Source organism: Oncorhynchus mykiss, chromosome 19 (assembly GCF_057628025.1).
Source record: "Oncorhynchus mykiss isolate SJ-2025 chromosome 19, ASM5762802v1, whole genome shotgun sequence".
Classification (NCBI taxonomy): Eukaryota; Metazoa; Chordata; class Actinopteri; order Salmoniformes; family Salmonidae; genus Oncorhynchus; species Oncorhynchus mykiss.
In genome coordinates, this window is record NC_143040.1 from 15,862,501 (window position 1) to 16,080,000 (window position 217,500).

At 43.1% G+C, this 217,500-nt stretch overlaps 12 protein-coding genes and 1 pseudogene across 23 annotated transcripts; 8 read left to right on the forward strand and 5 right to left on the reverse strand.

Annotated features, from left to right (window-relative positions):
* The first annotated feature begins 22,899 nt into the window (after nt 1-22,899).
* Nucleotides 22,900-63,297, forward strand: LOC110515428 (max dimerization protein 4). Its single transcript, XM_090209559.1, has 6 exons — nt 22,900-23,313; nt 23,969-24,068; nt 29,519-29,548; nt 53,681-53,795; nt 56,402-56,564; nt 61,037-63,297. Exons 1-6 carry the CDS (start codon nt 23,250-23,252, stop codon nt 61,234-61,236), a joined length of 672 nt encoding a protein of 223 aa, XP_090065685.1. The 5' UTR covers nt 22,900-23,249; the 3' UTR covers nt 61,237-63,297.
* Nucleotides 63,298-67,594: 4,297 nt separating this feature from the next.
* Nucleotides 67,595-82,521, reverse strand: LOC118936339 (PRELI domain-containing protein 1, mitochondrial-like). 3 transcript variants are annotated; one of them, XM_090209561.1, is made up of 6 exons: nt 82,359-82,521; nt 80,838-81,060; nt 79,768-79,993; nt 76,929-77,042; nt 75,698-75,776; nt 67,595-69,190 (listed from the first exon to the last, which is right to left on the reverse strand). In XM_090209561.1, the coding sequence occupies exons 2-6, from the start codon at nt 80,927-80,929 to the stop codon at nt 69,075-69,077; spliced, it is 627 nt and encodes a 208-aa protein (XP_090065687.1). In that variant the 5' UTR covers nt 80,930-81,060; nt 82,359-82,521; the 3' UTR covers nt 67,595-69,074. The 3 variants fall into 3 exon arrangements, with proteins under 3 accessions (XP_090065687.1, XP_090065686.1, XP_090065688.1); XM_090209560.1 differs by having other exon boundaries at nt 80,786-81,060; nt 82,359-82,496; XM_090209562.1 differs by lacking the exons at nt 80,838-81,060; nt 82,359-82,521 and adding an exon at nt 80,207-80,343.
* Nucleotides 82,522-83,268: 747 nt separating this feature from the next.
* LOC110498592 (transmembrane protein 215-like) lies at nt 83,269-83,955 on the reverse strand. The gene has a single exon (XM_021575243.3). The coding sequence runs from the start codon at nt 83,953-83,955 to the stop codon at nt 83,269-83,271; it is 687 nt and encodes a 228-aa protein (XP_021430918.3).
* A 2,246-nt stretch (nt 83,956-86,201) lies between these two features.
* LOC110497183 (NADH dehydrogenase [ubiquinone] 1 beta subcomplex subunit 6) lies at nt 86,202-89,931 on the forward strand. Its single transcript, XM_036974498.2, has 4 exons — nt 86,202-87,534; nt 87,916-88,008; nt 88,529-88,573; nt 89,766-89,931. Exons 1-4 carry the CDS (start codon nt 87,355-87,357, stop codon nt 89,829-89,831), a joined length of 384 nt encoding a protein of 127 aa, XP_036830393.2. The 5' UTR covers nt 86,202-87,354; the 3' UTR covers nt 89,832-89,931.
* Nucleotides 89,932-90,792: 861 nt separating this feature from the next.
* On the forward strand, nt 90,793-95,825 carry LOC118936355 (E3 ubiquitin-protein ligase Topors-like). 2 transcript variants are annotated; one of them, XM_090210239.1, is made up of 2 exons: nt 90,793-91,043; nt 91,740-95,825. In XM_090210239.1, exon 2 carries the CDS (start codon nt 91,749-91,751, stop codon nt 94,461-94,463), a length of 2,715 nt encoding a protein of 904 aa, XP_090066365.1. In that variant the 5' UTR covers nt 90,793-91,043; nt 91,740-91,748; the 3' UTR covers nt 94,464-95,825. The 2 variants fall into 2 exon arrangements, with proteins under 2 accessions (XP_090066365.1, XP_090066366.1); XM_090210240.1 differs by having other exon boundaries at nt 90,798-90,906.
* Nucleotides 95,826-96,143: 318 nt separating this feature from the next.
* On the forward strand, nt 96,144-100,123 carry LOC118960356 (uncharacterized). 2 transcript variants are annotated; one of them, XM_090210267.1, is made up of 4 exons: nt 96,144-96,244; nt 96,467-96,959; nt 98,510-98,950; nt 99,146-100,123. In XM_090210267.1, exons 2-4 carry the CDS (start codon nt 96,508-96,510, stop codon nt 99,180-99,182), a joined length of 930 nt encoding a protein of 309 aa, XP_090066393.1. In that variant the 5' UTR covers nt 96,144-96,244; nt 96,467-96,507; the 3' UTR covers nt 99,183-100,123. The 2 variants fall into 2 exon arrangements, with proteins under 2 accessions (XP_090066393.1, XP_090066394.1); XM_090210268.1 differs by lacking the exon at nt 99,146-100,123 and having other exon boundaries at nt 96,224-96,244; nt 98,510-98,954.
* Nucleotides 100,124-108,630: 8,507 nt separating this feature from the next.
* LOC110498596 (uncharacterized) lies at nt 108,631-120,799 on the forward strand. Of its 2 annotated transcripts, XM_090210238.1 has the most exons (11): nt 108,631-110,021; nt 111,047-111,162; nt 111,321-111,387; nt 111,493-111,648; nt 113,838-113,933; nt 114,046-114,190; nt 114,331-114,353; nt 118,082-118,240; nt 118,329-118,473; nt 118,616-118,644; nt 119,214-120,799. In XM_090210238.1, the coding sequence occupies exons 1-11, from the start codon at nt 109,938-109,940 to the stop codon at nt 119,376-119,378; spliced, it is 1,185 nt and encodes a 394-aa protein (XP_090066364.1). In that variant the 5' UTR covers nt 108,631-109,937; the 3' UTR covers nt 119,379-120,799. The 2 variants fall into 2 exon arrangements, 1 of the variants encoding a protein (XP_090066364.1); XR_016488796.1 differs by lacking the exons at nt 108,631-110,021; nt 111,047-111,162; nt 111,321-111,387; ... (2 more) ...; nt 114,046-114,190; nt 114,331-114,353 and having other exon boundaries at nt 114,665-118,240; nt 119,214-119,554.
* A 1,985-nt stretch (nt 120,800-122,784) lies between these two features.
* LOC110498597 (uncharacterized) lies at nt 122,785-139,507 on the forward strand. 3 transcript variants are annotated; one of them, XM_090210234.1, is made up of 23 exons: nt 122,785-123,053; nt 123,515-125,765; nt 126,004-126,270; nt 126,525-126,953; nt 127,232-127,654; nt 127,933-128,361; nt 128,659-129,099; nt 129,409-129,849; nt 130,284-130,706; nt 130,999-131,439; nt 131,749-132,189; nt 132,600-133,028; nt 133,326-133,766; nt 134,045-134,473; nt 134,783-135,223; nt 135,482-135,748; nt 135,865-136,122; nt 136,240-136,485; nt 136,727-136,984; nt 137,249-137,632; nt 137,717-137,986; nt 138,078-138,161; nt 138,309-139,507. In XM_090210234.1, the coding sequence occupies exons 2-23, from the start codon at nt 124,411-124,413 to the stop codon at nt 138,373-138,375; spliced, it is 8,664 nt and encodes a 2,887-aa protein (XP_090066360.1). In that variant the 5' UTR covers nt 122,785-123,053; nt 123,515-124,410; the 3' UTR covers nt 138,376-139,507. The 3 variants fall into 3 exon arrangements, with proteins under 3 accessions (XP_090066360.1, XP_090066361.1, XP_090066363.1); XM_090210237.1 differs by lacking the exon at nt 122,785-123,053 and having other exon boundaries at nt 124,070-124,182; nt 125,239-125,765; XM_090210235.1 differs by lacking the exon at nt 129,409-129,849.
* Nucleotides 139,508-143,176: 3,669 nt separating this feature from the next.
* Nucleotides 143,177-144,683, reverse strand: LOC149975103 (uncharacterized; annotated as a pseudogene).
* A 666-nt stretch (nt 144,684-145,349) lies between these two features.
* On the reverse strand, nt 145,350-147,907 carry LOC110497177 (uncharacterized). 2 transcript variants are annotated; one of them, XM_090210266.1, is made up of 4 exons: nt 147,777-147,907; nt 146,480-146,976; nt 145,784-146,209; nt 145,350-145,617 (listed from the first exon to the last, which is right to left on the reverse strand). In XM_090210266.1, exons 2-4 carry the CDS (start codon nt 146,953-146,955, stop codon nt 145,548-145,550), a joined length of 972 nt encoding a protein of 323 aa, XP_090066392.1. In that variant the 5' UTR covers nt 146,956-146,976; nt 147,777-147,907; the 3' UTR covers nt 145,350-145,547. The 2 variants fall into 2 exon arrangements, with proteins under 2 accessions (XP_090066392.1, XP_021428828.3); XM_021573153.3 differs by having other exon boundaries at nt 145,350-145,636.
* Nucleotides 147,908-150,198: 2,291 nt separating this feature from the next.
* Nucleotides 150,199-152,183, forward strand: LOC110497174 (uncharacterized). Its single transcript, XM_021573148.3, has 4 exons — nt 150,199-150,315; nt 150,508-151,073; nt 151,314-151,736; nt 151,867-152,183. The coding sequence occupies exons 2-4, from the start codon at nt 150,601-150,603 to the stop codon at nt 151,895-151,897; spliced, it is 927 nt and encodes a 308-aa protein (XP_021428823.3). The 5' UTR covers nt 150,199-150,315; nt 150,508-150,600; the 3' UTR covers nt 151,898-152,183.
* A 2,809-nt stretch (nt 152,184-154,992) lies between these two features.
* On the forward strand, nt 154,993-188,934 carry LOC100301741 (methylthioadenosine phosphorylase). 4 transcript variants are annotated; one of them, XM_036933851.2, is made up of 8 exons: nt 154,993-155,268; nt 169,979-170,065; nt 174,618-174,676; nt 175,235-175,402; nt 182,107-182,209; nt 182,705-182,944; nt 186,701-186,826; nt 187,580-188,934. In XM_036933851.2, exons 1-8 carry the CDS (start codon nt 155,203-155,205, stop codon nt 187,619-187,621), a joined length of 891 nt encoding a protein of 296 aa, XP_036789746.2. In that variant the 5' UTR covers nt 154,993-155,202; the 3' UTR covers nt 187,622-188,934.
* A 1,957-nt stretch (nt 188,935-190,891) lies between these two features.
* On the reverse strand, nt 190,892-193,075 carry LOC149975104 (cyclin-dependent kinase 4 inhibitor B-like). Its single transcript, XM_090210272.1, has 2 exons — nt 192,688-193,075; nt 190,892-191,527 (listed from the first exon to the last, which is right to left on the reverse strand). Exons 1-2 carry the CDS (start codon nt 192,814-192,816, stop codon nt 191,276-191,278), a joined length of 381 nt encoding a protein of 126 aa, XP_090066398.1. The 5' UTR covers nt 192,817-193,075; the 3' UTR covers nt 190,892-191,275.
* Between the last annotated feature and the right edge of the window lie 24,425 nt (nt 193,076-217,500).

The window sequence follows — 217,500 nt, forward strand, 5'->3', positions numbered from 1 at the left end:
AACTCACTAGAAAGGCCAGAATTTAGGAAGAAACCTAGAGAGGGACCATCAAGCTGTGTGTGTGTGTGTGTGTGTGTGTGTGTGTGTGTGTGTGTGTGTGTGTGTGTGTGTGTGTGTGTGTGTGTGTGTGTGTGTGTGTGTGTGTGTGTGTGTGTGTGTGTGTGTGTGTGTGTGTGTGTGTGTGTGTGTGTGTGTGTGTGTGTGCTGAAGTTATATAATGGCTGAACTTGCAGGTCTGTTGCCATACCAGGCCTCTCCGGCTCTCCACTCAGCCGCCCTGTCCCTCGTCCGGGCTGAGCCCAGGAAAGCAGCCTCCTTTGGAGGGAAAGGGGGAGGTTGGTGGGTCAATACAATAAGATCCCTGCTTCCCTGTCTGCTGTTCCTGTCCTCTGCTTTTGAGGAATGCTGCCGCGGCACGCTAACTTTAATGAAAGGATCTCCTCATTGAAATGCAGACAGCCAAACTTTATGAAAGTTTGAGTGACCGCAGGGTGTTTGAGTAGGGCAACACATTTGGAAAAAATAGGATTTTCCGAGCCACTGGTGCAACACAAAGTCCATCCAGGAAGAATAGATGTTGGTCCGGAATTGTTTTTTCTTCTCCATTCGTTCTTTTTCACTGGAGATGTGCACAGCTGCACTTGTGGGCTGTGGAAACACATTCGCGAGGCATGCCAAGGGCTGTGGCTGCCTCGCATTCTCTCTCAATCACACTCTCACTCTTTCCCCAATATTTAACGCTCTCCCTCCCTCTCCCTCTCTCTGTCTCACACACACCCTCCCGTCCTCTCTCTTTCTGCCTACCCCTTTCCTTTCCCTCTCTCAGTCACTCACATGTATTTCCTCCCTCCCTTTCCTTCCTTCCCTTGGTAACTCTTTATCTCTCTCCTGTACTCTTTCATAACAATATCATGCTCTTGTTTATCCCACTCTCTCACCCATCCTCCCTTTCTCTCTCTCCTTCTTTCTGCCTCTCCCCATCACTGAGGGATTAGAGAGTCTGACTCTGGCGGTCAGAAGGTCTGTGGTGGGTTCTCTCTCTTTCTCCCTCTCTGTCTCTCCCTCTCTCTCTATCTCTCTGTCTTTCTCTCTCCCCTCTCTCTATTCCTCTCTCTCGTTCCTTCTTTTCCTCCTCCCTCCCTCTTTCTGAGAGAGTCTAACTGTGGCAGTCAGAAGGGCCCTGGTGGTTTTAAAGACGTCCAGTAGAATGTAGGTCATCAGCCGGTACTGAGTTACCAATGAGAAACAGCTGTGCTGCCTTTCCGCCATTCACTCATTGGTTCCTTAGCTGGCTGGCTGTCTAGTGGGGCCAGCCATCCCAGTTCTGAGATAACTCTTTATTGTTAGCAATAGCACTCACACACACACATGCAAGCAAGAACTTACACATGTGCACACACACACACATCACACAAACTGCTCCCCTTGTTCCTGAAACCTCTCCACTCCACAGATGTAGGATCTTAATTTGAACCAGTTTGCTACAACAGGAAAATAATCCTGCAGCAGAAAATGTGAATTATTACGTGGATTTTAATTAATAGAAATGTTTTATGTAGGGGTTGATGCAGTTTTCGTTAATGGAAATCAATCAATTATATGTATTTATAAAGCCCTTCTTACATCAGCTGATGTCACAAAGTGCTGTACAGAAACCCAGCCTAAAAACCCAAATAGCAAGCAATGCAGGTGAAGAAGCACGGTGGCTAGGAAAAACTCCCTAGAAAGGCCAAAACCTAGGAAGAAACCTAGAGAGGAACCAGGCTATGAGAGGTGGCCAGTCCTCTTCTGGCTGTGCTGGGTGGAGATTATAACAGAACATGGCCAAGATGTTCAAATGTTCATAGATGACCAGCATGGTCAAATAATAATGATCACAGTAGTTGTCGAGGGTGCAACATGTCAGCACCTCAGGAGTAAATGTCAGTTGACTTTTCATAGCCGATCATTCAGAGTATCTCTATCACTCCTGCTGTCTCTATAGAGTTGAAAACAGCAGGTCTGGGACAGGTAGCACGTCCGGTGAACAGGTCAGGATTCCATAGCCGCAGGCAGAACAGTTGAAACTGGAGCAGCAGCACGGCCAGGTGGACTGGGGACAGCAAGGAGTCATCAGGCCAGGTAGTCCTGAGGCATGGTCCTAGGGCCCAGGTCCTCCGAGAGAGAGAGAGAAAGAAAGAAAGAGAGAAAGAGAGAAACAAAGAAAGAGAGAAAGAGAGAGAGAATTAGAGAGAGAATACTTAAATTCACACAGGACACCGGATAAGACAGGAGAAATACTCCAGATATAACAGACTGACCCTAGCCCCCTGACACATAAATTACTGCAGCATAAATACTGGAGGCTGAGACAAGAGGGGTCGGGAGACACTGTGGCCCCATCCGACGATACCCCCGGATAGGGCCAAACAGGCAGGATATAACCCCACCCACTTTGCCAAAGCACAGCCCCCACACCACTAAATCAAGTTTGAAATGTTATGGTGGATATTACAAACTTTAGAAGACTTTTTAAACGTCAAAAACACCACAATCTTGCATGTCCTGCTTTGCAGGAAAATCCCTGCAACAACAGGATGATCAAATTAAGATATGACATCTGTACTCCACTCCACTCTACAAAAAGTGCTGAATAAGGGAATAGCATGAGTTCTGTGGTCAGCTGTTTACCCAGCGTTGTGCGTTGTTTAGGGTCTCGATTATTAATAAAGATATGCTACGATTCGTAAACTCGCTCGACCTGAGACAATCCCACTGGGTCTGGTGCAAGAGGTGAAGAAGAGCACAGCTCTGTGTTTTCCTTTTCTTTCTTCCCTCCTTCCCCCTTGCTGTTTCTCTCCCTCGGTTCCCTCTTTAATAACACCCCAGGAGGTTCATTGCTTTTACACAGAATGTGCCATTTTTATCTGCGGTTGTGTTATTGTTTTAGAATGAAAACATTGCTCTACCTCAGCACTCAACACACTCACACACACACTCACACACACACTCACACACACACACACACACACGCTCCCACCTGGGCTCAATTACCTGAGTGTTTAGACTGGACCTCAGGGCCCCGGGGACAGCACCTGTCAGGGAGATAGGGGGAGAGGGGGAGAGGAGAAAAGGAGGAGAGGGGAAGAGGGGAAGAGGGGGAGAGAGGAGAGAGGGAGAGAGGGGAAGAGGGAGAGAGGAGAAGAGGGAGAGTGGGGAGAGAGGAAAAGAGAGGGGAAGAGGGGGGAGAGGAGAAAAGGAGGAGAGGGGAAGAGGGGGAGGGGGAGAGGGAGAGGGGAGAAAAGGAGGAGAGGGGAAGAGGGGGAGGGGGAGAGGGAGAGGGGAGAAAAGGAGGAGAGGGGAAGAGGGGGAGGGGGAGAGGGAGAGGGGAGAAAAGGAGGAGAGGGGAAGAGGGGGAGGGGGAGAGGGGAGAAAATGAGGAGAGGGGAAGAGGGGGAGGGGGAGAGGGAGAGGGGAGAAAAGGGAGGAGAGCGGAAGAGGGGGAGGGGGAGAGGGAGAGGGGAGAAAAGAAGGAGAGGGGAAGAGGGGGGAGGGGAGAGGGAGAGGGGAGAAAAGGAGGAGAGGGGAAGAGGGGAAGAGAGGGAAAGAGGGGGGAGTGAGGAGAAAAGGAGGAGAGGGGAAGAGGGGAAGAGAGGGGAAGAGGGGAAGAGAGGGAAAGAGGGGGGAGTGAGGAGAAAAGGAGGAGAGGGGAAGAGGGGAAGAGAGGGGAAGAGGGGGGAGTGAGGAGAAAAGGAGGAGAGGGGAAGAGGGGGAGGGGGAGAGGGAGAGGGGAGAAAAGGAGTAAAGGGGAAGAGGGGGAGGGGGAGAGAGAGAGGGGAGAAAAGGAGGAGAGGGGAAGAGGGGGAGGGGGAGAGGGAGAGGGGAGAAAAGGAGGAGAGGGGAAGAGGGGGAGGGGGAGAGGGAGAGGGGAGAAAAGGAGGAGAGGGGAAGAGGGGAAGAGAGGGAAAGAGGGGGGAGTGAGGAGAAAAGGAGGAGAGGGGAAGAGGGGAAGAGGGGAAGAGAGGGGAAGAGGGGAAGAGAGGGAAAGAGGGGGGAGTGAGGAGAAAAGGAGGAGAGGGGAAGAGGGGAAGAGAGGGGAAGAGGGGAAAGGGGGGGGAGTGAGGAGAAAAGGAGGAGAGGGAAGAGGGGAAGAGAGGGGAAGAGGGGAAGAGAGGGAAAGAGGGGGGAGTGAGGAGAAAAGGAGAAAAGGAGAAGCGGGAAGAAGGGGAGAGTGGAGAAAAGGAGGAGGGGAAGGAGAGGCGAAGAGAGGGGAAGAGAGAGAGGGGGAAAAGGGGAAGGGGGAGAGAGGGGAAGAGGAGGCTAGCTTCCAGGTCAGGGGGCTATGGCCATCGCGCGTGGTGCCTCTGGCTCGTTCCCCGGGAAGGGGGGAGTGGAAGAGAGAGAGGGGAAGAGGGAGAGGGGAAAAGGGGAAGGGGGAGAGTGGAAGAGAGGGGAAGAGGACGAGGGAGAGAGGGGAAAAGGGGAAGGGGGAGAGGGGGAAGAGGGGAAGAGGGAGAGAGGAAAAGGGAGAGGGGGAAAAGGGGAAGGGGGAGAGTGGAAGAGAGGGGAAGAGGGAGAGAGGGAAGAGGGAGAGAGGGGAAAAGGGGAAGGGGGAGAGTGGAAGAGAGGGGAAGAGGGAGAGAGGAAGAGGGAGAGGGGAAAAGGGGAAGGCGGAGAGTGGAAGAGAGGTGAAGAGGGGTAGTGCGAGTGAGTGGAAGAGAGGGGAAGAAGGAGATAGGGTAAGAGAGGGGGAGGGGGTAGACGGGGAGAGGGGGCCCATTTCTAGAACTGTGAGGATTCAGCAAGCATGCACAGAAAAACGTTGTCTGTAGCATACACACAAGCTCAGCAACTTCATCGTATCTTTAACACTCATAATCCTATTCAGAGCACCGTATGTACTGCTTTGATCCTGTGTGAAGGCATCACATTAACACAAAGAGACCATTACAGACATGTTGTCACGATGTCTTTGTCTCAGTGTTTCTGCTGGTGCATCAGGTGAGAAGAGTTAGACAGTGGAACAGTGGAAAACAAACGGGGGAGGGGTGGACGGACAGATCATCAGAGTCCAGACTTCCAACACAACATTAAAGCCCTCCTGTGCTTTGCAGCTGTGTGTTGAAAATACCACACTATAAATGTTCCAGCTTAAACACACAGACACACACACACACACACACAGTCACCTATGCCCCCCCCCCCCCCACACACACACACACAGTCACGTATGCCCCCCCCCACACACACACACGCACACTCTCTCACACACACACACACACACACACAGTCACGTATGTCCACACAGTCACATATGCACACACACACACACGCACACACAGTCACGTATGCACACACACACACACACACACACACACACACACACACACATACACATAGTCACGTATACACACACACATACACAGTACACACACACACACATATGCATGCACAGACAGACACACACACAACACACACGCGTCATGTGCATCCGGGCGCCCCCCTAGGGACTCCAGTAATGATGTTGTGTGGTATTTGGGACGGCCCCTTGATGACTTAGCAGCTAGTTGATGAAAATGTCCAGCCAGACATTTGAGTAACGCAGGGCGAATGGCGTAAACATTCTACACACACACACACCATGCACACACACCAAACACACCAGACACACACCACACACACCTGACACCCAAAACACAGGCAGATGGTGGTAAACACACACACACACCATGCACACACACCAAACACACCAGACACACACCACACACACCTGACACCCAAAACACAGGCAGATGGTGGTAAACACACACACAGCACATTCTGTCCGTGGCCTACACACATAATCACACACACACACACACACACACACATTTTTTACCTATAACATTCATAAACCGTAAAACTGAAAGTCATATGTGTATCTGTTGCATAATTCACTGAACAGTCCATTAGTATGGAAGGGGGCAGTCAGGTTAATATACAAGGGGTGTGTGTATGCAAATCACAGCATCTCCACATTGGGTCAGAAAACATCTCAGATTGCTGATCTAGGATCAGTTTTGCCTTTCAGATCATGATGAATTTGATTATATGGACAAGGGGGACCTGATCTTAGATCAACACTCCTACTCTATGAATACGGGCCAACATATGTAAAAACATTGTTTTTTAAAGGCCTGAGTGTTTGTATTGATTCCGGGTGACTGAGAGCCACGGGGCTCTAACAGTTCATTCATCCGTGATCAGAGGAGAGCCATGATGGTGGGTGGTCCCCCCAGGCTGCCCTCTCTGCTCCCCACTGCACACCCACCCACACTAGTCATCGGGATAAGCCTGGTTTACATATTTATAGGGAGGATGTTTGTTGTCAGAGACCTCACTGTTTGGGTCTATAAATTGGCTTAGGTTAGGCAGTTGCCATGGCCACGGGTTTGGTCATTTTATTTGAGTCCGGGGGCACCGGTCGTCCGCCCCCACACCCATACCCCCGCCCCCTGTGGATGGTCCTTGTGTCTCTACCCCTGCATGGGTTTGCTGTAAAATGTGTGTGTGTGTGAATGTGTCTTTACATGGGTCTTTGTAACTGTGTGTGTGTGTGAGAGTGTGAGTGTGAGTGTGAGTGTGAGTGTGAGTGTGAGTGTGTGTGTGTGTGTGTGTGTGTGTGTGTGTGTGTGTGTGTGTGTGTGTGTGTCCTTTATGTGTGTATCTTTCTGTCCTGTCTAGCCAGCGCCTCTATACAACTAAATGAGACATAACACTTTACAGACCTAAACACAAAGCACAGGGGACGTCACAGTCACTATGACAGGACAGGACACACACACACACACACACACACACACACACACACACACACACACACACACACACAGGACAGGACAGGGAAGGCAGGAAAGATACACCAACCTTACAGGGGGGATACAGAACATAGAACAACATCCGTCAGACCTTAAATATACATCCCAGTCCTCTGTTAAATAATGTCATGTCTCTGCAGGACAACATCTCAGATTCCCCAGTCCTCTGTTGAATAATGTAATGTCTCTACAGGACAGGACAACATCTCAGATTCTCCAGTCCTCTGTTGAATAATGTCATGTCTCTACAGGACAACATCTCAGATTCTCCAGTCCTCTGTTGAATAATGTCATGTCTCTACAGGACAACATCTCAGATTCTCCAGTCCTCTGTTGAATAATGTCATGTCTCTGCAGGACAACATCTCAGATTCCCCAGTCCTCTGTTGAATAATGTCATGTCTCTGCAGGACAACATCTCAGATTCTCCAGTCCTCTGTTGAATAATGTCATGTCTCTACAGGACAACATCTCAGATTCTCCAGTCCTCTGTTGAATAATGTCATGTCTCTACAGGACAACATCTCAGATTCTCCAGTCCTCTGTTGAATAATGTCATGTCTCTACAGGACAACATCTCAGATTCTCCAGTCCTCTGTTGAATAATGTCATGTCTCTGCAGGACAACATCTCAGATTCTCCCGTCCTCTGTTGAATAATGTCATGTCTCTGCAGGACAACATCTCAGATTCTCCAGTCCTCTGTTGAATAATGTCATGTCTCTGCAGGACAACATCTCAGATTCTCCAGTCCTCTGTTGAATAATGTCATGTCTCTGCAGGACAACATCTCAGATTCTCCAGTCCTCTGTTGAATAATGTCATGTCTCTGCAGGACAACATCTCAGATTCCCCAGTCCTCTTGGTTGACTGTTTTTTGGGGTGGATTTAGAGGAGCTACAACAACAGCCATAAGGTTTCTACAAGGTTTCTACATGGTTTCTACAAGGTTTCTACAAGGTTTCTACATGGTTTCTACAAGGTTTCTACAAGGTTTCTACATGGTTTCTACAAGGTTTCTACAAGGTTTCTACATGGTTTCTACAAGGTTTCTACAAGGTTTCTACAAAGGCCTTCAGTTAAATGAACTAGTTAAACATCTGGTGTCTGTCCCCTCTGCAGGACTGGACAACATGTGTCAGCCCTCTCGGTCCGCTCATGCATCCCTAAATACCGCTGGAGGTCCTGGACGTCAGCGGAGGACATATGCTTCAGAAACATGGTGTCGTCATGTGTGCCCGGTCATGGTGGAGGGGTGGGCTGGGGCTACTTGAATCACTCACGGTTACACGCACACATATACAGTGCCTTGCGAAAGTATTCGGCCCCCTTGAACTTTGCGACCTTTTGCCACATTTCAGGCTTCAAACATAAAGATATAAAACTGTATTTTTTTGTGAAGAATCAACAACAAGTGGGACACAATCATGAAGTGGAACGACATTTATTGGATATTTCAAACTTTTTTAACAAATCAAAAACTGAAAAATTGGGCGTGCAAAATTATTCAGCCCCTTTACTTTCAGTGCAGCAAACTCTCTCCAGAAGTTCAGTGAGGATCTCTGAATGATCCAATGTTGACCTAAATGACTAATGATGATAAATACAATCCACCTGTGTGTAATCAAGTCTCCGTATAAATGCACCTGCACTGTGATAGTCTCAGAGGTCTGTTAAAAGCGCAGAGAGCATCATGAAGAACAAGGAACACACCAGGCAGGTCCGAGATACTGTTGTGAAGAAGTTTAAAGCCGGATTTTGATACAAAAAGATTTCCCAAGCTTTAAACATCCCAAGGAGCACTGTGCAAGCGATAATATTGAAATGGAAGGAGTATCAGACCACTGCAAATCTACCAAGACCTGGCCGTCCCTCTAAACTTTCAGCTCATACAAGGAGAAGACTGATCAGAGATGCAGCCAAGAGGCCAATGATCACTCTGGATGAACTGCAGAGATCTACAGCTGAGGTGGGAGACTCTGTCCATAGGACAACAATCAGTCGTATATTGCACAAATCTGGCCTTTATGGAAGAGTGGCAAGAAGAAAGCCATTTCTTAAAGATATCCATAAAAAGTGTTGTTTAAAGTTTGCCACAAGCCACCTGGGAGACACACCAAACATGTGGAAGAAGGTGCTCTGGTCAGATGAAACCAAAATTGAACTTTTTGGCAACAATGCAAAACGTTATGTTTGGCGTAAAAGCAACACAGCTGAACACACCATCCCCACTGTCAAACATGGTGGTGGCAGCATCATGGTTTGGGCCTGCTTTTCTTCAGCAGGGACAGGGAAGATGGTTAAAATTGATGGGAAGATGGATGGAGCCAAATACAGGACCATTCTGGAAGAAAACCTGATGGAGTCTGCAAAAGACCTGAGACTGGGATGGAGATTTGTCTTCCAACAAGACAATGATCCAAAACATAAAGCAAAATCTACAATGGAATGGTTCAAAAATAAACATATCCAGGTGTTAGAATGGCCAAGTCAAAGTCCAGACCTGAATCCAATCGAGAATCTGTGGAAAGAACTGAAAACTGCTGTTCACAAATGCTCTCCATCCAACCTCACTGAGCTCGAGCTGTTTTGCAAGGAGGAATGGGAAAAAATGTCAGTCTCTCGATGTGCAAAACTGATAGAGACATACCCCAAGCGGCTTACAGCTGTAATCGCAGCAAAAGGTGGCGCTACAAAGTATTATCTTAAGGGGGCTGAATAATTTTGCACGCCCATTTTTTCAGTTTTTGATTTGTTAAAAAAGTTTGAAATATCCAATAAATGTCGTTCCACTTCATGATTGTGTCCCACTTGTTGTTGATTCTTCACAAAAAAAATACAGTTTTATATCTTTATGTTTGAAGCCTGAAATGTGGCAAAAGGTCGCAAAGTTCAAGGGGGCCGAATACTTTCGCAAGGCACTGTACATTCACACGGGTACACACGGGTACACAAACACACACACACACACAACCACACAGTGGCCAAACCAGGAAACGGGCACCCAGGGGTCTGGAGGAGGGCCAGGTGGAACAGCACCTGACACAGCTAGCCTCCATCTCAACAGAAGCCTCCCTGGTCTCTGTAAGGTGTCCATGTACGTCACTGGAGAGGCTGCCACTGGTACCGCTACTGGTGCAGCAGGGGCTCAGGAACTGAACACAGACTGAAATATCACTGTCACTCTATGGCAGCCAGGGTTTACCCATGTAGGTCTAATTCTCCTTCTACCTCTGTGGTGTGAACAGCCGCAGGCTCCGTGGGTTTGGCTGCAGTGTGCTGGGTGTGGGGAGGGGGAGAGGGGGACACAGATGGGAGAGGTGGGGGGGGAGGCGACCAGGAGGAGAGGTAGAGGGCAGAGCCAGATGCCCCTGGATCTGGAAAGGTTCCACACACTGCAGCAGGCAGGATGTCAGCCGGGCCCCCAGGGGCCACAGGAACTAACAGGACACTCGAGGTGGAGGAGACACACTTGAGTTTTTATTCATTTTGATTTAACCTTGATTTCAAAGTCCCATCTAGGTCAAGTTGCAGAAACAAACCAAGCAGTCTTCCAATATTCTCAATCTCTCACGTAAGGGTACAAGGTACAGAATATCTAGAGTCCCAGAGATATACATGAACTACATTAACTATATATGTGAACATCTGTTGTGGTGGTGTGTATGGCTAACATGGAAAACCTCTGGACAGATGAAGATGTCTGCACATCTGCCACCCCAATCCTGACTGAGCTAATAGGCCTTTATAATCCTATATTCACTCTCACACACACTAACTCACACACACACTCTCACACACTCACACACTCACACACTAACTCACACACACACTCTCACACACTCACACACTCACACACACTCACACACACTCACACACACACTCTCACTCACTCACACACACACTCTCACACACACACACACACACTCACACACAGACGCATACACACACAACAGCAATGGTAATGTCCCAGCCTCTGTCATGTCAGTGGTTTTATCAGTGTGTTGCAGCCTCCCTCCTCGCAGACACAGAGACAGAAGATATGTCAGGGCTGTTATTAGCTTGACATCACAGCCCAGCCTCATCAAGCTGTGTGTGTGTGTGTGTGTGTGTGTGTGTGTGTGTGTGTGTGTGTGTGTGTGTGTGTGTGTGTGTGTGTGTGTGTGTGTGTGTGTGTGTGTGTGTGTGTGTGGGCCGACCTGTTTGACATCTTCGTGATACCAGTCTCGGGCTGAAAGAGAGAGAACTATAAGCCCACAGACTTCTGAGGTTTGAAAGCAGAGCGGCATCAAAGGTGGTCTGCCTCATCACAGATATTCTCACAGCATTCTCAGGCTCAGAGAGAACTTTCAGTACGAGTCACACACGCTCCCGACTCCACAGCAAGAGCCGTCCTGAAATCATACATTTTATCCAAACAAAACACGTCTAGCAAATTAGCCTCAGGGGCTTAGACAGACACAGATAAACAAGCATTCCATATTTTTGTCTGTTAATCACAAATAAAACAAACACAGTAAAACACACTAGACTTCAAACTGTTTCTGTGGTGTTTGTTCATGTGGGTGGAAATAACACAGCTATTGCATGCGATCTCCTGTTCAGTTCAGTTCCCATTAGCTGATGCCTGGGATCTTTCTTTCCTCTTCAACTACCTGTTAGTGCATCAGACACACACTCCACCGCACCCTCCCAGGGTTCCTTTCCAGTTAGTTACACCAACAAGTCCGTTTTTGGGAAGATCACCAGTCACAGGATGTGTAGGAAGCGCTTGTAACCACAGTGGGGGGAGGGTGGGGTGACGACATCGGGCATGTTCTGTCATTTGGTGCTAAGACGTTTGTGTTATTGTATAGCTATGCAATCAAGGGGGTGTATTGCATGGCGACAGAGAGACAGACAGACAGAGACAGACAGTGGATGGGGAAACTGCAGGTGTGTAGTTTGTCTTGTGAGAGAACAGAAGGCTGGCAGGGACCTCTGGAAGCACATGGGGAAATCTGGAAGTCACTCACACACACACACACACACACACACAAACGCACCCAACACAAACACACACACACACAAACGCACCCAACACAAACACACACACTCAACACACCTACACACACCCAACACAAACATACACACCCAACACACACTCACACACCCAACACACACTCACACACCCAACACACACTCACACACATACACACACTCACTCACAGTCACGGGATGCAATTAGCCCAGTGAGCATGAGATCAGGGCAAGAGAGCAATCTAACTGTTATTCCAAGTCAGGATGAGGAGGCCGCTGTTGTAATAGCAACTAGAACACTCTCATACCAGTACATGGTGACCTCTGAACAGTGGGACATAGGACAAATACAGGCCCAATACAGATGTAGGATCTTAAATTGAGCCAGAAAAGAATCCTGCAGCAACAGGAATTGTGAATTATTATGCGGATTATAATTAATGGGCATTGTTGTATGTATTGATACATTTTTCATAAGAGTAAATCATGTCTGAAATGTCAAAGTGGAAATGACAAACTTCAGAAGCCTTTTGAACCTCAAATACAGTATACGTTTTAACATTTCCTGCAACATGGTGATCAAATAAAGATCCTACATCTGTACGTGATCGGCCAGTAGGCCACAGAGATATTTGTGACTTGTGTACTAACTTTCTAGTGTTTTCCATAATGCGTGTATGATAGTGTGTTGTGTTTGTGTATTTATATGCTGACTTCACAAAGTGAATAAAGTATATTGTATGGTGCACTGGGTTGAACAAACAGAACCCTGATAGTTCATCTGGCTGTATAACGGGATTTACTGCTGGGCTATATGATCCTGGTCTTAGAGGCTTGAATCTCAATCGACTTAAAAATCCACAAAGCTTGTGTGCCTCTGGCTTGATATGTGCTGTAAAAAAAAATAATTTACAACCGCCCCCAACAATAATCTGATACATAGTCTGTTTATGGAAAATGCAGAACGTGTCTGTGGACTCTTGCCCTTTTTACAGATACACTGGAGTGTAGCAGCTGGATTAGCAGACATAATCCTGATTATTACATGGAGAACCTAACTGCTGTGGCGGGCCGGACCAAGGCACAGACCCAGTTGCGTGTGTGTGTGTACTATCTAGCAAACAGGAAGTAGGAGAGGCGACAACATCAATCAACTGTTAACAACACACAAACCATTCCGAGGCTGCTACCCTTCCTCATCTCTCATCGCTGCTTTCAATTCTTCACTGACCGTGTCCAGAGCAATGTGAGGCTCTCTGTAATGTGCTGTACAACCACAACAGAGCTAATAGCCTGTCGTTGTCAGACGGGTAAACATACACTCCTACAAAGCTACATTGTCTACACTCTCAGAAAAAGAAGAGAACCCTTTAGGTTTCAGGTAGAACCCTTTTTTGTTCCAGGTCGAACCCTTTTGGGTTCCATGTACAACCCCCTCTGTGGAAAGGGAACCCAAAAGAGTTCTACCTATAACCAAAAAGGGTTCTTCAATGGGTTATCCTATGGACAGCTGAATAACCCTTTTACGGTAACCCTTTTAGATAGCACCGCGGAGTCGTCTTGTCTAAAAGGAGCCCTATTGAATTAGCCTTATCCCAGATCTGTTTGCCATGTCTTGCCAACTTCTTGGCACTCATGAGGCAGAAGTTCGAGAGGGGTCACTCAGACTACACAGTAAGGCTGCAAAATGACTTGAATTTTATGTGTGCAATATCCATATTGCGAGAAGTTGCATGTAACATTCAATCTCTTACCAACACTTTGGTTCCTACCCTGTCCCAACAACTTGTACTGTACCTGGCTTTTTCATTAGTTATGCCAAACATCACCAACCATAGGATCAGAATACTCATTTTATTTTTACGTGTTTTGATCTAAATCGCAAGTAAAATCGCAATTATATTATTTACCTATATGGTGCAGCCCTTACAACCCAGTGTTACTGTAAACACACCGGAGGGGCATCAAGTTCAACAGTCCACTGGGGAAACGCTACAATTTGCATATTAGATTGAATAAACAGACAGCGAATCCCTAAAGTGGAGCCACCGTGGTTCTCTGTCCCAGACTTTGGCATCCTGGCACCTCTCCAGCCCAGTGATTGTGCTTGGCTCCAGCGCTGCAGCCCATTTAATGCAGAAAACACTTTTACGAGCAACTAACACGACTGTAAATGCAGTGAGACTGAGGTCTCCCTTGTGTCAAGAACCTCAAATAGCTCCCAGCACACACACACACACACACACACACACACACACACACACACACACACACACACACACACACACACACACACACACACACACACACACACACACACACACACACACAATGAAAGAATGTAGTTAGTTATGTGCTGAGCGTAGCCTTGATTAGAGGATTATCCCTTTACGAAGAAGAAGTGTTCTCTCCATTGCAGGAGTTGCAAGACCAACATAATCTCATTAGAACACGTCAAACAATAGTGTCATGAAACACTGTCTGTGGTATGTCTGACAAGATACATGTTGCTGATATACTTAAAGGAGACATCTGCAATCTGCAGTACAAACAATAAAAAAAAGGTGGTCACCCGCCACTGATTTACAAACAATGGTGTATCAAATCAAATCTTATTGGTCCCATACACATATGTAGCAGATGTTATTGGTCCCATACACACATGTAGCAGATGTTATTGGTCCCATACACATATGTAGCAGATGTTATTGGTCCCATACACACATGTAGCAGATGTTATTGGTCCCATACACACATGTAGCAGATGTTATTGGTCCCATACACACATGTAGCAGATGTTATTGGTCCCATACACACATGTAGCAGATGTTATTGGTCCCATACACACATGTAGCAGATGTTATTGGTCCCATACACATATGTAGCAGATGTTATTGGTCCCATACACACATGTAGCAGATGTTATTGGTCCCATACACATATGTAGCAGATGTTATTGGTCCCATACACACATATGTAGCAGATGTTATTGGTCCCATACACACATGTAGCAGATGTTATTGGTCCCATACACACATATGTAGCAGATGTTATTGGTCCCATACACACATGTAGCAGATGTTATTGGTCCCATACACACATGTAGCAGATATTATTGGTCCCATACACATATGTAGCAGATGTTATTGGTCCCATACACACATGTAGCAGATGTTATTGGTCCCATACACATATGTAGCAGATGTTATTGGTCCCATACACACATGTAGCAGATGTTATTGGTCCCATACACACATGTAGCAGATGTTATTGGTCCCATACACACATGTAGCAGATGTTATTGGTCCCATACACACATGATGCAGATGTTATTGGTCCCATACACATATGATGCAGATGTTATTGGTCCCATACACACATGATGCAGATGTTATTGGTCCCATATACACATGATGCAGATGTTATTGGTCCCATACACACATGATGCAGATGTTATTGGTCCCATAGACATATGTAGCAGATGTTATTGGTCCCATACACACATGTAGCAGATGTTATTGGTCCCATACACATATGTAGCAGATGTTATTGGTCCCATACACACATATGTAGCGGATGTTATTGGTCCCATACACATATGTAGCGGATGTTATTGGTCCCATACACATATGTAGCGGATGTTATTGGTCCCATACACATATGTAGCAGATGTTATTGCGGGCGTAGCGAAATGCTTGTATGACAGTTGAACTAAGCTCATTGAGGCATTTATAATTTAGATTCTTCTTGAATCAATGTGCATGTATTAATCATTTAGAAGTCTTAAAATGGATGCAGCAAATCACACATGGCCCCTTTAACAATCATTTAGTTTTTGTTTTTACGTAAACCCTCTCAAACAACGACTAGGAGATTCATGCTAGGCTCTCAAACAACGACTGGGAGATTCATGCTAGGCTCTCAAACAACGACTGGGAGATTCATGCTAGGCTCTCAAACAACGACTGGGAGATTCATGCTAGGCTCTCAAACAACGACTGGGAGATTCATGCTAGGCTCTCAAACAACGACTGGGAGATTCATGCTAGGCTCTCAAACAACGACTGGGAGATTCATGCTAGGCTCTCAAACAACGACTGTGAGATTCATGCTAGGCTAAGCATTTCTCTGGTTTAATTCAATGCAACTTCACATGGTGTTTTTTATGCTTTTATGACAACGGATAAAACCATAAAAATGGTGATGAATGACAGCTAATTCTAAAAGCAAATGGGTGCACTTTTCACCTTCCTCCCGTAAGCATAAAAACAAAACAAATTAAGCCTTGGTTTCGCTGATACTAAACTCTGCACTGTGCTCACATACACACACACACACACACACACACACACGATTTCTCTTGGAGGAGCTTGCTGGTTTAGTTGCCCAGGCATTGATGTGCCATCCATAAAAATCTGATCCCCAAAACAAATGCTCCTTCCACAGCAACACTAGTAATCAAGAGGAGAGGGAAACATCAGAGGAGATTAGAAATGCTAATGCTGTAGCAGCCTCTCCTCAGAGAGAGCCAACAGTTACGTTATAGCCAGGCTGCACGGCGAAAGCAGAAGCTGTGCTATTTGGAAACAAAAAGCTAAGTGTCAACCAAGGATCCACATTTACACAAAGATATTACACATCTACTGATACACATAGGAAAATGCAGGCCTAGATGGTATTATAGTATAGGTGGACACAAGTGGAAAGTCACGAAAAACACAGGCCCACTTTCATAACCTGTGCCATGCAGTGTAAAATAAACACAAACATAGTGGAATTTATCTCAGTCCAAACAACCATTTCCCTGTGTTGTGTTGTTGATATTCTCTCTCTCAGGAGAGACAGTGTGTTCTGGTTCACTGCTCTAGTTCCAGTCACTGATGGTGATGGCCCATGGCGCTTTGCATGAGGTCTGACTGAGGCTGGGGCTGAGGCTGAGGCTGAGGCTGAGGCATGGATGGCTGGTTATATAAAGTGGAGATAATATTGGTGATAAAGTGGAGATACTATTTCTGTACTATTAACTGATACGTCAGAGCATGGTTCATCCAGACAAATCTCATAACGAAGAATTAAAACACTTTTTTTCGGCTAAATGTTACACCACAATGGTAGCATTACACACAATGTTATACACAAGGTTGCCTCAAAACACGTATTATTTGAAGCACATTCTATTTAGCTGTATGTACTGTAGGCCTTAGTCAGATTGGCCACATTACAGAAAAACTAACTTTAGTCTCAGCAGGCTGTAACGATCTGGGTGTCGTGGGTGCAGAGTCAGGCGCAGGAAACAGAGAGTTCAAGGTAGTGCTCTTTAATGCACACACGGCGAACATAGGCCACCCCACGAAACACTGGGCGCTAAAAAAACTAATGCTCCAAACACGGGGACTAAAATAGTCCAGCAAAAACCCATGAACAGGAACAAACACGTTCGACTCAAACATAGACACATGTTACACAAACAATCCCGCACAAAGAAACAGGCGGGCCGGCTGACTAATAAAGCCCAACTAATCACCACAATGCATAACAGGTGTAACCAATAAACAGACAAGGAGGGGGAGGAAAGAATCAGTGGCAGCTAGTAGGCCGGTGACGACGACCGCCGAGCCCCACCTGAACGTGAAGGGGAGCCACCTTCGGTAGGAGTCGTGACACAGGCTATGTCAATAACGGCTGTATTTGGTGTTGATCGCGGTAATTCTTTGAACTAACTCTAGAAATCATGTTCCTGACACGTGCTCATTGTGTGGGGTCACCATTGCAAACCAAAATGTAACAGACAATTAACACTGATATCCACAGTACAGAATACAGCTGGAGAGGCACTTTACAGAACCAGATGTTACTGTAGCTTACTCAGCAAGTTAATATTGCAGTCTGATTCCTTAGGGATGCGTTCCAAATGGCAGCATATTACCTCTGTAGTGCGCTACTTTTGACCAGATCCCATAGGGCTCTGGCTAAAAGTAGTGCACTAAATAGGGAATCGGGTGCCATTTCGGATGCACGGGACTATGTATGTAGCATCACACCTCATTTGGCACCACTGCCCATGACAAAAAGGTATAACCTATTTAGCTTTTCTCAAATCATGACTGTTGAAGTGAAAGTTCGGATTTTAGCATTGAAGCCCTTCATCTCCTTCCCCAGAGTCTGGTGAACTTGTGGATATTGTATTTCAGCATAAGCTCGCAACCACTGTCTCTCTGCGTCCAGTATGAAGGTAGAGGTAGTTTCTAGAGCCAGTGCTAACTAGTGTTAGCAAAGATTGGAAGTATTTGGGTGCAGCTAGCAGTCTTTGTGCTAACCTAGGTAGCATTGGTTCTTCGAAGCTACCTCTAACTTCCTTGGAAATTAAATAAAGGGCTTCATTGCCAAAGTCCCAAGCTATCACTTAAACCTCTTATGTATCTATGATTGAGGCCATGTATAATACGCTTATCACATTTATCTTTAGCCAGCATGGAAAATACTGGGTTCAATCAATAGGGCTTGAAGAGGCCAATAATTTCACCTGGAACTCCAAGCAAGGTCAAGCCCTTCGTAATCTCTGTGACTGATAAAGGACGCACACACCACATACACACTGATAACAGACGCAGACCTACAGAGCTCAGCTCAGTTCAGTGGAGCAGCAGCTCAGTGAGTGAAGTCAGTACTGCATCGTGGGACCTCCTACAATGATTTAAAAATGTGCACCCATTGCATAAATCTATCATTTCCACATAAATCGGCCTAACGAGGATGTGATGATCGTCAGGACAGAGGAAGTGTGGACGTAATAGAAGGTTTTTAGGCCGGCCTGCCTGGAAATGCAGTTGTAACAGTTGCCGTTGTGAAACAGACTCCAGCCTGGTCCCAGATCAGCTTGTGCTGCACAAATTGTTTGGCATGGCAATGACCATAGGAGTTGGCTACACAGCACAAACAGATCTGTGACCAGGCTACTATACGTGTGTTCCGGCTATTACTACTACCATCTGCAATGATGGAACCAACTGCAGTATGTGGTATTGAAACTATGAGTGGGTGGAGACAGTTGGGAGTGACATTATCAACTCAAATATCACACTGCATCATAAATGAGACTCGTCTTAGTTTCAAGTTTCAAGTTGCATTACTTTCAGGTTCCTTGTCGACAATGCAACAACAATAAGAAATAACAACAGATAAGAATATGAACATAAAGTAAATGGCTCAGTAGAATAGAAGAAACATTTTAGCATAAGTATAAAACAGGAAGGCACAATTAATTGTCCAATATTTACAAGTGTATTGGGGATGGGGGCCAGGGTATAAATTGAGCAGTATAATAAGAGTCTGGTAGCAGCAGTTGTGATGTGTGTCTAACATGAATGTATACTGTCTGTGTGTGTGTGTGTGTGTGTGTGTGTGTGTGTGTGTGTGTGTGTGTGTGTGTTTGTGTGTGTGTGTGTGTGTGTGTGTGTGTGTGTGTGTGTGTGTGTGTGTGTGTGTGTGTGTGTGTGTGTGTGTGTGTGTGAGTGTGTGTGTGTGAGTGTGTGTGTGTGAGTGTGTGTGTGTGTGTGTGTGTGTGTGTGTGTGTGTGCGTGCGTGCGTGTGTGTGTGTGTGCGTGTGTGTGTGTCTGTGTGGGTGTGCTAAAGTGAGGAGAATCAGAGCAGGTGTTCAGCAGACTGATAACTTGTAGATAGAAACTGTCTCTGAGCCTGTTGGTATCAGACCTTATACTCCAATACCATGTACCCGAAGGTAGGGGAGAGAACAGCTCGTGGCTGGGGTGTGTGGGGTCCTTGATGATGCTGGCCTTCCTCAGGCACCGTTTTGAGTAGATGTCCTGGATGGGTGAGAGCATGGTCCCTGGGATGTACTGGGGCGTCTTCACCACCCGCTGGAGGGCCTTGCAGTCGTGGATGGAGCAATTTCCCGTACCAGGCCGTGTTGCAACCGGCCAGGATGCTCTCGATGGTGCAGCGGTAGTATGTGGAGAGGACCCGGAGAGACATGCAGAATTTCTTCAGCCACCTTAGGAAGTAGAGATGCTGTTAGCGCCTTCTTGACAAGAGTGGTGTTGGTGGTCCAGGACAAGTTCTCGGTGATGTGGACGCCGAGGAACTTAAAACTCGTGACTCTCTCTACTGCAGTCCCGTTGATGTGGATCGGGGCATGTTCACTACTCTGCTTCCTGAAGTCAACAATCAACGTGTTTGTCTTGCTGACGTTGAGGGAGAGGTTGTTGTCATGACACCACAATGCCAGTTCACTTATCTCCTTCCTAAAGGCTGACTCGTCGCAGTTGGTTATCAGGCCTACAACCGTGGTGTCATCAGCAAACTTGATGAGGGAGTTGGTATGGTGCAAAGCCACACAGTCGTGGCTGAACAGGAAATAGCACACAGAAACACCACCTGCCTTTGGGTTAACACACACCAACCTACCAGTGTTTATATAGGCCTATAATATATCAATTGAAATATGAACATATATAATAAATGGTTTCATTAACACACACACACACACACACACACACACACACACACACACACACACACACACACACACACACACACACATACACACACACACACACACACACACACAAACACACACACACACACTCACACACACACAAACACACACACACTCACACACACACACACACACACACAGGAACAATGGAGAATTGGCTTGCTAATAATAGCGGTAGAAACATTCACAGAGGCAGAAGTGTACGTCAACAAACAAGTATCAGGAAACAATAAAAAAAAGGCATGCATATGAATTGAGCTAAACAAAGGGTAGGCCCCTAGGGACCACTGTTCTTGGTATTAAGTCCCCTGGATTCTGTGGCAACTCAAGGTGATTCATTTATATGGTTTCTATATTGTCTTTGATCTGTTTGGTAAAAGAGTGGTATTCAGTGATATTCTCAATATTCACTTAAACCATCAGTGTCATTAGATACTGAAACACACAAACACACACACACACCCAACTATAGCACATCTGGGGAATGATTCAAAATCCTGACAAACAGTCCTGTAGCTCAAAAATGATCACTAAACTAGTTTATGTTGATCCCTACATGTTGCATCAGTCCAGTCTCACCCGTCTGTTGACATGAACTGTACACAGAGAGAGTCAGCCTACGTATGGAGTGATTGTGCATGCAGACATTTCTCCGATGTTTCAAACACAGCCAATGCTTTCTAGGTCACTACAAGCATCTGGCAATAACTGTCATCATCTTTGTTTTTATCACTATCTTCCTGAGACCCTATATTACTTCTTCTCAGTACATCGCCCGGCTACACCTAAAGACTGAGCATTTTGGTAAGCTTTTAGATCAGATTTATAACGCTGATTGCTTATCTTTACATTTATCCTCGTCGATAATGTTGTCACGTCATAATGTCTCTGCCACTTCGTTATCTCGGGTGTGTGTTCCTTTTGTGTGGTCTTATAGTAAGTGTGTGGGTGAGGTTGGTTGACTTTGGTTGCCAGCTGTAGCCTGGTAAAACCACCCTGTCACCAGTGAGTGGAGCATTCAGTCTGGTCTAACCAGGCCAAGCCAACTGGGCCATGTTTTACAGTCATCTGAAGACAAACTGACATATTGCCTATCATAAGGCTAGTGAGCTGAAAAATAATTAAGTGCAATTACAATAAAACAGAATAAAAGTTTACAAGATTACTATTAGAACACACAGGGCAATGTTTTACTGACATAACTAGATTGGTATGTGATATAGCCTGGTAATAATCATAAACATCACTTTATAACCAATTACTGTAAAAGGTTTATAGTAACAGTGAGGTAAGTTATGTTTCACAGTATGGCCTGGTTCTATGATGGTAACAGCACAGCAGTGTGTTGTTGCCTTGAGGGACGGCAGCACAGCTAGGTCCACACCCTGTGACCCTGCGGAGAGTGTGACCTCATCACCATAACAGACTACGGCAATGTGGAGAGGAAGCTATGGGCTTGTTGTGTGTGTTTTTATTTTAACGTCTTGTTTTGCACCATTTTGGAGAAAAATGTACGCTACCTTAAAAAATATTAAATATTGTGTGTCCACAACAGAATTATATAACGACATTTAGCCAAATTATATTTACCCAAATACTTGTTCAATATCTTTCTTCTACAATATCCACACAACCACCACCAACGTACATTTTCTGTTGATCTACCCTTCATGACACTTAAAGGCAAACACTGAGAAATGTCACCTGGAGAGTCATTTTGACACTCACTGACTGACATTGAGGGCTATTTCCATAAAATGTTGCAGTTGAGGGAATACTGGGGAAATTAGCCATGGAAATGTGCAGACAGCTTGGTGAATACCCCCGGCACTGTGGCATGCAGGCTCTCTCCTGAAGAAGGCTTTTCAATACATTGTTCTTAATAATGGTAATCTATCTCATTCTAAAATGGTTCATTTTATCAACATGTATCTTTCAAACAGATAATGACATACACAAGTCTTTGCATTTCATAATAATCCTGCCCCTTATCCCCCCTCTCGCTCTCTCTCTCTCTCTCCAACAGCATCCTGTGGTTGCCAAATGCTATTTTAAAAAATCCTTCAAGATGTTTTCTTTTACTTGAATCATATGTAACTGCTGGATATTTAGCATGATAATACACTTTAAAGTGTAAGTATACCATTTTAAAAGTGAAAGTATCATATTTTCTAAAGTGAAAGTATCGTATTTTTTTAGACAATGTCATGACAACATAATAGCAGTTTTCCTCTATTCTACACCAGAGCTGAAACTTTTCTGAAACAAGTTGTCTAATTGAAGCAGTTGGCTCAACAAACACCAACGTGACTTCCTACACGATTCAAGATAGACTTTTTGACGAAGAGCAAACCACACTGGCAACCCAGACAACAGCCAAGTTCAATGTTCAAGAGGAAGGAAAAAGACACGCCCAAAAGAACCCCTCTGCCAATCAAAAGCCAGTTATCTAGATATCAGACCAATGAACGATTACGGGGCTGGGTCACACGCGTTGTTGCTAGGGTATAGCTTCTACCTTGTTACTATCACTGTCAAGCCAATCACAAGGCAATTCGCAATGTATCAACATGCTCCTGGTAAACCCGTCACTGAGCTTCCCTATTGGCCAAGGCACGTATTCAGGGACCGCCTATGTGGATGTTATTATTTTCTAATTGGCCAGAACAGCCGTCCTTTACTTCGCATGTTTTTAGTTAGGTGCAGTTGATATGAATCTGGCTGGGAGTCCCAAAGACTCAGAACTGAACATAGACGTTCATATCGACCTAACACAGTTTTAGTTTTTATTTCATTTTTGTCTCATATTATTTTTTTTATACATTAGCTGTATATTTGTGTATATAGATATTATTTTATATTTTTATACAAGTCAACAAGATGGAACTTAATTCTCTTTTAATTCTCCTGGAGGCTGCAGAATACTTGGAAAGAAGAGACAGAGGTATTTCCCTGACAGAATGTCAGATGGCTTTGACTGGGTTAATGACCGTATTTAATGTTAGGAAAATTAAAACCGTCTCTATTCTATCTTATGTGAAGTTGTGGACGTGCACTGCCATAGCGCAGCTATGATGTCACTTTATGAGCAATGAACATACTGTGCTGGTGCGGTGATGTTATTGCAGACCGACCGACCTAGATATAACTTGCATATTAACAAACTAGTCAACACGTTAGGAAAAGTCTTGAGATATAATCCTATTTGCATGTGTAGTTTTGCATTAGTATGATCAGGCAATGCTTATAACCTGTTTTATCTGATGGCTATAGCCTTGTTTAAAATTGGTTAGGGACAAGTTCAAGATACAGTTTCTTATCAAGATACATTATGTATATCATGTTTATTATAAATGGGTATGTAGATAAACTCAATATTAGATTGTCCTGAATCTTGTGTTTTGCTCCAGCATTGTCAACGAGTTTATCTATGTAACCATAACCACTTTTATCAAATAACATGTTTGGCTTAGGCTACGTCATATATGGCATTGACAGTTCTATTATGTGATCGTCAGTTTATATCCCTTGTTACGTTTAATTTATTAGCCTACATGTGTAGAAATTAACCCTGTTGTTTTTGTTTACTTTGTCAATAGAAGCAGAACATGGTTACGCGTCTGTTTTACCGTACAATAGCGACTTTTCCCGAAAGAAAACGAAAGCTTCACCAATTTCAAGAAAAACTCAGAACAATAGGTAAATATACACCTTTCTCTATCGATATAGCAATAGTTCAATCGATCTGTTTGTGTTTATTCGTCATTCATACAAACGCCATTTTTATTTTCACTGTTTAGATGTCGTATAAACACTGCCACGCGTACAGCATCACTTTTGGTGCTCACTTTCTTTTTCAACACCCATGCTTCATTCTGACATTCACCCCCTTTCCCCCAATGCATTCACGCATTGATTTTAACATGCACACTTCTGCTGCATTTGCAACGTTTTGGAACTTGTGTCATGTCACTCCCTCCCATGACCCATATGACACCGAGCGCGCGTCGTCATCTCGGTAACAGTACACGGCGTTCTGACATAGATAACAGAAAAATAATGTTAAATGTATCGATTCTCCTGTCGTGCTGAGGCTGCTTTGTACGGCTGTGCTTCAGGAGCATTTAACAATGTGGCAATTGCAAAAAAAGATTACACCACTTTTAAGAAATGTTTGTTGTTGTTACTGCGCTAAATTTACCGGCCATTCTAGTTTTTTATTGGTTGGTTAGCATATCATATGATAGGTCCTGCGCAGTGCCCTCAAAACTTTTTTTAGAAGCAGTCTCACGATTTGATAATTATTTTTTTCTTCGTAAGTTCAGCAAGTTATTTTAATTTCCTCCATCAACATATGAGACGTCATATGACCCGCCCTCACCAAAGAGGCTCATTTTATAAACCGTATGTTGTGGGAGATATATAGGATCTGTCAGTGGCCTATATTGTCAAGTCTTGTGGTGCAGTCACAGTGTGTTTTCTTGGAGCAAAACAGTGGGGATGTGGCACACTCAGGTGGGTGTGGTGGCCAACTCAACTTAGCTCACACAGATGTCCACATAACACAGTGCCCCACAGACACAGCCTTAGCAGACCCTGCCCCTGCCTGGGCGGAGGGCTCAGTTTACAGCTGGTCTGGCTGCAGCCTGAGTTTCTCTCCCCTTTCTGGTACCAGTTCATTGCTCTGCACACTACAGCTATTATTTCTGGTAGCAGTTCATTGCTCTGCACACTACAGTTATTCTTTCTGGTACCAGTTCATTGCTCTGCAGACTACAGCTATTCTTTCTGGTAGCAGTTCATTGCTCTGCAGACTACAGCTATTCTTTCTGGTAGCAGTTCATGGCTCTGCAGACTACAGCTATTCTTTCTGGTACCAGTTCATTGCTCTGCAGACTACAGCTATTCTTTCTGGTACCAGTTCATTGCTATGCAGACTACAGCTATTCTTTCTGGTACCAGTTCATTGCTATGCAGACTACAGATATTCTTTCTGGTACCAGTTCATTGCTATGCAGACTACAGCTATTCTTTCTGGTACCAGTTCATTGCTATGCAGACTACAGCTATTCTTTCTGGTAGCAGTTCATTGCTCTGCAGACTACAGCAAGTCGTCAGTACAACCCCATTTCTGCATTCAAATCAGTGGAAGTTAGTTGACACATGATAACATGGTTTTCCATCATTTTATTTAGCAGCCCTCCGTACATTTTTACATTGAATGTATTAATATTGCAGTGTAATGTTATGCCTTTTGCACGACACGAGACAGAGGCAAATCGGTGTCATAGAAAGGAGAACGTTCGGGTGAGTTTCCCTGTTTACTTTGAAGACCGAGGTTACATCGGGACACAAACACTAAATGCAACGGCAACACGGGCGTACATGCACACAATTATAAGATTCCATCCTTGAACATGTGCGTCCTCAAAAACAACCAACGGATGCATACAGCTCCTCATTTTGTTTTCACTGCATTGCTACCAAACGAGCACATCCCAGGCCTTCATATAATATGCACTTATAACCAAGCGACTGTTTTCATCCATCCCCAAAATGGCGGCTGATGTCGGCCTTATTTACACACCGGTCCTGTCCCGGCTCTAGTGATGATTTGCCAATCTTATACTGACAGTTTATATGACATTCAAAGTCATGTGTCTGTTGTTGTTGTATGAGGCAAGTCTGGTGTTGGACTGTGCCTTCCTGCCGGGCCTCTTTGGGCCTCTTTCACCCGTGCCTCGCTTAAGGAAACCATGGAGTGTCGCCTCGTGCTTTGCCTGTCCCCAATTTGCACATGTTTCAAATTTGAATAGGACTACTTCCTTATACAGGAGATAAAGCATTTCCTCTCCCGTGGCGTCGGATGGGGAAAAGGGCTTGTCAGCAGCGTCTGTAGGCTGAGCCCCTCCCCCTTCCACTGAGCATGGCCAGTGAGAGGCCTAGGGGCAGCACACATAACACAGTGTTATGTGCAGATGGGTATCATCATTAGGCACCAAACGGAAGAAAACTGACTAAAACCAGGAGAGACTACCTGGACTTGTCCAGTCAAAAAGGCAAGTTCATTGCAAAATGTTTTTCAAGCGTTTTCGATTGTGTGTCCTAGTGAACACCACCCTGGATACTATGACGATGGGTGACGGCGCACACAGGACAGGCTAGCATCAGCTCAAGCGTCTCATGCAGTGAGCTGTGGGGCAGTGGGGCCTACGCAGATTCAGGTCATCTTCCCGCTCCCATCCCTGCACATCTGTGGGAACCACGGCTGAAGTCGACAGTACAAGGGCACTTAAGAGGGATTGGCTGAAAAGAGTGGCGGACTCGACGGCAGGGGTCTTTGTGTTCGTGTCTTTGCTTGTTATTCCCTTGGCATCCTAGATGGTAGTTTCAGGGTATTATTGGGACAAGAACCAAGGGGTTTGTTTATAAAGATGAACTCCAGTGCTCTCATTCATTTCCATTGGCGGGTCGTCCTAATAGCCTTCCAAGCTCCCGGGCCTGAAATAGTATGCTGCAGTGTCGACACTGTAATGGAAAAGGAAAACTGTCAATTATACGGTAATTTGGGGTATCATCAACAGGAAAATACTTTAAAACATTTTACTGCAGCATACTGTACGTTATGGTGCATTGTGGGAAAATATTGTGGGCGGGGAAGTAATTGCTGTATTTGGAATGGCACTGTAAAACCTTTTGACCACTCGTGGGTGGCAGGTAGCCTGGTGGTTAGAGCATTGGGCCAGTGGCAGAAAGGTCGTTTTAATATCCGAGCTGAAAAGGGGGAAAATATGTCGATGTGCCCTTGAGCAAGGCACTTAACCCTCATTTTCTCCACGTACTATGGCTGACTCTGTAAAACAACACATTTCACTGCACCTATCCGGTGCATCTGCCAAAAAATATATGGTATGATGTTGTTGTTTCTGGCCCATTAACATATTTTAAGGCGTGTGTCATTACACAGTACTTGCTTTGATACCACATTTAAATTACTGTAGGTGCACTGTAATATGAAAGACAGAATTTGACTTAAGTTGCCACCGAGCTGCCCGTAAGCTACTGTCAAATTTACAGTAACCACTTTACAGTGTAGGACTGTTGACATACACATACTGCTGTCCAGTCTAGTGTGTGTGTGTGTGTGTGTGTGTGTGTGTGTGTGTGTCCTCCGTTGAGAGCTCTCTGACAGATTTCATACACACACACATCGAGGGAAGAGGATTTAGTTTTCCACACGATGACGAATGCAGAGCTTTGTACAAAAAAATAAAATAATATATATATCTATGAGATAAACAGAAATGGAGGTGTGGGGGAAAGGGGAGCGAGTGAAGGCCTTCTTCTTCTTAGTATTTAGCCTTCTTTCTGAATTTCCATTGCATTGTCCCAGAATGCACTGCGACAAGAGGTTGTTAACCTTCCAGCTTATGTAAAATAAATGCATGGCTGTATGCCTTATCTAATACCGGGAAATTTGTTTCACCATTTGTTACACAAGAGTACTACAGCTCTCCCATCTATTTTTGCATCCTTGCAGTGTTTGTTTGAGCGGCTGTTTTTACCTGACTGGCCCTCCCGGCCCTGCCTGGCTGTTTAGTCTAAGAGCACTTTGACGAGCTGAGTTGCAGTCAGACCACAAAGAGGGAATCTCTCTCTCGCTCTCTCGCTCGCTCTCTCTCTCTCTCCCCTCTCCCCTCTCCTCTCTCTCTCTCTCTCTCTTTCTCTCTCTCTCTCTCTCTCACACACACACATTTTCCAAGCATCAGCCTCTTGAATCTCTCCAAGCCTGATTAGGCCTGCAGAGACGCTGTGTGTTATTTCCAACAAATACTAGATGAACATGCAGAAATAAACATGAAATTCCCACGGGTCTGTAGCTAGGTTAGCTTATAAGACCTTTTACACAATCAAGGACTCTATGGCCCTGTTACAATATCCACACTAGCATGCTACTTAGAATGAAGCAATGCATGTGGCCTGCAATTTCAGTAGAGTATGTAAGTAACATCGGAACGTATCCTACGTGTTCAAAGCTGCAGAGCCACCCATATAACAGCAGAGGAAGGACAACTGGGAAAGGGCTCGGGCCGAACAACATCCTCTTTATACCGCATGTTATGTAGGTCACACACTTCTTCTACCCTTTACGTCTCCATTTCATCTGTCCATCCGCTTACCAAACCGTTTACTAATATCAAGACGTTCTCTCTCTGTCTGTCTCCTGACCTTCACCATGGGTCATGTTCATTTATGTACCAAAACGGAAGAAAACATACTGAAACCGGAAAACTCTCCCTCAGAAGCGCTCGTTTTCATATCCCATCGAAAAATGTTTTCAAGCATTTTCCCAAATGAACACAACCCAAGTGCGCATTCCCATCCTGCACCCTGGTCATGAGACGGTGTGTATTAATGACAGTGTCCAGAGTGTTACTACAGAGTGTAATTACCTAGTGTTACTACAGAGTGTTACTACAGAGTGTACCTACAGAGTGTAACTACAGAGTAACTACAGAGTGTAACTACAGAGTGTAACTACAGACTGTTACTACAGAGTGTAACTACAGAGTGTTACTACAGAGTGTTACTACAGAGTGTAACTACAGAGTGTTGCTACAGAGTAACTACAGAGTGTAACTACAGAGTAACTACAGAGTGTTACTACAGAGTGTAACTACATAGTAACTACAGAGTGTAACTACATAGTAACTACAGAGTAACTACAGAGTGTAACTACAGAGTGTTACTACAGAGTAACTACAGAGTGTTACTACAGAGTAACTACAGAGTAACTACAGAGTGTAACTACAGAGTAACTACAGAGTGTAACTACAGAGTAACTACAGAGTAACTACAGAGTGTAACTACAGAGTAACTACAGAGTAACTACAGAGTGTAACTACAGAGTGTTACTACAGAGTAACTACAGAGTGTAACTACAGTGTAACTACAGAGGGTTACTACAGAATGTTACTACAGAGTGTAACTACAGAGTAACTATAGAGTGTTACTACAGAGTGTAACTACAGAGTAACTACAAAGTGTAACTACAGAGTAACTACAGAGTGTTACTACAGAGTAACTACAGAGTGTAACTATCAGTTCCTAAGGTACTCATCCATGTCTCTGTTTATTTGCCCTTTCAGATCGTCACACAACGAGCTGGAGAAACACAGGTAAGATGACAGACAACACTGTGCTATATAGCCTGGTCCCAGATCAGTTCATAGCCTATTCCTATAGGTCTATTAGACTCAGCGCTAGCCTGATCCCAGATCAATCAATCACATTTATTTATAAAGCCCTTTTTACATCCGCAGATGTCACAAAGTGCTTATACAGAAACCCAGCCAAAATCCTGAAAACAGCAAGCAATGGAGATGTAGAAGCATGGTGGCTAGGAAAAACTCCCTAGAAAGTAAGGAACCTAGGAAGAAACCTAGAGAGGAACCAGGCTCTGAGGGGTGGCCAGTTCTCTTCAGTTTATAGCTAAGTCCTATAGGTCATTTAGACTCTGCTATACAACACAAACAGATCTGAGAGCAGGCTTCAACCTTCCCCACCCTCCTTCCTCCCCCTCTGTCTCTCTTGTTCATTTCCCTGGATGAACTGGATGTCTCTCGTGCAGACAGTCCCATGGTTTGCTTGGAAGGACTCCCTGTTCCCTAATAAACAAGAGGTGATGGGGTGAGGACTGTTGGTAAATGTCAGATGTATTCTTGTGGAGCTGAAGTTTAAAAAGCACATAGTGGACTGAAAATATCAAAATGTCCGGCCACTTGTTCGCGCAGTCCCCTCCCTTCACCTCTCTCGCTCCACCACCTCGGATAAAAGATAAAAGCGCATCAACGATGAGGAGCCTTGGGCAGACGGATAATAATCAGATTTCCAAGGCAACCTCAACCTAGACTTTGTGTTAGATTTGTCTGTCCCTCCGTGTCTGTTCATAGGGAGAAACTTGTTACCATGTATGGCAGGGGAATCCTGCCATTAATGTGATAATCCAGTGGCGGGTGGTGAAAGGAGGGGAAGGAGGCCTCGCCTGTCATGTCTCTCAGCTAGGCCTGTTGAGTCGCCCACTCACGTCCCAGAATGCATTGCACCTTTCTATCTATCTCTCTCTCTCTCTCGCTCTCCCTCCCTCTCTGTCTAATACGTATCTCTTCCCCCATTCCCTATGGTTCACTCTTTCTCTCTCTTTCACACACACACACACACACACACACACACACACACACGCACACACACACACACACTGGAGCCTGCATGGTACAACAAAGTGTCATATTGCAAAGTGAGGGATGTAGAGGGATGTTTGAGGAGAGTAGATGAAAGAAAGTATAGTGTGTTTTTGGACCTTGTTTTTTGTCTTCTCCGACCCAGCTGATTTAGTAGTGTGGTGTTTCTTCTGTTCGATATAGAAAACAGACTGACTGACTGCTGCCTGGGCTTAGGATAGGACCAATAGAAAACAGACTGACTGACTGCTGCCTGGGCTTAGGATAGGACCAATAGAAAACAGACTGACTGACTGCTGCCTGGGCTTAGGATAGGACCAATAGAAAACAGACTGACTGACTGCTGCCTGGGCTTAGGATAGGACCAATAGAAAACAGACTGACTGACTGCTGCCTGGGCTTAGGATAGGACCAATAGAAAACAGACTGACTGACTGCTGCCTGGGCTTAGGATAGGACCAATAGAAAACATGACTAATGTGAGCGAGTAATAATTGACCTCTGCCGACAGCTCAGTGAAAAACATGTAAAGACATATTCCTCTCTCTAACACAGAGAGAGAGAGAGAGAGAGAGAGAGAGAGAGAGAGAGAGAGAGAGAGAGCTGAACCTGAGTATAGGTCTCTTGTTGTTGAGATATTACTGGAGAAAAAGAGGGAGCTGAACCTGAGTATAGGTCTCTTGTTGTTGAGATATTACTGCATGGTTGTATCCAGTGGGGTTGGGTTACTAAAATAGTTGCAGTCAGTTTCACATGCTGAAATGATAGTTGCAGTCAGTTTCACATGCTGAAATGATAGTTGCAGTCAGTTTCACATGCTGAAATGATAGTTGCAGTCAGTTTCACATGCTGAAATGATAGTTGCAGTCAGTTTCACATGCTGAAATGATAGTTGCAGTCAGTTTCACGTGCTGAAATGATAGTTGCAGTCAGTTTCACATGCTGAAATGATAGTTGCAGTCAGTTTCACATGCTGAAATGATAGTTGCAGTCAGTTTCACATGCTGAAATGATAGTTGCAGTCAGTTTCACATGCTGAAATGATAGTTGCAGTCAGTTTCACATGCTGAAATGATAGTTGCAGTCAGTTTCACGTGCTGAAATGATAGTTGCAGTCAGTTTCACATGCTGAAATGATAGTTGCAGTCAGTTTCACGTGCTGAAATGATAGTTGCAGTCAGTTTCACATGCTGAAATGATAGTTGCAGTCAGTTTCACATGCTGAAATGATGATAGTTGCAGTCAGTTTCACGTGCTGAAATGATAGTTGCAGTCAGTTTCACATGCTGAAATGATAGTTGCAGTCAGTTTCACATGCTGAAATGATAGTTGCAGTCAGTTTCACATGCTGAAATGATAGTTGCAGTCAGTTTCACATGCTGAAATGATAGTTGCAGTCAGTTTCACATGCTGAAATGATAGTTGCAGTCAGTTTCACGTGCTGAAATGATAGTTGCAGTCAGTTTCACATGCTGAAATGATAGTTGCAGTCAGTTTCACATGCTGAAATGATAGTTGCAGTCAGTTTCACATGCTGAAATGATAGTTGCAGTCAGTTTCACATGCTGAAATGATAGTTGCAGTCAGTTTCACATGCTGAAATGATAGTTGCAGTCAGTTTCACATGCTGAAATGATAGTTGCAGTCAGTTTCACATGCTGAAATGATAGTTGCAGTCAGTTTCACGTGCTGAAATGATAGTTGCAGTCAGTTTCATGTGCTGAAATGATAGTTGCAGTCAGTTTCACGCGCTGAAATGATAGTTGCAGTCAGTTTCACATGCTGAAATGATAGTTGCAGTCAGTTTCACATGCTGAAATGATAGTTGCAGTCAGTTTCACGTGCTGAAATGATAGTTGCAGTCAGTTTCACGTGCTGAAATGATAGTTGCAGTCAGTTTCACGTGCTGAAATGATAGTTGCAGTCAGTTTCACGTGCTGAAATGATAGTTGCAGTCAGTTTCACATGCTGAAATTATAGTTGCAGTCAGTTTCACATGCTGAAATGATAGTTGCAGTCAGTTTCACGTGCTGAAATGATAGTTGCAGTCAGTTTCACATGCTGAAATGTGTGAGTGCTGGTAAGCTCTTCCATAATCACTGTACTCATTTCCCTTACGATCAAATGTGGCCACGAGTTTCTGAAAAGTTGTCTTTTTTTTGTTTTGCTGAAGTGACGAACTTCCAGGTTTATGAATGCAACCTTCAATGTCACTGATGCAATAGATTAGAACAGGAGGTTGAGTGGTTAAAGAATGGTCATTTAGGTACTTCCACTTGAAATGCACACTGCAGCTGTCTTTTCTCTAAGTGAGGGTTTTAAAACCTGTGTAGCAGACTGCCAACATGGTTTAGTTGTAGAAACGGTAAGGAAGGGAGGCAGTGCAGGGTTCACAATGACAGGTGTCTGTAGATAGAAGGTCCTCTTGGGTGAAGGGGTTAACAATGACAGGTGTCTGTAGATAGAAGGTCCTCTTGGGTGAAGGGGTTAACAATGACAGGTGTCTGTAGATAGAAGGTCCTCTTGGGTGAAGGGGTTCACAATGACAGGTGTCTGTAGATAGAAGGTCCTCTTGGGTGAAGGGGTTCACAATGACAGGTGTCTGTAGATAGAAGGTCCTCTTGGGTGAAGGGGTTCACAATGACAGGTGTCTGTAGATAGAAGGTCCTCTTGGGTGAAGGGGTTCACAATGACAGGTGTCTGTAGATAGAAGGTCCTCTTGGGTGAAGGGGTTCACAATGACAGGTGTCTGTAGATAGAAGGTCCTCTTGGGTGAAGGGGTTCACAATGACAGGTGTCTGTAGATAGAAGGTCCTCTTGGGTGAAGGGGTTCACAATGACAGGTGTCTGTAGATAGAAGGTCCTCTTGGGTGAAGGGGTTCACAATGACAGGTGTCTGTAGATAGAAGGTCCTCTTGGGTGAAGGGGTTCATTGGGCTTAAAAACAAAAAGGAGAACTACAGCACTCTTTAAATAATTCAAATGCCAACTAAAAGTTGTGGTGCCTTTCGACCTCACTTGTCACAACGAGACAGTTGCCATAGAGAAGAAGAAGTGAACTCAGGGTCATAAAGGGGCGCCGCTGTTTTCTTTTGTAGCGGGTCGCTGACCGCTGTTGACTAACTACCGTCCTGCAACGCTGTGGCAGCGCTGTGGCACCGTGTCCCACAGGGGGAAGGCATCGGGGACAGCGTCGAGACAACGTTGAAATGTCGTCTGTCGCCGTCCCAAAGCCTCAACTCTGGCTCACTCAACCTCATTTCCTTTCAAAAACAATCTCCTTTTTCCCCCCTTCATTTTTTGATTCCCTTGTTTTCCTGTTCCCATGTCAGGGAGAAAAGAGGCCTGTGTGTGTCTGTAATGACAGGCTTTCAGGGAGAGGGGAGATGTTGTGTGTGTGAGGGTTTGCGATGCGTCGAGAACATAATGCTCCGTGGATCCCCAAACCCTGTCCAGACTTGTGTCCTCAAATTACATTATGGGAACGCATAGGTGTTAAAATATGGAGGTGGTTCAGTTTCCTACTCCCTGCTGCAATAGCCCATTATTGTAGTGAAACTGTGGGCCGGTTGGCTCAAGGCATTGTCGTGTCTCTATTTCCTGTGTCTTTGTTGATGTTACGGTGATACCCTATTTGAGGGTTTTGCAAAAAACTACAATACAATTCTTTTTCATTCCAGTCCATAGCCAAAGGAATTTAGCAAATGCTTGATTAATCCTGAACCTTTTCAATGATTCTGTGTGTTGGTGGATCTCTCTGGGAGGCTGATCCCTGTCGACCCACGGTGGAAGGAGCCCTATAGTGCTCAGCCTCTCAGCTGTCATCCTGGTCCAACCCGTTTAATGACAGTATGACTGGGACTTCATCTGAGACAATCCCTGTATCGGTATCCCACATAGCTCCGTGCGCACTCCCTCACGCCCTTAGGGCGAGGCTGTAATGGCACCCTATTGCCTATGGGCCAAAATGAGTGCACTATATAGGGAATAGGGAGTCTCGGGTGTGGCCAAAAGTAGTGGACTATGATAAAGGGAATACGTTACCATTTTGGACAGAGGCTTAGACACTACTTTATGTTTTGGTCTGTCCTGTACTCCTAGCTGGTACAAGCTGTTCTTCATTGCCCTACTCCTTCTGTGTGTGAGTGTGTGTGTGCCCTGGCTCTGTGACAGGGAGGCCCATGCAGTCTGTGCTGTTACCAGGACACTGTTGGCTGGGTGACAGCAGAACAGTCTCACTCAGACACACAACAACCCATCCCTGCCCTGAAACCTGCCATATCGGGCTCTGGTCAAAACAAGTACTCTATATAGGGGATAATGTGCCATTTCAGACACTATCTATCTGTGAGGATAGATAGATAGATAGATAGATAGATAGATAGATAGATAGATAGATAGATAGATAGATAGATAGATAGATAGATATGGGGAGATGGGTAGGTAGGTAAAAGTCTCCAGGCTGACACTGCTGTTTCCGTAATCTTCTCACAGGCCACTGCTCTGCTGGTAACCAGCATGACACTAGTGTGCTACTCTCCTAACCGCAGCGCTGCCGCGTGGTTGGTTGCTCGGTCGGCCTCTGTTGCCATCGGCTTCCTTCCCATTTCTGACATCGCTCCCTGGCGACGTTCTCTCGCTCTCTTTCTCTCTCTCGCTCTCTCTCTCTCTCTCTCTCTCTCTCTCTCTGTGTCTCTTTACCACCCCCCCCCTCTCTCTCTCTCTCTCTCTCTCTCTCTGTGTCTCTTTACCACCCCCCCCCCTCTCTCTCTCTCTCTCTCTCTCTCTCTCTTTACCACCCCCCCCCCTCTCTCTCTCTCTCTCTCTCTCTCTCTCTTTGCCCTGTTCAGACTGACTACCAGTAGTTTCCTTTTCTAGGCAAGGTCCAGGAAACCAGTTTTTCCTTCATCACCACATCATAGGCTTGCACACACACACACACACACACACACACACACACACACCTGCTAACTGGAAAAGCCCATCTGACATGGCTGCTCTCTGCTCGTGATCAGATTCATATCCCGTCATGTTGGGAGGAGTCCTGTGGAATGTTTGCCCTTCCTCATCTGAGAAAGGATCATCAGGTCTATTTCTGGTCCTAGAGAATGTAGACAGAGACAGTCTACCTACCGGTGCCAGTCAGCTGGTGTTTTGTGTCCCTCCCTCTCTGTTTCACGTAAAGTGAGTCATTGACAGAAAATTATGACTAGGCATTGGTTAGAAGTTAAATACAAACCAATCTGGCCTGTTACTCAGTTCAGAGAAACATCTGGCTGATGGTTTGGTGATGAAGCACTTTAAAAGTGTCCTTGTCATGAAAAGTGTCATAGAAATAGATAAGTGAATGAATGATTATTAATATTGATAACATGTGGTCTGATTCTGATTGTGGCCCTCTTTGAAGTGTTCTCGTTGGCCAGGGGGAAATACCAGACGGCCGACGGTAATGTACAGATGGAGAAAAACAATGTTGCTTTTGAGTTAAGTCAATGTTTTCTGCTGTGTTGGGATTCAGCTGGTCAGTTCACCAGTAACAAGGTTTTTGGAAAATCACAACTAACTATACTGAGTAATGTTCTGACAGGAGGGAAATAAATAGACCAGTCATTACCATAGGGAGGTGTGTGTGTGTGTGTGTGTGTGTGTGTGTGTGTGTGTGTGTGTGTGTGTGTGTGTGTGTGTGTGTGTGTGTGTGTGTGTGTGTGTGTGTGTGTGTGTGTGTGTGTGTGTGTGTGTGTGTGTGTGCGTGCGTGCGTGCGTGCTAATAGGCCTTACTACTCTCTGTCTGATCTCCTCTCAGATTCCATTCATCATCACAGTGTCCTCCTTACTTATCTTATTCAGAACTTCCCCTCTATAGCCTGGCCCCAAATCTGTTTGTGCTGTATTGCCAACTCCTGCAATATAATATGTTGGGCTTGATAACGACCATAGGAGTTGGCTATACAAACAGACCTGGGACCTGTTCTCCCATTGTAGCTAGAGGCCAGACCTGGCTGGGGCTGGAGCCAGTGTAGAAAGAAACACCACTCTGTAGTGTGTGATATGTCAGACTGGATGTTAGGGGGAGGGGAGGAGGGGAGGGGGAGGGGGGGCAGGCCTGTTACTTCACCTCTTCTGCTCCCCTCTCTCCTTCTCTTTCTCTCTCTCCTTCTTTCTCTCCTTCTCTCTCTCCTTCTCTCTCTCCTTCTTTCTCTCCTTCTCTCTCTCCTTCTCTCTCTCCTTCTCTCTCTCCTTCTTTCTCTCCTTCTCTCTCTCCTTCTCTCTCTCCTTCTCTCTGTCCTTCTTTCTCTCCTTCTCTCTCTCCTTCTCTCTCTCCTCTCTCTCCTTCTCTCTCCTTCCCTCTCTCCTTCTCTCTCCTTCCCTCTATCCTTCTCTCTCATTCTCTCTCTCCTTCTCTCTCTCCTTCTCTCTCTCCTTCTTTCTCTCCTTCTCTCTCTCCTTCTCTCTCTCCTTCTCTCTGTCCTTCTTTCTCTCCTTCTCTCTCTCCTTCTCTCTCTCCTCTCTCTCCTTCTCTCTCCTTCTCTCTCCTTCCCTCTATCCTTCTCTCTCATTCTCTCTCTCTTTCCCTCTCTCCTTCTCTCTCTCCTCTCTCTCCTTCTCTCTCCTTCTCTCTCCAAAGAGACCACATCTGTTTCTTCTGTTTTCTTTCTTTTTTTATTTTTACTTTGTTTCTCTCTCTCTCTCTCTCTCTCTCTCTCTCTCTCTTACTGAGTCAGCAGAAGGCTGAGGGAAAGAGGAGGATGAAAGCAGATGGGGAGGAGGGGTACCTACAGAGCCCCTGCTCACAGTGGACCCTCCTCACTCTCTCTGCCAAAATGCCTCTCTCCTCCCTTCTTCCCTCCTACCTTTTATTTGGGTTAGGGGGGCTGACTCTTTTGTGACAGGAAACTGTATGAGAGAGAGTCCCTGGCTGGCTTGCCCTGTCTGAAATGGATCTCGCATCTGAGTGAGAGGAAGTCATCTGATACAAAGACAACAGGGTTGTGGTCATTAGGCAGCGAACAGACAAAAACATACTGAAACAGGGAAGGACTACCAGGACTTGTCCAATAAGAAACTTTGCAAACGTTTTTGGTTACCATGCCCAAATGAACAAGACCCAGGCTATGGAAGGCCTGTGATATTGGACATGATGAGGTTTTAAAGGCCCAGTGCAGTCAAAATTCAGTTTTTCCTGTGGTGTTTTATATCATATTGTACAACAGCTGATGAAACTAACACTGTAAATGTATGAAGACATTTTATTTCTTGATAGTTTCTGGGTGAAAATACAATCTACACAGGCTTTTCTAATCAGCAGGTTTGCATGGGGAAACCTCTCCACCAATAACAGCTCGTTGTCAGTTTTCCCCTCCCCACTCGGACTAAATTCTTGCTTGAGAATTATTTTTGTTGCTAAAAAGCCCATTTTGCCCATTTTATTTGAAATGTATTGCAGAAAGGTCCTTGATATTGATATAAAAACGTCTGTGTTGGGTCTTTAACTATAACTATGATATACTGTAAGGTCATGTACTCATATACCTAAGGTCATAGACACAGAAACACCACATTGAATTGATGACGGGACATAATTGTTATCTTCAGTGCTTCTGTTATTGCCAGCCATTTCTCTCTTTCTCTTTCTCTCTCTCTCTCATAACTTATTAATCCTGAGTAGGTAGATAGGCATGTTCTGTGTTGAGGACATGTGACCTTTATGATTCTGACCTTTATGGTTCTTGGTCACGCCGTGCTGCCAAGTCGCTCTGTAACATTCCACATAATTAAATAGTGATCAGTGACTCATTGGGGATAATGGGGGCGGAAGACGCCACGTGTCAGTCTCTCAGTCTACTGGACTGTACTGTCATAATGTGTGTGTGCGTGTGTGCGCCTGCGTGTGTGTGTGTGTGTTGACTTAATCATAGGTGTGCATGGAAATGTACAGTAGGTGTGAAGGTAGGTTCACATGCATGCCAGTAACCTGGACACCTTCAATCATCTACAATACAGTACGATTCAATGCAATACATTACAATACAATTCAATATAATACAACACATTACAATACAATACAATACCACACATTACAATACAATACAATTCAATACATTACAATATAATACAATACAATATAATACATTACAATACAATTCAATATAATACATTACAATACAATTCAATATAATACAACACATTACAATACAATACAAGTCAATACAATACAATACAATACAATTCAATATAATACAATACATTACAATACAATTCAATATAATACAACACATTACAATACAATTCAATATAATACAACACATTACAATACAATACAATACCACACATTATAATACAATACAATTCAATACATTACAATATAATACATTACAATACAATACAATACAATATAATACATTACAATACAAGACAATTCAATACATTACAATACAATTCAATATAATACAACACATTGCAATACAATACATTACAATACAATACAATACAATACAATACAATACATTGCAATACAATACAATACATTACAATACAATACATTGCAATACAATACAATACATTACAATACAATACAATACATTACAATACAATACATTACAATACAATACAATACAATACATTACAATACAATACAATACAATACAATACATTGCAATACAATACAATACATTACAATACAATACAATACAATATAATACATTACAATACAATACAATACATTGCAATACAATACAATACATTACAATACAATACAATACATTACAATACAATACAATACAATACATTACAATACAATACAATACATTACAATACAATACATTGCAATACAATACAATACATTACAATACAATACAATACAATACATTGCAATACAATACAATACATTACAATACAATACATTGCAATACAATACAATACATTACAATACAATACAATACAATACATTGCAATACAATACAATACATTACAATACAATACATTGCAATACAATACAATACATTACAATACAATACAATACAATACATTGCAATACAATACAATACATTACAATACAATACATTGCAATACAATACAATACATTACAATACAATACAATACATTACAATACAATACATTGCAATACAATACAATACATTACAATACAATACAATACAATACATTGCAATACAATACATTACAATACAATACAATACATTACAATACAATACAATACATTACAATACAACCAATAAAATACATTGCAATACAATACAATACCGTACATGTGTATGTGTGTGTTCACATGTGTGTCCATGTCCGGGTGTGTCAGCATGCTTGTTGTGTATGTGTGTCCATGTCCGGGTGTGTCAGCATGCTTGTTGTGTATGTGGTACATGTCTGCTTTAGTGTGTGTTTGCTCATGTCCATGTGTGGTGTGTGTCTGTCTCACAGTATGTGTGTAGGCTCACGTAGTCTATGTTATGCACACTTCACACCTATGTAGGTGTACCCCTCCTATACCCACATCTCAATGAGAAGGTAGTCACACCATATCAGGTGTTGAAGCCTTCAGGTCGTCGGTCCGGGCTCAGTTCCCTCTGTCACTAAATCATTTTCAACTGACGCAAAGTAGCTGATGCCCCTCGTAAAAAAAAAGATTTTAACAAGTCATGAACACACACTGTGCCTGGAGTGGACTATGGAGCTGTGTGGCCATGAGATAGAGAGAGGGAGAGAGAGATGGGGAGAGAGAAAGATGGGGAGAGGGAGAGAGAGAGGGAGAGAGAGGGAGAGGGAGAGAGAGAGAGAGATGGGGAGAGAGAGGGAGAGATGGGGAGAGAGAGAGGGAGAGAGAGAGGGAGAGATGGGGAGAGAGAGAGATGGGGAGAGAGAGAGATGGGGAGAGAGAGCGAGAGAGAGAGAGAGGGAGAGAGAGAGAGAAAGAGATGGAGAGAGAGAGAGAGATGGGGAGAGAGAGAGATGGGGAGAGAAAGAGATGGGGAGAGAAAGAGATGGGGAGAGAGAGAGAGGGATAGAGAGATGGAGAGAGAGAGAGAGAGAGGGAGAGAGAGAGAGAGAGAGAGAGAGAGGGAGAGAGAGAGATGGATTCTGGTTGTATTGTATTGCAATGTATTGTATTGTATTGTATTGTAATGTATTGTATTGTATTGCAATGTATTGTATTGTAATGTATTGTATTGTAAAGTATTGTATTGCAATGTATTGTATTGTAATGTATTGTATTATAATGTATTGTATTGTATTGCAATGTATTGTATTGAGAGAGAGAAGAATAGCATGTTGTTTCTATAAAGGCTGTTCTTTGAGTTGTGAAATACGACAGGACAACCAGGGGCGCAACTTTCACTCACCATTTTTTGAAATTGCATTTTTGTTCCCCCCCCTGATTTTATCATTGAAATGTGATACAAAACGAGGCAACGGTGTGCTTTAGGACCATGTGGACGCCTCCGAGCAGTCGGGTAAGGCTGTTTGGAGTGTTTATCCGTCTAGATTAAAAAAAAGTTATGTCCCCCCACTTCTAAAACCAAAGCTGCGCCCCTGAGTACAGAAGCACAAAACAAGTGAGGAACAGAAAGCGAGCGAGGCTGGGCCGACTTGACTCTGCCATTCCTAGAAAGTCAGGCAGGCATGGGTGTTGTTTGTGTTGTGGAGGGGATGGGGGGCTGTGGGGATTCCTCTGTGGCGCTGGAGGGTATGGTGGGAGGGCCCCCTGACTTCTACTGGAGGACGCTGGAGGTTAGGGTGGAAGGGCCTCCCGACTGCTACTGGAGGACGTGGCTGGTGTGTCGGGCACAGCAGAGTAGAGCAGATTGAAAATGAGGTCAGCTCTGCACGTAACACACACTCACACACACACATACGGTGGAATGTTGAGTTGTGTAACAGAGGCGGGTAGGGGGAAAGGGGAGGGTGACACACTCAGCTTGCAGGCAGTAGAAATAGTCCTAGTAGTACTAGGAGAATGTACTGCAGGCTAGCAAAGCCACGTCACCACTTCATGTAAGAATGGAGTTGTTTTGGTTTGGGAAAGTAGATGGCTAGCTACAGCTAGGGAGAGAAGAGACTGGAGTTGTTTTGGTCTGGGAAAGTAGATGGCTAGCTACAGCTAGAGAGAGAAGAGACTGGAGTTGTTTTGGTCTGGGAAAGTAGATGGCTAGCTACAGCTAGAGAGAGAAGAGACTGGAGTTGTTTTGGTCTGGGAAAGTGGATGGCTAGCTACAGCTAGAGAGAGAAGAGACTGGAGTTGATTTGGTTTGGGAAAGTGGATGGCTAGCTACAGCTAGAGAGAGAAGAGACTGGAGTTGTTTTGGTCTGGGAAAGTGGATGGCTAGCTACAGCTAGAGAGAGAAGAGACTGGAGTTGATTTGGTTTGGGAAAGTAGATGGCTAGCTACAGCTAGAGAGAGAAGAGACTGGAGTTGATTTGGTTTGGGAAAGTGGATGGCTAGCTACAGCTAGAGAGAGAAGAGACTGGAGTTGATTTGGTTTGGGAAAGTGGATGGCTAGCTACAGCTAGAGAGAGAAAAGACTGGAGTTGATTTGGTTTGGGAAAGTAGATGGCTAGCTACAGCTAGAGAGAGAAGAGACTGGAGTTGATTTGGTTTGGGAAAGTGGATGGCTAGCTACACCTAGAGAGAGGTTTGTTTGAAGAGTTCATTTGATGCATGGTGTTGTGCACACACAACACACACAACACACACAACTGAATTTGAATTCCCTTTCAGATAGTCTCTCTGTTTCCATGTACACAAGGTTTGATTCTGGGTGTTGAGATTCAGAGATTCAGAGGAAAGAAAGTAAAACAGTCTGCATTCTCTCTCTACCCCTCTCTTTCTCTCTCTCTACCCCGTCTATTTCTACCCCCTCTCTCTCTCTCTCTCTCTCTCTCTACCCCTCTCTTTCACTCTCTCTACCCCCTCTATTTCTACCCCCTCTCTCTCTCTCTCTCTCTACCCCTCTCTCTACCCCTCTCTTTCTCTCTCTCTACCCCCTCTATTTCTACCCCCTCTCTCTCTCTCTCTCTCTACCCCTCTCTTTCTCTCTCTCTACCTCTACCCCTCTCTTTCTCTCTCTCTACCCCCTCTATTTCTACCCCCTCTCTCTCTCTCTCTCTCTACCCCTCTTTTTCTCTCTCACTCTCTCTACCCCCTCTTTCTCTCTCTCTCTCTACCCCCTCTTTCTCTCTATCTAGCTTTCTCTCTCTCTATCCCCTCTCTTTCTACCCTCTCTATCTCTCTCTCTCTCTCTCTGCCTCTGCTTGACATCGTAGGAGATTGTGTACCCATTGTGCAACCCACACAATACTAGTCCGATGATATAATATACATGGAACCCCCACCACCTCTTTCTCAGAAACCCATTCTTATACTCACGCTGAGGAGAGGAGAGAATTGGTGGTTTGTGCCAGTGGGTTATGTGTTATTGTGTGTTAATCATTGACATCGGTACAGTGTGTATGCAGACCTGTAGGCCCATTTCACCGTGTCCCTAGGTGGGACTAGTGTCCCCACTAGTGTCCCCACTAGTCTGTCTGTCTGTCCGACTCCAACCTTAGCTGTCATGCAACTCAGGACAGAAGGGACATTTCGAGCGTTTCCTTGCACTTCTTGTATAATGACATTACAGACTGTTGTTACAGCTTTGAAAAACGTGCATATTTAGTTTGGGCGCTCCTGACTTGCACACCAAATGCACACCAAACCATTCTTTAACTTTTAGATGTGTGTTTTGTTAGATACTACTGCAGCGTTGGAGCTAGGAACACAAGCATTTCACTACAGACAAGCATTTCGCTAAGCTTACAACAACAACCGCTAACTATGTGAACATGCGACCAATAGCATTTGATTTGATTTGAACCACATCACTTCATCGAACACAACTGGTGGTCGATCTCCAAACTGACATTTGACTTCTCACACTCCTTTATTCTCACTTGTTTCCTATTCTCTATTCTCACTCGTTTCCTATTCTCTATTCTCACTCGTTTCCTATTCTCTATTCTCACTCGTTTCCTATTCTCTATTCTCACTCGTTTCCTATTCTCTATTCTCACTCGTTTCCTATTCTCTATTCTCACTCGTTTCCTATTCTCTATTCTCACTCGTTTCCCATTCTCTATTCTCACTCGTTTCCTATACTCTATTCTCACTCGTTTCCTATTCTCTATTCTCACTCGTTTCCTATTCTCTATTCTCACTCGTTTCCCATTCTCTATTCTCACTCGTTTCCTATACTCTATTCTCACTCGTTTCCTATTCTCTATTCTCACTCGTTTCCTATTCTCTATTCTCACTAGTTTCCTATTCTCTATTCTCACTCGTTTCCTATTCTCTATTCTCACTCGTTTCCTATTCTCTATTCTCACTCGTTTCCTATTCTCTATTCTCACTCGTTTCCTATTCTCTATTCTCACTCGTTCTTCTTTTTTGGCGCTTTGTACACTACGTCTGCTTTGTACGCGACAGAGGTACACTACATGACCAACAAGTATGTGGACACTTGCTCGTCGAACATCTCATCCACTTATTTGAAGGGGTGTCCACGTACCTTTGTATATACAGCGCATGTTGAATCAAAGGTGTTTTTAATCTGACGTGCTTTAGTTTCAGTCACCCCCGGGCTAGTTTAAGTCACCCCGGGGCTAGTTTCAGTCACCCCGGGGCTAGTTTCAGTCACCCCCGGGCTAGTTTCAGTCACCCCGGGGCTAGTTTCAGTCACCCCGGGGCTAGTTTCAGTCACCCCAGGGCTAGTTTCAGTCACCCCAGGGCTAGTTTCAGTTTTGGAAAGAGACAAACGAAACCAATCGCAACAAGGCATTCCAATAGACATGGAAATTCCAGTTAGACATGAAAATACTACCAACGACTGAACAACAATAAACCTGTTGTTTTCTATGGCAACAGAGACAAATCAAAACGTGTGTGGAGACTTAGGCATTTCCTGCTGAAGTAGGCTAATTCAGCTAGCCACGTTGACCGTGTCACTCACTCCTTGGCGTACACTGTGTTGTTTTGCTAAGTTGCTGTGTTGACGCAGGTTTCAGTCGCTTGCATGCTAAAGACGGAGCCTCGTGACTCATAGCCCTTGTTTCTGTGGCCAGGTCTGTGTGTGTGTGTGTGTGTGTGTGTTGATGGGGCCTATTGTGTCTCTGTCTCGCCTCGCACAGTTGTCACCAAACACTCCACACACACACACACACACACACACACACACACACGCATACATTCTCACAGTGGGTGTGTCGTCCTCGCTGACAGAAAACAAATAAAGCCTGACTGTCTGTTCCAGAGAACTGACATTTCATATCTGAAAGGAAATCATCTCCCTCTGTCTGCCTGTCTTTTATCTCTCTCCTTCTCCATTTCTCTTTCTTTCTCTTTCTCTCTCTCTCCTTTAGACCCCCCTCTCTATCGCTCTCGCCTGTCTTTCTCTTTCTCTCTCTCTCTCTCTCTCTCTATCTCCCGCTCTCTCTTCCCCCCCCCCCTCTCTCTCTCTCCCCCCTCTCTCTCTCTCCCCTCTTTCTCTCTCTCTCTCTCTCTCTCTCTCTCTCTCGCTCTCTATCTATCCCTCTCCATCTCCCGCTCTCTCTCTCCCCTCTATCTATCTCTCTCTTTCTCTCTCTCTCTCTCACTCTCTCTCCCCTCTCTATCTATCTATCTCCCCTCTTTCTCCCTCTATCTCTCTCTCTCTTTCCTTTCTCTCTATTATCATACAGTACATTGCGTGCAGTGATGTTGTGGTAAAAAAGTTGATGGGTAAACTCTTATCGCCAGTGGTGGTGAGTAAAGCAACACACCCTGTACTTTCAATGTGTAAACTGTCAAGCAAAAGAAACAAGTGTGGAACCCATGTTTACTTACGTCTGCCCTCCACTACACCACTGATGGCGTGGGCTGTGTCTCACCACAAAGACACGTTCACATGGGACGACTGTCTCTCTTTTCTTGTTTTTCTCTCCGTTCCGCTGTTTTTGAGGACGGTGCGGTTGGCCCATCAGATCTCTTCTTTCTCGTTAATGTAAACATGTGTGCCTGGGCAGGGGCTGAGGACCAGAGGGTGACAGAGAGAGGGACTGATGAGGAGAGGAGGGCTGTGTTCTGTGTTGTGTTCTGTGTCTGCTAGCCCCCAGGCTGGGACTGGATCTCTTCTTTCTTGTCCCACTTCCCCTCTTCTCTCCTTTTCTCTCTCCTTTTCTCTCTCCTTTAGACCCCTGTCTCTCTCTCTCCTTCACTCTCTCTCCCCTCTTTCCCTCTCTCTCCCTCTCTCTCTCCGTCCCCTCTCCCTCCCCCCTTCAGTCTGTCTGTCTGGTTGCCAGATGTGGAACCATTCACCATACTTGGCAACCCCAAAATTCCATAAACCCACCGTGGCGATACGATACAGGCGATCCAGCTCAGGCCCACTTACACCACTTACACTACTTGAAGTAGAGTAGGCTAACACCGTGGGGGCATTTAGAACTACTTAGGTTAAACGTTTTCGGCTTTTAAATGAAGCTTTTAAGAGGGTTTTTTTTCCCGGAGTGTGTCGTAATGTCATGACCCATATCTGGTAAACAGCTTAGTATCAATTTAAAGGGAATGAGGCTTCCATTTTTGTCAGCAGATGAACCAGGGGTTCTGTTTTGAGTTGAAGTGGTCAGAATTAGAAACAAAGAGGATGACGGAGTATGTTTTCCAGGACCAGTCAGACTATGTTCCCTCCTGTACTGGACATTTAGCTCACGTCTTTCTCCTCCTCTCTTATTCTTTGAACAATGTGGACGTCTCTCTCGGCCTCTGTTCTGAAGTCAAAACAAGCGTGTCAGGCACGGCAGGGTGGGTTCTTCTCCTTCCAGGCCAAACATGACGAACCGAGTTGGCCTGGCGAGCGAGGGGAAACATCGCAGCAGTGTGTTTCTGCCGACCCCTGACCTTTACTAGAACGAACAGGCTTGATCCAGCGCCAGGCGCAGGCGTGCTGCTCATTCCTCTGCATCCACGGGTCGGTGTGTGTATGTGTGTGTGTGTATTTATGGGCTGTTGTCATTCAAAAAGACATAACGTAAAGCAAGCAAAGCAAAGTGGGGGAGTAGGGGAGTGGGTTATGTTAAGTAGGACTGATTAGAATGTGGACACCGTGTTCTGAAGGAAGGGAGTTGGGTTAGGGGAGTGGGTTATGTTAAGTAGGACTGATTAGAATGTGGACACCGTGTTCTGAAGGAAGGGAGTTGTGTTAGGGGAGTGGGTTATGTTAAGTAGGACTGATTAGAATGTGGACACAGTGTTCTGAAGGAAGGGAGTTGGGGATCGCTTTTCCCAGTGGGTGCTTTGTGTTTGGCATTAAGCCTTTGCTTTGTGTTTGGCATTAAGCCTTTAAGTGTGTGTGTGTGTGTGTGTGTGTGTGTGTGTGTGGTGTGTGTGTGTGTGTGTGTGTGTGTGTGTGTGTGTGTGTGTGTGTGAGTGAGTGAGTGAGTGAGTGAGTGAGTGAGTGAGTGAGTGAGTGAGTGAGTGAGTGAGTGAGTGAGTGAGTGAGTGAGTGAGTGAGTGAGTGAGTGTGTGTGTGTGTGTGTGTGCGTGTGTGGACGGAAGGGTTTAGTAAAAAAAAATCAGAGTAATTCACAAAATGAACCACCCGACTGAGCCCAATCTCGGCAGCCAATTTATGAGTATTTATAATCCATATTAGAGCCTTATGTCACAAGCCCTTAGACTCACTATAATGTCAACCATATATATTTAGACATAGATAGATATATGTCTCTATGTAGCTATATATATATATATATATATATATATATATATATATATATATATATATGTTTCTGATGTTAATACAGCCGTGTCTGTATGCTACCATACCTTGATGTGTTTCCATTCATACGGGTCGTTAGGGGGAAGTGTTCCCAGACCGGTTTGACCATAGGTAAATATGAGCACCTTATAGTGTGTTCAGATCAACCAGTTCTCTGTCATGTCTGCTGTCTGGATCATCAAAGGTTCCTATTCACAGGAACATAAAAGGGGATACTATTTTCAACCCACCCTGATGAATTGGAATGAGAAATGTGAAGTAGCTCGGTCTCAACGTTGTGTATCGGGAACAGAATGAAATGGGCATCCCTTTTCAAGGACACTATTGTGTGTGTGTGTGTGTATGTGTGTGTGTGTGTGTGTGTGTGTGTGTGTGTGTGTGTGTGTGTGTGTGTGTGTCAGCCAGGCAATCTTGATAAATATTGAGTGACCAGGTTCTGGTTTAATAACAAACAGAAGTACGTAGCAGCAAGGATCTGTCAGGGAGGGACACACACACACACACACACACACACACTAAGAGATTTCTGGAGCGAGGTGACCAGGCATGAGAACAACTGGTTCATAGCCTCTGACATGCAAGGTTTGGGTCAGAAAGAGAGGGAGGGAAAGTCAAATCGAATAATCATCTACTTTTTAAAATGGGGGGGGGGGATAAAATGAAACATTTATTGGAGAATGACATAACGGCAAACTCCATCCATCATCTCATCCTAAAATACTTTACAGATGTTTCTCTCCCCCTCCGAGCTAGGTCTGTGTTTACCTGGTATGAGGTGTCCAAACAGAACTCTGTTTCACTGCTGTTGTGATAAACAGAACCTGGTTTCAGGTCAGATCACTCAGGACAGTTAGGATACTAAAGACCAGGTCTCTGTGCAGGTGTGGATCTGGAACTGACTCTAGGTAAATCTCCAGTGGTAAATCTCCAGAGGAGGAGTGGAGGAGGGGAATTGGGGACTATAGAGGGGCTACGCCTCGTTTTTTTTTTCTCATAGAGCCAAGATGGTCGCCCATTGGCTCGGGTTACGCTCGGATGATGTGCTCGCTGAGCCCTGCCTAGTGCAGCTGAGCACACTGAGCGGATGTTTCCAGCCAGAGGAGAAAGTAGTCTTCCACCACCAGATCGGACCCCAGCCACGGCCCTCGGCCTCCTTCCTGCCCGCTTCCTCTGGCCTCCCCTGGCCTGGGTCCAGCTGCTTCATGTGGGCTGGGGAGTGGGGAGAGTGGGGCAGGTTGGAGGTGGTGGGGTGGAGGCCCCCACCCCTGATCCTCCTCTGAAGACACTTGTTCTCCTGTGGGGTGGAGGGTGAGGAGGGTGTGTTGGTGTTGGCAGCCAGGGTGGGGTAACGTATTAGGGGGGGGTAGGTGCCCCCTTGGGAGAAATAGGAATGAAAGCGCTGGAGCACTTTCACACGGCCCTCGTTTTCAGCTGAATTCCTGTCTGCACCTGCAAGATGTTTTTGCTCTACTATTTTTATAGAAAAGCTGTACGTTTTTCTGAAGACCACAATGATTAAACACACTGAAGTGAAAGGTGCCATTCTAATTGAGGTTAGAGGGGAATAACGATGTTTGATGTTGGGGAGAGAAGATGGCTGCTAGTCTAACGGTTCACCTTCTGTTGTCTGGGTCTTATACTGACCTCCTAATGGAGTGGGCTGGGAGGAAGAGGGTCTCTCTTCCTATAGAACACAGGCAACGCCCTGCCGTGAAAAAGAAACAACTAGCTTGGGATAAGTACAAGGACCCCGTGTGTGTGTGTGTGTGTGTGTGTGTGTGTTTGTTTGTTTGCAAGCGTTCATGTGTGTGAGCTTGCTTGTGTGTGTGCGTGTGCATGCAGCTGTGTGTGCGTGTTCACAACAGACCCAGGTGTGCTGGGCTCCTCAGCCAGAGAGCTAGCAGCCTGTCTGTGATTAGACTGATTGTAATGGAGGGATGACCTGAGGACAGACTGGAGGCAGTCTGCAGTTAGAACCAGTTTACTGTTCACGTGGAGAGAAGCCTGGAGCTGTAGGAGAGGAAGGAAGGAAGCCTAGCTAGGACAAAGAAAGGCTTCATGCATTATCCTAGAAAATAGAAGGCATTTTATTTATTTTTAATTTCACCTCTGTTTAACCAGGTAGGCCAGTTGAGAACAAGTTCTCATTTACAACCTGGCCAAGATAAAGCAAAGCAGTGCAACACAAACAACAGAGTTACACATGGAATAAACAAACATACAGTCAATAACACTGTAGAAAAGTCTATATACAAGTCTATATATTTTAAAGCCCCCTTTTGGACAAAATGGGATAAAAGTAGCTATGAAAAGAGTTACACAACCTGACTATAGGAGTAGTATAGGATAGGAGTGGAGGATCTGATCCCACTAGGACACAAACTGACTATAGGAGTAGTATAGGATAGGGGTGGAGGATCTGATCCCACTAGGACATAACCTGACTATAGGAGTAGTATAGGATTGGAGTGGAGGATCTGATCCCACTAGGACATAACCTGACTATAGGAGTAGTATAGGATAGGGGTGGAGGATCTGATCCCACTAGGACATAACCTGACTATAGGAGTAGTATAGGATTGGAGTGCTAGGATCTGATCCCACTAGGACATAACCTGACTATAGGAGTAGTATATGATAGGAGTGGAGGATCTGATCCCACTAGGACATAACCTGACTATAGGAGTAGTATAGGATTGGAGTGCTAGGATCTGATCCCACTAGGACATAACCAGTGTTGCGTCAATAACAGTAGGTTTATATCAAGTTGCATCATGCAGAAACCTCATGCAACTGGTTTCTGTTCTCTTCTGCTGCAGTAACACGCCACACTATCGGACACAGCCCATATCCAGTGTAGGGGCAAGTACTTTTACATTTGTTCATTCTACCACACATCACTCAAACGACTGTCATGAAATTATCGAGTGCTTTTCTGTGTTGACTGGTGTGACTGTGGTTAGGGGGTCATTTTGGGGCATTGGCATCTGGGGCCCCTTGGGTCAATGGTTTTTTCTCTCTGAAGATCGTACACTGCAGTACAATATACACACAGAGCGGCCATTTTAGTTCTAAAGATGCCTTGTGCTCTTTGGTTTTGGGGGCGGTCGACTCACGTTACGACGTCTTTCTGAGAACACCTGTGTGGGTTTTTCTTGGCCAGCGTTGCCATGAGTCTGGCAGGAGGAGATATAGCCTGGAGAGAGTAGAGGAGACAGTAAAGCCATAGGCCCTGTGATATTTAGGTCAGTGTGTCAGGCTGTCAGGCCCTGGATATATGTAGCCCATGTCGTGACCTGTTTGGGACTGGACATAGGCCAAGTCATTTGTAAGCTTACATACATACAACAAGGTACGATCTGTACTTAACTGTTGATTAAAACATGCATCCGCCATTTCCTGGTTGCAAAAATTCTATAGGTTCGCCTAATTTCAGTGTGACAAAACAAGCTAGTAGAGTGTAGAGAATCATTGTACCATCTAAACCGCTGTGAAATATATCTTATACAACCAAACATATTGTATTTCCAGCTGTTTGAAGCTGCTGTACAAAACTAAAAGGGAAGCCTAGAAATAGTGCACATTGATCAAATGTACCGCTTCTTAGACTTGCTTTCAATGAGAATGACAGATTTATAACTCACATTTCTTAAGTGCATTTTGTCGGGCTCCAAAAAGGTTACATTTTGCAGCTTTAACTGTTGATTAAAACATGCATCAAGATAATATCTCTCCTTAAATGTTGATTAAAACATGCATCAAGATAATATCTCTCCTTAAATGTTGATTAAAACATGCATCAAGATAATATCTCTCCTTAAATGTTGATTAAAACATGCATCAAGATAATATCTCTCCTTAAATGTTGATTAAAACATGCATCAAGATAATATCTCTCCTGAAATGTTGATTAAAACATGCATCAAGATAATATCTCTCCTGAAATGTTGATTAAAACATGCATCAAGATAATATCTCTCCTTAAATGTTGATTAAACATGCATCAAGATAATATCTCTCCTTAAATGTTGATTAAAACATGCATCAAGATAATCTCTCTCCTTAAATGTTGATTAAAACATGCATCAAGATAATATCTCTCCTTAAATGTTGATTAAAACATGCATCAAGATAATATCTCTCCTTAAATGTTGATTAAAACATGCATCAAGATAATATCTCTCCTTAAATGTTGATTAAAACATGCATCAAGATAATATCTCTCCTTAAATGTTGATTAAAACATGCATCAAGATAATATCTCTCCTTAAATGTTGATTAAAACATGCATCAAGATAATATCTCTCCTTAAATGTTGATTAAAACATGCATCAAGATAATATCTCTCCTTAAATGTTGATTAAAACATGCATCAAGATAATATCTCTCCTTAAATGTTGATTAAAACATGCATCAAGATAATATCTCTCCTTAAATGTTGATTAAAACATGCATCAAGATAATATCTCTCCTTAAATGTTGATTAAAACATGCATCAAGATAATATCTCTCCTTAAATGTTGATTAAGACATGCATCAAGATAATATCTCTCCTTAAATGTTGAGCACCACCTCTCCTCCCCCCATTGTGAGACCAAAAGGCCCACACATTATTGATGTTTGATTACCCTTTTCAATTTTCAGTTTACAATTAATTTCGGGTGCTCGTTAGGGCAACCGTTTGCTCACGAGTTGACGTAAAAGGCCCCGGCCTCTATCCCAAAATGGCACCCTATCCCCTAGATAGTGCACTACTTTTTCAGAGCACATTGTGTACTATGTAGGGAATAGGGTGCCGATTGGGACGTAGCCCATCTCTTTGGCTCTCCTGCTACCAGAGGCAGTGCTCAACACAAGCATATTGTCCTCTCTCTCTGTCTCTCTCTCTTTGTCTCTCTGTACTATGACATAATGTGACAGAAAGCACACTCACACACTGCGGCTGTCGGGGGTTATGCAACCTGCATGGCTGTGTTGTTTGGACAGGCCATTAAACCTGCAGAAGGAGTGTGAGTGTGTGTGTGTGTGTGCATGCGACCTGCGCTCGTCCCTCGCCACTCTCTCAACACACTCCGTCCACAAGCTTGAGTGTGTGGGAGCGTGTGTGTGGGGATGTATGGAGAATAGAAAGTGGATGTGTGTGTGTGTGTGTGTGTGTGTGTGTGTGTGTGTGATAAGAGCAGTTGGGGAAGCTGGGTGTTATAGAGTGTAGGACGTTCACCGTACAACGTAGAGATAAACGGGGCAGTTCAAGAGGGTGCTACAAAATGAACGTCAAACACTAGATTTCTTTGCCCTATGTCATTATACATTACATAGAATGAATCATTAGATTGTTCTCTACAATATTAAAACCTTAATATACTTGTCCTTGCCAGTGTTGATGAAGTAAGAGCGTTAATTTGCTGGGACAGTTGCTAGTTTAGACTGCACCACTCTTGGTTGTAGCTCTTCCATATTTGGTGTTGTGGGGTGGTACCATTTGTTGGTGTTGACGCTGGTTGGACCAATCAAAATCAACTTGATATCCTTGGCTTTCATTGTCTATATTGGCGATCAATCTATGTTGACAGGGGACGTTTCTATGGCAATTTAAAGGGAAATACTCTTTGTAAATAAGTATATATTTAGTCCCTATTTAGTTTTGTATTCAGCGGAATTCATGTAGAAAAAGCCCATGTTTTCACTCCCGAACCTGCAGCCACTAGTTAGCTTGTCAGTTGACGATGGACGTTGGCGCCGTTCTGCCCTGGAGCAGCGCCACAGAGTTCTATGGAGCAGTGACCCCTTGTTGATCATGCCTGTGCTGACATTCCCTTCACCGTAAACATGCTACATTCTCAGAGTGAATCGTCTGTAACGTTGGAACCACATATGGTAGAGACATGGGGTTTGGACTATTGTTTTTCTGCCGGAATGAACATTGCAACCAGGATGTGTATGCTCCCAGCATGTTTCACTTTGACCCCCCCCCCCCCCCCCCCCACACCACTACCTAATAAGCATTGTGGTTGAGTTCCAGAGGAAAGTATGACACTGAAAACCAACAGAACAGTCACGTGATTAGGATCGCTCTCTAGCGAAGCTCTGCCATCTCCTCTCAGTCTCTGCGTGCATTTGTGCTCCTCTGTGTTTCTACCAAGCAGATGACTTCAAAAGGATCTCTCTAGTTCACCTGTGTTGACCCTGCAGTGTAGGAGCCTTTCCTGTACATGTTGCTGACTCAACTCACTCCCTCACCACTCTCCACCTCTGGTTGTTTGTGTTACAGACGTGCCAAACTACGGCTGTACCTTGAGCAGCTGAAGGAGCTGGTTCCTTTGGGTCCGGACAGCACTAGACACACCACACTGAGCCTGCTGAAAAGGGCCAAGATGCACATCAAGGTACCACGACCACACAGAGCCACAACCACAACCAGAGCCACGCTGAATGTTAAATGCGTCCTTCTAGAATTGCCATATCAGGGACGTCAGTGTAGAAGTACAATTACTAGAATGAACATGATATGATGTCACCAAACTTGGTGTCTTTTGGAAGATCATTCTATGGTTTGTAATTCTACGGGCCACAGACATAATCTTATACTGTAATTCCAGAACAACGGAAACTGAAAGTTCTTGAACGTCAAATCACAAAACCACAGGCCTTTGAAAGGCTGTACTGTAATCATAATAAGTCATAATTATGCCACTGGGCCCAGTCGGACTCCAGAGGTGAATAAATTACTGCATCAGAGCTTTTCCTTTTCCTTTTAAAGGACCCCAGAGAGTTACCCACTAGCAGACAGACAGACAGACATACAGGAAGTAGGTCAGGAATGTCTCCCTGTCCTCAGGAAGTACCTCCTGATCCTACCTCAGAGGCTCAGTGCTCAGCTGCTGTTTCCTCAGAGTCTCCCTGCACCGCCAGGCTCTTACTCTCTCTCTCTACATCTTTCTTTTTAAGTCTCTTTCTCTCTGTCTCTCTCTCGCTCGCTCTCTCTCTCTCTCTGTCTCTCTCTCTCTCGCTCGCTCTCTCTACATCTTTCTTTTTAAGTCTCTCTCTCGCTCTCTACATCTTTCTTTTTAAGTCTCTCTCTCTCTCTCGCTCTCTCTACATCTTTCTTTTTAAGTCTCTCTCTCAATCTCGCTCTCTCTACATCTTTCTTTTTAAGTCTCTCTCTGTCTCTGTCTCTCTCTCTACATCTTTCTTTTTAAGTCTCTCTCTCTCTCTCTCTCTCTCCTAAAATAAGAAAACATACTCTAATCTTTCAATCAGAGCCGTTAAGCCCTAAAAAAATGGCAAGCGTGCAAAAAGTAGCATTCCCATCCCCTAGACCAGGGAAGAAAAAAAGCCCCCTTGCTCGTTACAAATGATAAGTCAACAAAGAGAAACTTTTAGAACATAGAGAAAAAAAATCTGGAGTCAGTTGGGGATGATTTTCAGATATGAGGTCAAACGTTATAATTGGATTTGGGGTTGGCTTTGGGTCAGCCCCCTCTACAGTTCATTACTTGTTGCAGCTCATGTACACCAAGTGACAACCCACTGGGCAAAAACAGATTGAATCAACGTTGTTTCAATGTCCTTTCAACCAAAAAATGGTGATGACATTGAATCAGCGTGGGAAACTGACTGGATTTTAAAAAAGTAATCAACCTAAGAGAATTTAGTCTTTTTCACCCAACTTGTAACCTAAATGCAATGACATGGGGACACTTGTTGATTTCGCGTTAGTTGACCACTCAGCCAAATGTAAACCAAAACTAGATGTTGAAATGACGGAGGGAAGCTGAATACGGTCGGTAAACAGGACCGCAGAAGGACCGTTTACGAAGGGAAGTGGATACTCTTTTTGGAACCGCTACGAAACCGCAAGCGCTACAACATTGTTTACTTCCTGCATTAAAGCTACAATCTGAAGTGACAGCGGACTGAGTCTTAAAGAATAGAACTTCATCGGTGAATTTGGGAACGGTTACATTTCTCTAACCAGGTCCCTCAACGTTCTGTCAAACCAAGTGACAGGGCTGTACTTTAGTTGCCAAACGAATTCCAGTTTGTGGCTTTACCGTTGCGATGCAGGAGACTTCAGATGGTTACAGTCCAGTTCTACACAGCTGCTGCACGGACTGTGTGGGTGAGAGCGTGTGGTCGGTGGAAAAACCCTCTTTTAACTCTTCACATCCTGTTTACGATACATAGGCCTGTCCTCTGGTGTGCTGGTGCTATAATATCTACGGTTTTAGTTTGGCTAGTAGGAATCTCTAAAAGCACGGGATTACAGCGCTTGGTATCATTTTCTTGTTCTTCCCCTGTTTAAAAATCCCTTGGTTGGAATTGTGTCGCAATCTGGGTAGTGTGTGAGTAATATCTGCCGTTGGGTCAGCTGAAGTCATGTTGTTGCTATGGTTTCACTTCCTTATTATAAATCACTAATGTGAGAGCATGCACGTGTGTGCGTAATGCTCAACCTCCAAACAGCTGAGTTTAAGCAATCAGAATTCTCAAAATACACTGAAATACACTTAAAATTCTCAAAATACACTGACTAAAATACACTCCCGTGCATTTAACCCAGGTATTTGAAAACAATATTTGAAATAAGTATTTGAAAATACTGTCAAATACAATTTGGTAGACAATTAGTTTTTTTTTACAAATAACCATTCAAATACTCAAATAAAAGTACTTGTTTTGGGCTGTGTATTTGAAAATACTGAAATACACAGAAAAAGTATTTTAAATACCAGATACTCAAATGCACATGTATTTGAACACGTCTGTCAAGTGTAAAATGTGTGTTTGCCCCAATGTCATTATGAATGTGTGTGTGTCCCAATGTCATTATAAATGTGTGTGTGTGTGTGTGTGTGTCAAATTGTCATTCTAAATGTGTAGTGTGTGGAGGTGTGCCCCAATGTCATTCTAAATGTGTGGTGTGTGTGTGTGTATGTGTGCCCCAATGTCATTCTAACTGTGTGTGTGTGTGTGTGTGTTTCCCCTGTAGAAGCTGGAGGAGGCGGACAGAAAGGCTCTGAACACCAAAGAGCAGCTCCAGAGAGAGCACCGCTACCTCAAACGACGTCTGGAACAGCTGGTGATGCCTGGAGGCGTGGAACGTACCCGAACCGACAGCCTAGGCTCCACCATCTCCACCGACTCAGAGCAAGGTACGCTGGGACACCCGCATGACACACGACATACAAGGTACTCAGAGCAAGGTACGCTGGGACACCCGCATGACACACGACATACAAGGTACTCAGAGCAAGGTACGCTGGGACACCCGCATGACACACGACATACAAGGTACTCAGAGCAAGGTACGCTGGGACACCCGCATGACACACGACATACAAGGTACTCAGAGCAAGGTACGCTGGGACACCCGCATGACACACGACATACAAGGTACTCAGAGCAAGGTACGCTGGGACACCCGCATGACACACAAGGTGCTCAGAGCAAGGTACGCTGGGACACCCGCATGACACACGACATACAAGGTACTCAGAGCAAGGTACGCTGGGACACCCGCATGACACACAACATACAAGGTACTCAGAGCAAGGTACGCTGGGACACCCGCATGACACACAAGATACAAGGTACTCAGAGCAAGGTACGCTGGGACATAAGCATGACACACACACACGCGACTCCCTGAAGCCTTTAGTAACCTACCTACCTTTCCATTTATCCTTTGACCCCCCTTTGATTTAACAACTGATGTGGATCAATAGAACCAGATGTGGGGACTCTTTAGGTCAAGTCAATGACCGTAAATGAACTAATTAGTGGTCAAGGGGAGGGGAGCAAGAACTGGCAGCACTGCAGCTCTTAAGTAGAACACTCAGTATTTTCTAGCACAGAATTAATCTATTCCACAAGATATAGTATGTTACAAACAGCACCAAACATCACCAAACAGCACCAATCACCAAACAGCACCAATCACCAAACAGCACCAAACAGCACCAAACAGCACCAAACATCACCAAACAGCACCAAGCAGCACCAAGCAGCACCAAGCAGCACCAAACAGCACCAATCACCAAACAGCACCAAGCAGTACCAAACAGCACCAAACAGCACCAAGCAGCACCAAACATCACCAAGCAGCACCAAGCAGCACCAAACAGCACCAATCACCAAACAGCACCAAACAGTACCAAACAGCACCAAGCAGCACCAAACATCACCAAGCAGCACCAAACAGTACCAAACAGCACCAAGCAGCACCAAACATCACCAAGCAGCACCAAACATCACCAAGCAGCACCAAGCAGCACCAAACAGCACCAATCACCAAACAGCACCAAACAGTACCAAACAGCACCAAGCAGCACCAAACATCACCAAGCAGCACCAAGCAGCACCAAACAGCACCAAGCAGCACCAAACAGCACCAAACACCAAACAGCACCAAACACCAAACAGCACCAAACAGCACCAAGCAGCACCAAACAGCACCAAACAGCACCAAACATCACCAAACAGCACCAAACAGCACCAAGCATCACCAAACAGCACCAAACAGCACCAAGCAGCACCAAACATCACCAAACAGTACCAAACAGAACCCTATACACCACTGCATTACCTTAGCCAATGATCTACCAGTACCAGTGAGCCAGTTTGCTACAGCAGGAAAATGTGAATTATTATGTGGATTATAATTCATTTATATTTTTGTAGGGGTTTATAAATGTTTTGTAATGGGAAATCAGGTCTGAACTTACAAAGTGGAAATAACAAACTTTAGAAGCATTTTTAAACCTCAAATACACAACAAGTATTCTCCTGCAAAAGATAGTTATCCTGCAACAGCGTGATCAAATTAAGATCTTACATCTGTACAGACACACAAATCCTTATACTGTGTATAGCCACTGATCCATACATAATGCAAACAGGTCACCGACCCCATCTGTATATAACCAAGCCAAGTTATACAGACCAATTCTCTATATTGTTCGCAGCTTCGTTAAAGCCACTGACTCGGCTTGAGGGGCCCTGACCTCTTCACTTGATCTGATATAACTGTTCCTTAAAACAGCTGAGTAGTCCACTGAACCACTCCTTATCTAGCAGAAGCACTGATCCACATGTAATGAAGATCAATACTATCCACAGCTTCAGTGCAGGACTCTGCCTGACCTCAACCTCTACTACATAGAGTGGATACTGCCCTGAAGCCTCCAGGCCCTTGATACAACATAGTTCCCTCTACCATGCTCTAGTCTATTGTGATGCCTCTCCTTCCCTGTCTGTTCTGGACACAGTGTTGACTTGATGGACTCCTATAGTGCTTTTGCCTACACCTCAATCTGTACAGAGCCTGAGAGAACTACAGGCCAGTGCATTACTCTGTACACACCTGCAAAAACACACACACACTCACACAGACACACACACCTGTAAACACACAACGCCCCTCTTGACCCCTGGTGAAGACCACACACTCCTGCTGAGCCCGGCCTGGTTTAGAGGTCACGCCCGGGGGTCAAGGTCAAGCTACTCTGCTGTCACTCACAGTATTACTAAACACAGAGGCTGTAGCTAGACTGGAGCCAGGCTGGAGCTAGACTGATGCTAGACTGGAACTAGACTGGAACTAGACTGGAGCCAGGCTGGAGCTAGACTGATGCTAGACTGGAACTAGACTGGAGCCAGGCTGGAGCTAGACTGGAGCGAGACTGGAGCTAGACTGATGCTAGACTGAAGCTAGACTGATGCTAGACTGGAGCTAGACTGATGCTAGACTGGAGCTAGACTGATGCTAGACTGGAGCTAGACTGGAACTAGGCTGGAGCTAGACTGATGCTAGACTGGAACTAGACTGGAGCCAGGCTGAAGCTAGACTGATGCTAGACTGGAGCTAGACTGGAGCTAGACTGGAACTAGGCTGGAGCTAGACTGATGCTAGACTGGAACTAGGCTGGAGCTAGACTGATGCTAGACTGGAACTAGACTGGAGCTAGACTGGAGCTAGACTGATGCTAGACTGGAACTAGACTGGAGCCAGGCAGGAGCTAGACTGATGCTAGACTGGAACTAGACTGGAGCCAGGCTGGAGCTAGACTGAAACTAGACTGGAGCCGGGCTGGAGCTAGACTGATGCTAGACTGGAACTAGACTGGAGCCAGGCTGGAGCTAGACTGGAGCTAGACTGATGCTAGACTGGAACTAGACTGGAGCCGGGCTGGAACTAAGCTGGAACTAGGTTGGAGCTAGACTGGAACTAGGCTGGAGCCAGACTGATGCTAGACTGGAACTAGACTGATGCTAGACTGGAACTAAGCTGGAGCTAGGCTGGAGCTAGACTGGAGCTAGGCTGGAGCTAGACTGATGCTAGACTGGAACTAAGCTGGAGCTAGGCTGGAGCTAGGCTGGAGCTAGACTGGAACTAGGCTGGAACCAGGCTAGAGCTAGGCTGGAACTAGGCTGGAGCTAGACTGGAACTAGGCTGGAACTAGAATGGAACTAGGCTGGAGCTAGACTGGAGCTAGACTGGAACTAGGCTGGAACTAGACTGGAACTGGGCTGGAGCTAGACTGGAGCTAGGCTGGAGCTAGATTGATGCTAGACTGGAACTAAGCTGGAGCTAGGCTGGAGCTAGGCTGGAGCTAGGCTGGAGCTAGACTGGAACTAGGCTGGAACCAGGCTGGAGCTAGGCTGGAACTAGGCTGGAGCTAGACTGGAACTCGGCTGGAACTAGACTGGAACTAGGCTGGAGCTAGACTGGAACTAGGCTGGAACTAGGCTGGAACTAGACTGGAACTAGGCTGGAACTAGGCTGGAGCTAGACTGGAAGTAGGCTGGAGCTAGGCTGAGCTATAAGGGGCTGGTGCAGTTAAAGATGCCCTTTCTGCTCCTTCTGCTTATCCCAAATGAAATTCATTTAAGTTAATCCCTCAAAGTTTTTGTATGAAACTCTCAAAATGACCGTTTATTGGGCGATGACATGGATGGCTTCTCTCGAATCATATGACCACTTTCCAGACATTTTTTAAAATGGGAACCGAGGTGACCAAGCTCTATGGCTGCGTTTGCACATGCAGTCCAATTCTGATGTTTTCTCACTAGTTGGTCTTTTGACCAATCAGATCAGCTCTGAAAAATATATGATGTGAAAAAATCTGATGTGATTTGTCAACATACCAATTAGTGGAAGAAATGTATACAGTATCTCTCCTACTTGGCTCCTGGAGGCCCCTGGGTAGGAGACGGGTGTTGTTGTTTACTGATCATGAGGGTGGTAAACACGTGGGGGATGTTTATCAGTAGGGGGAGGGATTACTGGAGGTAGTACAGAGACCTGCCTGTTATACAAAGTTAATGGCCGTCTAAATCCGGCCCTAATCCGCCCGGCGACACACAGAGAGGGCTCCTCAGTGTACGTGCCCAAAGTTCAACACAAACAAAATACAACAACGCTGTTTTGTACCCCTCTCTCTCTCTCTCTCTCTCACACACACACACACACACACCATCTCCCTCTCTCTCCCTCCCTCTCCCTTTCCATCTCTCTCTCTTTGTTTTTGTTTCTATCTCTCTGAAAGTCCTGTTGTAGTTATTGATTTGATTCCATGAAATGTGGAGAATAACAGTTTGTCTGTCCCCCCCTCTCTCTATGCAGAGGTGGACATTGAAGGAATGGAGTCCCCCCTGGGCGAGGGTGAGCTTGGCGAGGGCGAGGGGGACAGCGTGGACGAGAGCATCAGTGACGACGGCCTCCTGGACGGCGAGGAGGAGGAGGACTACAACCTGCAGAGCAGCTCCAGCGACGCCAGCTACACACAGCATTCCTCACACAGACTGCAGCCGCACCACTGCTAGGGGCCACCAGGGGGCCCCTGAGGGCCACACCTCCAATCAGCCCTCTATGACCCCAGCCCCGCGTACCCTCCTATTCCCTTCCTACCCCCCCTAACATTGCCCCAGCACGCACCCCCTCCAGCCCACGCCACGTGGTCATCAGCCACCCCCCCAGCAAACAGCGGCTGTGGTCTCCCCCTCCCCAATGTCCCCATTGGCGCTTATTCCCTGGAACCAGGAAGTAGACTGTAGACGTTCCTGTCGTGGCTGACTTCCTGACTTTTTCCTGTCCTAACCCCTACACCACACCCTACCTCACCCCTATCCTATCACCCCTTATCCCGCTTATCTTGCCTAACCTGACCCCCAGACCTCCCTCACCTCTACCTGTTGTGGCTGCAGGCTCGGATATAGCAGAGCAGTTTGTGGTTTTGTTGGGGACCTCTGTGGTGTGGTGGCAGACAGCTTTGACTTGTCAATGGGAACTCAGCGTGTGTGTTTAACTCTGTGTGTGTGTGTGTTTAACTCTGTGTGTGTGTGTGTGTGTGTGTGTGTGTGTGTGTGTGTGTGTGTGTGTGTGTGTGTGTGTGTGTGTGTGTGTGTGTGTGTGTGTGTGCGTGCGTGCGTGCGGTATAGGATAGAGCATTAGCTGGGGACAAACTTCAACTCTGTCATTTAAATGAGGCACAATTTCTGATGGAGAAAAAAAGAACATTCTATTGGAGTGTTCTATTGGAGTGTTCTATTGGAATGTTCTATTGGAGTGTTCTATTGGAATGTTCTATTTGAACATATCTCTTGTTAATCTGCAAACCCCAATCAATGTTACCAAATATACTGGACATTAGGGTCAATATTTCTAAGGGCAGCACATTGATATCTCTCCCTCTGGCTGAGTTCCTTAACCACTACTCCACACTACTGAACACGACACTAGAAGTGGGTCTGAAATGGCACACTATTCCCTATATGGTGCAAGTGTCTGAAATGGCACCCTATTCCCTAAATATTCACACACGGTGCATCCTCAGAATCGAAAACCATACTTTACTTTTCAGTAGCATATTGATGTAGCAATAAAACACGGGAAGATACTGCTTTCTCAAGCATTTAAGCGATTCTGGTGGGTCAATTTTGTCCCAAAATGGCAGCATGATTGCCCTCTTTTACTAAGTTATAGAGGACAACTGGGCATTTTGGAGGGGAAGACAGTGGATCAGCAGGATCAGGCTAACCATTCTGTTATTCACTAATATATCCATTTATTACCCTGCTGTCATCAGTCTATTCCTAGCTCCAACAGTTCTAGATGTGTGTATGTGTATGTGTGTGTGTATGTATGCAGGCGTGCATGCGTAAGTGTGTGTGTGTATGTATGCAGGCGTGCATGCGTAAGTGTGTGTGTGTGTGTGTGTGTGTGTGTGTGTGTGTGTGTGTGTGTGTGTGTGTGTGTGTGTGTATGCAGGCGTGCATGCGTAAGTGTGTGTGTGCACGGTCGGTACACATTGACAAGTCAAAGTTGTAGAAGTGCATAAGAATAAAAAGCCAGCTCTAATGATCAGCTCTCTGTAGAGGAATAGGTATTGCATCAAAACTAATCATAACAATGCTTTCATTTCTCTAACTCAAAGGTAGATTAGTGTATTTTCTCTGCTATATCTGTTAGCTAGATACTACTTCTGAAGCTTTGGGGACATTGTAAAAGACCAATGTAATGTATTCTTAGAAATGTACAGCACTGTCTCCAAAGCCATGCACACTAGTATAAAATATTGACGGAAGAGGCATATCTTTGGCCTTCTGAACATTTAACCGTTTAGGCCTGAGTTTCTCTCGTAATCCTTAGAGCTTGGCATTCCAACACTTCAAAAAGGGCCAGTCCACGACTTGGCAGGTCTGACCAAAAAGGGCCAGTCCACGACTTGGCAGGTCTGACCAAAAAGGGCCAGTCCACGACTTGGCAGGTCTGACCAAAAAGGGCCAGTCCACGACTTGGCAGGTCTGACCAAAAAGGGCCAGTCCACGACTTGGCAGGTCTGACCAAAAAGGGCCAGTCCACGACTTGGCAGGTCTGACCAAAAAGGGCCAGTCCACGACTTGGCAGGTCTGACCAAAAAGGGCCAGTCCACGACTTGGCAGGTCTGACCAAAAAAAGAACAAACAAAAAAAAATCACAAAAGACTTAGAAAAACGTTGCATTGAAAAAAAACAGCTATCGGTCACTGAAAGTGATACTGTAGTCTATATTTTCTATTCTATTTTCCTAAATGTTCTCGTTTAACGAAAAGACAAAAAAGAAGAGTATATCTATATAAATATATGACAGGCAGACAGACAGAAGGCCAGGCTAGTTGAAGGTAGAGAGAGTGTAGAACAGGGAAGCTAGGAACCTGGTTGCCCCCTTCTCTAGATCTCTCCCCAATGTCATTCTGTGCCTTGGTGAGCCTTGGTGACTGTTGTCGTGTGCCCCCCTCCCTCCTCCTCCCTCCATCCCTACTCAGGTCTTGACCCTGCTACACACTCCCCCAGCTCCACCCCCTTGCCCCCCAGCTCCACCCCTTTTCGGAGTAGACGAACACTTTGTTTTAACCCCTTCCACCCCAAGCCAAATGGTAAATCTGTCTCCTCCCTGAGTGAAGAAGGGGCACGTGAAGAACTGATTTTAGCCCCTTTTGCCTCCATCGAGTACTCCTCAAGGTGTACCCCTGGTGCGGTTGCCAGGTACGCCCTACCCACTTGACGCCTGCCTGCCACGCCGCTTAAAGTCAACACTGACCATACTGGTAACTCCCGATGGCAGCTTCCATTCACTCGCCCTGGCTGGTCATTATTGGGGTTCAATCAGTCAACCTGATTAGGGGTTTAAACTGCTTATTTTGTTGTTGTGGCAGCCATTTTGTTTTAGCTCTGTTTATGAAATGCACTTGTTTTTGAACAGGAAACCATTGGGCGAGGAGAAGGGAGGAGAAATCCAATCAATGAAGGCAGCTCGTGGTGTTCTCCTCCCTCCCTCCTCCCGGTGGCACCTTCCCTACTCTACTACCATAGTTTTACCGTGACCCTGGTGGTCATGGGGCGTCTCGAGACACAGCAATATGACCATCTTGTGCTTTTTAAAGAGGAAGTGGGCGGTTGGTTGGTAGGCAGGCTTGGGTTTTAAATTAAGAAGAAAAAGCCAGGTTCGTGCTTCGACTCTGTGGTTAATTTTGTGACCAACAATGTTAACATTTCTGTTGATGGATTTGACCTCTGAACTCTCTCCATACACTGAAGGAGGGCGAAAAGAAAGTAACCGAGAAAGCGACAGTTCTTGAGTTTACATTCATGTCAAGGACCTACGACTGTTAGGAGCACAGATGTACTACTCTTCCAGTTTGCTTTTGAAATGAACAACTGAGTCAAACTTGTCAAATGAAAACTAAATATTGTCTTGCACAGAACCTCCCATCAGCTAATGTGAGGCAATGATTAAGTAAACGGAAACACACCTGGGCCAGGTATGAGATTTCTCATGTTCAGCAACATCATTTTATAATGCACATAGCGCACGTTCAGAAAGAGTGAGTGGTTGGAGGGCGGGTGTATTAGCAGAGGAGGATACTGATTCAGATACTGAATGTAGGAGCAAAAGAAGTTGAAAAGACGTTAAGCAGACGTCTTTTTGGTTGAAAAATGTATATTTTGTGTTGAAAATGACTTTTTTGGTTGAAAAGACGTGGCCTTTTCAAAGCCTTGCGCTCACTAGGTTTCAGGGAATAAGACTGCTGGATGGTGGTTATGGAATTTCTTTCAATGATGTGCCTTGAAAATAACTTTGTTTTCTTTTAACCAGAGAGATTGTACTTAAAGTGTGACAGAGATTGTCGAGCAAATCACTTGGCGACAGGCATTGAACACTAAATGTGTTGATTTGTGAATGAGTTTGGAAACGCCTGGGGAAAGTATGGGTTGAAAGATGTGTGTTCGACTCTCAACCCTTTCACAATGCAAAAACAACATTATTGTAAAAGTAATCGATGGTGCTGTCCAACAACTTTCCTTTAAACGTCAGAGCGGGGGGGGGGGGGGGGGGTTGACACACTTATCAATCAAGATGTGTTGACTTTTGTCGAAGCCGAGAGGTGGTTGATCCCTGCTTTAAAAATCATCTAGTCTGAAATTTATCCAAGTGTGTTTGATTTTTCTTTTCAAAGCACAAAAGCACAGCAAAATGATGATTGAGTCTGTCTGCCAGGCTATTGCTGCCAAGGGAGTCAGCAGGAGGGTGGGAGGGAGAGATTGGGGTGAAATAAGGTTGAGGCTCAGACCAAACAAGTGAAGCCTGTATAGAGGCAAGGGGAAAGTCAACAGACTTATACACTCAAACCTGGGTTCAAATAGTATTGTGAAATCTCTGAAAACACTTTAGCTGTGTTTGATTGTGGCTGTCTGCCTGTTTTTAATGGAATGGGCCCAAAAGAGCAAATCCCACCCATTTGGCTGGCAGGCAGACTTAACAAGCAAAGTATTTGAAATCTTCCTATTTGAGCTCAGGTCTGACAGTTACTTTCAGAGACAAATAGAACCCATTCCTGTCCTCTGTCCTCTCCAAGTGCAGCTCTATGAACAAACAATCGAATAATGCCGTAACAAAAACCCGATTCCTGCCAAATAACTAGTCACTTTGATTTCCTTTCCACCCCCTTGCGGACAGTCATCAGACACCTATGGAATCCCATCTTAAACCAGCTTTAATAGCAACATGAAATGTAGATTTTAGTCCCAAATGTATCATTGTCTCTCTTTTTAATCCCTCTAACCCGTTACTGTCCTTTCTGTTTCTTTCTGTGTGACATTGCTAGAGCACCGTCTGAAGATAGGAATGATTTCTTTCCTCTTTTATGTTATGAGTTCTGCGATCGTTCTCTTGTTGTCGTCGAGTTGGCATGAGAGAACTCTTAGTCCCGAGGGTGTTGTGTGTCTCGTTGATAGACAGTTTAGGGGCCTCGGAACTTTGGCCAGAGGGGAGGGGGGGGGGGGGGGGGGCTGGTTGAGATTAGGTTCAGAGGGAGGGAGAGGATGAAGGGGGCTGAGGGAGCTTGGCATCGTAGTCGGGCAAAACACTGAGTAGGGAGAGTTCTGTGCCAGAGACCTGTGAATATGTTCCTTTAATAGCAGATGTTGTAATATGCTTTCAAAAGATGTGCTATATTATATAAATTCCTATGTATGGATACATGAGTTTACCTGGTGCTGGATAACATTTTGGCACACACTTGAAGGTATTACGGTGTATTCTTTAATTGTAATATAATTAAAAAAATGTTTTTTACACAAGGTTGTCGCAGCCTCCTTATTTGCATGATTTAAATATATTTGTGTTTTAATATTTATAGTGGTTCTGAGAAGGTCTAGCTAACGTCCAGGCCAATGGAGGCTGCTGAGGGGAGGACGGCTCATAAGGGGTGGAACAGAGCGAATGGAATGGCATCAAACATGTATTTGCTACCATTCCACCTGTTCCGCTCCAGCCCATTACCACGAGCCCCCTCCTCCCAAATGAAGGGTCCACCAACCACCTGTGGTCTAGGCCAGCCGTTAAAAAGATTTGATGTAGTTTTAACAGCCACCTGAAAGTAGTCAACTAATCATCAAGCTGCTGTTAATTTGAATCAGGTGTGCTGGTGTTACACCATTATGGAACGACTGGGGAGCAACGAGGATTGGGTTGAGATAGGCTTGTCCAGGCTGTTGTAAGTACTTGATTCAATGGGATTTCAAATGATCCTATTACTATGCAATAACACAGGAAGGTGAAGCGATATAGTATGTAAAATAACCTCTAGTCTGGTGGAAACTGGAGAGAATGATGAACACAGGACGGTGAAGTGATTTATGTAAAATAACCTCTAGTCTGGTGGAGACTGGAGAGAATGATAAACAGGACGGTGAAGTGATTTATGGAGAAAATGGCCAAACAGTAATATAAAGGTCCAATGCAGCCGTTTTCATCTCAATATCAAATCAGTTCTGGGTAACAATTAAAACCCAGAGTTAAAATCGTCAAAGAAAGAATAGTTTCTTAGCAAAATGTAATAAGTTCAGGCAGTCTTTTCCAACAGCTCTCATGCTAAAAAAGGACAATTTGACAGTATTATTCCAACTTATATAAATCCCTGACTGCACTGCCCCTTTAAATAGTTGGCATGCTGAACTTCTACAGGCTTGTTTCAGGCCCCCTGTTGTCAGATTACTGCAATAGCATCACAGCGACTTAGTTCATAAGAATATGACAACCATGGCATTGAACATTACCCGATTTCATGACAATAATATGCAGTAGTTTACAACGCCTGAACCAAAACTAAATGAAATAAGATAGATAAAGTTGTATCCCAAATAACATTAAATCAGATGTTTATTTAAGTGCAGTATTCTTTCAATGTTAAGACTTATGACAATTTCCTCCAGTCTAAAAATCACAGCCAAAATGATTTCAAAATCATAATAGCTAGTTCTACCTTAAAGGAATGCAGCAAAAAATATTAAGAGACAGACAAACCAATGTCAGACTAATACATTATTAATGTACAATAAAACAAATGAAATACAGCAACTGTCCCTGGTAAATGTCAAGTCAAATTCCTAATTTGATATAGCTTGATATATCCAACAAATCAATCGTAGACCTCACTGACAAATTCAGTCAAACGACGCAGTTGAAGGGTAATACAATAATTACTAATCATTTATATTATTTGATAAACTCTCAAACTCCAGCATGCATCCAGTGTTGTGGAATTTATATTATTTCTTCAGCTTGTCTTGGTACCTTCACTGTTATTTGGCATGTCTGATTTGTCACGTTATGCTTTTCAAAACAGGCCTCACTGAGTGCACAAGAGATGTATCCCAGAGCTTACTCAAGTCAGGGTCGTGTTCATTATGGCACACCGTATAAAAACATTTTGCAACAGAAAAGTGTTTCTATTGGATAAGTTCAGAAAGTACCCTACATGACCAAAAGTATGTGGACACCTGCTCTTCCAAAATCATGGGCATTAAAATGGAGTTGGTCCCCCCGCCCCTTTGCTGCTACAACAGCCTCCACTCTTCTGGGAAGGCTTTCCACTAGATGTTGGAACATTGTTGCGGGCTTCTGTGAGCTTGTTGTTGCTCCTAGACGTTTCCGCCTCACAATAACAGCACTTCGTTGACCAGGACAGAAATGTGACGAACTGACTTGATGGAAAGGTGGCATCCTATGACGGTGCCACGTTAAATCACTGAGCTCTTCAGTAAGGCCAATGTTTGTCTATGGAGATTGCATGACTGTCCTTGGTTTTCTACACCTGTCAGCAACATGTGTGGCTGAAATAGCCAAATCCAATCATTTGAAGGGCTGTCCACATACTTCTCTCGGTTTCACTCAGTTTGAGGACATTTTCTCACGTTTGGTGCCTATTGAACATGTCCCTAGGTTGTGGCAGGCAGGCAGACAGGGAATCAGTACCTGAGATGTATTAATGCTATGCTAATGAAAACAAGAGGAGCAGAGCCTAACCCCAGAGGAGCAGAGCCTAACCCCAGAGGAGCAGAGCTGTTAGTGGTTTAGATGGACATATTGTACACATACTGTACACCAAGACCTTGATACAAGCAAGCTTCCAGTCAATGAAAAGGCAGCTAAAAGAGTGTGTGCATGCACAGCTCAATTCTGATTTGTTTTTCCTTACAAATTAGTCTTTTGACCAATCAGATCAGCTCTTAAAAAGATCAGAATTGGCCAGCCTGTGTGTTGCATGTGAATGTGTTGCTTGTGCCTGCCCTGCGTGCACAGTGTCCCGTTCCAGCCGGGGGCAGTGGATGTTCCCCTGTTGTCACACGTACTGCTGGGGCTGTTTCTGCGGGGCGGCGGCCGAGGCCAGGGTCTTGGCTTTCTCTGTAGCAGTCTTCACTGTGTCCCGGACGCAGGGCTGGCGCTGGGGTGCCTCTCCTGTGGGCAGAAGACGAGAGAGACATGGGGTGAGTGTGTATACAGTAAACTAACCAACTCGGTTCCAAAACTGGTGGTACCATGAATGCAAAATGTGAACATGGAGTTACTTCAAGATTTGATATCCTGAGTCTAAAAGTGTGTGTGTTGGAAAGATCACAAGGCTCAGGTAACAGGACTCTTGTCATGATGAGGAAGCCAGCAGGACTTCTGGTCAGAGGTTTGTTCCTGGGTCAGCAATCTCTCGAACAGTGTGTGTGGTTTGGTTTTACTATCCTTGTGGGTACCAGAAGTCCTCACAAGGATAGCAAAACAAGGAACATTTGACAAGTGGGGATATTTTGCCTGTCCCCACAAGGAAAAAGGCTATTTTAGACTTAGGGGTTAGAGTGACGGTCAAAATGTTTAGGGAAAATAGGATTTTGATTGGAAATACATTTTAAAACTTATGTGTGAAACAATATCATAATCTTCCCTCCATCTATCCATCCACCTATAAAATATTATTTTAGACGTAGGGGTTAGAGTTAAGTAGATCTCTACCATCCTCAGAGGTCTCCTAGTCAACACACTAGCACCGTCACAACAAAGACAAGCAGAGCATTCCTCTTCTTCAGAGTGAGTTGTGAACACGGAGGCCATCCAAATGCTTCAAACAGACACTTCAAACATCTGGAAAATATTTAGACTGTCAGAGAGGAGAGGAGCCAATCTTGGAGTGGTTGTTGAGGCTGATAGATCCTATCTGGAGCGACCAGTAGGGAGGAGGGGGAGAAAGAGAGAGACACACACACACACGGCAGGCACAATGGATCCAGTCAGACAGGCCAAGAAAGACTAAGATGAAAGTTAGGAAAGAGGGCGAGAGAAAGATACTCAGAAAAAGGTGGCGGGTACTCCAGTAAGAGAGATCTAGACAAAAGTGTCTTGGTCAGTGAGTTGGTCAGGCCCACCGAGTCTGGCCAGCCTACAAGAGATGGGGTCAGTGGCAGCATAGCGTGATGTGGCCCAGAGGAACCTTTGCTCAGGGGATAAACTGTACTGGGAACAGGGACAAGGAGAGATGGGACAGAGGGAGGAGGCTACTAGAGTAACTGTACTGGGAACAGGGCCAAGGAGAGGCGACAGAGGCTATAGTAACTGTACTGGGAACAGTGACAAGGAGAGAGGGGACAGGAGGAAGCTACAGTAACTGTAGCTCCCTTTCTCCCTCCGTCTCCCCCTGACTGAACCCAGCCCAGCTGCAGGTCTGGAGCCACTGACCAGAATAACCACAGCCCTGGTCCCTTCCCAGGACCGGCTGCCTTGGCTGACCCCCAGAGCACCCTCTCTCTGGGGGGTATAGAAGGCTTCTGAGGCCTCCACACAAAGCCACATCTTTCCTCTGGGCTCTTTGAGCTCAACCCTCGCACCCGCTCTCTTTCTCTTCCTCGGACGCTGTCGCAAACCTCGTGGCTGGAGATGCAGGCAGGAGGGAAGATTAGTCGCTTCACACAAACGGACGTGTGTGTATGTACGCAGTCGCAAACACAAGCAGACACACCGACGCAGTCGGATAGTCTCTAGCGCACACACCAACAGAAATACGTGCAGTCTCACACACTCCGTTATGAATAAAAACCTGATTGATGTTGGACAATGACAGCAGGAGGTGGCCCTGGTTGTTTCTACCACACTGTCTGAAATGGTACCCTACTCCCTATTGGCCCTGGTTGTTTCTACCACACTGTCTGAAATGGTACCCTACTCCCTATTGGCCCTGGTTGTTTCTACCACACTGTCTGAAATGGCACCCTACTCCCTATTGGCTCTGGTTGTTTCTACCACACTGTCTGAAATGGTACCCTACTCCCTATTGGCCCTGGTTGTTTCTACCACACTGTCTGAAATGGCACCCTACTCCCTATTGGCCCTGGTCAAAAGTAGTGCACTACATAGTGGATAGGGTGACGTTCCAGACGCACGTGACTTTGATCAAACCTTCTTGGACATCTGGTATGCTCGTTTGACTATTTCTCAGTTCTGTATCATCCTTGCTCCAACTCCTTTCACAGTACTGGAGCTACTGTGTATCGGTTCTGGCCGCTCCTGTGGAGGCGGTGGAGCCCAATTAACTGAAAAGTCGGGCACAGTGGGAGGTTGGGTAGGCAGAGCGGTGCTAAGATAAAGCTTTAAAAACGCTAGGAACGATCCTCCACTATGTGGGGGAATGATCTGGCAGGGGTTCTGCACCCCCAGGAAATATTATGTTCTCAGAGTAAGTGAATTAATAAAAACGCTAGGAACGATCCTCCACTATGTGGGGGGATGATCTGGCAGGGGTTCTGCACCCCCAGGAAATATTATATTCTCAGAGTAAGTGAATTAATAAAAACGCTAGGAACGATCCTCCACTATGTGGGGGGATGATCTGGCAGGGGTTCTGCACCCCCAGGAAATATTATATTCTCAGAGTAAGTGAATTAATAAAAACGCTAGGAACGATCCTCCACTATGTGGGGGAATGATCTGGCAGGGGTTCTGCACCCCCAGGAAATATTATTTTCTCAGAGTAAGTGAATTAATAAAAACGCTAGGAACGATCCTCCACTATGTGGGGGAATGATCTGGCAGGGGTTCTGCACCCAGAGGAAATATTATATTCTCAGAGTAAGTGAATTAATAAAAACGCTAGGAACGATCCTCCACTATGTGGGGGAATGATCTGGCAGGGGTTCTGCACCCCCAGGAAATATTATTTTCTCAGAGTAAGTGAATTAATAAAAACGCTAGGAACGATCCTCCACTATGTGGGGGAATGATCTGGCAGGGGTTCTGCACCCAGAGGAAATATTATATTCTCAGAGTAAGTGAATTAATAAAAACGCTAGGAACGATCCTCCACTATGTGGGGGAATGATCTGGCAGGGGTTCTGCACCCAGAGGAAATATTATATTCTCAGAGTAAGTGAATTAATAAAAACGCATGAAACTACAAAATGTCCTTTGTTCATGTCGCCTGAATAGGAAAATTAAATATCACAGAAGTTACATCAAATCAATTTAGAGTGGAATATTATGTGAATCATAACTACATGATTCACAGCTAAACTACTTTTTTCATGAAAATAAAATCCCCCTTGACATTCATCTCAAGTTAGAATTCCTTCAGCCTACATGCACTTGCATCAACCGGGGCAAAATGATGGTACTAGTCTACAAAACATTAGGAACACCTGCTTTTTCCATAAAACACTGACAAGGTGAATCCCTTATTGATGTCACTTGTATTTATTTATTTTTTTACCCCTTTTTCCTCACAAATTTTATGGTATCCAATTGGTAGTTAGTCTTGTCTCATTGCTGCAACTCCAGTACGGACTCGGGAGAGGCGAAGGTTGAGAGCCATGCGTCCCCCGAAACAACCCAACCAAGCCGCACTGCTTCTTGACACAATGCACATCCAACCCGGAAGACGAAACACCGTACACCTGGCGACCTGGTCAGCGTGCACTGCGCCCGGACCAACAAACGAGTTGCTAGTGCGCGATGAGACAAGGATATCCCTGCCGGCCAAACCCTCCCTAACCCGGACGATACTGGGCCAATTGTGTGATGTCACTTGTTAAATCAACTTCAAAATCAGTATAGGTGAAGCCTGGAGACACGGATTGTGTTTGTGCCATTCTGAGAGTAAATAGGCGAGACAAAAGATTGAAGTGCCTTTGAAAGGGGTATGGTAGTATATGCCAGGTGCACAAGAACTGCAACGCTGCTGGGATTTTCCACTTTTAACAGTTTGCATTGGCGTCAACATGGGCCAGCATCCCTGTGGAATGCTTTCGACACCTTATAGTCCATGATCCGAAACATTGAGGCTGTTCTGAAGGCAAAGGGGGGTGCAACTCAATATTAGGAAAGTGTTCTTAATGTTTTGTACACAGTAGTTGCAGCAGCTACAGAACCACAATACAGGATCTAATGCTCTAGAAAAGCTGGTCATGTCTGTCCACATTGATGCCAAATGGAATCATGACTGTACTGGACTGCATTGTTCCTCAACTACTGTGGATACTAGAGCTTGTTCTAGAAATGGCTGCCTAGTGGCTACAGAAGCTACTACCAGACAGACGAGTGACATCCCCCAGCAAGGGTTTGGGACGAGGGTGTCACAGATCCATGGCTCTGTTGCAATATCCACACAAGTCTACACCTGTTGTATTCGGTGCACGTGACAAACTTTGATTTGATGCATACCATTTAGGAGGAAGCTATTGTGTCAAATGGTATCTTATGTACTATATAGTGCAGTACACTACTATTGACCAGGGCCCATAAGACTAAAGTAGTGCACTATATAGGGCACAGGGATCAACTTCAGACAGTCTGCACTGGACAAGTGGAACAATAGTATGGATATTGGAACGTAGCCATACCGTCACCATAGTGACAGATCCTAGTACTGTACTGACCCCCATAATAAACCTGAGGCCTAGTCCAGCTGTAGTGACAGACCCTAGTACTGTACTGACCACCATAATAAACCTGAGACCTAGTCCAACTGTAGTAAGACCCTAGTACTGTACTGACCTCCATAATAAACCTAAGACCTAGTCCAGCTGTAGTGACAGATCCTAGTACTGTACTGACCCCATAATAAACCTAAGACCTAGTCCAGCTGTAGTAAGACCCTAGTACTGTACTGACCACCATAATAAACATGAGACCTAGTCCAGCTGTAGTGACAGACCCTAGTACTGTACTGACCACCATAATAAACATGAGACCTAGTCCAGCTGTAGTGACAGACCCTAGTACTGTACTGACCACCACAAACATGAGACCTAGTGACAGACCCTAGTACTGTACTGACCACCATAATAAACCTGAGACCTAGTCCAGCTGTAGTGACAGACCCTAGTACTGTACTGACCACCATAATAAACCTGAGACCTAGTCCAGCTGTAGTGACAGACCCTAGTACTGTACTGACCACCATAAAAAACCTGAGACCTAGTCCAGCTGTAGTGACAGACCCTAGTACTGTACTGACCACTATAATAAACCTGAGACCTAGTCCAGCTGTAGTGACAGACCCTAGTACTGTACTGACCACTATAATAAACCTGAGACCTAGTCCAGCTGTAGTGACAGACCCTAGTACTGTACTGACCACTATAATAAACCTGAGACCTAGTGACAGACCCTAGTACTGTACTGACCACCATAATAAACATGAGACCTAGTCCAGCTGTAGTGACAGACCCTAGTACTGTACTGACCACCACAAACCTGAGACCTAGTGACAGACCCTAGTGCTGTACTTACCATCGCAATAAACCTGAGGCCTAGTCCAGAGTAGTGACGGCATGATGCACACAGACAGAGGGGACAAAGACACAACAATGGAAATATGTCCTATAAGCAGGACAATAACCTAAAACAAGGCCAAATTCTACACTGGAGTTTCTTACCAAGAAGACAATGAATGTTCCCGAGTGGCCGAGTTACAGTTTTGACTTAAATCTACGGAGATACCTGAAAATGGTCAACAACTAATTCGACAGAGCTTGAAGATTTTTGAAAAGAATGGGCAAATGTTGCACAATCCAGGTGTAGAAAGCTCCTAGTGACTTACCCAGAAAGACTCACAGCTGTAATCGCTGCCAAAGGTGCTTCTACAAAGTATTGACTTCAGAGGTGTGAATACTTATGTAAATGAGATTTGTATTTCATTTGTAATAAATTTGCAAAAATTTCTAAAAACATGTCTTCACTTTGTCATTATGGGGTAGTGTGTAAATGGTTGAGGAAAAACGATTTAATCCATTTTGAATTGCGTCTGTAACACAACAAAATGTGGAATAAGTCAAGGGGTAATGAACACTTCCTGAAAGCCCTGTGGCATATGGCGCAGTCACGCAACGCGTGGGACCAAACACTTGTCTGTGACTATACGGCTTAAGCTAGTCACATGGGATGTTTTCAGCCTCTGAACATAGACAGACAAACGGTTGAATCATTGACTCAACCAGACTCGTTCAATTAGGAGAGTGGGAACTAGTAGGTGTCAATCTTTAGGAAGGGATATCTCCGAGACGAGAAAATGGCCATACTCAAGACATGCAGTAAATCAGTAATCATTATCGTCGTATCACTCCACTCGGCGAAGGACTTCGAGAGAAGCAATCACGGCCTGATTATCCACAGACGATTGTGTGTTACACTTCCAAGGGAGAGAGATCTGGCGTCTGCTCACCCAAAGGCATGATGAGAGGGTTAGTGTTGAGAGTTGATTGGTGGGTGGGAGCTGTGATTAATTTCACGACTTCACTTCCTACCACAGCAATCAGCCATGAGGAGACTGACATACTTTTTGGTGCTTTCCGTCATATTTTCCACATTACACAATCTCCCAAAAATATAACTTTTTCCCTCTAAGAAAAGTTTGCCCATCGCCTCCAACCACATCATAAATCCCAGAAATAAAGTTGTTTGGTTCCCTGCTTCTCCTACTTCAGTACGTACCGTGTAAGTTAGACAGAGCGTACTCCAGGCCCTTCATGGCCTTCACCTGGTTGCTCTTGAAGCGGGCCAAGCCAAACTCCTGGGGAACAGAGCAGACAGACATGACAGGAAACAGCAGGGTTTAAATGGGGAGACATGAGAACAGCAGGGCACCCCCCCCCCCTCTTTCTTTCTCTCTCCCTCCTATCATCTCTCTTGTTCTCTCTCTTTCCCTTCATCTCAACTTCCTTTCTGTCTCTAGGGGTAGCCAAGGCTAGCCCACACTGCTAATAATAATAATAATAATAATAATAATAATATTTTTTTTCTACCCTGCGTAGAAAACTGGCCTTGTGTAGAAAACATTCCTGGTGGAAGATGACCATTTCTTTGTTTTGGCATCTGCAGACACTTTTCCTCTTGTGCCATTACTCGACCCTATAAACCCTCTCTCGTGTGTGTGAGAGAGAGAGAGAATGCCTAGCTTGCTGAGGTGGAAAATACTTATGTGGGCCTCTTAGATTTGTCCGACCAAATATCTGGGTGGAACTTAAGGGAAAATCTGTTTTTCAACTCACACTGGGCTTTAGTTATAGATGGATTATATACATATGTTCTCATAGGTGTCCAACAACGACCGCAAGCAGATCCTTCAAATTGATTTCCCAGGCTACAAATCCAAATGTACTGCTGCTTTGCAGACTGCTGCTATTCAATATCTGCTCCCATTTAAACGGGTCATGGCTTTGGAGATGAAAAGGGATCGTCTGTCCTGAGGTGAACTGGAGGTGAGGTACTTGAACTATTTTGCTGTAGTGTAGTGGTCCTCTGAGCCTCGTATACGTGGATGTATTCAATAGCCATCAGGCCTGGGTTCAAATAGTATTTGTTATCCATTAAAATAATTTAGCTGCACTTGTTTGAGCCTGATTGGCGCAATGTCACCAATGGAGTAGTCCCAAAACCAAACTCATTCGGCAACCCAGACAGGCTCAATCAAACGCTCAAAGTATTTGAAAGAAAGCAAACACTATTTGAACCCAGGTCTGCTTCGAACATTACTTTAGTCCTGGATGTACACTATCCATACAGGGAGACAGGGCTGTCCTATAGCTGCTCTGGGGCTGGCCTGTCCTATAGCTGCTCTGGGGCTGGCCTGTCCTATAGCTGCTCTGGGGCTGGCCTGTCCTATAGCTGCTCTGGGGCTGTGGTATTTTCTGTTGTGCTGGTCTGTACTACATCGGTGCTGTACCTGGATAGGTCTGGAGAAGCCGTAGACTCCAGAAGAGATCCAGGCCTCTCGTCTGAGCAGCGTGAAGGCAGGCCGGTCCTCTGACTCCTGGAACACGCAGCGCTCCTCCACAGTCTAGGAAAGAAAGGAGGAAGGGATGGGGGGAGAGAGGGTTGTTAACCAGGTGGTGTTGGTTTGCTGACATCAACTATAGGGCACAATACATAAAGAAGCAAACAACTTCAATGCAAAATGAATGAAGAACAAGTTATCAATTCCACTTCATTTTGAGGAACTGGTTGCATGTGATAATAACATACTGTTTTGGAAGAATCTGACATTTTGTTTTGAAATATGATCTTGTAGATAATTACAAAGTTGTTCCATCTGTCTAGTGATATGAGTCATCCCCTCCTTCAGCTGCCGTCTACTGGAATCAAAACAAGACAGCGCTCGCTAGCACGCCACCACAACGCTTTGCGTTAACTAGACGGAGGGCATAATCTGGTGGGGTGTGGGTGGGTGGGTGTGTGTTCCTTATGGTGCTCATCCATCAAGTTGACAGCACCATACGTTAGATAGACGTCAAGTGTTGGCGATCTTGAGACGAACACAAAGTGGGAAGGGGATGGACAAAGTGTCGGCGATCTTGAGACGAACACAAAGTGGGAAGGGGATGGACAAAGTGTCGGCGATCTTGAGACGAACACAAAGTGGGAAGGGGATGGACAAAGTGTCGGTGATCTTGAGACGAACACAAAGTGGGAAGGGGATGGACAAAGTGTCGGTGATCTTGAGACGAACACAAAGTGGGAAGGGGATGGACAAAGTGTCGGTGATCTTGAGACGAACACAAAGTGGGAAGGGGATGGACAAAGTGTCGGTGATCTTGAGACGAACACAAAGTGGGAAGGGGATGGACAAAGTGTCGGTGATCTTGAGACGAACACAAAGTGGGAAGGGGATGGACAAAGTGTTGGTGATCTTGAGACGAACACAAAGTGGGAAGGGGATGGACAAAGTGTTGGTGATCTTGAGACGAACACAAAGTGGGAAGGGGATGGACAAAGTGTTGGTGATCTTGAGACGAACACAAAGTGGGAAGGGGATGGACAAAGTGTTGGTGATCTTGAGACGAACACAAAGTGGGAAGGGGATGGACAAAGTGTTGGTGATCTTGAGACGAACACAAAGTGGGAAGGGGATGGACAAAGTGTTGGTGATCTTGAGACGAACACAAAGTGGGAAGGGGATGGACAAAGTGTTGGTGATCTTGAGACGAACACAAAGTGGGAAGGGGATGGACAAAGTGTTGGTGATCTTGAGACGAACACAAAGTGGGAAGGGGATGGACAAAGTGTTGGTGATCTTGAGACGAACACAAAGTGGGAAGGGGATGGACAAAGTGTTGGTGATCTTGAGACGAACACAAAGTGGGAAGGGGATGGACAAAGTGTTGGTGATCTTGAGACGAACACAAAGTGGGAAGGGGATGGACAAAGTGTTGGTGATCTTGAGACGAACACAAAGTGGGAAGGGGATGGACAAAGTGTTGGTGATCTTGAGACGAACACAAAGTGGGAAGGGGATGGACAAAGTGTTGGTGATCTTGAGACGAACACAAAGTGGGAAGGGGATGGACAAAGTGTTGGTTGAATCATAAAAAAGGTCTGTGTATGATTGTAGTGTAGGTCTAGTTGACATTGACCAGGTATGGTGAGATAAAATGTCTCTTTCAGTCTCTCACATTAAAGCCTTGTTCTATTGCTAACCGTAGAATGGAGTGAACTCTGACTCTCGTAGAGACTTGAGATGTAAACCATGAGATATCCACCCACCCGGCTGACTCAAAGGAGGTTACACAACTTCATCTCTTTCTCATCCAACAAACCAGGTCCCTGAGAAACAGAAAACCACCAACAATACATTTCACGTCTGTGTCTCTTTAGTCAAGGGCTTACCAGTCTGAACCAATATCCAGCCAGACTGCGGAAATGTTGCACATTTTTTTTTTAGGAAATGTCACAAATTATATACAATGGAAAACATTGTGGGTATCAGCATGAAGGAATTTCTCTGGGAAACAGTATATTCATTGTGCTGTAGGCTTGGAGACGGTCGGTTGCTAGAGAAAACAAACAAGCGCAACCAGTAAACAAGCCAGTCTCTCAGGGGGGCGGGGCAACGCAGAGGGCACTTTCTTGTCAATGTCTAGGGTCTTGTGGCTGTAATATAGGTCAACCACTGGAGGTCATGAAGGGACAGATACCAACCTAGCCTAAACCATTGAGGGAAATATATTTCATTCCGTATCTAAAGATATGCAATAATAACACTATTTGGACAGCAGTTTTCATGTAGACGTGCATATCAAAGTCTCTGTTCAATAGTAGGCTGTGTGCTAATACGTAGATACATTCTTATCTTAGTCAATACTAATAGTGTCAGTGTTTCCTTTTTTTAGAGGCGGTGCGCCGCTGCTAGATGCAGTAGGGGAAACACAGCATGTTCCTCTGTCTGGTGGTGGTGCTGATACCATCTCCCAAAGACAGAACACGGATTTCTAACAAATACAAGACACTACATGGTGCTGAGTCAGTGTACAGTACAGGGACATGAGCGTCCACCAACCTAGTAAAACAGAGAAACCTACACGTACTAACAAACACATACATGAACTACATGTGCCTGGCATGAGTGTCAAACCCACACGTTTGGTGTTACAAGCACCATTCTCCAACCACTACGCTGTGGGAACCAGTATCCCTGGGTTCCAAATCAACACATAGACCCTACTCACTTCTTGGTGTAGGGGCTAGGGGTCGACTCAGAACGGAGCATATGTCGGGGTGTACCTCACCATTAACGTAGTGTGATTGAGGTTCCAGGTGTACGTGGTGAGGCTCTTGGTGACCGGGTCGACGACGGAGTCCTCTACGATGTAGACGGAGCGTGATAGGTTGGAGGGGAAGAGGAACTCGGCCCAGCGAGGCATTCGATTGGTCTTGGTGAGCAGGCGTCTGGAGAGAAGCCGCTGGTCCGCCGTCACCTCACGGAGCACCACGTCCTCCGTGAGAACATGGGTGCTGATGCACGGGAACACACACAATGTTTGTGGTATGCTATCAGTTGGTCCAATTACTAGTTGTTCAGACAACATAACATATTTTCACGACACTTAACATACTCCACAAACACATTTTTAACATTGTCAGTACTTCTGAATTTAACCTGCTAAATAGTTGCAGATTTGTACATTTGAAGTACTTCTATTTGATTATAAGCAATCGTATACAAACCTTGAATCAAGTAGTCAAATAAAATATGGCTGGGTTAAATACAGAGCAGAAATGAACAATACAAACTAAATGAAGCCACTGACTGACTAAGTCACTTCCTTCTGATCTGACAAAGCTTGGCATCACTTCTCCACTGTGGTCATTCTCAGTTCTCCATCTTAATAAACTCTTCTCACTGTTGTTTTTTCTAAACTTGTGTAACAGCGTCAGACACCATCGTCTCATTGTGATTGAGAGCAGGGCAATTCCACAGTAACATAATGATGCGGAGACTCCGATTCTTTCACTTTAGAAAGTATATCAAACAAAAAACAATGACTGCAAAGTTAAACAAACTGTACAACTCTATGCATAAGGACTACTTGTACCAATGTCCACTGAACATTTTGCAAAAACACATTTGGTTGAACAGTGCAGATGCACAGTTTGGCTATAGAATGACGGTTGGTGCTGTTTGTGCAGATTCACATTCACAGCTGATAGTAGGAGAAAGCAGACAGGTTTTCCATGGGTCTGGAGTTTGTTACTCAATGGTAAATAGGCATATCCCTTCTCTCTCCTACTAGATGCGCATCTCACCAAATCATTGAGGCATCCGCCATAAAAAGCAGGTCAGCGCGAGGTCCTGTACCTGAATGGGTTGGGATACCTCTGCCAGAAGGCAGAGACAACATGGTCCCACGTGGTCCTGATGTCTACATCGTTAGAGAAGTACTTGACCATTCTCCCCCTGCCTGCCGATGTGCAGGCTGTTGGTCTGAACACAGACTACTTCGGATTGTCCTGTCTGTGATAACTATGCTGGGTGCTCTGATGTTACTGACTCCATCCACACCTGCCGCACACACTGAACCCTGGCGAGGAAGAGAGGTAGAGGGAGGGAGAGAGGGGTATTTCAGGATAACAGGTATAATAGGACATACCTTTATCTCAGCTACATGTAGGTCTGATAACATCAGATACTGTATGTGTTCAAAACAGAACCAAAAAGATATGTTGCTCTGCTCTAGGTTTGTAGCTACTACTGGCTAGCTACAGCCCTCTGTGGTTATTATGTGCAGCTTCAATCATTTTAGTCATTTAACAGACTTATGCAGTGCGACTTACATGAGAAATTAGGGCTAAGTGCCTTGCTCAAGGGCACATCGGCAGATTATTCACCTAGTCGGCTCGTGGATTCGAACCAGTGACCTTTCAGTTACTGACCCAATGCGCTTAACCATTAGGCTACCTGCTGCCAGTCCCACAAAATAGGATGTACTGTGTAAAAGTAGCTAGCTTAGTATCTCCTGACAGCTGGGTCAAATACACACAGGTATCATTTGAACTTTAGACCAGTACACCCTGCGGGGTATCACCGTTCGCTTTACTAGACCTGTCACAGATTCAGTCACATACTGTACAAGGGGAGAAGGAACATTGCTCAGGTTGCATGGGAAATAACGTGACCCCCTGCAACATGTGACAGTTGTGACGTTAGATGACGATTGGCACAAGGTCTTCACTAGTTACCACAACTACAAAGTCATAATTATCACTAAACCCCGCCTGTTCATACAAATTATCTCCTTAAAATCTAAGCTTTACCCTAAACTTAACCACACTGCGAACCTTATGACTAACCTTAATTTAAAGACCAAAAAGCACATTTTTGTTTTCATTCATTTTTACGAACTAGACCATTTTGACTTTGTGGCTGGGGTAACTAGTGACAACCATCAAACTGCTCATTCAATCGAAAAAGCATACCGGTTTTGAAATTAATCTTGTTCTATTAATACCTAGCTACATTGCCAAGAACATAACTCCCGTTCCCTTTACAATGTACTTGTCTGGATTGAGCGTGCTGGTCTTTGTGGAACATGTCACATTGACTGATCGTGCTATTATGCAACCTAGCTGGCAAAAACACTCAATTCATGCACGATTATGAAGGCTACATAAATTATTAGCTAGCTAGTAATTCGCTACTATACGGGTTTGTCTAGCTTACTGACATAATTTTAGCAGTTTCACAGAGTGAAATGTAACGTTAGCTATCGTTTTGTTACGTGTTAGCATGAGTAGCTTAGCTAGCTAATTCCTCAAAATACAGATTACATCAAGTTATCAAACTGTACTGAACTATGGCAAGTATTTACTGTTCACATACCTGATATACTATCGCAGCATTTATGGGGATTTTCAGTGCACCAATAGTTAGATTTCCTCAGTCATGTTCCCTATTTTGATAGTAGCGTAACAGCAGTCGTCATTGAATCGGAAGTTGCCTAGTCCAAAAGTGGCATGTGTGGTATCCAACAATGCACCGCTTTAATCATGAATATTCATGCTAAGACTACAACTCTCTTCTTCTATTGGACTTCATTGGTGAAAACCACGCCGATGAAGATACATTGTCATGATGTATACTTTTTTTAAACAGGAATATCTTTCGTTATTTGTCTGTACTTGGAGAAGTTTACATTTTGAAATAATGTAAGGTAATAATTCACATCCAAACTGTTAATAATTTGTTTTTAGTAGCCTCTACAGTACATTGGCAGTGGTATATCCCCTTCTAGTGGTCTCTGTAACAGGTTTGTAATGTGCAGATTGAACTGTTTGCATGATTCACGTCGATTTGTGCATCATCTGGGCAGATGTAATCACAAAAACGTTTCATCATTTCTTTATTTAGTAACTATACCACAAACACACCAATGCATTAAATGGATTTTGCTGAATAAGATATGCAATAGATACTTTATCATTAAGACAAAAATATATAAAATAGTGCAAATGTAAATGTCCATTTAGATAAATATCTTAATGCCCATTTAGATTAGATATTTATACAATATGAAATAAAAATCCAAAATAAATAGGGAACATACAATTAATTCATGAAACAAATACTGCAAATGTCTTTCTTATGTTACCTGCTTCAACATTAGTACTGCAGTATTATTTATCTGTATGATAAACAGGCTTACTATTCATGTCCCAGGTACACCTAAATAGATGTAGTAGTTTACGAGTTCCAGTAATAGGGTTTCCCCAGTAGGCTTCAGTATCCACACTTAGACCACAGTCTCTATGCCCCACATAAAATCTCTGGGTTTGGTGTAGCAGTAACTGGGTCCGTACGGAGAGAAGTCTCCCTCGTAGTGCACCACAAAACTGTTCCGTTGCTGCTGAGGCACATGATGCACCTTACTACTGTAGGCCCCACAGTGACTGTCCATAGAGTAGGACTTACTATCATAGATACTGTAGTTAGGGGCACCTGCCATGGCCATCAAGGCACTAGCTGGGTAGCGTCGCACCTCATCATGGTTGTGGTTCACTTTATTGATCAGATGACCAGACTCCTTCACTGTTGTAATGGTAATGGATACAGAGTCTGCTCCAGCCCCAGATCTATACCCAGTCTCAGTCCTCTTGTCCCCATCAGGCTCCTCTGAGTCTCTGGCCACCCTGGAAGACTCTTTGGTTCTAGGCATCTGCTTCCTCCTCCTACACTTGCGACAGAGGCAGTTGAGACATTGGCGCCGGGTGGGGAACTTGGTGCAGCCGTTGGTTCTGTTAGCCAGAATGATAGCCACCACCCCTGGGAGGCAGATGGCAGGTCCAATGGCGATGAGAGGGATCCCGCCCAGGGTCTCTCCCTTCATGCCCGACATGGTGAACATGAAGCCAAAGAACAGTAAGGGGCTGCTGATGGCCACCACCATCCCTGTGCGGGGGTTCATGTCGTCGACCCTCATGGTGTCCAGCCCTCCACGTCACTGAGTTCGCTCACTTCGAGACGGTACACTCCTCACAGTCCTCTTGTAACACTGTATTCCAGAGTCTAACCCTAACCCTAATCCACTCACAAGATGGGATATGTCGGGCGCATGCAATCTGTCGATCACTCAAATGGCATTGAGTGTCTAATTAACACACTTTTCAACCAGGCATGTCATGCCTTCAGCTCTCTTTCTTAGCTATTACACAGCACTAGTTTGTGTTGTACTTACCTTCTCCACTTCATAACAAATGATGGTAGGCAACTGCCATATTCACTGTATAAACTTTCCCCTGTCAAAAAGTCAATTGCAGTTTTCCTTTGCAAGTCACTTGAACTACTCAGAAAATAGTCACTTTTGAATTAGTAGAAAAACCTCTATCAAACATGAATTATATTCATACTTTATGAATGATTCATTCAATGGAAAGGCTGGGTGTAGTTGGTCTGTGCTGCATCGCCTGATGAAGTCTGTCTAGACATAACTGTGGTTGGTTGTGTGTTTGGAGACAGTCTAGGGAGGTTGAAGATGGACACGTACCCTTTAGAACAGGATCTGACTTACTAGAGGTGGAATGAAAGTCATCCCGAACACTTCCATCTGCTCTGTGGTTCTAGCCAAGAGACACAGTGTGCCTTACCCAAACCACAAACAAATATATAGAGAACGAGATCAGCTCTCTGGGTCTAACCTTGGTCCAACAGATGACGATACCTCCTATGAACCTAATTCTGGACTGATTTAAATGGCTTCGGGGTGTGTCCTGGCCCTAATTTCAAGGGAAGATGTTTTGACATGGGTCAAGCTTCTACTAGTGAGAGAGGAAGACGCCAATTCCCCCAGTGCTGTCTGATGCATATGGGGGAGTCGGAGATGCTCCTTCAATGGTCTCGTATTTGAGTGATACATGATAGGAGGGCGGTAGCAAAACCAGCCCCTTGCTGTAAATCAAAACTGGGTGTGTACCAAACATTTTGGGGTACCAAAATGTTTTGGAAAAATACACGGAAAGGGTCATGGGTTCATTGATTTTCATGCAACTAAAGAGAGCCTGGTTTGATTGCCACTGTAATGTTTTCTTTATCATGTTTTACTCTGAAGTCAATGGCACTATCGCTCTAACAACTCTGACCAACAGATGTAGGATCTTTAATATGAGACAGTCTGCTACAGCAGGAAAATATCCTGCAGCAAGAGGAAATTAGAATTATTATGTGGATTATAGTTAATGGACATTTTGTAGGGGTTGACACATCAAGTCTGAAATTTCAAAGTGGAAAACTACACGTTTTTAATTTCCTGCATTGCAGGAACGTTCTCCTGCAACAGGGTGATTGAATAAAGATCCTACATCTACAACAAACCTTTTATTTTTTCACTTTTTCCTAATATGCTGTAAGAGTCAAAGTCCAAAAGTAAGATATACAGTATATACTTCTCATAGAGAAGCTGTATACACACAGAGGAGACATACACTGATAAAGGTGGAGGAGAGGCCATTCTCCTAATCTAACTGCTATTGGGGTTGTATCCGCTCTCGTCAACCTTCTGTGGTTTCTTCGGCACTCATCGGGGCGAGTGCCAACTTTCTGCAAGGAACGGAACACTTGGGTTAGGTTGCACCACAGCCACTTGATTAGTGTGTGGTTTAGATAGAAGCTGCAGGTTGGATTACTGTACACTTGGTGGCCTCGGAATTCCGCCTGATATAAGTCTATATTGTGCAAATCCTCATGGACTCTGATGAAAGGCTTATCAGTTTACTAAACTATCTCTGCATATGACACTGTTAATGATGCATCATTTGGGGCCTGTGTCATTTAAATGACTCTGGTTTGAAAACAATTCTCAATGCATTTCATAGACAGGACTGGTGCATATCTTTCGTTGGATAATGCCAATTCTTATGATATGCTACTAAAATAAATCACTATTGATGTATGCTTGGGCGCGTTCTGTACACATGTAAAGCCGTCACAGCGTATCTGATTTGGAGTAGATCTTATTTCAATCGGATCCAAATGCAAAGACAACATACATCAGTTTCAATGGGGAAAAGTCCACTTGAAACAGAGTTTACGTCAAGCCTTTATGTCCTCTGTACTTGGAATATATAAGCCTATATATTCCAATATATATAAGCCTAAATATAAGCCTATGGTCAGTTTGAAATAAATTCATAATTCTAATAAGAAAAGAGAGACATTTCAGATGGACATGTCAGTGGTTTTATTTGATGAGTGACATAAAATATCCGTATTTTATATATTTTTAATGTTGTGAGTATTTCGACACTGTCCGTCATCAGAAAGCAATCATGTTGTTTTACAACCCAGTACGGGGAATGGAGGGAACACTCAACTATATATTTGGCTGTAGTACTACTGTCAGGAGAGCACACTATTTCTGTTCATTGATTTATGTATTGATGGCAACTTACACACTAGTTGACCTACTCTGTTACACTCTGCATCACATACGGATGAATGATTTTGTGGATGTGTTGATAAAGTCCACTATATTTCAGAAGACATTGATATAGTTTGCTTAACAAATTGATGATCAAGACAGTTGACTATACTGTATCACTAACTATTGATAATACATCACATTATAACTAGTCCTTATATAACCCATATTATGTACAAATGTCAAACATTTCAGCTCGTATTTTAAGTGTTATGACTAATGATTGAAAAAGCCCTCTGAAGCAATAATGTTTGATGATAGCTAAGGTTTCACACCTCACCAGTCTATACTGGGCACAAATTAGATTACAGTTTGTCCTAGCCACTGTGCTTCTACAACTGCATTGTTTGCTCTTTGGGGTTTTAGGCTGGGTATCTGTAAGCACTTTGTGACAACTGCTGGTGTAAAAAGGGCTTTATAAAATACAATTGATTGAGGACTTGCTTATGCCCTCGGGACAGTGGTAGAATGGTCATATGGTGACAACAGTTTATAATGCTGCAACCGCATCCAAACAGAAAACTCATTATCATTCACTGTTTATGACATCTTAATAGCAATTCACAAAGACATTTACCATTATAGTAAAAAGCATATGGATACATAATACAGAGTTTCCTTCATTTTGGATGAATGTAAAAAATGTAGTAAGCAATTGTGTGTAGCATATTTTGCACAATGCATCAGTGAAATCAGTGATCATGAAAAATGACCTGTTTTGTTTCCTCCTCCAGTCCCGTAGATGTCACTCACACACTCAGCCAAGGGGGGAAATGTGTAGTTACCGTTGTCGTTGACTGTTTTCTTCTTCATGAGTTTTGGCTGTGCACTCCATGGCGGTGTCCTCCATGGTGTCATTGTAGTGAGGTTGAATATCAAGAAAATAAGAACTAGCCCTTCTTAATCATGACTGGTTACACAGCAGACGAAAAGCTCCGCGTAGAGCAGATTTCAAACCTCAGGAGGAAATGGCTGAAGGACCAAGAGCTCAGTCCCAGAGAGCCCGTGCTGCCAAAGACAGCCCCCGGGCCGGTGGCAAAATTCTGGGCTGGCTTTCTGGAACCGAAGACCCTGTGGAGACTTTACGTGAGTTCATCATTTTGGCCATTTCATTGTACTATATCAACGAACAACACTGTGTGAATTGGATTAGAATGACTAACTAGCTAGTATTTGGGATAGCTACGTGCTATGTTTTTGTTTTGAGACGTCGGTGTTACTGTTTACTAGCTAGCCTAGCCAGTTGCATGGGTCGTCACTAGTTACCATAGCCACATTGACTAGTATTCTCATGCTTGGTGTGATGCCAGTCACCTGTGCCACTGCCAACCTGAATGTAACATAGCTACTGGCATGTTGCTAACTAGTAGTTGTACCGAAAAAGTGCATCAACTGTTGTCAGCAAGAAATCAACAACACCTGTTAACATTTGTGACACACGTCCCCTTTGTGTTGCTCTCTTTCCAGACCTACAAAGTCTACACTGGTGGAGTGTTCGCCTTGACCCGGTTGCTGATCCCTGCCTGGGTTGTGCATTATTATGTGAAGTATCATGTTGCTGTAAGTTCAATCAATTCAACACCAACAATTATATTGTATTTTCATTCATGTAGTAATGTTGTTGTTAGGAAAACCTGTTCCTGGAGTGTAAGAGGATTTTGGCCCAACCAGACACCACCTGGATTCTTCCAACCACCTCACAGGCCTAATTGGTTCGATTTAAAACACCAGGCCTCCCAGCTCTAAATCAGACATGAAATGCCAGGCTGTGTCACTCAAAAATCAGCATTGCTAATGCTTTCCCTTGACCTACTGCCTAGACAGACAGGTCTTGATTTAAAAGGCTGAGACCTAATGGTCAAGAAGACTGATAATGTGTTTGACCTTGGATGTTCAAAGTTAATTGCGCTCCGATTTATGAAATGTTATTATACAGTAGTGGATTGCAGTTTTTAGCCCGGGGTTGTTGGTGTTCATTCACTATACCTGCTCTATTGAAAGTTGTATCATGCATGTGTCATAGAAGAGTCTTCAATTTAATCGAAAACATTGACCTGTCCTGCTTGTGTGTTTGTCACAGAAAAAGCCCTATGGCATCGTGGAGCTGAAGCCCAGACTGTTCCCTGTAAGTACATCTCATGTGTTGTTATAGGAACACGATTAAGCCTAGTCCTGTATGAAAAAGCACATACAATGAAGAATCTCCATTGTAAGTGCTTTTTAGTCCAGACTATGATTAATCTGTGTCTGTGAATTGGCTCTTAGTGTTACAGTGGATTCACTGCCCACTGGGCAAAAACAGGTTGAAACATACATTGTTTCCATGTCATTTCAACTGAAAAATGCAAATGTCAACATGGAAAACCAATTAGTTTTCCAAAAGTCATTGGGGAATTTTGTATTTTTTTCACCTAACTTTTAACCTAAATGACTGGGTGACATTTTTGGTTGATTTCACATTAAATTCATATTAGTTGACAACTCAACCAAATGTAAATCAAAAGTAGATGTTGAACTGCCATCTGTACCCAGTGGGTGGGCAGAAAGGGTTGGGTTAAATACGGACGACATATTTCAGTTGAACAACTGACTAGGTATCCCCCTTTCCCTTTCCTTTTGTATTGATGATTGGACAAGATGGCGCCGACAGAGGGTCACCTCACTTCTAGTCCTTAGGAAACTTTGCCGTGTTTTGTTTTTTATGTGTTATTTCTTACATTGTTAGCCCAGAAAAACTTAAGTGTTATTACATACAGCCGGGAAGAACTACTGGATATCAGACTTAGATGTGTGTGTATTAGGTTTTGTTGTGGAATTGTTCGATTTCTTGTTAGATATTGCTGCATTGTCGGAACTAGAAGCACAAGCATTTCGCTACATTTGCAGTAACATCTGCTAACCATGTGTATATGTGACCAATAAAATGTGATTTATTGCTTATAGATTTATTAACAGATGCATGTGACACAATGGTGCACTTTGGCAGTTTACAGTAAAGAACTGAATTGCAGTGTAGCTTATATATAAACTACACTGTAATTGTGGCCTACTATGGTAACACAAAATAATGTATTTTAGCAGATGCTTTTATCCAAAGCGACTTACGGTCATGCGTGCATACATTTTACATATGGGCAATCCTGGGAATTGAACCCACTACCCTGGTGTTACAATAGTCATGCTCTACCAACTGAGCTACAACGGACCACAAAAGCCCTGGATTCCCAGACAGCTTTCCTAGACCTTGTAATGAAAGAGTAGGGACATCTAGCAACTGACTCTTTCATTATCTGTTAATTTTCCCTGTCTGTGTTCAGGGCGACACCATCTTGGAGACGGGAGAGGTTGTTCCAGACCTCCCAGAGAGCCATGGTCACCACTGAAGAAGACATAGTTGAAAGAATTACACAATGTCTTTTTGTCCCTGCCCTGTTGTAAAAAAAAAACTTTGTATATGTCATTAAATAATATTTACAATACTAATACATGTCAGAGAAGTATATTTGGACAAGAATGTGGGGGAAAGAGTGCTGCATTTATTTGAGTAATTCAGATCCAGTGTTTCAATCAGAATGTATTAGTCACATGTGCCGAATACAACGGCTACAGTGAAATGCTTACTTACGAGCCCTTAACCAACAATGCAGTTAAAAAAAATACACATAAGAATAAGAAATAAAAGTAACAAGTAATTAAAGAGCAGCAGTAAAATAACAATAGCGAGACTATACACAGGGGGGTACCGATACAGAGTCAATGTGTGGGGGCACTGGTTAGTTGAGGTAATATGTACATGTAGGTAGAGTTATTAAAGTGACTATGCATAGATGATAACAACAGAGTAGCAGTGGTGTAAAAGAGGGAGGGGGGGGGGTCAATACAAAAAGTCAGGGTAGCCATTTGATTAGGTGTTCAGGAGTGTTATGGCTTAGGGGTAGAAGCTGTTTAGAAGCTTCTTGGACCTAGACATGGCGCTCCGGTACTGCTTGCTGTGCGGTAGCAGAGAGAACGGTCTATGACTAGGGTGGCTGGAGTCTGACAATTTTTAGGGCCTTCCTGGTACAGTGGTCCTGGATGGCAGAAAGCTTGGCCTCAGTGATGTATTGGGCCGTTCACACTACCCTCTGTTTAAACGTTTAAAATAAGAGCTTTGCAAACGATTTGACACAAGTAACCAATAGTGTAACCAAACTCATAATCATATTTGATGTTTGTATATTATGGATGGCTATGGTTTATTAGTACACTACTGTCGTCTATGTCCAGATTAGGTTGCTTTCCAGATAATTCATCCTCTGTTAAAAGTTACTGTCAATAGGTGGCGCACGAGACCATAAAAAAAGTACTTCACTCCAAAGCGGAAGGTCAACACCCTCCAGTATACCATCGTCCTTTGCGTTTTTTTAAACGTAGCATTACATCACGGTATGAAACAGGAGGCCAACTCCAAAGAGTGTGGTAAACAACTAAATTAATGTACTTCTCTTTAGTACATATGGAAATAGTGAAATATGAAAAGATAATATGAGAGGTCTTGAGTGTTGTCGCGGACAGGATTCTTAGACATTTGCCTCGGATCCCCGGCTTTTTTTTTGGTAAGCAAAGGGACGAAAGATGGCTAGCTGAAAGCTATTTTGCTAATTTACCCAAGCTGTCATTTATCACAATTCAGACTCACAAACATGTCATGAATACATCATTTCTTGTCAGGATTATCGGTCAGAGATTAGGGCCAAAGTCAACCATTATGAGTGTTCACTGTCCAACCCTAGATGAGTCAGAACAGCTAACGTAGCTGCTAAAGTTATCTATCGAGCTAGCTAACGTTAACCTTACCAAGTAAAATACACGTTCAAGTAATATAACATTACATGGGAAGTTATTGGGCTTTATTATCATTTTACAACTGTGGTGAGCTAATTGTAAGATTCTGTTGAAATTGGTTGACAGTCATTTTGCCATCTATGGTCAATTTGGCTAAATGGCTCTGACAGTTAGCTGTGACCCCTGTACAATCTTTATTATTATAGTTTTCTGATTATGTAACACATTGGATAATGACAAAATGTTTAGATGCTCCTCTTGCAAAATGCTTCCCTGTTTGCAGGTTGAATTAATACCTTTGAAATTATATGTAAGGGTGTGTAGATGAAAGAGTTGTCTCTGCATCTGCCAATGGGCCCAGCTAGTGACAGTATATTACAGAAAATTAAGTTTGAACAAAGTCAGTGCTGTGTTGTGTCCCTTTATTGAAAACACTGTTTAACATGAAGCAATATTTTCTTCCCTAGACTATCACCATGGCAGCAGCAAAGATGACCTTACGGCTACGCAAGAAGAGTGCCCTGGACAAGTCCTCTGAGGTTTTGTCTGCCGAGGCGTCTCCAGACTCTAAGTGCCCCATCTGTCTGGACCGATTCAACAACATGGCCTACCTCGATCTCTGCTTGCACAAATTCTGCTTCCGCTGCATCCACGAGTGGTCCAAGAACAAAGCTGAGTGCCCGCTATGCAAGCAGCCATTCAACTCTATCTATCACAGTATACAATCAGAGAAGGACTTCAAGAAGTATGACCTGCGGCCCACGGAGAACGGTTCCTTTGGGAGTTTCGCAGGGGAACGGTTCCGCTACCGCACCACGCTGACGGGGGCGCGTCGGCAGGACCAGAGAAGAACATCCCCTCCCCCCGACAACGGGGTCATGTTTGAGGCCCTAACGGGGGCTTCCCCCCCTCCTCGACAGGACCGAGGCCTCCGCCGCATGATGGCGCGCCTGGCGGCCAGGAGGCGGGCAGAAAGTGAGGGCCGGACCGTGCGCAGCCTCCGTGAGCAGGAGATGATCAAGTTCAGACGGGCGCTCTACCGGCGAGGGGTGCGAGTTCGGAGTGTGCGAGACGGTGGCCGTTCCCGGGACATCACGGCGGAGTTCTTTCAGAGGAACCCGGCCTGCCTGCACCGCCTGTTGCCCTGGCTGAAGAGAGAGCTGGTGGTGCTGTACGGTGCTCACGGCTCCCTGGTCAACATTGTGCAGCACATTATCATGTCCCGCATCACCCGCTATGACATGGAGGACCGGGCCATCCACGAGGAGCTACAGCCCTTCCTCCAGGCCCGAACCGATCACTTCCTGCATGAGTTTGTCAACTTCGCCCGAGCACCCTTCAACATGGAGGCCTACGACCAGCATGCTGTCTACGACTGCCCTGCGCCGTCCTCGGACGAGGGCAGCAGCTCCAACTCCTCTGTGATTGCCATCTCCGAGGATGAGGAGGAGGGCGATTCTGTGGAGCTGGACCCCATGTCCGGGGGCGCCCTGAGCCAGTCAACATGGGACGACGAGACACCCGGACCTTCGTACTCCACAACAGAACCCACCAGGGCCCTGCTGCTATCCATCAGAGACTCTGACTCAGAGAGCAGTGTGGGGGAGGAGTGCGGAGCAGTGTTACAGCCAAAGGCCCCTCGCCTGACTGCGGACTCTGCTTGGGTGAAAACCGACAAGGACGGACCGGCGTGTACCTCCTCTGGCGATGAGGATTGCATCATCGTGGGCTTTGTAAAACCCCTTGCTGAAAGGACTCCGGAGCTGGTCAAGCTGTCCTCTGACTCAGAGGAGTCTGTTCTGGAGGAGATCAAAGATGAAGTGCCCAGGCTGCTTCAACACATCCGCTTCACCAGCCTTAGCCCCGCCTCCTCTCAAGGCCAATGTCCTGGGAAGGCAGATGGGGTGGAAAGGAAGCAAGATGTATTGTGCTCCAAGGAGAGACATAACACCTCACCCTCAATTAGATGTGAGACATCATCCAGTAAGTCAGCAAGCAAAAACAGAGGACAAACTGAGAAAGACGGCAGGAGATGTCACAGTCGAGATAGATCTAGAGAGAGGCCACGGTCGAGAAGCAGAGACCGGGGAAGGAGGTCCAGGAGCGCCGACCGCAGCCGCTCGACCAAGAGCCCGGCTATCTCCATCAACAGCGACAGCACTCTGTCCAGAGGCAGGAGGCAGTCACGCTCCCAAAGCCGCGACCGCTCCCACACTAAATGGGAGAAGACGAGGGACAATAAAGATAGCAGCCGATCAGGCCGCAGCCACGACTCATCGTCACACTCCTATCACTGGCACTACTACAGCCGGGAGAGTGAGAGGGACAGCAGTGCCACGCTCTACACAGAGAGGAGGTCCTACTACTCCAGCTCACACAGGAACATCGATTGCAGGTCCCCGAGCCAGAGTCCTGATTCCCACCGGCGGGATAAGAGGCGCTCCAGAAGTCGTTCCAGCACCTGTTCGCCGTCCGGCGCTCACAGGAAGTCTCGTCACGAGAAGCCCAGCGGGAAGAGAAAGTACAAATCGAGACACCTGGAGGAACCTGCCCCCAAAGACCAGTCCTCCAAAGCCCTCGACGAGCCTCCCTCTTCCACCACCTCGTCCTATGTGAAAGACAAGAAGAAGAGCAAAGAGAAGCGTCACAGGAAGTCCAAGGAGAAGTCTGGGGGGAAGAGGAGCAGGAGCCTCAGCGTGGAGATCATCTTTGAGGGCAGCTCCTCGGAGCAAACCAGGAAGCACCAGAAGAAGAAGAAGAAGCACAAGAAGAAGGGCAAGAGGCACAGGAGCAAAGAGCGCACAGGGTCCAGGAAACACTCGCCCACTGTCATCACCATAGACAGCGACAGTGACCAACATACTGCCGAAGGCGCTAACGATGCTAACCACACCTGCCCGGTAAGCAGCAGCACAAGCAACAGCGTGCTAGCGCCTAGCACAACCACCACCACAGGCAACCCTGCAGACTCTGGCCTGCTGGAGTCCATGTTACAAGACTGGGAACAGCAGATTCCACCTGTGGGTCTGGACAGTGGAGTGCTGGAGGCCAAGCCTCCTATAAATGTTGCTGCTGTTTCTGACACACCCACACAGAGTGAGGGGGTTCTGTCCCAATCTGCCTCTGCGGATGAGGCGAACTCTCATAGCCCTTCAAATGACAACACAAGTCATTTTTTGGAAGAATCATAATGCTGGCCTCGGTGGGTAGGAAGACATTTAATTTACCTTTAAAAGTTAGTTTTACACCTCACTATGTAGGATGTTATATGTACTGTTCTGCCAAAAGGTGCTCTTTCATTTGGGATGTGCCACTTTGCTGTATGAGGTTAAAAAAAAAGGGGGGTCAAAGATTGGGTTTTATTTGTCTTACTTACAGTGACTGTAAAGGCCTACATTTAAAAAGTATTTGAAGAAATTAGTTGAAGTATTTTATAATCAGTCATTCATTTCTATGCATCATTCTCAGGGATAACATGGGCAATAAAGCTGATGTGGCTTGTACCGTTGTGTTGAAACCAAACACCTTGTCTACCTGCTGGTCTTGTAATCTGATGGAAAACTGCTCTTAATACTAGCCAATAAATCAATATGGGAATGGGAAAGACTGTTGTTGTAACTGTGGAGTTGTAAATAGTAATAAATGTTTCAAAACTGAAATCAACAGCTGATATGACCTCCTGAATAAGTCAGCATTGGCCAGTGGCTCGTCGTTGGAGGCCACATATGTAATGGTTACTGCCTGAGTGGGTATCGTTTCATGTGGATGGCATGAGAGTTCTAGAACCTTACAGATGCTACTACGATTAAGATGCTAACACGTTACTGAAGCTGATTCTAGTGTGATAAAGGAACATCAACTTGCCAGTGGTGCAATAACAAAATTCTTGAAAGTAAGAAGTATCATAATGTCCCCATTAGATTAGGTTTATCTGAGTGGGCACGGTTGCTTTTCATTTGAGATTTGATAAAAAAATGATGCTAAACTGTTGGGACAAGACAACAGTGACGATTTTAGCATGTAAATCTTGGTGGGGCAAACTCAAAATATATGTTTTTAGATGCATGCCAGCAAAGACGCAACACTAAACAATACATGAATTGCCCTATAACGGTGACAAGTGTTGCCCACAAACTGTTAAGGCCTACATAAAGCTGTCCCAACAGCAGAGCTTTCTTTCCAGCACAATGGAGTGAATCCTTTGGGATTGTCTGGCAGCGAAACAGAGAATTGCTTGGCGAGTTCATGTTCCCATGGGATATCGGTTACTGCTAAGGAGTACTGTCTGCATTGATAGCTGTGCTTGCTGTGGACCATGTGAGGAAAACCTGCACGGAACTGCCATACTTCGCTGAGGGAATATCTATAAGTAGTGAGTAACCACAACGGTGGGGTGCTTGTTTTTTTTTTTTTATGCTCCAACGCGCCCCAACGGGTTAAGTAAACTTGAAATAATTTGGACATGGGTTGTGCATGAATCATTGGGGTTTATTATTTTATTTTTATTTTGATGTGGTGCTTTGAAAATGTAATAATACACATCTTGAACCTTATGTATGTTGTCTTGGTGGAGTCATTTATCGTTTCAATTTAATTGAATGCATGGCTTTGACACTGCCTGGGTGTCAATGCAAACCTATAATCATTCCATCTGAAGTTAATACCCTAGTTGTCATCACCCTAGATAGTTTACAATAGGGATTCTTATTGGAGATGTCCTTCTCACCTAACATCCGAGATATTCTATGTAAGGTAATATCGTGAAAGTCAAATTCGAACCCGGTGAGAGGGTTACATTTGTTTTTGCTAAAAATGTGGTTCTTACCTTCCTTGAATGACGGGTCGCCACTGCAAGACTAGACCAGGAAACGAAACCTAAATAGGTAAGATTGGCCTGCAGTCAGGAATTGAAACCTAGGCGCTAGGTTTCCTAAGCATACGGAGTATTCCTGCATTTGTCTTGCAGCAGCAGGTAAGAACGGTTAACTTATTACTGGACACGTGGCTATCAAACAACCCCTGTTTACTTACTAAATAAGTCTTTACATGATCGTGTTATAATGCTAGTGTAATAATTCAGCATATTTTGAAATATTATTCAGCCATAACAATTTAGTGTAACAGTTTCAGCCTTAGGAATTTTAATTATGTTAACTTACAAATTGTAATTGCAATGTGTGTACTTATATTACAGCTCATTTCAGCAGAGGTGTATTTAACAGCAGTTTGGTTACTATGGATGTTAACCCTGATTCCCCATACTACATCAACTTGCTTGACAGCAAGTCTCATCCTGAAGATCACAGAGAATATGTGATGTTTCATGGCTGCTCAAAAGAGGGCGCAGAGTTGATTAAGAGGGACGGCTTCAAACCATCAAGTGCAGATAGAATGCTTGGTGCTGGTGTTTATGTTAGTCGGGACATCCGAAAAGCCTGTAAATACCCTCTTGATGTTCCTGACTCTGAGAAAAGAGTACTAAAAGTCAGAGTGAATGTCGGCAGGGTTAAGGTCATAGACAGGCAGAACCACACCATGCAGAAGACATGGCACACTGTGCATGGCTTTGACACTGCCTGGGTTCCTCCTAATGTTGGCATGGTACTGTGTAACCAGGAGGAGGACTGTGTCTATGACCCAAAGAGAATCAAAGTAATCGAGGTCATGAAGGTTACTGAAGATAACTTGTAAGTATGAAAAAGACTGCACTCTTTTCAAGAAACCTAAAGGGATAATCAACCCCAACCCATGAATTATTGTGATTGACAGTGTTAAACTGATAAATAACACTAATATGTGAAAACAGTATTTTTTTGTGAACAAATGTTTCATTTTGTCGTTATAACAAGGTTGGTAGCAACATATGAAAATCGTTGTAGAAATCCGTTGCAGCTCAAGTCAACTACAAAATCCACCGTGCAATGGTATTTCTTTGGGCAGCTGGCTAGCTAGAAAACGTCGCTACACACAATACTACCAAAGGTTTGTAAAACTAACCCAAGATAGACCAGAGCCTGTCGTTTCCAATGGAAGCAAACGAATCATAGTGGGCAGAAAAATCAAGGTGGGCAGAGCCAAGCACGAGCTAGAGATTTCCTAAGGCGCGTTCTAGCATTTATTTGCATATTTACATTAGGGAACGCCTACTCTGAAGTGTCCGTGTGCAATAACTAAATTCGCCCTTTCGCTCCTAAATATTTTCGAAACTTCGGCAAAAGGTAAAGTCTACTAAACTTAGTCCACTATGTTGTTACAGGGTGTAGTTTTGGAAACAGTAAACTGTATTGAGTTGAAATGTTTAATCGATGAGAAAATGTGTAGAATGTCGTCCAAAATCCATCTCGCTCAATCTTGTCCCACTGCCGGGGACTGGGCTTCCTCTCTTCACCATATTTGGCAGTGAGTGGAAACCAACCGAACGCTTCACATTTGTTTTTGAACCTTTATTTAACTAAGCAAGTCAGTTAAGCACAAATTCTTATGTACAATTACAGCCAAACCCGGACGACGCTGGGCCAATTGTGCACCGCCCTATTGGACTCCCAATCACACATGTGATACAACCTGGACTCAAACCAGTCGTAGACCACTGCGCCACTCCGGAGCATACATCCAGTGAAATATCTGGCTCATTCTTCTATCTGTGATCATACGAAAGTCCATATCAGCGTGTAATGTAGCTAGCTGTAAAAATCGACTAAACAAACTGCACTGTTAATTTAGTCTCTCACCCAGTTCAATGTGCAGTTAATTTCTGTCCAGAGCAGTGCAGAGTACGTTGCTATGGCAACAACGGCTGTTTCCCACAGACACACGCAGAAAAAAATAGTTAAATAATTTGGTACACTTTTTAGATTGAGCACATCTAAGTGAATTATATACTTTGTCATGAGGATATAGACTAGTATGCCATATCATCTATAGGATAATTTGGTGATCTGGAGTGCAGGTAATTGTTTTAAAAGCGTTATGAAATGTTAGTGTCTATCCGCAGTGAGGAGAACCATATGATGCGTTCCTACACGATTTCCTGATTTCACAGAAGGACCACTTGGAATTATTTTTTTTAACCCACTGATAAAACATAGGCTTTCACCAAATTGACATGAGTTTCATAATTTTTATTTCTGTGGGTGGATTATCCCTTTAAAGATAAAATATCTTAGAATTTGAAATAATGTACATAGGCCTACTGAATCCAATATACTTTATACAAAATGGTCTCCCTGTCTTACAGATCTCAGTATGATCATCTACAGAGTGGAGTCTCCCCTGAGGACAGCCACGTCTATGTGATGTATCATGGAACATCAAAACAGATTGCTGTGGATATACAGAGAAATGGATTCAAACCTTCCAAAGATGGCATGCTTGGTGCCGGTGTCTACCTCAGTCGAGACATTCGAAAAGTCATTAGATACCCCCTCAACACCCCATTGATGACCATTCCTGACTCTGATAGGATGGTTCTGAAAGTAAAGGTGGATGTAGGCAGAGTTAAGGTGATAAAAAGGCAGAGACACCCCATGCAGAAGACCTGGCACACTGAGCATGGCTTTGACACTGCCTGGGTACCACCTAATGTTGGCATGGTGCCGAGCAACCAAGAGGAGGACTGTGTCTACGACCCAAAGAGAATCAAAGTGTTGGCAATGCTGAAAGTGCCCAACTTAAAGAAGTAAGTGATATTGAGCCACATTCACCTATAACAACTAGACAAAAGTAGTACTATGCTGGCAGACATATAAAGCAATCATTAATCATTTTCCAAGAAAGGCTTGAAAGAGTTATTGATACGAGCACATACGCTATGCTTACCTCTCTTTATGCAGGTTTTGATTGAGACATTTTGTATTGAATTCTCTTTCCCCAGTGTAAACCCATGGTTGAACAATCCACTGCAAAACTGATGGTGTTCTGCATTCAGAGGGAGCATCAACTCATGGTCATCAGAAGAGGATGGTGTCGGGTTCACCTAGGGGTCATGATTGGGGCTGTACCAAATGATTGATGTATTACAATAATTGATTATGCTAATTAATAGAAGGGGAGGGGTTATAAGACCCCTCCCTCTTTACATTTATAGGGTCCTAGACTACCGATTAACAATATATTTACACATTGAGATTTTAATGCTCTCTCTCTCTTATTTATTTATTTATATATACATATAAAGAGACCCCTCTGAGACAGAACTCTGCAGGGGAGTGTAGGAGATAAGACTACACAGACATTCCACTATAAATCAACTTGGACATATTTACTGCTAAGCTTTTAGATAACACACTAAAAGCATTGTTTATATAGCTTTGTGGGCATGGTTTTGGTCTCATGAGTAAAAGGTAATGACGTAGGCAGTGACATCACTAAAGGCTGGACTTCGGGTTTGATAAAGTAACATGGGACCTTTTTGTTTGATGCAGAACTTACTGGGAAACATGCGTGCTATGTTCCTGATTGTCAACTTATGTCTGCAATTGCATTAATAAAGGTTTTTGAATGATTTTAATTTAAAGATATTGTCATAATGCTAATTTCACCAATGATTGACAAGGAACAAGGAAACGAACCCTAACATTTGGCGAGCTTGCCAGGAGTGAGTGTCACCCGGTTGGTGGAGATTCCACACCATGGTGCCAGAGCTCATAGGAAGAAGATGCTATATTTCACAATGGGCCTAATGATGATTTGACATGGCAATCTATATGCAATCAATCATATGACCTTATCATATCAAATATTTTTGAAATACAATCAATCATATTTCCTTTATGTCAATAATACATGTTTATCAATGATCATATGTTGTTTAACAAAATATATCTTCCTATAATAAATCTATAACAATTAAGTTATTTGGTAAATATGTTCTCAACTCTTTTTTTAACTGCACTGTTGGTTAAGGGCTTGGTAAGCTGCTCTGACAGCTGATACTTAAAGTTAGTGAGGGAGATATGAGTCTCCAGCTTCAGTGATTTTTGCAATTCGTTCCAGTCATTAGCAGCAGAGAACTGGAAGGAAAGGCGGCCGAAGGAGGAGTTGGCTTTGGGGGTGACCAGTGAAATACACAGAAGTGGGAAGTTTACATACACTTAGGTTGGAGTCATTAAAACTAGTTTTTCAACCACTCCACAAATTTCTTGTTGAACCAACTATAGTTTTGGCAAGTCGGTTAGTACATCTACTTTGTGCATGACACAAGTAATTTTTCCAACAATTGTTTACAGAGAGATTATTTCACTTATAATTCACTGTATCACAATTCCAGTGGGTCAGAAGTTTACATACACTAAGTTGACTGTGCCTTTAAACAGCTTTGAAAATTCCAGAAAAGGATGTCATGGCTTTAGAAGCTTCTGATAGGCTAATTGACATAATTTGAGTCAATTGGATGTGTACCTGTGGATGTATTTCAAGACCTACCTTCAAACTCAGTGCCTCTGCTTGACATCATGGGAAAATCAAAAGAAATCAGCCAAGACCTCAGAAAAAAAGATTGTAGATCTCCACAAGTCTGGATCATGCTTGGGAGCAATTTCCAAACGCCTGAAGGTACCACGTTCATCTGTACAAACAATAGGTACGCAAGTATAAACACCATGGGACCCCGCAGCCGCCATACCGTTCAGGAAGGAGCAAGGAGGCCTACAAACCTGACTCGGTTACACCAGCTCAGTCAGGAGGAATGGGCCAAAATTCACCCAACTTATTGTGGGAAGCTTGTGGAAGGCCACCTGACACGTTTGAACCAAGTTAAACAATTTAAAGGCAATGCTACCAAATACTAATTGAGTGAATGTAAACTTCTGACCCACTGGGAATGTGATGAAAGAAATAAAAGCTGAAATAAATGATTCTCTACTATTATTCTGACATTTCACATTCTTAAAATAAAGTGGTGATCATAACGGACCTAAGACAGTGAATTTTTACTAGGATTAAATGTCAGGAATTGTGAAAAACTGAGTTTAAATGTATTTGGCTAAGGTGTATGTAAACTTCAGACTTCAACTGTATGTGGTGTATATGTAAATGAACAGGATCCCAATTTATTTTACCACATCCCAAATTGTGAACCTGTGACATCACACATACATCATATAGCATGATACAGAGTCATACAATGTAGTATATTATCACACTAATGCTGGTGGGAGTCATATCATGTATTATATACCTGCTGGAGCGCGTGCTGCGGGTGGGTGCTGCTATGGTGACCAATGAGCTGAGATAAGGGCTTTACCTAGAAAAGACTTATAGATGACTTGGAGCCAGTGGGTTTGGCGACGAATATGAAGCGAGGGCCAGCCAACGAGAGCATACAGGTCGCAGTGGTGGGTAGTATATGGGGCTTTGGTGACAAAACGGATGGCACTGTGATAGACTGCATCCAATTTGCTGAGTAGAGTGTTGGAGGCTATTTTGTAAATTACATCGCCAAAGTCAAGGATCGGTAGGATAGTCAGTTTTATGAGGCTATGTTTGGCAGCATTAGATAAGGATGCTTTGTTGCGAAATAGGAAGCCGATTCTAGATTTAATTTTGGATTGGAGATGCTTAATGTGAGTATGGAAGGATTGTTTACAGTCTATCTATCCAGACACCTACAGTTGAAGTCGGAAGTTTACATACACCTTAGCCAAATAAATATAAAAATCAGTTTTTCACAATTCCTGACATGATGCTGCCACCCCCGTGCTTCACGGTTGGGATGGTGTTCTTCGGCTTGCAAGCCTCCCCCTTTTTCCTCCAAACATAACAATAGTCATTATGGCCAAACAGTTCTATTTTTTGTTTCATCAGACCAGAGGACATTTCTCCAAAAAGTACGACCTTTGTCCCCATGTGCAGTTGCGAACCGTAGTCTGGCTTTTTTATGGCGGTTTTTGAGCTGTGGCTTCTTCCTTGGTGAGCGGCCTTTCAGGTTATGTTGATATAGAACTTGTTTTACTGTGGATATAGATACTTTTGTACCGGTTTCCTCCAGCATCTTCAGAAGGTCCTTTGCTCTTGTTCTGGGATTGATTTGCACTTTTCGCACTAAAGTATGTTGATCTCTAGGAGACAGAACACGTCTCCTTCCTGAGTGGTATGAATTTACGCAGCAGGTTAGTATCATTAAAGTAGAAGTTTAGGAAACTGAGGTTAAGGTTAGGAAAATGGTGTTTTGAGGAGGTGAAGAGAAAGACTTTGAGTATGCTTTTCGCATGGTTTGTTCAAGACAATTGAGAACTCTGAAACTCTGTATCCCTTCTAGACAAAAATCGGTTGATGGCCGAATTTCCGACTTCTAATTACGAGTTGGATGACCGTTCAAAATTATTTCCCAGTTGGAGCGCGTTTTTTCCTAGTTCCCAGTTGTCTTGAACGCACTGAAGTCAGAGATTTCCTAGTTTCGAGTTCCAGGTTGTCTTGAACAAACCAAGTCGCCTAGCCTATTCCGATCTGAAGTTTGAGTTGCGAGTGCTACACTGCACTGAGTTGGCAGTGGCAGTCCAAACTTCATGTAAGGTTAAGCATTTAAATAATTTATTTGAGCTAAACAGCATAACACATTTGATCGTAATAATGACAGAATTGCGTTTACTTTCATAGTCGTTTTCTCTCAGTGTTTTTTATTTGTGGCCTTGTACCTGCAGTAAATGTTAATGGCTTGATTAGGCTAAACATAATAAAACAATTCCGAATAAGGTATTGAGTTAGAATTGTATGCCTGACAATCTTATAAACGTCCAAACGCCTTCTGCAAACAATTTGGACTATGTTAAATATGAGAGCCAGGTCGGTAGGAAACCTATAAATTACACATTTCAAATGAAAGTCAAACTTAGGTTTTGCGAACATAACACAAAGTAAATAGGGTTGGACATAACATACTAAAAACACCAGAAAATCACCGGTCTGTTCCAAAGTATTTCCCCGCATAATAGAGAGATATAGGCTACAGTATGTGATCGTATACACAAGTAGGCAAGATTTGAAATTATAATGTTTAAGTAAAATATTATATCGGATCCTGTCAATTTTCAGTATACAAATTATTTGTAATCATGTTCCGGCCCCCTGACCAAAAATCGGCCCGCGACTGAATCTAGTTTATGATTCCTGACCTAGGTAATTTTTGTTATTTTTGTTATTTTTTTTATTTAACCTTTATTTAACCAGGTAGGCTAGTTGAGAACAAGTTCTCATTTGTAACTGCGACCTGGCCAAGATAAAGCATAGCAGTGTGAACAGACAACACAGAGTTACACATGGAGTAAACAATTAACAAGTCAATAACACAGTAGAAAAAAAGAGAGAGTCTATATACATTGTGTGCAAAAGGCATGAGGAGGTAGGCGAATAATTTCAATTTTGCAGATTAACACTGGAGTGATAAATGAACAGATGGTCATGTACAGGTAGAGATATTGGTGTGCAGAAAATTAAATCAATAAAAACAGTATGGGGATGAGGTAGGTAAAATTGGGTGGACTATTTACCGATAGAGGGAGATAAAAGTCTCCAACTTCAGCGATTTTTGCAATTCGTTCCAGTCACAGGCAGCAGAGAACTGGAACGAAAGGCGGCCAAATGAGGTGTTGGCTTTAGGGATGATCAGTGAGATACACCTGCTGGAGCGCGTGCTACGGGTGGGTGCTGCCATCGTGATAAGGCGGAGCTTTACCTAGCATGGACTTGTAGATGACCTGGAGCCAGTTGGTCTGGCGGCGAATATGTAGCGAGGGCCAGCCGACTAGAGCATACAGGTCGCAGTGGTGGGTGGTATAAGGTGCTTTAGTAACAAAACGCAATGCACTGTGATAAACTGCATCCAGTTTGCTGAGTAGAGTATTGGAAGCTATTTTGTAGATGACATCGCCGAAGTCGAGGATCAGTAGGATAGTCAGTTTTACTAGGGTAAGTTTGGCGGTGAAGGAGGCTTTGTTGCGGAATAGAAAGCCGACTCTAGATTTGATTTTAGATTGGAGATGTTTGATATAAGTCTGGAAGGAGAGTTTACAGTCTAGCCAGACACCTAGGTACTTATAGATGTCCACATATTCTAGGTCGGAACCATCTAGGGTGGTGATGCTAGTCGGGCGTGCGGGTGCAGGCAGCGAACGGTTGAAAAGCATGCATTTGGTTTTACTAGCATTTAAGAGCAGTTGGAGGCCAGGGAAGGAGTGTTGTATGGCATTGAAGCTCGTTTGGAGGTTAGATAGCACAGTGTTCAAGGACGGGCCGGAAGTATACAGAATGGTGTCGTCTGCGTAGAGGTGGATCAGGGAGATTGTAGGACTGCCGGGGTGTTAAGCACATCCCAGTTTAGGTCACCTAACAGAACCAACTCTGAAGCTAGATGGGGGGCGATCAATTCACAAATGGTGTCCAGGGCACAGCTGGGAGCTGAGGGGGGTCGGTAGCAGGCGGCAACAGTGAGAGACTTATTTCTGGAAAGAGTAATTTTTAAAATTAGTAGTTCGAACTGTTTGGGTATGGACCTGGAAAGTATGACATTACTTTGCAGGCTATCTCTGCAGTAGACTGCAACTCCTCCCCCTGTGGCAGTTCTATCTTGACGGAAAATGTTATAGTTGGGTATGGAAATCTCAGAATTTTTGGTGGCCTTCCTGAGCCAGGATTCAGACACGGCAAGGACGTCAGGGTTAGCAGAGTGTGCTAAAGCAGTGAGTAAAACAAACTTAGGGAGGAGGCTTCTGATGTTGACATGCATGAAACCAAGGCTTTTTCGACACAGAAGTCAACAAATGAGGGTGCCTGGGGACATGCAGGGCCTGGGTTTACCTCCACATCACCCGCGGAACAGAGGAGGAGTAGTATGAGGGTGCGGCTAAAGGCTATCAAAACTGGTCGCCTAGAGCGTTGGGGACAAAGAATAAAAGGAGCAGATTTCTGGGCATGCTAGAATATATTCAGGGCATAATGTGCAGACAGGGGTATGGTGGGGTGCGGGTACAGTGGAGGTAATCCCAGGCACTGGGTGATGATAAGAGAGGTTGTATCTCTGGACATGCTGGTTGTAATGGGTGAGGTCACCGCATGTGTGGGTGGGACAAAGGAGGTATCAGAGGTTTGAAGAGTGGAACTAGGGGCTCCATTGTAAACTAAAACAATGATTACTAACCTGAACAACAGTATACAAGGCATATTGACATTTGAGAGAGACATACAGCGAGGCATACAGTAATCGCAGGTTACTAGTACATCAGAATGCTAATTACATTTTTATGTAATATAAAATTGTTGGCCTTCTAAACAACCGACCCATGGACAATGTGTGCTGCCAGAGAAGAGATATAGCCTAAGGGTTCAGTTAACAACTTAAATTAATGGTAATGGTTAAATAGCTATTGAAATGTGAAAATGTTGATTTGTCACTATGTTGACGGTCCCTAACTGCTGTTGGTGGACATAAGGAAAACTACAGGCGAATTTCCTTTGAATATCTAATCTGAAACTGTCTTTACCTCGGTTGTTTAGTTCAACCTTTAAAAAAATGTATGAGCATCTTGGCCTGCTTGTTTTCATTTAGCTATATTTCCCATTTCAGAGGTCAATGGAAAGCGCTGAAAGTGCAGGCACATGTTTCCCAGGTAATCACCCACTCATACGCACTGAATGCTGCAGGTGATTTGCTGCTACTCTCAGACAGCAACCATCAAACCGAACCCCAGAGACTGGGCTTGGTTATTCAAGATTAGATTATATACCTTTTGTCATGAATATTCACATGTGATCTGTTTCATCTGACATTATGAAATGGATTGTTTTAACCTATATTCAATAATAAATATCCATAGTCAGGGAGGTATTCCAATGTTGTCAGTCATGATTGTTTAATAACTGCATTATTGTGCAGGTGAGCTGGAGCACCATAAAGGACACATTTGTGTGTGATAAGAGATACAAGTATTATGCACAGAATTATAGATATACTTCTCCTTGATGCAACCACTGTGTCAGATTTCAAAAAAACTTTACCGAAAAAGCACACCATGCAATAATCTGAGTACAGCGCTCAGGTAACAAAACAAGCCAAACAGATATCCTCCATGTTGTGGAGTCAACATTAGTCAGAAATAGCATTATAAATATTCACTTACCTTTGATGATCTTCATCAGAATGCACTCCCAGGAATCCCAGTTCCACAATAAATGTTTGATTTGTTTGATAAAGTCCATAATTTATGTCCAAATTCCTCCTTTTTGTTCTCGCATTTAGCCCAGTAATCAAAATTCATGAGGCGCGATCACTAGGTGCAGATGAAAAGTCCAAAAGTTTTGTTACAGTCCGTAGAAACATGTCTTTAGGATGTTTTTAACATAAATCTTCAATAATGTTCCAACCGGAGAATTCCTTTGTCTTTAGAATTGCAATGGTACGCAAGCTACCTCTTACATGAACGTACGTGGTCAGCTCATGGCACTCTGGGAGAGACCAGTAAAATACTCAAACAAGGGTCTAAAGACTGTTGACATCTAGTGGAAGCCATAGGAAGTACAATATGACCCCATAGACACTGTATATTCGATAGGCAAGGAGTTGAAAAACTACAAACCTCAGATTTCCCACTTCCTGGTTCGATTTTTCTCAGGTTTTCGCCTGCCATATGAGTTCTGTTATACTCACAGACATCATTCAAACAGTTTTAGAAACGTCAGAGTGTTTTCTATCCAATACTACTAATAATAGTAGTTCTTCCGAACGGGAAAATGCTGCCCCCTATCCCAAACAGGCTAAAAGGTTTAAGGTTAGGGGAAGGGTTAGCTAAAAGGTTTAAGGTTAGGGGAAGGATTAGCTAAAAGGTTTAAGGTTAGGGGAAGGGTTAGCTGCAAAGTAACTAAAAAGTAGTAAGTAGTTAAAACATTTCTAATTAGCTAAAATGCTAAAGTTATCTGTGATGAGATTTGAACTCACAACCTTTGGGTTGCTAGACATTGCTAGACGTTCGCATTATACTCCCACCCCGACCAACAACCCTACTTTCATTTTTTGTCATAAGTAACCATCTGTCTTGTCGTAATATATCATACTAATTTGAGTATCCTGGATTTACATTAACTATGTTACGTGTAGTCTATGAGACCAGGCTGCCTTTCTAGACCCTAGTCATGTGTCAGAATGGAACTGAGAATGTATGTTTTATATATATGTACTACCAGTACTACTACAACGAATTATCATTAGTAGTAAAAAAATAAAATACAATCTGACAGCTGTAGGCTCTACACTATACAGCTGAATACCATCAATGCTTTTCAATGGTTTCTCTCTGCTTGTCTTATTTCTAACTGTTTCTTTCCATGAATGGCTGCAGTCTCTGACATCTATTCATGAAAAATATTTGGTGAATATAGTGTCAAAACATGTGACAGATATATGTACTGTACACCATACATCTTTTCCAATATATCTTCTACTCTTTATTCCACTTTCCCTGTTTCCTTGTCGTGTATCTAACTTGCTATATCTTGCGACAAATCACTGCAGTCTCTGACCACTATTCCTGAGAAATATGAACAAGCACTACAACAGTCTCTTTCATACTTACATGGTCTTTTTGTTTACTTTCATGACCTCCATGACTTTGATTCTCTTTGGGTCATAGACACAGTTCTCCTTGTCGGTTGCTTTCTACCATATCGACACCTGGTGGAACCCAGGCGGTGTCATATCCATGCTCGGTGTGCCAGGTCTTCTGCATGGGGTGATCCTGCTGGTCTATGGTCTTAACCTTCCCTACATCCACTCTGACTTTTAGTACTCTTCTCTTAGAGTTGGAAACACCAAGGGGGTATTTACAGGCTTTTTGAATGTCCCGTGTAACATAAACACCAGCACCAAGCATGCTGATATCTGCTCTTGATAGTATGAAGCCATTCTTCTTAATCAGCTCTGCAGCCTCTACTGAGGTGCCATGGAACATCACATATGTTCGTTGATCCTCAGGATGTTCACCAGTGTCGAGAAAGTTGTCTAAGTATGGAGAGTTTGGTTTCATTTTCCTCAGGCAAGCCCTAGTCAACATGATGATTCTAGCTGTGAGAACCTGTGCCAAAATATGCTTTTATGAATAGACAAACTTCTGCAATCCAGTAGTAACGATTTAGATCTCCTACAGGGCCTTCAGAAAATATTCATACCTCTTGACTTATTAAATATTTTGTTGTGTTACAGCCTGAATTAAACAATTCTCACCCATCTACACACACAATACGCCATAATGACAAAGTGAAAACATGTTTTAGACCAGGAAACGAAACCTAAATAGGTAAGATTGGCCTGCAGTCAGGAATTGAAACCTAAGCGCTAGGTTTCCTAAGCATACAGAGTATTCCTGCATTTGTCTGGCAGCAGCAGGTAAGAACGGTCTCATCTGTTTTTCGAGACATGTTAACTTATTACTGGACACTTGGCTATCAAACAACCCCTGTTTACTTACTAAATAAGTCTTTACATGATCGTGTTATTATGCTAGTGTAATAATTCAGCATATTTTGAAATATTTTTCAGCCATAACAATTTAGTGTAACAGTTTCAGCCTTAGGAATTTTAATTATGTTAACTTACAAATTGTAATTGCAATGTATGTACTTATATTACAGCTCATTTCAGCAGAGGTGTATTTAACAGCAGTTTGGTTACTATGGATGTTAACCCTGATTCCCCATACTACATCAACTTGCTTGACAGCAAGTCTCATCCTGAAGATCACAGAGAATATGTGATGTTTCATGGCTGCTCAAAAGAGGGCGCAGAGTTGATTAAAAGGGAACCCCAGAGACTGGGCTTGGGTATTCAAGATTAGATTATATACCTTTTGTCATGAATATTCATCTGTGATCTGTTTCATCTGACATTATGATATGGATTGTTTTAACCTATATTCAACAATAAATATCCATAGTCTGGAATACCTCCCTATGTTGTTAGTCATGATTGTTTAATAATGGCATTATTGTGCAGGTGGGCTGGAGCACCACAAAGGACACATTTGTGTGGGTAGAACCATCATTGGATCTGATAGGACAGGATCTAGTTAGAAAACAAGTGGTTTTTCGTGGTAAGACCATGTGTGCATTTTATCCTCAAACTTTTCAACTAACATGGACTTTGATATTAATCAGTGTGCTCAGTTTAGGTTACACTTTCTTGATGGTACCAGTAGGCCTATGTTAACTTCTTGATTTTATACACAAATAATGTAAATGTAATTTTCCTTTGATATTTAAGTGATCAATATTATGCCGGGGATTACACTGACAATGATATTCTATTCCTGATAACATACAGAGGATTCTGCAGAGTTCTATCAGCTCTGGTATGCTGATAGTAATGACCAAGTGAGAGGAGCCAGCACCCCCCTCTGCTTTAAAACCCCAAAACACAGACTACTACCTGGAAAACAACCAGTTGGTCATCACAACACAGGAACAATACAATCCACAATATCTCAAATCCAAAGATTGTGTTTTGAAGACCATGCGTGAACTACTTGTCTTCAAAAGGCAGCACTCTCTGTTGGGATTGATGATGTTCCTCACAAGAACATATTAGCTAAAATGATCCATAGGAGAGGATATGTACATGACATGATGTGTGTTTCTGAATCTATGAACAGGTAGAGTAAAGTGAGAGAGAGAAAGAAGAGCTGGTCATGGAGATAGAGCAACTGAAAGAGCAACATGAGACTCTGAGAAGTGTCCTGAAGGAGCAACAGCAAGAGATTGATCGCCTCAAGGTTTGTTTTCAAGTTGTTTGTTCCAACAGCAGCTCCTTTCTCAAGCTGATCTCAGATCATTTTGTATTATTCTGTAGGTTAATCCGACAAACACTCCTTTTACTGTATGTTACATGGTATGTATTCATTTGTGGAAGTCCATCACTCATTTAGTTTGATATGTCATGAATTACAATTCGTATTAAATGTTAAGAATTTGCAAAATGTGCAAAATGTTACGACTGAAAAATGTACAATATGTTACAAATTTCCAAAACGTATGATATTTTACGAATTATAGATAGGTGGCTAACGTTAGCTAGCTGGCTAATATTAGCTCGGCTATAGGTTAGGGTTAAGTTTAGGAGTTAGATTAAAGGGTTAAGGTTAGGAGAAGGGTTAGCTAAAAGGTTTAAGGTTAGGGGAAGGGTTAGCTAAAAGGTTTAAGGTTAGGGGAAGGGTTAGCTAAAAGGTTTAAGGTTAGGGGAAGGGTTAGCTAAAAGGGTTAAGGTTAGGGGAAGGGTTAGCTAAAAGGTTTAAGGTTAGGGGAAGGGTTAGCTGCAAAGTAACTAAAAAGTAGTAAGTAGTTGAAACGTTTCTAATTAGCTAAAATGCTAAAGTTATCTGTGATGAGATTTGAACTCACAAGCTTTGGGTTGCTAGACATTGCTAGACGTTCGCATTATACTCCCACCCCGACCAACAACCCTACTTTATTTTTTTTGTCTAGAGTAACCATCTGTCTGGTCGTAATATATCATACTAATTTGAGTGTCCTGGATTTACATTAACTATGTTACGTGTAGTCTATGAGACCAGGCTGCCTTTCTAGACCCTAGTCTTGTGTCAGAATGGAAATGAGAATATATGTTTTATATATATGTACTACCAGTACTACTACAACTAATTATCATTGGTAGTAAAAAATCAAATACAATCTGACAGCTGTAGGCTCTACACTATACAGCTGAATACCATCAATGCTTTTCAATGGTTTCTCTCTGCTTGTCTTATTTCTAACTGTTTCTTTCCATGAATGGCTGCAGTCTCTGACATCTATTCATGAAAAATATGAACAAGCATTGATCAAGATCCAACAGCTGAAGAAGGAGCAAGAGGAGTTGAAAGGGAAGGTTGAGGTCCAAAGTGTGGAGATTGCACAGTGAGTCATTCTTGTCTGAAGCAATCCATTCAATGCATGGGAACATAGTGTTCTAGTCCAACACCTTTCCAGTCATATCATGATATCATGCTGCCTTGGATTTTTTTGACACTAGTGTACCAATGTGGTTCCTCATGCCCCCGTGTCTGTGTAAACAGGCTGACCCCAAGGCTCAAATCTGAGCAGGAGAACCGCAGACTGAAGGATTACATTCAACTTCTACAGGTCAGCACACTCAGCAGAGTAATGAATGAGAGTGAATGCTTTTAACACACATACGCTCTTTAAAAGACTAGTTGACTAATTCATTCAACGTCATGGAATCTGCAGGAGGCTCGGACACAGTTGCACCAGGAGCAGCAGGCTTCCAACAACACCCGCAGACGTGCAGAGAAAGCCGAGAGGGAACTGGAGGAGGTCTATGAGCGCATGGAGAGCACTTCCATGACGTCTGCTCAGACCAAGCAGAAGAGCAGCAAACTAGAGGTGCATTTATAGTTAAAAAAATATATATTTTACTCTCCTTTTTCTCCCCAATTTTGATCTTGTCTCATCGCTGCAACTCCCCAACGGGCTCGGGAGAGGCGAAGGTCGAGTCATGCGTCTTCCGAAACATGACCCGCCTTACCTCGCTCATTAACAACCATCAGCTTAACCCGGAAGCCAGCCACACCAATGTATCGGAGGAAACACTGTTCAACTGGCGACTGGGGTCAGCCTGCAGGCTCCCGGGCCGGCACAAGGAGTCGCTAGAGCACGATGAGCCAAGTAAAGCCCCCCCCGGCCAAACCCTCCCCTGACCCGGACAACGGCCGGTTGTGTTCAGGGTTGGGGAATAACGGATTACTTGTAGAGGATTACATGTAGAGGATTACAAAACCTGTAACTGTAATCCGTTACATTACCAGCAAAAATATTGTAATCAGATTACAGATACATTTGAGGATTACATCGAGGATTACTTTTAGATTCAGAAAGGATGTTTGTGGGAAAAAAATCAGTTTTCTCAATGACAAAAAAGGTGCAAATTTAAGTTTGTTCCACCTCAGCGAGTCTGACCACAAGTCAGAGACGACTATGATGACACGCCAAAGGTGTTTGATGGATTGCGGGAAAAGAGCAGGAATAGGCTTTTGTAGGCTACAGTCCAAGCTATGTCTTGGTGCCAATGCTGTCGGCATCCAAAGATTATCCAACTTGAATAAACTCTTGGAGGTAAGGATGACATCAGTGTTGTAGCCTACGGACGATACGGATATCACCTATTATTGATATTTACATAGCGCATTGATGTGAATCACACTGCTGCTCTCTCATTTAGCTATTTGCACCTTACTGATTGTGGTTGTTGTGGATGGCTGGTCACAAATTTAAATGTGTATTTGAACCTAATAATGGTTGAATTCAAGAGGTTTAAGGTGCCTATCAATCACAGTTCACTAGACAGCCAGTGAAAAATGTGCTCTTGCAACAGTTGCATAGTGCAGATCCAAGCCTATGGAATAAAAGTGGGGCTTGTATTGCTCAATCTAATTCATGCTGATAAACAAAGAGAAATCCATAGACCTAATGGGCACATGCTCAAACTTTCAAATTTTTGATAGACTTAAAGGGCTAATCAGTAGTTGTTACATCAATTTTTGGACATATATATATATATACAGTGGATATATATATATATATCCACTGATTCTTGAAGAATATAACTTATAAATCCCCCATGAGCTTAGTTCAACTGTTACACTCCATGGGAACCCAAAATATTCCAATGTTTGTAAACATTGTAAATGTAAACAAACACTGTGTAGCCTCATGACAAGGTTAAAATAAAAATATATATCATGGATGGTCAGTCCTTGGATACGTAGCTCTGTCTATTCATCCAAGAGTGGTTACATTTCTCCAGGCCCATCCCTCAGCTTTTTTACCAAAACAGAGGCGGGGTGGCGGTTTTGTTATTGTTTCATCAGTGGATGTGCCTTTTAAACAGCTGCATATTATCAAGATATCAAAGGGTATAACATTTATTGGAATGACTGGAATTCTAATATACTTTGGTTTTTAATGTAAAGATATCATTTAATTGAATTATTATATGTAGTAGAAAGCGATGGGTTAGAAGAAGCCTACATAACCAACCCATAAAGTAACATTTAACATCTGTATATGGCCAGCTATGTAAACTTTAACATTGATTTATCCTTCAATAGATGTTGTTTAATTGGTAAGATACATTTTTGTCTTCTTCTAATGCCTCTTAAGGGGAAAGTAATCTAAAAGTAATGGAATGTAATTAGATTATGTTACTGAGTTTGGGTAATCCAAAAGTGATGTTACTGATTACAATTTTGGACAGGTAACTAACAGATTACATTCAGAAAGTAACCTAACCAACCCTGGTTGTGGGACAGCCCGGGAATGAACCCGGGTCTGTAGTAACACCTCTAGCACAGCAATAGAGTGCCTTAGACGGCTGCGCAACTCAGGAGGCCTAAACTAGAAGTGCTTTAAGGATATCTTAGACACTATTGAATTTTCCGATCCACCAAATGGATATGATTTTTGTTCATCAATATGTTGTTTGTTCTGTGAAGTTAGTCCACCTGTAAATGAATAGAGAACACACTAACCTTATTCTCTTGGCTGATCACGAGTTGCCTGTTCTCTCCTCCCAGATGCAACTTTTAGAGTTACGCAGAATCATTGAGGAGAAAGAAAACATAGCAGAGATGGCTAAAGTAGAAAATGAGGAGTTGTCCAGAGAAAATCAGGTGATTGCTATGAATTTTGCTACTATTTACTAGTCATTAAATTTTTTAATTGTTTTTACTGTAGAGTTGGTGATGTTTTCTCATCATGGAGTTTTCCACTGTATTCTGTCAGGACCTCAGAAGAGATATTGAGAGACTTCGCAAGGAGTTCACTGACCTCCAGACTGTGTCCTTGGAGCCTCCCAGCCCTTATGGCTCTCCAGCTGACCCCACCCCTACTGAGGAGCAGCAGCTAGATGTAATATCTGAGACCCCAGGTAATCTCAATTCTCCAGCTGTTGGAAAGCCTCACCTTAATATTCCTGAATCAGAAATGAACGCCACTTGGGCCTCATGAACACTCTTTCTTGAAAAATAACAAAACGTGTTCAATTCTGACATATGATTTCATTTGCAGACACTGCTCCAAACTCCGAGGAGGTATGTAGAGTCATTCCTATGGTATAAATCTGGGGTCCCCAATTACATTCAACCCAATTGTTCTTTGAGCGGATGGTCAGGAAGCCAGAACATAGTTGTAAATCATTTGTACACTTCAAATTGACCTAAAGAATCTCAAACAGATAAAGTATTTGACAAAAACAGAATAATTTCAAACCTTGATTACATGGGGATACGATCACATATATCTATTTATACGTGGGAATAGTTGGGAACAGATTTCCTAAATTAAAATCACTTTGGGCTGATTTCCTGATTTCCTTCTTTTAAAGTCTGTTATGTGTGTTTGTGTTCTTTTTGTGGCTCATAAAAATCCTGGCGCGCCTATAGGGGAACCCTGTGGTTATACATGGTATAAATGCAGTTTACACGTTTACAACAAGATACACTAGTGATTTGGGATCAAAGGGTTGATTTCACAATGGTTTATGCACCATCATTTCTGTACTACACTATAGTTAACTATCCATCTATCTGGTATTACCACTTACAGAGCCTTCAGAAAGTATTCACACCCCTTCACTTACAGAGCCTTCAGAAAGTATTCACACCCCTTCACTTACAGAGCCTTCAGAAAGTATTCACACCCCTTCACTTGCAGAGCCTTCAGAAAGTATTCACACCCCTTCACTTACAGAGCCTTCAGACAGTATTCACACCCCTTCACTTACAGAGCCTTCAGAAAGTATTCACACCCCTTCACTTACAGAGCCTTCAGAAAGTATTCACACCCCTTCACTTACAGAGCCTTCAGAAAGTATTCACACCCCTTCACTTACAGAGCCTTCAGACAGTATTCACACCCCTTCACTTACAGAGCCTTCAGAAAGTATTCACACCCCTTCACTTACAGAGCCTTCAGAAAGTATTCACACCCCTTCACTTACAGAGCCTTCAGAAAGTATTCACACCCCTTCACTTACAGAGCCTTCAGACAGTATTCACACCCCTTCACTTACAGAGCCTTCAGAAAGTATTCACACCCCTTCACTTACAGAGCCTTCAGAAAGTATTCACACCCCTTCACTTACAGAGCCTTCAGAAAGTATTCACACCCCTTCACTTACAGAGCCTTCAGAAAGTATTCACACCCCTTCACTTACAGAGCCTTCAGAAAGTATTCACACCCCTTCACTTACAGAGCCTTCAGAAAGTATTCACACCCCTTCACTTACAGAGCCTTCAGAAAGTATTCACACCCCTTCACTTACAGAGCCTTCAGAAAGTATTCACACCCCTTCACTTGCAGAGCCTTCAGAAAGTATTCACACCCCTTCACTTACAGAGCCTTCAGAAAGTATTCACACCCCTTCACTTACAGAGCCTTCAGAAAGTATTCACACCCCTTCACTTACAGAGCCTTCAGAAAGTATTCACACCCCTTCACTTACAGAGCCTTCAGAAAGTATTCACACCCCTTCACTTACAGAGCCTTCAGAAAGTATTCACACCCCTTCACTTAGAGAGCCTTCAGAAAGTATTCACACCCCTTCACTTACAGAGCCTTCAGAAAGTATTCACACCCCTTCACTTACAGAGCCTTCAGAAAGTATTCACACCCCTTCACTTACAGAGCCTTCAGAAAGTATTCACACCCCTTCACTTACAGAGCCTTCAGAATGTATTCACACCCCTTCACTTACAGAGCCTTCAGAAAGTATTCACACCCCTTCACTTACAGAGCCTTCAGAAAGTATTCACACCCCTTCACTTACAGAGCCTTCAGAAAGTATTCACACCCCTTCACTTACAGAGCCTTCAGAAAGTATTCACACCCCTTCACTTACAGAGCCTTCAGAAAGTATTCACACCCCTTCACTTACAGAGCCTTCAGACAGTATTCACACCCCTTCACTTACAGAGCCTTCAGAAAGTATTCACACCCCTTCACTTACAGAGCCTTCAGACAGTATTCACACCCCTTCACTTAGAGAGCCTTCAGAAAGTATTCACACCCCTTCACTTACAGAGCCTTCAGAAAGTATTCACACCCCTTCACTTACAGAGCCTTCAGAAAGTATTCACACCCCTTCACTTGCAGAGCCTTCAGAAAGTATTCACACCCCTTCACTTACAGAGCCTTCAGAAAGTATTCACACCCCTTCACTTACAGAGCCTTCAGAAAGTATTCACACCCCTTCACTTACAGAGCCTTCAGAAAGTATTCACACCCCTTCACTTACAGAGCCTTCAGAAAGTATTCACACCCCTTCACTTAGAGAGCCTTCAGAAAGTATTCACACCCCTTCACTTACAGAGCCTTCAGAAAGTATTCACACCCCTTCACTTACAGAGCCTTCAGAAAGTATTCACACCCCTTCACTTACAGAGCCTTCAGAAAGTATTCACACCCCTTCACTTACAGAGCCTTCAGAATGTATTCACACCCCTTCACTTACAGAGCCTTCAGAAAGTATTCACACCCCTTCACTTACAGAGCCTTCAGAAAGTATTCACACCCCTTCACTTACAGAGCCTTCAGAAAGTATTCACACCCCTTCACTTACAGAGCCTTCAGAAAGTATTCACACCCCTTCACTTACAGAGCCTTCAGAAAGTATTCACACCCCTTCACTTACAGAGCCTTCAGACAGTATTCACACCCCTTCACTTACAGAGCCTTCAGAAAGTATTCACACCCCTTCACTTACAGAGCCTTCAGAAAGTATTCACACCCCTTCACTTACAGAGCCTTCAGACAGTATTCACACCCCTTCACTTAGAGAGCCTTCAGAAAGTATTCACACCCCTTCACTTACAGAGCCTTCAGAAAGTATTCACACCCCTTCACTTACAGAGCCTTCAGAAAGTATTCACACCCCTTCACTTACAGAGCCTTCAGAAAGTATTCACACCCCTTCACTTACAGAGCCTTCAGAAAGTATTCACACCCCTTCACTTACAGAGCCTTCAGAAAGTATTCACACCCCTTCACTTACAGAGCCTTCAGAAAGTATTCACACCCCTTCACTTACAGAGCCTTCAGAAAGTATTCACACCCCTTCACTTACAGAGCCTTCAGAAAGTATTCACACCCCTTCACTTACAGAGCCTTCAGAAAGTATTCACACCCCTTCACTTTGTACACATTTTGTTTTGTTACAACCTGTATTTAAAATGGATTATATTGAGATTTTGTTCCACTGGCCTACACACAATATACCCCATAATGTCAAAGTAACTTGTTTAACAAATTAGTTAAAAATGAAAAGCTGAAATGTTTTGAGTCAGTAAGTATTCAAGCCCTTTGTTATGTCAAGCCTAAATAAGTTCAGGAGTAAAAATGTGCTTTACAAGTCACGTAAAAAGTTGCATGGACTCACTCTGCGTGCAATAACAGTGTTTAACATGATTTTTGAATGACTACCTCATCTCTGTACCCCACACATACAAGTATATATGTAAGGTCCCTCAGTCAAGCAGTGAATTTCAAACAGGCTCAACCACAAAGACCAGGGAAGTTTTTCAATGCCTCGCAACGAAGGGCACCCACTGGTAGATGGGTAAAAAGAAAAGCAGACATTGAATATCCCTTTGTGCATGTTGAAGTTATTAATTACACTTTGGATGCATCCAGTCACTAGAAAGATACAGGCATCCTTTCTATCTCAGTTACCGGAGAGGAAGGAAACTGCTCAGGGATCTCACCATGAGGCCAATGGTGACTTTGATATTATTACCACTTAAGACCTGTACCTGTCCCATAGTTGTCCTTGCAGTGTCGTCACTGCCATGAGTGGTTCCCTGGCATCACCCAGGATGAGCTGGGGCTGCATGAGGACAGCCACAGACTGTGTCCCTACTGCACCCTCATCTGTGACGGAGTGGAGCAGACTATATTTGAAGACCACATCTTCAGCCATGAGGTGTAGAGATGCCACATCCTCACAACCATTTATACAGAGAGTTGCTGAGAGTAGACTAAATCTGATACTCTACTGAATATATTCCCAGGAGTTCACTGACCTCCAGGCTGCTCCAGTGTCCATGGAGCATCCCAGCCCTTATGGCTCTCCAACTGACCTCACCCCCACTGAGGAGCAGCAGCTAGATGTACTATCTGCCTGTCTACTCTCTGGGAACCACTATGAGACCCCAGGTAATCTCAATTCTCCAGTTGTTGGAAAGTCTCACCTAAATATTCCTGAATGAGAAATGAACGCCACGTGCCTCACGGACACTCCTCCTTGAAAAATAACAAAACATGTTCAATTATGATTGACATATGATTCTGTTTGCAGAAACTGCTCCAAACTCCCAGGAGGAAGAGGTATGTAGAGTCATTCCTATGGTATAAATCAGGGGTGTCAAACTCACTTCCTGGAGGACCGTGTGTCTCCTGGTTTTGTTATTTACTTTAAATTACTGACCAATTGAATACCTAGACAATCAGGTGAGGGGGATGTGTTACTAAGGGAGGAGTGAAACCCCGCTGGTACTCGGCCCTCGAGGACTGGAGTTTGACATCCCTGGTATACATCACGTGTCAAACTCATTCCACGGAGGGCCGAGTGTCTGTGGGTTTTCGCTCCTCCATTTTACTTGATTGATGAATTAAGGTCACTGATTAGTAAGGAACTCCCCTCACCTGGTTGTCTAGGTCTTAACTGAAAGGAAAAAACCAAAAGCCGTTGACACGGGCCCCTCCATGGAATGAGTTGGACACCCCTGATATACATGGTATAAATGCAGTTTACACGTTTACAACAAGATACACTAGTGATTTGGGATCAAAGGGTTGATTTCACAATGGTTTATGCACCATCATTTCTGTACTACACTATAGTTAACTATCCATCTATCGGATGTTACCACCTAAGACATGTGCCTGTCCCATAGTTGTCCTTGGAGTGTCGTCACTGCCATGAGTGGTTCCCTGGCATCACCCAGGATGAGCTGAGGCTGCATGAGGACAGCCACAGACTGTGCCCCTACTGCACCCTCATCTGTGACGGAGTGGAGCAGACTATATTTGAAGACCACGTCTTCAGCCATGAGGTGTAGAGATGCCACATCCTCACAACCATTTATACAGAGAGTTGCTGAGAGTAGACTAAATCTGATACTCTATGGATGATGCTCCTAACAACCCATCATACAGAGAGTTGCTGAGAGTAGACTAAAGATGATACTCTACGGATGATGCACCTAACAACCCATCATACAGAGAGTTGCTGAGAGTAGACTAAATCTGATACTCTACGGATGATGTTCCTAACAACCCATCATACAGAGAGTTGCTGAGAGTAGACTAAAGATGATACTCTACGGATGATGCTCCTAACAACCCATCATACAGAGAGTTGCTGAGAGTAGACTAAATCTGAAACTCTACGGATGATGTTCCTAACAACCCATCATACAGAGAGTTGCTGAGAGTAGACTAAAGATGATACTCTACGGATGATGCTCCTAACAACCCATCATACAGAGAGTTGCTGAGAGTAGACTAAAGATAATACTCTACGGATGATGCTCCTTAACAACCCATCATACAGAGAGTTGCTGAGAGTAGACTAAAGATAATACTCTACGGATGATGTTCCTAACAACCCATCACACAGAGAGTTGCTGAGAGTAGACTAAATCTGAAACTCTACGGATGATGTTCCTAACAACCCATCATACAGAGAGTTGCTGAGAGTAGACTAAAGATGATACTCTACGGATGATGCTCCTAACAACCCATCATACAGAGAGTTGCTGAGAGTAGACTAAATCTGAAACTCTACGGATGATGTTCCTAACAACCCATCATACAGAGAGTTGCTGAGAGTAGACTAAAGATGATACTCTACGGATGATGTTCCTAACAACCCATCATACAGAGAGTTGCTGAGAGTAGACTAAATCTCATACTCTACGGATGATGTTCCTAACAACCCATCTAGGACATTATAAAACAAAAATGTATATCCACCTGTTCATAAATGTTTTCTTGTCTAAGACTGTCCATTCTTAATTTCAGTCTTAGTAGAGATTTGCCTCCATTGCTGGTCAATAGGAATGTATTGCTTTGCTTTTTAATGGTTTCTCTATTGTTATAAACTACGTTTACTTTGGCTTATTGCACTATACTGACTCTCTCCCCTTAAACCTGCTGCTAATATATGTGTTGCATATTAGAGTCAAATGATTCATGCCCAAATGATTCATGCCCAAATGATCATGCCCAAATGATTCATGCCCAAATTATTCATACACAAATGATTCATGCCCAAATTATTCATGCCCAAATTATTCATACCCAAATGATTCATGCCCAAATGATTCATGCCCAAATGATTCATGCCCAAATGATTCATACCCAAATGTTTAACGGTCAAATGATTGAAAGTTGAAATGGGATTAATGTGGGAAGAATTTTGTTGTTGTTATATTCACAGTTGTCTTGACATGAAATAAACATTGTTTTGTATCATGAACTACAATATTCAAATAATTACTATGCTATTTAAATAGAAGGTTGTTGAATATAATGAATAATACAAATACAACAAATGAATGAATGACAACTGCCTCAGAACATAACATTTGTAACCTAGTTTTCATCTCCAGTTATGTATTCCACCTAGTCAGAAGTGACTTTTTCGTAGCAGGTTAGGAGAACTTATGCAGCAGGTTAGGAGAATTAACGTAGAAGGTTAGGAGACTGAGGTTAAGGTTAGGGTTAGTTACATTGCTCTCCTAACCTGTAACGAAAAGTAAGATCCGGTCGTAGCTGTACTCCATCTAGTCACAACCAGAGAGGAGGGCTGACAGCAGCCAATAGTGTGGCTCTGCAGATGATTGGGAATCCAATGCATGTAGCCTGATCAGTCATTAATTAGGCTAAATGACTTGACAAAAATGTTTGTTAGAGGAATTTTACAACCCTAATTTAACTGTAAAGAAACGCTCCACTTCACTAGAGGGTGCTTTTTGGCCCTGGTCAAAAGTAGTGCACTATAAGGGGAATAGGGTGCTATTTGGAATACACGGTCTGACATGTTATATAGAAAAGGAGGAATGAGGAGAAGAAAAAAGAACCCTGGTTAATTTTTCTAAATGTTTGTATTGTAATAATTACTGTCTAGTGGGGATTTCTGTTAAGTTGGGTTTTCGTTGACGTCTTTATTTTCTGTTTACATTTTCAGACGCATCGTTTTGTGACAAATCGTCTTAGAGGAAGGCACCATGTGGAACTCAGTCTAAAAACAATCTCTAACCACAACCCCTTGGAATGAGTCCCAAAAGGTGCACTATTCCCTTTCCAGTGCACTACTTTTTTACCAGAGCCCTGTGCAGGGAATAAGGTGCCATTTGGGACGTACACCTTCCCTTCTTCCCCACTGGGCCTGACATCATTTTAGACACTAGTGTAGATCTAAAGGGATTGAATTAGTGTTAGCAAGATATCTCTAACGTCTGTACAATGCTCTTAGATCTACACTGGTGTCTAGGGGATATGGGTTAGGGGAGAAGTGTCTAGGCGCTAGGCTAGGGGTTGTTTCTGGACAGATCCTTGTAATTGGGCACTTTGGTTTTGAAAACTAATGCAAACAGAGAAGAAAGCAGAGAGAGGTGAAGAGAAAGGGATGAGAGGAAAGAGAGGAAAGAGGGGAGAAGAGGAGTGTTACCATGACGTCAGCATGTCTTCCTGGGGGACCAGTCAAATTTAGGGTAATCTAACTGTGGTCTGAAATTGTCAATTTGTAGGCTAGTTCTGGCCCATCCCGTTGGTTTCTGGAACCAATCAGAACAGTCAGAATGAGTTTGCGTTCTAGGGTGGCAAATCCATACTCATCTTAGAGAAGAAATGTCAGTTGGTCGGAGCAATGTGAATAGGTAGCCAGGCTATCCATCCTTCTTCAATGCACTGATCAGACATGACTGGTCTGGGGGAATCTGTACTGAATAATTCTAATGTTTAACTTGTATAGGAGAAGAAAAATACTTTATTATCCACACAAGATGGCAATGTTTCTTCTGCTGTACCCAACACACACACACACTAGGTTGGAGAGGCTGGATCTGTCATAGAGGAGGAGGAAGGATTCATTTTACTGAATACTTATGGCAGGTACCCTACACTTAGCCTATGTGTTGTCTTAGTTAGGCCACATATTAATGTTATCATGTAATTACATAATTGTCCAATTTAAATGCAGAATTCTGCTCAGAATTCACTTTCAGGATATCTGGGTAGGCCTAATATACTGTCTATGGAGATTTTTTTTGACCAGCTCATGAACTCGGTGGGCTTTTTAGGACGTTGTTTTGATGTTCGACGTTCACTCGGCCGTTCGCTCACATTCCGGATCTAAAGTGGGGTGTATTCATTAAGATCCAAACGGAAATAAACGGGCAGAAACGGGGCGGGACTAACCTGAGAAACGCTCGTTTTCGTTGCAAAACATTGTGCTACGCTATGCACTTGTGAAGTCAACCCTGGCATGTACTGTTTTTCTCTCTCTTTCCTCTCACCCCTCTCTTATCTACTCACCCCCTATCTCATTTCTTCTCTGTATTAGTTTTTAAAACCAAAGCGCGCAGTTTTAGTGATACAACAACACCACGTTTAGTAGCCAAACGTCGCCCAAATAATGTTTTTATACGCCGAAGTATAAGTGAAAGTACAAATAGCTAAAGCTACACGAGCTCACTGAAATACGACGCGAGAAAGATTTTGGGGACAAGGTAAGGCTTTTCTAACAATCGATAACGGGTTGTGAAACCAACACATGATCTGCTGTGCCCAGCCTTTGTCCTACTACCTATTTGTTTTAACTATTAAATGCGAATTATTTGGCAAGTTTGTGGCTATATACCCATGGAACATATACATTAAAGACAACTGCTCTTTCCATGAGTTGGTCCTGCTGCGGAATTCTCCATTTCTAATATGTGTAAACACAAGTGCGGGATTTACTTCTGGGTTAACAGAGATTAATACATGCCCAATGACCATAGTTTAACTGTCATACATCAATGTTCGAACCAAATCAAAACCCCAAATATAAGCCTGTTTTAACACATAGATAAATTGATAAATTGACATTCAGTTGGGGTATGTTTTTTCAAAATAGAAGATTTTTTTGAGTAAATAAACCTCATTATTTGACTGTTCGACTATTGACTGACTATATACTATCTTCTAGATATCCTTCATGTTGTGACATACCAGTGATGGGGCAGAATCACACCCGGTGACATGGCTTGTACAAGGCAATCCGCTTTAGAGTACATTCAAAATGGAAGGAGACTCCTTGTTGAAAGGCTCCAGAATCTGTCCCTCATTGTGGAAAACCTGTTCCAGCGCAAGGTTCTTCAGGAGGAGGAAGTCAGTAAAATTCAGGCAGAAGTTGACCGTTTTGACCAAACCAGAAAAATACTGGACTGGGTCACGGCCAAAGGAGAAGCTGCATGCTACGAGTTACTGATGATTCTAGACATCACAAGGAAGAGGACCTTAGACAACGCTGACTTACAGCAATGGATCAGCTGCTTCCCCTTCAAGGAAGACCCAGAGATGTCAGACTACCTTGTTGGAAAGTGATTATTATATTATACAATTAGTATCCAGTACATAGTATACAATTGGCTGGGCAGAAAATATTTATTTTTTTAGGTGTGTTTGATTTAGCTTACTGTGGACAGGGTTTCTGTTGGCACAGTGCATTTACTCTCGCTTTTCCTTTGTATCATTATTTTAGGTTCAAAACCCTGTCACAGATATCAGTCACAGCTGAAATGTAAAGCTCGAAAGATCACAGAGGCTGCATGGAGACAAAGCTGTAGTCTCCTACCAGAGAGGTGTAGAAATGAGGTGACTTTCTCTTACACTCCTCTTGTGTTAGATACAGACGTGCCTTCATCTCTCTCTAAAATCGAAACGAAGAGCAAAAGATGCAAGAAAGCTCGCCCTAAAAAGCTAAAGAGCTTCATCCCCGTGGCCAAACAGGAAACATCCCCGACTGACCTGCTTAAAACACCCAAGAGAAGGATCCTCTTAGTTGGAAAACCTGGAATTGGAAAGACAGCAGTCGCCCATCAAATGTTGAACCTCTGGGCACAGAAAGATCACAGAGAACTAGATTACATGTTTTACTTTGATGTGAGAGACATTTCACCCAGCACACATCCCATGAGACTGGAGGACCTTCTCTTTAACATGTACAGTGAGCCAGAAGAAAGTAGAGAAGAAGTGTTACAGGATATTAAGAAGAACTCTGAAAACGTTGTCATCATTTTTGATGGAATCACAGACCTCTCCTCTCATTCGGTGATAAAGAAACTTGTGGACAAGGACCTCCTCCTTGATGCAAAGATTGTGATCACATGCAGACCAGAGGTTCCATCAGGAGACTTCCTGACAGACTGGCTCTCGTTCAGAGTGGAGGTGAAAGGGTTCAGTAATGAGTCCATCCGGGCTTACTTAACAAAGATGTTGAGTGCTGAGCCTAACCCTACGCCAAACCATGATTCCTTGAGCATTGTGTTAAACAACCTAGAGTTGTTCAGTCTGTGCCATGTCCCGATGTATGCATTGATGGTGGTTGCCTGCATGTATTATTCCACCCAAGAGGCTTCTAAGCAGCCATGGCCTACAACTAAGATGTACATCAACATCCTCCGTTACTGCATCCTAAAACACAGTGGCAAACAGATGAATGATCTCGACAAGTGTCTCGCAGAAAACAGAGAAAGAATATTGTCTTTAGCAGAAATGGCTTTCGATGCAACACAGCAAAAAACGATGAACTTGACAGAACTGAGCTACGAAGTAAGCAGTGTCCAGTTTTCTTTCTTGAGGGCTCTTATGATTATGGTTGAGCCCACAGTATCAGACACTTACTCTGCATTTCTCCATTACACAATGCAGGAGTTCTTTGGTGCCCTTTGGCTCTTACAGAATCCAGACAAAATCAGAGATGTTCTACAGAAGTGCCAGACTGAAGAATGGAAACACACAAAACACATGGTTCCTTTCATGTGTGGGCTTCTGAATGAGAGGAATATTCGATTGGTAAATGGTCTAGTTCCAGCTCAACAGATCAAGAAGACATCAGATTGGTTCTTCAAGGAAGTGGTAAACACATTTCTTCCACTTCAAACAAACCAAGATCATGCAGAAGGTGGTGCTCCTGAGTTTGAGAGAGATCTTCTGTTTTTATGTCAGTGCTTGTATGAATCTCAGTCTACTGAGGCCTGTTTGCTTCTTCTGGACAAACTGGACTACACTCTAGACCTGGATGAAGAACATCTTGATCCTCACCAGTGCTGTGCAGTCTCCTATATGATCAGTCAGTCTGCAGAGAGAAAGGTTGACTTGGACCTGAACAGCTGCACTGTGTCAGACCAAGGACTAAGGCTGATACTGGGCTCTCTGAAGAACGTCCGATATCTCAGGTAATATTTGTTATGTATTTGTGTAATTTAGTTATCTAATGCACCAATTTATTTCCAATTAACTAGTCAATAAAATGAGGATAAGGCTAACCTTATCCTAAACATGATACATTTATATGTTGTATTCTACCTCCACTCAGATACTGAGTTATAAACACCTCTGTTTCATGCTACTTTGAAACTTTTTGACAAATGTAATTATAATAAACTCTATTTTAAAACCCTTTTCTGATCATAGATCTGACCCATCAATGCTGTGTCAACTCTGGACAACTTTGCTGCGCAGTGAGGCAGACATTGACTTCACTAGCTTACTTGGGCTCTGTGGAAATGAGTTGCACCTTCCATTCCAGGGTGAAAGACGAGTTTTTGTGAGAGCAGAAGAAGTGATGAAGCAGAGCCTAGAGAGGGTTAACCTCTGTCTACACTGGGATCGGAGAACTCTTCTCAGTGAGGCTCTCAGCAAGACCATTTTAAAGTGTTTAACACATATCAACAAACTCCAGTGAGTGTTTACACTGCCAGTACATATTTATTCAATGTCTTTGTGACTATTCATTCATTTAAGTCGATTAAAAACATAGGTTGTCAATGTAAATAGGAACAATATCAAGAGGTTAATATCTAGACAAAGAAGTCACTGCAACAATACAACAAGATAGACACATGGCAACAGCATTTAGCCTGTAAAAGAGGCAGTCACTTTCTACCTGTATTTACAGTATCTAAACAAAGACTTTCTTATGCTTTATGGTTCAGTTTTACCCCACTACAAGATCAGAGAGAATCCCCTGAAAAACTAGAGAAAGAAGAGAAAGCAGTCCTACTAGATTTGTGTCTACAAGCAGGATTATGTCACAGAGAAACGTTCCAGGGTGCTGTGAACACACTGCTGTCACTGTTCTCTGTGTATCAAACTGAAAGATATGACATCTTGCTGGATCTGTACTCACATGTGAAGTACAATAGGAAACAAGCAGGCAGAAGTATCCTTCCATCATTGAGACCACTTTACCAGCCAGCTCCTGCAGTCTGGTTCATAGATCTCTCAGAGAGAAAGGTCTCCCTCCTCCTAGAAGTGCTGAAACTCCAACCAGAGAAGAAATCAGTAGAGCTGAAAGGCTGGTCAGATGAAGAGAGTGAAGTGAGGAGTTTCCTTCAGTGTCTGCCCTACATCTCACAGCTGAGGTGAGTTGAATCAGTACAGTTCATGGATTGTAGTTGTCTGTCCCTTTATTTCCCTTCAGAGAGGTTTGTTTGTAGCTTTCTGCATTAGCCTAATATGCTAAGTATACACATACTGTTTTGAAAAGATGCAATCTTACTTTGTAGTCTACGGAACAATTGAAGTGCATGATGAGTGCAGAGAGATAGTTGTACTTTATCTACTATAATGTAACCATTCAAAATTCATATCCTCCATCCAACACTTTCTTCATCTCTTTAATGTTACACTGTTTGTTCAGGTTTGCTCCACCACAGGATCAGATAGGATCCCCTGAAGAGTGGAGAAAGAGAGAGAAGACATTCCTACTGAATCTGTGTCTTCAAGCAGCCCTCCATGAGAGAGAAACCATACAAACAACTGTAGAGAAAGTGTTGTCACTGTCTGAAGTTTATCACGATCAGAAATGGGAGCTCCTGCTGGATCTGTACTCTCATGTGAAGGACTATGAGACTCAAACAGGCATCCTTCCAGCATTACAGCCACTTTACCAGTCAGCTCCTGCAGTCTGGTCCATAGACCTCTCAGAGAGAAAGGTCTCCCTCCTCCTAGAAGTGCTGAAACTCCAACCAGAGAAGAAATCAGTAGAGCTGAAAGGCTGGTCAGATGAAGAGAGTGAAGTGAGGAGTTTCCTTCAGTGTCTGCCCTACATCTCACAGCTGAGGTGAGTTGAATCAGTACAGTTCATGGATTGTAGTTGTCTGTCCCTTTATTTCCCTTCAGAGAGGTTTGTTTGTAGCTTTCTGCATTAGCCTAATATGCTAAGTATACACATACTGTTTTGAAAAGATGCAATCTTACTTTGTAGTCTACGGAACAATTGAAGTGCATGATGAGTGCAGAGAGATAGTTGTACTTTATCTACTATAATGTAACCATTCAAAATTCATATCCTCCATCCAACACTTTCTTCATCTCTTTAATGTTACACTGTTTGTTCAGGTTTGCTCCACCACAGGATCAGATAGGATCCCCTGAAGAGTGGAGAAAGAGAGAGAAGACATTCCTACTGAATCTGTGTCTTCAAGCAGCCCTCCATGAGAGAGAAACCATACAAACAACTGTAGAGAAAGTGTTGTCACTGTCTGAAGTTTATCACGATCAGAAATGGGAGCTCCTGCTGCATCTGTACTCTCACGTGAAGGACTATGAGACTCAAACAGGCAGGAGTGTCCTTCCAGCATTACAGACAGTTTACCAGTCAGCTCCTGCAGTCTGGTGCATAGACCTCTCAGAGAGAAAGGCTTCCCTCCTCCTAGAAGTGCTGAAACTCCAACCAGAGAAGAAATCAGTAGAGCTGTGGGACTGGTCAGATGAAGAGAGTGAAGTGAGGAGTTTCCTTCAGTGTCTGCCCTACATCTCACAACTGAGGTGAGTCTGAACATGTGTGGTGGTTAGTGATTATGTGATGCTAGTGATTATTGTCTTTTAGAAACCTGGTAAATATAAAAGTAAAAATTTTTGTGAATCTGGTAACATTTATACTCAGATTTCCTGAATGAACATGTTGCATTGCAAAATGTCACACATAGATATTTTGAATTTCTCTAAAATAATATAAACAAAAGTGCATTATATAAATGTACAACTACTTCACATATATTTTAGTGATGACTGGTTTCATGTGTCCATCCATGTCTGAATCAGCTGTTACTGTCCTTGTTGCAGTTTCTATCCATGGTGGTCTGATCCCTCAAAGCTGATCAAGTTCCTGGTGGGTCTCCTGTCTCAAGCAGCAGAGTGGGAGGAGCAGTCAGGAGAGAAGACACTGAAGCTGGTGTCATCAGTGTGTACTTACAGAACCTTCCCTTTCTGTGACAAGGATTATTTTGATGAGTCGTTTCAATGGGATCTCCTGCTGGATCTGTATTCACATGTGAAGGACTATGAGACTCAAACAGGCAGGAGTGTCCTTCCAGCATTACAGCCACTTTACCAGCCAGCTCCTGCAGTCTGGTTCATAGATCTCAGAAAGAGAAACGTCTCCCTCCTCCTAGAAGTGCTGAAACTCCAACCAGAGAAGAAATCAGTAGAGCTGTGGGACTGGTCAGATGAAGAGAGTGAAGTGAGGAGTTTCCTTCAGTGTCTGCCCTACATCTCACAGCTGAGGTGAGTCTGAACATGTGTGGTGGTTAGTGATTATGTGATGCTAGTGATTATTGTCTTTTAGAAACCTGGTAAATATAAAAGTTCAAATGTTGGTGAATCTGGTAACATTTATACTCAGATTTCCTGAATGAACATGTTGCATTAAGAAATGTCACACATAGATATAGTTAATTTCTCTAAAATTATATATTTTTTCATAAATCAGAAGTACATTTATGTAAATGTATAACTACTTCATATATATTTTAGCAATGACTGGTTTCACGTGTCCATCCATGTCTGAATCAGCTGTTACTGTCCTTGTTGCAGTTTCTGTCCATGGTGGTCTGATATCTCAAAGCTGATCAAGTTCCTGGTGGGTCTCCTGTCTCAAGCAGTAGAGTGGGAGGAGCAGTCAGGAGAGAAGACACTGAAGCTGGTATCATCAGTGTGTACTTACAGAACCTTCCCTTTCTGTGACGGGGATGATGAGGATGAGTGGTTTCAATGTGATCTCCTGCTGGATCTGTACTCACATGTGGAGGACTATGAGACTAAAACAGGCAGGAGTGTCCTTCCATCATTGAGACCACTTTATCAGTCAGCTCCTGCAGTCTGGTCCATAGACCTCTCAGAGAGAAAGGCCTCCCTCCTCCTAGAAGTGCTCAAACTCCAACCAGAGAAGAAACCAGTACAGCTGAAAGGCTGGTCAGATGAAGAGAGTGAAGTGAGGAGTTTCCTTCAGTGTCTGCCTTACATCTCACAGCTGAGGTGAGTTGGATCAGTACAGCTCAGGTGAGTTGGATCAGTACAGCTCAGGTGAGTTGGATCAGTACAGCTCAGGTGAGTTGGATCAGTACAGCTCAGGTGAGTTGGATCAGTACAGCTCAGGGATTGTTGTCTGTCCCTGTATTTCACTTTTAAAAAGGAAGTTTGTTCGTAACAACCGAATATGCTAAACATACACATACTGTTTTGGAAAGATACAATCTTACTTTGTGGTGATGATTATAAGGAACAGTTGAAGTGGATGATGAGTTTAGAAAGATACAGTCTTACTTTGTGGTGATGATTATAAGGAACAGTTGAAGTGGATGATGAGTTTAGAAAGATAGTCATGTTATTTGACCTGACATAATGTGACCGTCTGAAATGCAGATTATATCTCACATATTCATCTATTTGTTGTTAAACTGTTCATGCAGTTTTACTCCACCACAGTATCAGAGAAGATCCCCTGAAGAGTGGAGAAAGAGAGAGAAGACATTCCTACTGAATCTGTGTCTTCAAGCAGCCCTCCATGAGAGAGAAACCATACAAACAACTGTAGGGAAAGTGTTGTCACTGTCTGAAGTTTATCAGGGTCGGAAATGGGATCTCCTGCTGGATCTGTACTCTCACGTGAAGGACTATGAGACTAAAACAGGCATCCTTCCAGCATTACAGCCACTTTACCAGTCAGCTCCTGCAGTCTGGTCCATAGACCTCTCAGAGAGAAAGGCTTCCCTCCTCCTTGAAGTGCTGAAACTCCAACCAGAGAAGAAATCAGTAGAGCTGTGGGACTGGTCAGATGAAGAGAGTGAAGTGAGGCGTTTCCTTCAGTGTCTGCCCTACATCTCACAGCTGAGGTGAGTCTGAACATGTGTGGTGGTTAGTGATTATTGTCTTTTAGAAACCTGGTAAATATAAAAGTTCAAATGTTGGTGAATCTGGTAACATTTATACTCAGATTTCCTGAATGAACATGTTGCATTAAGAAATGTCACACATAGATATTGTTAATTTCTCTAAAATTATATATTTTTTCATAAATCAGAAGTACATTTATGTAAATGTATAACTACTTCACATATATTTTAGTGATGACTGGTTTCACGTGTCCATCCATGTCTGAATCAGCTGTTACTGTCCTTGTTGCAGTTTCTATCCATGGTGGTCTGATCCCTCAAAGCTGATCAAGTTCCTGGTGGGTCTCCTGTCTCAAGCAGCAGAGTGGGAGGAGCAGTCAGGAGAGAAGACACTGAAGCTGGTGTCATCAGTGTGTACTTACAGAACCTTCCCTTTCTGTGACGAGGATTATTTTGATGAGTCGTTTCAATGGGATCTCCTGCTGGATCTGTATTCACATGTGAAGGACTATGAGACTCAAACAGGCAGGAGTGTCCTTCCAGCATTACAGCCACTTTACCAGCCAGCTCCTGCAGTCTGGTTCATAGATCTCAGAAAGAGAAACGTCTCCCTCCTCCTAGAAGTGCTGAAACTCCAACCAGAGAAGAAATCAGTAGAGCTGTGGGACTGGTCAGATGAAGAGAGTGAAGTGAGGAGTTTCCTTCAGTGTCTGCCCTACATCTCACAGCTGAGGTGAGTCTGAACATGTGTGGTGGTTAGTGATTATGTGATGCTAATGATTATTGTCTTTTAGAAACCTGGTAAATATAAAAGTTCAAATGTTGGTGAATCTGGTAACATTTATACTCAGATTTCCTGAATGAACATGTTGCATTAAGAAATGTCACACATAGATATAGTTAATTTCTCTAAAATTATATATTTTTTCATAAATCAGAAGTACATTTATGTAAATGTATAACTACTTCATATATATTTTAGCAATGACTGGTTTCATGTGTCCATCCATGTCTGAATCAGCTGTTACTGTCCTTGTTGCAGTTTCTGTCCATGGTGGTCTGATATCTCAAAGCTGATCAAGTTCCTGGTGGGTCTCCTGTCTCAAGCAGCAGAGTGGGAGGAGCAGTCAGGAGAGAAGACACTGAAGCTGGTGTCATCAGTGTGTACTTACAGAACCTTCCCTTTCTGTGACAGGGATGATGAGGATAAGTGGTTTCAATGTGATCTCCTGCTGGATCTGTACTCACATGTGGAGGACTATGAGACTAAAACAGGCAGGAGTGTCCTTCCATCATTGAGACCACTTTACCAGTCAGCTCCTGCAGTCTGGTCCATAGACCTCTCAGAGAGAAAGGCCTCCCTCCTCCTAGAAGTGCTGAAACTCCAACCAGAGAAGAAACCAGTACAGCTGAAAGGCTGGTCAGATGAAGAGAGTGAAGTGAGGAGTTTCCTTCAGTGTCTGCCCTACATCTCACAGCTGAGGTGAGTTGGATCAGTACAGCTCAGGTGAGTTGGATCAGTACAGCTCAGGTGAGTTGGATCAGTACAGCTCAGGTGAGTTGGATCAGTACAGCTCAGAGATTGTTGTCTGTCCCTGTATTTCCCTTTTTAAAAGGAAGTTTGTTCGTAACTACCGAATATGCTAAACATACACATACTGTTTTGGAAAGATACAATCTTACTTTGTGGTGATGATTATAAGGAACAGTTGAAGTGGATGATGAGTTTAGAAAGATACAGTCTTACTTTGTGGTGATGATTATAAGGAACAGTTGAAGTGGATGATGAGTTTAGAAAGATAGTCATGTTATTTGACCTGCTATAATGTGACTGTCTGAAATGCAGATTATATCTCACATATTCATCTATTTGTTGTTAAACTGTTCATGCAGTTTTACTCCACCACAGTATCAGAGAAGATCCCCTGAAGAGTGGAGAAAGAGAGAGAAGACATTCCTACTGAATCTGTGTCTTCAAGCAGCCCTCCATGAGAGAGAAACCATACAAACAACTGTAGGGAAAGTGTTGTCACTGTCTGAAGTTTATCACAATCAGAAATGGGAGCTCCTGCTGGATCTGTATTCTCATGTGAAGGACTATGAGACTCAAACAGGCAGGAGTGTCCTTCCAGCATTACAGCCAGTTTACCAGTCAGCTCCTGCAGTCTGGTCCATAGACCTCAGAAAGAGAAAGGTCTCCCTCCTCCTAGAAGTGCTGAAACTCCAACCAGAGAAGAAACCAGTACAGCTGAAAGGCTGGTCAGATGAAGGGAGTGAAGTGAGGAGTTTCCTTCAGTGTCTGCCCTACATCTCACAGCTGAGGTGAGTCTGAACATGTTTGGTGGTTAGTGATTATGTGATGCTAATGATTATTGTCTTTTAGAAACCTGGTAAATATAAAAGTTCAAGTGTTGGTGAATCTGGTAACATTTATACTCAGATTTCCTGAATGGACATACAAAATGTCACATGAATTAACAATGTCTATCTAAAATTATATATTTTTCATAAAACAGAAGCACATTATGTAAATGTATAACTACTTCATATATATTTTAGTGATGACTGGTTTCATGTGTCCATCCATGTCTGAATCAGCTGTTACTGTCCTTGTTGCAGTTTCTGTCCATGGTGGTCTGATCCCTCAAAGCTGATCAAGTTCCTGGTGGGTCTCCTGTCTCAAGCAGCAGAGTGGGAGGAGCAGTCAGGAGAGAAGACACTGAAGCTGGTGTCATCAGTGTGTACTTACAGAACCTTCCCTTTCTGTGACGAGGTTTATTTTGATGAGTCGTTTCAATGGGATCTCCTTCTGGATCTGTACTTACATGTGGAGGACTATGAGACTCAAACAGGCAGGAGTATCCTTCCAGAATTACAGCCACTTTACCAGCCAGCTCCTGCAGTCTGGTCCATAGACCTCAGAGAGAGAAAGGTCTCCCTCCTCCTAGAAGTGCTGAAACTCCAACCAGAGAAGAAATCAGTAGAGCTGAAAGGCTGGTCAGATGAAGAGAGTGAAGTGAGGAGTTTCCTTCAGTGTCTGCCCTACATCTCACATCTGAGGTGGGTTGAATCAGTACAGTTCATGGATTGTAGTTGTCTGTCCCTTTATTTCCCTTCAGAGAGGTTTGTTTGTAGCTTTCTGCATTAGCCTAATATGCTAAGTATACACATACTGTTTTGAAAAGATGCAATCTTACTTTGTAGTCTACGGAACAATTGAAGTGCATGATGAGTGCAGAGAGATAGTTGTACTTTATCTACTATAATGTAACCATTCAAAATTCATATCCTCCATCCAACACTTTCTTCATCTCTTTAATGTTACACTGTTTGTTCAGGTTTGCTCCACCACAGGATCAGATAGGATCCCCTGAAGAGTGGAGAAAGAGAGAGAAGACATTCCTACTGAATCTGTGTCTTCAAGCAGCCCTCCATGAGAGAGAAACCATACAAACAACTGTAGAGAAAGTGTTGTCACTGTCTGAAGTTTATCAGGGTCGGAAATGGGATCTCCTACTGGATCTGTACTCTCATGTGAAGGACTATGAGACTCAAACAGGCAGGAGTGTCCTTCCAGCATTACAGACAGTTTACCAGTCAGCTCCTGCAGTCTGGTCCATAGACCTCAGAGAGAGAAAGGTCTCCCTCCTCCTAGAAGTGCTGAAACTCCAACCAGAGAAGAAATCAGTAGAGCTGAAAGGCTGGTCAGATGAAGAGAGTGAAGTGAGGCGTTTCCTTCAGTGTCTGCCCTACATCTCACAGCTGAGGTGAGTCTGAACATGTGTGGTGGTTAGTGATTATGTGATGCTAGTGATTATTGTCTTTTAGAAACCTGGTAAATATAAAAGTTCAAATGTTGGCGAATCTGGTAACATTTATACTCAGATTTCCTGAATGAACATGTTGCATTAAGAAATGTCACACATAGATATTGTTAATTTCTCTAAAATTATATATTTTTTCATAAATCAGAAGTACATTTATGTAAATGTATAACTACTTCATATATATTTTAGTGATGACTGGTTTCATGTGTCCATCCATGTCTGAATCAGCTGTTACTGTCCTTGTTGCAGTTTCTGTCCATGGTGGTCTGATATCTCAAAGCTGATCAAGTTCCTGGTGGGTCTCCTGTCTCAAGCAGCAGAGTGGGAGGAGCAGTCAGGAGAGAAGACACTGAAGCTGGTGTCATCAGTGTGTATTTACAGAACCTTCCCTTTCTGTGACGGGGATGATTTTGATGAGTCGTTTCAATGTGATTTCCTGCTGGATCTGTATTCACATGTGAAGGACTATGAGACTCAAACAGGCAGGAGTGTCCTTCCAACATTACAGACAGTTTACCAGTCAGCTCCTGCAGTCTGGTCCATAGACCTCTCAGAGAGAAAGGCCTCCCTCCTCCTAGAAGTGCTGAAACTCCAACCAGAGAAGAAACCAGTACAGCTGAAAGGCTGGTCAGATGAAGAGAGTGAAGTGAGGAGTTTCCTTCAGTGTCTGCCCTACATCTCACAGCTGAGGTGAGTCTGAACATAATGTATGTGGTTAGTGATTATGTGATGCTAATAGTGATGTGTCTTTATGAAATCTTGTAACATGAAACCTCAATGTTTACTCAGAATACCTGATCTATAAAACTTGTATTACTTTATGTCATGGCATATTATGTAACTTTCTCTGTAACATCACATGGTATTACTTTTCCATGCGACAGTTCAATATTCATGTATTCTAACTGTCGTTTGATTTCATGTGTCCCTCATGTTCTGCTGTTTCAGCTGTGATTCTGACAGGTTCTTCCAGCGTGTGTGTGAATCCATCCCTGTGAGGTCCAGAGAGGATGCCCAGCAGTTGGCCTCTCTCCTCCAGGCCTTGGGCTCCACCCTGTCACTGGGAGGACAGTTACCCAGGAAAACCTGCAGGTCTGTGGTGAGAGTGCTTGGCCTCTGTGCCTCCAGAGTGGAACTCACTCTCACCCCCAGCAAGATCTCTCTGAAAGGAGCCTCACTTCTCTTCACACATGTATCACAGCTACACAAGCTCAGGTATGTTTTGTAAGCTCGATTTTACAGGTCTATTTAGTTTGATTTCTTATTGTGCATTTTATCTGAGAAGGTTTCTCTGTTTAAAAGTGGCTTGAGTTTATTTTATTTTATTCCAGGCTGAATGTGGGCATGGCAGTGAGACTGGCCAGACTGGCTAGGAGGACAGGGAGAGGGGGTTCTCCACTGACTGTCCCAGAGCTCTCCCTGGTCCTAAAGAGCAGCCAGCCACCAGAGAAAGTGTTATCCAGGGCTCTGAGTAGTGTGGCGTCCCTGCTGAGACTCTGGACGGTGCAGTGTCTGGACCTGACTGACTTCTGCATCCAGGGTCACTCTCTCATCACACTACTTTGTCACCAAGGCCCTCTCACTCTCAGGTCAGTTTGAAGCTGTTGTTTTTTTAAAAGTGGTAGCAATAAGTAGAAGTAGTAACTTATGTATGTGTTCTTATTTATATTTGTGTTATTTACTGCCTTTATGTTCCAACCTCCTAGACTGCACTCAGACACCCTGCAGCAGCTGGCTGTAGTTGTGTATGAAGCTCAGGACAAGGACTTGACTCGGTGGTTCCTGGAGAAGGTTGGTGGAGACCTGACCTCCTGTAGGCTGGACTGGGAGGTGCTTCTCTCTCTGCTGCAGCATTCAACCCACAACATCACAGTGGACCTCAGGAAGAACAGGCTTCTAGAGAAGAACATCTCAGATCTTTTCCCCTTTCTGGGAAGGGTTATATTCAAGAGGTGAGTGAACTTAATTTTATATTTAAAGACGTTTTAGAAAGAAGAAAACAAATATTTTACAGTGACATTATTTAGAGTTATACCCTGTATTATCATTAGGGTTATATTCAAGAGGTGTTTGATCTTTATTTAATATTGATAGACTTCAACTATTAGTGTTCTACCCAGGTAGTTGTTATGTGAGTTATCCTTTTTATAACCTTAACACAACCATGACAATCCATTCTACATCTTTCTGCAGGCTCAGTTCCAGCTTTGTGAAGTCCACCATCAGACAGATCTATGACAGTAGAGCCAGTGACTGTGTGTCCAGTTTGTTGAGGTCTTCAGACCATTGGATCAACCTGAACAGCAGAGAGCTGGACAGAGTGGACTGTACTGCGCTGTGTTTCACCCTGCAGCACAGCCACCAAGTCAAAGTCAACCTGCTGTGGACCTCCATACCACCGGGGGAGATAGAGAGCATCCTGCCTCTTCTGGACAGAGTCTCCCAACTCAGGTTTCGTTGGCACTCTTTGACCATTCTAGAATGGATAGAACTGTGATGCTTTACACTGTCAGACTCATTTTAACCACTAACCCTAACCTTAGTGTAATGCACTTACTTACCTTACCCTCAGGGTTGGAATTGAAGGGGAATGCATGGGAGTTGACGTGAATCACAGAGTTGTAGTGTGTTTTATCAGTGTTTTTATTGTGTGCTGGTGTGAAACTAATCCTGTCTCTCGCTCTCTCTCTCTCGCGCTCTCTCTCTCTCCTGCAGTGTTGACAGGATGCTGTTGCTGAGTTTCCTCCACTCCTGCGCTGCCTCTCAGATCCTGCAGGGGGCACTATCACCACCTTCAGCAATAACAACAGCAGCAGCAGAGCTGCTCAGGGCTCTGCAGCACAGGTTGGACTTCTCCTGCTCCTCCTCTGTGGACCTGTCGGCTCACGACCAGGGGGAGGCGCTGTGTCTGACCACTGACCACTGTAGGGCCATAAACTCTGTTCTGAAGCAGAGCCAGCACAGCACACAGCTGGTTCAGAACCCGACCCAGAACCAGTCCCGAAACCAGCCCCAGGTGCAGCTCATCCTTAAAGACTGTGAGGTGGAGCACGGAGCACTGAGAGAGCTGCTTCCCATCCTGCATATTGTCAAGCTGAGGTTAGATACACAAGGACAAACTAGTTTAGAAAAGTATGAGTTAGAGCTGTCTCATAATGTTATCTCTGGTTATTGTTCCCTCAGCCCCAGCAAAGCTCTGCTACTTCAGCTGGTGGACCATGTGTGTGAGGGGATTGAAGAGGGAGTGCTGAGGAACGCAGTATCCCTGTGCAGAGCCCTGGATGGGGAGCTGGACCTCAGTGAGACCAGGCTGAACCAAAAGGCCTGTGGATCTCTGGCCCTGGTTCTGGAACACTCAGAGGGGCTGTCAGAACTGGACCTCAGCCACTGCCAACTCACAGACCGCCATCTACAGCCCCTGCTCACACACCTGCACAAAGTTGAAGTCCTTGAGTGAGTGGGTTTCACTCTGTGTGTGTGTGTGTCCATGTGACTACATGACAAATGTCTGATCCTTCATTCTCTTCCTGTTTCTGTATTTTAGCCTGAGTCACAATGACATCACTGATGCTCTGACCGACAGAATTCTCCAACTGGTCTCCACCAACACTTCAATCCGCACCGTACGGTGAGTGTGTGTGTGATGTCAGTGTGTGTGTGCACGTGAGATCATATGGTCTCTTTTTCTAGGTGCAACTATTTAATGGTGGTTGTCTGTAGTGTAATGTTCTAAAACTAATAATGATGATGATGATGATAGTGTTCTTCTCTACAGGCTCTTCAGCAACAGAATCAAGGACAGAAGTCCGTTCCTGACAGACAAGAGGTTTGACATCTGGTGAAGCAGCATCAGGTCCAAGTCCAGACAGAGGAAGCGAAGATGGATGTTGAAGAGGTAGAGGAAGCGAAGATGGATGTTGAAGAGGTAGAGGAAGCGAAGATGGATGTTGAAGATGGGTGTAGTAGCTACGAAGCCTCATCTCATCAACCTTAACCTGGACACTAAACGTATCCTAATTTTAACCAATTCTTAAATATTGAATGAAAGCCACACACCCTTAGTTTTTAGCTGACCTCATCATGGTGTCAGAAGAACTGCAAGTGATGTCATCAGGGATTTGGGGACTAAGGTATTGTAAAAATAGTTGAGACTCCAGAACTCTGGAATGTTCTGAGTGTAATGGATAGGAATGTGTAGTTTTATTTACCTCTTACATGGTTCTGAAAAACACAGGAACATGTGTAGTATAACGTTTTTACTAGATGATTTTTGTGATCTGACAATTTGTGAAATTCCTTCTGAAGGAATGGATTGTATATGTGCTTTTATAGTCTAGTATTTATCAGGTTGATGTGAATGTGTTCTACAGTTGCAGTGGGAGACTTAATACATGAGTGTTTTGTTGCAGGTCAACCTCATGGTATTGTTACTCAGGCTAGCCCTGTTGAGAACCAAGCTTCCCTATTCAGGAAGCAAGAGATGTGTTGACTTCTCTTGAACGTTTGCTATGTTGTGCAACGTTTTGTACTGAATGACACGTTTCCCCGAAATGTTCCTGAACAGACTTCGAGGTACGTTTGGTGGGTGTGGCTTGAAGCAATGAATTACATATATTTTTATTTGTAAAGGGCAGTGGCCATGCTGACAGCATTCTCCAACCCACAACCCAACCCCTCCCCATTTTTCAACTGGTTGTTCAGTACAGCACCGTTTACGTTCAATTGAACCGTTTCAGAACGTAGAAACATACTGAACGCAGCCCTGGTGAAGTTCAGGGCAGAAAGTAGCTACAAGTGGGTGGAAACCATTGATGCCTCGCAACACGTCAAACCAATCAATTGCCTTGCTTTGGCGGAGCACTAAAGGTAGCCACTAGTGCCATAGGAGGAACAGTGTGTGAGGATGCCCAGGAAATCGCTGGTGTATAACATAGGCTGTATGTACACACATCATAATAAAATGTATTTAGTAGAGCAGTTGTAATGCCTTCATCGACTTGTGATGAACATTACACGCAGCTTCCCTTTTAAGGGCATGTGGGGGAGGTTTCTTGAAATATAACATCCAATCAAAATGTAGCCGCTGGAACCCAGCAGACCATTCTGTTTTGGCTCATACAAAATTCTCCAATTCTCCAGCATGACAACAATGTGATTTTGGAGGTATGGCTACATGAGACTAGTACAATGAGACTAGTTGGTCGAAGATTTTAGCTTATTCCTTTAGTCCCGCCCCATTTTACCTTCACAGATTTATGCTGGGATCTTTTCCACGTGTGAAGTAGCTGGTGGCTCTTGCCCTTGAAGCATGGTGTTACAGATTCAAGCCTGGACTGGTCAATGTGGTTTTGGTAGCACTAACCTGATGGTGATAGAAGCATTGGATTCCTTCTCCGGTTAATCCTGTGGTTCGGGAACAAAAGTGTCTACTTTTTCCTCCATAACCACTGCTGGTTACTGTTCCATATCCGCAGGGGGGAATCCCAGGATGAACCACTCCCCACTTATCGCTTTCTTCCGGCCAACAAGGCACAGCCATCTTACGTGTCACAGCTACTCCCAGCAGCCTGTACCCCCAGCAGCCTGTACCCCCAGCAGCCTGTACCCCCAGCAGCCTGTACCCCCAGCAGCCTGTACCCCCAGCAGCCTGTACCCCCAGCAGCCTGTACCCCCAGCAGCCTGTACTCCCAGCAGCCTTTACTCCCAGCAGCCTTTACTCCCAGCAGCCTTTACTCCCAGCAGCCTTTACTCCCAGCAGCCTGTACCCCCAGCAGCCTGTACCCCCAGCAGCCTGTACCCCCAGCAGCCTGTACCCCCAGCAGCCTTTACTCCCAGCAGCCTGTACCCCCAGCAGCCTTTACCCCCAGCAGCCTTTACCCCCAGCAGCCTGTACCCCCAGCAGCCTTTACTCCCAGCAGCCTTTACTCCCAGCAGCCTTTACCCCCAGCAGCCTTTACCCCCAGCAGCCTTTACCCCCAGCAGTCTTTACCCCCAGCAGCCTTTACTTGCTCAGCAACAGAGTGCTCAGTTTTAAGGCAACCATGATAGAGAGCCAGCACTGGTTTCAAACCTACAACGCCAGAGCCACAGACTTCTTAACATTCGTTACACTTCGGATTCTGACATCGATGTTTATCACCTAAAGCAGAAGTGTTGAGTTTTGAACCTATAACCTCTTGGATGAAAGGCAAAGTACTCAAAAAAATATATTCTAGCTCTTAAATTAAATGGCAGTAGCCTACATTTAATCTGATTTTCAATTACAGCATTATTTCATCTGCAGTTATTCTTCTGATATTTATTCTGTTACCAATAATATTTACATGTTAATATTATCTTCTGATTACAATTATTATGTCTCATATTTTAACTAAATGCAACCTATTAGCTTCCAAAATGTAAGTAGGTATATCTAGCTGTCAGATGACACGTTCTGAATGTCTGATGGAATGGCTTGGCCTGCACCTTGTAAAAACCCATAGTGAATGTTTTAAAAATATGCACACATTTTGCAATCCAAAATGTGTGCAATTCGAATCTCATCAAAGATTACTTTAACTAATTAGAAATGTTTCAACTACTTAACATGTTAGCTAACCCTTCCCCTAAACCCTAACCTTAACTCTTTAAACTAGCTCCTAATCCTAACCTTAACTCTAGCCTAGCTAGCGTTAGCCACAACAAATTGTAATTTGTAATATATCGTACGAAATGGATGATGGACTTCCACAAAACTTGAGACATCTGTTGCATTGTGTTGTGTGATACAACTGGATATTTTATTATTTTAGATTTGTCATTTTATTGTCCATAGCACAAGGTGCACCTGTGTAATGATCATGCTGTTAAATCACCTTCTTGATATGCCACACCTGTCAGATGGATGGATTATGTCAGCAAAGGAGAAATGCTCACTAACAGGGATGTAAACTAATTTTTGCACAACATTTTAAAGCAATAAGCTTTTTGTGCGTATGGAACATTTCCGTAATCATTTATTTCAGCTCATGAAACATGGGACTAACACTTTACATGTTGCGTTTACATTTGTGTTCAATGTAATACATACCATATGAAACGTAACATACACTATATGGAGTGTCTCGGATTTACATTTACCATACTACATATACCACTGAGTTCAGGTTGAGCTCACCGGCAGGGAATTCGTAACTGCCACCCCTACGTATGAGTATCATATTTACAAAAATAAAGAATTCCCTGCTGGAATGTCAATATGAAGTCCATTTGGCCAAGGCAGGTCCACCCCATCAGCAGCAAGCAGTAGCCAGGGGACAGTGTTGAAAGTGTCCATATGACAAGTACTCCATGGCATGGCTAGTCCACGGCTGCACTCTGGAGGCAGCAGGTTTCCAGTCAGGTGCTGGTGGTGTCTCCCCAACAGAGGAGGGCCACAACCCAGCATTGGAGAGCAGGCCCGAGGTGTGCTGTCCCACTAGTGCAGGAACTGGAGGACCCCGGATGAGGATAGATGGCGTCGCTGAGGCTGCCGAGTGGACTAGAGGGCCGACGAATGCTGGGTCAGCCGGGGATCTGGCTGCTACTGGTCTAGTGAAGGGGCCTGTGGCCCTTGGCTAGGCAGGTGTGCTGACTGAGGCTTCAGCTGCAGTGTCGTCCGTTATTTCTCTACAACGCCCACAAGCTTCACAGGACTAGTCAGACGGTCATTCGGTGACTTTGCGGTAAAAATGACTGGAGGTGAATAGAGCCATTCCACATTTTATTCCACATTAAAACATATCCTGAGCTTTCTTATATCTCTCAGATACAGGAAACATGTTTCAAAACATACTTCCTTGTTATGACGTTTGTTTTACCATCTGTTTTGCCGTGTGTGAATGTGTTATTCAATGTGTTTCTATGGGCTAATAGCACCCCCTACAGGAGTCTTACAATTCTATATGAAATGTCTAAATGGTCTTTGGTATGAACATCTTAAAGGCCCAGCGCAGTCAAAAACGGGATTCTTCTGTGTTTTATAGACTGAGTATACAAAACATTAAGAGGACCTTCCTAATATTGAGTTGCACCCCGCTTTTTGCCCTCAGCCATCCAGACTCAATTCATCAGGGCATAGACTCCAGAAGGTGTTGAAAGTGTTCCACAGGGATGCTGGCCCATGTTGACTCCAATGCTTCCCACAGTTGTCAAATTGGCTGGATGCCCATTTGGTGGTGGACCATTCTTGATACACACGGGAAACTGTTGATTGTGAAAAACCCAGCAACGTTGCAGTTCTTAACACAAACCGGTGCGCCTGGCACCTACTCCCATACCCCTTTCAAAGGCACTTAAATATTTTGTCTTGCCCATTCACGCTCTAAATGGCAGACATACATAATCCATATCTCAGTTGTCTCAAGGTTTAAACATCTGTTAATGTCATGGAAACAGCAGGTGTTCATAATGTTTTGTACATTCAGTGGTTAATGTAAGAGCTGTTTGAGAAGACTGTTTTGATGGGATGGAGTTCTGGCCTTCCATGGTGACATCACCATGCGTTAATGAATGAATAGACCATATTCACTAATTAAGGCTATATTTCACAATAGGCCTACTCAGGCCACCTTTTGCAATATGCAATTATTCATGAAACAATCATAACAAATACTTCAGAAATATAATCAATAATATTCACGATGTCATTGCCCACACTTTGATTGTCTTTGGATTGTAGACACACAAGTCTTCCTCTTGGTTTATCTGCACCGTCCCAACACCTGCTGGTAGCCAGGCAGAGTCAGAACAAGTGGTAATTGTCTATGATCAGAACTCTTCCAAAATCCACCCTTAGTTTCAGAACCTCCCTGTCGGATTCAGGAACACCTAATGGGGTATTTAATGGCTTTTCGGACACCAGCACCAAGCATACCATCTCTGGATGGTGTGAAGCCATATCTCTGTAGTGTCACCGCAGACTGTTTTGTTGTTTCAACATACATGGCGTAGACACGGCAACCTTCAGGGGTGACTTTACTCTTAACATGATTGTTTTTAGATCAGTAAAACATACAGTATTTGCTGAAATGAGATATTGCATTTGTAGGTATGTTACATTATTTCATATTGTCGGCAAATTATTTTTTTGTTTGACTGAGGGGGGGAGTAAAATATTTTGTAGAATTCATCACCAAATGGAATCACTGTTCTACTGTGAAGTTGTCACGTACCACTCCATACCATTGCAGGTAATGACAAGAAAAATGGTTTGCAACGTATTTCAACAGTCTTTCATACTTACAAGTTATTTCCAGTTATCTCCATGACCTTTCACTATCTATGGGTCGTAGACACAGTCCTCCTCTTCCATGCCAACCTCAGGTGATACCAAGCCAGTGTCATAGCCATGCACAGTGTGCCAGGTCTTCTGCTTGGGGTGGTACTTCTTCTCGATGATAATAACCTTCCCCACATCCACTCTGACTTGAAGTACTCGTTTCTCCCAGTAGGGGACACCAGGGGGGTTTTCAATGGCTTTTAGAATGTCCCAACTAACATAGGCACCAGTTCCAAGAACACTTCTGTCTGCACTTGGTGTGAAACCATTGTTCTTAATCAACTCTGTTGTGGTGCCGTGGAACATCACATATTCTGTCTGGTCTTCAGGAAGTGTGTTGCTGTCTAGGAAGTTGATGTAGTATGGGGAGTTAGCCATAAACTAGAAACCAAACTGCAACTGAATACACCTTTGCTGAGATGAACTGTATTATAAGTCAATACAATGCACAATAACACATTGTAATATTAAATAGTCCTTTGGCTAAAACTGTTACACCAAATAGTGATATTTATACAATAACAATATGCTGAATCACTATTGTTACAGTAATATTACAAGTGTTGTAACATCATCATGCTTACATATAAATGTACTTTGTAAACAGGGATGGTTTAATATATCTAAGATAAGTGTCCAATAACAAGACTGTTTAATAAAGACTGTTGTTTATTATACTGTGTATGCTTAGGAAACAGTGCTTCTTACTGATCTCGCTACTGTGCTTTCCACTAGTCAATAACAAGACTGTTCATTTGTCTAGAATTACAGGATATTTTTCTTACCTGCTACTACTTGACAAATGCAGGATTATTATACTGTATTCTTAGGAAACCTACAGTAGTACTTCATACAGAGTGCTTTACTGATTTCATTTCCTGGTTACAACGCTTGTCTCTATAGAGATGGATAAGGCACACAGAGCAGGGATCTCCAACTGGTGGCCCAGTTAAATGGTTGGACATAAAAGACAGTAAAAACACCAGCAAATCAGCTCCAAGTGATTTTCATTTGGGAAATCTGTTCTAAGGTATTTCCATGTATAATAGAGGTTTGTTATTATGTTTTAGTCTAACATTATTTGTTTGTGCTTCTTGCGGTCAATTTGCAGTCTACAAATGATTTGTAATTATGTTCCGGCCCCCCGACCATCCGTTCAAGAAAGAAATGGGACCTGCGGCTGAATCTAGTTGATGATCGCTGACCTAGAGCATAGTAGTCCCTCGGAATGTAGAACCATGATACCTCTATGTAAGTGGAAAGCAACAACACCCACTCAGATAGTACAGGTAGTCTAATGAATACCGAACTATAAACACATATGGTATCCCAATCTGAGCATTTCAAAATGGCTGACACCTTCCGCAAACAGTGAGAACTCAGCTGCTACCTGTCTATGGAAGTCTATGGAAGACACACAACATTGACTAAATCAGTTCATATATTTCTGCACCACAGATACTTCAATAGAATAACTGATTGGAATTCGGAGGGGGGAAAACACAACAAACAATGTGAAACGTGTTTATTTGAGATTTATTATAGGAACGAGGATCATTGTTACACATGCATTATTTACATCACGTAAATATGAATAATTGATATGATGAGGTTAAATGATTGATTGCATATAGATTGACATGTGAAATCATCTTGTGGGCCTGCAAAATATAGCTTCTTCTTCCTATGAACTGCATCATGTGGGTCCGTCTGATTCTAACCATCCTCTTCTGGTGACCATGAGGTGATGCTGGATGCTCCCACTGAATGCAGAACGCCATCAGTTCTACAGTGACGGGTTTAACCTGCAGGAAACAGAATAGAATACAAGCTGTCTCAATTAAAACCTGCATGTGTGTATAGTGGAACTCACATTAAGTGCCCTTCAAGCCTTCTACGGTAAGGGTACTTCCATTGTGATAAGGTACTGACTGTGGCTCAATATCACTCACATTTTCATGGTGGACACTTTCAGCATTGTCAGCACTGTGATTCTCTTTGGGTCGAAAACACAGTCCTCCTCTTGGTCGCTATTCACCATGCCAACACCAGGTGGAACCCAGGCAGTGTCATACCCATGCTTAGTGTGCCAGTTGTATTGCATGTCGTGATCCTGTTTGTTAATGATCTTAACCTTGCCAACATCCACCTTCACTTTCAGAACCATCCTGTCTGAGTCATCGGCCCCAATGGGGTATTTAATGGCTTTTCGGATGTCTCGACTGAGGTAAACACCGGCACCAAGCATGCCATCTTTGGAAGGTTTGAATCCATTTCTCTGTATATCCACAGCAATCTGTTTTGATGTTCCATGATACATCACGTAGACGTGGCTGTCCTCAGGGGAGACTCCACTCTGTAGATGACGGTATCTAGATCTGTAAGACAAGCAGACAGTTTTTGCTTCAATATGATATTATATTAGCTTCCATTCTTCACATAGTTTATTTAAAATAATGATTTGTTAAAGGAGACTTGATTTTTAGGTCATTGGGAAATGTTTTTTTTTTTTAAATTCCTGGTCATCTGACCTCCCAAACTAGGCTCTAAAAACAAATCCATTAGAAAGCTCTAGAATGTATCTATTGCATCATCACAGGTAAAACCAATCAGAGGGTTTGTACTACAACAGTCTCTTTCATACTTACATGGTCTTTTTGTTTACTTTCATGACTTCCATGACTTTGATTCTCTTTGGGTCATAGACACAGTTCTCCTGTCGGTTGCTTTCTACCATATCGACACCTGGTGGAACCCAGGCGGTGTCATATCCATGCTCGGTATGCCAGGTCTTCTGCATGGGGTGATCCTGCTGGTCTATGATCTTAACCTTCCCTACATCCACTCTGACTTTTAGTACTCTTCTCTTAGATTTGGAAACACCAAGAGGGTATTCACAGGCTTTTTGAATGTCCCGTGTAACATAAACACCAGCACCAAGCATGCTGATATCTGCTCTTGATAGTATGAAGCCGTTCTTCTTAATCAGCTCTGCAGCCTCTACTGAGGTGCCATGGAACATCACATATGTTCGTTGATCCTCAGGATGTTCACCAGTGTAGAGAAAGTTGTCTAAGTATGGAGAGTTTGGTTTCATTTTCCTCCGGCAAGCCCTAGTCAACATGATGATTCTAGCTATGAGAACCTGTGGCAAAATATGCTTTTATGAATATACAAACTTCTGCAATCCAGTAGTAACGATTTAGATCTCCTACAGGGCCTTCGGAAAATATTCATACCTCTTGACTGATTCCACATTTTGTTGTTACAGCCTGAATTAAACAATTCTCACCCATCTACACACACAATACACCATAATGACAAAGTGAAAACATGTTTTTAGACATTTTAGCAAACTTATTGAAAATATTTAAAATATCTCATTTACACAAGTATTCACACCCCCTTTGCCTTGACATTCCAAATAGATTTTTTTATTTATTTAATTGATTTTGAATTCAGTCTGTAACAACAACAAATAAATCAAGAGGTATGACTACTTTCTGAAGGCCCTGTGGAAGTAACCTGAAGTGTAATAAAAGGAGACTCCGCCTGCACATTGTAATACTTGCCAGTTAAATAGGAATTATAAAGGGCAACATGTCAAACACAAATAGACTTTATCCAGGCTACTAATTCAGAAATGTCACATGCTTTTGCCAACTACTGTGTTGCCTTAGTATATTTATTTGGCTCACATGAATAATACGTGAATAGTGCACAATGTACTTGGTATGTTACAAGCACTTGATACTTGTTTGTAATTTTATAAATACATTATAATTCAGATAATCTCTATTGTATCATTCACTTTTATAGAAAATACTATGTATTGGATTATATCCTCTGGCTTGTGATTTAAATGTTTCAATGCGATGTTAACATTTGTGAAGTAGCTAATAAGCAACTTTCTAAAAAGTCAAATTATAATTTGGTCATCCTTACCTGCTACTGTGGAATCAGATTCAACCAACCAGTCAGACTAATTCAGGATTATATGACAGAGTTTAGTTCTCGTTTCCCCTCGGTTTCCTCTCCCTCACTCTATCCCCCCTCCCCCTCTCTCTCAAATTCTAATTCGAGAGAGAGAGCAAAGTCCATCCATATTTATGACCAGGATATCTCTTTGCTAGTGAAAAGCAACCACGCCAACTCAGATGAGAAAGAAGCCTAATCTAATGGGTACATAAACATGTCTGATACATCTTATTATTGCAAGACGTCTGGAGAATTTTGAAATTGCAATGCTGACACCTTTGACCAGTAAAATGATATCTGTAGTGTTTATACATCAGACTAAGATCAGTTGTTGAGTCAATCTGAACAGTGAGTACACAGCTGTCATTTGCGACTAAATTGAAGATACTATTAGTCTATAGAACACACCTATTGACTAATATTATACATTTTGTCCAGTAGGTACATTTATTTTAAGGTGCATTATATATTTAAGTGCAGTATTGTACAGGTAAGTGCCAAAATAAAGGACACACCAACATAAAGTGTCTTAATGGGGTGTTGGGCCACCACGATCCAGAACAGTTTCAATGCACCCTGGCATAGATTCTACAAGTGTCTGGAACTCTACTGGAGGGATGTGACACCATTCTTCCATGACAAATTCCATAATTTGGTGTTTTGTTGACGGTGGTAGAAAACGCTCTCTCAGGCGTTGCTCCAGAATCTCCCATAAGTGTTCAATTGGGTTGAGATCTGGTGGCTGAGACGGCCAGGGCAAATGGTTTACATCGTTTTCATGCTCATCAAACCATTACGTCACCACTAGTGCCCTGTGGATGGGGGCATCGCCATGGTAGTCAAAATAATGGCCTGCCCAGCATTTTTATACTATACATGACCCTAAGCATGATGGAATGTTAAGTGATTCGTTAACTCAGGGACCACACCTGTGTGGAAGCACCTGGTTTCAATATACTTTGTACCCCTCATTTACTCAACTGTTTCTATTATTTTGGCAGTTGCCTGTATTTTGCACTTCAACAGGATTATTCAGAATGACAAGTTCTCTACGGTTCCCTTCATGATTCATTTTGGGTCGTAAACACAGTCCTCCTCTTGGTTGCTCGGCACCATGCCAACACCAGGTGAAACCCAGGCAGTGTCATACTCAATGTGCCAGGTCTTCCCCTTGGGGTGGTACTGCATCCACTCTGACTCTAATGGGCAACGTCAAAATGCTTCAACTTCATTATCTCCAGCACTGCCCCAACATCAACAACATATGAGAAAATGGCATGTTTCTATGTTTTGTGGTAAAAAAGATGACGTCATCGGTGTGCGTTTGTGTGATTTTAACAAATAATGAGTAGACGTTGCCTAATAATTCTCTACAAATTGGTTGATGATGTCATTGGAAACATCTTTTTTTTTTAACTACAAAACATAGAAATGTGCAATTTTCACACACTGTATGTTGATGTTGGGGTGGTGCTGGAGATGATGAAAATGAAGTTGAAACACTTTGAAATGTCCCTTAAGCTACTCTTGTCTTAGTGTCTGGAACCCCAAGAGGGTTTTCTTCTGGATTTTCGGTGTCAGAAGTGGATGGTTCAACTGTCCAGCATGATGCAGCAACAGTCCACAGTAAGAAGCAGCAAAATAGGCTCACAAAAGGCTGAGGATTTGATATGGGAATTGATGTGCAATCAATCATATAACCTTATCATATATTTTAGAAATATAATCAATCATATTTACTTGATAATGAACGTGTATCAATGATCATACGTTGTTTAAAGAAGGGTTTTCTTCCTATAATAAATCTCCAATAAACTGTAGAAGTTCCCTATACTGTTTGAGTGTTTTACCTCCACAAAATCCAATCAGGTTTTATTAATGTACAGCGCCTGTGGTGTAGAAATATATTGATAATATTGGTCAATGTTGTGCCTTCCATAGACGTATCAACGGTGTCTTCCTGTTAGTCGCAGACAGCAGTTGTGTGATCACTGTTCAGATCGACAACACATTACTGATTCTGATCGTAGTCTGATATACAAGGCAAAGGGTGGCTACTTTGAAGAATCTCAAATATAACACATATTTGGATTTGTTTAACACTTCTTTGGTTACTACATGATTCCATGTGTTATTTAATAGTTTCGATGTCTTCGCTACTTTTTTACAATGTAGAAAATAGTAAAAATAAAAAAAAACCCTTGAATGAGTAGGCGTGCCAAACTTTTGACTGGTCCTGTATAAAGACAAAAAACCTCAATGTATTTGTCAAAGGTGTCCGCATTGCAATTTTAAAACGCTCCAGAGGTCTTAATACGGCATGACGTTTCACATATGTTTATGATCATGTACCTATTAGACTAGATTCTAACGTGAGTGGGTGTGGTTTTTACTTACAAAGAAACAGAAAACCTAACGTTTTCGTCAAAGAACCAGGAAATGAAACTTGAGTGGGAGGAAACCCTCACATACGGTATAGTCCTGCATTCGTCTGTTACTTTAGCGGGTGAGAATAATGTTATTTGAAACACTAGAAGTTAGCTGTCTTATTATTGAACACTCGATATAAGTCAAATACTGTTTTGTTTACCAGTCTTTACTTTCGAATGTTATAATGCTATTCTAATACTATTGTAACATTGATTCTGGATACGTTGAGTAGTTATTTAAACATTACAATTTGCTTTAACGGTTCCAGCCTAAATCATTTGCAAAATGGCTAGGCCTTAAAAATAGTTTTGGGGATTACAGCTCATTTGTCAGAGGTGTATTCAGCTGCAGTTTGATCATTATGGCTTTGAAGGGGTACACCAAGCAGAAAAACAAAACAAATTCACCATACTACTTAGAAAACATTCTTGAGACCAATGAGCATCCAGAGGATCACAAAGAATATGTGATGTTCCACGGCACCACAAAAGAGGCTACAGAGTTGATAAAGAAGAATGGTTTCACACCATCAAGAGAAGAACTTGGGCCTGGTGTGTATGTCAGTCGAGACATCGGAAAAGCCTGTAAATACCCCCTTGGTGTTTCCAACAATAAGAGAAGAGTACTAAAAGTCAGAGTGGATGTAGGGAAGGTTAAAATCATAGATCAACAGAACCACCCCATGCAGGAGACCTGGCATACCGAGCATGGATATGACACGGCCTGGGTTCCCCCAGGGGTCAGTATGGTGCTGAGCAACCAACAGGGGAACTGTGTCTACGACCCAAAGAGAATCAAAGTCATGCAGGTCATGAAAGTAAAAGAAAACAACATGTAAGTATAGAATAAACTGTTGTAAAGCACTGCTAACATTCTCTTGGTTTTACCTGTCATGAACAATTGAACTTCACAGCAGTCAATTGTGTTTTGAGCTTTCCAATGGCATTGTTATAGTATATTTGTGGAGGGCTTACAAATGAGTTTGAGATATTTTGCCTCAAATTTAAAATACTGCAACTGTAGAAGGTTGTACTTTTATCACATTTCTGCAAAAACGGTCTCTCTATCTTACAGATCTCGACACCGTCATCTTCAGAGTGGAGTCACCCCTGAGGACAGCCACGTCTACGTGATGTACCATGGAACATCAAAACAGATTGCTGTGAAAATACAGAGAAATGGATTCGAACCTTCCAAAGATGGCATGCTTGGTGCAGGTGTTTACCTCAGTCGAGACATCCGAAAAGCCATTAAATACCCCATTGGTGCCGATGACTCAGACAGGATGGTTCTGAAAGTGAAGGTGGATGTTGGCAAGGTTAAGATCATTGATGTGCAGGGTCACGACAGGCAATACGACTGGCACACATATGGGTATGACACTGCCTGGGTTCCACCTGGTGTTGGCATGGTGCCGAGCAACCAACAGGAGAACTGTGTCTACGACCCAAAGAGAATCAAAGTCATGGCATTGCTGAAAGTGGCCATCTTGAAAAAGTATGTAATATTGAACTTCTCTCACAAATCACTAGATGGAAGTTTTCATTTTCCTAGAAGGCTTGCACTTGAGATATGTACTCCACTACTTGCAGGTTCTAACATATTGTGTGTGTTTCTCTATCCTCAGGTTAAACCCCTCACTGGAGGTTGAGTCTTGAAGGTGTATTCAAGGAGCATTAGACTTCATGTTCATCAGGATAAGAGGATGTAACATGCTGCTATAGCTACACATTCAATATTGCATAGGAATATGCTATATTTTGCCAAAGGCTTGCTGATTATTGGCCATACACCTACTGTATATGCAATTAGTATAACCTTATCACATTTTTAAAAACGATTCAATGATATTCACTTGACATAAACAAGCCGTGTATCATTGATCATAATTGTTCCGAATAATTGTCTTCCTATAATAAATTTCAAATAAACCTCTAAAGGTCACCCACTGTTTGAGTGTGTTCATTTAATCTGAAGCATCTTTACTGCGGAAACATTGGCAATATTTAGTCAATGTTGTGTGTCTGCCATAGGTTTATAAGGTGTCTTCCAGTTTGACGCTGGTGGCAGCTGAATGCTCACTACTGTTTGCAAAAGATGTCAGCAGCTTTCAATGTCAGGTTGGTGACATACCACTTAAGCATTTTAATACAGTAGGTTTATGGTTATGTATTTATTAGACCACCTCTATCTGTGTGGGATGGTTGCTTTTCACTTACATAGAGGTATCATGGTTCTACATTCTGATGGACTGCTATGCTCTCTAGAGACATAGTGACATAGTTATTTGTGGCAAGTGTGCCCTCTATTCTTCTCTATGTCTAGTGACGAGTGGAAACCTGGAAATGAAACCTAAGCACGGTAGTGAGTCGTCACTAGTTACCTCAGCCGCAAAGTCTTCAACCTCGCCTATTTCTTATTAAAGTGTGGTTTTAAACCTAACCCTAACTTTAACCCTAGCTGTAACCTCACTGTTAATCCTGATGACTAACCCTAACCTTAAATGAAGACCAAAAGGCACATTTTTATTTTCCTTCATTTGTGGCTGTGGTAACTAGTGGAAAGCACAGTAGCGAGATCAGTAAGAAGCACTGTTTCCTAAGCATACACAGTATAATAAACAAGTCTTTATTAAACAGTCTTGTTATTGGACACTTATCTTAGATATATTAAACAATCCCTGTTTACAAAGTACATTTATATGTAAGCATGATGATGTTACAACACTTGTAATATTACTGTAACAATAGTGATTCAGCATATTGTTATTGTATAAATATCACTATTTGGTGTAACAGTTTTAGCCAAAGGACTATTTAATATTACAATGTGTTATTGTGCATTGTATTGACTTATAATACAGTTCATCTCAGCAGAGGTGTATTCAGTTGCAGTTTGGTTTCTAGTTTATGGCTAACTCCACATACTACATCAACTTTCTAGACAGCAACACACTTCCTGAAGACCAGACAGAATATGTGATGTTCCACGGCACCACAACAGAGTTGATTAAGAACAATGGTTTCACACCAAGTGCAGACTAAAGTGTTCTTGGAACTGGTGCCTATGTTAGTTGGGACATTCTAAAAGCCATTGAAACCCCCCTGGTGTCCCCTACTGGGAGAAACGAGTACTTCAAGTCAGAGTGGATGTGGGGAAGGTTATAATCATCGAGAAGAAGTACCACCCCAAGCAGAAGACCTGGCACACTGTGCATGGCTATGACACTGGCTTGGTATCACCTGAGGTTGGCATGGAAGAGGAGGACTGTGTCTACGACCCATAGATAGTGAAAGGTCATGGAGATAACTGGAAATAACTTGTAAGTATGAAAGACTGTTGAAATACATTGCAAACCATTTTTCTTGTCATTACCTGCGATGGTATGGAGTGGTATGTGACAACTTCACAGTAGAACAGTGATTCCATTTGGTGATGAATTCTACAAAATCAGACAAACACACTCTTTAAAAAAAATATGTAAATAATTTTGCCTCCAATTTTGAATAATGTATCCTACCTACGAATGCAATATCTTATATTTCAGCAATTGTCCTACAGATGTAAAAACAGCCATCTTAAGAGTAAAGTCGCCCCAGAGTATAGACACATCTACGCCATGTATCATGGAACAGTAAAACAACACGTCCAGGTGTCAAGCCTCAGTCGCGGTCCGAGAGCCTCAGGCCCTCTGGAAGAGGGGACAGAGAAACGATGAGGGCGTTCATTTGACTTGAGGGGGAGAAAGAACCAGTGGAGGCAGCAACAAGCAGGTAGAAGAAGGCCAGGTGAGATTGGCCCAGACACGTCTAGGAATCAGGACACCAACAGGCAGGTAGAAGGAGGCCAGGTGGGATTTTGCCAGGCACGTCTAGGAATCAGGACACCAACAGGCAGGTAGAAGGAGGCCAGGTGGGATTGGGCCAGGCACAACTAGGAATCAGGCCAGGGTGTCCTCAGTTACGGTCCAAGAGTGTCCGTAAGGGGAGAAAGAGAAAAGATGAGTGTTAGTGAGAGCATGGCTAAAACCATAGTACACATCACAGTAGAGTATAATCAATGATGTTGCTGTGGACACTGGATAATCTGACACAAACACACTTGTTTGACCTCGCTATTGGCCTACTTATGTTACCTTTCTGAGTCAATTCAGGTAGCATTCAATGTCCTGCGTTTTTGTTAACCATGACAGCCAGCATTGTAAATAAGATAATCAGCCTCTGTGTCTGTTGATCCTTTCCCCTAATGTATTTTTCATGTCAGCCAGGTCCATCTTTTCAAAGAAATACAATTTAATTAAATATATAGTTGAGTAAAATAAGCAGTTTTGTTCTGGTCACAAAATAATCCAGAAAATAGCGGCACTCAGGCAGAAAAACGACTTTGTCTTGAATCCATCAATAGCCTCGGCCTAGGTGTTTGGAGACACATATTGTACAGTATATTATAATAAAAAAATAAAAATTCAGGATGAAAAAAATGTATTTTTAAAATTAAAAACTAAAATCTCACACAAAGTAAGCTCAAAAGTTAATGGACCTATATTTTAAAATAAGATCATCTTTGAGAACGAACACCAAAATAAAAGCATAAACCATGGAAAATTGTGTAGAATAGCAGGAAATTATCTTCACAACAGCTACATTTTGTCACTGTGACCAACAAGACATTTTATGTTGGAGACTGCACCATTGGCCACGTTCATGACCACGCCTCGCCAGCCCACCACCTAAATTATGATCCAAAAAAACCCTGGGCAGAAGAACAATTTCCTCCCACACTCTCTGCAGCAAGCGCGATGCCACATCCTTAGTCCGCATGGTCCTAAAGCCCTCTCGGGAATCATTTTCGCCCAATTATTAGACCATCAAACGGTTCGGGGCTGCACCCCGGGAAGCCTACCCCGAACAACGCAGATGGCTTGGTTATACTCCACTTGTTCAAGACGTGTCTTTTGATCCACATGGGAATGCAACCTCCTAGTCTCGACTGTCTGCTCGTGCGGAGAGAAGACAAAACACGATTAAAGGTACAATCTGCAGTATTCAATCGCCATTACCTAGTGCTTAATTTGGACCGGATCCTGGCGTCTCTCCGTTTTGGACTGTGTTGTCCCGGAACCTAATTGGCCAGACCCGGTACCTCTAGTGGCATGAACACTTATTTGAACTCTTCTCGGAATTGATCAAAGTTCCTTCGAGTTGCCTCTTCATGGTTTGCCACATCCTTAGTCCATTGTAACCTATGTTTGAGACCAACGCATGGCGGTGGCTGTGTGAGAAGCGCGCCAGTATCTCTCACATAACTAGGATATTCGCTTTCTATGATCCCTCTCTGCTCTGATAGACATGAGCCTGCAACTCTCATCTCTCCAGTGTTGCCATTCATCATTTATTTCCTTATATCATTTTTTATTTATCCTTTATTTAACTAGGCAAGTCAGCTGAGAACAAATTCGTATTTACAATGACAGCCTACCGATGAACAGTGGGTTAACTGCCTTGTTCAGGGGCAGAATGACAGATTTTTACCATGTCAGTTTAGGGATTCGATTCAGCAACCTTTCGGTTACTGGCTCAATGCTCTCACCACTAGGCTACCTGCTGCCCCGAATCATAGCCCCGCGAAGGGTTTTGAATGAACTGCAGCACCCCTGATACATTTAAATACATTTGCCAAAGTTCTAGAATTACTGCTGTCTGTTCAAAAATAAATTAAATAATTCAGAATACCCTACTACACCATGAGAAGGCCTATCATTTAGCAACAGAGAATCAATAGCTTTTTTATAGCCTAGCTGTGGATTGTAGCCCAATAACAAGGAATAGAACAAGGAATAGCCTACATTTGGGAACAAGCAGCAAATATGTCTGGAAAAAAGCAGCATGCAGACAAAACAGGCCGTTCACAATATTTAACATACAATCGAGGAAAAACACAGGTTGGAAAGCAAATGGCTCCTGCTGAAAAGAGACGACTATGCTGTAGGCTACCAAAATATTTAATCGACTTCCAAATATTGTTTAACAAGAGAGAGAGCGAGAGAGGTAGGCTTTTGGCATGAGCGCGTCCGCCATCACAAGCAAGTGAGCTGCGCATCATTGGGTGAGTCAGTGAAACTGGAAAGCATTTTTAGGACTAATTTCCTCTTCATATTGTAGCCTAGAATATGTGTCTCCACACACACAGGCCTGGGCTATTAATGGATTCAACACAAAGTAGTTTTTATAGATCTCATATTCTCAGTTTGTCAGTGTTAAAGTAACCTGCCATTTCGATCATGTGTGTGGTATTAAAAAATATTCTGCCAAAGTCTCTAGTCATGTAAAATGAAGGAGAAATTGATTTATAAAAGGCCAACATTTTCCCGGACATTATGCTACTAAAAATCTCCGTGTTTGCAACTTGTAAGTGCCTCTACTCTACTGCGATGATCTGCATGCAATGCTTTATTATAAAGGACTTTTGTGTATGTGTTCCGGTACTTCAGAACCTCCCCAGGTCTCCCCACTCCAGTGCTCACTTTATGTTCCGGCACCTCCCGATTTACACATTAAGCACCCGTATTACCATAAACGGTCATAGTTTAAAGCCCATATTGTACTGCAAATACCGTATAGTGATTCAAGGGAATATTTTTTATTTATTTAACTAGGCAAGTCAGTTAAGAACAAATTCTTATTTACAATGACGGCCTACCACGGCCATCATGACGACGCTGGGCCAATTGTGCACCCAGTTGAGATACAGCCTGAATTTCGAACCAGGGTCTGTAGTGACACCTCTAGCACTGAGATGCAATGCCTTAGACCGCTGCACCACTTGGGCGCCCTGGATTGGTATATGCACCATTTTTTTGAAGTAGGCCTAATGATATACACTGAGTGTACAAAACATTAAGGACACGTTTCTAATATTGAGTTGCAACTCTCATCTCTCCAGTATTGCAGTTCATCATGTATTTCTTTGTGTTTTGTGAGTCCACCAGATCAGAGGCTGTAGGGATGACCAGGGAAGTTCTCTAAGTGCTTGAATTTGAAAATGTTCCTGTCCTGCTAAGCATTCAAAATATAACAAGTACTTTTGGGTGTCAGGGAAAATATATGGAGAAGTACATTATTTCCTTTAGGAATGTAGTGAAGTAAAAGTTGTAAAAAAATTGAAATAAAGTAAAGCACAGATACTCCAAAATATTTAATTAGTACTTTAAAGTATTTTTACTTAAGAACTTTACACCACTGATTCTTGCATTCTAAATAACAGGCTCACTCACTATCTGGCCAGCTTTCTGATGAACAGAATGGCTTTAGGAAAGCCAGAGCATGTATAGAACACATCTAAACCACAGGAGGTTGGTGGCACATTAATTTGGGAGGACTGGCTCATTATGGTTAGAGCGGAATAAGTGGAATGGTATGAAAGGCATCAAACACATGGTTTCCACTGATCTATACTGTCTCAAATTCAAGAGAGAGAACCAACTTCTGAACAAAAACTTCGTGTTTTATTGATTTTCAGAAGGGTTTTTATTGGGTGAGTAGAGAGAGACCTTGCTTTTAGACAAATTAAAATGGGAATTGATGGATTATTCTTTGATGCTATCAAAGCTCTTTTATCTGACTCCAGTTGCCTGTATTTAGGTCAGTAACCTCAGGACTGGCTTGTTTCCAACCCCTTTACGGTGTAAAGCAGGGAGACACACTCTCGCCCACTTTATTTGCACTATATGCTAATGATTTAGCCCTACAAATCAAAAATGCTAAACTTGGTGTTGAAATTGTGGATATATTCCTGGGCATCTTGTTGTATGCTGATGTCATAGTTCTCCTTGCTTCCAGAATATGTAGAATATTGTTAATTTACGGTGTACTAAATTGACACTAGTGATGAATCAAGAGAAGACCCAGAAGGGTGTGCAGAGAAGTGGAAACGACCCCATTATTCTACACTGGGCTCTATAATTACCTTGGTTTCACACTGGATGAACACATGGCCGTTGAAGACGGCCTTAGATCACTGGCAGAATCTGCAGGTAGAGCCTTGGGGTCAGTGTTTAAACCAAATGAAAATATAGAAGGATCTGGCTTACTTTCAGCTGTATACATGTTGTGGGTGTCCAGTGATGGACTATGCTGCTGGGATGTGGGATCCAACGTGCTTAATAATTGTAACAATGTTCAAAACAGAGCCTTCTGTTTCTTGGAAGGTACAAACTGACTGGGGTTGGGAACCATGTGTGCCATGGATCATCTATGGAAAACACTGATAAATGTGCCAGAACACAGAATCACTTATAAAGTGTTAGGCTGGGATCTTACTCATAACAATTCTCTAGCCCATGGAAAGTTATCTATTTTTTTGTGATATATTCTGGAACAAATTACTATGTGATTCACAAGGAACAATGGCCAGTTAATGTTTGGTGCAAACCTAAACTTAGAACGTACACTTTCACCAAAGAGAACTACACCCCTGAACCATTATGTCTGCCTGAGCCTAACGAAAATCCGACACCCTCCCTCTGGCTATATAGACGGGTAGATTTAACAGAGCGCCTGAAGAGGAGACAATGTGTCTACTGTGTGATCTTGGCCGAAAACTAAATCTATTTAGTGTTTTATTGTCCTCTGTATGTTGATCTAAGACATGTTGTGTCTTGTAAAAATGGTGATGATAACCCTGAAGTATTCTGGTTAAGGGACAAGCAGAGGCTTGAATTGTGTTTCAGACAGGGCGTATTTTAGATGGCTCGGTTTGTCCACAATACCTGAAGGAGAAATATACTGTTTGCGTAGTGTGGCTAGATGGTAGCTGTACTGAGCATTTTTATTGTATGAGTATAGTTTGTCAAATGTTATTTAGTTCTGTCTTATTTTTGGACATAGGCGGCCCGAAAGAAAACTCAGGTGGCCCACCCAAGACTTTTCTATGCAGGAAAAACCCTGCTGCTGTTAGTTTTCACGACAGCGGTGCGTGTAGTAGCTTGTTTTCATCAAACTGGTGTGGTGAGATCTCTTGATCCGTTGGAAAATGGTGACGGATGCTTATTTCAACGAGTCCCGTGGGCAGAGCTAGGCATGTTGCACTGGGACACGTTTTAATACAGACAAATCATCTCATTCTATTTCTAAGTTAAAGCCATATCAATCAGAGAAACTATTTGTTCTCACTTTATAATAGAATAGTCAGATTTTTCTGCCTGGCTGTGACGCTCTTTTCCTGAATTGTTAGGATTTTCTTGTGATCACAAACAAAACGACCCATTTTGTTCAAATATATATAATTTGTTTTCTTTGAAAAGGTGGGCCTTGCTGAGAATAGAACATTCAGTTTTCTGCCTGAGTCTGGAGCTACCGCTATTCTCTGGATTATTTTATGACGAGAACAAAACAATTTATTTTACTCAACTAGAAATGGAAATAAAAGGTGTTTCTTTAAAAAGATGGCCCTAGCTGACATGGACTGTTTCCCCGCCTTTTCCCCCTTGTGGTTAACCATGGCTGTTGGTTATTTACCAGGTAACAAGAAGTCAAAACGAAACAACTGAAGCAATATCTGGCTTGGTTAACACAACCGCATGACATTGAATGTTACCTGAATTAACTCAGAAAAGTAACATAAATAGGCCTACAGTATCACAGCGAGGTCAAACAGGTGTGTGTGTCAGATTATCCAGTGTCCACGGCAACATCATAGATTATTCTCTACTGTGATGTGTACTGTGGTTTTAGCCATGCTCTCACTCACACTCGTCTTTTCAAGGTCTCCCCTCCCCTTGGACCGCGACTAAGAACACCCTGGCCTGACACCTGGACATACTGTACCTGGCCCAATCCCACCTGGCCCCCTTCTTACCTGCTTGTTGATGCCTCCACACGTTCTTGCTCCCCCTCAAGTCACTGATCCTTCTCCGCACACACACAGAAACCTGGATTCCATTACTTACCATGACGTCTTTATGAAAAGCCATTTGACCGTCTGACCAAGGCTCTCAGAAACTCAAAAGCAGAGCGTTATACATGGGAAAAGTTAGAGAAAATGGTGCACTTTGGGATGCCTTCCGCCTGTTGAGCCCCACCCTGCTTATTGTAAACTGTTACTTCAGCCCATCACCCCAGTTAAGCAAATGAAGGAGAGAGGCTGTGACTATAATTGATGTAGTAAATGACTTTTCTTGTCAATGACTTTATTTGATGAACTTCCTTCATGGTGTGTGTCCCTTTTTGAAGGTCGAATAAAGCCAAGACATCCCTCTGTTCATTGATGGAATATTCAACAGACTAAACAGACTGAACAGACTGAACAGACTGAACAGACTGAACAGACTGAACAGACTGAACAGACTGCTGAATATTCCGTCATTAGTTGCATTGCAGTTGTGTGTGGTGATACTGCCATTCAGCCCCATCTAGCCTTGGTATGGAGTAACTGATAACTGACAGGCTCAGACCATATCCATAATGACTATAGGGAAAGTACTAACTCTTCAAGACCCTATGGTCTGATGGCTTTTGATAAAGACGTGATGGTAAGTAATGGAATCCAGGGTTCTGGGTTTGTGCAGAGTGGGATCAGTTACTTGATGGGGGAGAAAGAACCAGTGGAGGCAGCAACAAGCAGGTAGAAGGAGGCCAAGAGAGATTGGCCCAGGCACGTCTAGGAATCAGGACACCAACAGGCAGGTAGAAAGAGGCCAGGTGAGATTGGCCCAGGCACGTCTAGGAATCAGGCCACCAATAGGCAGGTAGTAGGCCAGGTGGGATTGGCCCAGGCACGTCTAGGAATCGGGACACCAACAGGCAGGTAGAAGGAGGCCAGGTGAGATTGGCCCAGGCACGTCTAGGAATCAGGACACCAACAGGCAGGTAGAAGGAGGCCAGGTGAGATTGGCCCAGGCACGTCTAGGAATCAGGCCAGGGTGTCCTCAGTTGCGGTCCAAGAGTCTCCGTAAGGGGAGAAAGAGAAAAGATGAGTGTTAGTGAGAGCATGGCTAAAACCATAGTACACATCACAGTAGAGTATAATCAATGATGTTGCTGTGGACACTGGACACAAACACACTTGTTTGACCTCGCTGTGATACTATTGGCCTACTTATGTTTCCTTTGAGTCAATTCAGGTAGCATTCAATGTCCTGCGTTTTTGTTAACCATGACAGCCAGCATTGTAAATAAAGAGATGTGCAGAAAGATAAGCAGCCTCTGTATCTGTGGATCCTTTCCCCTAATGTATTTTTGTGTCAGCCAGGCCCATCTTTTCAAAGAAATACAATTTATTTCGATCTCTGAGTCAAATAAATTGTTTTGTTCCGGTAACCAGATAATCCGGACAATTGTGGTAAACAGCGCCCCACTCAGGCAGAAAACGTAATGTTCTATTTGAGCAAAATAAGTCGTCTTTGTTGTGATCACAAGAAAATCCTAATAATTAATGTAAAGAACGCCACAGTCAGGCAGAAAAATCTAACTGTTCTATCATAAAGTGAGAACAATTAGTTTTCCTGGCTGCTATTTAGAGATACTATAACAGTAAATGAATAGATGACTGCCATAAACCTGTCTCCAATACAATCGCATAATTTACACAGACCCACTGCGGAATTTGAACAATGAATCTCTTTGTGAAAAGGTGTCCCATGGTCTGTTTTGTCAAGGAGGTCAACGTATTCCAAACACTGGTGGTAACCAGATAATCGCGATAATTTTGGTAGTAAATGATGCCCCTCTTCTCGTATGTACATTGCAAACTGTCTGGACTCATTGGCATAAGCTACAGACGAACACAATTTGCATTTTATCGATAGCAATTTGAATGCACAGAGATACTGTGACGAGATCCTGAGGCCCATTGTCATCTGAATGGATTTGGAAGGGGAGAGAGAGCACAGTTAAACTTATGTAGACTCAATTAGCCTAGTTATCGTTACCTAGCTGAGCTTAACTAGCTTCTCTCGGTTTAATGCAGTCAAGACAGATGCTATGTAATCAGATGAGATGATAGATAACTAGCAATAAGTTAGTTTACCAACATGAGTCATTTGGTTGCTATCTCACTCCCCCTCCGTTCTCCCTTCTTCACTCAGACGCACACCTTCACGTCTCAGGTATAAAAAAATGACAAACTCTGCAAAAAAAGAAACGTCCTCTCACTGTCAACTGCATTTTCAGCAAACTTAACGTGTAAATATTTGTATGAACATAAGATTCAACAACTGACACATAAACTGAACAAGTTCCACAGACATGTGACTAACAGAAATTGAATAATGTGTCCCTGAACAAGGGGGGGGGGGGGTCCTCATGGACTGCACCAGATTTGTCTTGCAGGAAATCACGCACAGAACGAGCAGTATGCCGCGTGGCATTGTCATGCTGGAGGTTCATGTCAGGATGAGCCTGCAGGAAGGGTACCATATGAGGGAGGAGGATGTCTTCCCTGTAACGCACAGCATTGAGAATGACAACAAGCTCAGTCCGATGATGCTGTGACACATCGCCCTAGAACATGACGGACCCTCCACCTCCAAATCAATCAAATCAAATCTAATTTATTTATATAGCCCTTCGTACATCAGCTGATATCTCAAAGTGCTGTACAGACACCCAGCCTAAAACCCCAAACAGCAAGCAATGCAGGTGTAGAAGCATGGTGGCTAGGAAAAACTCCCTAGAAAGGCCAAAACCTAGGAAGAAACCTAGAGAGGAACCAGGCTATGTGGGGTGGCCAGTCCTCTTCTGGCTGTGCCGGGTGGAGATTATAACAGAACATGGCCAAGATGTTCAGATGTTCATAAATGATCAGCATGGTCAATTAAAAATAATCACAGGCAGAACAGTTGAAACTGGAGCAGCAGCACGGCCAGGTGGACTGGGGACAGCAAGGAGTCATCATGCCAGGTAGTCCTGAGGCATGGTCCTAGGGCTCAGGTCCTCCGAGAGAGAGAAAGAAAGAGAGAATTAGAGAGAGCATACTTAAATTCACACAGGACACCGGATAGGACAGGAGAAGTACTCCAGATATAACAAACTGACCCTAGCCCCCGACACAAACTACTGCAGCATAAATACTGGAGGCTGAGACAGGAGGGGTCAGGAGACACTGTGGCCCCATCCGATGACAACCCCTGACAGGGCCAAACAGGAAGGATATAACCCCACCCACTTTGCCAAAGCACAGCCCCCACACCACTAGAGGGATATCTTCAACCACCAACTTACCATCCTGAGACAAGGGGGGGGGGGTGCCAACCCAGACAGGAAGATCACATCAGTGACTCAACCCACTCAAGTGATGCACCCCTCCTAGGGACGGTATGAAAGAGCCCTAGTAGGCCAGTGACTCAGCCCCTGTAATAGGGTTAGAGGCAGAGAATCCCAGTGGAGAGAGGGGAACCGGCAGGCAGAGACAGCAAGGGCGGTTCGTTGCTCCAGAGCCTTTCCGTTCACCTTCACACTCCTGGGCCAGACTACACTCAATCATATGACCCACTGAAGAGATGAGTCTTCTGTGAAGACAAAGGTTGAGACCGAGTTTGCGTCTCTCACATGGGTAGGCAAACCATTCCATAAAAATGGAGCTCTATAGGAGAAAGCCCTGCCTCCAGATGTTTGCTTAGAAATTCTAGGGACAATTAGGAGGCCTGCGTCTTGTGACCGTAGCGTACGTGTAGGTATGTACGGCAGGACCAAATCAGAGAGATAGGTAGGAGCAAGCCCATGTAATGCTTTGTAGGTTAGCAGTAAAACCTTGAAATCAGCCCTTGCCTTGACAGGAAGCCAGTGTAGGGAGGCTAGCACTGGAGTAACATGATCAAATTTGTTGGTTCTAGTCAGGATTCTAGCAGCCGTATTTAGCACTAACTGAAGTTTATTTAGTCCTTTATCCGGGTAGGTCGGAAAGTAGAGCATTGCAGTAGTCTAACCTAGAAGTGACAAAAGCATGGATTAATTCTTCTGCATAATTTTTGGACAGAAAGTTTCTGATTTTTGCAACGTTACGTAGATGGAAAAAGCTGTCCTTGAAATAGTCTTGGTTTGTTCTTCAAAAGAGAGATCGGGGTCCAGAGTAACGCCGAGGTCCTTCACAGTTTTATTTGAGAAGACTGTACAACCATTAAGATTAATTGTCAGATTCAAACAGAAGATCTCTTTGTTTCTTGGGACCTAGAACAAGCATCTCTGTTTTGTCCGAGTTTAAAAGTAGAACGTTTGCAGCCATCCACTTCCTTATGTCTGAAACACATGCTTCTAGCGAGGGCAATTTTGGGGCTTCACCATGTTTCATTGAAATGTACAGCTGTGTGTCATCCGCATAGCAGTGAAAGTTAACATTATGTTTTCGAATGACATCCCCAAGAGGTAAAATATATAGTGAAAGCAATAGTGGTCCTAAAACGGAACCTTGACACCGAAATGTACAGTTGATTTGTCAGAGGACAAACCACTCACAAACCATTCAACTGATATCTTTCCGACAGATCTAAACCAACCCAGAACTTGTCCATGTAGACCAATTTGGGTTTCCAAATCACTTTTAGTGAGTTTGGTACACATCCGGTGGATAGAGAGCCGTTTATTATGTTCAACATAGGAGGGCCAAGCACAGGAAGCAGCTCTTTCAGTAGTTTAGTTGGAATAGGGTCCAGTATGCAGCTTGAAGGTTTAGAGGCCATGATTATTTTCATCATTGTGTCAAGAGATATAGTACTAAAACACTTGAGTGTCTCTCTTGATCCTAGGTCCTGGCAGAGTTGTGCAGAATCAGGACGACTGAGCTTTGAAGGAATATGCAGATTTAAAGAGGAGTCCGTAATTTGCTTTCTAATAATCATGATATTTTCCTCAAAGAAGTTCATGAATTTATCACTGCTAAAGTGAAAGTCATCCTCTCTTGGGGAATGCTGCTTTTTAGTTAGCTTTGCGAATTCCGGATTGTTCTTATTTTCCTCAATTAAGTTGGAAAAATAGGATGATCGAGCAGCAGTAAGGGCTCTTCGATACTGCACGGTACTGTCTTTCCAAGCAAGTCGGAAGACTTCCAGTTTGGTATGGCGCCATTTCCGTTCCAATTTTCTGGAAGCTTGCTTCAGAGTTCAGGTATTTTCTGTATACCAGGGAGCTAGTTTCTTATGAGAAATGTTTTTAGGGGTGCAACTGCATCTAGGGTATTGCGCAAGGTTAAATTGGGTTCCTCAGTTAGGTGGTTAACTGATTTTTGTTCTCTGGCGTCCTTGGGTAGACAGAGGGAGTCTGGAAGGACATCAAGGAATCTTTGTGTTGTCTGTGAATTTATAAGACTATTGATGTTCCTTGGTTGGGGTCTGAACAGATTATTTGTTGCAATTGCAAACGTAATAAAATGGTGGTCCGATAGTCCAGGATTATGAGGAAAAACATTAAGATCCACAACATTTATTCCATGGGACAAAACTAGGTCCAGATTATGACTGTGACAGTGAGTAGGTCCAGAGACATGTTGGACAAAACCCACTGAGTCGATGATGGCTCTGAAAGCCTTTTGGAGTGGGTCTGTGGACTTTTCCATGTGAATATTAAAGTCACCAAAAATTAGAATATTATCTGCTATGACTACAAGGTCCGATAGGAATTCAGGGAACTCAATGAGGAACGCTGTATATGGCCCAGGAGGCCTGTAAACAGTAGCTATAAAAAGTGATCAAGTAGGCTGCATAGATTTCATGACTAGAAGCTCAAAAGACAAAAACGTCAACAACTCCGCCTTTGCGGGATGCACGGGGGATATGGTCACTAGGGTAGCCAGGAGGTGAGGCCTCATTTAACATAGTAAATTAATCAGGCTTAAGCCATGTTTCAGTCAGGCCAATCACATCAAGATTATGATCAGTGATTAGTTCATTGACTATAATTGCCTTTGAAGTAAGGGATCTAACATTAAGTAGCCCTATTTTGAGATGTGAGGTATCATGATCTCTTTCAATAATGACAGGAATGGAGGAGGTCTTTATCCCAGTGAGATTGCTAAGGCGAACACCACCATGTTTAGTTTTACCCAACCTAGGTCGAGGCACAGACACGGTCTCAATGGGGATAGCTGAGCTGACTACGTTGACTGTGCTAGTGGCAGACTCCACTATGCTGGCAGGTTGGCTAACAGCCTGCTGCCTGGCCTGCACCCTATTTCATTGTGGAGCTAGAGGAGTTAGAGCCCTGTCTATGTTGGTAGATAAGATGAGAGCACCCCTCCAGCTAGGATGGAGTGCGTCACTCCTCAGCGGGTCAGGCTTGGTCCTGTTTGTGGGTGAGTCCCAGAAAGAGGGCCAATTATCTACAAATTCTATATTTTGGGAGGGGCAGATAACAGTTTTCAACCAGCGATTGATTTGTGAGACTCTGCTGTGCAGCTCATCACTCCCCGTAACTGGGAGGGGGCCAGAGACAATTACTCGATGCCGACACATCTTTCTAGCTGATTTACACGCTGAAGCTATGTTGCGCTTGGTGATCTCTGATCGTTTCATTCCTAACATTGTTGGTGCCGACGTGTATAACAATATCTCTATACTCTCTACACTCTCCAGTTTTAGCCAGCACCATCTTCAGATTAGCCTTAACGTCGGTAGCCCTGCCCCCTGGTAAACAGTGTATGATCGCTGGATGATTCGTTTTAAGTCTAATACTGCGGGTAATGGAGTCGCCAATGACTAGAGTTTTCAATTTGTCAGAGCTAATGGTGGGAAGCTTCGGCGTCTCAGACCCCGTAACGGGAGGAGTAGAGACAAGAGAAGGCTCGGCCTCTGACTCCGACTCGTTGCTTAATGGGGAAAACCGGTTGAAAGTTTCTGTCGGCTGAATGGGCGACACCGGTTGAGCATTCCTACAGCATTTCCCTCCAGAAGCCATGAGAAAGTTGTCCGGCTGCGGGGACTGTGCCAGGGGATTTATACTAACGTTATTATCTGTACTTACTGGTGGCACAGACGCTGCTTCATCCTTTCCTACTCTGAAATTACCCTTGCCTAACGATTGCGTCTGAAGCTGGGCGACTGCAATTAGAAGGCATCATGTTAATGTTACTACTTAGCTTTGGCTGTTGGAGGTCCTGACGAACCATGTCCAGATAAAGCATCCAGAGTGAAAAATGTATGTACATTTGTACTTTATGTACTTTATGTACATATTCTTTATCCCTTTATACTTGTGTGTGTAAGGTAGTAGTTGTGGAATTGTTAGGTTAGATTACTCGTTGGTTATTACTGCATTGTCAGAACTAGAAGCACAAGCATTTCGCTACACTCGCATTAACATCTGCTAACCATGTGTATGTGACAAATAACATTTGATTTGATTTGACACAGTCATGGGTGAACAGGGAGTACAGGAGGGGACTAAGCACACACCACTGAGGGGCCCCGTATTGAGGGTCAGCGTGGCAGATGGGTAGTAATTTAAATGTTTTAATCTAATTTTAAAACATACAATCTACCTGCAGTGAAGCCGCTCAACATTTACATTACATTCAGTCCTCCAGCAGACACTCCCATCCAGAGTGACCCACAGGAGCAACCTGGCTCAAGCGCTCCGCCCAAGGCCACAAGGACCGAATCTCCACCAAGTCGAACTGGGGACCCAAATGAGCAACCTCTTGGCCACTGGTCCTAGCTACCATTCACCAGGCCACCAACCATCCAAGATCCCCCCACAACCCCCCCACCCCCTGAAAAAAACTCCCCCGCCACTCTCCAACCCCAAACCCCTCCCATCCCTCCCAAGACACCGTCCCCCTCCAACCCAACCAAAACCACCACCCACCCAATGCACCAACAAAAATAACTAAAGAGAAAAACAACAGAAAACAACAATGCTAAAAAAAAGACAGAGGAAAAGAAACATCTAAACAGCAAGGCCAACTGTATACGTTTGAGTGCATGTGTGGCACTATTTACTTGTGTGTATGTGTGGGTCCGTGTGTATGCATGTTTGTGTGTTTGAATGTGAGTGTGTGTATGCATGTGCAGATGGGTTGATACCTACCCTCACCACCTGGGGGTGGGCCGTCAGAAAGTTCAGGATCCAGTTGTAGAGGGAGGTATTTAGTCCCAGGGTCCCGAGCTTGAGTGGACTATGAATGCTGAGCTGTAGTCAATGAACAGCACTCCCATAGGTATTCATCTTGTCCAGGTGGGAGAGAGCAGTGTAGAGTGCAATAGCGATTGCATCATCTGTGGATCTGTTGGGGCGGTATGTGAATTGGACTGGGTCCAGAGTGTCTGGGATGATGGTGTTGATATTCACCATTACTAGCCTTTCAAAGCATTCCATGTTTACAGATGTGAGTGCTACGGGGCGATAGTTGTTTAAGGAAGGCTACCTTTGAGCTCTCAGGAGCAGGGTCAATGGAGGTCCGCTTGAAACATGCCAGCTGGTCTGAGCATGCTCTGAAAATGCACCCTGGTATTCCATCTGTCCCAGCTGCCTTGTGAGTGTTAACCAATTATGTGTATAAACTCTGAATTGCTAATGCCATGTATTGGACATTGAGAGGCTTTGAACCCAACGTTCGTCCATATTGGCTCTCACTGGTAGGAGCAGCCCTCCATAGCAATTAATGGAATTCTACAGTATTTCAAATAAATGTTTCATGGACAAAATTACACCTATTTAATAAGTTTGTTGTTGTAGTGGGGGCATTAGCAATCTAAAAAATATATACTTTAAGGAAAATGTTTTTATATATTTTGTCATGTTTTATTTGTATGTTTAACTCACATAATATAAGGTGTCTGTAATATAAAAAAGTAATGTAGGCATTAATTGTTAAACCACTGTTCCCCGGGCGCGGATGACGTGGATGTTGATTAATGCACCTCTCTGATTTAGAGGGGTTGGGTTCAATTCAGTTGAATGCGTTCAGTTGTTTAACTGACTAGGTATCCCGCTTTCCCTTCCACATAATGAATCCATTTCTGTGCTTCCGAAATATTTTTTTTTACAACCGTGGGGTAGTGCGGATGGTTTCAACACAGCGCCCCCTGACAGTCATCTAGTGTTTATATAAATAATTGGCGTTAACTTAACAATTGCCCCAATGGTACAAATAAAGTTTGTTTTATGGATTAATTATAATGAATCTCAAAGTACAATCCATAACAAATTAGCCTCTAAAAGTTTCCCGACATTGTTTGAGTGAGAGTATTGTTCTGAGACGAGAGTCCCACGTCCTGTACAAGTCATCGTATGACATAGGAGGAAGTGAAGGCTGCAGTTGCAAGATATAGTCATTTCGCCAGCTAATCTCAGATTAAACATTTTTTATCTGAGAAGATATGTCAGCAAGCATGCAAATTAAGGTAATAACGCTCTCTTGTTGAAATGTTTGACTTCTCGTGACAAACTGACCAATGCATTATGCACTAGCTAGAATGTTACAATTCTACAGCGACACACGTGTCACATTATGCTAGTATTAGCTAACCAGGATATAGCTAGTTCGCTAGCTAGCTATAGCTACACGGACAACGTTAAACTCAAATGTCTCAAGTATAAACTTTACAGCTTGCAGAACTAGTCAGTTCACTAGTAGCTAGCTAACATCATGCTAGTAGGCATCCGCTAGCAGTCAAACTGTATCACGTATTTCACCATAGATAGCTACTGTGGAATGGTCATTGACATTACTCCACTTCGATGCACCTACCTAGCTATTAATTTATGTGTCAGGTCAAGAGGTTGACTAATGAATGACATGTATATTCTTGCTAGATTGGAATCATTGGAGGCTCTGGCCTTGATGACCCAGACATATTGGAGGGAAGGACTGAGAAATATGTAGACACACCTTATGGAAAGGTAAGTTCAAATTCTAAATATTCTATTGTGGTAGGCAGGCTGTCTCTGCTATGAACAAACAATCATGTGCACCTTTGAGTGATGCACGATATCGACATCTCCGCCATTTTCTGGTTGCTAAAATTCAAATAGTTCTCCTAATTTCAGTGTGACAAAACTAGCATGTATAGTGTTGGTATAGTGTTGAGAATCATTGTACCATCCAAACCGCTGTGAAATATATTTTCCATAACCAAAAATATTTTATTTTCAGCTGTTTTGAAACTGGTGTACAACACCGAAGTAAAAGACTCAAACTAAATGTAAACTCGAAGCATAGAAATAGCACACACAGAACAGATGTACCGCTTCTTAGACTTGCTTTCAATGAGAATGACGGATCCATTTATATGTGAATTTGGTTGGGTACCACAAAAATGACATTGCAGCTTTAAAATGACAAGTGCCACCAATCTTAGTCCTGAATGTGGCAATGCTTTCCATTGTGTACAGCACAGCCATTACTAACCTAATATTGGACGAAAGGAGCCTAACATTACTCCATAGGCCAAGGACTTTGTGTCAGGGTTCTCCAACTGGCAGGCTGAATTTAGCCCTCGGGTGTAATGTTAGGCTCTGAGCAACAACAAAAAAGTTTTGAAATTATGTTGTAATCAAATATATATTTTTCGGGCTTCTTGCGGTCAATTTGCAGTTTACAAATGATTTGTACTTAAAGGGAAAGGAGATGCCTAGTCAGTTGCACAACTGAATGCATTCAACCGAAATGTCTTTCTCATTTAACCCAACCTCTCTGAATCAGACGTCCACTTCATTGGCGCCCAGGGAAATGTTTGTTGTTTGGGGTTAACTGCCTTGCTCAAGGGCAGAACGGCAGATCTTTCAACCTTGCTGGCTTGGGATTTCAAACAACAACCTTTCGGTTACTGGTCCAACGCTCTTAACCGCTAGGCTACCTGCCGCGGTTATGTTCCGGACCCTTGGCCATCCGCTTAAGAACTAGATCAATGGTCCCTGACATACATGTTCCGTTTAAAGGGCAAATTAGCTCTGGAAGCAAAAACCGCTAAATACGCCATCTAAATGTGAGCCAAGGAAAGCCCCCCGGCCAAACCCTTCCCTAACCCGGACGGCGCTGGGCCAACTGTGCGCTGCCCTACAGCTGGCTGGGATTGAACCCCAGGCTGTAGTGGCAGTTAAGACAGTCTACAGTAAGTATATATTTTCCATTTGTGAAATAATTTGATGTGATATGAATGCAGAGGGATTTATGTTCCTTTAACCGTACCGCAATTGAGCCTCCTGAGTCTTAGATTGCTGTGCCACTCGGGAGGCTCAATTGTGGTAAGGTTCTAGAAACATAAATCCCTCTACTTGAATGTCACAAGAAAATATACACTTACTGTTTTAACACAGTTGCAGCAGACAGTATTTTTCAGTGACAAGACATTTGTGGTGTCTGTCTTCCGTTTACACACAGGTGTTTGGAGACACCGATAGTTAATTAGCACAGGTCTTTTGTCTGTTTTCAGTAAACATGGAAATATGCCCGTGTGGGAACTGTATAAAGTTGTGTATCAATTTAACCTTTAGTTTTGTGCTTCCAAAACCGTACCGCAAGCGATGCGTGCTAATTTTCAGACCGAGTGTAGTGGCTCTTAAAAAAACTCCCCTCTACAGACGACGCCTTCGTCCAATTATTCTTATGTGTAATGGAACTGAGTCATTACACATAAGTCATTGGCTATCTAGTGTGTGTAAGCCTAACTGTTAAGGAAGTGTAGTTTGTCAACTGGAGACGCACACAGTGTGTTGATTAGAGGTCGACCGATTATGATTTTTCAACGCCGATACCGATTATTGGAGGACAATGATAATTACAACAATACTGAATGAGCACTTATTTTAACTTAATATAATACATCAATAAAATAAATTTAGCCTCAAATAAATAATGAAACATGTTCAATTTGGTTTAAATAATGCAAAAACAAAGTGTTGGAGAAGAAAATAAAAGTGCAATATGTGCCATGTAAGAAAGCTAATGTTTAAGTTCCTTGCTCAGAACATGACAACATATGAAAGCTGGTGGTTCCTTTTAACATGAGTCTTCAATATTCCCAGGTAAGAAGTTTTAGGTTGGAGTTATTATAGGAATTATAGGACTATTTCTCTCTATACCATTTGTTTTTCATTAACCTTTGACTATTGGATGTTGTTATAGGCACTTTAGTATATTGCCAGTGTAACAGTATAGCTTCCGTCCCTCTCCTCGCTCCTCCCTGGGCTCGAACCAGGAACACAACGACAACAGCCTCCCTCGAAGCAGCGTTACCCATGCAGAGCAAGGGGAACAACTACTCCAAGTCTCAGAGCGAGTGAAGTTTGAAACGCAATTAGCGCGCACCCCGCTAACTAGCTAGCCATTTCACATCGGTTCCACCAGCCTAATCTCGGGAGTTGATAGCCTATGAAGCCATAAACAGCGCAATGCTTGACGCACAACGAAGAGCTGCTGGCAAAACGCACGAAAGTGCTGTTTGAATGAATGCTTACGAGCCTGCTTCTGCCTACCATCGCTCAGTCAGACTGCTCTATCAAATCATAGACTTAGTTATAACATAATAACATACAGAAATACGAGCCGTAGGTCATTAATATGGTTGAATCCGGAAACTATCATCTCGAAAACAAGACGTTTATTCTTTCAGTGAAATACGGAACTGTTCCGTACTTTATCTAAGGGGTGTCATCCATTAGTCTAAATATTCCTGTTACATTGCACAACCTTCAATGTTATGTCATAATTACGTAAAATTCTGGCAAATTAGGCGGCCCAAACTGTTGCATATACACTGATTCTGCGTGCAATGAACGCAAGAGAAGTGACACAATTTCCCCTGGTTAATATTGCCTGCTAACCTGGATTTCTTTTAGCTAAATATGCAGGTTTAAAAATATATACTTCTGTGTATTGATTTTAAGAAAGGCATTGATGTTCATGGTTAGGTACACATTGGAGAAACGATACGCACCGCATCAATTATATGCAACGCAGGACACACTAGATAAACTAGTAATATCATCAACCATGTATAGTTAACTAGTGATTATGATTGATTGATTGTTTTTTTTATAAGATAAGTTTAATGCTAGCTAGCAACTTACCTTGGTTTACTGCATTCGCGTAACAGGCAGTCTCCTCGTGGAGTGCAATGAGAGGCAGGTGGTTAGAGCGTTGGACTAGTTAACTGTAAGGTTGCAAGATTGAATCCCCCGAGCTGACAAGGTAAAAATCTGTCGTTCTGCCCTTGAACGAGGCAGTTAACCCACAGTTCCTAGGCAGTCATTGAAAATAAGAATTTGTTCTTAACTGACTTGCCTAGTTAAATAAATGTTAAATAAAGGTGTAAAAAAAAAAGAGAGAATCTGCAAAATCTGTGTCCAAAAATACAGATTTCCGATTGTTATGAAAACTTGAAATCGGCCCTAATTAATCGGTCGACCTCTAGTGTTGGTACTGTGCAAAACTTATACAAAATGTGTAGCTTTTTTATTTGAAAGATGTTTCTATATGTTATGAAAGATGAGGGGAATATCGGGATAGGTTTCGAAAACCAGTTTGAAAGTGATGTTTATTGACTTTTCTAAACGTTAAAACACAGCGACTGTAGTTCACATGGAGCCAAATGTGGACAAATGTAACCGAGAAGGGTTTTCCAGAGCTACATAGCCACGCACATTTACATAAAGCAAAATGGCCTTGTCTCACGACTGTTGAATAAAATTATTTTTGATTTTACTCTGCCGATTGTCCGTAGGGTTGGTCCTTCAGCTGGTCAAACTTTTTGACAAAATATCCACTGGAAAGTATTCTTAAACAGACTTCAAAACGGGGGTCTCAGAGAATGTGTGACAATCAAGATGTTTGCTCATGCATGTGATGCATGTATGTTAACCAAAGTCTTGCAGGTGTTTACATGGTTTTGCGCATGTGCCAGGGGATCGAAATCTCAACGACAGTAGCCAGGTATAACATTTTACCCAGCTGAAGGACCAACCGCACAGATAACCGGTAGGATTATGGAAAATCTATTTCACAGGGGTTTAGATGCTACAATGATTCTCTACACTATACATTGCTTGTTTTGCCACAAACTAAAATTAGGCAAATTATTAGAATTTTAGCAACCAGGGAAGGGCGGCGTGATTTCCGCGTAGTGCATCTTTAAACTTAGAATTGTTTACTTGACTTTTATACACCTTTAAATTGACTCCTTAAAATAATTGAGTCTGTCAAGTTTGCCACCGGCGTGCTGCTGTAGGGAAGTAAAGCGGAAGTCGAATCCATCACTTCCGTTGTTTGGCTGTGTCCATAGCAACATTTAGAAAATGAGGTGGATACCAATAATTGGTATAACAGTCTGGTTTATTAGGCGACACCAATCTCTGCGTTCCAGTGTAATGCCAATATTTTTTACCAACTGAAAACTGTGCCTTAGATTCTACCTAATAACATCTCTACTCTTTTCCCCCCCGACAACCCAACCAGCCTTCAGATGCCCTTATAATGGGGAAGATCAAAAATGTTGAATGTGTGCTCCTTGCAAGGTAAGCAGTGGAATGAATTGGAGAATCTCAATTGCATTCTCTTTGCGTCCTCTCTCCTCACCTCCTTCTCAAAACTCATTGGAGGAGGATGAGGCGAGGAGAGAGGACACGAGGAGTATGCAATTGAGATTCACCTGTGGAGACATCCTAGGTGTACTGAACCAGATGAACTCCACCTCTGTTTCTTATGAATTTGTGCCATCTAGTGGCTGTGTGTTGCAATTTTAAAACATATTAGACCTGATCTCTCTTCTCCAACACCCTTTAGGCTAAACATTCCCCCAAAACCAAATCCACCACTAGCCCTCTAGCTAACTTATGTAGATGTCTAATAATCAGATAGGTATACTTAGAATGATTTTGTACGTGTTTTTTTTTTAAACACTTGCCCTTTTTAGAAGTGAAGTTTAAACGTATTTCTTCGCCTACACATATAAATCCTTTCAGAGATACAGAAGTTTCCAGGGGATTAGGTGCTATAGGAGTCAAATTAGAGATTCATTTTCAGCCTTTGGTAAACACTGAACTATTCACACTCCACATTATACTGGTCCCTAGGCATGGGAGACAGCACACCATCATGCCAACCGACGTCAACTACCAGGCTAACATCTGGGCGTTGCGAGAGGAGGGCTGCACACATCTCCTGGTCACCACGGCCTGTGGTTCCCTCCGGGAAGAGATCCAACCAGGAGACATCGTCATCATCGACCAGTTCATAGACAGGTGAGGGCCAGAGTTTCCTAGGCCTGGAGTCCAGGACTCACCGAAGGTTGAATCCAGGCTTGAAATGAGAATGAAAGCAGTCTGTTGGACATGGTGGTTGCCAGTGGTTAGTTCAGTTGTTGTCTATTGAGTGAGTCCAAATCCAATGCTTCCCTGGTATATGTACTGTTATGTACACTGAACAAAAATACAAACACAACATATAAAGTGTTGGTTTCATGGGCTGAAATAAAAAATCTCGTCCCTACGCAACAAAAACGTATTCCTCTCAGATTTTGTCCACAAATTTGGTTACATCCCCGTTCTCCTTAGCCAAAGATAATTGCAGGAATGTCCACTGGTGCTGTTGCCAGACAATTGAATGGTAATTTCTCTACCATAAGTTGCCTCCAACTTCATTTTAGAGAATTTGGCAGTACGTCCAACCGGCCTCACAAATGCAGACCACATGTAACCACGCCAGCTCAGGCTCCCCAGCGGGTGGGCCTACGCCCTCCAAGGCCCACTCATGGCTGCACCCTGCCCAGTCATGTGAAATCCATAGATTAAGGCCTAATGCATTTATTTCAATTGACTGATTTGCTTATATGAACTGTAACTCAGTAAAATCTTTGAAATTGTTGCATGTCGCGTTTATATTTTTGTTCAGTATAGATATGGAGTAAAAGTCAAATGCAGCCTATCTGTAAATGCTACCAATTGAAAGTGTAGATATTGTTTAGGTTTCTACATACCCGATGGAGTATAAATAGAATGTTTGTAAAGCCATGGGGGTAGAATTACAGTAGGAATGACAAGTCATCAAGAGAGAAACTTTCTCCTGTTTTAAGTTCAGACAGTGCGACATCTATCTCAACTGATAACATTCAAAAGAACTTGCAAGTTGTCCATTATTTTCCCTTCCAAACAGTGACTGATGCTGAGTGTGTGTACAGTATTCCAACCTGGGGCAAGGCAACAACAAAGGCCATGGTGTCAAACAGAAACAGACGGTGGCATCCAGGCTCACATTACTCATCTCTGAAGGCCACGTTCTCTGACTGGTATTTCTGATAGTCAACGACTCAACTATCATCCCACAGCCACCCACCCGTTCATCTGTCTCATTTCCTCATTCCCTAAAAGAACCAATAAGAGAAGGAAAGAGATTGTGTGTCATGATTGGTGGATAGGCGATGCTCTGAAATGGACTCTGCACTGAGGGCCCGGGACTTGGCGGAGTACAGCTGCCACGTGTGTCACGTTGTGGCTAGAGCTGTGTCCTGAGAGGAAACCAACACTTTTTAAAACATTTTTTTTAAAGAACTGACAGGACTTATAGGGTTTTAAGGGCTGCTGGTTTGAAACGGGGGTTTCTGTTTTTGTTTTGTTCAATATGTGGTTTTCTAGTTTCTTGTGAAGGAGGAGGACAGTGAGGTTTTGAATGAACTGAGACCTAGGATCTGATGAGGTTGTTCTGTTGACTGGCTGTTTGATACCTTTTTGTAGGAAGTGCTTGTATTACCTGAAGCGTTGTGGAATGTGCTTAGGGCATGAATTGTGACATACCGAAAGTTGTGGGTCTATCCTCCCATGTCTTAGCTGTTTATAAGGTTCGACTGTGTTGCAGTGAAAGCGATGAACTCAAGAGAAATAGGCCTAGGTGGAAGGTTGCATCACAAATTGATCTCATTTGAATAAGGATGCAGTGAGGGAATCACGGGGAGTAAAACCATCATTACTGTTCAGTTTTGAATGTTATCACCTTTGTGTCAGTCTATGGGAATACATTTCAGTAACAGGTCGTTTTAATACTTCAGCGTGAGCCATGTTTCCCACGGTTAGGATAGACCTCTGGACGGCCTTCAGTTGAGCAGCATTGTTTAGTAAACTGTGGCCAGATATGATATCACTTCAGCTCTAGGCCCGGAGAGGCAACAGCAGGGTCCCAACAGTCAGCGAAGCAGATTAGCATCTTGTTACTGTACGTACGTAGGCCTGCACCACACCTAGGAATCAACACACCATTCACAAGTGTCTCCTCTCCGGCCGTTCTCACTTTCATTAATAATGAAACAGAAATTAGACGCAGCACATTCTCGGTAAGTTTGTCAAATCTCTGTGGGATGATTCCCAGTTGAAAAATTCCCTCTGTGCTTGTTCCCTCCTGGTTCAAGGGACGCTCCAACCACGATTTCAGAACTCTATCTGGAAATGTTGCTGCCCTAAACACATGTGATGGCCATCAGTTGTAGCACTGATAAAATGTGCTGAATTTCAAGTTGTTTGGTGTACCATTTTCTCTACTAGTAATAGACTAGACTAGACTATTCATTCTGGTGCACAAGCATTCATTGTTTTGATTGGATGGTATTTTTAGGACGATTATCCAATGTGTTTGCCTTCGCAAAGAAACACTGAATAAATGTAAGAAATAATGCATGCTCACCTATTTCCCCCACATCTCTAGATTCCAAGTTACCACACACAACTCTACCCATTATTCTATCAGAGTGGAACATAACTCCTCTCATTGTCCTGAGGGTGCGTTGCTGCATTGAATTGAATTGTCAGTAGAATTCTATGCAATGAACCGTAAATTGAGAATGTGTTCATGAGGCAGTCTTGTTGATTTGAGAGTGCAGTGCACACAAACAGCTTTGTCTCCAAGCGCTGTCCGTTGTCCAGTAAGTCAAAACGTAGTGCTTTGAATGAGAAGTAACGGATCATTTCTGCACCCCTCCCTCGGGATTGCCACCTGACATTGACTCCACATCCTCTGTGCCTGACACCTGACATTGACTCCACATCCTCTGTGCCTGACATCTGACATTGACTCCACATCCTCTGTGCCGCTCTCAGAGAAACTATTCGTCATCACCTCCAATCCACCCATATGTGTTGTCTATTGATAGCCTACTGTTACAACCAGCTGGGGCAGTCTCTGTTGGGCAGAATGGGGAACTAACATGTGAGGACTTGTTCAGTCTTGTCCCGCTGCGAAGCATGTGACCCATCAGCATATTTCTGGAAGGGTTTACTTGATGATTACCTTAGTGAGTTATTTGTTTTGCCCCCTGCTCCTGTTCCAAACACTGTTGGCCTGTCTAGGTTAGCCAGGGTTTCTCTGCTCCGCCAGTCGGCTGCGAGCATTAACGGTTCACCATGCCTCAGACAGTCTCTGTTCTCTCTCTCATTCACCACTGGAGTGTTGCACCACATTACAGTATGTGGTACTGGACAGCTGATGTGTAGTGCTAAGATGAGGTACATTTTCCAAACTACAATGAGTGAGCGATACAATACATAGCCTAATTATAGTCTCTCTGCTTTAACTAACAGTAGCCAATGTTCCTCCTCGGGAGTCTGGTTGACATTGACAACAGTAGGTTATTTCTCAATCGTGGCATTTATGGAATATTCTATGCTCATGTTTTAGTTGGGTGGGGAGGGAATAGTCTCTCTGCTTTAACTAACAGTAGCCAATGTTCCTTCACGGGAGTCTTGTTGACATTGACAACAGTAGGTTATTTCTCAATCGTGGCATTTATGGAATATTCTATGCTCATGTTTTAGTTGGGTGGGGAGGGAATAGTCTCTCTGCTTTAACTAACAGTAGCCAATGTTCCTTCTCGGGAGTCTTGTTGACATTGACAACAGTAGGTTATTTCTCAATCGTGGCATTTATGGAATATTCTACGCTCACGTTTTAGTTGGGTGGGGAGGGAGGGGTGGGTTAGTACGCATTTCCTGTATAGAATAGTCCTGGAATGCCATGCTGTCTCAGCATTTCTGGAATGTAAGGTCACTCTGTATGGTAAACCAACCTCACCGTTTAGTAGTCGGCTCATGCGCACTCACTCTGACTATGATGTACCGGTTCTTCACAATGTTCTCTGTAACAGCTGATTTACTCTGTTAATGATGTGGACACTGGAGAGACCTGTTAGCAGAGCTTCACTGAGCTCTAACTGTGACACCCAAAGCAGAAATGGGTCATTGTATGTGTTGTGTAATTTCAAGCCTCAGTAAGAAATCATCTCCATTTACTGGTGTGACCAAAGGACTCATTGGCTCCTGTCAGTGTCCCTACAGTCTTAATGTGTTCCTCCTGTCAGTGTCCGTACAGTCTTAATATGTGTTCCTCCTGTCAGTGTCCGTACAGTCTTAATGTGTTCCTCCTGTCAGTGTCCGTACAGTCTTAAAATGTGTTCCTCCTGTCAGTGTCCGTACAGTCTTAAAATGTGTTCCTCCTGTCAGTGTCCCTACAGTCTTAATGTGTTCCTCCTGTCAGTGTCCCTACAGTCTTAAAATGTGTTCCTCCTGTCAGTGTCCGTACAGTCTTAAAATGTGTACCTCCTGTCATTGTCCCTACAGTCTTAATATGTGTTCCTCCTGTCATTGTCCCTACAGTCTTAATATGTGTTCCTCCTGTCAGTGTCCGTACAGTCTAAATATTTCCTAGTAACATGAGGACAAGGAGTTGTCTTTCTAAGCTTGCCTTTCCTCAGTGTAACGTTTAGGTGGTAGGTAGCTTCAGGGCCCTGGGTAGCACCTCGCAGCAGCCGGTTTCTGGGCTTGCCATTCCTCAGTGTAACGTTTAGGCGGTAGGTAGCTTCAGGGCCCGGGGTAGCACCTCGCAGCAGCCGGTTTCTGGGCTTGCCTTTCCTCAGTGTAACGTTTAGGTGGTAGGTAGCTTCAGGGCCCGGGGTAGCACCTCGCAGCAGCCGGTTTCTGGGCTTGCCTTTCCTCAGTGTAACGTTTAGGTGGTAGGTAGCTTCAGGGCCCGGGGTAGCACCTCGCAGCAGCCGGTTTCTGGGCTTGCCTTTCCTCAGTGTAACGTTTAGGTGGTAGGTAGCTTCAGGGCCCTGGGTAGCACCTCGCAGCAGCCGGTTTCTGGGCTTGCTCATTTGAGCAGAGACTGGGTAGAGAGAGTGTGTGAGGGAGGGGCATGTAGAACTGGAATGTGGCCTGGGTGGCCACACTGGGTGACTCAGCGCCACAGCTCTGGAATCTGGAGGGCAGCTGCCTGTCGGCATGGCGACAAATGTTAAACGCTGGCTCAGTCCATCCTCACCACCCCTTGAAGTATGAAATGTATAATCATGGTAGCAATTGAAATGAAACAGTTCAAAGATCATGGGGAAAATATTAGACCAAAGTTGAGGACACAACAGTTCTGACACGAGACTGAATCCAAACATTACACTGTTATGTGCATTTTACATTTACTGTACTTTTCGCCACATTTGTTAATAACAATCCGATCATATTCTGGATACATTCAGTGACATGATAAGAATATTCCTGGAAAATGTGGGGTAGGTGCAACACAAGACAAAAAAATGACAAGGGTTTGAGTGAGCGGACTAACTGGTTTCTCCAAGTGGCCACACACCTTTCCAAAGTGTACACAGTTCATATGTAATTTCAATGCACTTTATGACAAGTATTTTTTGAGCTCTTCTAGCTGTGCTGTTGAGGAACTAGAGCAGCACACTTGTAGTTGTTTGGAACACAGCCCTGCATCCCCGCCATCACACAACTAAGGTTTACGCAATCAAAAAACGCTCCATTATAAATCGCATCTGGGACAGGTGGGCATCATTTAAAAGCTGTTCTATTGACAACATGGCTAACATGACATCAACGCTCAATTTACTATAATCCTCAACGTCTCATCTTTCAAAATACATTGAGTCCTCTTATTTACAGCATTTCCCTCACTCAAGACAATAAAACATGTGCAAAGGTTTCCCAATTAGCAGGAGGTATGGGGACAACGTGTCAGTCAAACCCATACAGTGCTGAGCTCTGATGTAATTTTATAGCATGTTACTTGTACAGTCACTCTGATCTAATTTAGGCATTTATCAGTGCCCAAATCTGCCATGTTCAATCTGTATACGGGTGCGAGTGGAAAAGGTTAATAACTAGTCACCTCCTCCTCCTCTTAAGGGTTTTGGGGGATTCCATGCAGTAATTCCCAGATTTAGTCCACATTGCTAAACAATTTGGCTGGTTTCAATGTCTGCAGCCATGAAATATTTTATTCTCAGTTTCTATGGGGATTTGTTTGTCTTCTGTATTGTGAGGGCCAGTTGTTGCAAAGCACCGGCTCGTTATTAAGACCCTGATCCGTTCAGCATGTATTAGTCATTGTGATGATGACTACTACAGTGACAGGATGAATGCCTTTCACATTCAGACACCATTGTTGCCACATTGCACAACTCTAACCTTGAAAGAGAGAAAAATACCACCATTTGCCGTAGAATTTAGTCACTCTGGGCCTACCCTGTAAGAATGTAGTCTATTTATAGGATTTTAGAATGTATTTGATAAAGTATTTTGTGCACTGCGAGGAAACTAAAGTCAGACAGGAAGTGAAGTGTTAAACGGAAGAGAGAAATTCTCCAAGTTCTCATTTTTATCACCAGAATAACTGCCAGCAGGTACGTTCTTCTTGTTTTGCCCCCTGAGTGAGACATGGTAGCAGAGTTCTTCTTGTTTTGACCCCTGAGTGAGACATGGTAGCAGAGTTCTTCTTGTTTTGCCCCCTGAGTGAGACAAGGTAGCAGAGTTCTTCTTGTTTTGACCCCTGAGTGAGACATGGTAGCAGAGTTCTTCTTGTTTTGCCCCTGAGTGAGACAAGGTAGCAGAGTTGTTGAACCCAACCCTTGTCACTGACCTGTCATTTCCTGTGTGTCCTCCCTCCCTCCCAGGACGACAAAGAGGGCCCAGACGCTGTACGACGGGCGGCCCACCAGTCCTCCAGGCGTGTCTCACATCCCCATGGCTGAGCCCTTCTGCACCCGGACCAGGGAGGTCAGTGTCCACGGCCCCGTTCCAAATCAACCACTAGCACCTAGACCGGTGTCTGTGGCCTGGTCCAAATCAACCCCTGCCACTACAATGTAAATGTTGTAGTGGTGGGTGTTGCCTGCTGGGGAGTGAGTGAATGTTATGTCATTGGAACACAGGATGCTTGTGAGGGGAGGACTGCTCATAAATGGCTGGAACGGAGTAAATGGAATGGTATCAAATACCTGGAAACCATGGAAACTGTGTTTGATGTTCAATACTGTTCCATTCCTTCCGTTCCAGCCATTACTATGAGCCTGTCCTTCCCAATTTAAGGTGCTACCAGCCGCCTGTGCATTGGAACTTTTGATTGCTGTTTTTGGTGTGTAGTGAGGCTTTGCATAGTTACAATTATTTCCTTTCTAAGTGTTCATAAAACACACAAACATGGGCATTGACAAAAACACTGACCACTCTCTCCTAGAAAATGACATCACGCCTCTCCCTCCCCATGCCCAGGTGCTGCTGGAGGTGGCGCGCGGCCTGGGGGTGAAGTGCCACCCGCAGGGTACGGTGCTCACCATCGAGGGCCCTCGCTTCTCGTCGCGTGCCGAGAGCCTGATGTTCCGCCAGTGGGGTGCCGACGTTATCAACATGACCAGCGTGCCCGAGGTGGTCCTCGCCAAGGAGGCGGGCCTTTGCTATGCTAGCATCGCCATGGCCACCGACTACGACTGCTGGAAGGAGCATGAGGAGGCTGTGAGTTTTTGTTTTGTGTGGAAATTCCCTCCCCATCGTATTTTTTTAAATTGATTGTATGCTCTGATGAAGGTCTTGCAACCGAAAGCTTAGCCTTATTTTTATTTTTTTTCACCTTTATTTAACCAGGTAGGCCAGTTGAGAACAAGTTCTCATTTACAACTGCGACCTGGCCAAGATAAAGCAAAGCAGTGTGACACAGACAACAACAGAGTTACACATGGAATAAACAATAAACAAGCCAATAACACAAACAATGCAATGACACAGTAGAAAAAAAGAAAGTCTATATACAGTGTGTGCAAAATGCAATGAAATGTGTGCATTGATCCTAAGTGTGTGGAGATTTTATTCCATTACATATTTTATTGATAGGAAAGTTAGTATGAGAGGACAGGGAAGACAGGAAGAGAGTGTCAAACACGCAGTGGGATGGATACGCATCGACACCCAACGCCGACAGTGGCTTGCAGCCGCTAGTCAGCTACCCAGGCCGCAGGGAAGAAGCGTTTACCCACGTGTGTGTGTGTGAGGTTCTGTAACTGTTTCGAGGAGAGATGTTTTGGAATGTCCTCAATTTTCAGTTGCACCACAACACAGGTTATCTGGAAAATTGTTATGCAAATGCACCCGTTTCACTAAGATGACGCATTCATGTACTGCATGTGGTCAATTGTCTTGTTACTTGGTAATATGTCTTACATCCGCTTTCACAGCAGCTGGACATTTCCAACTGCAATATTAGGCAAAAAAATAGTGACTAAGAACTGAAATGCGTCAGAGCTTTTTATTTTTACCACAGTAAAACACTTACTGCTTTAATTGTTTCAATTTCTCAGGGCTCCGGTCTTTTCCACCACATTCTTGACAAGGTGACATGACATTCAGCCTCACGTGGTATTTAGAGTCAAATCAAATGTAGGTTAGAGGTCACCGTCAGTGAATTCCATGAACATTTTTCATAGAACGATTTCTCCCTGAATTTTGAGAACTAGCCTTTTTTCCTTAATATCCTGTGTGTAGTTAGTCACTTCTCCATCAGTAAGAGCCATTGTTTGGTAGTGAGTCTAAAACGTCCACGACATGAGGGCTGAAGTGACCGTTCTGTTTTACGGCTCTCTACGTGTACTCCAGCTGTCACACTGACCTAGAGGTCGACTCAATCTGATTTTAAATGCATTTATATTTGTACATAAACAAAGCAGGAATTCAAAATGTCTCAAGTTAATAACTAAATAGTCAACTGCCTTTGTCACAAAGCTGTAGCAAAACAAATGCAAATAGTATTTTTCGGGATTTGAAATTGCACAATGACATTTTGTCTGGTATAAATTTCCTCCTCGTCAGCATTTTACAGGCAACTGTTTACGTTTCAAATTCTTCCGCCTGATTATTATATCACTCTGAAGTACCACATGCATGCGCACACACACACACACACACAACAGCTTCCGAGTGAGTGACTGTCACCCACTATCCAGTTGATAAATTATGTCTGGGGGAGGCTCGGCTTCCCCTTCCTAGTTCCTGCAGCTGACCTCCTGGCCACCCCTCCCCCTCCTTCCCCCTCCTGTTGCACACCCTCTCACCACATCCTTCCGCCCTATCTACGCCTTCCCTCGCTGTGAGCCTGCCAGCCTCCGGTGTGAGTCCTGCCAGCTGAGGTTGAGTCACCGGTATACAGTTGTCCACAGGGCCTGAGAGATCACAACAAAACAGGCCCTCAGTTCAGGGGTGTGTTCATTAGGGCACACAACAACAACAAAAAATGTTTTTTGCTGGTCATATGTTGTGGTCACTGTGCTACATTTCACAAAGTACCTTGGTCTTATGCTGTAGTGCATCAATCATTAAAAGGTTGTATAAGTGAATGTCCCTTGGAGTTCCATGGTAACATACTATCTTGGGTGGCACACCCCAACTGTATCGTCTTGTTATAAACGGCATGCTGTCTGGAGCTACATGGCATTTAGCCTAGTCGACAGTGTAGGAACAATTTCTCTGAATTCATCATAGTAGTTATCTCAATGTAGCCAATAATACATGTATGATTAGATTAAATTGTTTACATGTTTTGCTCCAATCTAAATGTTAATAGTGAAAAGGATTGCCTTATATCCTGCATTGCCTCAACCATGTTGATCTTATCCTGTGGAGTCATGGCTTTGTATGTATTATAATGGGGTTGTATCATTATTTACTGCACTGTAAGTAGCTATATGTATCACATCTTGATGCAGCCCTTGCTTGGTCAAAAGTAGTGCACTAAATAGGTGACCAGGTGCTATTTGGGATATAATCTTGATGTCATTGGAGCTGTTGTGTCCAAAGTCTCCATGGACACATCACTCTCTGTCTGACAGAGATTGATACCACTCTGTGTTTCAGTTATTGTCATGTGTTGTCATTACCACTGATGATGGAGTGAAGGACAGAGGTAGGTAATTACACAACAAGCAAGGGTTTAACAGACCATTCGATTATCTTTAGTGATTTTCATACTCCCTTTTACTTTAGCTGTTAGCTATACCATGCTTTAAGGAGTACAGGTGTTTCATACCGGTCTTATTTTATAGTCATATCTAAGCAAACTGTCCTGTAGAAATCACTCCACGGGCTAGCTGCCAATGTTTAAAAAGGATGGGCCTAGCTTTCAGAGCACCCCGTATTACACCCTGCAAGGTGTAAATCCTAAAACGTATGAAGGCTCAAAACACATGGAAAACGTAGTATGAAATAAATGCCTGGTATTGAACCATGCTCATTGCGCACTCAAACTGAACCTGTAGGCTACAGTACAGTGTAGGATGTCTGTGTCAACTGGGCTAAGAGCTTTAATTCACAGATGTGTTTATTTTGTACCTCCACAATATTTCAACTGGGGCTTGGGTTGATTTTTTATTTTTTTGCTCCCAAGTTCAAAATGAAGTTGACGTTCGAATGCGGTTGCCTGGAGACAATCACGAGACGGGTAAGAAAGGAAAGTGAAAGTAATGTTGACAGTAGCTCCAGGTCTTAACGTGTCCGACCGGCTCTGTGACTGTCCAGGCGTGGCACTACGATCTTTCACGATGACTCTGTCAGATTACTGAGGTGTGAATTTTCATCAGCGATAATATCATGGATTAAGTAAACGCATGTAATTACACAACAAGCAATGTATTTGTGTGTTCAGGAGGGCGTTTTTGTTGTCAGTTTCCACAGATAATTATTTTTATGAAGCGCCTGCTTCGAACAGCCTTGGTTATACTGTAAAAACAAACTTTGAATATATATAAAAAATGTAACCCTTTAACTAGACAAGTAAGTTATTATTTACAATGCCGGCCAAACCCGGGTGACGCAATTGTGCTCTGCCCTATGGGACTCCCAATCACGGCTGGATGTAATGCAGCTTCGATTCGAACCAGGTACTGCAGTGAAGCTTCTTGCACTGAGATGCAGTGTCAGACCACTGTGCCACTCGGGAGATAATATTACTCTGATTAAAATGAAAGAGAGAAAAATGGTGTAGCAGCCAGGATATTGACAAGAAGAAATGTACACATTTGTATTAATAACCTAACGTTTTGACAACGGTATTTTATAAATGTTTGCGTCTCACATTGTGAGGCACCTCCTTTGGTCTTGCAAGTGTTTAAGGCTGTCAGTCGCCATCTTTCTCCATATTCAGAATGTGACTAGAATTTACCGAGTTAAGCACCTCAATCCCACAAAAAAAACGTATTCATTAAATATATTTCCTGGCTGTACCAGGTCTGCGTCGACAACGTCCTGAAGACTATGAAGGAGAATGCCAACAAGGCCAGCAGTATCCTGCTCACTGCTATCCCCCTGATCTGCACCCAGGAGGACTGGACCCACACCATAAAGGCTCTGAAGGTAAGATTTACCATTGTAATGTACCCAGGTTCATCTCTACAGGGGGGTTTAAATAGGATTAAGTATAATTAAACATTATTTATCCTCAGGCAATTAAGTGCTTTATTTTTTTCCCATCATACCAAGTCAACACGGCAACGTACAACCATATGGGTTTGTAGGAGAGCTGGTGCTGTTCAGTGTCTTTCTACTAGATCAAATGCTAAGTAAGCACATTCTCACTGAGTTACTCACTGCTTATTCACAGTTACTCACTGCTGAGTCGGCCTGTATCCACATTGGACAGTTATTGGGTGACAAAATGATGGCCTGTCTTGATGCCTCCATGTTAGGCTTCTGGTCTGTATTTAAAGGGGATGTATTTTAGGATGTCTAGCTCTGAACCTACTGAATCCTGCTTATAGAACTAATGGAATAGTCCCAAAAGTGATAAGAAATAAATGCTATGTGAACCCAGGTCTGGTGTTCAAGGTGATTTCCCTCAGGACACCTGGCTCTGAACCCAATGAGCCATAATGTAAAGGCCCTTAGGCTTACCCTCGCTTCGTTATTCATCCTCACTGACACTTCAGTCAGTGAGATGGTGACTGTAATTTGACGTGCTAAACAGAACTTCCAGTATGGCATGCTTCGTGACACACTCAAAACAAACGTATTAGTTTGTTTTACTAACAGATTGCGATATGTATATTTTCTAAACTGTTTTTGTTAGTACCTCTGCTACTATTTAGTGTGTGTTTTGGTTTCTTTCAGACAACAGCCCAATCCTCAATAATGCTACCAAAACAACATTGAGAACCACCGAAAAGCCTCTCGCCACCCCTGTATATCAGAGAATGACTTGCAACACACCAGCCACCAATACCAACAATGGATTCATCTCTCTCTCGATTCCTCATCAGTGAATCACAAGAAAGTGCCTGATATGCATGTTTTCATTACTGTACATTTGCCAGGATTTCACAACACATTTGAGTAACATTACATCGTTTGCCAGAAGCATACCATTCTGCATCCCACTGCTGGCTTGCCTCTGAAGCTAAGCAGGGTTGTTCCTGGTTGTTCATGGATGGGAGACCAGATGCTGCTGGAAGTGGTGTTGGAGGGTGAATAGGAGGCATTCTTTCTTCTGGTCAAAAAAAAAGAGGTCCCAATGCCTCAGGGCAGTGATTGGAGAAATTTCCCTGTGTAGGGTGCTGTCTTTCAGATAGGTGTCCTGACTCTGTGGTCACCTAAAAGATCCTGCTAAAATAAGGGTGAACATTTCTCTCTCTCTTTCTCTCTCTCATATATATATATATGAGAGAGAGAGAGACACTGTTTGTATACTGTTCAGCCATGTTTTCATACTGAAGATACATTCTAAAATGTAACTACGCATTAAAGTATGTCTAATGTCTTCTGAAAGAAATGTTAAAGGACTTGGTTGTTTTCATGGATTGTTTGTAACCTGTATGGTCTGTACATGTAGGTCTATGACCAACAAGACTTTTGCACCGAGTATAATTGGAACAGGACATTCAATCAAAAGCAACTGCCACTTCCGTTGATAAAGCCTCAAGCCTGTTTATCCGGCTCTGGGGTGAAGTTTAGTTTAGGTACATATCTAGGATCAGCTTCCCCAATCCTAACCATGTAGTGGGGGAAATGCTAAACTGGCTGAAGACCAGTGACTAGGACCAACTTCACCATACTGTTTTTCCACTTTGTTGCCCTGAAACAAGGTCAAACCACATTGTTGATAGATTCGTGGCTCTTTACTCCTAATTATTAGGTGAGGGAATAGTGGATTCATGGCTCATATACTTTCCATAAAATAAAAGGCCTTGTTTCATTAAGACTTCCACTGAGGGCATTATCGATCTGTCTCATATCATGTGACGGGATCATCTAAAACTATCTTCAAAACACTTCATGTTAACCTAGCATTTCTTTTTACATGGATTCACAGCTGCAGTGTTACAATGTGCTAATAGGGTTCACTTCAGGAAGTAGGCTTAACAGTCAACATGATGGTGGATATTCAGTTATGATTGTGTTCGACTGCATGTACAGGTCAAATGTGTTTGCAAGTGTGACAAAATCAATAAAGTTATGTAGATTGGAAATGTGCTTTCATTTTTTTTTAATCAGGAAGTTAGCTAGAACCTTAACCTAACACTTGTTTGAAGTGACGCATATGGCTCAACATTGGACTTCCTGTCATTATGTTTGCATAATGTCACTCTTCTGTTACAAGTGAAATGATAGGTACTTTTGCAAAATGCCAGATGCTTATAAGATTCTCCCTTTATCCCATCTTGGTACTGTACCTTTAGTGACAAGTTGTCACCATTCAAATACGTTTGACTCGGAGAAAGATGAAGATCAGGAAGTAGACTGACTAGAGGTAGTGAACATGATGCAGCTTAACGCACGCAAATAAATACTTTTAAATGACAAACTTCAAGAAGAGCACATGGTTTAAATATAGCCTCCTTTCAAAATAGACGAATGCATATATTTTACTATTTAATTAATTAGGCTTGTGAAATTTGCTTCAAAATGTCCAATAACAAACATTGTATTGCCTCCCTCATGTTGGTCTACTAAATGTTTCCAATAAAAATGCCACTGCTAAAACGTATCCTCATGACAAATGTGATACTTTGTCATGACTGCTAGTGTTACAGCTGTCTAATAGGCTAATAACATGATTTCAGTCAGACTGAGCACGAATGGCGGGGTTCTAAGCATTCATTCCTGCCTTGTTGATCGTGCATGCAACATTTTGTACCAGTGTTCCAAAGTTATTTGTGGCTTCCCGCTGGCCTGGTGCGAAATGATAAGAGAAATTGCACGGGGCGTCATACGTTGACATCCAATGCTTTGGTTATGCTTCTCTCATACACAAAGCAAGTGTGTTTTGACCCCAAAAGAGAGCGCTTTCTTTTGCTTTTACAATGGTCTAGTTTGTAATTGAACTTTCAAATAAAATGTAGCAACATGGCGGAACGATAAATCAATTATATTCAAGCAAAAAGTAGGCATATTAGGCCCATGAACCAAATTCTTGCATTATTAGTACAATGTACTATTAGAATTTTCAGGCGACGCCCACTTTGCCATCTACTCTTGTACAGTAAGTTACACACACAGTCTCATGAGTGTTTATTTCACAGTGAAATATAAATACCTTTAATGATATTGAATTTGAAATAACTGGGCTATTGTGTAGGGCCAGGGGTATTCAACTCTTACCCTACGAGGACCGGAGCCTGTAGCTTTTCTGTTCTACCTGATTTTAAATTGAACCCACCTTGTGACCCAGGTCTAAATCAGTCCCTGATTAGAGGGCAACGAAAAAACTTAGTGGAATTGGCTTCGAGGTCCAGAGTTGAGTTTGAGGGGTGTAATCTATGTTAAATAAACACAATAGTTATCGCAGCCTATCCAAACATTCGTTTAAACAGAACAAGAATGTTCCCATTATATTAGGCCTAAATAAAAGGTTTAAGTTGTACAAATAACAAGTAAATCGTTGGTTATCGAGCTAAAGGGACACACCTTATCTCACGAATGGACACGCTAATTCATTGTGGTCTAGATCCTTCAATTATTTAGATAATTTCCTTTTGATGAAAAGTTAAACATTTCGTTCAATGTCGATGCATTGTAGCGAAACTTATGGATTTCAAATTGAGCTCAATAAATAGTTAATTATAGCCTAAAATAATACATATTTAAGTAGGTAGGTCTACTTAAATAATTCAGAATCGAAGTGACCAAATTTAGGTTTGGCATGAAACAATGTTCTCGGAATTATTCAAAATCCAAACATCATCAGCTTTATCTACAGGAAGTCCAGACCCATTTCCAAATGTCCAATAACACTTGTCTTAATATAAACGATTATGGATTATTATCAAAATACACAAATCCATACCCCACATTTTTACTTTTGGGTTTCTAATAATTCGTTATTTTAGAAGAGTTAAATTCTAAAATAAGATACAAACTCATCATATAGGCCTAATGCAATATGATAAAAACAATTATTTCTCAAATCAAAAGTTCAAACAGGTGTACTGAAGGTATCAATGTGTATCAATGGTACCTGTGTGCTTTTATTTTTGGTAAAGTAAATTCCTCACCTTATTAATATTGTAGAGTATATATTTTCCTATAGCAACGCCAAAGCAGTCTATCTGTGATTATTACATGATTTAAAATAACAAACAAAAAAATGACAACTTAACACTAAAAACAAATGTTACATGTACTTATAAATCTTAAGCCTTATTAACAAACCGTTGATTAAGTGCATAAGTGCAATACTCTTCGAGAGGCATAAATAAAACATTTTTTTATCGAGAAAAAAAGTATTTAAAAAATGAATGGGTCTAGAATATACATCCGTATTCTATACAATAAAATCGTCACACAAATAAATACAACGCATCTTTGATTTCACAAAGCCTTCAGAAACGCAACGACATTATTATGTCCACTTTCGATTGCCAAATCGATTGGCCGGCAGTTCCGATTGTCCCGGCTGTTCGGATCGGCGAGGAATTGGACAAGGATCTCCACCGTGTCCAAAAAGCCCATCCTGGCGGCATCGTGTAACGGCGTTGTCCCAGTGTGTCGGTCTGCGATATTAGGATCCGCTCCTTGCATTAGTAACAACTGCGCCACTGGTGAACTGCCCATCATCATCACCTAGGAAATACAAATCAAGTTGATTTTACTTACAGATCTTCTGCTAGAATATTTCATAAATATGCCAATATTTGCGAGGAAAATAATGTTGCCATGGTGTGTAATACGTTATTTAGAGGGGCATTTGAATAACACTAAATAATACATTATGCCTATAGTTCTATCAGACCATAAAAGCGCATGCTTTTCGTTTCAGATTGTTTAAAGTGTTTTAATGATCCAACAATGTCGGTGCTGTTATTCACTTAACAATTTAATAACAATATAATAATGGATATAAATGACAAAAAAAACAGTTAGGCCCAACTGATGCTATAACATTGTTAAAGGGTATAAGTCGGCCTACAATTTCTTATGATTTCAATTTTACTTATTTTAATTGCAGCCACACCTTTCGTATTGTAGCAAACCTAAAAAGCATTAAAAATGTAGGGCTATCAAAGTTAAGGCCAAATATAGATAGGAAGAGTCAGCATTGGCATTTTGATAGCAGCCCGAGGACATTTTTTTGTATTTTTAGAGTAAGTCATTAAATCTGAACATATTAATAATTTAAAATAAGATATATCATGTTATATGGATAACTTTGGCCATTTTTGGGAGAGCAATTTTGAGTTTGGAAGGTTGGGTGTGGTGACCTGCATGCATCCTCCATTGCCCCGATATAGCTTACAATGGTAATGCCATGGACCATTTTGATAGAGTATAATATCGAATTATTTCTATGTTTATTTGAAAGACAAACTCATGGAAATATTTCCAACAATAGAAGTAACAATTTGGACTTTATAAAAGTGAATGGCAGGCCTATAGAAACCACGGGCAATTGCACACCATTCCCATCACTCGGTTCCTGAGGCGCAACAGACTATAAACTATGACGCAAATAAAGCACATAAAAATATATAGAATATATAACAAAGGTAATATAGCTCCCATGCAAATAATTTCACAGTATGACATGCTATTCTAGTAATTTGTTAAGGCAGTTTATGTTTTCAACCTAAAACAGTCGATTTTTTTTAAACAAAGCGGCATGGGCAGTCTCTGCAACGTTAAAATATTGATGACACCGTTGAATATTTACTCTCTTTTACAATAATCACGACACGATCTTAACCAATAGGCACGACGACTAGAGCGTAGCGCGAGACACTTACCTGCAGAGGTGTCCGTCCAAAGCAGTTTACACCGTTGACGTCCACTCCACTTTGTAATAGAATTTTAACACGATTGGTGTTGCCAGTCGCGGCTGCTGAGGCTAGATCATCCTCGAGAGGCATCGTCATGAGCAGAGATAACACCGCTCCGCTCGTGTCAATAACAGTCCAGCACTTCACAGATTCCTTTGACAGGTAGCTTCACAATGTCAATATCCGGACATCTCGCGCAAAATTATATTCATTCGAAAAAAAGCCTAAACAGTCGTTGACGTTTCCTCTTTCAGGCTTCATTCGCATGTAACGTGATAGAAAGATCCTCGGTCAGTTGGCTAGAATAAATTAAAGCGTACATCGTATGACCGATCAGACGGTAGTGTGTCTGGACTTGCCTGTGTTTTGAATTGCTGACGTCATTCTGCAGCAGATCTAACCAGTCGCGCATGCTCTTTTGGAGCTCTAAAGAACACAGTACCAGGAAGAGAGCGAGTTTGTTGACTGTAGAGTTTACAGTGGAAAAACAGTGGGACAAATGTTTCGTCAAATCGTCTATAACCAAGGTGTTGGATATCAATATGAAACCTATGCTGCTACAATGTCGCCACATTTGTTGTTATAAAATAACTGTATGCGCTGCAATCTACTGCTACAATGTATCACCGTCTCTGGCAGATATTATTGCAAAGCGTGCCTCACTACACGCTCCGATAGTACAGAATGCTGGTTACACCCGCGTTATGACACAGCAGGTGGCAATCACCATATAACTCAGCTGCTTTCTGAATGTAGACCTATAGCCTCAATGTCAATACTATTGAGGAACATGTCTGTTTGCTATGCACCTATTGATGTATTCAATAATGTAGGCTAAAGCAATTGTGCACGTTATATACTGAACGAAAATATAAAAGCAACATGCAACTATTTCAAAGGAAATCAGTCAATTGAAATAAATAAATTAGGCCCTAATCTATGGATTTCACGAATGGGCAGGGTGCAGCCATGGGTGGGCTTTGGAAGGCATAGGCCCACCCACTGAGGAGCAAGGCCCAGCCAATCATAATGAGTTTTCCCCACAAAAGGGCGTAATTATACAGAAATACTCCTCCGTTTCATCAGCTGCCCGGGTGGGTGGTCTCAGACCATAAGCCAGGTGAAGAAGCAGGATGTGGAGGTCCTGGACTTTCAAAGGTCTTGCAGTGCCTTCAGAAAGTATTCACAACACTTGACTTTTCCCACATTTTGTTGTGTTTACACAGATAATTTTTGTAACTGGCCTACACATAATACCCCATAATGTCAACGTGGAATTATGTTTTTCGAAAATGTTGCTAATAAATTAAAAATTAAAAGTTGAAATGTCTTGAGTCAATAAGTATTCAACCGCTTTGTTACGGCAAAACTAAATAAGGTCAGGAGTAAAAATGTGCTTAACAAGTCACATAATAAGTTAGGGTTAGGACTGAGTCTGTGTGCAATATAGTATTTAACATGATTTCTGAATGACTACCTCATCTCTGTACCCCACACATAAAATGATCTGTAAGGTCCCTCAGTCGAGCAGTGAATTTCAAACACAGATTCTACCACAAAGACCAGGGAGGTTTTCCAAGGGGCAAGCTATTGGTAGTTGGGTAAAAAAAAAAGCAGACATTGAATATAATTTTAAGCATGGTGAAGTTATTAATTACACTTTGGATGGTTGTATCAATGCACTGAATCACTATAAATATACAGGTGTCCTTTACTAACTGGCGAGGAAGGAAACCAATCAGGGATTTCACCATGAGGCCAATGGTGACTTTAAAAAGTTACAGAGTTGAATGGCTGTGATAGGAGATAAGTGAGGATGTATCAACAACATTGTAGTTACTCTACAATACCATAGAAGAAGAAAGCCTGTACAGTAGAAAATATTATAAAACCTGTGTTCTGTTTGCATCAAGGCACTGAAGTAATACTGCAAAACAATCACTTTTTGTCCTGAATACAAAATGTTATGTTTGGGACAAATCCAATACAACACATTACTGAGTACCACTCTCCATATTTAAAAGCATAGTGGTGGCTGCATCATGTTATGGGTAGGCTTACAATCATTAAGTACTGGGGAGTTCTTCAGGATAAAAAATACATGGAATATAGCAACGCACAGGCAAAATCGCAAAATCTACACTGGAGTTGCTTACCAATAAGACAGTGAATGTTCCAAGTGGCCAACTTGCAGTTTTGAATAAAATGTGCTTGAAAATCTATGGCAATACCTGAAAATGGTTGTCTAGAAATGATCAACAATCAATTTGACAGAGCTTGAAGAATTTTTTAAAGAATAATGGGCAAATGTTGCACAATCCAGGTGTGGAAAGGTCTTAGAGACTTACCCAGAAGGACTCACAGCTGTAATCGCTGCCAAAGGTAATTCTAACGTGTGTTGACTCAGTGGGTTGAATAATTATCGGATCAAGATATATTTTCATATATTTTTTTATATGTTCACATTTTTCTTCCACTTTGACATTACAGAGTATTTTGTGTAAATTGTTGACAAAAAAATGACAATTTAATCAATCCATTTGAATCCCACTTTGTAACACAACAAAATGTGTAAAAAGTCAAAGAGTGTGAATACTTTCTGAAGGCACTGTATATGCTACTGTATATGCTACTGTAAATGCTATATTCATATAGAAGCAGCAAGAGCAAAAACAAAGTTTTGGCTGTTAGTGTGTGTGATTCCACATTCTCCAGAAGGACCGGAAGCAATTTAAAGGACTTGACTTAGGGGATTTGCATTCACTAAATAAATAAAATCCATATGCAGCTAATCAAAAGCAAAAGGGAAAATGTCTGTTCTTATTCGTCTAAGGCCAAAGTGGAATCTCTCCATCTTGAGAAGATTCTATGGTAGCGAGATTATTTTAACTGAGGATGATGATGAATGAAGAGTAAGCGTGTGTCAAGGCGCTCCCTGCCTTGTTGTCAGGTCTGTCTGGGTAAATGTACATTATGTGTTCTGTGTGGAATGCCATTGTGTTAATAGTCTGAGGGTTCGTGGCCTGTCGTGATTGAGGTTTGGCGTGGGCGGAGGTGAGTTGGTTTGGAAGTCCCCCTTCACTATTGATGCCGCGCGCGAGTTAAAAAAGGACTCCTCCGTACAATAAGGCCTAATAAAGTGTATAGGTCAAGCCCATTCGTGTACTCTAAACATCCAAACTACAGCAGGGTACACAACAGACATTTTTTTACATAGTCAGGAATGTGCTTTGAAGACAGTTAAACATTGAAGATCAGTTTTAATAACAGGCCCAGCCCCTCATCAAAGTGCTCTGACTGACTCGGCGGTTTTTCTCTATGGGGCTTGGATGCAGGATGATGACATCAGAGGGCTTTGAACTCAATGGTTAGAAAAATCTCCTGCTCAGTGCTAAAATGAACACATTTGCTTAGACAGGAGGACTTTAGATAGAAGCCTCTGTAATCGTTTAAGAGAAACTGCTTTTAAAGTGACAACTAGGTTGTCTTGGTCTTCCTCCAGAATAGGAATATTTGGACTTTGCACGGTGGCCTTAGCAATGAATGAAAACATGTCAAAAATGTGAACCCTCCTCCTGCAAATCCAATGTCCTGAACTCTATTTAAACCACGACTATGCTGAATATTCCCTAACATTCCCCTAACATCTTAGTGCTGCCTACTGCCCAATGATCCAACACTTCCCAGACAAGCCAAGAAGGGGAATACCTCCATTCTGATTCCAGATGAATGATGTCACCTTGTCTGGGCTGTTTTCTTGAAAGCCCCTTTCTATTGACTGTTTCACACCCTGCCAGCACTTCCATCCTTTACCACTTCAAAATAATCTCGAGCATTCGAGAGCCTTAAATGTTGAGTAATTTATCTTTATGAATTCTGAAAATTTGTACAGGAAAAGTTGTGGCAAAATCTAGTATTATTATTATTGTATGAGGTATTCTTGTTGGGGTTACCCCTGTGCTGTGATGTGGGTTTTATATGGTGTGTATTCTCTCTTCTCTCCACTGGCTATCTGGTAAACAGGCTACACTCTAGGCAGTCTCTTCTGCTGATGTGTGTGGGTCTGGTAGTGGTACTCTCTCTATTCTACTCTTTTCCTTTCGGCATGGTTAATACCTGCCTGGCGCCCGAACAAAATCTTTCTTTACCCCTCTCTGATAAATACCGCTACAAAGTGATTAGTAGTTGATTTCAGTTCTCAGTTTCAGTAATAGGTATAGTTTCTGTTTCCCGGGGGCGGTTTCAGTTTGAATTGATCACAACATATTCTATAACAAACACGTAAGAGTGTGCAGTATGTGCGTTGTTGTTTCAGTTGAAAAGAAGTGTTGTCAGAGATGCTTGTCTGACTGCATATGCTTGGCTTTGCCTCCACCCTGTGGGATCCCATGCTTCTACAGGCAGACAGAGACAGTATGAGCCAGCCAACTCTCCCACTCACCCTGATGAGACACACTGATGATATTAATAACCTCTTGTTTCTGGCGTATTAACCGTGCCAACATGTGGTATTTCACTATGCTCCGATGAGAGGGAGCGACTGTGCCCTAGTTCTACTTTCACATTGTTTTCATTTCTCATACTGTCCCTTGAGCTTATAGCCCACCCTGAATGATAGGAGTCATCCACAGACTAATCCTTTTACATTTGTGCCTTGCTCAAGGGCACATCGGCATATATATATATTTTTTTACCTAGTCAGCTCGGGGATTCAAACCATTGACGTTTTGGTTACTGGCTCAATGCTCTTAACTGCTAGGCTACCTGCCACCCCTAATCCTAAGGACTCCCTTGTCCTCACCTAGGTGTGAAAATGCATTCATTGTGTTAATATTGTGTTACAATGTAATTCCATACATTTCAAGCCTAACACAAACAAATCTGGTTTGAAATGCATTTTCAGTTTTGCGAGTTTATTCATAATCATGTTCTTAGATCTTGTGTGCAACTTCCAGTATAGGGTTTACCTGTGTGCTTCATGGTTGCTCTCTTCAGCACTTCAACGTCTCTCCCAGCTGTGTGTAATTTACTTCTGCCAGATAGGGTTTGACTGAGTCATGTGTCCTGAGCAGACTTTGTGTACTACAGTACACAGACACACCCTCCTCTGCTATCTATAGTTAGAACAGATTATATCAAAGGAGAAAACACATACCATGACTTGGGTCAGACACACAGGGACGGTCTCTGACACGACATAAGCATTCAAATTCCAGTTTCTGGGTGATAAAGTGTCGGCCATGTTGGCTTTGGAACGCTGTAAGTCTGTTCAGTGGGTTAGTTTCCACAGGAAAAAAGTTACAGCAGACATGCATGAAATGCTTCTTGAATACAATGTCAGTACAGTAGGTATGTTTCCATTGAAGGAGGTATCAAAGACAATGTATTGTTTTGTTTCGTTGAGATACAAAACAGGTTTCGCTAGAGAGACCTGTTCAAATGTTGTTTGAGGATGATGTTGTATAGAAAGAAAGACACTATATATGTTTCCAACCATTTAATGGGTAAACCTCATAACCAACGTTTTGAGCAACGCAGGGCCTTCTTCTGGGTTGAAGACAATGCTGAACAGTGTTTGTGGGTAAACTCTACTGTGAGTCACTGACTGTACTGTATCACTAGCCCAGAGGCCTGTTCTGCTGACTAGACTATTGTTAATGGTAGCGTTGTAGATTTTTTTAAGTGTGCAGCTGTCATATCGAAACCAAGTCAGGGGAAGCAGCCAGTATAGTATCCAAACTCAGAGACCTGCGTCTTTATAAAAAAATGTTTAAAAAAAAACCTGTATACAACGTTAGGATAGAGTAATTATGTTAGACACCAAGTTTTCTCAGAGGAAGCGGTCTATGTAGATCAGTGAATGCTTTGTCTGTCTTGTTCACAGAGTGAGAAACTTGACCTTGGCAATGAACCCTAAAATAGGACCAGGAGACAGCCAGTGTGTTGGAAAAAGACTAAATGCGAGGCATCATCGGCTGGATCACAGAAGGTAAAAATATACAGAAATCCCATAATAGAGCAAGATGTTAAAGTCTACTAACAGACAACAGGAGCCTACTTCCCTTCCATCTAGGAATAGTCATCACTGACGTAAACTCCTGTTTTAGCAGCGTTAACGGGAAGAAGCTCTGCTCACACAAACATTCCTCAATCCTAACTTCCTGGCTAATAAACAAGTAAACCGATAGACATTTTTTTTGTGTGTATATTTTACCGGTTTGCTTCCACCCCCCTTCTCAAAGTTCTCTATGTTTAGAAAAGTCTGGTGCTTTGGATTACTGTTCAAATATTTTGGATTACTGTTACTATTTTGGATCAATGGAAATTCAGTTATACCACTCCAAATAATTTGTTTGTTTTGTGTGTTTGTGTGTGTGTGTGTTTGTGCGTGTGTTTGTGTGTGTGTGTGTGTGTGTGTGTTTGTTTGTGTGTGTGTTTGTTTGTGTGTGTGTGTGTGTGTGTGTGTGCGTGCGTGCGTGTGTGTGTGCGTATGTGCGTGCGATGATGTGGATGATGCATACATACTATGGGTCAGTCTGAGGTGAGACACACAGAGAATAAGTTCTGTTCCAGAATGGAATTAATCTCTCTAACCTTGCATTGACCCTGACTATGTTGACGCATCATCATACATTCACTCTATGGCCATTCCAGATGTCTTTGTTGTCCTACTCTATGCACTGAATGTCAAACACAAAGGGACATACATCCGAGGCCCATATCTTTAATGAACGACACACACACTTGGGTGAACATGTTTGTCATGGTAATATGTTTTGAGACCTTTTTTTCATTTTGACCTTTTTTTAATTCAAACTTTATTTTACCTGGCAAGTCAGTTAAGAAGAAATGTTTATTTATAATGACGGCCTAGAAACAGTGAGTTAACTGCCTTGTTTAGGGGCAGACAGACAGATTTTTACCTTCTCAGCTCGGGGATTCAATCGAGCAACATTTCTGTTACTGGCCAAATGCTCTGACCACTAGGCTACCTGCCACCCTACCTGACCTTTTGAAGCAGACATACTTGAACCCCTTCGTCTATGATCACGTACGTCAGAAATGAAAGAGCTTTGATGGAACACAGTGGGAACCAAACCAATTCCGTTTCTGCTATTCAAAGTCCTTAGTCCGTTTGTCTGGCATAATATTACATTAATATAGAGCACTGTGATTAGTAGAATAGCTGTAGAGGTAGAACACTGTGATTAGTAGAATAACTGTAGAGTTGATATAGAACACTGTGATTAGTAGAATAGCTGTAGATGTGATGTAGAACACTGTGATTAGTAGAATAGCTGTAGAGTTGATATGGAACACTGTGATTAGTAGAATAGCTGTAGAGGTGATATAGAACACTGTGATTAGTAGAATAGCTGTAGAGGTGATATAGAACACTGTGATTAGTAGAATAGCTGTAGAGTTGATATAGAACACTGTGATTAGTAGAATAGCTGTAGAGGTGATATAGAACACTGTGATTAGTAGAATAGCTGTAGAGGTGATATAGAACACTGTGATTAGTAGAATAGCTGTAGAGTTGATATAGAACACTGTGATTAGTAGAATAGCTGTAGAGGTGATATAGAACACTGTGATTAGTAGAATAGCTGTAGAGGTGATATAGAACACTGTGATTAGTAGAATATCTGTAGAGTTGATATAGAACACTGTGATTAGTAGAATAGCTGTAGAGGTGATATAGAACACTGTGATTAGTAGAATAGCTGTAGAGGTGATATTAATAGAACACTGTGATTAGTAGAATAACTGTAGAGGTGATATAGAACACTGTGATTAGTAGAATAGCTGTAGAGGTGATATAGAACACTGTGATTAGTAGAATAGCTGTAGAGGTAGAACACTGTGATTAGTAGAATAACTGTAGAGTTGATATAGAACACTGTGATTAGTAGAATAGCTGTAGATGTGATGTAGAACACTGTGATTAGTAGAATAGCTGTAGAGTTGATATGGAACACTGTGATTAGTAGAATAGCTGTAGAGGTGATATAGAACACTGTGATTAGTAGAATAGCTGTAGAGTTGATATAGAACACTGTGATTAGTAGAATAGCTGTAGAGGTGATATAGAACACTGTGATTAGTAGAATAGCTGTAGAGGTGATATAGAACACTGTGATTAGTAGAATAGCTGTAGAGGTGATATTAATAGAACACTGTGATTAGTAGAATAACTGTAGAGGTGATATAGAACACTGTGATTAGTAGAATAGCTGTAGAGGTGATATAGAACACTGTGATTAGTAGAATAGCTGTAGAGTTGATATAGAACACTGTGATTAGTAGAATAGCTGTAGAGGTGATATAGAACACTGTGATTAGTAGAATAGCTGTAGAGGTAGAACACTGTGATTAGTAGAATAACTGTAGAGTTGATATAGAACACTGTGATTAGTAGAATAGCTGTAGATGTGATGTATAACACTGTGATTAGTAGAATAGCTGTAGAGTTGATATGGAACACTGTGATTAGTAGAATAGCTGTAGAGGTGATATAGCACACTGTGATTAGTAGAATAGCTGTAGAGTTGATATAGAACACTGTGATTAGTAGAATAGCTGTAGAGGTGATATAGAACACTGTGATTAGTAGAATAGCTGTAGAGGTGATATAGAACACTGTGATTAGTAGAATAGCTGTAGAGTTGATATAGAACACTGTGATTAGTAGAATAGCTGTAGAGGTGATATAGAACACTGTGATTAGTAGAATAGCTGTAGAGGTGATATTAATAGAACACTGTGATTAGTAGAATAACTGTAGAGGTGATATAGAACACTGTGATTAGTAGAATAGCTGTAGAGGTGATATAGAACACTGTGATTAGTAGAATAGCTGTAGAGTTGATATAGAACACTGTGATTAGTAGAATAGCTGTAGAGGTGATATAGAACACTGTGATTAGTAGAATAGCTGTAGAGGTGATATTAATAGAACACTGTGATTAGTAGAATAACTGTAGAGGTGATATAGAACACTGTGATTAGTAGAATAGCTGTAGAGGTGATATAGAACACTGTGATTAGTAGAATAGCTGTAGAGTTGATATAGAACACTGTGATTAGTAGAATAGCTGTAGAGGTGATATAAACACTGTGATTAGTAGAATAGCTGTAGAGGTGATATGAATAGAACACTGTGATTAGTAGAATAACTGTAGAGGTGATATAGAACACTGTGATTAGTAGAATAGCTGTAGAGTTGATATAGAACACTGTGATTAGTAGAATAGCTGTATAAGTGATATTAATAGAACACTGTGATTAGTAGAATAGCTCTAGAGGTGATATTAATATAACACTGTGATTAGTAGAATAGCTGTATAAGTGATATTAATAGAAGACTGTGATTAGTAGAATAGCTGTAGAGGTGATATTAATAGAACACTGTGATTAGTAGAATAGCTGTAGATGTGATATAGAACACTGTGATTAGCAGAATAGCTGTAGAGGTGATATTAATAGAACACTCTGATTAGTAGAATAGCTGTAGAGTTGATATAGAACACTGTGATTAGTAGAATAACTGTAGATTTGATATAGAACACTGTGATTAGTAGAATAGCTGTATAGGTGATATAGAACACTGTGATTAGTAGAATAGCTGTAGAGATGATATTAATAGAACACTGTGATTAGTAGAATAGCTGTAGAGTTGATATAGAACACTGTGATTAGTAGAATAGCTGTAGAGTTTATATAAAACACTGTGATTAGTAGAATAACTGTAGAGTTGATATGGAACACTGTGATTAGTAGAATAGCTGTAGAGTTGATATTAATAGAACATTGTGATTAGTAGAATAGCTGTAGAGTTGTTATAGAACACTGTGATTAGTAGAATAGCTGTAGAGGTGATATTAATTGAACATTGTGATTAGTAGAATAGCTGTAGAGTTGTTGTAGAACACTGTGATTAGTAGAATAGCTGTAGAGTTGTTATAGAACACTGTGATTAGTAGAATAGCTGTATAGGTGATATTAATAGAACATTGTGATTAGTAGAATAGCTGTAGAGGTGATATTAATATAACACTGTGATTAGTAGAATAGCTGTAGAGTTGTTATAGAACACTGTGATTAGTAGAATAGCTGTAGAGTTGTTATAGAACACTGATTAGTAGAATAGCTGTAGAGTTGTTATAGAACACTGTGATTAGTATAATAACTGTAGAGTTGATATAGAACACTGTGATTAGTAGAATAGCTGTATAGGTGATATAGAACACTGTGATTAGTAGAATAGCTGTAGAGATGATATTAATAGAACACTGTGATTAGTAGAATAGCTGTAGAGTTGATATAGAACACTGTGATTAGTAGAATAGCTGTAGAGTTTATATAAAACACTGTGATTAGTAGAATAACTGTAGAGTTGATATGGAACACTGTGATTAGTAGAATAGCTGTAGAGTTGATATTAATAGAACATTGTGATTAGTAGAATAGCTGTAGAGTTGTTATAGAACACTGTGATTAGTAGAATAGCTGTAGAGGTGATATTAATTGAACACTGTTATTAGTAGAATAGCTGTAGAGTTTATATAAAACACTGTGATTAGTAGAATAACTGTAGAATTGATATGGAACACTGTGATTAGTAGAATAGCTGTAGAGGTGATATTAATAGAACACTGTGATTAGTAGAATAGCTGTAGAGTTGTTATAGAACACTGTGATTAGTAGAATAGCTGTAGAGTTGTTATAGAACACTGTGATTAGTAGAATAGCTGTAGATGTGATATAGAACACTGTGATTAGTAGAATAGCTGTAGATGTGATATAGAACACTGTGATTAGTAGAATAGCTGTATAAGTGATATTAATAGAACACTGTGATTAGTAGAATAGCTGTATAAGTGATATTAATAGAACACTGTGATTAGTAGAATAGCTGTAGAGGTGATATTAATAGAACACTGTGATTAGTAGAATAGCTGTATAATTGATATTAATAGAACACTGTGATTAGTAGAATAGCTGTAGAGGTGATATTAATAGAACACTGTGATTAGTAGAATAGCTGTAGAGGTGATATTAATAGAACACTGTGATTAGTAAAATAGCTGTAGAGGTGATATTAATAGAACACTGTGATTAGTAGAATAGCTGTATAATTGATATTAATAGAACACTGTGATTAGTAGAATAGCTGTAGAGGTGATATTAATAGTGTTGTAATAGCAATAGAAGTAGAGCAAAGCATCTCTGACGTGCTTAAAGATACTGACATACTGAAAGATACTGACATAATGAAAGATACTGACATACTGAAAGATACTGACATAATGAAAGATACTGACATACTGAAACATACTGACATACAATGCCTTCAGGCTTCAGACAGTATTCACACCCCTCAACTTTTTCCACATTTTTTGTGTTACAATGTGGGATTAAAATTGATTTAATTGTCATTGTTGGTCAACGATCGACACAAAATACTCTAATGTCAAAGTGGAAGGAAAATTCTAACATACATTTAAACATCATCTCACTGTCAACTGCATTTATTTTCAGCAAACTTAACATGTGTAAATACTTGTATGAACATAGATTCAACAACTGAGACATAAACTGAACAAGTTCCACAGACATGGGACTAACAGAAATGGAATAATGTGTCCCTGAACAAAAGTGGGGTCAAAATCAAAACAGTAACAGTCAGTATCTGGTGTGGCCACCAGCTGCATTAAGTACTGCAGTGCATCTCCTCCTCATGGTCTGCACCAGATTTGCCAGTTCTTGCTCTGAGATGTTACCCCACTCTTCCACCAAGGCACCTGCACGTTCCCGGACATTTCTGGGGGGAATGGCCCTAGATCCAACAGGTCCCAGACGTGCTCAATGGGATTGAGATCCGGGCTCTTCGCTGGCCATGGCAGGACACTGACATCCCTGTCTTGTAGGAAATCACACACAGAACGAGCAGTATGGCTGGGGGCATTGTCATGCTGGAGGGTCATGTCAGGATGAGCCTGCAGGAAGGGTACCACATGAGGGAGGAGGACGTCTTCCCTGTAACACACAGAGTTGAGATTGCCTGCAATGACAACAAGCTCAGTCCAATGATGCTATGACACAACGCCCCAGACCATGACAGACCCTCCACCTCCAAATCAATCCCGTTCCAGAGTACAGGCCTCGGTGTAACGCTCATTCCTTCGACGATAAACGCGAATCCGACCATCACCCCTGTTGAGACAAAACTGCGACTCGTCAGTGAAGAGCACTTTTTGCCAGTCCTGTCTGGTCCAGCGACGTTGTTGACGGTGTTGTCTGGTGAGGACCTGCCTTACAACAGGCCTACAAGCCCTCAGTCCAGTCTCTCGCAGCCTATTGCGGACAGTCTTAGCACTGATGGAGGGATTGTGCGTTCCTGGTGTAACCCGGGCAGTTGTTGTTGTCATCCTGTACCTGTCCCGCAGGTGTGATGTTCAGATGTACCGATCCTGTGCAGGTGTTGTTACTTGTAGTCTGCCACTGCGAGGATGATCAGCTGTCCGTCCTGTCTCCCTGTAGTGCTGTCTTAGGCGTCTCACAGTACGGACATTGCAATTTATTGCACTGGGCACATCTGCAGTCCTCATGCCTCCATGCAGCATGCCTAAGGCACATTCACTCAGATGAGCAGGGACCCTGGGCATCTTTCTTTTGGTGTTTTTCAGAGTCAGTAGAAAGGCCTCTTTAGTGTCCTAAGTTTTCATAACTGTGACCTTAATTGCCTACCGTCTGTAAGCTGTTAGTGTCTTAAGGTGCATGTTCATTAATTGTTTATGGTTCATTGAACAAGCATGGGAAACCGTGTTTAAACCCTTTACAATGAGGATCTGTGAAGTTATTTGGATATTTACAAATGATCTTTGAAAGACAGGGTCCTAAAAAAGGGAAGGAAGCCTGTATCTTGATAATGACTGGGTGTATTGACACACCATCCAAAGTGTAATTCATACACCATGCTCAAAGGGATATTCAGTGACTGCTTTTTTTAATATATTTTTTTACACATCTACCAATCGGTGCCCTTATTTGTGAGTCATTAAAAAACCTTCCTGGTCTTTGTGGTTGAATCTGTGCTTGAAATTCACTACTAAATTGATGGACCTTAGAGATAATTGTATGTGTGGGTTCAGAGATGGGGTAGTCATAAAAAAATCATGTTAACCACTATTATTGAACACAGAAGGAGTCCATGCAACTTATTATGTGATTTGCTAAAAACATTTTTTTACTCCTGAACTTATTTAAGCTTGCCATAACAAAGGTGTTGAATACTTATTGACTCAAGACATTTCAACGTTTCATTTTTTATACATTTCAGAAATTCCACTTTGATCATTCCAAATGATGGGGCATTGTGTGTAGATCAGTGACACAATATATCAAGTTTATCATTTTTTAAATTCAGGCTGTAACACAACAAGATGTGGAACAAGTAAAGGGGTGAGAATACTTTCTGAAGGCATTTTACTTAAAGATACTTTGTCTGTAATCCGTAAGAAGTTAGGCCAAAGTTTTGCTGCTTTGAAAACTGATGACTCATTCCTTAAATGTGGTTGAGCCGTCTGGACTGGAAACTGTATACTTAAAAATCTTGTCGTATATACAGGGGGTACCAGTACAGAGTCAATGTGTCAATGTGCGCCGGCACCGATGTCAAGGTAATTATGTACATGTAGGTAGAGTTATTAAAGTGGCTATGCATAGATAATAACAGAGAGTAGCAGCAGTGTAGGGGGGGCAATGCAAATAGTCTGGGTAGCAATTTGATTAGCTGTTCAGGAGTCTTATGGCTTGGGGGTAGAAGCTGTTTAGAAGCCTCTTGGACCTAGACTTGGCACTCCGGTACCGCTTTCCGTGCAGTAGCACAGAGAACCATCTATGACTAGGGTGGCAGGAGTCTTTCACAATTTTTAGGGCCTTCCTCTGACACCGCTGGTATAGAGGTCCTGGATGACAGGAAGCTTGGACCCGGTGATGCACTGGGCCGTACTCACTACCCTCTGACACCGCCTGGTATAGAGGTCCTGGATGGCAGGAAGCTTGGACCCGGTGATGCACTGGGCCGTACTCACTACCCTCTGACACCGCCTGGTATAGAGGTCCTGGATGGCAGGAAGCTTGGACCCGGTGATGCACTGGGCCGTACACACTACCCTCTGACACCGCCTGGTATAGAGGTCCTGGATGGCGGGAAGCTTGGACCCGGTGATGCACTGGGCCGTACTCACTACCCTCTGACACCGCCTGGTATAGAGGTCCTGGATGGCAGGAAGCTTGGACCCGGCGATGCACTGGGCCATACTCACTACCCTCTGTAGTGCATTGCGGTCAGAGGCCAAGCAGTTGCCATACCAGGCAGTGATGCAACTGGTCAGGATGCTCTCAATGGTGCAGCTGTAAAACCTTTTGAGGATCTGAGGACCCATTTTTAATTTTTTTGTACATTTCTTTGCAAATTACTCCCTCCTCCTCTGTTTGTATTTTGTATAATGTAAGATTAATTTAAATAAATAAAACAAATTTTCCCAACAGTAATTAGATTATTAGTTGGGTAATAACAGCGTTTTGAGAGTTCTCTCTGCTAAACACACTTCACATTCTGGTTAGTAGATGGGCGCTAGTGGATTAGAGTGTGCCTCTCTCCACTTGATCTCATTGCATCATACACACATGACATGACTGGGTACAATGGTCTGTTTGTCAGGGCTGTCCCAGGTTGGACACAGCTGTTCCAGGGCTGGCTCATAGTGGAGCGCTGAGAGCACACGGCCCGCTCCCCAGTCACATGCACAGGGATGGAGCAACCACCAACCACCACTCACTTATGACTGGCCCCGGGGGCCGTGAGCCACTTTGGCGATGTAAACATTTGTTTCCCATGCCAATGAAGAACTTTGAATTCAATTCAATTGAATTGAGTGAGAGAGAAAGAGAAAGAGAAAGAAAGAGAAAGAGAGAGACTAACACTCCACACTACACAGAACAGTATTCATCCTCATTGACCCACACCCCACCCAACCAAGCACGCACTTAATTTTATAGCACACAAACTGTTATCACACAGAAGAGACCATGTCATTTTTAGTAAACGCCATACAATGACAATCATTTATCTTGTGGCCTGTTATTAGTAATAACTGACTGATTTAAGAAGAGAAAGGCCAGTGTTGTTATAGGAAGAATAATTTAGTAATAACTGACTGATTTAAGAAGAGAAAGGCCAGTGTTGTTTTAGGAAGAATAATTTAGTAATAACTGACTGATTTAAGAAGAGAAAGGCCAGTGTTGTTGTAGGAAGAATAATTTAGTAATAACCGACTGATTTAAGAAGAGAAAGGCCAGTGTTGTTTTAGGAAGAATAATTTAGTAATAACCGACTGATTTAAGAAGAGAAAGGCCAGTGTTGTAATAGGAAGAATAATTTAGTAATAACCGACTGATTTAAGAAGAGAAAGGCCAGTGTTGTTTTAGGAAGAATAATTTAGTAATAACCGACTGATTTAAGAAGAGAAAGGCCAGTGTTGTAATAGGAAGAATAATTTAGTAATAACTGACTGATTTAAGAAGAGAAAGGCCAGTGTTGTTGTAGGAAGAATAATTTAGTAATAACCGACTGATTTAAGAAGAGAAAGGCCAGTGTTGTTTTAGGAAGAATAATTTAGTGGAATCTAAAGTTGAGTGTGTTGTTCTCTGTGACAAGAAGACTGATGTTTTTTTACATTATAAACTGGGTGGGTTCGAGCCCTAAATGCTGATTGGCTGACAGCCATGGTATATCAAATCAAATCAAATTTTATTGGTCACATACACATGGTTAGAAGATGTTAATGTGAGTGTAGCGAAATGCTTGTGCTTCTAGTTCCGACAGTGCAGTAATATTTAACAACAAATTCACAACAACTACCTTATACACACAAATGTAAAGGGATGAATAAGAATATGTACATATAAATATATGGATGAGCGATGACCATGAGGCATAGGCAAGATGGCATAGAATACAGTATATACATTTGGATGGGTAATGTAGGAAATGTAGACATTATTAAAGTGGTGTTATTTAAAGTGACTAGTGATACCTTTATTAAATCTATTTATTGAATGTATTAGATTTATTAAAGTGGTCAGAGATTTGAGTCTGTATGTTGGCAGCAGCCACTCTATGTTAGTGGTGGCTGTTTAACAGTCTGATGGCCTTGAGATAGAAGCTGTTTTTCAGAGTCTCGGTCCCAGCTTTGATGCACCTGTACTGACTTCACCTTCTGGATTATAGCGGGGTGAACAGGCAGTGGCTCGGGTGGTTGTTGTCCTTGGGGATCTTTTTGATCTTCCTGTGACATTGGGTGCAGTAGGTGTCCTGGAGGGCAGGTAGTTTGCCCCCGGTGATGCTTTGTGCAGACCTCACTACCCTCTGGAGAGCCCTGCGGTTGTGAGGGGAGCAGTTGCCGTACCAGGCGGTGATACAGCCCGACAGGATGCTCTCGATTGTGCATCTGTAAAAGTTTGTGAGTGTTTTAGGTGACAAGCACAAAAATGTTCAGCCTCCACTACTGTCCCGTCGATGTGGATAGGGGGGTGCTCTCTCTGTTTCCCGAAGTCCATGATCATCTCTTTTGTTTGTTGACGTTATGTGAGAAGTTATTTTCCTGACACCACACTCCAAGGGGCCTCACCTCCTCCCTGTAGGTTGTCTTGTCATTGTTGGTAATCAAGCCTACCACTGTAGTATCTTCTGCAAACTTGATGATTGAGTTGGAGGCGTGCATGGCCACACAGTTATGGGTGAACAGGGAGTACAGGAGAGGGCTGAGAACGCACCCTTGTGGCGACCCAGTGTTGAGGATCAGCGGGGTGGACATGTTGTTTCCTACCCTCACCACCTGGGGGCGGCCCGTCAGAAAGTCCAGGACCCAGTTGCACAGGGCAGGGTCGAGACCCAGGGCCTCTAGCTTAATGACAAGCTTGGAGGGTACTATGGTGTTGAATGCTGAGCTGTAGTCAATGAACAGCATTCTTACATAGGTATTCCTCTTGTCCAGATGGGATAGGGCAGTGTGCAGTGTGACCATATCAGACTGTATACCACGGGTATGACGAAAAATTTATTTTTACTGCTCTAATTACGTTGGTAACCAGTTTATAATAGCAATAAGGCACCCCGGGGCTTAGTGACGAGTTACGTTGTGCCTAAGAACAGCCCTTAGCCGTAGTATATTGGCCATTTACCACAACCCCTCGAGCATTATTGCTTAAAAATACGGGTGGGTCTAATCCTGAATGCTGATTGGTTAAAATCGTATTCCAGTCGGCTAAATCTATGACGTTAAAATGCCTGTTTATTCGGTTCCACCTGTCTGCACAATCCACTGTCTCAACTCCTAGAACTCCTTATATCCTAGACTATACAAGGAATCAGCACCATGGACATAACATTTTACATTGCATTATTCTCTCTCTGCTCTTTGATCCTGTAGTTCAGTGGTTAACAATCGGCTTATTGTTCAAACGGTGAAGCTCTTCGATGAAGAGTGAAAACTAGCTCTACAAACACTTTGTTTGTGTTTCCTGGTTGAAACAAGTCACGGACGGACATGAAGATAAACTCTTACTTCCAGAGTGAAAGGTGCATTGAAGTAGCATACTTTGCTTTTCCACCTGTGGGACAATGATTGACCCCACAGTCCGGTGACATCATTTCCTCATTGCCTGCTGACTCCTGGCACTCCATTTGATATTCTGCTTACACAAACATAAAACCATTGGCTTCATGTGCCCATAAAAGCCCCTATAGGGATTTCTCATTGGGATGTTATAGCTCCTGTGTGTGTGTGTGTGTGTGTGACACAGGTGGCATGAGGTCATTTAGTCTCCTCCCAGCTACAATCTAAGACTGTTAATCAACATGGAAAGCAAGGCTGTAAAGATAGAGGCAGGAGCACGACTCCCACGCGTGGCTCAACAGGTAAATGTCATTACAATAAGGCTATTGTCAACAACTCTTAGTAATGGTAGGTCTATTCACCTGTTAGTTATCTTATGTTATCATCAAGGTGGGAAAGACTGGTTCATGACTACAGTCCTTTTACAGTAGGCCTATTGGCTGTATATTGATACTGCAGTAAATTAAACTGGACCTATACCATTTGTTTTTAGCCGTGCTTGGTATGATATTCATCGATCAAACAGGAATGGACAGGAAACATCAGGCCAGGTTATCCTGAGGCACGGTCCTAGGGAGGGAGGGAGGGAGAGAGGTAGTCCTGAGGCACGGTCCTAGGGAGGGAGGGAGGGAGAGATGTTGTCCTGAGGCACAGTCAGAGGGAGAGGGAGGGAGAAAAAAGGGAGAGAGGAAGAGAGAGAAAGGTAGAAAGAGGAAGAGAGAGACAGGGAGAGAGAGGAAAATAGAGAGAGAGGAAGAGAGAGAAAGGGAGAGAGAGGAAGAGATAGAAAGGGAGAGAGAGGGGAAAGAGAGCGAGAGAGAGAGAGAAATTGAGAGAAAGGTAGAGAGAGGAAGAGAGAGAAAGGGAGAGAGGGAAATAGAGAGATGACGAGAGAGAAAGGGAGAGAGAGGAAGAGAGAGACAGGGAGAAAGGGAGAGAGAGGAAGAGAGAGACAGGGAGAGAGAGGGAAAGAGAGAGAGGGAGAGACAGAGAGGGAGAGAGAGAAAGGGAGAAAGATAGGGAGAGAGAGGGAAAGAGAGTGAGAGAGAGCGTGGAACAGAGAAAGTGAGAGAAAGTGAGAGAAAGTGAGAGAGAGAGAGAGAGAGAGAGAGAGAGAGAGAGAGAGAGAGAGAGAAAGGAAACGAAACAGAGGAGAAACAAGACCTAAGCACTCTCCTATAATCCTAAATTAATCTGACTGGTTGTTTGAATCTGATTCCACAGTAGCAGGTAAGGATGACCAAATTATAATTTGACTTTTTAGAAAGTAGCTGATTAGCTACTTCATGTATGATAAAATCACATTGAAAAGATAAGACAGGCTGACTCTAGCCCCTCGGCACATACAGGGGGGTCGTGAGACACTGTGGCCCCTTCCAGAGTCACTCACCCTGCCAATGCACAGCCCCCACACCACTTAAGGGATGTCAACAGACCACTAACTTACTACCCTGAGAGAAGGCCGAGTAGAGCCCTGAAGATCTCCATCATACATGTCAAAACCATTACCATAATACAATATTATTCAGATTCAGATAACTTTATTGTCCTCAAAGAGGCCATTCATTTTGCTGTAATTACAGTACACACGGAGAAAATCACATATTAGAAAACGACAACATCAAAATAGCAAAGGATATTTACAAGCAAGAAGACTGGATGCAATTTCATAATACAAATGTCAGATATGGGGCTGCATGTACTAGAGGAGATAGAGGTGGAGATAGAGATAGAGAGATAGAGGAAGATAAAGTAAGTAGGGAAATATAAAGTAAGTAGGGGAAAGATAAAGTAAGTAGGGGAAAGATAAAGTAAGTAGGGAAAGATAATGTCAGGTGAGTGAATGAGGACCCAAAAGCGAATTAACTTAACAGAGCTTCTTTAATAACCAAACATAGGTAGGTTCAGACAGACCGGCAGATTCCGACAGGACAGGACAAGGTTACAGCAAACATGACGATAGTCTGGTTCAGGCATGAAACACAACAAACAAGAATCCGACAAAGACAGGAGCAGAAACAGAGAGAGATATAGGGACCTAATCAGAGGGAAAAAGGGAACAGGTGGGAAAAGGGGTGGATGAGGTAGTTAGAGGAGACAAGGAACAGCTGGGGGAAAGCGGGGGAGAAAAGGTAACCTAATACGACCAGCAGAGGGAGACAGGGTGAAAGGAAAGGACAGAAAGACACAACATGACAATACATGACAGTACCCCCCCACTCACCGAGCGCCTCCTGGCGCACTCGAGGAGGAAACCTGGCGGCAACGGAGGAAATCCTCGATCAGCGCACGGTCCAGCACGTCCCGAGAGGGAACCCAACTCCTCTCCTCAGGACCGTACCCCTCCCAATCTACGAGGTACTGGTGACCACGGCCCCGAGGACGCATGTCCAAAATCCTGCGGACCCTGTAGATGGGTGCGCCCTCGACAAGGATGGGGGGGGGGGGGGGGGGGGAGACGAGCGGGGGCGCGAAGAACGGGCTTGATACAGGAGACATGGAAGACCGGGTGGACGCGACGAAGGTATCGCGGAAGAAGAAGTCGAACTGCGACAGGATTAATGACCCGAGAAATACGGAACGGACCAATTAAAGCACGTCTTCACAGAAGTAAGGGCTGTGAGAGGAGCTGCCACCTGACCGAAATTACGGATGAAACGACGATAGAAGTTCGCGAAGCCGAGAAAGCGCTGCAGCTCGATGCGTGACTTAGGGGCGGGCCAATCAATGACAGCTTGGACCTTAGCGGGATCCATCTTAATGCCTTCAGCGGAAATAACAGAACCGAGAAATGTGACGGAGGAGGCATGAAAAGTGCACTTCTCAGCCTTCACAAAAAGACAATTCTCTAAAAGGCGCTGGAGGACACGTCGAACGTGCTGAACATGAATCTGGAGTGACGGTGAAAAAATCAGGATATCGTCAAGGTAAACGAAAACAAAGATGTTCAGCATGTCTCTCAGGACATCATTGACTAATGCCTGAAAGACAGCTGGAGCGTTAGCGAGGCCGAAAGGAAGAACCCGGTATTCAAAGTGCCCTAACGGAGTGTTAAACGCCGTCTTCCACTCGTCCCCCTCCCTGATGCGCACGAGATGGTAAGCGTTACGAAGGTCCAACTTAGTGAAAAACCTGGCTCCCTGCAGGATCTCGAAGGCTGAAGACATAAGAGGAAGCGGATAACGATTCTTCACTGTTATGTCATTCAGCCCTCGATAATCTATGCAGGGGCGCAGAGACCCGTCCTTCTTCTTGACAAAAAAACCCCCCGCTCCGGCGGGAGAGGAGGAGGGGACTATGGTACCGGCGTCAAGAGCTACAGACAAATAATCCTCGAGAGCCTTACGTTCGGGAGCCGACAGAGAGTATAGTCTACCCCGGGGGGGAGTGGTTCCCGGAAGGAGATCAATACTACAATCATACGACCGGTGTGGAGGAAGAGAGGTGGCCCTGGACCGACTGAACACCGTGCGCAGATCGTGATATTCCTCCGGCACCCCTGTCAAATCACCAGGCTCCTCCTGTGAAGAAGAGACAGAGGAAACAGGAGGGATAGCAGACATTAAACATTTCACATGACAAGAGACGTTCCAGGAGAGGATAGAATTACTAGACCAGTTAATGGAAGGATTATGACAAACTAGCCAGGGATGGCCCAAAACAACAGGTGTAAAAGGTGAACGAAAAATTAAAAAAGAAATGGTTTCGCTATGATTACCAGAAACAGTGAGGGTTAAAGGTAGCGTCTCACGCTGAATCCTGGGGAGAGGACTACCATCCAGGGCGAACAAGGCCGTGGACTCCCTTAACTGTCTGAGAGGAATGTCATGTTCCCGAGCCCAGGTCTCGTCCATAAAACAGCCCTCCGCCCCAGAGTCTATTAAGGCACTGCAGGAAGCTGACGAACCGGTCCAGCGTAGATGGACCGACAAGGTAGTGCAGGATCTTGAAGGAGAGACAGGAGTAGTAGCGCTCACCAGTAGCCCTCCGCTTACTGATGAGCTCTGGCTTTTACTGGACATGAAGTGACAAAATGACCAGCAGAACCGCAATAGAGACAGAGGCGGTTGGTGATTCTCCGTTCCCTCTCCTTAGTCGAGATGCGGATACCTCCCAGCTGCATAGGCTCAGCTCCCGAGCCGGCAGAGGAAGATGGTAGTGATGCGGAGAGGGGGGCAACGGAGAGCGCGAGCTCCTTTCCACGAGCTCGGTGACGAAGATCAACCCGTCGCTCAATGCGAATAGCGAGTTCAATCAAGGAATCCACGCTGGAAGGAACCTCCCGGGAGAGAATCTCATCCTTTACCTCTGCGCGGAGACCCTCCAGAAGACGAGCGAGCAAGGCCGGCTCGTTCCAGCCACTGGAGGCAGCAAGAGTGCGAAACTCAATAGAGTAGTCAGTTATGGATCGATTGCCTTGACATAGGGAAGACAGGGCCCTGGAAGCCTCCTCCCCAAAAACAGATCGATCAAAAACCCGTATCATCTCCTCCTTAAAGTCAAGATACTGGTTAGTACACTCAGCCCTTGCCTCCCAGATTGCCGTGCCCCACTCACGAGCCCGTCCAGTAAGGAGAGATATGACGTAGGCGACACGAGCAGTGCTCCTGGCGTAAGTGTTGGGCTGGAGAGAAAACACAATATCACACTGGGTGAGGAACGAGCGGCATTCAGTGGGCTCCCCAGAGTAACACGGCGGGTTATTGATTCTGGGCTCCGGAGATTCGAAAGCCCTGGAAGTGGCCGGTGGATCGAGGCGGAGATGGTGAACCTGTTCTGTGAGGTTGGAGACTTGGGTGGCCAGGGTCTCAACGGCATGTCGAGCAGCAGACAATTCCTGCTCGTGTCTGCCTAGCATCGCTCCCTGGATCTCGACGGCTGAGTGGAGAGGATCCGAAGTCGCTGGGTCCATTCTTGGTCGGATTCTTCTGTCAGGTGAGTGAATGAGGACCCAAAAGCGAATTAACTTAACAGAGCTTCTTTAATAACCAAACATAGGTAGGTTCAGACAGACCGGCAGATTCCGACAGGACAGGACAAGGTTACAGCAAACATGACGATAGTCTGGTTCAGGCATGAAACACAACAAACAAGAATCCGACAAAGACAGGAGCAGAAACAGAGAGAGATATAGGGACCTAATCAGAGGGAAAAAGGGAACAGGTGGGAAAAGGGGTGGATGAGGTAGTTAGAGGAGACAAGGAACAGCTGGGGGAAAGCGGGGGAGAAAAGGTAACCTAATACGACCAGCAGAGGGAGACAGGGTGAAAGGAAAGGACAGAAAGACACAACATGACAATACATGACAGATAAAGTAAGTAGGGAAACATAAAGTAAGTATGGGAAATATAAAGTAAGTAAAGTAAGTAGGGGAAATATAAAGTAAGTAAAGTAAGTATGGGAAATATAAAGTAAGTATGGTGAAGATAAAGTAAGTAGGGAAACATAAAGTAAGTAGGGGAAGATAAAGTAAGTATGGGAAAGATAAAGTAAGTAGGGAAACATAAAGTAAGTAGGGGAAGATAAAGTAAGTGGGGTTAGCTATCTTCTCCCTTAGACAGTAGAGGACGTTCCAAACCGGTTCATCTCTTCTCAGCTGCCGCATCACATTATTTCCTCCATTGGATCTGCTCTTGCCAAAACCAGTCATGGCCACTTTAGGTTGTGTGGGCGGCCAAAGCCTCCTTCCGCTCAGCTCAGGATAATGTTGGTGGTTGAAAAGAGAGCTATTATACACCCCAGGAAGCTGAGGAAATTTAGTGAGAACGACAGGGAGACAATGACATGAAATCAGGATTCGGAAGGAACCTGACAGTATTGACGATGTATTGATGTATCTGAAATAGGAGAACAGTGACTTTGTTATGAGGGAATGGCATTGCTTAAACACTCCAAAAACGTGAGGTAATTTAGTTTGAAGACAAATCGCTGGTTCCTATGTCAGTTAGTGTTTCTTTGTCCAATAGTATTGTAATAGTGTAAACGCTAATATACTGTATGTCCAATGAGTTGCAAAATTATAAGAATCAGGTTTCTACTAATGTGTCTGTATTGATGCCAGTGCCATTGATACCAGCATCACTACCAGACCTTTACCCTACTCCAGACCATGTTATACTACTAGACCTTTACCCTACTCCAGACCATGTTACACTACCAGACCTTTACCCTACTCCAGACCATGTTACACTACCAGACCTTTACCCTACTCCAGACCATGTTACACTACCAGACCGTTACCCTACTCCAGACCATGTTACACTACCAGACCGTTACCCTACTCCAGACCATGTTACACTACCAGACCTTTACCCTACTCCAGACCATGTTACACTACCAGACCTTTACCCTACTCCAGACCATGTTACACTACCAGACCTTTACCCTACTCCAGACCATGTTACACTACCAGACCTTTACCTTACTCCAGACCATGTTACCCTACTCCAGACCATGTTACACTACCAGACCTTTACCCTACTCCAGACCATGTTACCCTACTCCAGACCATGTTACAATACCAGACCGTTACCCTACTCCAGACCATGTTACACTACCAGACCGTTACCCTACTCCAGACCATGTTACACTGCCAGACCTTTACCCTACTCCAGACCATGTTACACTACCAGGCCTTTACCCTACTCCAGACCATGTTACCCTACTCCAGACCATGTTACACTACCAGACCTTTACCCTACTCCAGACCATGTTACACTACCAGGCCTTTACCCTACTCCAGACCATGTTACACTGCCAGACCGTTACCCTACTCCAGGCCATGTTACACTACCAGACCGTTACCCTACTCCAGACCATGTTACACTACCAGACCTTTACCCTACTCCAGACCATGTTACCCTACCAGACCTTTACCCTACTCCAGACCATGTTACACTGCCAGACCGTTACCCTACTCCAGACCATGTTACACTACCAGACTGTTACCCTACTCCAGACCATGTTACACTACCATACCTTTACCCTACTCCAGACCATGTTACACTACCAGACCTTTACCCTACTCCAGACCATGTTACACTGCCAGACCGTTACCCTACTCCAGACCATGTTACCCTACCAGACCTTTACC

Coding starts and splice junctions, on each gene's coding strand:
- LOC110497174 (XM_021573148.3), top strand. CDS start 150,601: ATGGCTTTGAAGGGGTACACCAAGCAGAAAAACAAAACAAATTCACCA. Junction 151,074..151,313: donor AAAGTAAAAGAAAACAACAT/GTAAGTATAGAA, acceptor TCTATCTTACAG/ATCTCGACACCGTCATCTTC. Junction 151,737..151,866: donor AAAGTGGCCATCTTGAAAAA/GTATGTAATATT, acceptor CTCTATCCTCAG/GTTAAACCCCTCACTGGAGG.
- LOC110498597 (XM_090210234.1), top strand. CDS start 124,411: ATGTTGAACCTCTGGGCACAGAAAGATCACAGAGAACTAGATTACATG. Junction 126,271..126,524: donor ACACATATCAACAAACTCCA/GTGAGTGTTTAC, acceptor TTTATGGTTCAG/TTTTACCCCACTACAAGATC. Junction 129,100..129,408: donor CCCTACATCTCACAGCTGAG/GTGAGTCTGAAC, acceptor TCCTTGTTGCAG/TTTCTGTCCATGGTGGTCTG.
- LOC110498596 (XM_090210238.1), top strand. CDS start 109,938: ATGGAGATAGAGCAACTGAAAGAGCAACATGAGACTCTGAGAAGTGTC. Junction 111,388..111,492: donor ATTACATTCAACTTCTACAG/GTCAGCACACTC, acceptor TGGAATCTGCAG/GAGGCTCGGACACAGTTGCA. Junction 113,934..114,045: donor AGTTGTCCAGAGAAAATCAG/GTGATTGCTATG, acceptor GTATTCTGTCAG/GACCTCAGAAGAGATATTGA.
- LOC118936339 (XM_090209560.1), bottom strand. CDS start 80,880: ATGTTGTCTCTGCCTTCTGGCAGAGGTATCCCAACCCATTCAGGTACA. Junction 79,994..80,785: donor GCGGATGCCTCAATGATTTG/GTGAGATGCGCA, acceptor CCCGTGCATCAG/CACCCATGTTCTCACGGAGG. Junction 75,777..76,928: donor GCTTCTCCAGACCTATCCAG/GTACAGCACCGA, acceptor TCTGTTCCCCAG/GAGTTTGGCTTGGCCCGCTT.
- LOC118936355 (XM_090210239.1), top strand. CDS start 91,749: ATGGCAGCAGCAAAGATGACCTTACGGCTACGCAAGAAGAGTGCCCTG.
- LOC110497177 (XM_090210266.1), bottom strand. CDS start 146,955: ATGTTGACTAGGGCTTGCCGGAGGAAAATGAAACCAAACTCTCCATAC. Junction 146,210..146,479: donor AAAGTAAACAAAAAGACCAT/GTAAGTATGAAA, acceptor CTTGTCTTACAG/ATCTAGATACCGTCATCTAC. Junction 145,618..145,783: donor AAAGTGTCCACCATGAAAAT/GTGAGTGATATT, acceptor CCGTCACTGTAG/AACTGATGGCGTTCTGCATT.
- LOC110497183 (XM_036974498.2), top strand. CDS start 87,355: ATGACTGGTTACACAGCAGACGAAAAGCTCCGCGTAGAGCAGATTTCA. Junction 88,009..88,528: donor ATGTGAAGTATCATGTTGCT/GTAAGTTCAATC, acceptor TGTTTGTCACAG/AAAAAGCCCTATGGCATCGT. Junction 88,574..89,765: donor TGAAGCCCAGACTGTTCCCT/GTAAGTACATCT, acceptor GTCTGTGTTCAG/GGCGACACCATCTTGGAGAC.
- LOC110515428 (XM_090209559.1), top strand. CDS start 23,250: ATGGAACTTAATTCTCTTTTAATTCTCCTGGAGGCTGCAGAATACTTG. Junction 24,069..29,518: donor AGAAAAACTCAGAACAATAG/GTAAATATACAC, acceptor TTGCCCTTTCAG/ATCGTCACACAACGAGCTGG. Junction 29,549..53,680: donor AACGAGCTGGAGAAACACAG/GTAAGATGACAG, acceptor TTTGTGTTACAG/ACGTGCCAAACTACGGCTGT.
- LOC110498592 (XM_021575243.3), bottom strand. CDS start 83,955: ATGAGGGTCGACGACATGAACCCCCGCACAGGGATGGTGGTGGCCATC.
- LOC118960356 (XM_090210267.1), top strand. CDS start 96,508: ATGGATGTTAACCCTGATTCCCCATACTACATCAACTTGCTTGACAGC. Junction 96,960..98,509: donor AAGGTTACTGAAGATAACTT/GTAAGTATGAAA, acceptor CCTGTCTTACAG/ATCTCAGTATGATCATCTAC. Junction 98,951..99,145: donor AAAGTGCCCAACTTAAAGAA/GTAAGTGATATT, acceptor CTCTTTCCCCAG/TGTAAACCCATGGTTGAACA.
- LOC100301741 (XM_036933851.2), top strand. CDS start 155,203: ATGGGAATGCAACCTCCTAGTCTCGACTGTCTGCTCGTGCGGAGAGAA. Junction 175,403..182,106: donor ATCGACCAGTTCATAGACAG/GTGAGGGCCAGA, acceptor CCTCCCTCCCAG/GACGACAAAGAGGGCCCAGA. Junction 186,827..187,579: donor ACACCATAAAGGCTCTGAAG/GTAAGATTTACC, acceptor GGTTTCTTTCAG/ACAACAGCCCAATCCTCAAT.
- LOC149975104 (XM_090210272.1), bottom strand. CDS start 192,816: ATGACGATGCCTCTCGAGGATGATCTAGCCTCAGCAGCCGCGACTGGC. Junction 191,528..192,687: donor TTGGACGGACACCTCTGCAG/GTAAGTGTCTCG, acceptor TGTATTTCCTAG/GTGATGATGATGGGCAGTTC.